This window comes from Triturus cristatus, chromosome 1_2 (genome assembly GCF_964204655.1).
Source record: "Triturus cristatus chromosome 1_2, aTriCri1.1, whole genome shotgun sequence".
Lineage (NCBI taxonomy): Eukaryota > Metazoa > Chordata > Amphibia > Caudata > Salamandridae > Triturus > Triturus cristatus.
The window spans coordinates 717,678,475-717,966,832 of NC_140580.1; the positions used below are offsets into that span (position 1 = coordinate 717,678,475).

General features: G+C 45.3%; 1 protein-coding gene across 1 annotated transcript; it reads left to right on the forward strand.

The window, feature by feature from the left end:
* Positions 1-14,689: 14,689 nt before the first annotated feature.
* Positions 14,690-241,736, forward strand: ANO7 (anoctamin 7). Its single transcript, XM_085608600.1, has 23 exons — positions 14,690-15,519; positions 68,543-68,660; positions 72,921-73,102; positions 78,491-78,598; positions 115,652-115,788; positions 129,835-129,892; positions 131,670-131,780; positions 132,569-132,734; positions 135,825-135,915; positions 140,487-140,583; positions 141,147-141,290; positions 170,320-170,457; positions 171,206-171,304; positions 172,914-173,016; positions 174,519-174,630; positions 176,099-176,153; positions 180,403-180,500; positions 192,173-192,309; positions 204,126-204,331; positions 205,982-206,124; positions 216,490-216,580; positions 221,224-221,383; positions 235,680-241,736. The coding sequence occupies exons 1-23, from the start codon at positions 15,391-15,393 to the stop codon at positions 235,709-235,711; spliced, it is 2,715 nt and encodes a 904-aa protein (XP_085464726.1). The 5' UTR covers positions 14,690-15,390; the 3' UTR covers positions 235,712-241,736.
* Positions 241,737-288,358: the final 46,622 nt, after the last annotated feature.

Below are 288,358 nucleotides of genomic sequence, written 5' to 3' on the forward strand. Positions count from 1 at the left end.
AAATAATATAAGTTTATTATAAGTACAAATATGTTATTTTTATGACTATCTTAGATAATCTCTTGCCCTAATATGTATATTAAAGACACATACATATCATTTTGGAACATACATTTTTTTTGCGGGATTTGCGCACCCAGCGCGCCCCAGCACGCATATGACATCATGCGGGACCCGCCAATGCGCAAGCATCTCGTAGCGTAATGCGCATGTGTCGCGAATGCGCGGGAGCAGGAGTTGCGGACTGTGCGCATACCAATCGTGCACATCACGTAATATTAAATGTATATGATGTAACTGAAAAACACGCAGCTGTCGCACACCGTACGCGGATCCTTCACGACTTTTCTAAAATAGCGGCTAGAATCCGCGCACCCACCGTGATGTGTACGCTTTGAGTGCGCGACTCCGAAAAAAGAAAATAATATAAATATATCAAAATAATTGTAAAATTGTTTTTTTTGCAATTTTCTGAAAAATATATAATGTTATTTAATGAATAAAATATTTATAAATGAACAGTTAAAAAACTGTAGAAAATCAGTACAAACAAATAGGTATAACTACTATAATACTTAAAAAATAGCATTTAAAAAAACCTTTGAAATTCACTGAAAAAAACCATAGGTTTCAGAGACGTTATAGATAGAAATTAGCATTTAAAAAAGCTCTGAAATTCACTGAAAAAAAACATAGGTTTCAGAGACGTTATAGTTAGAAATTAGCATTTAAAAAACCTTAGAAATTCGCAGAAAAACCATAGGTTTCAGGGGTGTTATAGTTAGCTGACCATTTCATTTGTACAAAACCATAGAAATTCCTCTGTTATAGTTAGTTCTGCTAACTATAACTCGCGCGCCCGCAATGCACTGCTGATTATGTCACATATTGCATCAACAAATTATCAAAGGGGAGGGAAAAAGAAGCTGTGGTCCATTCGGCTTCCTATGTTTAATGCAAAAAATCAAAAAGGGAGAGGACCACTTGTCCTGTGTAGCCAGGGTCTTATCACTGTTATTTCCTTCGTAAAAGAACCCTCATAACTATACACAGGTACCAGAGGCGGCATGAACTGGGTTACCGCTTAAGTGTAAAAGTGCAGCATCATCATAGGGTCTTTTTTTAATGTACGCTGCCCTCCACCCGGAGGAAGACCTTCTGGTTCAACAGTAGTGTCCAGACATGAAAAACAAAAAAAGTGAGAGGGTTCGTGTCTAGTGAGTTAAAATCTCTTGGTCATTGTTTCCATAGTGACTTTATTCTTGAAAGCTTGATCAGAGAGTTAAAAGAAAGAAGTGCGGGGTGAGACGGAGTTACTAGTCTGCCGTACTTTTCATGGTATAGGGGTCAACATGTTTCAGCCTTCTGCAAGGGTCTAAAGGCTTTCATCAGGACCATTATTTGTAGGAAGGCGCTCTGTCGCTCCTAAAGTGAGAAAACTTGTCACTTGTTCTGAGTAGAGGGGTCAGATCAATAGTATCTGTACCTAGAAAAGGTAAAAAAGGTTACTTTCACCAAATTTTCTTGATTCGAGGCCATGAATTGCTGCTTCATGCGATCATCTAGGGCAACTACTTGTATGAGGGGAGGTAAGTGAGGATAATATGTAAATACAAAGCAAGTAGGCGAAAGCCAGGGGCAGTTACGTGAGGTAAAGAGATGCTAATCTCGGCGGGATGAAATTATAAATTAAAAAGTCATTGTTGAAAATTGCCTAGTTCATAATGATTCGAGGGGACACGTTGTGGATAAAGAATACAAAGCCCTGTAGATAATATCATTCAAGGTATGTTTGTAATCATGCGATGGACTCAAAATGTCATCATAAACATCATCATTAATAGCGAGTCGTTAGATGTGCCGCTTATTGCGACGTAAGTGAGATGAGCTTAGTCACATCTTCTAAATAATCAGTCGTTGGTGTTTCTAACAACATGCTACAATAATACGTCAATGCGTGTTTACCTCAGACAAAGTTATTAATATTCATACGTGGATGCCCGGAGGCAGGCCGAGAATTCATTGCTGTAGTTAAATGAAAAAAGACAAAAGAGGTAAATTAGAAAGACCTTACTTTAGTTTGGACGTTGTTCCAAAACAGCGGCGGCCATCGGAGCTTACCGATTCTCGCACGTTCGGTGTCTGCATCTGCCTCTTCTCGCGGTACACCCAACCAGAATCGTCCGTGTAGGCTTACCGTTAAAAGGTGCAGAGGTAGTGGAGGTTGAAGAAGGACTCCACGTTGTACGGTAAAGATTGGCAAAGTGTCATGGTTGGCACGGTACAGATGTGTGTTGGAACCAACAGGAAAAAAGGAGTTGTTACTGAATGGGATTGTATACACTAATCTAGTCGAGACATTGCTGTTCGTGATGTAAAATTATACTTTGTTAGTGTGTGATGTTCCCTAGGGAAACTCTCATGATCGGAATAAGGTATGGTGATAGAGAAACTGCGACACTCTCGTGATTCTGAGATCGGATGGTGAAATAAGTATTCGTTATGCGTAATTAGCGTGCCTTGGTGAATAGATTAATCAGGTACTGCATTCTTGTTTGTTTCAAATATTCATGTGATGGAATGTTTAAGTAGCCAAGGTGTACCATGGGATATTATCGTTGAGGCCTTGTTTGTCCGTGGACAAACGGTCAATCCAACGTTGTTCTTTCTCGTACAAAATACGTTCAGCATTGTAGTTGACAGTTCTCAAACTTTCTAGGACTACCCATTTTAGATCACTGGTGGCATGGTTGTTCTCTATGAAGTGTCTACTCATTTTGGTAGTCGCTCTTTTGCAGTTCACGTTGCTTTTATGTTCTGTGATCCTCAATTTTATTTTTCGGCAAGTCATTCCAATATATTTGAGGTCACAGGGGCAGGTGATCATGTAGATTACGTGGGTAGTATTGCAGTTGGTATGTTGTCGGAGTGTCCACGTAAGGTTGGGAAGAAGTTGGATGGTTTTGGTCACTTTTGTTAGGCTGCAGACTGAGCACGTCCCACACGGATAGTGTCCTGTGATAGGTGCAAGATTCCATGCTGCTGTTATGGTTTCTGTACTTGTTTGCAGAGCTGGTCTAGTATGTACTAGAAGATCTTTTATGTTTTTTGTTCTTTTGTTTGCAAACCTTGGTTTAGGCCATTGTAAAGTATCAGAGGTTAGAATTCTCCAATTTTTATTCACAATCTTTTTCACTGTGTTGGACATAGTATTATATGTGGTGACACACATTAGAAGATCCTCTGGTTCTGCCCGTGTGGATGTCTGCAAAAGATTTTCTCTCGGTTGGTACAGGGCTCTTTTCTGGCACTTCCTTATGATTTTTACTGGATAGTCTCTTTTGATTAGTTTTTCACCCAATTCTTTGGCTTGAGTTTTGTAAATTTGAAGATTGCTACAGTTCCTCTTGAGTCTAAGAAACTGGCTGAATGGTAAATTGTCTCTGAGAGGACGCGGGTGAAAGCTATTGTAAGACAGCAAGCTGTTCTTTGCTGTTGGTTTGTGGTACGTCTTAGTTTGGAGGAGGTTATTCTCTGAATAGATAGTTATGTCTAGGAAGTCAAGTTTGTGTCTGTCGAAAGTGCAGGTGAATTTTAAGCACTCATCTCTGGAGTTGATCCATATAAGAAAATCTCCTAAAGACTCAGCAGTATCTTCCCAAATCATTATGACGTCATCTATGTAACGCTTCCAGAATTTTACTTTAGTCAGGTACGGATTGTCGGGATTGTGAATGTATTTTTGCTCAAAGTCACTGACATACAGACCCGCCACACTGGGAGCAAAGGTGCTGCCCATCGATGTACCGTGGCGTTGTCTATAGAGTGTGCCCTCGTATTCAAAAATGTTTTCGGTCAGAGCTAACTTGCAACACTGTAGTATGAAATGTCTCGGTGTTGAGTGAGTCCAAGGTTCCGAGAACAGCACGTTTTCGAGGGTGTCTAGGGTCTTCTGTTGGGGGAGACTGGTGTATAAGCTTTCTACATCCAGTCCCACTAGATACATGGTGTTTTCATTGTATATCTGGTTGTCCAGTTGATTGAGGAGGTCACGTGTGTCCTTCAGGTACGTGGGTGTGCGTTGTACAAGAGGTTTGAGGAAATGATCAGCAAATTGTGAAAGAGGTTCCAATAACCGAGAATTGGGTGAAAAACTAATCAAAAGAGACTATCCAGTAAAAATCATAAGGAAGTGCCAGAAAAGAGCCCTGTACCAACCGAGAGAAAATCTTTTGCAGACATCCACACGGGCAGAACCAGAGGATCTTCTAACGTGTGTCACCACATATAATACTATGTCCAACACAGTGAAAAAGATTGTGAATAAAAATTGGAGAATTCTAACCTCTGATACTTTACAATGGCCTAAACCAAGGTTTGCAAACAAAAGAACAAAAAACATAAAAGATCTTCTAGTACATACTAGACCAGCTCTGCAAACAAGTACAGAAACCATAACAGCAGCATGGAATCTTGCACCTATCACAGGACACTATCCGTGTGGGACGTGCTCAGTCTGCAGCCTAACAAAAGTGACCAAAACCATCCAACTTCTTCCCAACCTTACGTGGACACTCCGACAACATACCAACTGCAATACTACCCACGTAATCTACATGATCACCTGCCCCTGTGACCTCAAATATATTGGAATGACTTGCCGAAAAATAAAATTGAGGATCACAGAACATAAAAGCAACGTGAACTGCAAAAGAGCGACTACCAAAATGAGTAGACACTTCATAGAGAACAACCATGCCACCAGTGATCTAAAATGGGTAGTCCTAGAAAGTTTGAGAACTGTCAACTACAATGCCGAACGTATTTTGTACGAGAAAGAACAACATTGGATTGACCGTTTGTCCACAGACAAACAAGGCCTCAACGATAATATCCCATGGTACACCTTGGCCACTTAAACATTCCATCACATGAATATTTGAAACAAACAAGAATGCAGTACCTGATTAATCTATTCACCAAGGCACGCTAATTACGCATAACGAATACTTATTCCACCATCCGATCTCAGAATCACGAGAGTGTCGCAGTTTCTCTATCACCATACCTTATTCCGATCATGAGAGTTTCCCTAGGGAACATCACACACTAACAAAGTATAATTTTACATCACGAACAGCAATGTCTCGACTAGATTAGTGTATACAATCCCATTCAGTAACAACCCCTTTTTTCCTGTTGGTTCCAACACACATCTGTACCGTGCCAACCATGACACTTTGCCAATCTTTACCGTACAACGTGGAGTCCTTCTTCAACCTCCACTACCTCTGCACCTTTTAACGGTAAGCCTACACGGACGATTCTGGTTGGGTGTACCGCGAGAAGAGGCAGATGCAGACACCGAACGTGCGAGAATCGGTAAGCTCCGATGGCCGCCGCTGTTTTGGAACAACGTCCAAACTAAAGTAAGGTCTTTCTAATTTACCTCTTTTGTCTTTTTTCATTTAACTACAGCAATGAATTCTCGGCCTGCCTCCGGGCATCCACGTATGAATATTAATAACTTTGTCTGAGGTAAACACGCATTGACGTATTATTGTAGCATGTTGTTAGAAACACCAACGACTGATTATTTAGAAGATGTGACTAAGCTCATCTCACTTACGTCGCAATAAGCGGCACATCTAACGACTCGCTATTAATGATGATGTTTATGATGACATTTTGAGTCCATCGCATGATTACAAACATACCTTGAATGATATTATCTACAGGGCTTTGTATTCTTTATCCACAACGTGTCCCCTCGAATCATTATGAACTAGGCAATTTTCAACAATGATTTTTTAATTTATAATTTCATCCCGCCGAGATTAGCATCTCTTTACCTCACGTAACTGCCCCTGGCTTTCGCCTACTTGCTTTGTATTTACATATTATCCTCACTTACCTCCCCTCATACAAGTAGTTGCCCTAGATGATCGCATGAAGCAGCAATTCATGGCCTCGAATCAAGAAAATTTGGTGAAAGTAACCTTTTTTACCTTTTCTAGGTACAGATACTATTGATCTGACCCCTCTACTCAGAACAAGTGACAAGTTTTCTCACTTTAGGAGCGACAGAGCGCCTTCCTACAAATAATGGTCCTGATGAAAGCCTTTAGACCCTTGCAGAAGGCTGAAACATGTTGACCCCTATACCATGAAAAGTACGGCAGACTAGTAACTCCGTCTCACCCCGCACTTCTTTCTTTTAACTCTCTGATCAAACTTTCAAGAATAAAGTCACTATAGAAACAATGACCAAGAGATTTTAACTCACTAGACACGAACCCTCTCACTTTTTTTGTTTTTCATGTCTGGACACTACTGTTGAACCAGAAGGTCTTCCTCCGGGTGGAGGGCAGCGTACATTCAAAAAAGACCCTATGATGATGCTGCACTTTTACACTTAAGCGGTAACCCAGTTCATGCCGCCTCTGGTACCTGTGTATAGTTATGAGGGTTCTTTTACGAAGGAAATAACAGTGATAAGACCCTGGCTACACAGGACAAGTGGTCCTCTCCCTTTTTGATTTTTTACATATTGCATCATTCATGACATGGTCAGTGACATCACTGATGACATCTCAAATGACATCACTGATGACATCACTGATGACATCATCCAGAGAATGTGGTTTGGTTCGTTATTTAAATATGTATTATATATATATATAGCAATTTGCATTGAAGAATGAGTGGATATATAAATATAAATATCTGGATGGAGGATTTAGTAGCAGTGTGATTGACTGTTTACTTGACTAATTTATAGTGTCTCACTAAATATATTGGATAGTGACTAAACTGTGTGAATATCTGTATCACTTTATCAGTTGTTGTGTAAACTGCTGCACTAGTTGGTTACTAGCTATGTGAAAGTCTATATTATTTATTGATTAGTTAACTGAGTATTTGTATGGGAGAGTGAATGTGTGTGTGGTTCGGTGGGGGGTGTGTGACTGCCTAAAGATGTGTGAATAGATGATACAGTAGGTATATGAAGTTAAAACTACATGTTATAGCAGTTGTTTGGGTGAGTGAATATCTTGGGTGTGGCGATGAGCCAATATATGTCTCAATGGTACATGTCCAACAAACTAGGAAAATAAAAGCCAGTGCATGTGTCAGTTGTTGTATATAAATAAGTATACATATGACTCAGTGATTGTATGAGTGACTGTATGGATAACTATATAGTTGTAATAGTGATTTGAAAACACACTAAGTATGAGCTATTATCTATATGAATAGATGAAGTGGTGTTTTTATAAGTGTATAGCTAAGTAAAAGTAAGTATGATCCATTGTTTGCATAAGTGAGTAGGATGACTTCATAAGTGATTAGGATGTGTGCTGGTGTGTAATGTCGATATAGGTGTATAAGTATATTTGATAGTGTTCTATTGATCATTGACAGTATGTATAGGTGAATCAATAGGTAAGTGATTAGATGTGTGTATAGATCTAGGAATCACTGAGTGGGTGTTTAGAAACTTGTATTGGTGTGTCAATGGTTTTAAATCTGGCACTCTGTATTTTACAGCGAGGGATGAAAGGTTATACTTGTGTATGATGAGGTGTATCTGATTGTCACGTGGATGATGCCATCAGTGATGTCATCAGTGATGTCATTTGAGATGTCATCAGTGATGTCACTGACCATGTCATGAATGATGTAATATGTGACATCATCAGCAGTGGATTGCGGGCGCGCGAGATGTAGTTAGTACAACTAACTATATCGGAGGAATTTCAATGGTTTTGTTCGAGTGAAATGTCCAGCTAACTATAACACCCCTAAAACCTATTGTTTTTTCAGTGAATTTCTAAGGTTTTTTAAATGCTAATTCCTAACTATATCAGGCCTGAAACCTATGTTTTTTTCAGTGAATTTCAAAGGTTTTTTAAATGCTAATTCCTAACTATATCAGGCCTAAAACCTATGGTTTTTTCAGTGAATTTCAATGGTTTTGTAAAAGGCAAATTTTAATGTATTAATTGTTATACTGATTTTTTTTATACTGATTTACTACACTTTTTAAACATATTTATTTTTAGATATATTTTTTTTAAATACATTATAATTACATTATACATTACAATACAAAATATACTTTCTCAGAATGAATTACTTTAGTTTAAATACTTTGCAAATAGCCAATAGACTTTTAAGTACAGTAGTTACAGTTGTTGCAATGAGCAACACAATTTCAAACACAATGCAACATTGAGCTCAATGTGAATTTCTAGTCAAATGCAATTAATTACTTTATGGATTACTTTTCTAACCACAGGACTGGATCCTGTATACAGTCCTTGGACATCTCCTGTAAACAGTTGAGTAAAAGCGTTTTGGTTACAGTAGTTATTTTTAAGGAATATTATTGTATTCTAAAAGTTGACACTTAGAACATGTTTCACATAGAATCACCAATGTTATCCTATGGCAGAAAATTCACTTAGCAGGTAAGTAGTGTTATCGTTACTTTTTCTTACTCAATGGTGGATCCTGGATCCAGCACTAGCCAACCTCCTCTAAACAGTTGAATGAATGTGTTTAAGTCATTGAGGCGATTTTTTAGGAATATTTTTAGTTTGTGAAAATAGACAGAAACTTTTCTGCTGAAAACCACATAATGGATTCCTATGGAAGGAAATACAAGTTACTGGTAAGTACGCTTAGACTTACTTTTCAGGGTCAGTGCTGGGCTAAAAGATGCAGCACTGGGTTCTCTCCTGATAACAGGTGAGTAAATCGGAATTCGTAGTTCGGCTGATTTTAGAGGAATATTTGTACAATATTGAAGGAAGGGGGCAGGGCCTGAGGTGACGTGTGCAAACACGCCCTGTGGCGCATTTTAAGTTGGGGAATTAATTCCTCTTCAATCCTGAGGTCCCCTGGGGGCCAACTAGCCCACCAGGTACCTCCAGTATGCGCCAGGGAGCTGCATTGCAGAGAGGTGTTCAGAGGCCACGCCCCTTTTTACAACACTCTGCAATGCAGCTCAGTGGCGCTTACTGAAGAGGAATTAATTCCCCAACTTAAAACGCGCCACAGGGCGTGTTTGCACAGTATCACCTCAGACCCCGCCTCCTACCTTCACCACTGTGCAAACGCGCCCCGTGGCGCGTTTTAAGTTGGGAGATTAAGTCCCCTTGAATACTGAGGTCCCCTGGCGGCCAACTAGCCCACCAGGTACCTCCAGTAAGCGCCACAGAGCAGCGTTGCAGAGAGGTGTAAAAAGGGCCGTGGCCTCATTACACCTCTCTGCAACGCAGCCCCCTGGTGCATACTGGAGGTTCCTGGTGGGCTAGTTGGCCCCCAGGGACCCCCAGTATTGAAGGGGAATTAGATCCCCCTCTGCAAACGCGCCAGGGGGCGCATTTGGAGAGTGCTGCAAGGAGGGGGCATGGCCTCCGGCCCGATCCCTTCTTTTTTTTAAGGTGGGCTGTGTAGCCCTCCTTCTTTTTCTAATTTATTGACCCTGGGGACCCCATCCCCCAGGGCCTGCCCCCAATTTTATTTTTATTAAAAAAAAAAAATCGGGAAGGGGGCCGCGTGGCCCCGCTCCCGAGGCCATAATTTGCCCCGGGGACCCAACCCCCGGGGCATGGCCTATTTTTTTTTAAAAATTGTTTTTTGGAGGTGGGCTGCCTTGCCCCCCTCCTACGGCCCCTTTTGGCCCCGGGGACCCTATTCCCCCGGGGCCGTTTTCTTTCTTTTTTTAGGAGGGGGGCCGCGTGGCCCCCCCTCCCGGGCCACTACTGGACCCGGGAACCCCATCCCCCGGGTCCTGGCCGCCTCGTTGGGGACCATGGGGGGGTCTCCAATCCCCCCACGGTCCCAGCCGGCTCCCCGCCTCCTGCAGGGGGTAGTGGTCCCCGGGGCTTGGGGGTCCATAACGGACCCCTATGTTAAATAATTAGTGACCCGGGGAGGTGGCGGTCCCCGGGGCTTGGGGGGGCCTTTGAGCCCCCCACCCATTTATAATAAAGCCCCGGGGTGGCAGTCCCCGGGGCTGGGGGGCTGAGAGCCCCCCCATAATTCAGATAAGCCCCGGGGCTGGCAGTCCCCGGGGCTGGGGGGCCCCTCTGGGCCCCCCATTATAATATACATATTGCCCCCGGGACTTGGCCCCCTGGGGGCTAAATAAAAACGAAGCGCGGGAGCCGGCGCTTCGGTTTTTTTTGGCAGCGGGATGCGTGGATCCTAAGTGCATCCCGCGATTTTTAAATAAATATATATATTTTTTGGGGGGCCTTGGGGGTCCTTGTGGGACCCCCTGAGCAGGCCTAGGGATCAGGGTGTTTCTACCCTGCCCCCTTGTCGCGTTTTGCGCCTTTTTGGGGGGTTTTCTTGTGCCTCGGTTCTACCGAGGCACAAGATGGCTGCCAACACTTTCTGATTCAGAGTGTTGGCAGCCAATTAGCATTCAGCTCGTGCTCGGGAGGGTGCGGGGAGGGTGCTCGGATCCTCCGAGGCCATAGATATATCTATCTTTTTAACTCTAATTTTCTCAGGAACTACAGAACGGATTTACACCATTTCAGCAAAAGGCACGAGTCTGAACTGAGGACTACCTCTTTGCCAAATGTGGTGTAATTCCGTTCAGCAGTTCGGGCTGTAGCTGCGTCAACAGGTCCTATAGGAAAATGCAAGGGGAAAACGCGTTTTGGGACCCCCCTTTTTTCTCGGGACCCGCTTGACGAATCACCGTGAAACTTTTGCAAAGATTCGTCAATCAGCGCCAATGTTATTCCAAATACAATGTTGCAGATTTCCTATGGAAAATTGGTCCTAACTATATCTGCCTACTGGCGACTGCCAGTAGGTAATATATATATATATATATATATATATATATATATATATATATATATATATATATATATATATATATATATATATATATATATTATCTACTGGCGGTCGCCAGTAGATAGTTATAGTTAGGACCGTGTTTCCATAGGAAATCCGCAACATTCTATTTTGAATAACTTTGGCGCCGATTGACGAATCCTCGCGAAATTTTCAAAATAGGTGGGGCGCTCCGCACCTTCCCTGAAAGTCTCGGGGGGATTCGTCAAGCGGGGGCTGAGAAAAAGGGGGGGTCCCAAAACGCGTTTTCCCCATGAATTTTTCCATAGGACCTTTAGTCCAAGCTGCAGCCCGAACGGCTGAACAGAATTACTTGAAATTTGGCAGAGAGGTAGTCCTCAGGTCAGGGATTTGCCTTTTGCAGGTCTGGTGTAAATCTGTTCAGTATTTCCTGAGAAAATAGCATTTAAATCAATATATATATCTATAGGCGCGCTCCGAGCGCGTACCGTAAGCTTACCGTACGCGCACGCTGCCGTGCGCGAGCGCAATTCTGATTGGTTGTTAGATCTTAGTAAACATTCGAATCGGTCGAAACCAGGAAGTGTCGGCCGCCATTTTGTCTCTCGCAGTCTGAGGGGGTGAAAAACAAAGGTGGATAACGTGAAAAGGGGGCAGGCTGGACAGTTCCTGACCCCCTAGCCTTGGTCAGGGGGTCCCAGAAGGACCCCCAAGGGCAAAAATGTATTTTAATTTTTTTACGAAAAATCGCGGAGTGCGCGTAGCGTACGCGCACGGTAGAAACGGAAAAATTCCGTGAACTACGTAATGTGGGCGCGCGACGCGCGAAGCGCACCGCGCGCCCACAGCGCGCGCACGGTACGCGCACGGTGAAAAAACTTTAAAATAAATAAATACATAAATTAGCATTTAAAAAACCGTACAAATTCACTGAAAAAACCATAGGTTTCACACACGTTATAGTTAGGAATTAGCATTTAAAAAACCTTGCAAATTCACTTAAAAAACCATAGGTTTCACACATGTTATAGTTAGCTGGGCATTTCACTCGTGAAAAACCAATGAAATTCCCCCGTTATAGTTAGGTCAGATAACTATAACTCGCGCGCCCGCAATCCAGTGCTCATGACGTCACATATTACATCACTCATGACATGGTCAGTGGCATTACTCATGACATCACCGATGACATCATCCTTGTGATAGAGTGGCGGTCGCGCGAGTTATAGAGGGCTGGAGGATACCAGCCCCCGTGGCCCCCAGTGGTTGGGGTGGTGCAATCTCGGAGGCAAGGACACCGCCTAAACATCACGCTCCGGCTTGATTTCCTTTCACGAGTTGCACTCCAACGCCAACATCGAGCCTCAAGCCGACGCTCACATCATAGGTATGGAAACGTCCATCTGCCGATTCCTTTCACAGCCCAAACATCACTTTCGCCTCACGCGTTTCGAATTCAGCATTCTTTCTCAAAGGCCAGTGATGAGAGGAAACTACGTAAGTCCAAACACTGCCGCTCTGCATTTATATATATCCACTAAAAGAGTTTTTCCACTCGGAAAGAGCCTTAACAGGTAGATAACTTTTCTTTAATGTAGGTGCAACTGGCAAGCCAAACAACAGGAAACCATCAAAAAAAGCCTGACGCGTTACGGGGTACTTGCCCTTGGTCACTGGCTACGGCGTGCATTTCAACCGTCAGTTTTTGCAGTCACTTATTCAATTAATAACAGTGCCCCGCCCCCTCTGAGGGCTCCCAGTTACTGGGGTAATATAACTGGCTTTTATGTAGCTTTGAAAATCCTGAATTAGATTTTGCGTCAGGGCTGTGGCCAGAAAAGTGACGCAACCATAGTGGTCTGACGGCTAGATTGACGACTTTGGAGCTGGAAACCAAGGTTCGAGCCTCGGGGTCCAGTCCCCATCCTGTGATTCTGGGCAAATCACTTAATCTCCCCGTGCCTGAATGTGTCCTTGTGTAACGTAACCGGTGCTCATCTAAAGCCCTCCAATACCTTCGGGTCGAATTCACGCTATGTAAATCTGCCTTAAAAAAAAAACACGATGCAAAACCTTAGTAGGCCAAACTTCTGCGTGTGTTTATTGCTTTCAGAGGTCAGGGTGGGAGGGTCCACACATCTACGTCCTACCCCTGGAGATGAGAGCTTCTGTGGCAGGGTTGTCGGACTCCTAACAATCTAGAGTTATATATTCCTAATTCAACAAATCAATAAGAGAGGGGACTAGGAGCTTGAGGATTGAAAGAGGTCCTGAACCAGTGCTCCTAAAAGTCATATACTATCCCAATGGATGGTTACAGTTCCTACAAAAAGAAAGAAAGTGATAGCCAAAGGATAAGCTATAGAAAGCAGGGGATGTCTCCAAATGCAAGGTGAGTGTGCAGAGTGAGGAGAGGGTACTCCTTGGTGTGGTACTTGGTGCCCTCACACACCCTTAAAAAAAGTCAGGTCAACATGTTTCGCGCTATCTGATGGTCCCTATTGGATCCAGGAGCGCTTCGTCAGGACCAAAAGAAGAAGAATATAAGAAACAAGGGTTCGGGAAAAGACAACCCGTAATCCCTTTCGTTACCTAGGTCTGGTATGCTTGACAGATCGTGTCCAGAATCTGTTTTTATACGAAAATCCTGTATCACAGCCCTCTCCAACTTGGTGATTGGCTCCGTCAGCTAGAGCCGCGTTGTAAGGTAGACGTGTGGCCTTATGTTGCGGGGTGACCTACCCGAGCGTTGACCTGACTTTTTTTAGAGCACTTTTTGTTAATACACTACACGGGTTGAGAGAAGTGGGACTTTATTTGGTTCAGTTTCCCCTCTCATATTAGCACTACCGTGCATCTCCATCCCCGTCCATGTTTTAATTTGAACCAGGGACCTCCCAATTAAACTTCGTTTGGACCCTGTTTCAATTTTATTTACCTGCACTCACTAGCACACTATTACCCACACACCCACACTCACAAATGCGGCAACTCCTAAAAGAACTCCGCCAGAGAGCCCCTAACCAAGGGCCCGTGAGGGACTGCAGCGCCACCCCCACGAGGAGCAACTGTGCCCAATGATGATGCCAAACATCCGTAAGGGTGTGTGAGGGCACCAAGTACCACACCAAGGAGTACCCTCTCCTCACTCTGCACACTCACCTTGCATTTGGAGACATCCCCTGCTTTCTATAGCTTATCCTTTGGCTATCACTTTCTTTCTTTTTGTAGGAACTGTAACCATCCATTGGGATATTATATATTCCTAACCCAGAGAACAGAGACAGACACCTGTCTGCTTTCCTTTTCTCCAAAGGGGGTGCTTTTAAGCATGATCCCGGCTGCGCCCTTTGATTTGAAGGGGTTCAGGGCAGCTTGTCTGACTTTATCTCTGCGTATCTCTGTGTTTAGTTGTAATATTAACCACTTAGACACTGCACGCTGATTTTTTTCTGTAAATTATTTACGGTACATTTCTAGCCAACTCTTAATAGTAATTTTATCACCATTGGAAGGTGAGCCTGGCTCGCTGGAATGATAATCCGGTCATTAGAATCTGTCATCGAAAGCTACACTCAGCTCTCTGCAGCAAGACCAGAAACCATTAAACTGCGTTTCCGGTTATTCATGGGAATAATGAGCTCCTGAAATGGGTTCCTCACGCAGACGAAGCCTCCTATGCTTCTTAAAAGCGGTGTGTGGAGCACCCTTCACTAGCGCACGCTGCAGTGTTGCCGAGATGCTAGCACGAGCCATTGTGGTCCAGCCCCGCATCCCCCTGAGACGGAGGATGCTGCAGCAGTAACAGGAGGCGATGATCCCGGCCAGTGAGCGCCTGACAGCGTAGCTCTCCGCTCTGCATCTTCGCGTGGTACCCAGGATTCTCTCTGTGTTCTCTGACGTGGTCACCAGCATCCCGGACACGGAGGCTCTGTCAGTGCCCCTCTCCTTCCCCATACCCCCGTGGTGCCCAGGGAGGGTTCCCTCGGTGTTCTCCGACGTGGTGGCCAGCATTCTGCACACGGAGGCTCTGTCGGGGGACCCTCTCTCCTCCGATACCACCGTGGTACCCAGGATCCCCTCAGTGTTCTCTGACGTGGTCGCCAGTATCCCCACGGAGGCCCTGTCAGTGCCCTTCTCCCCTCCGCTTCCCCTTAGGTACCCGGGATCCCAGCTGGCGCTGTCCTGACAGCATCCCTCGCCCCCTGGTACTACTAGTAGCCGCCAGTGTTCGACCAGTGCAGCCGATTCCCCCGCTCTCCTCCTCTGTGATAGCCTGACCAGTGATACTCTGACTGCAGCCCTTTGCACCAGCACCACCCAAACCTCGCCCCCCCCTCTTCCCCCCGCCCAGCCCCCCAAAGACACCATTCCCCAACCGGTATCTGTCAACCCGGTCACTGTGCGCTCCATCCTCCCGCGGTACACTGCCCAGCGGTATCCAGGCAGCGGCGCTCGCCCCCATCCCCCTCCCAACCGCTCCAGCTCATACAGCGGCACCATGTGGGATCTGAACATCTGCACCTGAGACGGAGGGTAACCATGAACCGCAAAAAGGTGTGCGCGTCCTCGGATACCAGCGCCCTGCTGGACCTCTCGTCCGCGCCGCGCCCCCTCCTCGGGGAGTCCCCCGGCACCATGCCCAACGGGGACCCGTACGCCGAGCACCTTGTGAGTGTGACGTTCACCCTATCATCAACTCTGTGGGTTATTTGTATTTCTTCAATGTGTCAGAACTTCTTAGATTGCTAAATGGCTTTTTTTTTTGTAATGGAGATGGGTAACGGTATATAGCTGCTTTCACGTGAGCTGAATTGTACAGACTTGTTGAGTGATGTTAATATAGAAGCAACATGCTTAGAGGTGGTCATCAGAGGCGTGACGCTAAGGTGGACTGGCTGAGCTGCTCGTGAGATCCTGTTCTGGAATAGCAGAGGGTGCTGAAGGCCAGGAAGGAGGTGCGTGGATAGATATATGTACGTCACCACTACTGGGTCAGCAGGAGGTGCTTCAGATCAGCATTTCTGTGCATTTGTAGTGTTATGTATGAGTCTAATACTTACATATTAGAGGAGGCTGAGATGCATGTAAAGATTAGTCCAGAGAAAATGTAGGATTTATTGAGAAGGTCCATATACACCTCAGCCTACACACCCAGCTATGCATGTAAGACTCAACAGCTGTAATTTGAATACTAACATTCTAGATAAGGATTGTTACCATGACATGTGGAATGCAGTGTTCCACTTACATCAGGAAATGAACTAAAGTACAGCATACTACAAAGTACAGCATACACAAAGTACAGCATACTACACACCTTCCCCTTAATAACACGAGAACCCAAAAATGAAAAACAGGAGGAAAGAAAGTTAAACCAATTGCAAGGAGATGGGGATTAAAATGTACAACAATCAGTAAGAGTATTTATAACAAATAGTTTTGCAGATACTTAGGTTTGGAACGTAGTCTAGTGCTAGGTTGTCTTAATTGATTGGGTGTAGTATTGCTTTCTTTGTACGAGGAATCCTCGCTGTCATTTCTGAGACGTTCATCAGAGAAGAAAGAATTAGAGTATTTGGCTACTCTATTCGTGTTCCACACTCTGTGGTCCTCAGTTTTGATGGCATTTTTGAAGACTTTGATGACCCTCATGGGTAACAAAAACTTTGAACCATTCACAAGGGTCCCTTTGCGAGGATTCTTTATTTTTACTAAATCACCTACTTCTATGAACATTTCTTTTATTACTTTCCTGACATCATAATATTTCTTGAGGTCAAGCATTCTTTTCATTTCTTTTTTAAACTTTCCTTGATCATTTTCAATTTCCTTCAATCCTTGGGATTTGTTGAGAATCCAAGCAGGGCATAGAATGGTCTGAGGCTTTCTTTTGTAAAAGAGTTCAAAAGGGGTTTTGCCTGTCATGGAATGTGGTGAACGCCTGTAACTTTTGACTTTGTTCAGAAGTTCTGTTTGCCAACACTTTTGGTAAGACAAGGCACGTTGGATGGTCTCTTTGAGCACTTTGTTGAACCTTTCAACAATGCCAATAGTCTCTGGGTGATAAAGTGCTGACTTTTTGTGAATGATGCCTCTATTGGATAAGTACTCGTTCATTTCTTTGGAAGTAAATTGAACTCCGTTGTCGGAGAGCAACATTTTTGGAAAACTTTTCTTTCAAAAATGTTTTCTAAAAACTTTATTACGTCTCTAGATTCCAAAGAGTTAGTAATTTTCACTTCTGGCCATCTGGAATAGAGATCTAAAAGTACAATAACATACTTGTCAGTGTTACTGTGCTTAATGGGACCTAGAATGTCTATCGCGACTTCTTCCCAAGCCATTCTAGGTCATTTTCTTAAGACCATGGGTTGGACCCTGGTTTTGAGGACCTTGTCGCATTTAGTGCAATCAATGCATTCCCTCAGAGACCTTTCACTGCAAATATCCATACCGGGCCACCAGTAAGTTTGTCTTATTATTTATTTAGTTTTAGATATCCCTGGGTAACCGTCATGTGCAAAACTGATTAATCAATCCCTTAAGATGATTGGAGGGAACAACCTGGTTCTTCTGAGCAAGATATCATTTTGGAATGATAGTTCATTGTTAACTCGATAAAACCCTGCCAGGGCATCATTGGTCCTGTCATCCTTGATCCAGCCATTTAAGATGCAAGTGATGACAGACTGTAAGACAGCGTCTTTAGAGAGTCAATCGATCCAGATCTCTTCTTTTATTATACTGTCATCGACATAACAGACCGCATATTCATCAAATTCATTAAAAGTTTCTTCAGTGGACTCATTCTTATCACTTTCTATGGCAGTCAAGCGAGAGCAGCAGTCAGCTATGTTATTTTTTGCACCAGGGACATATTCCACACAAAAGTTGAATTCTTGGAGGGAAATTACCCATTTGCGTATTCTGGAAGATACATTGTCTATCCCTTTTTTCTCGAATATTTCTTTAAGAGGTTTGTGGTCGGTTCTTATAACAAATTTGTTACCCCACAGAAATTTCCGGAATTTCCTCACTGCCCAAAACACTCCCATTGCTTCTTTTTCAATAACAGAATAGTGACACTCTGCTCCTCTTAGACATCTGGATAAAAACAATATCATAACTTCCTCTCCATTGAATACTTGTAACATGACAGTCCCCAAACCTGTGCCACTAGCATCTGTCATGATAGTTACTTCTCGGTTGGGATCAAAGCTGTTAAGTGAGGAGGCTTCAGATAATTGTCTCTTTATGAGTTGGAACTCTCTCTCGCATTCGGAGTTCCACTCGAAATTGACTCTCTTCTTTATCAAAAGTCTCATGTTAAAGGTCTTGTCAGCAAAGGTCTTAATAAATTTAGTGTAGTATTCAGACATGCCCAAAAATTTGACGACTTCGTCTTTGTTCTTGGGACTGGATAACTTATTGAAGGTGTCTACAAGTTCCTTTTTTGGCTTGATACCAGATCCGGTGATTGTATGGCCTAAGTAGTCAATGCTGGGAATGTTAAACTTGCATTTCTTTACCTTAAGGGTCAAACCATTGTGTTTGAGTTTATCCAATAACATTCTAACTCTGTTATCATGTTCTTGTTGTGTGTTTCCAAAAATAAGAATGTCGTCTTGGTATATCTTTGTTTCGTCACAATCTTTAAGCACATGCTCCATTATTCTCTGAAACACAGCAGCAGCTGAATGAGCCCAAAAGGCATCCTCAAGAACTTGTATGTCCCAAACGGTGTTATAAATGCCGTTAGGTCTTGAGATGTGGGGTGTGGCTTGACCTGGTGATAGGCTGAAGCTAAATCTACAGAGGAGAAAAACATGGCTCCACCCAACAATGACAACATTTCTGCAATATTCGGTAAGGGGTAGTGATCAACAACAATGCATTTATTGAGCTCCCTTAAGTCAATACAGACCCTAGATTCTCCATTGGCTTTAAGTGCCATGACCACTGGAGCCAACCATTCGGTGGCTTCTACCTCAGTGATGATTCCACCCTTTAACAACTTGTCTAATTCAACTTTCATCTTATCCTTGACTTTGATGGGAACATTTCTAAGTTTACTAATTACAGGTACAGAATTTTCTTTAAGGACAATCTTGTGTGAATAGCCTACTAAACATCCTAATTGGTCATTGAATACTTCAGGAAATTCATCTTCAAAGGAGGTGACAACTGTTTGTAGACTACATTGTTCAATACTGGGATTTTCGTCATGGTTCAATCATGAGTGTACAGGATTATCAAGTTTCAATCTTATGGAAGGTGTTTCGTTAGGATCGAGAATAACTTTAAGGTCTTTCTGGAGAACCCAACTCACCATAGAATCACCTCTTTCGGAGACGTAAATCTTTCCTGATGTCACATTTGTTTTGTAAGAGATTTTACCAATGAAGAAACCAGAAAGATTGATAGGTTCGCCACCATAACCCTTGGCCTTGATGTCTGGTTTTCGTAAGCTTATCTTACTACACAAATGTTCGTCATAAACTGTCTTGGGAATGAGTGTGATTTTGGCCCCTGAGTCAAATAGCATTTGAACAGGAATGTCTTCAATGAGCACTTTGTCAAAGGGACCACTTTTCTCACCATCGCTGATCCTCATAATGATTTCTTCAACTTCACACTCATCCTCACAACTTATTTCTTGAACCCTCTTCTTGATAGACCCACTGCGACAACATTTCGATACATGGCCTCTCTTTTTGCATTTTTTGCATGTAGCTTTCCAGCCAATGCAATCTTTATAATTTGCTGAATGCCCATATTCCCCACACCTATAGCAGTTACCTTGGAACTTTCTGACAAAAGAATCATTCTTATGATCAACACTGCTTTTGTTACCATTCTTGTAATTGACAGGACCCTTGTATGGTGGAGGACCACTACTTTCTCCTTTGTAATGTTGAGAGGATGTCATGGTACCTTGATTATCTTGGATTTATACACAACCTGTATATTACCTTCTTTTTGACTTTCTACATCCCTTTTCTTTAACTCTTCTACGCAAATCTTAGTGTGTTCACAATTTTTCGCTATTGTAATCACATCAGAGGGGGAAGGGTTGTCTTTAGCCCAGCATGCTTTTTTACTTTATCTAAGGTACAACCTAGCATGAACTGGTCTCTCAACCTCTCCTCGTAGTTGGTCCCAAAATTACACGTTGAAACCAACTTTCTTAACTCAGTTCTATATTCTTCCACATTCTCGCCAGACTTTTGCATACGTTTGCCAAAATGATGTCTCTCTAAAACAGTTGAAACTTTCGGCAAAAAGTGTAAATCAAGTTTCGTCAAACAAACTTCATAATCATTAAGATCATCAGAATCTTCAGAGGATAACTGAGGAAGATGTTGAAATATTTCTTGTCCCTCTGGACCTATACAATGTAGCAAAAGTGACATTTTCCTTTCTGCACTTAACGAGACACCACACACTCTAGAATAGTGTGAAAATACACTCTTCCATTTTTTTCCAAGGTATAGGTGGCTCGCCAGGTGCAAACAGAAAAAATTAAGGTGAAGGAACGTTTTGCATTTCTCCTAAAAGTGCCTCTGCAAAAATTCCTGTAAGAAAAGAAAGGTTATACTTAAATAAATAAAAAGAATACTAATATGACACACTGATAAGGTCAAAAGAGTAGAGGAAACAGGTGGTAGAAGTGATGGAAGTGAGTTCTGAGTACATTAAGTGAAACCTGTAAGAAAAAAGGTTAGAATACTGTGAACACAACAGAATTAAATTGAGTAGTTCCTTACGGATAACTAGAGATAGGATAATAATGAATTATAATGTGCTTATCACTGATGCAGGAGTAATGGAATGTTTCCCAGGACAAAGGATAATGTAAGATTCTTAATTCTTAGTTCCTTGAAAAAAAGAATTTGCTTTGTCTATGTGATCAAACAAGACAGCATTGAGAAAGACCAAATGGAATTTTTTGTAGAATGCAGAGTTCTTAACTTCTGTTTCCTAATAATAGTGAGACGACAAAGGAATGTTGTCACAATGCTTGAGTTCTGAGTAGAACAAATGCTGAGTAACGTTCCACCAGGAGGTATGAATCATTCAGGTGAAGAACAAGACATGAGAGAAAGCTGGAAGTCAGGTTAGCGATCTAGTTTCTGGGAGACCAATGACGTAGGTGTTGAAAACTTGAGGGAGCTTTCTGGAGTCACAGTGTCATGGAGGAGCGAGCGCGCTGAGAACACCGACGGGAACTTGAAGAGAAATAAACACAACGAGGCAACGTTCAAAGGTAAATATCACCAACAGTCATTACGTACTCAAACTGTAATGTGCACCATTTTAACCACACTTGAATGATACAAAAGCGTATTTGAAGCGTTTCTCTTTATGCGACGATGCAGAGTAAGGAACGAAACCACTGGACTGCTCTGTTTTTACCCCGTCTTCCCTTTTTCCAAACTTCCCAACGTTGACAAATGGAAGAGAGGCAAACGTTCGCTCCACGCAGCACTGGGTGATAAAAGATACAATCCCTTCATTCAGAAAAGATCCAACAGCGATAACGCTCCTCTAGCAAAAGTTCCTCAGCATGGGTAGAGAGAGATAACAGAGAAGGAAAACTCCTCTTCTAAACAGCGACAGAGCTCCAAAAGATTTCTTTCACGATAACACAGCTCCTTTGCTAGGCTGTCCCAAATAAGTTATTCTTCATACGATAACACAGCTCCTTTGCCAGGCAGCAAAAAACAAGTCATTCTTATAGAAGCAGTACTGGTTAGGATAAAGAAGGCAGCACGAAATCAGAGCTCCTTTCCCAGGCAGCAAAGGTGACATAGGCTAACGCTTCTTTTCCAGACAGCACACAATAAAGTATAGTCTCCACTCTTTTCTCACTCCAGTTGTCACTCTTGGATATATGGATAGAAAATAGAAGTAGATTTATACTATACCAGGATGAAAGAAAGGTTCTTGGATGAGCTGGTGGAGTTGAGGTGATGCAAAGTAGTGGTGGACCAAGGTTATTTTAGCTCGTCGCCATTGTAAAGATTAGTCCAGAGAAAATGTAGTTAATTCCAGAAGGATTTATTGAGAAGGTCCATATACACCTCAGCCTACACACCCAGCTATGCATGTAACACTCAACAGCAGTAATTTGAATACTAACATTCTAGATGTTACCATGACATGTGGAACTATGAGAGTGCAGTGTTCCACTTACATCAGGAAATTAACTAAAGCACTGCATACTACAAAGTACAGCATACTACAAAGTACAGCACACTACAATGCACCTCCTGAGATACTTGTTGGCCTCAGTGTTTTTTTGGGCAGTTTTATATAGCTCAAACTTGAACAAAAGGTATTACATCGCTTTACCCAAGCTTTACATTACACAAGGACAAATGTATTGTTAGGTGGAAGCCTACCAGACAACACAGCTATCTGCTTGTGAAAATACGTCTTGTGGGCCTTCTGAAAGCTTCCGTGGGAATGTATTCCATCCTTTCATTACCATTGGCTTTGTGGTTTGTAACTCCTATTTTCTGGCCTTCTATTTGCTGGCGTTTTTTATTTTAGACTGTCCGCATGTCTTCATCTCTCTTCTGTAGCAAAGCTTGTTCACTATCGCTCCTTGTATTCTTCACGAGTCTTTGATTTCTGTAAACAGGCCTTTATATTTTGTTTATATCTTGTCACATTTGCTGTGCATTCAAAGACAGAGGTCAAATGTCAAGGTCTGTCTTTGGAAGGAGCTTGGTGTTTACTTTTCTTTCTCTGACTTCAAAGTGAGAGGTATTACGTGACGATCTTGCCCTGGGAAAGAAACAGTTTTTTTGTAGCACACAACAAAATTGAAATGTGTGTAGATGAACTGTGCACATATGACAGAATATATCAGAATTTAGAATTCACATATAAAGCATTTTTTTTGCAATTCAGAAATGTGTTGGAAACAAATCTCTTAATGTGATCAAAACAAATCAGTACACTAGGTGATGCCATTTCCACACATTATTTTTTGTGCGCTGTATAGTTTTATGCAAATGTAATAGTCATTTCAACTGAAAATATGTTGTCTGTAATGGCAGTGCACTAACACACCATGCATATTCTACTCTAAGCCACTCCAGTCTACAACACTTCACTCCACTCTACAACACTCCACTCTCATCCACTCTATTACAGGACACTCCAATCTACTACACAACACACCACTCCACCACACAACACTCCACTATATGTCACTTCACTCTAGGCCACGCCACAACACTCCATGTCACTTTACTCCACTCTACTCCACTCCATACTTTGCCACTCCACTCTATGACACTTTACTCCAATCCATGCTGTGCCACTACACTCTGTGATACTTTGCTACACACTACGCTATGCAACTCCACTCTATACCACTCCACTCGACTCTATGGCACTCCACACTACTCCACTCTGACACTTTACTCCACTCTATGACCCGCCACTCTACTGACCCTCCAGTTTATGCCCCTCAACTCTGTGACACTTTACTTTACTCAACTCTACTCCACTCTATGACACTTTATGCCACTGCATTCTAAGACACTCTACACCACAAAACTTTGGAACGCCACACTCTACGACACTCTACTCATTGGTTGGCCACTATACCTAGGCCTGGACTGGGAACCAAAAGCAGCCCTGGCAAATTTGTTGGCTGCCCCCTTCCCGGGTGGGGGAGGGCAAGCGTGAAGCACTGCTGCTTAACAAAATCGTCCCATAGCACTTCTGGTTTTGTTCATAGGGACTGATATTGCTGCATCGCTGCAAAACCGGCCCCCAGTAACAAAAACATCCCCCACCACTCTAAAACCAGCGCCAGCCTCCCAGACAAATGCCCAATGCCCACTCTGGTCAGTCTACCATTGACTATACCCTACTCCACTCTACGTCTCTTCACTCTAGGTGACTCTACTTCTCTCTACGCCACTCCACGCTAGAACTCTACTTTGGGCCCCTTCACTCTACGAGTCTACTCCACTCTTCGCCACTCTACTCTGTGACACGCCACTCAATGACACTCTCCTCTACGCCACTAACTTTTGGCCATGCTGAACAGCAGCCACGCTCAAGGCCGGACTGGCCATAGCGGGCACCGGGCAATCCCCGGGTGCGCCGCACAGGTGGGGGGTCGTTTTTTTTACAGGGCCGTTTTTGCAGCATAGCTGCAAAATCGGCCCTGTAACAAAATTGGCCGAAAACCGGCCCTGGCAAAGAGCTCGGCGGCACCCCTCTCCCCCCCCCTCATGGGGCGGGGCCGGCCCAGCACTTTGTCAGGGCCGGTTGTGGTTCCCAGTCCGGCCCTGGCCACTCTGGTGTACAACATGGCTAGAACACATTGGCAACTCTAATAGCTCTTGCAAGACCTACTGGCTTTGTCAAAGCTTGTATTTTTAGGCACTCGAAGGTAAAGTGATTTGTCCAGAATCACAAGAGGTTGAACCGATGCAAAGACTTCAACCTGGTTCTCCAGTTTTAAAGTTGGCAGTTCTGGCCGTAACGCCACATCCTCTCCCATGTGGTGAGATACCCTGCAAATTAGGACTGTGGTGCATTGCAAGAGCAACATGTAGGCCTCACCGAGGAGACATCAGAAGGGACTGTGGAGTAGCACATATCACCCCCAGTGGTGGAATAACAGAGTGGAATTTATGTAAAAAATGAAGTGCACTTATTGAGCTTAAAATGGATCTTAGTACACTGAAGTAGCTGGATGTGCTGCAGATCAGAATTACTGTGAATTGGCTGATCTGTGGGTGGCCCCAGTGCTTGCATAAAGGGGCTGCAGGCCACTACTGAGGTGATGAGGGTCTGCAGAGCATAAACAAGATGAATTGACAGAGCTCTGTGAAGGCCCAGTACTGCGATAACAGAGCGAGATACATGTAAGCATTAATGTGGATTGATAGAGCTTTAAATGGGCCCCAGTACTCGAGTATCAGGAGGTGTTATGTTATGTTAAGATGGATTTATAAAGCGCTCGGCTACTCAAAAAGAGTGTCCCGGCGCTAAAGTAACCTGCCTGACAACAAACACTCACACACGACCTAATGACCTGTCAAGGCGACACAAAACGGTCTAAAGAAGAAACAGCCAGGTCTTGAGATGCTGTCTGAAACGAAGGAGTTCAGATTCGCCTCTGAGGGCTAGAGGGAGGGTATTCCATAGCTGACTGACAATCACCTGAAAGGATCGACCACCCTTCCTGGTTAGAAAAAATGTAGGAACCTGGAGCAGATAAAGAGTGGAAGATCTTAAGGTCCTCACAGGGCAGTATGGGATGATTCTCTTTTTAAGGTACGAGGCCCCTATATCATGAAGTGCTTTGAAAGCAAGGACCAATGCCTTAAAATGGATTCTAGGTTCCATTCTGAGCCAGTGGAGAGTTTTAAAATGGCTGGACAAATGTGTCCTAGGCCCAACCCTCATGACAGCCCTGGCTGCGGCATTCTGGACCAGTTGCAGACGGTAGAGCAACAATTTTGGAATACCCAAATAAAGAACATTTGCGTAATCCAATCTGGAAATGATGAGAGCCTGGACAACAGTCTGTCTATGGGGCATAGAGAGAAGGGAGAGAAAGTTCCTCATCATTTTAAGAAGCCTAAAACCAGTGCCTGTCACAGATTTCACCTGAGGTTGCATCAGAATCCTATAAGACTCCAAGATTTTTCACTGTAGTTACAGGATTGGGTTGGGAAGGCTGATCCTGAGGCCACAAATTTCTCCATTCGTCCCCAGGGGTGTGTCCAAAAAAAATAATGTCAGTCTTAGCCAAATTGCAGGCCAACTGGTTCAAATGAAACCATCCAAAAATGTTAGACAAACATTCCCTGATTAGAGTCGTTAAAAGGTTCATCTTTCCCATAAGTAAACAGAATTTGAGAGTCGTCAGCATATGTTAAAATTTTGGCTCCAAATTTTTCAGCGAGAGGGGCCAGTGGGGCCTTATATATATTAAAAAGGGTAGGGCTCAGCACAGAACCCTGGGGTACTCCCACATTTAATTGGGGAATAACAGCCGAAAAAGGAAGGGACCAAACAGATTGTTGACGCTCTTGAAGGAAAGAGGAGAACCAGTTAAAAAACGTGCCCCGCATGCCACACTCCCTCAATCTCTGAAGGAGGCGGTCATGGGGCACGGTATCGATGCAGCGGAGAGATCAAGCAGTATAAGAACTGCTTTACCTCCTCTGTCCAGAGTGAACTTAATGCTTTCAGAAATTTCTAACAGAGCTGTCTCCGTACTATGATTTCCTCTAAAGCCAGATTGGCTCGCATGAAGAGCATTGGTGGTTTCTAAATGCTTAGTAGTTACTGCATTCACATATTTTTCCTGGGTTTTAGCGAAAAAAGGAAGCAGTGTGATAGGCCTATAGTTGTTAGTGGTTGCTGGATCGGCCGTAGGTTTTTTAAAAAGAGGAAGTACCTTCCCCCGTTTCCATCTCGCAGGGACGGTGCCAGTGCTCAATGACAGATTCAGCACATGATTGGCGGCCGGATTTAGAACTTCTGCAACAGATGCTAATATTTTAGCGGGACGCGGGTCAGAAGGCGAGCCAGATTTCAATGCTCTCATAATAGTTAAGGAGGCCTCCAGGGACAACGGCGGAAATTCTTCCAGTGCGTCCATCTGGGGGCCGCCAGAAAAATCAGAGAGGCTCGCTGAATCAGACTGTGGGGACACAGTAAAAGAGTCCTGAATGGACTTGATCTTGTTATAAAAGAATGTGGCAATATTTGCGGTCCATTCGGCAGTAGGAGTGAAAGGATTCTGGGTAACACCAGGGGCAGTGAAGTCTTTCGCTACTTTAAAAAGAGCTTTACTGCAGTTGTTAGCGGACTCAATTTTATTTCCCAGAAACCTTTTCTTCAAGAAGTGAGCTTTAAGAGCCTGTTTATAAATGAGCTTGCTCTGGGGAAGATAATTTTTCCTCCAAGAGCGCTCAAGGCATTTACAGGCTTTTTTACTCTGCCTCAGTTCCTCCGAGAACCAGGAGGCCGAGGGGCTATTCCGCGTGTCCCTGTGTGCTTTGGGAGGAGCAAGGTAGAGTGTCCATGTATAAAGCCAATTATCAAAAGTGGCAACTGCATCCTCAAGAAAGCTTTCTACTGGAATAGGGTGTTGAATTAAAATTTCCGCTAAGGTAGCAGGGGTAATATTTTTAAAAGATCTGGTTTCCTTAGATTGCGTATTGGGTAGTAGCCATAGCTTATGGCCTTCAACAGACATCCAAAAGGTGATCAAAGAGTGATCTGACCAGGTCAGAGCTCAAGGTTTATCAAGCTCAATGGTATGAGACGAAAAGATCTGGTCTAAGGTGTGGCCTTTATCATGCGTTGGAGAGAAAACAAAAGGAGGCATGTCAAATGTATTGAACAATTCACATAGCTTTTTCGCTTCCAGATTGGTGTTCTGGTCAAAATGCAAATTGAAATCACCCAATACCATGCACTGTTTATATCTAGCAATGATGGGGGCCATAGCCGTGGTGATAGATTCTACGAAACAGCCCACCGGACCCGGTGGTCTGTAAATAAGTATACCTGCCACAGACTGATGTGCGGAGATTGAAAGATAAAACCCTAAACCCTCGGCTCCTGCAAGGTCATTGACTGGGATTATAGATCACCTGAGGGGGCTTTTATAAACAATAGCTAACCCCCCTCCACGACTCCCAGCTCCATCCTTCCTGATGATTCTATAATCAGAAGGTATGGCGTTCGCAAGAGTGGGATTGGAGCCTTCATGAAGCCAAGTTTCTGTGATGAAAATGAGATCAGGCTTGTCTTCCGTGAGAAGGTCATGCAAGAAATATTCATGCTTCTTCACTGAGCGCGTATTCATAAGGAAAGCCTCAAGTTTACCCATCGCCCTATTATTTGCTTGAGGGTGGATATTGAAGGTGGATTCATACACCCCTTTAGGTGGAGATTGAGCGCTAAAGGGAACAGCCGCCCAGTTGCACTCACTGCAGACCACGGGGTCCACAGCCCTAGCTAAATCAATGGGAGTACACCCACACAATGGCATTTTGAGCTTAATTAATGCATACTTACAATAGCCTCGCCTTATCATAGTCCCTGCTTTGATTTCTTTCATGGTGGATACAGCGGTCTGTGCGCCGGGAGCCGACGAGGCGCGGACGGGCGCAGACGGGCTTGCCTTGTGCGCGCCTTCGGCACGCCCGCTGCGCGCTAGCGCAGCGCCATCTTTTAAAGCCTCCAGAGCGTCTAGAACGCTGACTGGAGGGAAAAAATGGAGGCACTTCCTGTGCAGGTTCACGGAGTCCCCAGTTTCCATTCCCCCGAAATTAATTAGACTCTACACAAAGTTCTAAGCACACAATACACATCAATAGTTTTAGTTTAAAAATTGAGCAGCAACATGAAGTATTTCTGACAAAAAGACTGTGCAAAATGCAAGTTTTTAAAAGATCGTGTGAGAGAGCAGTTTCACGGCAAAAAGCTGAAGGTCAAAGGAAGACCTGGCTTGGCAGTTCAGGCTGGACTGTTCCCATGAGGCACAGGGTCAAGACTGATTTGCATATAGCTGTGTCTGAACTGGGGTGGCGAAGTGAGCTAAAGAACGATGATGGATTCGACCCAGATCTGTGACTGGGGGTGAGTGTCTGAAAAGTTTCAGCGCTCCGTCCATCATCTCCTTGAGTTTGCTTTGAGATAGCAGAGGAGCGTGCAAATCAGGACTGAGGTGCACTGCAAGAACAGAATCATGGCCTCACTGGGGAGACATCAGAGGGACCTGTGGATCAGCACATATCACCCCAGTGCTGGAATAGCGGAGTGGAATTTGTGGAAGAAAGAAGTGCACTTATAGATCTTAAAATGGAAGATCAGTACTGAAGTAGCTGGATGTGCTGTAGATAGAATTACTGTAAATTGGCAGAGCTGTGGGTAGCCCCAGTGCTTGCATAAAAGGGCTGCAGGCCACTACTGAGGTGTTGAGGGCCTGCAGAGCAGAAACAGATGAATTGACAGAGCCCTGTACTGCGATAACATGGTGAGAATCATGCAAGTATTGTGGTGGATTGGTAGAGCTTTAAATGGGCTCCAGTGCTGAAGTAGTAGGAAGTGCTGGAGGTCAAAATTGATCTGCATTGACAGAAATATGCATGGTCCCAGTACTTGGATAGAAGAGGCTGCAGGCCAGGACAGTGGAGCATTGGCCCAGCTAAGTTTGGGGCTCAGTAGGACTGCAGAGAGAGCTGCAAATGAAGATTAATGTGAATTGATAGAGTTACATGTGGCCCAGCACTAGAACAACATGGGTTGGAGGAGCAGCAGGTCAGATTGGAGGTGTACTTCAGGAGCTACAAGTGTTACTGTGGTTGTCGATGAGACTGGAATTTTTGAACGGCATTTTGAGCAGAGTACTCTGTAACCTAGTGTATTAACTATCTGAGATCTCTTACCTGAACCAGACACTGTTGTGCATAGACATTTGCAGCAGGTGCATTATCCCACTGTGAAATCTTGCCAGGGTAACCATAACTGAAGCGTCACCAGAAACATCATGCCAAGGTCTGAACTGGAGATGCTGGGGCTTACATATGTGTAGTTTGGAAGACAGAAGGGGGTACTTAAATACCTCAGGGGAAAAATACAGTGGAGAAAAGAAGCATATTTGAACAAACTGTGAGAAGAGACTTTGTGTGAGAGATGGGAGAAGTGATAGGTTCAGAAGTAAAAATAAATATATTTATCAAAATGGTGACAAATGTATGTAATTTTTTCACATCGGAGGTGGCAAAGTAGGCAAAATCAGTGAAGGAATTCGAAGAGGTCTGTGAGGGACACAGAGGAGAAATAATAGTGGCAGAAGAAAGTCAGGGCTGGAGATTTGCTTCCATCATGTTCCAAGGAGCAGCGAAATGGCCATTCCCGGAGTGCCAAGCAATCCAAATATTGTGCACATATTGATGTGGCAGCTTGTCTTTATCCAACGAAGGAACATTGAGCACAGCCTGCTGTTTGTAAAGCAAAATCACTTAGGTGCCAAGATGGTTACCTGCCAAAACTCCCACGAGACAAGTTCAGGCGAGGCAGCATTGCTCATGAGCTCATCACCAGAGCTAATCACAGTATCACTCGAAGCTCTGCAGGGAATGAGCGGGACTGCAGCTGAGCCGTGAAGTACGTTAACAGAGGAGGGTGGGTGAGGGCCAGTACTGCAGTAGCTGGCTATGCTGCAGAAATGAAGTGCATTGACAAAGCGGTGGGTGAGGGCCAGTACTAGAAATGCAAGGGTTCCTGGGGGGAGGAATGATGCTCATCGACAAAGCAGGGCTGCTGCAGGGTGGGAGGGAAGCACTGTGGCAGCGACATGGGTACCCGTACTGGAATGGTAGGCAGTGATGCAGGCCAGGAATGAAATGCATTGACTGGGATTCTGGGTGACAGTGCTGGAAGAGCAGGGTATCCAACCGAGTAGGAATGATGTACACCGACAGACCTGCCTGTGGGTACTAGTGCCACAACAGAAAGGGTAGGAACGAAGCGCATTGAATGATCTCTTTGTGGGTGACGGTACTGAAATAGCAGCGGTGCATTTCTGACCTGTCGGTGGGTGACTTCTAAAATAGTTGGGGTGTTGAAAGGCAGGAATAGGGTGCATTAAGAGAGTTCTCTGTAACCAGCGAGGTGTTCATTGCAGGAAAAAAAGTGTAATGACCAGGGCATTTTACGGTCCCATTTCTGGAACAACAGGGGTGCTGCACGGTGGGGGAGAAGCCTACTGACAGAGCTCTTTGTGGGTGACTGCACTGGAAGAGTAAGGAGTGGTACTAAGTAGGAACAAACTGAGGCATTTTGGGTACCAGTACTGGAAAAGTGTGGCATGTTGAGAAAGTATTTCTTTATATTAGGTAAGCCTTATGTGTTATGCCATTGGCTCTTTATATGTTCCACTGTGGAGTGTTCCTTGTATCTGTTTGAAGAGTACTGAACGTTGCATTCTCTGGGACCTTTGTACCAGCAGGGTCTTTACTTCTTCCCTCTACAATAAAGAATCTTATAACCGACATGTCGGAGTGCTTTCTACACCTAACAAAAAGGTTTGCTGAGAAGTTGCAATGACATGCACTGACAGAGTGGGGGTGAGTGCTGGAATAGCTGAGGGTGCTGTGTGGTGGAAAATAATTGTATTAACCAAACTGTTTGTGGATGACTCTGGTTTAGCAGGGGGAACTGAAGGACAGGAATCAGGCGCAGTCATTGTGTTATTTGTCGGTGGTAACACTAGAATATCAGTGCTGCTGCAGGGCTGGCATCACACAGCGACTGAGCTCTTCATGAGGGATGAAACTACAGCAGCAGGAGATTCCGCCGAGCAGGAGTCACACACAGTAACTAAGCGCTTTGTGACTGAATGCACTGCAATATCTGGCAGTGCTGCAGGGCAGTAATAAAGTACGTAAATTACGTCTCTGTGTTGTATTTTACTTCAGCATTTATGTAGCACTTACTGCCACTATCTGGGGCACTGACGCGCTTGCCTACATGGGCAGCAAGCTACGCCACGCATGGTCTGTGGTGGGTGGAAGGTTGGTGTCTTTGTTTTGGGATCCTATGTAGGAAGTGTTTCCAAGTCTTGCGTGATGAACACCAAGGTGCAGTTCTATGTGTTATGGGGCGCAGCGCTTAGCAGTGTGGTGGATAATGAGGTGCGGGAGATAGCTGTGCAGTTCATGGTTTTCAGGAAGCTGGCAGCTTTGAGCAGCGATGCAGGTACCTTTGGTATTTCCTACGATCATGGTCTGCTTATCTCATAATTCACTGGGATGTTGAGCTGGTAGAGTCTGGTGGTAATTAGTTAGGCCTTTTCTTTGAGGTGGCTCAGGTGAATTTTTATTTCGCCATTTGATGACAGCCACACGCCCAGGTAGTTATACTTTTTGTCCCTTGGATTTTCAAAGGGCCCAAGCTCCAGTCATAGTTTAATTTCTTGGTCGTCCTTCCAAAGGTTATACTTTTGAACGTTTGTTTTCTACTCATTGCCATCATTTTGTTTGCCTTGTGGTATTTGTGGAGGGCATTTAAGGCTTTCTGCATCCCAATTCTGGAGTGATCCAGAAGGACAATGTTGTCTGTGTATTGCAGCATTGTGACCTTGACATCTCCAATATTTGGCGGGATCAGATTAGCATGTTTTAGAGCCACAGACATATCCACAGAACACACATTACATAACAAGGGAGCAAGGACACAGCCTTGCTTTAATCCATTCTATGTAGAATTTTTCCTTGTTATCACCATCTGAGATAGTTCTACCCTCTCCCAGGTCGAGGAGTATGATGATATTATTGCCAGGAGCAAGTTGTTTGGAATGCCCCAGACCTGTAGTTTACTCCATAGGTTGTTCGTGTCCATCGAGTCGAACGGGCCGAGTAGTCGATGAAATATGCATAGAGGGGGTGGGGGGCGACTTCTGGCTGGTAGCTTGATGAATTAGGTAGGAAAGTGTGACTTTATTGTCCGTGGTCAAGGAACTCAACCTATAGCCAATTTCTCAAAATGGAACTATCTCATTTGCCACCCCCCAACACTCAATTTCTGTTAGCAGGTCGGAGGAGTACGCTTTAGCTTTAATATCAAGAAGGACGATTAGGTGAAAGTTGGCTCGATTCTGCCTATCTCCCTTCTTGAATATTGGATGAAGGATTGAACCCCTCCAACTCTCCGGTACCTGACAAGTCTCTGAGCATGTATGGTACAGCACGAGGAGTATTGTAGACCACAGGTTGATGTCATCCTTAAAGACTTGGGCTGGGATTCTGTTTGGGCCTGGCGCACCCATTGCTCTGATTGTATACAAAATGTTTGAAATAATATTGATCATGAACATTGATTCCTGGTTCGGGATGTCAGCTGGAGCACATGCGTTGCTCGGGGAGAAACATTTTTTTGTTTTTGCTACGTATAATTTATTTATGTGCTGTGTCTATCCCCGCTACTATGGTCTCAAGCTACAGTCCGAGGCTCCTTTTTAGAAAGTTTGTACTTTATGGTTATCCTAGTCACTGCCGAGCACTTTGTCTGCTGCTAACCCAGGTTTTTAGTTAGAGCATCAAATGTAACCCTCAAAACATTACTTTTAAAGGCTCTTTTTATGTATTTTATTCCCTTATGAGCATCCTTGTGATACTTGTTATAATTCAAGACATTCTTCTAGCCACATTTAATGCACTATTTTGCTCAGATTACTCATTGTAAATTCTTTTTTCCTTTTTCTTCATAAACATTGTAAAGATTTTCATTAATCATACAATAAAAGTACTACTCATGAACTAGGTTGTCCAACCTTAAATTCTGTTTATAGTTGTGGTCCTGAGCTATCATGGTTGGAAAGAGTAAAATCAGTGGCAACATCTGCTTGGATGGGCTTTGCTACTATCATTCCATATCTGAGTGTCATTGTGAGATGTAAAGACGTGGTCATAGTGTATAGTTATTTGGGACCTGCAGTGGTGGACTAGAATAAAGTCATCTGATGGACTGGCATTGTATGGCAGATCTCTTCAGTTATTCCATGACTGTACGTTTGGCAATGGCTGGAGTTTAACTGGCACAGTATTGGGTGATGGGAAAGCCCTGTAGCAAATATGTCTTATGTGAGTGTAAGAGAGGTAAGTTGTAGTTGGCTGCTGACCGCTGAATGTTATGGAAGTAGTATTAGTGAGGGCCAGATATTTTACTGTGAATCGATATAACTATATAATGTCCAGGCGAACCATAGATCACCACTTCATAGCTTACCTGCATTTAGCAAGTAGTTTGAGGGCTTGGTTGTCCGCATCTGTTGGTTTGTAAGATGAAGACTGAACTTGAATGGTCAATTGTGTTTCTGAGTTCTAGCCCAGGGATGTGGGATAATGAAGTTATCTTATAAACAGCCATATTTTCAACTGCCTTTTCACATGAAGATGATCCTGGATGCTTTGTATGTTGGCTGAAAGCAAGGTCCCAGATCTTGGTGGCTTGTAATGAGAAAGCAGTACCGCCTATTGATTTCTTAAGGTAAGGTAGTATGATCATACGTGGTGCAAGCCTGGAGCGCAGTGTTCTGTTTTGTTTGTGTTGCTTGGTATGGTATAGTAGACTTTTTCCTTGGGAGGTTCAGTGGAAAATGCAGAGTGCCTTGAACATTATCCTTCTAGCTAGTTAGTGACAGTGTTGAAATATCAAGAATGTCTTTTCAGGCCAAAAGAAGAGGAAGAGATTGTACTATAATGAAGCATAGTGTGATCTGACGATCCAGATATTATTTTTTAAATACCTTTTAGAATAATAGTAACTGCAGGAAGCAATGTGGTCGGGGAACATGGCGGCTGGCTGACACCGGTCGGGAGAGCTCCTGTGTGAGGCGAGAAAAGTCCGGTGCTAATGGTATCAGGGATCGGCGGAGAATGAGGGCGGTTTGAGCAGTGCTGCTGATAGCCGTGATTCGGCGAGTGCGGTGAGAGCTTTGCGAGGCTCCGGAACCGAAGCGGAAGTGGGAGAATAAAGAATATATAGTATATACGGCGCTGACGGTGGCCCTCTTACCGCATCGTGCCCTGATTGCTGGGTCATCCCAACTACCGCGACCATCGCTGCACCACGGTAAGGTCTTGTATGTGCCTGATTCCTACTCTCTCTGCTCCCGCCGCCGAGAGACGTGGCTCCGCCCCCCTGGGGAGTTGGAGTCGGGCGGCAGAGTGTTGGAGGAAATTCCGCACAATCGAACTACTGTATGCGGGTAAGTGCGGTATTTTTGCTACTCTGGCGCATAAAACATGTGTGAGGAACAAGGTTCCTAAGCTTAGAACCAGTCAACCTACACTTCCTGGATTCCCCGATCTGATTACTTGTGAATCCCGAGGGCAAACTTCTCCGCCTTCGGGTCCTTCTCAGCAGCGGGATGGGGTTAACAGCTATATTAAAAGCGGGAAGGTGTGGATGGAGAGCGAGTCTCACCCCGAGCCCCAGCATCTAATACACATTACCCCATAAGCTCTGGTGAAGGGGGGCTAGGGTACCTATACTAGGTTACGTGTCTTCGGAGGAACTAAACCCTTGGAGTGAGAATATCAATATTAAAGGTGGGAGGTCACAGCCAGCTAGGAGTAGATATCAACTTCGATCAGCTCCTGAAAAGAAAAAGAAAACGACAAGTAAAGATAAAGCTGACGAATCCTCTTTGGTGGTGACTCCTAAGACGCCCCTTAAAAAGAACCCCAAAAAAGCTCCAATTAAAAAGTGTAGGTCAGGAGAACTGCGGTCATTACCCAAACCACTTCCTTCTCTCAGGTCATACTTCAAAATAATGGAACAGGTTGCAGGTTCAAAACCGGTCGTCAGAGAGAATAAGAGCGCATCAAACCCAGCACCAAACTCAGCGGAGAAAACGGTATCCCCTGTGTTTCAGGGTATTCCATTGAGGCTTGAGAATTGTTTTACTCCGCTTGCGGAGGCTCAGGAAAATCTACCTGAGTCGTCCCAGAACGGGGGAGGGATTGAAAATGACACGAATGGAGCAACTTTAAATGATGCTGTGAGACCTGTACTGTCGCATGTCCCTCGAGATGAAGCTACTCCAAGGGTTTCAGATGGTCAGTTGGTAGACCTCTTAAATAGTCTGAGACAAGAGATTTCAGCTAAATTTGAGACTTCTGAAAGTAATCAAAAGGAAATTCAGGATAGAGGGGAGAACCTCGAGCAGAAGATTGAGGGATTAGCCAAACGAACGGAGAGTTGAAGATCTTGGGTGAGACCACTGCTTCCAATCTCAGAGTGATCGAGAGGCTCAAACAAGGGAACAAGGCATTACAGCAGGATATGGAAAGGCTTGAGCTGCAGGCCAGGCGAAATAATATTCGCCTTCTCGCAATTAATGAAAACGTAGAAGGGGCGGATATAAAAAGTTTTGTTTGTAGGCTGTTGGTGGAGCTATTCCAAGATAGAACAGATATAGATTGGGGAAAAGAGCTCCAGAGAGCGCATAGAGACCCCTATAGGTTACAGACAGGGAGGAAACCCCCGAGGAAGATTTTGGTTTATTTTCTCACCTATTCAATTAAGGAGCTTGTTTTAGCCCGGGCATTAAAAGAACGGTCATTGATGTTTGAGGATTCTACCTATCTAATACGAACTGATATGGGCAAAAGAACAGCAGAGCGGCAGTGGCTTTTAGGTTAAAAAATGAATGAACTCCGGTCCAGGGGGGCGCAAGTTCATATGAAATTTCCCGCCATGCTGGAGATCATGTGGCAGAACAAGATGTATAATATTTGAGAACTGGAGGAAGTAGATGCACTATTAAAACAGATGGGAGGATCAGAATAGACTGTTGACCAATCTTAGTTCAGGCTGAAGATACACAACTTGTAAATAATCTGTAAATAGCATGGAATGGAGGACACATTTATATAGTAGGTCACAGCCTATATGCGGTATGAATGGTTTATTCTAGGATATTATGCCACCATATCAGTACTGCTTATGTTTGCGAGTATAGGCGCTAATGTTAATTTTGGGTTTGCCACCTGGGCTTGCCTCGTTAGCATAGGGACATCTCGAAGGCGTTCGCGCCCTAAGAGATAATCAGGGGTGTTCCCCGCGGTGGGTGGGGGGGGGGGTCACAGGGTGTTGGGAGCATCTGGGAGAAAAAAGAAAACAATAGTGTCCTTAATCTGCCATGTACTATTGGTATCCGTTTGTTAAATATTTTGTTTTTCTTGGCCTTTCTTATGAATGTGGAGTTAATGATTATTTCATGTTATAGATTGGGAGGGAGGGGCCTTTCGCAATTAATAAATGAGTAAGAATTTGGTGTATCTCACCTTATGGAATGTGAATGGGGTGAGATCTATGAGAAAATTGGCCCGTGTTATGGAGTTTCTCAAGAAATCCGAGGCGAATGTTATCCTCCTACAGGAGACACATTTAGAAAAAAGCGAATGTCTGACTATGTTTAAAAAATGGTCTTAGGTTCAGGATGTAGTCAGTTCCAATCAGAGGGGTAGTGCAAGAGGAGTAGCTATAATTATAAGATCAAATAGTGGAATTAATCTGGAAAGTCATTTTACAGATTCTTCGGGGAGATGGATATTGGCTAACATTAAAATTCAGAATAGGGCGTTAGTGTGTGTTAGTTACTATGGTCCAAATCAGGACAACCCAGATCCGTTGATCAAATTGGAGGCCGCCCTTTTATTAACTAATATCCCAGTGATTATCGGAGGTGATTTTAATCTAGTCCAAAGACCTGATTTAGATAGAACTTCTAAAATAAAATATATTACCCCTCTACATTCAATGGCTACACTTAGAACACTGATCCAAGAGCTAAACTTAGTCGATGTCTGGAGAATCAAAATGGGGGATAAGAAGGGATATACTTATTTTAGTAAAAAATATGGCCATCACTCCCGCATAGATTATTTTTTAATAGATCAATGTTTACTTGAGGGAGTTGAAAAGGTCAAACATCTCCCTGCTACCCTTTCAGATCATTCTGCGGTATGCCTTTCTCTGAGATTTCAGGAAAAAAGGGGTATAACAAGATGGACCCTAGACCGGACAATCTTATTAGATGAGGCTGTCCACTTTAAGATGCGAGAAGAGGTTATGACTTTTTTCAAAGATAATAATGGGTCAGCAAAAATTCAGGCCATTTGGGATGCATTTAAGGCATTTCTTAGAGCCTTGGGTACATCGATCATGACTGGGAAGAAGTGTACCTCTAGGCAGGAAGAGAATGACCTCTTGAAAAATATTCAAATTAAGGAGTTAGAATTGCAAAAGGCTTCCTCAGAGTCCTTTAATAAGGTGCCTCTTCTCACTAAGGAATGGGAGAACCTCCAACCAGAATATCAGGGTGTTTTGGATAAGATTCTAATAAATAAATGGAAGGTCAGTAAACTTCAAAATTTCTCATATCGTGAGAAGAGTGGTCAGCTTCTGGCTTGGAAAGTTAAAACTGATAAAGTTCGTAATCATATAAGTAGCTTAAGAGAGAGTTCTACTGGTCAAATGTTAGACACTAATACAAAAATAGGGGCTGAAGTCCGTGGGTATATGGCCAAGTTATATAAAGGGGATACTGTGCCCGGGTTGGAAAAGATTAAGGAATTTCTGGGCAAAGTTGAGCTCCCTTCCCTGAATGAACATCAAAGAGAATATCTAGCTTCTGGAATAAGTGAAGAAGAAATTCGAGTACAGATGAGAAGGGTGACAATAGGGAAGGCGGCCGGGCTAGATGGCCTTCCGATAGAAATGTACTGATTTCTTGAGGATAACATAATATCAGTGTTTAAAGAGCTTTTTGATAAGATTTTGATAGAAGGGGAGGACCCCCGATATCTTGGGCTGAGGCCATGATAGTCTTAAATTTAAAACCAAATAAGGATCCGTTGGCAGCAGAGACCTATAGGCCTATATCCCTGTTGAACACCGACTATAAAGTGTTCACTGGGATATTGGCAGTTTGGGTTGCTAAGGTCATAAAGAGTGTAGTCCCCAGAGATCAGAGGGGTTTTATTCCTGGAAGGCAACTCAATGAACTTACCTTTACAATGCTGGGTATAGTAGATCTGGCAGAATCCTTCAACCTTCCAGTAACTTTAGTGGCAGTAGACGCTGCTAAAGCATTTGACAAGGTCCATTGGCCATACCTTTAGAAGTCGTTAAGAACTTTTGGATTCCCTATGAACCTAATGAAAGTAATACAGTTACTTTATAGCGCACCTAGAGCTAGAGTCTTAGTTAACGGGGAGTTAACTGATTGGCTCAGCATTATGCGGGAAACAAGGCAGGGATGCCCACTGTCCCCCTTGTTATTCAATATCTATATCGAACCTTTTGCAGCCCTAATTAGACAAGATCTCTCCATTCTTCCATTCAGATACAAATGCTTCGAGGTCAAATTAGCCCTATACACGGATGATCTCATTCTTTATTCGCAGAATCCCAAGGAGGCTATTCCCAGGTTGTGGGCTAAAGAAGATTTGTTTGGGAAGGTCTCCGGGTATGGTGTAAACAGAGACTAAACTGAAGTTATGGAGTGGAACCAGCCATCTCAGCAGAGGCGTAGCTAGTGGTTGTGGCGCCCGGGGCTATCCCTCAGATTGCCGCCCCGGGGGGGGGTGGGGGTCTGGGGAAAAAGGACAGCGAGCACTTGAAAGAGGTCCGAGAGACACGTAGTATCGCCGCTAATAGTTACCTCGATCATGCAAGTTACATGTACCTACATGACACGGTCCAAGGCTACACAGTTGAATACATTGGTGACCGGCAGTACAAAGGAGAACACACACACTGCATAATCTATCTGGGGACTCAGAAAAACCGCATGTGACATCCATCAGAGAGCTGTGTGAACGAATACCTGGTAATCCCCTCCGCACAATGCAAACATGCACATACATGACACTGTTCGGGGATCCATCATTTACAGCTGACATTAAATGGCCAAACATCATGGTCCCCCCAATTAACTGGCTTCATTTTAGCTTCTGTATCTATTAGTTAATAGAAAACTTTTCAATTGCAGAAAAGAAAACAATGAGTAAATGCAAGATATCTATCTATCTATCTATCTATCTATCTATCTATCTATCTATCTATCTATCTATCTATCTATCTATCTATCTATCTATCTATCTATCTATCTATCTATCTATCTATCTATCTATCTATCTATCTATCTATCTATCTATCTATCTATCTATCTATCTATCTATCTATCTAACTATCTATCTATCTAACTATCTATCGATCTATCTATGGACAAAGTGTTATTTATTATTTGTCAGCAATGTTCTGGATGGGAGGGAAAGAGATTTACAAGAAGCAAAGCCTCAAGTGTGTCATGAGGACTATTCCCTAACTCAAAATTGGTAGTACATAACACGTTACCCTTTGCACACTTTATGTATGGCTTGTTTAGTAGTTATAAACAAATACATTTATATATGAGAACAATTTAAGAGGAGATAGTGGATTAAATCCGTACAGTGAGATGCAGGCACACTGAATAGGCCTTGTGAGCATCAGCAGAGATGGTATACTCTAAAGACATAGTAGCAAATAATCTCTGAGAAAGAAGAGTGTTTCTTTCACATTAGATGGGTTGCTCTATGGCAATAACATAAAATCTGACATTTGTTCTTTGGTATAAAATGGGAGTGGGGGAAGGGCATACATGTATTAGTATACATTCTACCCAGTAGCATATTTAATTTAGCCACATTAATTCACTGTCATAGCATAGATCTATATATTGTTCCACTAACATAGATGGCCATAGATATATACCTAAATACCCAGTCTCTTTACTTATACACATACATATGTACACATCACAAGTGCAAATGCACATCAATATACTGCTATTGATTGGTATTTATATGAAATCTGTTGCCTATTGTGAATACGCACTTAGGCAACCGTTCTCTTCTGCTCCAGAGCCCAAACTAGTTCTGCTTCAGACTCAACACAAAATGGCTTCAGTTTCTGCTAAATTATATAAACAAGCATTTGCAATGCAATATGTCTTGCATTTAACCAAGTTTATGCCTATTATTTCTGTTCTAAAAACTAAAACACAAATAAAAGGGTTTGTTATTTGCAATGTCAATAGCTCAAACTCGCGTAAATGCGAGACCTATTGCATTGCAAATGCTTGTTTTATAGGACTTGTCTTTGAACTGTCTGCCACTCACTAAAGATCCTTTCCTCCCCTCTGAAAACCGTTTAGCTCTTACCACACTCAGCCTCCTGTACTCCACAGTGGTGGCAGCCAGTGATATATAAACTGTACGACTAGTCCCAAAAGAAAAAGGTAATTTCAATAGTTTTTACCAAGGCTGTATTATTCAACATTGTCATTAAATTCACATTTGTAACAGCCTAATAGGTAGATCCATTTCTCTTCTTTTATTACGAGCAAATATGTATTATTCTCACAGGTGTTTTCAGTCATCTACTCAATGAGTGTCCATTTTAACTCCTCGGGGGATATGTTGAGGTTCTTTGGGTGTGATCAAGAGGAAAGTCAAAATTGGGATCCAAGAACACAAGTTGAATCTTAGGGTATATTAATCACCAAGCTGATAACTTATTTCCAAGACCAAAGACCAAATGTGAAGGCAGAGATGATGGCCTGTAAAGGACAACAGAACTCCTGTAATGAGGGCCTACATCTGTGCAGTGTTGGATAATCCAGTGGCAGCTCCTAAACTGTTCCAACATGAACCTGCCTCAAAAGCAGCAGCATCTCATAATTAATTGGCCCTAAAATACCAATAATTATTCTATTCTACCAGCAAAGTAATTTTGGCAACTATTATGCCATACTATGGTAGGGGTTGGCTCACTTCTGCTGCAGCAGCTATTCGCCCAGCACTGCCCTGCCCCAGACTAGACTCCTCACAAGAGCGCGTAGTGGTGAAGCGTGTGACGCGTTACTGCTACGTTCTCAGCGTGAGGGCTGGCCAAAATGATGCCCAAGGCTGTCATTGGTAGTGTTCACGTGCTACAAGAATGACGGCCCTGGGACGGACCCACAAGCAACCACAAACGCTGTACGTCGTGGCGGCAAATATCACAGACATAAATTCAAACTTCAAAGCCTGTATGTACCACAATACAGACCATTGCGCGCCTCCGTTTGTTTGCCTGCACACATGTACGCCAGCCTATGAAGGGGAGGGCTCGTCGGCTGGATCCCTTACCTCTATTGGACTTTCCCCTCTGACCTCGGTGGCAGCGCGCGCACCACACCACCACCACCACCACGCTAGGTGGTGGTGCGTGCGCTGCAGGCAGCAGTTGCAAGCAGGTGCGACCGTGTGCTTGCGCTTCAAATGGGGCCGCGCACGCGGCACTGGTGGCCCGTTGCGGTGGCCTTCATAATTTATTTGGAGACACTGACACTACTGTAATATCTAACAGTAGTGTCAGTGAGTGTCTCCAAATAAATTATAAAGGCCGTCGCAACGTGCCACCAGTGCCGCGCGGCCGCTGCTCACTAAATTATGCTGCCTGGGGCGGGCCACCCCCACCGCCCCCCTAGCTACGCCGCTGCCTTGCCATGAGCGCAGCATCGTCCACATAGGAGTATTGGAAGGGGGCGTGTGCCGATGTAGGGATCATCTCTGGTTCTTCCCACAAGGGCTGCTTCTGCACTGTTGATATACAGGGAAAAGAGAAAGGGGTGAGAATGCACCCATGCCACACACCTATTTAATCTTAAATGGCTTTGTGCGCCCTCCCTCTCTGCCCTAGCACACACAAGCACTCTCCTCCGAGAACAGCTGTCTGATGATGGTAATAATAGCATCATCTATACCCATCTAAATTATGAGAGCCCAAAGCTTGGGGTGAAAACCACAATCAAAAGCAGCCCTTAGATCCAAGAACGCCAGCAGGAACATAGAACCATTCTTGGCAATAGCATATTTGCCTAATAACATACTCCGGTTTAGGCATTGATCAATAGTTCCTAACCCCTTTTTAAACCCATGCTGGGTGTCTACTAAAATGTTGTTGGCCTCAGTCCAGTCCTCGAGTCTGTGTAACAGAACACGACCCATTACCTTGGCGGTGGAATCAAGTTGTGATATGGGTCTGTAGTTCTTTGGGTGTGACTTATTTCCCTTTTTTGGTCGAGCCTGGGCAGCGCATATGCTGCTCTGCTCTGCGGCATGCTGTATTGAAGCATGGAATAGAAGCACCAACCACTCTCTCCCCATATTTGTCATTGTCCTTCAGAAATAATGGCTTCTGATTCGTTAATAGGTTTGTTAGTCCCTCCATAGTACCGCCTTGTCTTCATTCGTATCCTCCCATGAGGACTGGCCCTTTTACTTCGGTTGTTACATAGTATGTCAGTAAGCACTATTTTCTTTAATGAGTTTCTCCTACTGCAGGCAGTACATGCTTTCCTGCTACATTCAGCGCGCCATTTTGAATAGGTCTCGCAATTACAAGAGTTTGAGCTATTGGCATTGTAAATGATAATGCCTTTTATTTACGTGTTAATTATCAAAACAGTTGAAGAAAAAGCATTGTTATTTACATTGCCAATAGCTTAAACTCTCGCAAATGAGAGCCCAATTGCATTGCAAATGCTTGTTATAAATTGGAACAATGATGGATTTGTTTCATGTCACCAGTGGACCCACCCTTGCGATGGCGTTAAACACGTCCACAAGCAAAGGCACCCATAAATCCTTACAGTCCATGAAAACATCAGCTGGTACCCAGTCAGAGCCGGGAGTCTTACCACTGCTACATTAGCCCAGGGCCCTCTGTACTTCTGCTAAATCAAATAGCAAAGGCATGTATGCCTTGGTCATTGGTATCACCGATTTCAGTCGACTCATCAGAACTTGAAAAATGTTCTATCCTCCTTGATTCCAGTGTATGTACATCTGTGGATGGGGCAGTAAGGTCCCTAGAATAGTGATCTGGATAAAAAGGGCATTAAACAGCTTAAATTAGATCATAAATTCAAAACTGCTTTGAATAGGGGCCCTCAAAATACGTTTGGCCCAGGGCCCCCAAAATCCTTAAGATGTTTCTGCGTGTAGCAGAGCATGTGAACATAGAGAAGGCTTGTTTCTGTCTTTTCTTTGTGTCCTTTATGCATGTGTATCCTTGCCAGATTGATGCTGTATGTGATGTGGAGGTGGCTGGAAGCAAAGAGTTTGTCTATAAAGAATTATTGGTGTTTAAAGCATTGTTTTATTACCTCTGTGCTACAAAGAGGCCGAGTGTCATGTATGACAAGTACAACCAAACCTGGCATTTTGCCTCTGGCGTTATAGTTTCTCTTTTCGCATTGTATTAGCTTAAAAGTCCCAGCATGCACGGTGCCATTGTTAAAACATTCAGAATTGCCTATTTATGTTGTGCTGCACCTTGGGCCTCCTCACAGTTTGGAAAACTTCATGCTCCTCATTTTATCAGCATCGGGTAATTAAAAGCCGAGCTGGCCACTTGGAGACAGGACTCAGGTAACGATTCCTGCAATAAGGGCAACAGCCAACTGGACTGTATATTATTGGGAGTGCGACCTCAAGTTATAAACAGATTTCTGCAGGGGGGCACTGTTGGAAGGCGGACCCCGAGGAGTCGGTGAGACCACCAAGGGGGGCCCTCGCACTGCACGAAGTAGCCGAGCGCTGCCGAGAAGTCTCCTGAGAGATCCTTCTCCTATCACGTACTAGCACAGTAACACCACCACACCGGACTCAAGGAGGTTGTCTCAAGACAAGCAATTCTTTATCATCAATAAAAGGTTACGAGTTCAATATTTACACGAAGGGATCGAGGGATCCACCAAAAGTCTCAATGTCTCTTTGGAAGGGTAGGGGTAGCGGGACAGTCTTTGGCAGGAATGTGGTACGAGGGTACCTGGGGCCCAGTTCTTATCCTCAAGCTGGAGGACCTCCGATCTCGGAGGGGTCGAGCCGCGACGGCGTCAGCAGGGCTCTGGCGTACAGTTCGTGGAGAGCCGCGATTCAATCAGCAGGGCTCTCAAGATGGTTTCTGCTCAGCTCGAGCCGCGACGTCGTCAGCAGGGCTCCGAGGAAGGTCTCAGCGAGGTGGGGCCGCGACGGCGTCTGCAGGGCTCCGATGTTCCAGGTGGTTCAGGGAAGGTTCACAAGAGGGAGCCGCGACGCAGTCAGCAGGGCTCGTGATGGTTCCGACAAGAGTTCTTCTCCGTAGGGTCAGCCGCGATTCGATCAGCAGGGCTCTCGACTCCGGGATACAACTGCCGAGCTGTGGTGGGGTCGCCCCAGATATAGGTCTGGAGCCCTTTGATGTCCGGACCCTTGCGCCCAAGGGGGCGGAGTGGCCGGGTGGAGGTGGCCAGACGCCCAGCAGGAGAGGCGCCAGGCCCATGGGAGTTTGCAGGGCGATCACACCTCGAGAGGGGAGGACAGTTGGGGGTCCCAACGATACCGTCCTCCGCCGGGGGCGATGAATGGTTCCTGCGGCACCCCCTGGCCAGTCCGTGGTGCCTCGAGGTCGGGGCTTCGCTGGGGTCGAGGCCGGGTTGAGCGGGGTCGCGCCGGCTGGTGTACGGGGTGACGTAGATGCCAACAAGATGGCGGAGCCATGAGGAGCATGCGACCACGTGCAGTTCCAGGTGAAGGGCCTTGGAGCAGTTCAGACGGGTGGCCCGTGAAGGCCGGGGCGGGGAACGGCCACAGTCCAGGGGGGTTAAGGACCACGCCACGAGGCCGGGTCCAACAGGCGTCCCCCCCAGCCGAAGGCATGGAGAGTCACCCATCTCCTTGGGGATTCTCCTCGTCAAGGCGGAAGAAGCGGGACAGGCCGTCGGCGTTGGCGTGGTCATTGCCGGGCCGGTGTTCGACGTCAAAGTCCATCCCTTGTAGCGAGATGGACCATCGCAGCAGTTTGGGGTTCTCGCCCCGCATTCGCATTAACCATTGCAAGGGCCGGTGGTCGGTCTGGACCCGGAAGTGGGCGCCAAAGAGGTAGGGCCGGAGCTTCTTGAGGGCCCACACCACAGCGAAGGCCTCGCGCTCAATAGTGCTCCAGCGTTGCTCCCGGGGCAGTAGTCGCCGGCTGATGAAGGCCACTGGTCGGTCGAGCCCCTTTTCGTCAGTTTGGGAGAGAACGGCCCCGATCCCATACTCGGAGGCGTCCGTCTGTACCACGAACTCCTTCTGGTAGTCCGGGGCCTGCAGCACCGGAGCAGTACACATGGCCGTTTTGAGGGTGTCGAAGGCTGTTTGGCAGCGGGGTGTCCAGTGTACCTTCTTGGGCTGCTTTTTGGACGTTAACTCTGTGAGGGGGCCGACAATGCTCCCATAGTCCCGGATAAACCGTCGGTAGTATCCGGTGAGGCCCAGGAAGGCCCGGACAGCGGTCTGGGTAGTGGGGGGTTCCCAGGTCTGGATGGCATCTATCTTTGCTTGGAGGGGGGCCACCTGCCCGCTCCCCACTTGATGGCCCAGGTAGGTCACGGATCCGTGGCCGATTTGGCATTTGCTGGCCTTGATTGTGAGCCCGGCCCGCTGGAGGGCGGCCAGGACGGCCTTTAGGTGGAGGAGGTGCTCGGCCCAGTGGTTGCTGTACACGGCAATGTCATCTAAGTAGGCCGCGCTGAAGGCCTCAAGCCCGGCCAAAACTTTGTTCACCAGTCGCTGGAAGGTGGCCGGGGCGTTCTTCATTCCGAAGGGCATCACCCGAAAGTGGTAATGCCCATCCGGAGTCGAAAAGGCGGATCTTTCTTGGGCGCCGGGGGTGAGCTGGATTTGCCAGTACCCGGCGGTGAGGTCCAGCGTGCTCAGGTAGCGAGCGGCCCCTAGGCGGTCGATGAGTTCGTCGGCCCGGGGTATCGGGTGTGCGTCCGTCTTGGTTACTACATTCAGGGCTCGGTAGTCCACGCAGAATCGCAACTCCGGGGGGTGGCCGGGAGCTGCGGCCTTGGGCACCAGGACGACAGGGCTGGCCCACGGGCTGTCGGAAGGCTCGATGACCCCCAGGGCCAGCATCTTCGCTACTTCGGCCTGGATGCAGGCCCGCACTCGGTCAGGCACCCGGTAGGCTCTGTGTCGTATGGGGGGGTTCTCCCCGGTGTCGACGTCGTGGACGCACCAGTGGGTCACCCCCGGGGTGAGAGAGAAGAGGGCTGCGTAGTCCCGCAGTAATCGCTGGCAGTCGTTGCGCTGTTCCGGGGTCAGGGACGAGGCGAGTTGGACCCCTTCGATCGATCCATCGTGAATGTCGGATTGCAAGAGGTCGGGCAGGGGCTCGGAGTCGTCCTCGCCCCCCTCGTCGGTCGCCAGCAGCAGGCTCAGTTCGGTCCGGGCGAAGTGGGGTTTTAGCCTGTTAGCATGTAGGACCCGGAGGGGGTTCCGGGGGGACCCCAGATCGACCAAGTAGGTGACGGGACTTTTCTTCTCCACCACCTTGAAGGGCCCGGTCCACTTGTCCTGGAGGGCGCCGGGTTCGACCGGGGCCATGACCCATACTTTCTGACCTGGCTCGAATTCTACAGTAGAAGTGTTGCGATCGTACCACCGCTTCATGTCCTCCTGGCTGGCCTCGAGGTTGGCTTCGGCGAGGGCTCGGAACTTGCGGGTCTGGTTTCGGAGGGTCAGGAGGTATCGGTAGACGTCAGGAGGGGCGCCTCGGGGCTTCATCTCCCAGCCCTCCTTGACCAGACTGAGCGGTCCGCGGACCGGGTGTCCATACAATAGTTCAAACGGGCTGAACCCCAGGGACTTCTGCGGGACCTCCCGATAGGCGAACAGGAGGCAGGGCAGCAGGACATCCCATTTCCGCCTGAGTGGTTCTTCCAGGCCCTGGATCATCCCTTTCAATGTTCGGTTGAATCGCTCAACCAGTCCGTTCCCCTGAGGGTGATATGGGGTCGTGAACTTGTATGTGACCCCGCACTGTTGCCACAGGGACCGCATGTACCTGGAGATAAAGTTCGTGCCGCGGTCGCTCACCACTTCGCTGGGGAATCCCACTCGGGAGAAGATCCCCATCAAGGCCCGGCCTACCACAGGGGCCGTTATGGTTCTGAGCGGGACCGCCTCCGGGTACCTGGTGGCGTGGTCCACGAGGACCAGGATGAAGCGGTGGCCCAGGGCGGTTTGGGGGTCCAGGGGTCCCACAATGTCGATTCCGACCCGTTCAAACGGGGTGCTGACGGCGGGAAAGGGCTGGAGGGGGGCCTTGACCCGACCCCCCGTCTTTCCGCTGGCTTGGCAGGTCTGGCAGGACCGGCAGTGGTTGTCCACATCTCTCCGCATCCGGGGCCAGTAGAAGTGGGTCACCAGACGACTGTACGTTTTGTCTTGCCCCAAGTGTCCGGCGAGGGGCACATCATGGGCCAGGTTGAGAAGAAACTCCCGGAAGCGGAGGGGGACCACCAACACGCGGCTGGCCCCGAGTTCTGCTACTTTCTGTTCACTGTACAACAGGCCCTCGGCCCAGTAGATCCAGTGGGTGCCGGTCTGGTCACCGTTGGCTTGCGCGGTCGCCTGCTGCCGGACCCCTTCGAGAGAGGGACAGGACTGTTGCTCTTGCTGGAACTGCTCTCGGGTGGGGCCCCCTTCGTGTTGCCATTGCGTCAGCTCTGGTAGGGCGCTCGGAGAAGTCATCTCTTCGGGGGAGGATTCGCTGGACCCAGGGTCGGTGTCCGCCTCCTCCTCGCTGCTGGCGGGAGGGGGTGTGAGCCCCTCGGGTCGGGCGGTCCCGGAGGTCGAGGATGAGCGGGGGGCCTGGGCGGTCATGGACCGGGTGATGGCGCAGGCCCAATCAGCCAGTCCCAACATTCGGAGGTGCTCTCGTCGTTCTACTTGAGCCCAGGGGGAACTCTCCAAGTCGTTCCCCAGGAGGCAGTCGACCGGGGCGTCGTCGCGCACTGTCACCTTCAGCAGGCCCGTCACCCCTCCCCACTCGAAGGGGACCAGGGCCATCTGGCATAGGCTTTCCCTGTTGTCGGCCGTCCGGACAGGGCACAGCACATTCGGTAGAATCTGTTCAGGGGTCACCAGGTGGCAGCGGACAGCGGTGATACTGGCGCCGGTGTCGCGAAGGGCTTCGGCCCGTTGTCCGTTGACCGTGACCTGCTGCCGGTACTTCTGGGTGTTGGTTGGGATGGGGGTGCAGGGTACCATCTCCCGGCTACCCAGGCAGACCAGGGACATGGCTGCCGGCTCCCACTCAGTGTTTTCTCGGTCGAGGGCCTCTTCTTCCTCTTCTCCTCCCCCCAAGGCGGCGGCTGTCAGCTTCCGGGGCGGGGGCCCGCCGGCCCCGTTTCTTCGGTTCAGAGGGCAGGCCGGGTCGCTGGCAAAGTGTCCGGTTTGTTGGCAGCCATAGCAGGTCACTGGTGGCCGTGGTCCGGGTCGGGCCGGGCCCACCCTTCGTGTTAGGCTCGGGGAGAGATGTGGCTGCGGTGGCCCTCGAGGGGGGCTCCTGGGGGCCCCAGCGGGAGGGTCTCGGTTCCTGTTCGGCCCTCCCCCCCCACCGCGCTGGCGTGGGGGTCCGTTGGGGTTCCTCTGGTACTCCCCCATTGAGCTCCGGGGGACCCGGGAGTTGACCCATCGATCGGCCTCGACGGCCAGTTTCCGCGGGTCGGTCATTTTGCCTTCGAGGAGGTGCTGTCTCAGCTCCACGAAGCAATTGTTGGAAAGATGTTCCCACACGATGAGGTCGACCAGTTGCCCGTAGGTGGTTACTTTGCTGCCTTTGATCCACCCTTCTAGGGCCCGACTAAAAAAGTCCACATATTCCACCCATGTGGTACCCGGGATTTTCTTGCAGTCTCGGAACCGCTGGCGGTACATTTCCGCTGTTAGCCCGTAGCGGGTGAGCAGGGCCTCCTTCATGTGATCGTAGGAGGTCATCACTTCCTCCGGTAGCTGGAGCAGCGTGTCCCGCCCTTCACTCAGGAATCGCCCCCACAGGCCTGCGCCCCAGTCTTTTCGGGGCACTCGATGGGAGGTCATGGCCACCTCATAGGCCTTGAACCACTGTTGGATATCGTCATTCTTGTAATACTCCTTGACGACCTCCTTCGGGATATGTACTTTGGCCTCGGCAGGCGGTAGAGTGTCTCTCGTACTGGGGGTGTTGGTCCCTCCGTTCTTGGCCTTGATCTCGAGCTCCTTGAGGCTGCGCTCGTGCTCAAGGGTGAGCTTCTTTTCCTCCAACTCCCGGTGTCGTCTCTTCTCTTCTATCTCTTCTTGAAGGCGTAGCTGCTCGAGGGCCAGTTTCTTTTCTGCCAGCTGGAGTTCGCCGTCCAGTCGCAGTCGGGCGAGCTCTAGCTCGTGGCTCCGGACCTTTTCCCGCTCTCGTATTTCTTCTTCGGAGAGGCCGGTTTCTAGGCTCTTTCGTCCTCCGGTTGCCGGGGTCAGTGCGGTTGCTGTGGTCTCCGTCAGGGGCAAGGGCCCTTCTTCCTGGGAGGGGCCTGCCCCGGCCTCCAGCCATGTCCTCAGAGCTTTCTGCATCTCTTCCTTGGTACCGAGGCTGGTGGTTGCAATGCCTTTGTCTCTGCAGAACTGTTTTAATTCTTTGTGCGTATATTCTTCCAGCCGTTCGGGCTGGAACTCCATTGTCGCGTTGTTTTCCTGGCTGCTCATGATGCTATTCGTTTGGATGGGTAGCTAGTGGGTACTGGCTGGTACGTACTGCGTTCGGCTCGGATCCCGTCGCTGGCCACCAAATGTTGGAAGGCGGACCCCGAGGAGTCGGTGAGACCACCAAGGGGGGCCCTCGCACTGCACGAAGTAGCCGAGCGCTGCCGAGAAGTCTCCTGAGAGATCCTTCTCCTATCACGTACTAGCACAGTAACACCACCACACCGGACTCAAGGAGGTTGTCTCTAGACAAGCAATTCTTTATCATCAATAAAAGGTTACGAGTTCAATATTTACACGAAGGGATCGAGGGATCCACCAAAAGTCTCAATGTCTCTTTGGAAGGGTAGGGGTAGCGGGACAGTCTTTGGCAGGAATGTGGTACGAGGGTACCTGGGGCCCAGTTCTTATTCTCAAGCTGGAGGACCTCCGATCTCGGAGGGGTCGAGCCGCGACGGCGTCAGCAGGGCTCTGGCGTACAGTTCGTGGAGAGCCGCGATTCAATCAGCAGGGCTCTCAAGATGGTTTCTGCTCAGCTCGAGCCGCGACGTCGTCAGCAGGGCTCCGAGGAAGGTCTCAGCGAGGTGGGGCCGCGACGGCGTCTGCAGGGCTCCGATGTTCCAGGTGGTTCAGGGAAGGTTCACAAGAGGGAGCCGCGACGCAGTCAGCAGGGCTCGTGATGGTTCCGACAAGAGTTCTTCTCCGTAGGGTCAGCCGCGATTCGATCAGCAGGGCTCTCGACTCCGGGATACAACTGCCGAGCTGTGGTGGGGTCGCCCCAGATATAGGTCTGGAGCCCTTTGATGTCCGGACCCTTGCGCCCAAGGGGGCGGAGTGGCCGGGTGGAGGTGGCCAGACGCCCAGCAGGAGAGGCGCCAGGCCCATGGGAGTTTGCAGGGCGATCACACCTCGAGAGGGGAGGACAGTTGGGGGTCCCAACGATACCGTCCTCCGCCGGGGGCGATGAATGGTTCCTGCGGCACCCCCTGGCCAGTCCGTGGTGCCTCGAGGTCGGGGCTTCGCTGGGGTCGAGGCCGGGTTGAGCGGGGTCGCGCCGGCCGGTGTACGGGGTGACGTAGATGCCAACAAGATGGCGGAGCCATGAGGAGCATGCGACCACGTGCAGTTCCAGGTGAAGGGCCTTGGAGCAGTTCAGACGGGTGGCCCGTGAAGGCCGGGGCGGGGAACGGCCACAGTCCAGGGGGGTTAAGGACCACGCCACGAGGCCGGGTCCAACAGGCACTTTCATGCAATCTGTAGTAGTCGGCTCTGGAAATGTTTTACCTACACTTGGCCGCGAGCCGGACCGACCGTGTTGTTCAAAAAAAGGACCTCTAATTAAATTATGGAAAGCCAATACAGCAATAAATTGAAAAACATCACAACACTTATTTTTCCCTTTTACCGTTCCTCCTCGTCCTTGAGCAAGGTGCCAGTTAAAGCCGAATAAGAAGCCCTCATTCTAAAATAAGAGGATGGGTGATGGAGCATTTTGGGGACATGGAAGATGGCTCAGTCTGCTTTCTGCGACCGTGCGCTCGCACTTCAAATGGGGCCATGCACGCGCCGCGGCACTGTTGGCCCGCAACGGGCCACCAGTGGCGCCGCGCTCGGCCGCCGCCCCCTACATAGTGCCGCCTGGGGCGGACCGCCTCCACCGCCCCAACCTAGCTACGCCGCTGCATCTCAGACCCCTGGGGTAAAAGCTCTGATGCGATATCTCGGCATTATAATTACCCAGAAGTTAGCCGATGTCCCTATGGTCAATTGGAGGAAGACTAGCCAGGAGGTTGGAAGATTACTGATTAGATGGGCAAATCTTCCTCTTAATCCATATGGTAGGGTAAATTTAATTAAAATGATTATACTCCCCAAAATTACTTTTATTTTTTAATAACATACCTCTCTCATTTGACAAAAATGAGGTAGCAAAATTATAGGGCAACACTGGAAGTTTTGTCTGGGCTTCAAAGGGCTCCCACATATCCTGGAAAAGGTTGAGGAGAAAGATAGAGAAGGGGGGACTAGCTCTTCCAGATCTATGGGTCTATGCACACGTTTTTCATTTTAAGAACTTTCGGATGCTATTAAACAAACCGGATGATTCTGCATTAGGTATCATGTATGGGGCATTGCTTAGCGATTTGGGGGATGAACAAGAGCAGTTCCTTTTTAAGTTTGGAGACCCCAATTTTTTTTTTTTAAAGTATGATTAAAGATTATGTTGCAAGCGGTTAAGAACTGGGTATATAAACGGAAAAAACTAGGAATACCCTATTATTCAGATTACTCACCAATTTGGGGTTCCCCAGGCACTCCAGCATGTCTAGACGAGTTGCTCAGCCTACCACTGAAGCAAGCAGGTATCTCTCGCTGGGGAGATTTAAAAATAGGTATGTATCTGGTTACTTGGGAAACTCTGACATTATGTACCCGTGGACAATTAACCAGATTCAAATACTATCAATTGTCTGCTTGGTGGGCTGGGCAACATTGGGAGGAACAGATGGACGATGCCTGGTTAATTCAAGCTATGAAAATTGGGAGCATTAATAAAGAGGTGGCTTTGTGGTATCGATTGAAGCTGAAGATAATATAAATCAGGATATCCAAAAGCTCTGGAGTAATGATGTAGATAATATCAATCTGAGCTATGCTTGGTTGGGCTCCTTTACATTGCTTCGAGAGACAGTTAAACCCGCATACCTCAAGCGAAACCATCTTTTTACTCTTTATCGGGTTTACTGGTCTCCGGTGAAACTGACAAAATTTTCTGGAACTCAGTATGTTTGTTCGAGATGTCAGGATCCTTCAGTGAATGACTGTCATATGTTTTTAACTTGCCCTGTGATTACTAAATGTTGGATCGATCTTTGTGAATTCTTGACGGATGTAACAGAACAATGCGTAAGAGGGGTTGGAGTGGAAACAGCTAGATTTCTTGTGTGGAAAGACTCTATTCCCATCCGGTCTCAATAAGGGAAAGTGGGTATCGCCAACAAGTTAATTGGCAGAATGAGGAGAAAAAAAGAAAGAAAAAAAAAGAATAATAGTAACTGCCTTAAGTAAGCTGAACGAACTGCAGGATACTCTTGCTTAAGGAATTAATTAAAATCATTATGGCAACTTTGAGCCCATGTACTGCTAAAGTTGAAGGAGCGATTGATCACTACAGTTAGGTCAGTGCCTGTGAAGTAGAAGATATCACTGGAAAAATAGGTATGCAGACAGTGTATTTTAAGAATAGTAAGAAAGGATATTGGGGGGAACCTGGACAGTTGGGAATCAATGGAAAGCTATAAAGTCCAGGCAAAAAGATGCTTATACAGTTGGAAATCAATGGAAAGTTATAATCTCCAGGCAAAAAGATATGGTAAGTTGAATTACTTTGGAGAGCAGGGACATCGTGAACAACTACTCCTGTCTGAAGGATCAACCTTAAACAGAGTTGCAGTTGTACCTTCTTGACAGGTAATTCGTCATATGCTCAAGCATGATGTGTTAGAGTTCACCAAAAGCCATTTACTAATGTAAAGCCGCCGTTCCTTGTGAATTAAAGGAATGTCACACATTTTGTGACAAGGAGAATGTGGAAAGTCTACAGATAGCTTTAAAGAAAACAGCAGCATCAGAGTTAGGGAGAGCTAAGGACTGCACCGACATATCATCAGGTTTAGCTACTTACCAGCTCAAATGTATGGACTTGGAGAGTTTTAAAACAATATATTAAGGTGAGCCATTGAGAAGATTTGTATTCAAGCATTTGCCAATGTAGATGTATAAGAGTAGGAAGAAGCAGAAAAGACTGTACTGTGACACCAGTAACCACATGGTGCGCATAAGAACATGCAAAGACCAGTGTCACTTGCCCATCCACTGCCATGCAGGTTTGGCGGTATCCTATACACTTTCAATGTCTGTGCCCAGTGTGTGCTTCGCTCTTCATATGCAGGGTGGGATGGAATGTTCAACAGCGGAAGTTCAGACTTGCTGACCGGGCGTAATGGCACGTTTCTGTTGTACTGTAACCGTATGTGAACTGAAGAGCCCCTGAGTCTACAGCAAGAGGTGGAACTGTGATATTAGAAGGTTGCAATAGGAAGATCAGACCAGACATGACCACCTCATTTGTTATGTGGGTATAAGAAGAGGTAGTGAGGACTCCCTGTATTCGTTCTTTTCAGTGTACATGTATGTGCTTGGTGTTGTTCACCGAGAGCAAATTTTGATATCAGGTAACTTGTGGTCCTAGGATATTGTGACACTATTTTAGCTCCCTTAATAGAAAGTAGCACAGCTAGCAAAGCTCTTGCATAAGCCGGGGGCGGGGTGGTGAACCAGGCATAAACTACGTATAAACAAAGGAAAGGAGAAAAAGATCCACTATTGCAGGCCCAACTTGGATCAATTGAGAATTAGCTTAGGAAAAGCAAAAGGGATCAATTTGAACAGAAAGCGAAATCCCACCTAAAAGCTGCATTCATCACAGCTGGCGGCACCCTCATGCCAACGGGGGCAGTTACATGAGCTAAAAAGATATTCCTTAGATGTTATTGAGGCGTCTGCAGGAAGAGAGATCCCAACAGTCATTCAAGAGTCCTTTGGAAATCTCTTCTGTTACCGGACCATACTCCCACTTAGACCCCCAGGTGTTGGTCTACTACAAAGGTCTATTTCTGCTGCCAGGTCAACTCCTACAATGAGTGAAATTAATGAAGGAGTTCATTCACACCAAGAGGATTGTACTATGGTTCATAGGCCAAGCCATACGCCTACAGAGAACATCAACTGCTCCAGTGAATTATATGTTGTCCACACTGAATATAAGTCTAAAAATAGAAAGAGGTTTATGTTAACAGTGAAACAAAGATGGAAAGGAGGGTCATTGAAGAAGATTCTTGAATTCCACATAAATCGATCCATCATTTAGCCATCACTGAAATTGGAACCAGCATGAAAGATTCTTACAAGATGACAGGCCTGGGCTTAATGGTTGTCCTCAGGCTCCTATCATTCCACCACCCATTTTTACCATGGCGGCAATGATGGAGCATTCCTCAAGGCCCCGCACTAATGGACTCCTAACTCTAGCTCCCAGCCCAAACACATTCCAATTCCAGCAAGGTGTCTGGTCAGTTCATGATGTCGGGTTGGAGGTGCAGCACATGGTCTAAAGATTGTGCTACCAATCGAAGAATGATCCATGGAGATAAAGAAAGATGACCTGATGAAGGAGCAAAAGAGGAATATGCAAGGATCAACAGGTGAAGACGTACTTGGGACCCACTGCAGAAAGGATTTAGACCCAAATCTGTGGGTACATCTTTGTCTGTGATCGGATAAGAGAAATAAAAACAAAACAAATTTGCTTGGAATTGCAGTCCTTAACAACTCTGACAACTGCCAGCGGCCATGTCAGCAAGATACACAGGTTGAGGGCTTTAGGTAACATCTTGCATCACCTCCCAAAAGAGGTTCATCTGGTTAAAAGTGTTTCCAGAGGCAGACGTACACTCAGTGGAAACGGGTTAGGGAGAAAAGAGAAGCAAAGAGACAGGGAATGAATGGAAAGAACTGAAGCTGAGGCTTTATGTGTCTAAATTCCATATGCCCACCGCTGAAAACATGTTACTGATAGCACTGATCCAACTTGAAATTAGGTTTTGTTTCCCACCACAGTACATAAACCAAGGAGTCAGAAACACAATGATGGCTTGAAGAAAAGAGTCCTCACAGCTCAAACTGGGTGTTAAGGGAACTAGACTACAGGATGGTCAAATCATGCCCACAACATAATTTAGTAGGTGTCGCACCTCTGGATACACCAACTACATCATTTTGTCCTGAGCCAGGAGTAACCTTTTGCATTTTATGAGAATCTACTAACACTCAGATAGTTCTCAAATAATCCTCAATCAAACTTGAAGATTATCCTGTAGCTAACACAAATGGCAATCGCTCTAGTTTACATAACATTCTGGATGCTAAGGACAAGTTTTAACAAGCATTTGCAATGCAACAGGTCTCGCATTTACGTGAGTTTGAGCTGTTGGCATTGTAAATGACAATGCCTTTTATTTATGTTTTGGTTTTGGAACATAAATAAAACACATTGTCATTTATAATGCCAATAGCTTAAACTCGAGTAAATGTGAGACCTATTGCATTGCAAATGCTTGTTTACAGTGTGTATATAAAGCGCTCTGATACTTTCGGGTCAAGCTAGCGCTATATAAAACTTTTAAATAAAAATAAAATAAATAAATGGTGAAAAGGAAAGTGGTGGTGAAACCTGGGGATTTGCAGTGTTTAAAGGCAGCCACTGATGCACTCAATATGTACAGCTGTGTCAAAAACTAACGCTCGCTGCGGGAGTCAGAGGGCTCAGCCAAGTGCGAAAAGCACTGAGACACGGGAGGGTGGAGGGGCAGAGGGAGGGAGCCTGGCAGAGAGGGCGAGCAGACTGGGAGTGGGAGAGAGATGACAGTGTCCATAGGGGACGGACGAAAGTCATTAAGGATTTAGGTGAGGTCTGGATACAAGAGAGGCCTGGAGAGAGAGAGGGTGGGGAGAGAACATGCTGGCAGGGGGAAGAGGCGGATATAAAGGCACTAGTTAGGAAGGGGAGGCGTCGGCGGGGGAAGCAAATGCTCAGAGAGGCATACAGGGCATAGTAGAGGCAGCGGTCACAGCAAGAGGTACAAGAGGCCCGAAAAGGAAGGTGACGTAACGGCCAGGACTGCCGACTGTGGCGCTGGGGAACCAGATTCGAGTCTGGGCGTCCTCTGCTCAACATCCTGTGATTCCAAGCAAATTACTTAATCTCCCCCTCTCTACCAAAGAATGAATGTGTCCTTGTGTAACATAACTGATGATCATGTGCAAAAACAAGAAAAGAAAGGAGGCGGAAACATCATCAGGCGGTAGAATTGAAATGCTGAATCAGAAGAAAAGTTGGAAGCAGTGTACCGAGAAAGGAAACAACCAGGTGTAGTGGATAACAAGGAAATATGGATTGATTATGCAGAGGGAAGAGTAGGTTACTGGGTGCAGTGAAGGAGAGTAGGTAACGGGGTGCAGTGAAGGATCGAGGAAATGTTGGGGTGTAGAGAAACGTATGGGTACCATTTTAAAAGGCACGTACAGTGTATGAAGACTGAGGTGGTGAACTTGCATGTAAAAGGAGGACACACAATGTGCAGCGGAAGGGTGGGTGGAGTGTGTATGGAAAAAAGACGCCAGGATCAGGGGGCAGGGTGGGGTGCAGAGGGAGGATCCACTCATTGTGCAGCTGTGGCAGAGTGAGACTGAGAGTTGTGCTGCGCAGGGAGTGAAGAGGAGTGGGTGTGAAGAGCGCACAATGGGGGGCAGTGCAAATGGAGGGGCGGTGTTTCAGGGAGGTAGGGGCACAATGGGCCAGTCACGCAGGCTGCCAAATGCTGCGCGCGCCTGTGTGAAAGTGATCGCGATCACACATCAAAGCGGCCGCGAAAGTGAAAGCAAACGAGTGCTTTCAGGCCTCCAAATGGTGCGCGCGCCCGGCCGACGCACATGCACTGTATTTGGAGGCCTGAAAAGCCACTGTTTGCACTGCCAAAACTCGCTTACTATAAGTCTCGCCAGAGCAGCGCTAAAGCGCTGTCTCAGGCGAGACCTAAAAATGAAACCTTATCAACCGCTTCCATGCTCAAGGTAACCTTGCGAGGCCTAGGTTTATTCCTCACTGACTGCCCTCTAATTTAACAGGCTTATGACAGTCCCTTAAGAGGCCAAAAAATCAACTGCTAAAATCCTACAGTTTAGTATTTTATTTTGTTTATTTTCTTAGGGGCATTTATTAAGAGTGAACCGAACCGCTGAGGGCCGCGGAGCTCTGTACCTAAATTAATCGTGGCAGATTTACAAGCCCCTTGCGCCACTTTTGCGTCACTTTTGACATGGGAAAAATGACGCAAAAGTGGCGCAAGGGGCTTGCAAATCTGCCCCATAATATCCTGCATTACACCTTTATGAGTTGTCAGAGTTAGACTCTGGTATATTTTGACAAACATGGGGGTTTTCGCGTCATTATTACTTTGATTCAAAGCGTGCTCGACAATCTGACTATCCGGGAGCTCTATGGTCCCTGGAGGTGAATGAACTGAGCCCCTTTAACTCAATAAGAGGGGTCCTCAAATGAAGGGTCCTGGTATCCTTTCCTTTTACACTGCATATTATTTAACTGAATGAAAATCTGAGAAATAAGTCCCAGGATTCGCTCATGCGAACTGCTATGTGTACGAAAGGTGTTCGTGTTTTTTAACAGCTGTTAAATGCTATACTTTATATATATCGTAACAGCTCTTGGGGTGAACGATAAATAGGTAATACAATCTATGCTGAAAAGTCATAGAATTCCTGCATTTTTGTTCGTGTGGACGGTTATCCATAATGTAACATAACGTGCATTTGTGAAGCACACGTTCACCCCCAGAGGGACATCTTGGCGCTGAATAACAGCTGTGTTACCCAACTCAATGGTACTCATTTTATAGACCTCAGAAAAGATGAAAGTCTAAGTGGGCACACTGGGAATTGAACCTGTGACCATGAGGTCGAACACAGGAGTGTGGCTCAATGGTTAGAGCGGCAGACCCTGAAGCAGAGTTCTGGCCAGGGACCAGGGTTCGATTCCCGCCTCAGCGGGGCTCGGGCTCAGGCTCAGGCTCAATTTCCTCGGACCTGTCTATTCTCGCCTCGGTGCCTATTCTAATCACGGGCCCCACGCTGCAACTCTGGGCAATAGCTTGCTTAGCCTCCACACCGGCCCCAACAGCGCTAAGGATGCCTGGCTTCACCCTGGGGGTGCCCAGGAGTGGACACTTCACAGGGAAAGCCAGGAGGGGTTCCACAGCGGTATGAGTATCAGCGCCAGGAAACCGCATAGGTGACACCGCAAGGTGGCCGTCTGGTGACAGTGCGCTCTATAAGTACCTTGACATTTACATTTACATTTTACATTTACATTTACAGGCCCCTGCAGTGGACGCATTGGTCCACTAAGCAACCAGACAGACCCCTCGTAATAACCCAGATCTTTACTGCACATTTGACCTTGAAGAGATTTAATTAATAAGGAAAAACGTGATGAATGTTCTGCTTTTATGTCTCCATCAGCCCAATGAACCGGAAGTGAATGTGCAGTTTGTGTAGGGTGACGCAGATGACCAAGTGTTCTATAAACTCTCACTAGGGCAGTAAGTGTGGTGGCACCGTGACTCAAGGGTGTGAGAGGCCCCTGAGACCTGGCCATTACTGCCAAACTAGGGGTAGGGAGGCCTATTTTCCATGCTTGCATTAGGGCCTCTTGCACCCTTGCTGCACCACTGTATCCCTCACTAGATGTACATTCAGGCTCGTTTTGGCCATTGAGTGCTTCTGCCCTGTTTACCCAAGATTTGTAAGACTGCTGATGGTGGCAGTGTGATTGATGCCTGCACCATTCAGAGCAAGATGTCTAATGGCATCCTCCAACCATTCTCCTTTAACAATGGACCTATGGTGTGGGGTATGCATGGAGGGTGAATGTGCATGCCTGCATATGTGGGGGGTGTGGTGTCTGTGTGCACGTCTGACAGAGTGCATGGTGATGCCCACGTGTGTGTGGAAACACAAATGAATGGTTGGCTTTGTATAAAAGTTGTCCTGGTCTCTGCTGGATTGACCGCCTTCCTATTTGTGTTCTTTTTCTGCTCAGCACTCGTTCCTTGGGGTAGGTTGCCAGGTCGTCAACCCTTTGTAGTTGCCTGAGTGCCTCAGCCGGAGAGAACCCCGCTCCCCCCACCCCCAGCCATTGCCTGCTGCGATCCGAATTCCAAAATGAGATCTGACCTGCTTAAACCAACATTTTACCTGGGCTGGTTAGAAGCAGCCCAGGGCAGGCTCTTGTGATCCGAGACCTCAGCATGCACTGATCAGTGTACATGCTCCCTGTGATTGGAGGAATCCCCCAAATTTAAAGCTAGCAGGAGAGCTGATTGGTCATCTCTAGCTGTAATTACTGGCCATTTTGACTGGCACAATATAGTAGAATGTCTTTGCATCTGGGGCGGAGCTGCAATAAAGTGTAGCTCATACAACTGCAATCCAGAAATATACTTATTAATACATTCCTTCTAATCTAGGGATAAATGTGGGCCCAAAAATCAAGTGGAAGGGGTGCTGCGCTGCCCTGTGCAAGAAGACATTGCTGACTGAGGAGAAGATTCTGGACAGCACCTCTCAGAAAGATTACTCCCTTGACATAGAGGCCCTGGGCCTAGTTGAACTGAGGAGCTCTCTGTTGGAGCCTCTAAAAGACTATGCCTGCACTACTACCAAAAGACCCACCCATCAGTTGCTAAAGTTCTTTGGTTATACCATCATCTTCATATCCTCAGCCCAGCAGAAGAGTTGTTTCCTGTTGCATCTGATGGGGAGCCTGCTTCATCACTGAGCATGTATGCCCTGCAGGGAAGTCTGTCCATGCTTTCTAGTTGCCTCCTAGGCCTCGTGGGTTTCCTGCACTTCACCCCCTGGCCTAGAGATTCCGCAGGTTGCTGGAGGTCTTCCTGAGCCCAGAGCGCCGGCTGCATCATTCGCATTTTCGCACTTCTGTAAATGTTCGCATTTGGATCCCAATACCATAGCCCAGATATACGTTGTCTACAACCTTGTCTCCTCGCTCTTGGAACTGGCTACAGTCCAGGTCCCCAAACCTGTGGACACTGCAGCACCAAACTTTTCCCACCCACTGCCTAGGAAGGAGGTAGAGACCTCTAGTTTTCAGTATTCTCTCGTATCTGTGTTAAACTGCATATATAATGCTCAGTGTTGTGAGGAAACTCAGTTACAAAGGGGTGTTAGTGTTTTACTGAGTTCTGTGTGCCTAACCCTCCTCATCTTTGAGAGCAGTGCTTTCTAAACGTTTTAGAACCATGCCCCAATTTTTATGACTACAAACTTTCCCAACTCACCTTCTTTTAATGACCATGAGGCAGTGTGAATTTTGAATGTAACTAAAGCATTGTGTGGTAGCGCATTGTCATTTACAGGCAGCACATTTTCCATTAAAATGAACACTAAAGATACCCAGACATATAATTCTACTGATAAAACTAAATTTCACGCAAATGATAACGTGTTGAAATCGGTTTTCTGTAAATATTTTATCATTTGCGCATCACCAAGTAAAGTGTCTTGATTTGGTTAGACCCTGTTAAAATCTGCTGCTGCTAGGGTGGCGTAGCATTCTGATGCATTTCCAGCAGTGCTTTAAATGGGCCGATACTCACCGGTACTGAGTACCGGCACTTCCAAAATTTCTAGCCTTCAGTACCGGCACTTTTCTTGAGTCAGGGGCCGTACTGGTACCCTGATTGATGGCAGGCAGGCTCAGGTTCGGTATCGCGTCCAACGCAGGACAGATGCCGTTCTACTTCTGGATCTCGCCACCGCACTGACCCTGTGAAGCATACTTTTGCAGGGACGTTGCTAAAGTCCAGAGGCGCCCCTCTAAGGTTGTTGCAGGTCATCAAGATAAATAATGCAGCGTGCATAAGTTTGACAAAAAAGTTTTGATCTAAGGAATATATTGTGGCTTAGTGAGCGAAATACATGTATAAACAGTCTGCCCACTGGAGTGCGTGATTCAGTTGAAATTTGGAACTATTCCAAAAATGTCCCGAACTGGAAGTATTGTGATAGGGAACTATTCCAACAAAGATACTGAGCGTAAAACATTTGTTTACACATATTGTGAAAAACTGGCCACAGTTTTACCATTAGAAACAATGCGTTATGTACAGGTATTCCATTTATATGTTGAATGAGATCACCAAAACAAGAAATGTCATTTGTGTAACACATAATTGTTTTAAATGCACTAAATTCTACACAAAATGTGGTGGAACTAACAAAACGAGGTGTTTTACACATTTCACACTACATCGCCCACATTGCAAAGTTCGTAACCAAAAGGAAGTGATGTAATCATGTTGAAATATATTTTTTCAATGCGAGAAGGCAGCGCTTTGTGTACCTGTGAGCAAGGTCTTTGTAAGACTGAAGCCCGTTGGGCTGTGCTGTGTTGCCCCAGCTATGTTGTTGCCAGGAAAATAAACAGAATTGGACACTGATTATATCCATGAGTGCTTTTGGAACTTCTCCTGTTGGGGAAATTTGTGTATTTACAAAGGGCTTAGCTCTGCCATAGCCAAAACAGCACAGTCACAGAGCGCCAATTTCCAGGAAAGCGAGCCAACTCTTGGTGGATATATAAATATATATATATATATATGGAAATGTTAACATATCATCCTGTTTGGCTTTCATCTTGTGTAATGAGTATACCTGTTTTGTTTACATAAACACATTTCTCCTGTTTTAACCCCTTGTGTGCCACGCCCTTTCCCCGCCCTGTGCCGGCCGTTACATTAGCGGGCGGGGTTTATGACGAGCTGGACTCGTCATGGGCACAGCGCAACCGCGGCCCATGACGAGTCCAGCTCGTCATGGGCACACAAGGGGTTAATATGTGCTGCAACTGGTAAAGAAGTCATTATGTATCATTTCTTGCCCTTAGCCCCGCCCCTGGCCCCGCCCACTTGCCACACCTCTAGCTCATTTTAATGAGTACCTGCAGTTATTTTTTTCCATTTAAAGCACTGATTTCCAGGTTTACGATTCGTTGTAAATCTGGAAATGTGTCAGGTTCCATGGGTGTTGCGTGGTAACACCCACAGTAACACCCGTGGAACGCCTCTTTCATGCAAAGTATTGTGTGTAAAGCGGCCGTATTTACAAGGACAGGAAAAGTCACACAGGGTGGCGTTTCCGGTCCTTGTATATATGGGGCAGTGAAATGCGCCCCAGGTGCATCACGAAAAGTGATGCACTAGTGGCGCAAGGGGCTTGTACATCTGCCCCTCTGTTTCCAGCATACTTCAGAATTATAAAAAAATGCTTCATTTTTGTTTTCCCAACTGCAGAATGGATACAATTAATTTACAGGTATTTACAGTTTCCTGTGTGTAGTAAAAAACACAACATGATACAGCCTTTCCTTTCACACTCCCTGTACTCCAGCAAGATTGCAAAACTCCTCATACTTTGCAGTCAGAGAAAGAAAAGTAAACACCAATCCTCATGTTAAAAGAATAATCAGTAATTTGGCAGAAACTATAGCCTGACATTTGACCACTGTCTTTGAAGCACCAGCAAATGTGACAAGACAAACACAGAATTTAAAGGCATCTTTATTTATTGCTTGGACTTTCCCAACCCACCAAAAATTGGCTTGCGACTCCAGTGGTGTCTGACTCAGAGTTTGAGAAATGCTGTCATAGAGTAAGCACTGGACTGCTCTGCCACGGTATCCTGAGATTCAAGTACTAAAGAGGGATACTTAGTTATTACTGTTTGGAGTCCAACAGCACTGTGGTCCAAGGACACCAGTGGTAAAGGACCCCAGCTGTTGCAATTGGAGCCCAGCAACCGGTGACTTACACTACCTTTCTCTAAAAAAGCCAGATGGAGGCTGCAAAGAGTACTTCTCATGGGAGCCTGTTCCACATTGTGTTTATTTTCACTGTAAACCATTTTTTTCTTTCAATGCAGATTGAGTTGAACAGGTGACTGCATATTACCGATAAGACATATTCATACATTGATATCAGCCTTTGATACACCGAGTACTGTTTGCTGTGCCAGTGAGATTTTCTTCTAATAAAAAGCCAACAAACAACTTAAAGTCCATTTTACTTAAAACATGTATAAACATGTTTCTTTTTAAAAAAAGATAGTCTGAGTGAAATTTTTTTTAAAAGGAGCCATTATATGCTAAACAAGCATCGACAAGTGTTGGCTGCCAACTTTTTTGGTTTGTCAATGCTTGTTTTGTTTTTTCATATGTTTTGCAAAACTTTATTGTTGAAGAAACCCCGGAAAACATTGGTTAAAAACAAAAATATTTTTTGTTCTCTAAAAGCACACATTGCTATTGCAATCGCTGGCAATGTAGGAAACTACTCTGTGTGTGAATGTCCTTGTGAAAGAGAATAATGCAGCCACTCATAGTGAAGTTAGCAGGTGGCTGAAATGGGCTGAACCAATGCCCCATGGTACCTGCTGTAGTGGATGGAAATAAAGTGTGAAGGACACAGTAACAGACCAATGTATGAAGAAGCTCCTACAAGTAAATAAAATATATATAATTATAGAAAATCAAAACAATGGCCTCTCCCTGTATTGCTTGAGTTGCATCGTGCTTGCGACACGACTCCTGCAATGCGTGATTTTTGCGTCAACAGATGCGTCAGAATTCCTGATGCATCTGTCAATCCTGCGCCATGGTGCGCCGTATTATAAATACGGCGCATCCAATGTGGCGCAAGGGTTTCTCTGGGTGGCGCAGGGAAAGTGACGCATCTTTACAGATGCGTCACTTTCTTGTGAATCTGCCCCTAGATGTTTGATACTAACTATCCCTATTTTCAGTGAAGCCATCATGTAGCTGGGGAACTCGTTTTCACTGGTGTACAGCACATGTACTTAAAATGGCTTCTGAGTTCACTTGTACTGGCAGCAATAGAGCTGACCAGCACAGGGGCATATCTGCCTGGGCAGAAATGTTTTTGCAGGTAGTATAATGCATCCTGTTTTAGGGGTGCCATGTCATGTTTTCACTTTTGTCTGCACCAAGGCACACAGTCTGCAGTGCAGTCTGCGTTTGGTGAGGGGTCCGTTCGGGTGGCATAATTCATGCTGCAGCCCTTAAGGTCCCTCTTTAGCCTCCTTGCCCAAGGTACTAAGGGCACCACTTACTAGGGGCTTACAGGGAGTGCTAAAGGTATGGCTAATTAGGGCACAATTGCACTGTTTTTGGGAAAGAGATGTCGCACTGGGGACCTGGTTAGCAGGAACCCAGTACACTTCCAGTCGAAACCACATTAAATACTAGGCCAAAAGTGGGAGTGACCATGTCAAAAGGGCATTTTCCTACAACGTCAAATTACTTATTCTGCTCAGAATATTGATTCACCTCTTTTTACACACTCCATCTAAAGATAGTGCTGTGCTGCGGTCTTCAACGATTATCTAAAACTCCTCCCTTTTTTTGTCAGCATATTTGGAAAAATGGGTAGCGTAATGTGCAGATTTGACACAATTTTTGTAAAATGTTCTTTTGGGGAGAACCCCCATTTAAGTGGTGATGCTCATTCACTGTTGCTATGGTGTGACAACATTTTCCAGGGCTGCTAAGGCTCCTCCATTCATCCTGACATTGAATGTATCTCTATGGTATTATTCCAACTTCTTCCTCTGCTTAGACCTTTACCCAATATTCAGAATCTTTGTATTGTCTCTTTGAGTCAACTGGTTACAATGAATCCCAGAATACAGGGTACTTGTATAGTGTCCATGAGTGCACTGATTACAATGAATCCCGGAATACAGTCCTTGTATAGTGTCCTTGGGTGTACTGGTAGAAGTGGAATCCCAGAATACAGAGTTCTATTACAGTGTCCTTGGGTGCACTGGTTACAATGGAATCACAAAATACAGAGTGCTTGTATAGTGCCCTTTAGTGAACTGGTTACAATGCAACACCAGAATACAGAGTCCTTGCATAGTGAATCCCAGCAAAGAGTCCTTGTATAGTGTCCTTGAGTACACTGTTTACAATGAAATCCCAGAATACAGAGTCCTTGTATAGCGTCCTTGAGTGCACTAGTTACAATAGAATTACAGAATACAGAGTCCTTGTATAGTGTCCTTGAGTCCACTGGTTACAATGTAATCCCAGAATACAGAGTCCTTGTATAGTGTCCTTGAGTGCACTGGTTACAATGAAATCCCAGAATACAGAGTCCTTTATAGTGTCCTTGAGCCCACTGGTTACAATGGAATCCCAGAATACAGAGTCCTTGTATAGTGTCCTTGAGTCCAGGGGTTACAATGGAATCCCAGAATGGAGGGTCTTTGTATGGTGTCCTTGAGTGCACTGGTTACAATGAAATTCCAGAATACAGAGTCCTTGTATAGTGTCCTTGAGTCCACTGGTTACAATGGAATCCCAGAATACAGAGTCCTTGTATAGTGTCCTTGAGTCCACTGGTTACAATGGAATCCCAGAATACAGAGTCCTTGTATAGTGTCCTTAAGTCCACTGGTTGCAGTGCAATCCCAGAATACAGAGTCCTTGTATAGCGTCCTTGAGTGCACTGGTTACAATGAATCGAAGCAAACAGAGTCCTTGCATAGTGTCCTTGAGTGCACTGGTTACAATGAAATCCCAGAATACAGGGTCTTTCTATGGTGTCCTTGAGTGCACTGGTTACAATGAAATCCCAGAATACAGTGTCCTTGTATAGAGTCCTTGAGTCCACTGGTTGCAATGGAATCCCAGAATACAGAGTCCTTGTATAGTGTTCTCGAGTCCACTGGTTACAATGTAATCCCAGAATACAGAGTCCTTGTATAGTGTCCTTGAGTGCACTGGTTACAATGAAATCCCAGAATACAGAGTCCTTGTACAGTGTCCTTGAGTCCACTGGTTAAAATGAAATCCCAGAATACAGTGTCCTTGTATAGTGTCCTTGAATCCACTGGTTACATTGGAATCCCAGAATACAGAGTCCTTGTATAGTGTCCTTGAGTCCACTGGTTACAGTGGAATCCCAGAATACAGAGTCATTGTATAGTGTCCTTGAGTCCACTGGTTACAATGGAATCCCAGAATAAAGAGTCCTTGTATAGTGTCCTTGAGTCCACTGGTTACAATGAAATCCCAGAATACAGTGTCCTTGTATAGTGTCCTTGAGTTCACTGCTTACAATGGAATCCCAGAATACAGAGTCCTGGTATAGTGTCCTTGAATCCACTGGTTGCAGTGCAATCCCAGAATACAGAGTCCTTGTATGTCGTCCTTGAGTCCACTGGTTACAGTGGATTCCCAGAATACAGAGTCCTTGTATAGTGTCCTTGAGTCCACTGGTTACAATGGAATCCCAGAATACAGAGTCCTTGTATAGTGTCCTTGAGTCCACTGGTTGCAGTGCAATCCCAGAATACAGAGTACTTGTATATCGTCCTTGAGTGCACTGGTTACAATGAATCGAAGCAAACAGAGTCCTTGTATAGCGTCCTTGAGTGCACTGGTTACAATGAATCGAACCAAACAGAATCCTTGTATAGTGTCCTTGAGTGCACTGGTTACAATGGAATCCCAGAATACAGTGTCCTTGAGACCACTGGTTACAATGGAATCCCAGAATACAGAGTCCTTGTATAGTGTCCTTGAGTCCACTGGTTACACTGGAATCCCAGAACACAGAGTCCTTGTATAGTGTCCTTGAGTCCACTGGTTACAATGGAATCCCAGAATACAGAGTCCTTGTACAGTGTCCTTGAGTCCACTGGTTACAATGAAATCCCAGAATACAGTGTCCTTGTATAATGTCCTTGAGTCCACTGGTTACAATAGACTCCCAGAATACAGTGTCCTTGTATAGTGTCCTTGAGTCCACTGGTTACAGTGGAATCCCAGAATACAGAGTCCTTGTATAGTGTCCTTGAGTCCACTGGTTACAATGGAATCCCAGAATACAGAGTCCTTGTATAGTGTCCTTGAGTCCACTGGTTACAATGGAATCCCAGAATACAGAGTCCTTGTATAGTGTCCTTGAGTCCACTGGTTACAATGGAATCCCAGAATACAGAGTCCATTTTATTATGTGTTTCAGTGGACTGGTTGCAGTATAATCCATTTATTCAGTGCCCTTGTACAGTGTCCATGAGTGCAGTGGAAGCAATGGAATCCCTGACTATGGTGTACCTGCATAGTGTCTTTGAGTGCACTAGTTACAATGAATCGAAGCAAACAGAGTCCTTGTATAGTGTCCTTGAGTGAACTGGTTACAATGAAATCCCAGAATACAGGGTCTTTGTATGGTGTCCTTGAGTGCACTGGTTACAATGAAATCCCAGAATACAGTGTCCTTGTATAGTGTCCTTGAGTCCACTGGTTACAATTGAATCCCAGAATACAGTGTCCTTGTATAGTGTCCTTGAGTCCACTGGGTACAATTGAATCCCAGAATACAGAGTCCTTGTATAGTGTCCTTGAGTCCACTGGTTGCAGTGCAATTCCAGAATACAGAGTCCTTGTATATCGTCCTTGAGTGCACTGGTTACAATGAATCGAAGCAAACAGAGTCCTTCTATAGCGTCATTGAGTGCACTGGTTACAATGAATCCCAGCAAACAGAGTCCTTGTAAAGTGTCCTTTAGTGCACTTGTTACAATGGAATCCCAGAATACAGAGTCCTTGTCTTATGTGCTTCAGTGGACTGGTTGCAGTGTAATCCATTTATTCAGTGCCCTTGTACTGTGTCCTAGAGTGCAGTGGCAGCAATGGAATCCCTGACTATGGTGTACCTGCATAGTGTCCTTGGGTGCACTGGTTGCATGTGGAATCCATATATAAACTTTTAATGAAATCCTTCTGTCTTCTTTGAAACCCACAGGATGAGGAGTATGAATTGGAGGATGATGACGATGATCCCATTTACTTACATGGTGAAGATGATGGATTCCACCCAGAATCCAAGGGGAACTTGTTCCGTGACAGAAACAACAAAGTGGGTAAGCATGACTGGGGGTCGATCCTTCTGTCTGTGCCCTTCTGCTAGGGGAATCACAGGATCCTTTATTCCAGCTCCCCATAATAATGCAAGAGCATTAATTCAAAATGAATGCAAAGATCTGTCTTTATTAAGTCTCAGAGAGACACAATGCCTGTCACTTGAGCTGAAGGATTGTCCCTCTCTTTCTCTCTCAATACTTGTCAGTGATGGTGGTCTTTTCCATCCCTTCCTCACTGGCCCCCAGTGCTCAGTGGTGTAGTAAGGGTAAGATAGGCCAATAGGCAAGACGGCAAAATGGGTCTTCATACCACACATTGGTATTAAAAGATAGCCATAATTGTGGTACAGTGGGACCGGCACAGCCCTGGCCTGGATGCACTTCGCCCGCTGTACAAGTACAGCACTTTATTCGAACCCTGTTGCTAGAGTTGAAGACATATTACACTCTCCTTCCTCTGCCATCCCTGGAGCTGAAGACCTTTTGTCCTCTCTCTCATCCTCCTTTGGTCTTTGGGACAAGAGATGAACACCTGTCCATCTATCCTCGTTTCTCTGCCACTCCCTCTCACTGGATGTGATGACCTCCCCCTTTTTCCTCATCCTCTCTTAGACCATGTCACTGAAGTGGAAGACTTGACCTTTTCTTCATTTTCTCCTAGTCCCGGATGGGAAGATGTGCCCTTAACTCTTATCCTCTTCCAGGTCGTGCCACAGAAGGGGAAGACTTGCCCCACCTCCTCACCCTCTCCTGGTTTCTTTCAATTCTTTCAATGGAAGTCCTCCTCTCCATATTGCTCTCATTGCCCCTTTCAGTGGAGGTGGAGACCTATCCCCTTCTCTCCCATTCTCCCCCATGTGCTGTCACAGGAGGTAAAGATCTGTCCCCCCCTCCCTCATCCTCTCCAGGCCCTGTCAAAGGAGGTGAAGACCTTTCAACGTCTCTCTCATCCTCTCCCAGGCCCTGTCACAGGAGGTGAAGACCGGCCCCCCCTCTTTCATCCTGTCCCAGGCGCTGTCACAGGACTTGAAGACCTGTCACCCTCTTTTTCATCCTCTCCCAGGCCCTATCACAGGAGGTGAAGACCTGTCTCCCTTTCTCTCGTCCTGTCCCAGACGCTGTCACAGGACTTGAAGACCTGTCACCCTCTCTCTCATCCTCTCCCAGGCCCTGTCACAGGAGGTGAAGACTTGTCCCCCTCTCTCGTCCTCTCCCAGGCCCTGTCACAGGAGGTGAAGACCTGTCAACTTCTCTCTCATCCTCTCCCAGGCCCTGTTACAGGAGGTAAAGATCTGTCCCCCTCTCCCTCATCCTCTCCAGGCCCTGTCAAAGGAGGTGAAGACCTTTCAACGTCTCTCTCATCCTCTCCCAGGCGCTGTCACAGGAGGTGAAGACCGGCCCCCCCTCTTTCATCCTGTCCCAGGCACTGTCACAGGACTTGAAGACCTGTCACCCTCTTTCTCATCCTCTCCCAGGCCCTATCACAGGAGGTGAAGACCTGTCCCCCTTTCTCTCGTCCTCTCCCAGGCGCTGTCACAGGAGGTGAAGACCTGTCCCCCTCTCTGTCATCCTCTCCCAGTCCCTGTCACAGGAGGTGAAGACTTGTCCCCCCTCTCTCATCCTCTCCCAGGCATGGTCACAGGAGGTGAAGACCTGTCCCCCTCTCTCTCGTCCTCTCCCAGGCCCTGTCACAGGAGTTGAAGACCTGACCCCCTCTCTATCGTCCTCTCCCAGACCCTGTCACAGGAGGTGAAGACCTGTCAACTGCTCTCTTATCCTCTCCCAGACCCTGTTACAGTAGGTGAAGACCTGTCCCCCTCTCTTCCTTATCCTATCACAGGTGCTGTCACAAGAAGTGAAGACCTGTCCACTTCCTTACCATCCTCTTCCATAGGAGGTGAAGACTTGCATGGTGCGAGAGTGCCTGTGTTGCAAGCAGGTTTGTGTGCCTTCCTGCATAAAAACAATCTCATGAGGCATATTCCTCTTTCTATGTGTGCTGCAAAAAACACAAGAAGAAATTAAGATATTTCTCCTCATTACGCTGCCTCCTGAGGATGTGCAGCATTTTGACACATTCTTAAGCCTACCAGTAAAGGTTGAACTGGGAATGCGCCAACATCCATGGGTGGATGTGTAGGAACAGCCAACACTCCACCAAGGAACGCTTCCCTGATGCAGAGTTTTCTCTCACTTCGTACCGTCCAAACCGTCATTTGTCTTCCTTTCCACTTCCCTTTTAGCCCCTTTCATACATCCGTCTTGTCGTATTCTCTATATTAATATGATAGGCCAGTGTAATTGATGGGAAAGCCAAACCTCACCCCGCCTCCCAAATCTTACTGATCAAGCTACGCTCCTGTAAATCGTTTTCTATGGCCCTTTTTACCTTAGATCTGGGACGTAAGATCAGACAGAAGGAGGACCTAATGAATAATATTGAAATAAAGAAGACGTCATAGCTCAGCTTTGGGTGGGGGTCCAGAGGTGGCTAGAAATGAAACCTGTTTAGAGAGAATATGAGAAACTATAACAATTGCAAAGAGAAAATAAAAGTGAGACAGATGGAATAAGAGTGCTAAAGAAAGGTAAGAAGAATGTAAAAAAAAGAACAAAAGCTAGGATGAAGGAAAGAAAACAGGATGGAAAGAAAGTTGGAAGGATTGAAAGAAGAACGTGAAGAAGGAAAGAAACGTGAAAAGGAAAAAAAGAGAAAGAAAGAAGGAAACTTTACTATCAGGAACAGCTGCAATGGACCTTCCGAGAAAGGGTTGCTAATTAATTCTTCACTCACTCATGTAGTGCCTTATGGTTTTAAGTGGGGGGCTGTTTTATTTTCCTGGCTACTACCTTGGTGAGAAGTAAGTGCCATACAGAAACTGAGCACTTAAATTCTTTCCAAAGCCTGACAAAAAGACAATGTCTCCCCTTCTCATCGAGTGTAGGTTCCTGCAGTGCTTGGACACAAGCAAGCTAGTTACTTTACCGTGTCTGACCACATGCTTCATGCCTGCTCTGAAAGGTAGGAGGAGGATGTGCTGGGCGGGGTGCTGGCAATGCCTTAGTAAGCTTAGTAGATCCACTCTGCCGCCCGCATTTCCCACAAGCTCACCAATGCCCAAGATCTATTGAAAGGGCAGCTGTTGGGGCTAATAATACCGTTGATTGAGGGTGGGTAAGTGCCAAAGACCAGTACTGAGAGCTTACCATTTCTGGTGAACGGACATGTTTTTGGTGCTGGAGATTGATTGGTCCACTCTAAAGTTAATGAATATTTTGTGAACACAGAGTACATACTGGCTCTAAAACAGGGCGCTGAGAAAACATCATGGCCCCTATTACGAGTCTGGCGGATCATGGACCGCCAGACTCGCGGGGGCGCAGTGGTGGCAGTCTCCCGAACTCCCTATTGCGATATGAGCGGTGGGACCACCATAGCCCGCTGCAGCTGACAGGGACCGCCGTTTCCTGGCAGTGTGGCGGTGGTCAGGAGTCAGTAATATGCTTGGCGGGACAAGTTCCCTCTCTGCCACGGTTTTCATGGTGGTGGAACCGCCATGAAAACCGTGGCAGAGAGGAAACAAAGAGGGCCCTACAGGACCCCCTAGTGCCTCACGCCCTGTGGATGGACACAGAGGGGGACAACATGTGACCCCCTGTGTGCATGCACACCAGTTTCTGCGTGGCATGGACTTTTAAGTCCATGCCATGCAGGAATTGATTTAGGCGTTCCCATTTTCAGGGCACTGGCATGGGAACATCAAAAACAAGGCCCCCCGGACAAGAGGAAACTCCTAATCTGGTGGGCTGTCTGACCACGGCTTTGGCGGTGATGCAGCGGGCGGGGCGGACCTGGCACCGCACTGCCAAAGTCGTAATCGGGCCCCTGTGTTTGTGATCCGTAGAGTTGATTAAATGAGTGAGTTATTTGCATTTGTGCTGTGTTCGGTAAGGTAATTGAATACTGTACTGAACTGCCAGGAAGCAGTTGAAAGGGATGTTAAAAAACACATTTTTATATTTAGATTTAGGATAAGCAGGCCATTTTGAGAGGCTTGGACAGAGTTCACATTTATTGCCTGAACTGAAAGAAATAAGGTACAAACTTCCCTGAGCATTAGGCATGAAGGCCTTAGAGTGTTCATGTGAGACTCTAGTAGATGTGAAGCCCTCCCTAAAGTTGCATAAATGGCTCTCTGTGTGATGTCAAGTGATGGTGTTAGGAGTCAGCGGACTCATTGACTCTCCTGGGCTCTGCAGATTTTGTGCTGGTTTGGGAGGAGAAGATGCGCCCACACAAGAAGCGGAAGGTGAAATACGCCTACAAGGAGATGGACCAGGACGTCTCGGAGTCCCGATGGGAGCGGACCCGCAGGGCAAACGAGTACTGGAGGAAGAAGTTCCTGAAGAATCTGCGCAAAGTGGGTCTCTTAATGGAGAAGGTGAGAAGGTGACATCTAGGTCCTTGTAGGCAGCTCTCTGGTTCACTACCCCTTTCCCTGCCTGTCCATATCTTCCATTATCATACTTTGACTACCCTTTCTCTCTCTATCTCTCTCTCTCTCTCTCGCTCGCTCTCTCTCTGTTTCACCTTCTCTCTCTCTGTTTCTCTTCCTTTCTCTCTATCTGTCTCTCTCTCTGTCTCTCTCTCTGTCTCTCTAGTTCTCTTCCTCTCTCTCAATCTATCTCTCTCTATGCTTCTCTGTTCCTCTCTCTCTAGTTTCTCTCTCTCTGTTTCTCTTCCTCTCTCTATCTGTCTTTCTCTCTCTCTCTCTCTGTTTCTTTCCTGTCTGTGTTTCTGAGAGCCATGAAACAGACAAAGCATCATAGTGACCAGTTGCCACTGACCCTGACAGTGTAGGATGGATTAACTAGCGCCAACAGTTGGGTAGTAGAGTGGCAGTGTGTGCAGCAGCAGCATTGGATTTACTTGGTGGCATAGGTTCTCTGTTGCAGGATTAGGGCAGGACTATACCACTTGGCTAATTAGTTTGCAGGTGGCACTGGGATGTTGTAAAGGAACTTCGAGAGTGAGATTGGTGTGTGGCACTGGTACTGAGGCTGTGGAGCTGAACTGTGATAGCGAGACTGTGGCAACGACAGTGGATGGCTCTGTTGCATTGAGACCACAGGGTTACTCTGTGATAGTGAGGCCATGAAGCGGCCTGTTGCAGAGATGCTGTGCTAGTGAGAGGGTGGGGGATATTGTGGCAGTGAGACTATGGTGTAAAACCGTGATGTAGCGGGTTTGGTGAGATACTGTAGTAGTAAATCTGTTGTACTGTTATCAAGAATCCTGTTGGATGTCTGGTGGATACCATGATACTGAGGCTGTGGCATGACACCGTGGAACTGAAACATTTCTCAGACTCTGCAGTAGTGAAGTTGTGGTTAACTTTATAATAACTCAGGCACGGGTCCCTATTTTGAGTCTGGTGGACAGACGTAAGTCAATCGGGATGGCTCAGGACTTTACCTCCATCATTCAGAGGGACCTCCACCCACCAAATTTTGAGTTGTCGGCTGGCCTTGTGGACAGTTCTATACGTTGATAGGAACCGCCATCATGACGGTTCCAGACAGTGTGGGAAACGTCTGACAGACGTCCCATCAACCATGATGCCTTCGTGACTCCTTCAAACTTTTCAGAAGTTTTTTGTTTTTCAAAAACAAAATGTCAAATTGGGAATTTGTTTTTGAAAAATAAACACGAATAGCCCTCACACAATGCGAGTTCCCTCCCATGGTGTGGTGGTCACTTTCACTTTTTACTGGTGGACACTAAAAAAGAGCCAACCGACCGCCCACTATAATAGGAATCACAGTTGGATGGCTTACCTTTGACAGCCCCTACTCCCTTGTGCCATTGGGTGAAGGTTTACACCGTCAGCATAAACCTTGCAGTCCACCCATATCTAAACACAGCCCCTACTCCCTTGTGCCATTGGGTGAAGGTTTACACCGTCAGCATAAACCTTGCAGTCCACCCATATCTAAACAGGGTACGGGTACACAGACAGAGAGTTCGGTGGGCAGGGTACTCTGGTGCATTTGCGTCAGAGAATTCTGTCGGTCAAACTCTAAATCAGGACCATAGTATGTACTGAGGTACAAATCCTGTGACTGTGGCCCTCTTGCTGCAAGGATGATGCACAGCACTGTGGAAGTGAAGACACGTGGTACAATACTGTTGATGTGACGTGGCACTGTGGGGCTGAACCTGTGCTAATGTGGTTGTAAGGTAGTGATGTAGCACCAAGGTGCCAAGGCTATATTGTGGCAGTGTGGAAATGAGGTTCTAGCATGCCACAATGCCACTTAAGATTTATTTTGATTTTGCAGTAATGAAGTTGACATTTTTCGACTTATATATAGAGCTTGATGCACAATGACCTTTTTGGCACTAAACATCTATTTTTGACCAAAAAAAATGGTTCAATTTTCACCTGTTATATGTCCACAAAAAGATACCTGGCAGTCGTAGATGCATTTCCTACTGAAGAATTATACAACACTGCTGTGTACAATTACACAGTAGTAAGGCTCACACAAAGGGATGAGGAGTAGGCAGGTCAAGGCATTGTTTGCTTTTAGTGTTTGTTAATGCTTACAAACTTGTAAGCTTGTGAAGAGTCAACTATTCCTCTTTAACGCATTCTGGCCGTGGAAATTGCGGAAATACGTCCTCTTCCTTGGTGGAAAAGGAGACAGAACATCCCGAAATCTTGTGGGAGTGTAGAAGGGAATTACTCCCTGGAAAAAATATTTTCCAAATGGAGAAACAAAGAGAAAATGAAAGAAAATGTGGAATTGCACAGTGTGGCTGCCTTTTCCACAATGTGTAATTGTACTATGTGCACGATTACGCTTTTGGGAAATAACTCATTAAAATATAACGTGGCATTGCCAGTACTACACCGAAAAACGTGTGGCTGGTGCGTCTCTCTAGCTGAACTATTGCTGTTTGTGAACTCCAGAAAGTAGTAATTCTGCCCCCAGGAGTAATATTATGGGTGGAGATTTACAGTTTTTTTGTAAATTGGGCCCATGGTTTGCTCCTCTAGTAAGTATATTGTTCGGTGCAATATCACTATGCGCATGACAGAGTGGTAGTCAGACTGCGATGACTTTGTTGTCATGAAAGTTATTGTGTGGTAATATAGTTGTGACATGACAGCGCGCCATTATGAATGTTATCAAAAATGAGGAACTAAAGACCTATGCACACAATCAGTGTATTGGCATAATTATCTTGAACCCAGTCTTGCGTGTCAAAACTTAATTCGATGTTTGCCGTTTCATGCGGGTTTCGCTACCTCAGCACGGAGCCAAACTCATGCTTTTATGTGCCTGCAGTAAATTAAATCAATTTATGTAACTTGATATTTCTCCGAGTTAGAGCTTAATTTTCAGGCGGTTATGCGTGGAAACAGTAAGCAAGGTTTTCTTCTTTCTGTTTCTGAGCTGTGCAGTCTGAAATAATGCAATAATACAGAGAAATTTGCGGGTTAAATGAACGGACTTTGTGTACTGCAGGTGCATAAAAACATGTGCTCTGCTCTGAGGCAGCAGAGCCCATCATGATACCACCTCTGGAGCCTTATTACTCAAAGGGCCACTTTCCCTTTCAAAAGGTGTGCCAGGCCAAACGGGGAAAGTGTGCCTTATTGTGGTGAATGCGCTGCCCTCAGGGTAGCTGTGAACCCGTGCTACCCTGGGCGCATTGCATTCAAGTGAAATACGGAGTGGCTGTTTCACTGTGCAGGCAGCAACCTGCCTGCACCTGCCTGCACTTTCAAGAGGGGAGAGATATCCCCTTGCAGGAGTAACTGCAACCGCTTGCAGGGTGGTGTCTGGTGGTGCATGGGACCCCTTTGCCCCCATTCTGAGTGCTGTTCTCTGGGAGCACACTGACAGTGTACCACCTGATGGCTTCTTTGCTTTGACACCCGCATTCATAATATGGTGCAGAGGCAAAGTGATTTTTTCATTTGCAGGGGCCACGCCCCCATGCAAATGAGGGAATGTCCTTTCAAGATAGCACTGGCGCTACATGTGCGCCAGCCCTCTCAGTATTACAGAAGGGGCTGCACAAGCGCCTGCCGACTTCGGAAATATCAAAGTGCACAGGGGGTGCACAATGTGTCACACACACCCCTTGTGCCCCTAGGGCACTTAGTGTAATACAGCCCCAGGTGTTATGACTTGTTTGGCCAGTGAAAAATACTGCGGACATTGTGACTTGCACCTGTGGAGAAGAGTCTGATTACATTTGGGAGGTTAGCTCTCCTCCAGACAGGACCACAAGCAACATCAGTGAGGTATTGCATGGCAGGCCAGGCTGGACTGTTCCTATCTCAGCTCTGTGTCTAGAGTGAACTGGTATGCATCCTTGAGTTATCTCCAGTGGTTCAGATTAATTTAAGCAGCCCTTTGGACACCTCATTGTCTGTTGTAGTTGACACCCTAGCTACGAAGGGTATAGAAATACATGGGTTCTGTGCTCACTGTACCACATGGCACAAGCTATACCTCAGTGACGAAGTCTACAAGGGCTGAAACCAGTCTGGGATTGCTTGTGTTTGGGGTTATATATAGTTAGGCAGGTGGCTAGTCAGCTTTCCAGATCAGTGGATGATCTGGTCTCCGCTCTATCAGGGGAGGACTGTTACCATATCGAGATCCCTGCTTGCCTTGCGGGGATCTCTGTGATGAAACTGCCCCACCACAATGGCGGAGGCACTTTTGTCATGGCTTTTGCCAAATAGGCTGTCCAGGCTGGGACAACCAGCAACAGCCACCCTACCCTGTGTGTTGGGTATTCACGCAGTACACCTGCCCGTGGATGTAGGCCTCAAATGAATACTGGTTCCCCGTGGCTAATGAATGGCACGCACATGAACTCTGGTGATTAACTTAACTGTGGGGCCTCGCCCCGAGTTCCTTTATTAAACTTGTCGCATCCCGATGTCACGGTTGTGACTACTGGGACTGACGCACGCAGGGGGAAACACAAAACACCCCTCACTGGGGTGACCACGTGAGCCTGGCTCGCTGATACACACGTAACACTGTGGAGGGTGAGGCAAGCGGTACCATGACTTGGTTGCCCAGTAGCAGATGAGCCTCAGATTAAGGGTCTGCATCAGCAGAGCCAACTGAGGGGCTGCCAGTAGAAACCCATCAGCCCCCCATCTCTAAATGGTTGGGAGAAGCAACAAGGTTAGCAGATGAAGCATCTGACATGTTTCGTCAGATGCCCGGCATCCACCAACCCTTTTAACCATCTTCAGATATTTCAGGCACCCACCTGTGGCTCTCTCTGCAGTGTGTACCATAGCAACGGCTAAACTCACAAATGGGACAGAGGTGCAAACAGGAGGCAGACAGCACACTTGAGTGATCACTGAAACCCACTTATGCATGCCAATTTGGAGGTCTGGGGGCAAAGAAAAAGCAGGACCACAGCAGGGAAAACAATGGAATTGTGGAACATTTCACACCTCATTGAAATGGGAATGAAAAATTATATTATGAAATAGCACGAGGAATACAAATAGAAAAAATAAGGCTCCCTATTGGCCACTACATATAGACAAAAAGAGGAGCATGACTAAAGAAGAAAGAGAAATTATGAAAATGATAGAAGGGGGAGGGTAGAGCCCATTGGACAATGGGGAAGAGAGAAAACTAAAATACTCTTCAGTATGAAAACCAATATGCACCCAAGGGTACCGTGGCTTTGGTCGCAGGCGTGAGCGATACCATCACATGGTACTGTGCATAGTGTGTTTGTGAACTCTAACCAGACCCTTTTTTTCCACTTGTAGGAGGAGACAGTAAGTGAGCGGAAGACTATCCATTACCTGAAGGTCAGCGCGCCCTGGGACGTGCTGGTGTACTATGCCGAAGAGTTGTGCATTAGGGCACCGCTACAGGTAAGCGAGCAAGGACTTCTTCCCACTCAAATCAGCCACCTTTGCCCTACAGTCTCTCCAATCCCTGAATGAACTCATTCTACACATACTTGCCTGAGGAGCATATTTTCCAAATTTCCACTGCCACAGTTACTGAAATTTCCAAGTTTCCAAAAAGTGCCCCAATCAGCTCAATTTGTTTTTACAGACCCAACAACTTGACAGAAGGCCACGGCTCATAACTATGGCAAGGTGGACTGTACAGTGTGTGCTGTTTGGTGCATTTTGGAAACTTAGCGCAGGATAGGGTCACCGTCTGAGCATGAAGGCGCATCCTCGCCCTGGCCATGCTGTGGGACAGTGCCTTTGTGACTGAAGCTACTGAGGGGGGTAAGAGTCAGTGGAAAGGGTACAGGGCAGTGAAGTGGCACGACAATCCCACTGTGACACAATTTTCTTCTTGCAAGGTTTGACCGATTCAAAGGGCATCTTTTTGGGTAGGGCCCGCAGAATATCAGTGAGGGAAAATACACGTGTGCATAGCTTTAGGACACAGCCTCGCAGCACCAGGGAGTAGTGTCCAATTGCTTGGTCTGATATTAGTCACTTTGGGATGACCTCTCAGATGGGAGTATGATGAGGCTCCCAAAGCCACTAGACCAGGGGTCTCCAACCTTTTGTATAGTAAGAGCTACTCATGCTTAATCCTGACCCCATCAGAGAAGAGTGCATTAATGCCCACCACATGCAATATTATCAGCAGTGTTCACCTCATTCCTTGAGGCACGGATTCCAGCAGTAATGTAAAGAAAATCCTTATCAATGTGGAATGCCTCTACATGGATAATGTATAACGACCATAGCTGCAATGTCCCTGGCACCAAGAGTTTAGTAATAAGTCTCCCCAAAAACCACCTCACGAGGTCTGAAAATACAAACATTTTAATCTTGAATACACACTTTAGTTTTGATATACATACATTTTATTCAGCCAAGCAAAAGCTTCTAATGTATTAGGCAGGACTGTACACAGGAGAGTTACTTCCAGATAGCTGGAGAACTACCAGTAGCTCGCGAGATACTCATTGGAGAAGCCTGCACTAGACACTTGGATGTGATCTCCCGCACGGGAGTATGATGCAGGCCCAAAGAGTTCTCACCTGCTGAGTAGCACCTTAAACGTTTCTGGATTTGTTTTGTTTAGGAGCAGGGCTATCTTATGGTCCAGAAAGAAGGTAAAATCAAAGTTCCACTCTGGAGAATTAGTTCCTTGCTACTTGGAAGAAGATGGGTCTTAGGTACCCTCATCGACCTCTGGTAGTTACACCACTGCATCAGATTTTCAGTGTCAATAGCAGACAATGAATAATCACCAGAAAGCCATTGTGCACCACGCAAAAAACAATGAATAATCCCAGCAGACCGCAAAAGCCTCATACAGGCTATGAGTGCCCTCAGGAGACATGAATGTTCCTAGCATAGCATGAGTGTACCCAAAAAACCCAGAACGCCCACGGCAAATAATTAATTCCCAGGTCCATAAGACATTTAGGGCCTCATGTAGGTAGCCAAATACCGGTCGGTAACGGCCGATTTTCGGTAATTATACCGTTACCGACCGGTATTTTGGCCATTGGTATGTAGGGGGACATATTTTGCTTTCGGAATTTACCGAATCGGTAAAATTACCGATTCGGTAATAATACCGAATCGGTAATGTTACCGAATCGGTAACTTTTCCGAATCGGTAATTTTACCGATTCGGTAAATTCCGAAAGCAAAATCGAGATGTAGGGGGAGTGTGTGTGTGTGTTTATGAGTCGGTATTTACCACCAACTTATAGTTGGTGGTAAATAATGAATGTATGTGTAAATGCATTTTTAGGCGCGTAGCAGTGTGCAATGTGGCATACATACATGCCCTTAGGGCATGTATGTGTGCCACATGTGCACACATGGCCGAATCAGGGGTGCAACAGGGTGTCAATGTGACACCCTGCCACCCTTGTATGTGTTCCCCCCATTACCGAATCGGTATTTACCGATTCGGTAATGAGGCATACCTTCCCATCAATGGGAAGGTATGCCTCATTACCGAATCGGTAAATACCGATTCGGTAATTACCGACTAGTAACGATTCGGTAAAAAATACCGACTCATTACCTACATACCAGTTACCACTTCTAAAATACCGATTCGGTATCGTTCGGTATTTTAGAAGTGGTAACTGGTATGCTACCTGCATGAGGCCCTTAATGATCACCAGCAGCCTTCGACTGCTTGCCAGCGGCAATAATTTACTCCGGTAAGACTATGAGTGCTTCATTTTACCCTTCATGCTCGCAAAGGACCACAAATCTTTATGGCTGACTTCTTGGTGCTAAATCTAAGAAGACCTTATAAAGGACCGATGATTGGCAAGGCAAGTTGTTAGTAGTACTAAATACTTCCTTACACTGAGCATCATACAAGCATAGTCCAGTTAAATTGCTTAATATGTGGCGAGGCTAGATTATTTATGACACTGATGCTATGTCTTCAGAAATGAAATCATCTACTGATCCACCTTCAGGCCAGGACAAATGCTGTATCAACCAATACTGCCCATGTTCCTTCTTGGGCACCACACCAATTAGTGACTCAATTTAAGCCTCCGTGGGCCAGTCCTCAAAGAGGCCCGCCATCCTGCCTTCCAAAACCTCCTTGTCTAGCTTGTCCTGCACTACCAGCCCATACTCCTTTGCAGACCACAAATTGCCTGCTCATCTCCTCATTCGGGGCCGTCATACCTCAATTGAAAACTCCATTTGAAACTATCTCTTATGCTGACGATAGACAGATCATAGTGTCAATCACAAGCACACTGTTTTAACAATTGCATGAGATCAATAGTCAGTTGGATGAGCAGTCACTGCCTGAAGCTGAATTCAAGCAAACGGAGGTGCTCCTTTTTCGGAAGGACACCTCTCTCCTGAACTTAGCTTGGTGGCCACATTCATTGGGCTTTCTCCCCATGCCTGTACCCAAAGTAAGGCATCTGGGGGTAATCTTTGACTCACAACTCTTTCACAGATCAGATAAAAAACGTACCTCATCCTGTTTCTTCCTATTACAGGCCCGAAGGAAATGAGAAGATAGTCCAAATTTCTCTAGTCTTTTCAAGACTTGATTATTCTTTTTTTAATTTTTTTTATTTTTATTTCGATATAGTTTTTATTGTTTTTTTTACAACATATAAAATATAACATGTAATCGTCAACGCTTTGTCGTTACAGGGTGGCAGTGTAGGAGAGTAGGGTCTGCTTTCTATGTTCACCCCCACTTTTTGCTTTTGCGTTACTGGTTTTTGACTTAGATGTGGCTGTGGGCCTGCTAATCAGACCCACAGCCCTGCTGTTCTCTCTCTAAATTAATACTATGTACTTTAGGTGCATAACCCATTTGGATAGGATCACCATATTGGCCCCTGTACAGTGTACCTTAGGTACCCAGGGCATAGGTGTACCCTAGGCCTACCAGGGGCTGAAGCATGTATTATGCCACCCCTGGCCTGGCCTTCCATTATGACACAACTGGCTGATCACTCAGCTGGGGCAAGGTCGTGTAATCACCCCTTGCTTAGGTGTAGTATTCCTATACCTAACTTATATATAGATACATGTGTACCTATCAGCCACTCCTATGGCAGGCCTTAACAATCCTGGAGGCAGAGTGCTTGGTAACATGTGAGATGGTGCTCTAGCATGAGCTGAGCCTGTCTGCAGCTTTCAGAACCATGTCCTTACAGCTGTTCTATGATATAGCCTACCATATACTCTTAAAGTGCCTTATAATCTTAAACGGTTATGGTAACTATGGTTTGGCTTTATCAAAACATGTCGTGTAAGGTGTCTAACACTTTGTAATAATACCCCCATTCCATTTCTGGGGATGAGGATATTATACCTCCCTTCTAGAGGGAGAAGACATGTTGAAACCTACTTACCCGGTTAAAGTTAACCAGAGCCCCAGCATCACAAAATGGATGCTGCTGCCACGACACAAGTCTGACCTCCTGCTGATGGGAGTGATCCCGGCACGGGAGGCTTGGACAATAGGTTTCCTGCCTTGGGAGGTGCGAGCACCACCCCAGACAGGCCTTAGTGTATTGGGGCAGGGAGGGATGAATGAAACGAGACACTGCCTGGGGCACACAAGGTGTCCAATGCATAGTCCAGTTCAAACCGGTGCTGGGGCACACCAGCCCCAGTCCTGGCGCGAAACTGGACAAAGGAAAGGGGGTGTAACCACCCCCCTCCCAGGTCCCACCCATAAGGCATGACCTAGCAGGCAACCCAGCCCCCCAGATTAGTATAAGAGTGGTAGCTGGGCCCCAGGAGATTAGATTATCCTGAACCTGCAACTTGAACAGAAACTCTGGACCTTCGACATTCGACGAAAGAAGAAGACTGAAGAATTTCCCTTGTGGCCAAGGAGTGGCTACCCTGTGCAAACAGGCACCATCAAGAGACTTACCCCTTTGCTTTGCTGAAGTTCTACGAGGGACCGACTGCAGAGCCCGACCAGAGCCTTGACTTCCAGACTTCTCCGACCCTGATCCACATCCACAGCCGAGCTGAGATCCGTGGAGGCGACGAGAGACGTGGGACCGGCTACCTGGGAAAAGTGGCGAGTATCTTCCAGCGCAGCTTCTGAGGTACCCTCGAAGTTGTGCACCGGGGATTGAGAAGCCCCAACACCAAGCACCATCTGCACCGAAGATCAGCCCCCCACACTCCACGAGTCCTGCGTGGGGCCCTTCTGCATTTTCCTGCTTTCCGCGTCTGTCCGGTTGCTTGCCCGTTGGCTAGCGGCCTTTGCGACGACACACCTTTAAATCTTCACTGCTGGTTTGGCTCCTCCAGACTGGCTCCCGCTTCACTGCAAAAGAGAAGCACCCCAGACCTTCCTGGTCTGCACCAGAAGCAAGTCCTCCATTCTTCGTGGGTTCCGCTTGCCAAGGCTTGGTGAGTCCTAGTTCGACTTCGACGCCGCCGACAGCAAGAGCCTTCGTGGGACAGCTCGCCTCCTGGTCCTGGTCGTCCTCGACGTCTCCTGGTACCCGTGGCTGCTGCGACAAGCTTCACCTCTTCACCTGCAATCTTCACGACATCGCCTGGTTCCTTCCTGGTTCCACGTGGTCACTGGCTAGTGACCTTGACTCTGTCCCTTCTGCTTGCAGGTACCCTTCCTTCTTGATCCCGGCCTTGGGATCCACCGGACACTCTGCACAGACTGCCTGTCAGCAACTTTCCTTCAGGCATCCATAGAAGTCCACGACGAAACCAGACGCAAGTTCACACCTATGCACCCGCAGCCCGTGGGCTAGGTAACTTGGGTACTTCGGTGCTCACAAGGGTATTGACTATCCTAGGGTCTAGTTTCCGAGTCTTGACTTTCTAGCTATACCAGAAGTGTCCTAAAACTGCTTATTTCTAACTGCTAGTGATTCTATCGACTTTTACGCATTACGCGTGAGTATTTTCACTCTGCACCTGAATCCCGTGGGCCTCCCACTTCCTAACTGTTGATAGTGTAGTGTAGCCCCAGCGATTCCCTAGGCCTAGGCCTATTCTATTTCCGTGACAGTGGTCCTTATACCACTTCTTTAGTATATGGTTTGCGTGGCCCCTAGGGCCTAACTGTATTACTTACCTGTGTGACTTAATGTATGCTTAAATAAGACTGTGTTGTACTTACCTCGAATCTCATAAAGAGTGCTGAGGGTTTGACAAGAATAAATACACTTTATTTTATATATATATCTGTTGTGGTGTCCTTTCATTTGGTATTCAAGGGATTATATATGGTATCACAGCTGGCTTCACATGCCATTCAGAGTTTAGCCTAAGACTGCTCTTGTCCATGCTACTACTAGGATAGCTGGTCTATAAGGTTGACTTTACAACCAATCACCATAAGGGTTGTTTGGACTGATATAAGGTGTACACTAGAACTAGTGACATCATACATCAGGCCAACTTCTCACATTGGTGAGCAGCGTTTGGGATCTGAGCTTGCTGTTGTAATACCATTGTAATCTTGAGATACTAAATTGAACGATCACACAGATATTGTTTAGGTACATATAACATAGATTATAATACTTAAGTACTACTGGACTTTGTTGTTGTAGGTTGAAGGGATTAACACACCCTGACTACAACTACTAGAGAGGTTTAGTAGAAACAACTAGTGTTGGTAGGTGCACACACCACACCCTCACTAGATCATGTCTCTGGGAGGAGATCAAGGAGATTCTCTCTCAGGAGGGGCAGGTCTGAGAAAGATCCCCTCTAGATATGATACCCTAACTTTTCAGTAGATGAGACAATTGTGTACCACCAGAAAGTTAAAACAGGGTGCAAACCCTACCCTCCTTCAGCTAGTACAGATCCTAGAGGAATATGATGCTCTTAGGGCCTCACAGGCTGGTACCCTAGGTACAGGGGAGGGTCTACCCACCACAGATGAGTCAGATGGGACTTCAGATGAGGAGGTAGACAGCCAGGGTAAAGTAGGAAGACTTAGCCAGGCTAACCTAAGCTTACATGGGAGTTTGCATGGGGTCCCCCCATACAGACCCCCAAGTGGGCTTAACCAGAGAAGCATGAGAGACAGATCCCCTTCAAGAGAATCCATCCACTCCCATGTCTCTAGCATCTCTAATGCCTCTTCTCACAAGGGAATGACTTCCCCCCAGAGAAAAGAGCATGAAGCCCGAATGAGGGAAGCTAATCTAAGGATTGAGAGGGAAGAACTTGCCCTTGCCAAGGAGAAGCTTGCTCTGGCTAGAGAGCAAAAGTTAAGTGGGTTAGAACCCACTGGTGGCAGCAATATCCCTAAGGATAGAGACAGGCTCTATGATAATAGAAACCTGAGCAAGATTGTCCCTCCCTACAAGTGTGGGGATGGCATCCACAAATGGATAACTGCTTTGGAGAGGGCTTGCAAAGTACAGCAGGTACCCCAAAGTCAGTGGGCAGCTATTTTGTGGCTCTCCTTCTCTGAGAAAGGTAGAGACAAGCTCCTCACAGTTAGTGATGAGGATGCAGACAATTACACTGTCCTGAAGAGTGCTCTAATTGATGGGTTTGGCTTAACCACTGAACAATACAGGTTGTTGTTCAGGGATACCCAGAAGACACAGACTCAGGACTGGACTGACTTTGTAGATTGTGCCACTATGGCTCTGGAAGGCTGGCTAGTGGGAAGTAAGGTTAAGGACTATACAGGATTGTATAATTTGATCATGAGAGAACAAATCCTTAACAACTGTCAAAACCAGCTACTGCATCAACACCTGATTGATTCTGATCTGACTTCTCCCCAAGAATTGGGAAAGAAGGCAGATAGATGGGTCAGGACTAGAGTTAAGCAGAAAAACCATAACCAGGGCGGTGATCAGAAAAAGGCAGACCAGAAGGGTAATGACCAGAAACAAAAAGACCAGAAGTCTTCACCAGGCCCCCAAAAGGCTCAGGGGGAGGTGGTCCCAAAAAGGATAAAAAGAAAGATGGCCAAAAGAAACCATGGTGCAACTATTGTAAGTCCAACTCACATTGGTTTAGTGAGTGCACCAAAAAGGATAAGCCCCCAGCCACCATTGCCCCTAAGGCAACTGTACCTCCTAGTTCAGCTGTAAGTGGTGGTTCCCAGCAAAAGGGTGTAGTAGGGTTAACTCTGGGAACTGAGGAGGACTCTGGCCTAGTCAGGATACCTACTCAGGCTGTTCTGATCTGTGATGGGGACATAGCTTTGTCCTCTACTGTAGGCCCCAGTAACCTGGGCAAGTACAGACAGACTCCTTTTATCAACCAAAGAATGGCTCAGGCCTACAGGGACACTGGGGCTAGTGTCACAATGGTGACACCTGCCTTTGTGGACCCTGGACAGATCATACTAGGTGAGAACTACCTAGTGACCAACACTAGCAATGCCACTCCCTCCCATAGTGTGGCAATTGTTAACTTCTCCTGGGGAGGGGTAACTGGCCTCAAGAAAGTTTTTGTTAGTTCAGACCTTCCTGTGGAGTGTTTACTGGGCAATGATCTTGAAACTTCAGTTTGGTCTGAAGTGGAGTATAGGACCCATGCAGAAATGCTGGGGATAGATGTACATGTCCTTGCTGTGACCAGGTCACAGGCCAAAAAGTGCACCACTGAACAAGTGCTGAATCCTGAAACTATGGACCAGTCACAAACCAAGAGAAAGAGCAGTAGGGTAAAGGCTGTGCCTTCCCCCCTGCCTCAGGCACTGGATCAGCCCTCACAGGAGGATGATTCTGAGAGCCCTGAAGGAACTGTCCTAGAAGAACTTGAACCTGATCAGGTTGAGTTTCTTGGGACAGGGGGACCTTCAAGGGCAGATCTGAGGCAGGCACAATTAGACTGCCCCTCTCTTGAACCCCTCAGACAGCAGGCTGCTGCTGAGGCTACAGGGAATGCTCAAGGTACCCATAGAGTGTATTGGGATGAAGGGCTACTGTATTCAGAGGCTAGAGACCCCAAGCCTGGTGCATCCAGGAGGTTGGTCATACCACTGAAGTTCAAAGGCTTCCTTCTTACCTTGGCCCATGATATTCCCCTTGCAGGACACTTAGGCCAGAACAAGACTTGGGACAGGCTTGTCCCTCACTTTCACTGGCCCCATATGTCAGAAGATACCAAAGAGTTTTGTCGCTCCTGTGTCACTTGCCAAGCCAGTGGCAAATCAGGTGGCACCACAAAGGCCCCCCTCATACCACTACCTGTGGTGGGGGTTCCCTTTGAAAGAGTGGGCATAGATATTGTAGGACCAATGGACCCACAAACAGCATCTGGGCACAGATTCATACTGGTGATAGTGGACCATGCCACCAGGTATCCAGAAGCTATTCCCCTGAGGACCACAACAGCTCCTGTTGTGGCAAGGGCCCTGCTTGGAGTATTCTCCAGAGTGGGCTTTCCAAAGGAGGTCAATTCTGACAGAGGTGCCAACTTCATGTCAGGATATTTGACTGCAATGTGGAAGGAGTGTGGTGTGAACTACAAGTTCACCACACCCTATCACCCACAGTGCAATGGGCTTGTTGAGAGATTCAACAAGACCCTAAAGGGAATGATAATAGGGTTTCCAGACAAGCTTAGGTCGAAGATGGGACATCCTTTTACCCTGCCTTCTGTTTGCTTACAGAGAGGTCCCACAAAAGTGGGTTGGCTACAGCCCTTTTGAGCTTTTGTTTGGGCATCCTGTAAGAGGACCCCTATGTTTAGTAAGGGAAGGATGGGAGAGACCTCTCAGACAACACAAACTTGATATAGTGGATTATGTACTTGGTCTCCGCTCCAGGATGGCAGAGTATATGAAGAAGGCTTCTAAAAACCTTGAGGCAAGCCAAGAACTCCAAAAAGCTTGGCATGACCAAAAGGCTGTGCTGACTGTTTACCAGCCAGGGCAGAAAGTGTGGGTGTTGGAGCCAGTGGCCCCAGCAGCACTCCAAGACAAATGGTCTGGACCCCACACTATTGTTGAGAAAAAGGGAGAAGTCACCTACTTGGTGGACCTTGGGACTCCCAGAAGCCCCCACAGGGTGCTTCATGTAAACAGATTGAAGGCATATGTTGACAGGGCAGACATGGGCTTACTCATGGCTACAGATGAGGGGCAGGAGGAAGAGAGTGACCCTCTCCCAGACCTGTTGACTCAGAACCCTGATGATGGCTCAGTTGATGGTGTGGTCTTTTCTGACAGCCTCACTGTCCATCAGCAACAGGACTGCAGACAAGTTCTGCAATCCTACAGACATATGTTCTCTCTGACCCCAAGTCAGACAAACTGGTGCACCCATGAGGTGAACACTGGTGACAGTCTGCCTGTGAAGAGTAAAATCTACAGGCAACCTGCCCATGTCAGGGACTGCATAAAAGTTGAGGTACAAAAGATGTTGGAGCTGGGAGTCATTGAACCTTCAGAGAGCCCTTGGGCTAGTCCTGTAGTTCTTGTGCCAAAACCTCACACCCAAGATTGTAAGAGAGAGATGAGGTTTTGCGTGGATTACAGAGGTCTCAATGCTGTCACTAGGACAGATGCCCACCCAATACCTAGGGCAGATGAGCTCATTGACAGACTGGCAGCTGCTAAGTTTTTGAGCACATTTGTCCTGAGAGCAGGCTACTGGCAAATCAGACTAGCTGAGAATGCAAAGGCCAAAACTGCTTTCTCGACCCCAGGAGGACATTATCAATTTGAGGTAATGCCCTTTGGTTTGAAGAATGCACCTGCCACTTTCCAAAGGTTGGTGAATCAAGTCCTTACTGGGTTGGATGATTACTGTGCAGCTTATCTTGATGATATTGCTGTCTTTAGCTCCACATGGGAGGATCACCTGGTCCACCTGAGGAATGTTTTAGAGGCCCTGCAAAAGGCAGGCCTCACTATCAAGGCCACTAAGTGCCAAATAGGGCAGAGCAAGGATGTATACCTGGGCCACCTAGTTGGTGGGGGTCAGGTTCAACCACTGGAGAGCAAGATCCAGACCATAAAGAACTGGACTCCTCCAACTACCCAGACTCAGGTCAGAGCTTTCTTGGGCCTCACTGGGTACTACAGAAAGTTTGTTAAGAACTATGGGTCCATTGTGACACCACTTAATGACTTGGCCTCCAAGAAAATGCCAAAGAAAGTTCAGTGGACAGTAAGCTGTCAAAAAGCATTTGATGACCTGAAGCAGGCCATGTGCAGTGCACCTATTCTGAAAAGTCCAGACTGCTCCAAAGAGTTCATTGTCCAGACAGATGCTTCTGAGTTGGGTGTGGGAGCTGTTCTTTCACAACTTAATATGGATGGTCAAGACCAGCCCATTGCTTTTATAAGTAGAAGGCTGACCCCTAGAGAGAAACGTTGGTCAGCTATTAAGAGGGAGGCCTTTGCTGTGGTTTGGGCCCTGAAGAAGCTGAGGCCATACTTGTTTGGCACTCACTTCAAGATTCAGAAAGACCATAAGCCCCTCTTGTGGCTAAATCAGATGAAGGGTGAAAATCCCAAACTTCTTAGGTGGTCCATTTCCCTACAGGGGATGGACTTCACAGTGGAACATAGTCCTGGGACTGACCATGCCAATGCAGATGGACTCTCCAGATATTTCCACTTAGAACATGAAGACTCAACTGGTCAAGGTTAGTTTAATGTCCCTAAGTTGGGGGGGGGGGGCTGTGTAGGAGAGTAGGGTCTGCCTTCTATGTTCACCCCCACTTTTTGCTTTTGCTTTACTGGTTTTTGACTTAGATGTGCCTGTGGGCCTGCTAATCAGACCCACAGCCCTGCTGTTCTCTCTCTAAATTAATACTATGTACTTTAGGTGCATAACCCATTTGGATAGGATCACCTTATTGGCCCCTGTACAGTGTACCTTAGGTACCCAGGGCATAGGTGTACCCTAGGCCTACCAGGGGCTGCAGCATGTCTTATGCCACCCCTGGCCTGGCCTTCCATTATGACACAACTGGCTGATCACTCAGCTGGGGCAAGGTCATGTAATCACCCCTTGCTTAGGTGTAGTATTCCTATACCTAACTTATATATAGACACATGTGTACCTATCAGCCACTCCTATGGCAGGCCTTAACAATCCTGGAGGCAGAGTGCTTGGTAACATGTGAGATGGTGCTCTAGCATGAGCTGAACCTGTCTGCAGCTTTCGGAACAGCTGTTCTATGATATAGCCTACCATATACTCTTAAAGTGCCTTATAATCTTAAACGGTTATGGTAACTATGGTTTGGCTTTATCAAAACATGTCGTGTAAGGTGTCTAACACTTTGGAATAATACCCCCATCCCATTTCTGGGGATGAGGATATTATCCCTCCCTTCTAGAGGGAGAAGACATGTTGAGCCCCAGCATCACAAAATGGATGCTGCTGCCACGACACAAGTCTGACCTCCTGCTGCTGGGAGTGATCCCAGCACGGGAGGCTTGGACAACAGGTTTCCTGCCTTGGGAGGTGCGAGCACCACCCCAGACAGGCCTTAGTGTATTGGGGCAGGGAGGGATGAATGAAACGAGACACTGCCTGGGGCACACAAGGTGTCCCATGCATAGTCCAGTTCAAACTGGTGCTGGGGCACACCAGTCCCAGTCCTGGCGCGAAACTGGACAAAGGGAAGGTGGTGTAACCACCCCCCTCCCAGGTCCTACCCATAAGGCGTGACCTAGCAGGCAACCCAGCCCCCCAGATTAGTATAAGAGTGGTAGCTGGGCCCCAGGAGATTAGATTATCCTGAACCTGCAACTTGAACAGAAACTCTGGACCTTCGACATTCGACGAAAGAAGAAGACTGAAGAATCTCCCTTGTGGCCAAGGAGTGGCTACCCTGTGCAAACACGGTACAAAAGGGGGTGGTGATGGACGGAGCATCAGAACCAATCAAACACTCACACCCAGTCAACAGATCTGGGTTTGATCCATCACCGTTCTTTAGCCCACTCTGCCACCCCAGTTCAGACACGGCCATATGCAAATCAGTCTGACCCTGTGCCTCATGGGAACAGTCAAGCCCGAACTGCCAAGCCATGCCTTCCCTGGACCGGAAACAAGCTTCCTAGGACCGGTTTCTGGTATTTCAGCCGTCTTCAGCCAACAAACAGGCACCATCAAGAGACTTACCCCTTTGCTTTGCTGAAGTTCTACGAGGGACCGACTGCAGAGCCCGACCAGAGCCTTGACTTCCAGACTTCTCCAACCCTGATCCACATCTACAGCCGAGCTGAGATCCGTGGAGGCGACGAGAGACGTGGGACCGGCTACCTGGGAAAAGTGGCGAGTATCTTCCAGCGCAGCTTCTGAGGTACCCTCGAAGTTGTGCACCGGGGATTGAGAAGCCCCACCCCAAGCACCATCTGCACTGAAGATCAGCCCCCCACACTCCACGAGTCCTGCGTGGGGCCCTTCTGCATTTTCCTGCTTGCCGCGTCTGTCCGGTTGCTTGCCCGTTGGCTAGCGGCCTTTGCGACGACACACCTTTAAATCTTCACTGCTGGTTTGGCTCCTCCAGACTGGCTCCCGCTTCACTGCAAAAGAGAAGCACCCCAGACCTTCCTGGTCTGCACCAGAAGCAAGTCCTCCATTCTTTGTGGGTTCCGCTTGCCAAGGCTTGGTGAGTCCTAGTTCGACTTCGACTCCGCCGACAGCAAGAGCCTTTGTGGGACGGCTCGCCTCCTGGTCCTGGTCGTCCTCGACGTCTCCTGGTACCCGTGGCTGCTGCGACAAGCTTCACCTCTTCACCTGCAATCTTCACGACATCGCCTTGTTCCTTCCTGGTTCCACGTGGTCACTGGCTAGTGACCTTGACTCTGTCCCTTCTGCTTGCAGATACCCTTCCTTCTTGATCCCGGCCTTGGGATCCACCGGACACTCTGCACTGACTGCCTGTCAGCAACTTTCCTTCAGGCATCCATAGAAGTCCACGACGAAACCCAACGCAAGTTCACACCTATGCACCCGCAGCCCGTGGGTTAGGTAACTTGGGTACTTCGGTGCTCACAAGAGTATTGACTATCCTAGGGTCTAGTTTCCGAGTCTCGACTTTCTAGCTATACCAGAAGTGTCATAAAACTATTTATTTCTAACTGCTAGTGATTCTATCGACTTTTACGCATTACGCGTGAGTATTTCCACTCTGCACCTGAATCCCGTGGGCCTCCCACTTCCTAACTGTTGATAGTGTAGTGTAGCCCCAGCGATTCCCTAGGCCTAGGCCTATTCTATTTCTGTGACAGTGGTCCTTATACCACTTCTTTAGTATATGGTTTGCGTGGCCCCTAGGGCCTAACTGTATTACTTACCTGTGTGACTTAATGTATGCTTAAATAAGACTGTGTTGTACTTACCTCGAATCTCATAAAGAGTGCTGAGGGTTTGACTAGAATAAATACACTTTATTTTATATATTTATCTGTTGTGGTGTCCTTTCATTTGGTATTCAAGGGATTATATATGGTATCACAGCTGGCTTCACATGCCATTCAGAGTTTGCCTAAGACTGCTCTTGTCCATCCTACCACCAGTATAGCTGGTCTATAAGGTTGACTTTACAACCAATCACCATAAGGGTTGTTTGGACTGATATAAGGTGTACACTAGAACTAGTGACATCATACATCAGGCCAACTTCTCACAAGCAGCCCAAACTGGCTGTGTTAGTTGTAGTACAGTTTCAGATTATATATGCTTGGCTGTCCCCCTCTCCACTGTCACAGTAAGGGAAAAGGAGAGAGTGAAAATTCTAATGCCCTTTATTTGGGCATTCACCAAGGCCCCTTGAAAGGACTACAGAGACTGCAAAATGCAGCGGCAAGGCTTCTCAAGAAAATTCTGAAATGCCACTCTCTCCAAGGCATTGAATGTGCTTTATTGGTTCCCAGTAAAAAAGAGAGTGGCCTTAAAGCCTTATGCACAGTTCAAAAACTCTCCATGGTACTGGTAGGGAGTACTTAAAGGAAAATGTTTTTTGGTATACCCCAAGCAGAGGTCTGCTTTCCCTAACATCTAAAAAGGTGACCATCCCCAAAACCAAAAAAAGGTTCTTGAGGTTCCTAGGCATCTAAGAGGTCAGCCACATTTTAACATCTTTAGAAAACACCTCAAAACTGGCATTATTCCACCACTCTTTAGTTTGCTTCATTCTCTCTCTGCCACATTACAGATTCTCATGGGCATTAGCGCCAAGACACCCGTGGGCAATTTTTGCTCTTTATAAATAATTATCAATTTCCATATCCCTCAACACCCTCGCCTCCTCTGACCGATCGATGAAACCCAGCCAGTACTCCAACCTATCCACCTTAACCAGAGTACGAGCCTTTGCCCCAGATCCTGTGCCCCTCCCCCCTCTGTTGTCATAGGAGTGCTGGTGAGTCTCCTGACCGCTAGCATATAGTTGCCACTGTCCCACATTCTGTCCCTTGTTCCTGCCTGTGGACCCGAAACAATGAATGAGTGTGCGCCTGCCTGCGCACTTTGAGCACCCATCCAAAACTTGCAGTACTCCCTGGTACAGAAAGCCTTGTTGTAGTCCCAACAGGTATCCCCACCCCTCTTTGTCCTTTTGATGTAGGTCCCACTCCTATCTGGGTGCGGTGCCCTGAAAGGGTAGATATACTATTGGCAAGCCACAGGCCATTAAAAATGGTCTTTCCAAAGTTAGCGAGCCCATGGTGTGCTGCCAGAGGTCTGTATCAAGTTACCCCCACTTCGCTTCATGATCCCCAGCTAAATGCACCTAGGTATACCCCTTAAAAGTCATCTGAGCTTTGTGTATCACATTCATATACTTAAAAATGCTGCGCAGTGTTCTCATAGTAGACATTGGTGTAGATTAAGAATGCCGCCGTCCAATTTTCAATGGCCAAGCGGACCCTCAGCCGCTCGTCCAGCTCATATGCCTCCTCCTTTGACCCTTTCTTGGAGCTCAGCTCCTGGTATAGCAGCTTGAACATTTGAACACATTCCCCTTTATAAACCTTTTCCTTTGTAGCCAACTTCAAGTGCGTCCCTAATGGCTTTCTCATGCCCATGTATGCAGGTGCGGTGCGTCCATTGGGGCGTTGGGGCGTTGCCCCCCCGCACGCGCCCGCAGCTCCCTCGGTGTCTCTGAACTTAGTTTACTTAAGTTCTCTTCCAGGGGATCCTCATCAATAGTCATAAGCATTAGAATATTCCCGCCCATGCGCGGGATCCCGGAAACACTATATTATATGTGCCCCACATATATATATCTCTATACATATATACATATATGTATAAACAAGCAACTGCAGCCAATAAAACACTAGAGCTGAAACATGCTGTAAGGAATTTCCACTATACATAAAAAATAAGCATTATAAACATGAGAAACAACATTATAACTTGTTTAGAAACTGTTTTAATGGTCAGAAAACAGCAGAAATTCATATAAATCACTGAAAGCATAGGAAGCTCCCAGGCTGCATTGCAAATACCCAGTCTAAAAAGACTTAAAAGCTAACTAATAGCTGCATAGCAATAAACTGACACCGTGCCTTTAAGGCACACCTGACCCCCAACTTCCCATCATGCCTCAGGGGTGACAGTTAGGTCAGTTGTTCTTTCTGGCTCCTTCTGGAAGGATCCTGGCAACAGAGCTCCACTCTTTTCTGAGTTTTTCAGAAAATATTGTCTGTTTTACAACTGTTTTTTCCCTTACTTCGACGTTTTACATCTACAGAAGTAAGAGGCTTTTTTAGGCAGATTTGGGCATTTTTTTTTCAACCTTCAAATGCCATCTCTTTTCGATCCTTGCCCTTCTTGTGGCAAGAAGAAGGCCAAGACTGACTCTCATGAGGTCTGTATCCTGTGTCTACCGAAGGATCATGATTCTAAGACATGTCCTCACTGCCAGAACCTGTCCAAGAGAACTTTGAAGGACAGGGAACGAATTTGCCTTTATGGCCTGGCACAACCATCGAGAGGACGGTCTCCGGTGAGGAAGGGCTCCAAGAGGTCTAGAACTACTTCTAGAAGCAAGTCCTCGCGTCCTTCCACCTCAGCGTCGGGACCGGCGCTGAGAAAAGATCTTCCGGTAGGTCATGTTTCCAAGAAAAGACCTTCGACAGCGGGCTCGCCGTCGAGAGCAGGTACGTTGTCGACGTTGAAGACTAGACCGCCGTCGTCAACTCGGCGGCGAACGGCGTCGAGAACCATAGCCTCTCCGCCGCCGTCAACCCGGCGACGATTGGCGTCGAGAGACAACACCCCTCCGCTGTCGTCAACCCGGCGACGATCGGCGTCGAGGAGCAGAGAACCTCCGCCGTCGTCATCCCGGCGACGATCGGCGTCGAGGAGTAGAGAGCCTCCGCCGTCGTCAACTCGGCGGCGAACGGCGTCGAGAACCATAGCTTCTCCGCCGCCGTCAACCCGGCGACGATTGGCGTCGAGAGACAACACCCCTCCGCTGTCGTCAACCCGGCGACGATCGGCGTCGAGGAGCAGAGAACCTCCGCCGTCGTCATCCCGGCGACGATCGGCGTCGAGGAGTAGAGAGCCTCCGCCGTCGTCAACTCGGCGACGATCGGCGTCGAGGAGCAGGGAACCTCCGCCGTCGTCAACCAGGCGACGATCGGCGTCGAGGAGTGTCACCCCTCCGTCGTCGATGGCAGGATCCCCTCTGTCGCCGCGAGTCCATCAGCGATCGACGTCGAGAGCGAAGAGTCCTCCGCCGTCGTCATCCAGGCGGCGATCGGGGTCGAGGGTACCATCTACGTCGACGTCGAGAATGGAAGCATCTCCGCCGGCATCGAGACGACGTTCGGTGTCGAGGGAGAGAGGGCCTCCGTCGTCGGCTTCACACCGCCGTTCGACGTTGAGGCGGCATTCTTCGCCTGCTGAACATAGACACTGGTCCACATCGAGGTATCGTTCGACGTCGAGAAGAGGAGAGTCCCGGCGAGAAAGAAGGCGAAGTCACAGATCGACGTCAAGACCACAGTCGACGTCGAGACAGGCCTCGGACAGGTCGGTGGTCCTGGTGACGGAGTCAGCTTCGCTCCATTCCTCCTCACGCTCAGGGGCATCTCCAAGACCAGCAATTCCAAGAGAGTCTGCCAGCCAAGTCCGCAGGTCTTCCCCTCAGCCTCAAGAGACCATTTCTGCGGTACGACTGTCGCCCAGATGGCTGCTGCCAGCACATCATTGGCAGGACTCAGGGGCTACAAGGAGAATGCGGGAATATGTCAGCCAAGTGCATGACTCTGCGCTGCAAAGGTTGGTGGAGGAAGTGGACAGAGCAAGTCCTCCCAGGCCGGCACGTGAGAAGTCACCTGAGAGGCGGCGACGTAGATCGCGCTCCCCCAGGCGGGAGGGGCGTTCAGCCGGATCACGGGCTCGTGATCGTCGCAGGGATAGGAGGTCACCATCAACGTCATCTTCTTCATCCACCAGGTCCTCACTAAGGGACTACTCCCCCACGCTATCGGGCAGCCCGGTGTCCAGGGTCTCGCCCATAGATGACATCAACACCTACCATGAGGTGCTGCAGAGGGGTGCGCAGAAGCTGGGGATTGAGATGTCAGTTCCGCAAGTCACCACGTCGGTGATTTTCGAAATGCTTCACCAAAAGAGTGCGTCTCGTCCACTGCTGCCTTTGGTCCCAGGGATCATGGAACCCGTCATGGACACCTTCCTAACCCCAGCAACCGTAAAAGGGGTTCCGGCTCGTATCCTCAAAAAATATAAGCCGGCGGCCTCTGATCCGGTCTTTGTCAAAATGGACCCTCCTGTGGACTCAGTAATTGTGGCGGCCGCAAGAAAGACTCATGCTGTATCGGCGACCTCTTCTGTCCCGCCGGATAAGGAGAGCAGAACCCAGGACTTCTGGGGGCGCAGGGCCTGCTCGTCCGCAGCGGCTTCCCTCAAGGACTCCAGCGCGGCGGCGCTGTTGGGCCGATACGATAGGGCTCTCTGGGACTCTATGGAGCGGTTCAAATCCAAGCTCCCAAAGGAGGACCAAAAGGACTTCTAAGAAATAGTCACTGAAGGGTCCCTGGTGGCTAATCAGTCGATTAGCACTGCGGCGGATGGTGCGGTGCTCTCAGCCCATTCTTACGCACACGGCGTCTGCGCCAGAAGGTCATCCTGGTTAAGGCTGACAGTGCTCAAGCCGGATGCACAGCAAAGGATTTTAAACCTCCCGTTCTCTGGCTCCTCCCTCTTCGGCACTCACACGGATGAGGAGATGGGGCGCATGAAAACTGAACTGGACACCCTCAAAGCTGTTGGAGAAGAAAAAAGAATTCAAGCGCCGTTATAGACCCACCCAACGCAAGGGGCCTCAACAGAGGGTTCAAACCCCTCAGTGGTCTCAGAATAAGACCCAAGGAAAATCGCAGTTTACAGGCGGAAAGTCCAACAGGGGGAGAGGTGGACACCAGCAACAGTCCTCCACTACCACAAGAGGAGGAAAGTCATGAGCTGTGGCTTCCTCTACGACCGTTGCCCACTCCAGTGGGGGGAAGTGCTTCACAACATCTGGCAGAGTGGGACAGCATCACAAAAGATCGCTGGGTGCTGAATATACTGCGAAATGGATATGCGCTACGTTTTCGAGCGCGTCCAAAAGACATACCGCCAAAAAAGTCCCGTCCTCACCACTTAAAGCTGCTCCAAAAGGAGGTGAGGGCCCTTCTTCAAAAACAGGCCATAGAAAAAGTTCCTCCTTCGCAAATCGGAAGAGGAGTATACTTCCGGTACTTCCTTGTGCCCAAAAAAGATCAAGAGACAAGTTTCGGCCGATTCTAGACCTTCGTCTCCTAAACAAAGTCATCGTCAAGGAGAAGTTTTGTATGTTGGCGCTTCATCAAATATGTCCACATCTGCAAGTAGGGGATTGGATGTGTTCGGTGGACCTCCAAGATGCGTACTTCCACATTTCCATTGCAAGACATCACCGCAAATACCTGCGGTTTGTGGTCGGCAGCAAGCATTATCAGTACAAGGTCCTTCCATTCGGGCTCAAGTCGGCTCCGCGAGTCTTCACCAAATGTATGGCAGTGGTGGCGGCTTTCCTACACAGGCAGGGTCTATTCGTCTACCCTTACTTGGACGACTGGTTGCTGAAAGCTCCATCCCAGCAACAGGTGAGGAAAGACTTCCAGACTTGTCTAAGACAGTTGCACAGTCTCGGCCTTCACGTCAACATGGCAAAGTCCGTGCAGCAGCCCACTCAGACCATTCACTACCTTGGCTCCGTTCTGGACACAAGCGTGGGAAAAGCGTATCCTTCGGAGGAGAGACTGTCTTCAATTAAGCGGAAATGCAGGCTTATGCAGCAGATGCAGAGGCCGTCAGCCCGGCAGGTAGCATCACTGCTGGGATCCATGGCGCCCTGCATTTTTCTCATTCCCAACGCCAGACTGAGAATGCGACCATTGCAACAAGCTCTAGAGGACCAATGGGATCAGTCCACAGGCCGCTGGGGAGATCAAATCTCTTTCTCCCAGGCGGCGAAATCCTCCCTTGCCTGGTGGACTCGTCAGAACAATCTGATGATGGGAGTCCCTTTTCACCAGCCACTTCCAGTGCAATCGGTGGTGACAGACGCGTCTCTGCAAGGTTGGGGGGCACACATGGGGTGCCTCCAGATACAAGGTCGGTGGTCTACAAGAGAGCAGGGATACCACATAAATATGCTGGAACTCCGGGCGGTCCACCTTGCTCTAAAGGCGTTCTTCCCTGCAATCAAGGCCAATTCAGTCCTGGTGCAGACCGACAACACCACGACCATGTTCTACTTGAACAAACAAGGCGGGACTCGGTCACGTCCTCTTTCCCTGGAGTCACAGGCGATCTGGCACTGGCTGCTCGCCCGGAACCTCTCGGTAGTGGCAGTGCACCTTCCGGGGGAGTTAAATCTCAAAGCAGACGCACTCAGCAGGCACTTCGAAGATCAGCCAGACTGGGTGCTCCACGACGAGGTGGTGGCAGACCTGTTCCATTGTTGGGGTCGTCCAGAAATAGATCTGTTTGCAGACGACGAAAATTCAAAATGCTACGCCTTCGCGTCCAGATTCCACCGTCCAGGGACCAGGGGGAATGCTCTTTTGATGGACTGGTCAGGGACATTTGCCTACGCCTTTCCACCCCTGCCTCTGATTCCGAAGGTTGTTCTCAAACTGCTCAGATCCAACATGAAGATGATCCTCATAGCTCCGGACTGGCCGTGCCAGTGGTGGTACCCGGACCTTCTCCCTCTGTCAGTGCGACCTCACAGGCGACTGCCTCGCAGGCCGGACCTGCTGTCCAAGATGGGCGGGAGGATTCTTCATCCCAACCTTCCCTCACTGAACTTAACAGCATGGCTCCTGAGGTCCTGCAATACGGACATTTAGGTCTGCCTCCTGATTGCATGCATATTCTAAAAGAAGCGAAGCGACCCTCCACAAGAGCATCTTATGCGTTTAAGTGGAAGAGGTTTTTCATTTGGTGTAGAGAGACCCGCCTTGATCCTACGAAGGGGCAAGAGGATGTCATTCTCCCTTACCTTCTGCACTTAGCGAGATCAGGCTTAAAGTATGCATCCATCAGGGTCCATTTGTCTGCCATTACAGCGTACAGGAGGTCTCCCAATCAACCCTCCTTTTTCCAGATGCAGGTGGTCAAGGACTTCTTACAGGGGTTGAAGAAAGTTTACCCCCCTGTTCGAAACCCTTCTCCTCCGTGGGAGTTGAATTTAGTATTGTCCAAATTGATGGGTCCACCTTTTGAGCCAATCCACAGAGCTTCCTTGCAGCATTTGTCGTGGAAGGCCGCTTTTCTGGTAGCCATTACATCGGCACGCAGAGTAAGCGAGATCCAAGCGCTGTGTACCAAAGAGCCGTACACGGTTTTTCACCAGCACAAAGTGGTCTTAAGGGCGCAGCCATCTTTTCTCCCTAAGGTGGTGTCTGATTTTCATATTAATCAGTCCATTTCTCTTCCATCTTTTTTCCCGAACCCAGCGACCCCGGCTGAGCGGTCGCTTCATTCCTTAGACCTCAAGAGGGTACTTAAATTCTACTTAGAAAGTACCAAAGGCATTAGGAAGACAGCTCAACTATTTGTCAACTATGGCGCCATGAGAACAGGCTTCCCAGCCGCTAAGAGATGCATTTCCAGATGGATTGTTTCTTGCATTACCTTAGCTTACCAGCTGGCGAAAAGGCCCTTACCTTTGGCCCCTAAGGCTCATTCTACTAGGGGGAAAGCGGACACAGTAGCTTTCTTGCATGACGTTCCTATGGCAGAGATTTGCAAGGCGGCCACCTGGAAATCGGTTCATACCTTTACCAGGCACTACTGCCTAGAATCCGATTCCAGAGCGGATGCTCAAGTAGGCCAAGCCTCCTTGATGAACCTCTTTGGGTAGCTTGGTTTATCTAAGCATACTGTTCATTCTCTGTTTTTTCCTTTGCCCGCAGGGAGATGAGGTGAGGCTCGCTATTCTATTCTAATGCTTATGACTATTGATGAGGATCCCCTGGAAGAGAAGGATTAGTTACTTACCTGTAAACCTAGTTCTCTTCCAAGGGTATCCTCATCAAAGTCATAAGCAACCCTCCCGCCTCCCCGGGCAAAGGTGTGTTATCCTTTTCCGAGGTTGTTATTTCTTTGTGCCATGGCTTTTCAGTTTCCGCAAAGAACAACTGACCTAACTGTCACCCCTGAGGCATGATGGGAAGTTGGGGGTCAGGTGTGCCTTAAAGGCACGGTGTCAGTTTATTGCTATGCAGCTATTAGTTAGCTTTTCAGTCTTTTTAGACTGGGTATTAGCCATGCAGCCTGGGAGCTTCCTATGCTTTCAGTGATTTATACGAATTTCTGCTGTTTTCTGAGCATTAAAACAGTTTCTAAACAAGTTATAATGTTGTTTCTCATGTTTAGAATGCTTATTTTTTATGTATAGTGGAAATTCCTTACAGCATGTTTCAGCTCTAGTGCTTTATTGGCTGCAGTTGCTTGTTTATACATATATGTATATATGTATAGAGATATATATATGTGGGGCACATATAATATAGTGTTTCCGGGATCCCGCGCATGGGCGGGAATATTCTAATGCTTATGACTTTGATGAGGATACCCCTGGAAGAGAACTAGGATTACAGGTAAGTAACTAATCCTTCAGAGATGCCGAGGGTGGGGAGAACTGACAATGCATGTCAGTCAGCATGACGTCGGACCGTGGGCGGTCCGGCGTCATGTTGACTGACATGCATTGTCAGACCAAGCAGCACTGCAGCACAAGTGCGCATGAGTGGGCATGGTGAGCTAATTTTTAGCCCGTGCCCAGTCATGCGCACTTGTGTTTTCACGGACTTGCGCATGCCCATTAGGAGCCCCTCGGTCTCCTAATGGGCAGGCGGTGGGCGAAGAGTAGGCTGTGCCCCCAGCCAATCCTGGCGCTGCAGAAGCGCCAGGATTGGCTGAGGGGTTGCCACTGCAGTGCTGACGTGCTGTTCCAGTTTGAAGAGGGCAGAGGTGCCAACGCGGACCAGGAGCAGAGGCGGTCAGGTAAGTTTTCCTCTTAATTTTAAATGTATTCTCCCGTGCGACCGCCCCCCACCCCCGCGCGTGACCACCCCTCGCGACCCCCCACCCTCGCAACTGCTCATGTAGTAAAAAACGGTCCTTTTGTTTATTTGCTTCCTTTGCAATCATTTTACGCCCCGACACTTTCAAATGTCACCAGCCGCCCCTGCATGTATGTATGGCAGCCGCTTAACCTTTAGCTCTTTGCTTTCCAGACCCTCTTTTTGTTACCTTTGTCATCTTTACTCTCTCGCTGTCTGCCCCAACACTACTGCTCCCACTACCCTCTGTCTCTCTTCCTTGCTCTCCTTTCGCACTGCCTGTCACGTCATCTATGCCTACCACCACAACAGCCACTTACTTACCCTTACGCAGCCGCTCACCAGCCCCCACCCTTTTTTGCCTCCTGCTTCCACAACCGTGGACACCATTATGGACCCATACCAGCCTTTACCTAGCTCCAAGGTTGGTGCCCGTACAGATGCCTTCCCTCGCCAGTGGCCTCCGTGTCCCCAACACTGTACTCTGCTGAGCAGCAGTTGTCTGCAACACATTAGACAAGAACACATTAGTGGGACCTCCCTACCGTGCTCTAATCCGTGCCGCCGTGGGCTCTTTTCCATTCGGCACCTCGCCTTCCTCAAGGCTGTCCTTCTCATAATCCACCAGCTACACAGCAAAATTGTCCTCCGCCTTGACCCAGCAGGGGCCTGCACTCACACTCTGACATGTTACAATTGAACTTTCATGGGTCATGGGCCGACATGTAGCATCCAGGGAGGCAGTAAGAACCCTGCCATACTGCTTTGCCGGTGCCACCTGTTTGTCTGTTGCACCATAAAAGCCGGAGGCCTTCTGTGACCGTCCTGCAGGTGGAGCCGACAAGGTTGTTCCGGACCTACTTGCCCTGGTTGCAACATGGTGCCCTTAAGAGATCCAGTGAACCGCACTGGGCCCTGACATCATTTCACATTGGTGCACTTGAGTTGCACCAAGCATTCCTGAGTCTGGAAACCGACAATGCTCCTCCACCTGTAAAAAAGGCAAAAGGACTGGTGAACTCGCTCCCTGTGCCAGACTTCCTCTACGTCAGGGACCCATGCCCTGCTATCTGGCCCCATGCAGACTCCTGCACCCACCTCCCGGGAATACCACCCCTCTACGACCTCCCCTCCATGTCACCGACCTACCGCACCACTGGACACCCCAGCAACCTGCTCTTCAGTCTCTCCTTCGTCATCCTCCCTGCTCCATTCCCACATGGCTGCAACTAGTGCCGTCGCGGGGCCCTGAGCCTGAGGGGGCCCCCCGCCACCTCTAAGCCTTGCCCCTAAGAGTTACCCCCAATTTGTGCTTCACAGTGCCATGCTGCCTGCACCCTCCAGTACCCAACTTCCCCCCAAGAGCCCACTGCCAACCAGCGTGACCGCATCCCCTGCGGGGCCCTCTGGAGCCAATCCCAGTGCCTAAGGCCATATCCCCACTCTGAGGTTGTAAGGGCACCTGCCAGCTCCTGTATCCACCCTTGCCCCTTCTGTGGTCCGAGCCCCGCTTCTCGATATGGAGCCTAGAGGCCCTCCACAGCCATTGCGGCCAGGCTCTCACCAGACAAGGAGGCCCTGCCCTACCCACACTACACGGGCGGCTGGCCTTATGGCAGAGCTGCCCTGTACACTCACCTTACTTGCCCCAGTTTGCAAGCCAGCGAACGGTCAATCACTGCATTGGCCACGCAGTCTGATGCCTGGCTAGCCGGGCTTGACCGCGCGTGACTCGTGCTCCCCACCAACAAATAAGTCCATGCGCCCTGCCTCATGCAAAAGCTGCATCACCTCCTCTATTTTGGACTAAACAGTTGCCTCACCACAGCACTAACAGCACCTAAATGCACAAAACACTAGCCAGAATATCACGAAAAGATCACACTAACGACTCCGTGCCACCATCACCAGGTCACCTGTACCTAACATGGTTGTAGGAAGCCCAAAAACAGTCACTATATATTCTTGGGATACTAATATAGCCCAATATAGCCCAAACCACAAAATGGCAGTCGCTGGACTGCACCACCCTCCTAATAATCCCAAGGGGCAGACCTCCCTGTGGTAGGCTGCTCCCCAAACCCACATTTAAGGGGAATTTATTTTCCCCATTGACTTGTATGAGAGCAGAGGCAATTTTAGACAGGAGACCGCTAAAATAAAGACATTGCGGCTTAAAAAATGAGGAGCCTCCAGCCTGAATCGGGTCTTTTGGCATGTATGTATGTTGGGCCTGCAGCCCAAACGTTTTCTTCCTCAACTCTAAACTCCCTTTGCTCTTGAGAGTTTGCTCTTGAAAAACTAAAATGTACGTCTGAAAAACTAAAATGAATGTCTGAAGTATCGCTCTGAATAGGGCGGTTGTTCTGAAGTACATTGACCCCCAGCCCTGTGGCATACGACCTGCCAGTCAAATGTTTCCAAAAGGAGAGCCAGCTGAGACTGACACCAAAAACAAGGATGGTTTACACCATCTAAATGAGGCAGGCAAGCCCTCAGCAGGGCGCTGCTGGGGACCCGTCAGTTTATGGTCAGGCTCACATCCCTCCGAATTCTAAATGAGGCTTCAAGTAGCTGAGCCCTACTCGAAATCCTGATCTCTACACAAATTGCCATTAAATTATTGTTTGCACACGCTTGATGATTTCCTCAGAACTCGGAATGACGCAGCACCGTTTATTGAAAAGTTCAACCCTGAAGTCATTTTCGGTTTGTACATTATTAATCATCAAGCAATTTGTGGATTTTTAGTTAGTTGCAAAATCCTTTGCCTAATGGTGCCTCGGGGATACTACAAATAAATAGTTGTCAAATTTCATTCATATGTAGCGCATTTCCTTGCTTCAGTGAGCTGTGAATTTTTGCATAGACCAAGGCTAAAACGTTTTTTTCACCTGATACAGAGAAAGATAATTGCCGTGGAGCTGCTTCTTGTGCAGCCCCTTTCTGGCCTTGCCTGTTTTACATTTATAAGTCAGACATCTTCTGGCTCTAACTAGTGGTACTTAGGGGCAGATTTATGAGGTTTTGCCGTAGGGAAGCGCAGCAGGCCTTCCTGCTGCGCTTCCCTACGGCAAAAGAGAAGGGCAGGGATGCGCCGTATCTATAAAATGCGGCGCATTCCTGTCCTTTTCCCCTGCGCCGGCGCACAATGGGCTGCCTGCGCCAACGCAGGCACCTCTGCACCATGGTGCAAGGGTGCTTGCGTTGCGGAGATGAATATTTTTGTACAGGAAGGGAAACCTTTCTGTACAAAAATAATCACAAGAGGTTTTTCCTCTTTGTATGGGTGCTGCTGAATGCAGCACACATAGAAAAAGGAAAAACGAGGAGAAATAAAGATATTTCTCCCCGTTGCGCCTCCCTTGCGCCTCCCCTGGGGAGGCGGAAGCTTTTGGCGCTGCCTCAGATTTACGATTTCTCGTAAATCTGGGGCAGTGTCAAAAGGCCATGGATGTTGCTGGGAACGCCCCCAGCAACACCCATTGCACGCCCCTTTAACGCAGAACACTGCGTTAAAGGGACTGATAATTATGAGGCAGCATTAAGCCACAAAAAGTGGCTCAGTGCTGCCTGATAAATATCACGCAGGCTTCTGCACCACGGAACATCACAAAAAGTGACGTTCCGATGGCTCAACGGGCCTCATAAATCTGCCCCTAAGTGTGTACTGAGGGCATTCTATTGGTTCTTTCTCTGACTTGTCTCAAAATGGAGGTGGAGGCAGTGATTGCTTCTTTTTTTTTATTTATATTCTTTGTAGTTGTCCTCATCATCTTGGAGCTGCTTTACCCTCTTAACCAACTGCTTCTGACACGGGCTGTTTGTATTCGCCTTCCTTTGTCTGGTCCATCGAGCCGCCCTGTTGTCGGACACTCGGCATTGACCACCAGGGTGAATCCCATTTTCTACATATTAAATGCTGCCTAAGCAACATAAGATTAAAAAACTGTTTTTTATGTTCTCGATCTTGTTCTCCAATATCTCCTGTTCCGACACCAAACAAAATAGAGTTAGGGCTTACCATAAACTCAAAGAATATGACCCTTTACCCTGCACGCGTTTACAATGCATGCCATTACCCCGCATATTTTACTCCACAGCAACTTTTACAACGCAGGGCTTTACACCGCAAGTCGCATTGTCAATTACAACGCAATTTTCTATTATAACTCCACAGGGCGTTGCAATGGGGAATGAGTTGCAATGGTTTGCAGTGTAAAGCCCTGCGTTGTAAAAGTAACTGCAGAGTAAAAAATTAGGGGGCTTGACATGCGTTGTAACCCAGTCGGTGTAAAGGATGTTTACCAAACTCAAATCCTGTAATCGCCCTTATTAACATACTTACGTCCTCCCAGAACGCCTTTAAAACTGGACATGTAAAAAACATATATTTATCGTCCGCATCTGGGTACAGGAGATTTCACTTGATTTTGCCAGTCTTGACATTTTCTGAGGAGTCCAGTAAGCCCTAGGTATAGTGAAAATATGGTTTCCTTTTAGGGAAGCAGTACTGACAATGGTGTATAGAAGCTCAAAGGATACTTGCTATAAATTCTCCGCCTCTCTATCCACCAAACATCCGCTCCATTTCTGATAAGGTGGAGGCATCCCTTTATCCTCTGCGTCGCACAGTAGTTGGTACCATTTCTCCACTTCCTTTATATGTGCACCAGACATGTGTAAGTCTATCTCCAGTGTTGTGTCCTCCATATCTCTACCTTGTTTTAATGCCCCCACCCAGGAGCTGAGTTTCCAATATTTAGACTACATATCCTCCAGGGTCTCAGCTCACCATCAACACTCAGATATCCCCATCTTGTATATTTTGCTGCTTTGAGTGGTCGACTTAGGGTGTCCTTCAGACACTCAGATGTCCCTGGGGATTCTCAAATCACTGCCAATACAGATTAATACGGGGTTCCCCACATAATCCTTATTTTATACCATACCTGTCTTTAAAACCTTTAGCCTGACCTTCTTGAATTATTTGAGTGACCCAAATTTATACAAGAAGTCCTCTGATCAGTATATGTCATTGCCACATATATCTGTTCAGCTCCCTTTGTTCTCTAAATCAATAATCTGAAGTTTTTCAAATGAAAAGGCCCAAGAATACAATTTACAATTCGGTAATCCTAGACCTCCCTTCTCTAACTTCTGTCTCAAATTTTTCCATGCTATTCTCACACCTTTTCCTGCCCAAATAAAGGTATTTATGTCCCCCTGAATTTTGTTAGGGGGATACAATTAAACAGGAAAAACGTGGGTGTCACATTCATTTTCACAAGGTTCCCCCTCCCATAGATTGTCAGCGGGAGGTTATAACATTTCTTTAAGCCCTGTTTAACGTCCTTCGCTACTCTAGACACATTTCTCTCAGCCTCATCTTCTAGATCCTGGTAGATAACCAACCCAAGTATCTCATTTGTGTACATAGCAGTCCATCGAAATTCTTAATATTCCAATACATTATCTCTGTCTTGTCTTGTATCCTGCCCTCTTGCCCAAGTTCCCTGCTAGCTGTGAAAATATGTTTATAGCTGATTCTAGTTTGCTGGTAAAAATGAGTGGATCATCCGCATAGAGAGCGATCTTTCTCCTATACCTGCCACAATCAAATGGTTTAAGTCCTTCCTCCGTCCTAATTGCTTGGGCCAAAGGCTCGATAAAAAGGTAAAAAAGAAAGGGGGAGAGGGGGCAACCCTGCCTTGTACCCTTCCCTGACCAGGTAGGTTGGCCCTGACTCTTTGATCTTCCCCAGTCACCTAAAAAAGCCAAGAATTACAATAACTAACTCATCCTTTCCTCACTTCTCTCTATACAAATTACAACTATCGACCAACAACAAAGATATAACAAGCATTGGCATAGCCAATAGGTCTCGCCTTTGGGACCTTATAAGTGTTTAGTCATGCAACAGTTGCATAACTAAATACTTATATGGTCCCAAAAGCGAGACCTATTGGCAATGCGATCAAACATCGTGCAGCCGCGAAAGTGAAAGTAATCGCGGTCAAGCGCGGCTCGCGCGCCCGCGCACATGCACTGTAGGTCTAGGCTGGCCTGGTAGCACTTTTTGGAGCCCTCTCAAAAAGTCTCGACAGACCAGCGCATGGGCTGGGTCAGGCGAGACCTAAAAATGGTTCAGAGACCTAAGGAGGCTGAACAAAGTCACCCAATCCTCCAAAATAAGACATGCACCACAATGTATTTACCCAGTTTTAGAAATATGTAATCTCACTGACCAATACTTGGGGACTGTGCTAAAAGGGAAGAGAGTGGACTCCCAAATCACTGAAAAGACAAAAAGTCAAAAAAATTATCTCTGTGTTGGAGGAATTTCCTTAAGAATGTAAAACCTGACGCAGTGCAACTGGCCGCAACTTCAGAGTGCAATCCTGGAGGACCTCAGGGGGTGAAAATACCATGACATTTCATGGATGGGCCACTTCAACGTTGTAAAGATGGACATCCTCCCATGAGCCCTGTATCTATTTCAAACTTTGCCTACCCTGATCCCCCAGGATGAAATCTTCCACCCACAAAGGGACTTCAGCGCTTTCATTTGGAATGGGGAACAGCCGAGAATCTCTACCTCCCTCATGACTCAACCTAGGGATAGGGGCAGCTTGACTTGCCTCATCTCCTTGAATATTATTGGGACGCACACCTACGAGACAGCTGGGTGGTGCAAGAGAGTGAGATGCACTGGTTCCATATGGACCATGCAGTGGGGTGCAGGCCCCTCTGGGATCCCGCATGGCTGCCCAAACTCGCTAGACCTGCGTAGTGCTGATGTAGCTACACCCACAAAAACGGTGCTTGACATTTGGAACAAACTGGCGACCATAGGGGGACTCACTACTTTTCTCTTCCATAATACCCCCATAACTCGCAAAACTGACTCCAACCCCTGCTTGCTGCCCCAGTCTTTCCCCAGCTGGAGGGAGGGGGCATGTCGGACACTGCGTAATCTCTTTGTTGGACTCTCCATCAAGTCCTTTGACCACTGTAAAACTGACCTCTATATTCAGGAAACCACTTGGCTACAGTACTATCAGCTGCGACACTGGGATATGCAACCGTCCTACTATTCAGAGGCGACCAGACTCTACATGCTCTTTCAAAAGCTAGTACGAGCATACAGGGGCTCTAAGGGGCTGATATATAACACATATCGCACACTCCAACGCTCATCAGGTCCCCTTACTTATCCCTACCAAACTAACTGGCAGACTACCACCACAGAGGGTGTCTCCTCTAAACAATGGGACACCCTATTGAGAGATATCCCAAGACATATAGGAGTCTATCACTTAGAGAGACCGCATAAAAACCAATGTACCAATGGTATTACACTCTGGCCCGCCTCGCCATCATATACCCCTCTACAGCATCTCTCTGCTGGCACTGTGGGAGGCAGTAGGGTATTCTTGCCAATTTTGATGGTCATGCAGGCTCATTGCCACATACTGGAATGAAATCCTGGACACATCAAAGCCATGGTTATCCTTGGCATGCAGCCTCTTACACTAGAGGCAATGACCCACGCCGATTGGAAACTCATTAGCCACATGCTCAATTCAGATAGGCAGCTTGTTGCTCTCGAGTGGAAAAAGACAAGTCCCCCCTCTTGTGCTCAGTGGTTCACCCGCCTCTGACATGTGTTAGCAATGATACAAATCTCTCATGATCTCACACATACTGATGCCAAATTTCAACATATTTGGCGCCCACTGATACAATATCTCATGCACCTGGACCACACCTGCTTTCACCCCGAGGTTGCAAGCTCTGCACCTCTTTGTCTGACCCCACTTTGACCATAGTACTGGGAACCTAACCCTTTTCTTTTTCCTCTTTCTCCCCGCTACCATCTTTCTCTCAGTACGTGCCCCACAATAGAGCACCACATCCATATTTGGCCCTACGTAAGTAGCTTGGACGAGGACCTGATATAATGTATTGTTTACCTGTTGGATTATTTGTTGTACATAAGCAGCACTGGATGGCACTAAGGGCCCGATTACGAGCTTGGCGGTGTGAGAGGGGGCCGCCACGCCAACGCACAGCTGTCACACTGCCAAACAGAGCTGCCTCCCTCCAGGATGTCAGATTACGAGTATTATCTTAGTCTATTGGGTGGGCGGCAACGCGGTCCCGCGGCGGTACAGTTTAAAGGCTCATATGTGAGCCTTTAAACTGCACCACCACGGGACCGCCAGTGCAAATGCTTGTGTAGTGAGCCAGGAACCAGCATTGTATGTCTCAGTGCAGAGCCACAAGCTGCTCCTAGAGGTCCCTAGTGAGCAAGGCACCAGCACTGCATGTCTAGGTGCAGTAGCAAAGCTGCTCCTAGAGGTCCCTAGTGAGCAAGGCACCAGTATTGTTTGTCTTGTTTCAGTACCGCATGCTGCTCCTAGAGGTCCCTAGTGAGCAAGGCACCAGCACTGCATGTCTAGGTGCAGTACCGCAAGCTGCTCCTAAAGGTCCCTAGTGAGCAGGGCACCAGCACTGCTTTTCTAGCTTGAGTACCGCAAACTGCTCCTAGAGGTCCCTAGTGAGCAAGCCACTAGCACTGCATGTCTAGGTGCAGTACCGTAAGCTGCTCCTAGAGGTCCCTAGTGAGCAAGGCACTAGCTTTTTGTCTAGGTGCAGTACCGCAAGCTGCTCCTAGAGATCCCTAGTGAGCATCATAAACTTTTGGTCACATATTGTACTGCACCCTGCGGATGATATGGTAAATCCACCCTACCCATATTGCATTGCATGCAAGACAGTACCACAAGTACATTCAAATAGCTATGTCCATATATAAAATTAGTAGCTTTGAAATGTGACAAAATAATTATTATATTAATCCCAGATTAGGTTGTACTCTATGTGGAGCCTATGAAGGGAAATTTAGATGCAGTTCCGGAAAGCTGCTCCTAGTCATCTCTAGTGAGCAAGGCACCAGCACTTCTTGTCTAGGTGCAGTACCGCAAGCTGCTCCTAGAGGTCCCTAGTGAGCAAGGCACCAGCATTGCTCTTCTAGGTGCAGTACTTCAAGCTACTCCTAGAGGTCCCTAGTGAGCATCATAAACTGTTGGTCACATATGGTACTGCACCCTGCAGAAGATATAGTAAATCCACCATACCCATAATGAATTGCATGCAAGACAGTACCACAAGTACATTCAAATAGCTATGTCCATACATACAATTAGTAGCTTTGAAATGTGACAAAATAATTATTATATTAATTCTGGATTAGGTTGTACTCTGTGTGAAGCTGATGAAGGGAAATTTACATGCCATACCGCAAGCTGCTCATAGAGGTCCCTAGTGAGCATGGCACTGGCACTGCTTGTCTAGTTGCAGTACAACAAGCTGCTCCTACAGGTCCCTAGTGAGCAAGACACCAGCACTGATTGTCTAGGTGCAGTACCGCAAGCTGCTCCTCGAGGTTCCTAGTGAGCAAGACACCAGCACTGCATGTCTAGCTGCAGTACCGCAAGCTATTTCTAGAGGTCCCTAGTGAGCAAGCCACCAGCGCTGCTTGTCTAGGTGCAGTACCACAAGCTGCTCCTAGAGGGTCTAGTGAGCATCATAAACCTTTGGTCACATATGGTACTGCGCCCTGCAGAAGATATGGTAAATCCACCCTACCCATAATGCATTGCAGGCAAGACAGTACCACAAGTACATTCTAATAGCTATGTCAATATATATAATTAGTAGCTTTGAAATGTGACAAAAGAATTATTATATTAATTCCGGATTAGGTTGTTCTCTGTGTGGAGCTGATGAAGGGAGCTTTACATGCAGTACCCCAAGCTGCTACCAGAGGTCCCTTGTGTGCAAGGCACCAGCACTGCTTGTCTAGTTGCAGTACCGCAAGCTGCTCCTTGAGGTCCCTGGTGAACAAGGCACCAGCACTGCATGTCTAGGTGCAGTACCGCAAGCTGCTCCTAGATGTCCCTAGTGAGCAAAGCACCAGCACTGCTTGTCTAGATGCAGTACCTCAAGCTGTTCCTAGAGGTCCCTAGTTAGCAAGGCACCAGCACTGGTTGTCTAGGTGCAGTACCTCAAGCTGCTCCTAGAGGTACTAGTGAGCAAGGCACCAGCACTGCATGTCTAGGTGCAGTACCACAAGCTGCTCCTAGAGATCCCTAGTGAGCATCATACACTTTTGGTCACATATGTACTGCACCCTGCATAAGATATGGTAAATCCACCCTACCCATAATGTATTGCATGCAAGACAGTACCACGAGTACATTCAAATAGCTATGTCCATATATACAATTAGTGGCTTTGAAATGTGAGAAAATAATTATTATATTAATTCAGGATTAGGTTGTACTCTATGTGGAGCTGATGAAGGGAAATTTATAGATGGTCTAATATAAATGTGAGATGTGCTAGCAAGTAAAGAAACCACTGCCAGCCTAGTTTTGGACCAAGTGAGTGTCCTGTCTGAGGTCCTTTAATAAAATAATGCCTTGAGCCTGTAATTAAAACCTAGGGCGTAACAACACATGTAACAGGGGATGTCCTCATTAGAGGTTCCAAGAAGAGATAAGGCGGTACTAGGGTGGGACTACTAAGCCTAATGACCAATAAAAAGCCACTATTTCCAAAGGACAGGGATAGCAGCCAATTAAAAAGGATGGGTGGAAAGTAGGCAGAGCTTTATGCCAATATCCTGAATACAGCATGTCTCGAAGAGACAGCGCATGCCCTGCCTAAACGAGACCTAAACACAGAGGATGGTTCCAGGATGGATCTAGTTTCAGTAAGACTAGATCCTGGTAATTCTCTATTAGTTGGGATTCCCAAACTTCACCTTGCCCCACTCAGAGCAGCCTTACTTGCAGCTACCAGACAGGTCAGAGGATTGATAAAAATTGACCATATCTTGCTCATTCTAATCTTTCTATCGTGACTCCCAATCAAATCAAGTAATATATACACGCTTGCATGCATCATTCATTCAGGATGTTTAAATCTTCGGAGAACAGTTCTAATGGAGGAATTATGACACCTTCTCCACAAAACTCCAGCCATAATGTATTGAAAAATGATGAAATCATCCTTCTCATGAGTGCCTCCAGAGTATGGAATTCCATACCTGCTAACCTTCAGGACAATTACACCTTATGAATCTTTCGGAAGGGAGCTGAAAATAATGCTGTTACAGAACCACTTCCTCTTGTAGGGGTCACAGATTCAAGCAGTGAACGATAGCCACTTCTCAGATCACTATGGTATGATGTTTTCCTATGGTATGACTAAACTATCTACTGTGTGACAAAAGTTTGACCTTTGGCCACAACCCTTAAAAATTATGTGTTTTTGTTCATGTATGAATTTTAGTCTGTAATTGTGGAAATACCGCTCATCATAACTAGGTTGAAGCTTAGTAAAAATTCCACTGAAATTTCCCAGAGATGAAGGTAGTAACTCCTGATGATAATTTGTGAAACTATTCCTATAATGTGCCTTGTCACCCCAAGTCTAGCCTGCAAAATACAAAACTTCCAAAATAAATAAATCACAGAGTTGCTTCTCAATGAATAATCTCACTGTGACATTACAGGCAACAGACTAGCAGGCTGATGTTACCAGCACTGTGAAGCTTGACACACAAATATGATTTAATATCTAAATATGCATAGATAAGATGTCAAAACATACCGAGCCAGAGATTTGGTTAGTATGTCTCAGGATCCAACAGAGCTTACAATCTAAGGATTCAAAGAAAATCTAAAATCTGGAGCTACATTAGTGCAGATGTAATTTCTTAGACTGCTAAACTGCTTTGGTTTATAGTCATGCTTTACGTTTAGAATTAAGACTGTGAATGTGATTAGAATCATTACTCTGAGAAAGGACACCACTTTTATCTTTTTGTGAGAAGGTGACACCAAAGCAAACTCACCTACTGCTACAGTCCTTATGACTTGTGAGAGTCTCCTTAGACTCCCTTGAGTGTAAATCTTATTATCACTCATTGCCAATGACCTTGTGATCTGAGGGGAGCTGGCAACTAGATTATTAGTTTGTCGTATAGCCTTTTTCTGAATTTTAAGTTATAACATTTCCCATCTTGTGTTCTAATACTGCTTACTAATCATACTGGACAACTTAAGAACTTTTCAGAAGCATGAGCAAAAGAAATCAAAAAGAAAATCACATTTAAGTTACACATTTAAGTTACACATTTCTCCTCTCAACAACACAATTGGACAAATAGGATTTTGCCACATTGTGACTAGGCAAGGCCTTTGTATCGGTGCATAAAGAATGATGGGTTGATATTTCAACTACTCATGTTTATTTACTGCAAAGTTCAAGGCTTAGTTCAATAGGTGGATCACTACTGGCCCTCATGGTCTGTAAATGCGGTCTCCCTTGTAGTAAGATTCAGACTCATATAGAAGGGCTCCATTTGAACAGACTGTATTGTTTGACTGACTTTTGTTCACTGTGAGACCATTCCAGGTCACCAGACATGCTTAAGATGGTCAGCCTACCAAGGGGTTTGGGCTAAGGTAAATGCCAGTCTCTGTACGAGAGGCCCAAACCTAAGAGAAGACTAGTAGGGTTACAGCAACCTTAATGGAGGAATGGCTCAATATCTTCACTTATGTCGTGTAAGGATATGTGCTGATTAAGTCCAGAGCCTCCTACAAAATGCTAGACAATTTACATGGCTCAATTTAATTCACGTAGCTATTCAGTTCACATGGCTGGTGGCAGTAATTTCCTTACTGCAGTAGGAACAAAACATTCCTCTTGTTGATCTTGATACACCAGGCAGCCCACTACAGCCCTTTATTAAGAGCTTAATCCACAGAATCAATCCACCAGTGGAAATTAGGAGTATGCTCATTTTCACAGAGGAACCTTCCATGTTTAAAAAAAACTCAGCAGAATTGTTTCTCTTGATGAGGGTGCAGGTGTGTGATTGATCACTGACAACACATAATTTCAACCTCACGTTATTGTGGAAGTTTATGTTTAAATCTTTTTTATTAGTATTAACAGAGTATCGTCAACGGCATCAGCATCAATCGCCTACAACCCTGCGGGCCGGCATGTTACTGCACATGGATATCAGCATGTCTCAAGCCCCTCAAAGGCCCTATTGTCAGGTCATTCTTAAACACAGCATGCCGCCTACAACCCCTCGGGCCGCCCTCGTCTTAAACTGGAGGGAACTAGAAAGTCCCCCTGTCTGCAGGAGGCTAATGTTGGAGAACCATCCCGTAGGTTTAAACCTGTTATGGAGTATATCATGTACAAGCGAACCCAAAGGATACACGCTGGAGAGAGTGCCATCACTTGGCTGCCAAGGCTCCGTTCTGGACGGCAGGCTCTGCATTTAAGACCCGTCCGATGGGACGTCAATCCGCTTCGATACTTAGAAAGAAGAAACAAATTCCTTCCCCCCCCCCCCCTCCCCTGAACTCCCCCCTCCCCCCGTCCAGTGCGCGTCTCCGGTCGATCTCGCTTGTCCCCGTGGTCCTCTCCCAGGTGCCCCTTTTCAAGCGTAGTCAAGAGGTTAAGTCCTCCTGCGTAGTAAGCCGCAGGAGTCGAAGGTATCTCGGGCAGGTCAGTTCTCTAAATTCCATGACCAGTAGGGACTGGAATGGTTGCCAAATATCGTTAAACTGCTCCGCATCACCTGCCACTGCCAACAACATTTTCTCCATACCTAGCACACGCCACAATCTATGTAGCCATCCCGTGACCGTGGGGAGTGTGGGTGAACGCCAGTGTATAAGAATGTTCTGAATGGCCGACCCCAGCGCTATGGCTATGTGCCTGCCTCTTATTGTGGAAGTTTAATCCAGTTTTAGTAATTGCAATGCCATGTTGAGGTTTTGTTGTCAACCTCAACTGATATCCTGCTTTAATACTATATTTTATCTTGTAAGGCGCAACCCAATCCAGACAGAAATGCATCAGATGAATTTTTAAAGAAGCTGTACTTTCCCAACCTCATGTACGAGCGGGTCCCGAACAAACCCATGGATTACTACACCTGTGCTTTCCGCAAGTCAAAGTTAGACAGGTGAGTCTGTGGTAAACACAACTGCACCTTCTGGTGGATGAAGAACTACAGGTGAGTGTGTGGTTAATATACCTGTGCCTGAGGCAGGCAAAAGCTTGGCAGTTAAGCCTAGGTTTGCTACACTCATGCCGACCATGGATTAAAACCTTTCAGGTGTGACTGTGGTGCAAACAACCTTACTATATATGGAAATTTTACCTGCTCCTTCCAAATAATGTATTAGAATGAAAGAAGGGAACTGGATGTACCAGTATCTGCATTACACAAAATCAAGTAGGAATGATTAGAGATGCAGTCAAACTCCTCCAAGAAGGAGAGGCGGAGATCATGCTCATTCAACACAGTAATTTAACCACCATTACAGAGCATTTCCACCATGTTTATTGACCATCGTCTGCCTACAGCAAATATGGGGTCTTTAACATTTCAGCAGAAGGCAGTGACTGTCATTTTCTTCTTCTATGGTTCTTTGTGGCATTTTACAACATATATCAACGTATACATTCAATAGTGTAATTTGGTTCATTGAGGAACAACAACAATTGCACAGTATACGTTTCTGTCTCAAAAGTCTCTGTAGGTATCCCAGTGAATCAGGCTTCCTGATATGCACAATCTATAGTTCCAGTGTCCAGGGCCTGTATGCTTCATCGATAGTTGGATAGAGCCATCTGTGTCTCCTGCCCATGAGAACTACTACAGATTTTCATAGTAACTAAACAACATTTCTCCGGCGCTCCATTGAGGCATAGCGATTAGTACCTATTATGTACAATCCACCCGTTGGTGCCATGTAGGAGGTTATCAAGCCTGATGTCATCTAAGTTTAGAGTGGGGGGTGAGGAGGATCCCGTCCATCCCTCTGTGCTCACTGAGGAAGATGTAATTGTAGACAATGCATGGAGGAGGTAGGTGGCACGGGGTTGCAAAGGCTAATCCAGGTGTATACTAGGTGTATCGCCTACTGTCAACAGGGAAGTTCATCCCTCCATCCCCAATGGCTGCATAAGGGGGGGCCGTCAACCAATATGGCCATACCTTAGGGTGGTCATTCATCTGTCTTTGCCATCAGTTTGTCCAGGTATACATCCCAAGTGTCCCATTCGGGCACCAGCACAGTAGAAGTCTCAGTGGTTGCCCATTTAAGAAGATCTCTATGATCCCTAAGCCACAGGGACAGATCAGGACATGCAGACTTCCACGCCATCCCTATACAGTGCTTCAGCAGAATGAACGCCAAGTCCAAAAACTTTGTGATGTATTTGTTCCTCGTGTATGGGAAGTCACCCGCAGTTGGTAGTGTAAGGGGTCTACCTGTAGGAGTCGGTCCATTATGTCCATCAGTGTCATCACTGCTATCGTCCAATAACGTTCATTCTCTGGGCGGGCCCACATCAAATGGTAAAAATCTGCCTCCGGGAATATACAATGTGGGTACTGCGGGACTATTCCTGGGAAGATGCAGTGTAACCATGTGGGAGTGACAGATGTTTGATGTAGGTGGTTGAACAGCATGTATTTCAGTTGCGGGTTCCTAGAGACACTCTGAGCCGAGCAAGGGATTATTGCTTATCCATAAGCTCCTGCCTGAGTGATAGAGCCCATTTATCTCTCAGAGTTTGTAGGGCCAGCCTACGCAATTGCAGCAAGTCCGTTAGAGTAATGTAATTGCTCACCTGCCCGTGCCATTCTCCAGTAACAATTGCACCATTAAAGAAATTACGGGTCTGTGCAGTCAGGACCCTTATCACAGCCATCAGGGTATTATGGGTCAATAACTGGCCCTCATTAAGCTTGTAGAGCTCCCTAAGATCCTGAAAGATCAGAAGAGTATTGTGTTCTTAAAAGTCACTTTTCTTAAGAATGCCTGCCTCCGTCTACGGTCTTGTATTGTGACAGCCCGTACTCTACGGAATGCAGAGTACCCACAGTGGTAGGGATGGTGCATATGGTGTGGGACAGAGCCTCTGGTGTAAATTGATGTGCCAACAATGTTTGTCCACTTAAATGAGACATCCTTCATTCGGAGCCTCTCTTTGGGGTCCAGAACCATTAGCCATTTTAGTATATCACGACCGCCCTTGGCTTGGGTAACCATTGACCACTGAAGGTTGGGAGGGTTTGACCACCAGCGCATGAGGCACTGGATCTGCGCCACTGCATAGTACAGCTCGTAATATGGAGCCCTAAGCCCCCCTTTCTCCAATGTAGCATACAATTTGTGGAGAGCCACTCTCATTCTCCTCTGTCTCCATATCACACCCCGGAAAGGATGGTGTTGAGCTTCTGAAAGAAGCGCCAGGCGAGGGGGATCAGAAGCGCTGAGAAGTGGTAGGCTGGCCCCCGGAAACGATTATATTGCCATGGTAACCCCAGGTGCTGATGTCCCACCCGTTCTAGTTGAGAGAAAAGAGTCAGGATGTGGTCCAGTTCAGTCTTAAGCCACAGACCGCTTCGACCGCTCCGACCTCTTCCAGCACTTCTATCACTCGGGGTATGTCTCTATGAACGTCTCTGAGATAGATTAGGATATCATCTGTGTAGAGCAAAATTGCCTCCCATGTATCACTGCTTGGTATCCCCAACTATGGGCCCCATTGTCGGTACAGTCCCACCAGTGATTCCATTGCCAGGGCAAATAGGATTGGTGAGAGTGGTTAGCCCTATCTGGTGCCCCTGTTCACCTGAAAATTTGCAGAGATGTCTCTGCTTATGTGCACTCTGGCAACTGGTTCTGTGTACAGGAAATTGATCCAACATAGTATCTCAGGTCCTATGCCCATTCTAAGTAGTACTCTCTGAAGAAAAGGCCAGCCCAGTGTATCGAAGGCTTTTTAATGTCTAAGGAGCGTGCCCTGTATTGGAATGTTGCGTGAGGGTGCTTTCCCAAAAGGCAGAAAAGGCATCTCTGATTGAGAAAGATTTAAAGCATAGCGTACCAACGTAGGAATGCATGGCAGCATATTATTTTCCCAAGGATCTTGCATTCTATATTGAGAAGAGAGAGCGGGCGATAGGAGAACACCTTCACTGGGTCATGAACCGGTTTAGGGAGGACCACGCGCATCGGCTCTCTCAGAGAAGCCGGTAATGCTGCCCTGTCATTAGCAAATTGACACATATGGAGTAACTGCGGGGCTAGGGTTGCCTTATTGGTTGAGTAAAATTCCACACGAAACCCATCTGTCCCTGTTTTTTTTTACAGGCCATCTGGTCGATCACGTTGTGGATGGACTTCGTCGATCGATATCAATTCTTCGAGATAGTGACGCTGTAGGGGACACACGCATGGGATTAGCAGGCTGTCTTGGTAGTCCTATAATATTGGTTCCTTGTGTCTTTCTCTCTCCTGATAAAGGTTGCTGGAATAGTCAAAAGAAACCGTAATAATATCCTCCTGCGCAAATGAAAATATCTCCAGTCTGGGCTCGGATGGCATTCAGTTGCAGTCTGTCCACCTCTGAGTGTAGCAGCCAGGCCAGTATCAGCCGTCCTGTGCCTCACTCTGCATGCTGTTTGGTTATGTTATCTGTGTGGTACAGCTTCCCAAGCCTCTCCACTAGAAAGCTGTGGTTGGCTCTAAATGTGTACAAATGTCTCTTGCCCTCTCCTGCTCGCACCTTACCTGGCGCATGTAGTTCTCCTGGTCTGTGATCGTGCAGACCTATTATGGCTTCACGCCATAATAGGTCTTGATGCATAGGCCCGCATGACCACCTTAAAGGCGTTCTACTACACCCCAGTATCAGTTGCTGTTCCGTAGTGGTCCTCAAATTATTGGGTAATGTGTGTTGCCAAGGTCTCTTGGTATGCGTCATTGTTCAGGACCTGTGTGTGCAACCTCCATGTGGGTTTCGGAGTTTGTCGCCTGCCCCTATGTATCGCTATCTTAAGAGGGCTGTCGTCCTAGATATCCAGTCTCCATTGACAATTGGAACCTTATTGGGGCTACAGAGAAGGAGGTCAGTTCTGGTGTGAAGCATTTGAACCGAGGAGCAATATGAATATTTCCTCGAAAGTTGATGCATGGATCGACATTTGTCCTGCAGGTGGCAGTGACCTACCGGTCTGCAAAGGCACAGGTGGTTCAGACTGCCAAAGCGTCCTGCAAAGGAGGGGTCGATCTATCCATAGCAGTGTCATGCATGAAGTTAAAGTCCCCACACCATATACTCGCTGCGTTTCAATACTGTACCATTGTGGGAGAAAGGCTGTCTAGAAATTGTGATTGACCAGTATTAGGAGCATAAAGCATAACTAACCTGATCGGTGCACCATCCAGCCTATCGTCCACCACCACATGGCGCCCATCCAGGTCTATCTGTTTACATATGATCATTGAGGCTCCGCCGGCGCTACCCAAAGCAGCACCCCCTGCAAATGCTGAATAGGAGATGCCAATGAGTTGGCCCTCCCCAGCTGAGGTTTAAAGTGACTGTCATTAGTGTACAAAACGTTTTAGAGGGACTGGTTCCTCAAAGACGGGTGGACCCTACATAAGTTAGGAGCTGTATACTAGATTTATTACTGGCCTGAGAGGAATAGGTGATCAAGGTAGAAACCCTTACCTAGTGAGCTGGACTGATTATCACCTGATTAAGTTTCTAATAAGCCACCAAAACTAACACAGTAGCTCGGTGGGGGAAATCATAATAGCCTACGCAACCCTGGACACACTTAATCAAGAATTTGTTCTTAACTATTCTTCAAGGGTTGGACCCCACTCCTGAGGATTATGAAGGAAAAGTTGACAGTTTACGTTCAAAATTGGAACAAGATTTAGCCAACAGATTACAGCCGAATTGGTCAACATAAAAAGTCAGGCAAGATAGCCACCGGTAGCGTCATCCAGAATTTAAGAATTTGATGGGAAAAAGCTATTAAACAGAAAGTTGGAGTAAAAGTGTAAGGATGTGTCGAGTTCTCTAGCTAAGTCTGCCTACATGTGTGTCACTGGTACAAAAACAGAGATTGTTCTTTGATAACCAGATTGACTGCCTTCCTGGAGAGCCAACTATGGAAAACATTGGGTACATTAAAGAATCTGCAAGCTTGCTCAAAAATATGTCAACAACTCCCAAGGGTTGTGTGAGGTGTCACATTCATAGAGAGATCCAGTCTACAGGAGGCCACAGAGTAAGAAGATTGGGACTGTCCTAGTGGCTAATGAGAGACCTAGCACACATATTCTCGATACTGACCCACTTTCTGATGATCAGTTTGAGATACTGATTGCTAAGACTAAAGTCTTGGGGCATATCATCAAGCCCCGGAGATACAATTATCGCCGCTTTAGCGTCCGTTTTCGGACGGAAAGCAGCGATAATTGTATCGCCTAATCAGCAAGGTCACGCTATCGCGTGAATCCTTGCATTATCGCCCTTTCCCCCAACGCCCATCTTTGCATCTCATGCAAAGTGGGCGTTCCTGCCCTGACATAACTGGAGAAATGTCACTAAGTGACATTTCTCCAATTATCAATGGGCACGCTAACCTGCAGAGCGACAAGCAAAGTAGCGATAACCTCTGTTATCGCTACTTTCCTTAAGCCTGCTTCAAGACTGACTTAGCCATGATATCCTATGTAACGTGGATATCATGGCTAAGTATGCCTTGCCCTATCAGCAAGCTTTCGCCAAACCTTGTGCGATTATCGCTGTATTTCCAGCGATAATCGCACAATTGGCAGCTTGCGCTCTGAATTTTATCGCTTTGGAGATAAGCGTTGCTGATAGCACGCTATCTCCGCGATAAAATTCAGAGTTGGACGGCAATAATTATCCTCGCGCTAAGAGCGCTGAGTGATAATTTTTGCATGGCCTTGATGATATGCCCCTTGGTCTCTCCTAAACATCTAACACCACAGAGAATCTTTAAAGGGGTAGCCAGCAGCCAATTGCTGATAGGTTTTCTTTTGGAGCTAATGACTTATTATCTTAATTAATTAGGGATAACATGTATGTCAGTCAGAAAGCATTGATTCTGGCACGGCTAAAAAACTCCAAATGGACCCTTCAGATCTAACACAATATCTTCCAGTTTTTAACTTGCCTTCTCTGGGTAATGTCTTGAGAAGGCCATGATTAGAAAGATTCAATCTTGCATTGAGTGAAGCTGTACATTGGTTAAAAGACTGGATGGATTTAGGCCACTCTGCAGTGCAGAAGCAGTCATTGTGTCTATTGTCAATGAGCTGTGGTTAGAAGAGGAGAACGGACAACCACTGAATTTATTGGGTCAGTCCGCAGGTTCTACACAGTCAACCATTACATGTTAATACTGAGATTTAAAAAGGTGGGATTAAGAGCAGGGTGATGTCTCAGGACATTTGACTAGCCCATGTCTTATTAAACACTACTCTGTTACATGTGGAGCCCCACAAGGTTCAGCCTTTTCCCTAGTTGTATTTAATATCTACCTGCTTACTATACTGATGATATTAATTTCATTTTTAAGCAGAAACTGCTGTACAAAGCCAGTAAGGTGAACTTTGGAAACGGTATGCAGGCTATTCATTATTAGATGGAAATCAACTGCCTTACATTGAATCCAACCAAAAGAGAGATTCTGTTGGAGGGAAACAAGAATCCTACTGGTCAGAGGAAATTTGACACGCAGAATTGGGTCCTTGGCTGTCTCCGGTCACCATGGTAAATCAATTAGGCGTAACTGCTCTCTTGAACACTAGTCCAGACAGATAATAACTCTGTATTTTATCAATTGAAGGTGTTAAGAACATTTACGACATTGTATCATCCTCAAAAAAGTCATAAAAATAAAAATGTTGCTTCTTTAAAATGAGATTAAATTAACGGTGCTCGGATTATTTCATCCATGGGCTCACACTTTTGCAAAATGCCCAAAACGCAGCATTATTCGGACTCAAAAACAAGACCAACAACTAACATTGCAACCAAAACACTCCACTGACATCCATGAAAGCCAAAGTCTCAATCAAGGTCTTGTGCTTCATATAAGTCTACCTAGAAGGATTTACATCCTTATACCTCCAAGATAAAAAAAAAACCTCACTGCCCTTCCCAGACACTACACTCTGCTGGAACACAAAAGTAATGGCGACCTCATCTTCACCAAGCTTCGATCCAAGGATTTTTAGAGACCCCAAGTCAAAGGATAATGGCCGTTTGGACGTTCTCTTTCTTTCAGCATCAAAGCCGGTTTTGAAATCTTGGGGCAGATTTACAAGCTCCTTACGCCACTTTTGCGTCACTTTTAACATGGGAAAAGTGACGCAAAAGTGGCGTAAGGGGCTTGTAAATCTGCCCCTTGTCTTTCAAAATGGCGCAGTTTGTACCCATTTTTGTTGCACCTTAAGGCAGCTGCCTAGAATGGCCTTAATGTATCACAGGCTCTAGGTGAACCATGCCTCCGCAATAACGTTCCTTCAGACATTAGCAAGGCGCACACCATCAACGTCTTCAAAAGCAAATTAAAAGTCCACCTCTTCTGACACAATAATATGGGGAAACATCCTAAACAACGAAGTTCAAACAACGACTTACATTAACAACGAAGTCTTAACAACGAAGAATCGCATACAACGAAGTCCTGAACCACGAAGTCCCGAACAACGACTTTTCAACGGAGAATCAGACAGGCTTACATCTTGTTTGTATCCGGGCAGTATGTGAGGCACGTCACTTCTCTTCGCCCCCCTACCCCTCATCTACACTTTGATTGGGCAGTGTTGGAGTGTTATGTCACTCATCTCCGCCCCCTCACCTTTCTGAAGTGCAATACCAACCCCGAGACAAGGACCTGTCACCTAATGTTCTTCAGAAGTTTGGACCCCATTTCCCACAAATATCTGCCACATCTCACCTTGTCAGTACCGAACCCAAGGCCACAAAACCCGAATGCCAGACTTCTGTGTTAAGCATTATCAAAAGCTTTACTGATGCCCGAGTAGACCGCATCATAGTTTTAAAAATAAAACATTCTTTTAATTATAAGAATCCATGCAGACTCAGATCTCCTATATCCCATGTCCTAGTCATATGCGCAGGTAGTTGTGAAAAAAGCTTGTCAATGGATTAATTTGTTCAGTTTTATGGACAGAGGTTGTAATGTTAAAATCCCCCTGTTATTTGTTGTCAAAATTGAGAGGACCCGCAGCCACCATCCATGAATAAATTATCAATAAAATGGGTAATGAGCAATTTAAAAATATTTCGTTGAAGTATTGTTATTACAATAGTGCCATCTATTGGCCAGTCACGAGGTGTTTCATTTCGTGGTTTAGGAAGTCGTTGTAAAAAAAGTAGTGGTTTAGTTGTTTAGCTTTCATGGTTGAGGAAGTCGTGGTTTAGGCAGTAGTTGTTTAGACATACATCCAATAATATGAGCCAGTAAAATGACAAAGAAATGCGTAAGAAAAAGCCTACATTGAAATACCTACATATGAAAATAGCAACATTGAAACACCTGACAATGAAGATTAATTCGTAAACTACAAAGTTCGCATAACAATAATGTTAATAATAAAATGCCTTCCAATGAAAATACAAATTATGGAATGGCAATAAAAGTGGCTGTAGTGTTTTCCCCAACCCTGGAGCATCTAAACGGAATACACCACACAGTAGCTGCAGTCTTACACTTCTTTATTCCTCAGCATACACTCGTACACTGCACATTACATCATACTTCACATTAACCACATGTTAACACCTCCCATCACATTACGTACTTCCTCTTCAAAGTCTGCCCAGAACTACAACGGTCCTAGTGCGCATGACATCCATATGCTCACCCCTTGTTAAATAAAAAGTGGCAGACATCACTAGAACATTTCCTCAATTAGTCAGCAAGATGCTTGCACTTATCTGCCAGCTCAGGTGAGAGAGATCATCAAGGTACACCTTGATCGGGCAGTGGTGACATAGGCTCAGGCACTTGAGCTAGACCTGCTGGTGGGGATGTCTCGCGCACGGTTTAATGATTAGACAAGGGTCGCCATAGGAAGATGTGCTGTCACCATTCATCCCATCCACGCCACAACCTGTAAAGGATCAGTGGCAAAAGGAGTGTCCATTTTCCGTCTTTGTTTCTTCTTAACCAGTGACCAGTCTTCTTTGTCAAAGACTGTCTCTTGGGCATGGCGATGCTTATCTGCATACGTTTTTTTTTCCTTTTGTGAGTCGCGTCGTTGCCTTGAACCCTGTCAGTGTTCACTGACCGTCTAGGGCCAATTGCAGTAATTTTCTTTTGATACCTCTCACAAATAGCAAGGTGACTGGACTCTCACCAGTTGTGGAGTGAGGAATTGATAGATAGGCCCGGAGGGCCTGCCAAATCGCTTGGTTTCAGATCGATTCCCTCCATGGACGCTCATTGAATGACCCTCTTGAGGGTGCCCATGAATCGTTCACTACACTATTGGCCAGGGGCCATGTACTCTTTTGGTGTTTGATGTTGAGTCGGACAAGAAATTCTTTGAACTCTTTGCTGTTAAAGGGCGGGCGGTTGTCAGATTTGAGGATTTTGGGGAAGCTCTATGCTGCAGAGATGTCATCAAGCCATTCTATGACTATGTAATGGATTGTTGAAGATAAGTCTTCCACGAAAGGAAATGTGAATATTCGTTTATGACCACCATGACATGGTGTCCATTTCCTAAAGGCTTCAAAAGATCAACTGCAAACCTCTCCCAGGCATGGGCAGAAAGGTCAGACATTAGCACTGGGTGCTGCGTTACCTTGGGGGACCAGCATTTGCAAATGTGGCACGCCTTCAGCTCTTACTTAACTCGTTCATCTAGCCGAGGGAACCACAATCGATCTCTTAGTCCTCTCTTGGTGGCCATGGTGTCCTTCATGAGCCAGTTTGATGACCTGTTGTCTTAGGATTTCAGGTATATTGATCCTTGAGTCTTGCAGTATTACGCCATCTTGGATTACTTCTAACACATCATGTACATTTTCTGAACTTTAACATCATCAGCAAGGGGCTGGGTATTTCTCCTCCAAGTGTGCGCTGTAATGAGTTCTTTGATGATGGTCATGTCTTTGTCAACATTAGTTTCAGCACTTATTTGTTCCACAAACAGAGCGGCTGGTGTGCTGGATCTCACAAAAAAGTTGGCTATGCTTCTGCTGTCCTTGAGGTCGAAGTGTGACGAGATAGCAGCACTTGGGAAAAGTAATCTTCCGGGTTTTGATCCTTCCCCGGTTTGTGCACAATCTCATAGTTGTACTCTTATAGTCTCGAACCCCCACCCCTTGATGCAAGGGGGCATCTAAGCCTTCGGGTTTCCAAAAACTATAAGCAGTGCCTGGTGAACTGTGATGATGGTGAATCGCTTTCCGTAGATGAATACATGAAACTGTTCGCAGGCTCACACCACAGCCAGATTTTCTTTCTCTGACTGAGAGTAGGCCTGTTCTGTTTCGGACAGGCTTCAACTGGCATAGGCCACAATGCGTCTCTGAGCATTTGGGGGACTATTGTGTTGAGCAAGGATGGCCCCTAGCCCAACCAGGCTCGCATCAACCATTATTTTGGTATGTACCATGAAAATGATCGCATTCTGGAGACCACTGAAACTGTACATTTCGCTTTGTCAAGTCTCAATGGGGCACTCACTGTAGCAAAGTTGCAAATGTATCTCGAGCAATCACAGGCCATGACTATAAAGGATTGCAGCATATCTTGGAAGGGCATGTGGATGACAGTGCTTGCACCTTGTCTAGTTTATGAGTCATTCCCCAATCAGAGAATATGTGCCCCAAAAATTTTAGTTTGGTTTTGTAAAACTCACACTTTGCGGTGTTTAAAGCGAGACCTGCATCAGCAAGTCACTGGCTCCCTTGTGTGAGGGCGTTGCCATGTTCTTCTTACATTTTCCCAAAAACCAGTATGTCATCACTGAAAGCAGGCGAAACACGCTGTATTACTCAGCGAGTGCCGTCCTCAAATATCTCTGCAGTCGAAGATACTCCAAAACTCAGTCTCTTATATCTGAACAAACTAACATGAGTCAAATAGGTAGTAAGTATCTGCAGTTCTCTTCCAGCTCGAGTTGATGGTATCCTTTATTCAAGTCAAGATGTGAAAACACTTGGGCTCCGTTTAACTGCATAGTCCTGTCCGCTATGTGTGGACTGGGGTGTCTCTCCATCTTGATGGCTTAGTTTGCCTGGTGTATGCAAATTCACACCATTCTGCTACTGCCCTTCTTTGGCACTACTACTATGGGCAAAACCCATGGCGTGGGGCCTGTGTAGAGTTCAATGATATCATGTTTTAGGAGTGCTTCTAACTTTTTCTTGACAGCTTCTTGTAGATGAAAAGCAACTCTGCAGTGTCGTTAAGCAACAGGGCAAATTACTTCATTGAAATGACGCTGTACTTTCATTTTCTTGAAAAATTTCTAGGCCATGTAAAAACAACAGGAACTGGATAAGGAGCTCAGACTGAGCCCAGAGGCTGTAGTTGAGGGATATCAATCCCATATCAGCAGCGGTGGCAAAACTGAGCAGCAGGTATTCGATGAAGTCCCTTGTAGAACATGAATGGTGGCTTGCACTCATGTATTTTGTGCCGCATTGTTGTAGTGAACGACCTTTGGCTTTGAAATGGCTCAGAAGTGACCCAGGTATACATCTTTGCGCCCGACGGAGTAAGGCGACGCACAGGGATTGGCATAATGTTAATCAACACACTAATTTCTACGCCGAAAGTTATTGGGTTATCGTTCACTTTCAATATGATTTTAGGACAGCGTCCAAATAAACTTTGTTTCTTTATTTGGTAATCTGCCTTTAAATTGTGGCTTTCCTTATAGGCAGCTAACCCCACATGTGCACGCCGTCCTTTGGCAGACATTAGTGCACATCCATCTTCTTCGCTGGTACTCAATAGTGACGCTGAATAGCCTTTGTACGATGAGCTTGACGACGATTGGATTTGCCTGGTTTCCATTTGTCGTAGCAGATGTCGTGTTTTTTGTTTTGTGGGAGTGGCGAGAGTGCTTCTGGAATGTTTTCATGTCCATCTTTTATTTCCATCATGTCAAATTAGATTTTTTTTTTAGCTCGGCACACAGTTAGGAAATTATTATTTTTTCCACAAAATTTACAGACCTGCCTGATGGCTGGACATTCACCTTCATGGGGAAATGAAAATCCACTTTGGAAGCATAGCTTTGATTTCTTCAAAGCCGTCCACTTACGTGCCTTGCTTTTGCTTGCTTTTCACTGCCAAGAAAGATTAATCGTGGGCTGTTTCTGCTTCCATGTCGTCAGGTTCTCAGTCCGCTGGTTCTTTTGCTCTTGCAGCCATCAGCATTTTCTCCAAGCTGTGGGCTTCTCTCAACATGCGCCTTCTCAACAAATCTGAAAGGCAGCCATCAATGATTCTGTGGCGCTTGGCTTCTTTTTCGGTAAAATCACAGAACTTGCAATGTTTAATGAGTGTATCAAGTCTTCCAGCACATTTGTCCATTGTTTCACCAACCTATTTTTGTGCTTGGTTGAAGATACACCTTTCATAGTAGACATTCGGCATTGGGTTGAACTTGGCCTTACCTTCATGTATGATTTTGCCTCAGTCTGTGAAACTTTCTTTAGCACTTCTTTTACTCCATTGCCTGCAATTTTTTTTAAGTATTTGATGATCTTCTTTTCATCTTCTTCTTCAAGTGCATTGATAAATTCATCAAATGTCTGGATCCATGCAGCTCGCCTGGCACCAATGTTCTGCTTTTTAGAAGAATTAAAGGGCGGTGGTGGCTTCAGGAACACATCTGCATTGTATTTCGCTCTCTCTCTTTTTCTGCCATTGAGAGTACGTACCGTTCAGACAGCTTTCGCTGTACCCGGCAGCTCCCTGCAACTTCTGCAAGCACAACCCTAGTGCTTGAACTTGGATCACCATGCCCGATCCGAAGAAGTAGAATGCTTCACTTGTCTTTGTCGGTGAGTAACTTCTCTGTATCTCGTACCTGGTTGTCACTGCCGTTATCTTTCTGGTTCACTTGAGTAATTGCTCCATATTCGGAGTGTTTCCGTCAACCTCTTCACCAGCAGTTTTGGCAGGCGTTTTGAAAGTGCTCCTCTGCAGGGCTTTCACTTTCTTCTTTAGCATTGTATGAGCTGGACCAGGGCTTTGACTCCACATGTACCAGTTGCAGACTGCTTTGCAGTTTGCCGTACCATTGCAAACTCTCAGGAAGAGCAGCCTTGTTTTCTTTGGGTCACGTACCCCCGTACTCGTCACCAGATGTACATCTTCCCTAGTCCTGAAGCATGCAAATGAAATACACCACACAGGAGCTACAGTATAACACTACTTCATTCCTCCTGCATACACTCTCACACTGCACGTTACATCATACTTCACATTACGTACTTCCTCTTCAAAGTCTGCCCAGAACCATGAGGGTCCTAGTGAGCATGACATAAATATGCTACAGTGGCAACAATGAAATGCCAATATACCCACTTTGCACAAAGAGCCTTCGTAATACCAATCAGCAACTCACTCGCCTCTGTCACAAGTTTAATATAACTGCACCCTACGGCCCCTGCTGTACTCTATCTGACACCTGATCATGTATGTGCTTCATGTCAGGCAAGAGGAGATACCTGGAACCATGATCCATCAGTCCCACACTTGCCACTCTGAGGAACAACTAGAACCAATTATGCTGGGAAGGCCACACAAACGGATAAACTTAAACATGCAGGTCTTTTTAGACCAATGCATTTCACTGGACAATAATAGAGAGAGCAGCATGTGTATAGTAAATGATTCTTGGTTACACCTTTTTTTATGACCCCCTAAATAGCTATTGAATTTGTCAGTATGATAAATATTTGAATGTGTTATGGTCTTATAAATAAATCTGAACACAGTTATGCGAAAAAGAGCTCATTTTGGGGCCAGTGTCTTTAAAAAAATATTTATTTCTATTACACAGTTTGCAGTTCAGTTGACTGTCCGCCACCTAAGACTGTTTTTTGTTTCAATTAAAGGGCCAGTTGCAATTCTTTACCTTTCCTTTGTATATGTGGTTCTTTACAGGTTCCTGGGAAGTGATAATCGCAGCTCCTATTTCACAAACACCCAGAGACATCGAATCGTAAGTCTACCTGAGATCCATATTTACTAATGGGTTCTTTGCAGGACACCTGGATGCCTTGGGGGCCAGGGAAGGGACTTCTGTGGGGTAAGGGGCCTCATAGTGAGAGACTCCTCTGAGAGGGAGAACAGGTCACTCATGCTGGGAGATGCCCAATAAAGGAAGAGGGAAGCCTTCATGGCAAGATACTCCTCTGGGAAGGAGAGGGGACCTCTTGGAAATGAGATGGTACCCCACATTTTTCACCTTTTACTGAACCCTAAATTTTCGCTAGCTTTAGACCTAGATGCATTCCACTTCTGCTAACCAGTGGTAAAGTGCCTGTTCTCCCTCTTTCAACAATTAGTATATTCAACACAAATGAGTCCCTAGTATATAGTACAAAATGTTCCCTGGGCCTGTAAGTTAAATGTCACTAGTGGACTGCAGCTCCTATTGTGCCATCCACTACAGTGACAGTGTAAAACGTAGCTTCAGGCCTACCAGTGTAGCCTGACTGTGGCAGTTTAAACACTGCAATTTGACCTATCAAAATTTGTTTGACTGGTCAAAACCTACCACTTGAATATTAGTAAGTCACCCCTGCATAGGCCATGTCGCCCACAAAGCAGGGTTCATGGTACTTAAAAGTGGGACATGTAGAAATGCAATGTTAACATGCCCTTACAGTGATCAGCACCCAAAAGCTATTTTCCCTGTGGCAGGCCTATCTGTCCTATGTAGAAAACCAGTGTACAGATAGAAATTCCTAATACTGTATCTCGAGAATGGGACTAGCTATTTTCAATAGTTATTAAAAATCCAGGGAGGGATTTTAAATAAATATTAAGGAAAGGTAACTTTTGAAAAGTTACTTTTTTACTGCCCGAAGTAATGTACAGTTCCTCCCAAACTTCACCCAGCCATTTAAATAGGTGTGAAATGCCTCCCAGGAGTAAACAATAGGCTGAGCTGACTGGGCAGAGATGACTCCTCTGAACCTCCCAGAATATGTAGAATGGGGGATGTGAGCAACATGACAGTGTCAAATATTGCTTGAATGCCAAATCCTTCTTGACACGTCTGCTGGGTTTACATATAACACTTTGGGGTGCACTTGAAAGAGAGGAAAACAGGATTCCAAAACAATTGCTGTGTATCCACGGTCTTCTTCCTGAAGACCTACTTTGTTCTACTAGACTTCTGTGTCTGGGTTTTACATATAACACTGGGGCACCAGCTGAGAGTCAGCAATAAAAATTTAATGGTAACTCGTGTGAATAATGTTCCTGCTAGAGAGCGATATCAGAGTTTTCTCCAGTGTAAGGTTTGACTCGCAAAGTAGCACAGAGGGTTATTAATATGCCTGCTGAAAAGAACAGAATTGTGTTTTGTGGGGATAGCTTAGTGGACTGGCAAAGCCAGCCTTTACCGGAGTTTTAAAACAAATAAAATGTATTTGAGAGAGGGGCACTTTTGCCAGTAGTGAGGGAACCCGAGGAGGAGGTCATATGCGGGTGAAGGGAAAATGATATGTTGACAGGCCTAAAGACTGCCACTTCTCCCTGATATTTATTCTTAGACCGTAGGCTGAATGGGGTCCACTGAAGAGTGCCCCTGCGCTACAGGGCCACAGGGCCTGCACGGGCTTGTGTTCCACCCCGCGGAAGCACGATCACACTATCTGTGAATTGCTGTTTGATATTCTCGCTCACATGCTACTCTCTCTCTCTTTTTCTCTCCTCTTTGCCCTCTGGCCTTCCCCCTCTGCTCTCTGCCTTCTGCCCTCTATTCCCAGGTGTATGAGATCCTTGCCAGGACTCTTTATGGCAAGCGGAAGCACGCTGAGATTGGGATTGACCGGCTCCTGAATGAGGGTGTCTACGCTGCTGCTTTTCCGCTGCATGAGGTATAGCGTCACCTTAGGACGCGCCAACCCAGAAGCAAGGGTGAGGCTAAGCGAAGTTAGGATCTGTCTTGAGGAATTCCTGGGATAGATACTTCCTTACTTCCTTCGCAACAGTTCTCGATTATTCACTACTGTGAACTCCTAAATTTAATGAACAGTTCCTGTTGACCATCAAGGTGTGCATCTTCCTTGCCCAGAGGCCTTGTTTCAGCCGCTTCTATTTTCGCAGTCAGAAAGGTCTCTCCAGCAGTACTTGGATCTTTCTAGGCACCTGCTCTCCTTTACCAGTACATATTTGTTTCAAGATATATTGTATCCTTAAAAAGTTTTTTTAAAATAATTCCCTGCCATTTGGCTCATTCCTACACTTAATTTGTAAAGGACATACCTGCAGGGGTTCAAAATCTTATTTAGGTGCCCACCGCTCCGTCCTGTTGAATACCCGGGTTGTCGAATAGCAAGATTGCCTAGTCTTGATTCCAACTCATACCTCTTTCTTTGTGTCTCTTTATATGAGTCTGGCAAGTCTTCAAGGTCAGTTCTCATGTCTGGTGTGTCCTTTTGTTTCCACTTTCCTATCTTTCTCTTCCTCCTTATAAGTAAGTTTCAGACCCCAAAAATGAGTGCCGTGACCACCACATTGGACCACAAATTGAGCACTGGTTTCTTCAGCAGTAAATATCCCATCACCCCGGACTCCACCACAAGTTTCTGCTTCTTTTCAGCATTGTGTGTTAATTTTCTTGCACGTGTTTCTTTCATTTGTGCTTATGTTTTTCTGCTCAAAGGGCCCAAGTGAGATGCCAGAGTACGAAGTGGCAGTGGAGAAGCTGAACCCGCGGCAAATTCTCAATCACTACTGGGCTCGCTGGGGCTGTTGGTACAAGTACCAGCCACTTGACCATATTCGAGAGTACTTCGGGGAAAAAATCGCCATTTACTTTGCATGGCTAGGTGAGTGGGACTTTTGTCACATTGCTGCTCCTTCATGGACTTAGAATACCGAATGCTGTCAGGAAGGATCTTCTGAGCACTTGATTTTGTTCACCTCACTTTGCTCTGCTTTCTTTCTGCTTGGGCGACCTGGAACATTTTCAAACACCTACTTCATTTACGACATTTCATTTTCTAGTATTTCAGATGGTTTACTGGACACTTTACTTCTCCATCAGAGCTTCATGATTTTTAGGCGCCATTTTTTGCTATGTTTTGATCTAGACACAGGACGGCCTTGTAGAGGCTCAGAGATTTCCAACAGTGGAACCAGCTCTCCCCCCACCTCTAAATGATGGATGGAAAACACAATTGGGCGGAGCAGGAGTTTTACCGGTTTACAGTTGGGTTCCTGCTCCACTAAATTCTAAATGACCAGCAGAGGTTGCCCATTAAATTGAGACCCCTTAGCAGGCACCTGTTTGCGCAGGGAACACAATTTTAAGTGGTGCGATGTTTTATCATACCTGGCACCTTCTAATTGCCCGGTGCGATAGAGATTGTGGCCTTCTTTAAAATTCGATATATTAAACCGGGAGGAATTTAACGAGGGACAAAAGCTTGAAATTTACTGAGGAAGGCAGATTTTAGTGCCTTTCCTTGTTAATATCGGCTGGTCCTTGTAAATATTTACAGAAATCTATCTGTTATTCCCTAAAAAGTCAGAATAGCCGATAATTATCACATTGGAAAAATTCTGAGCACTTCAGAATTTATTGGGTGTGATAATATCTCGTCTGAGAGGGGGTCACTGTTTATTAGATGTTTGTGACTTGAACATAACCCTTGCTTTTAGGTGGATTGTAGTCGGTGAAGGAGAAGGTTTTGTATTTCCATGGCTTAATCAGAAGCTTCAGGTGAAAGTGAGATTCTTATCAAAGTAAACACCAAGATTTGGGACATTTGTGGCTGGTTTGGTTCATGGGGCAGTGAAAGAGGGCAAAAGATGACTCTTCGTAAGGAAGTAAGCTATCTGCAACAATTTATTTGAAACCTAGTGGCCAATGCCAGAGGCTGCCAAAGCCAGGAATGACCTACCCCTCCACCTATGAACATCGCCCACACTGGTGGAATTCAGAAGGGGGCTCAAGACCTGGCTTTTCGACTGAGACCTGCGAGACCTCAGTGCCCGGTTACCCTCAGGGGTGAAGAGCAGGGCTTTATAAATAAATAAATGCGCCACGGTGCACCAAGGTGTGGTCAGTATGCATAGAAAAGGCAAAACTAAGGAATGTGATGAGTTTGGAAAGTGCTTCTTGTACATGTCAAATAGGAACGTGAAAAGAGCGGAACCCCATGGAACACCACAACTTAGGGGGTAGGAGAATTTGATGAAATTCGGAGGGAGAGTTTTTGATTGCATCCACAAATGAAGCATATGATACACTTAAGAGAGGCATTCTCAGTGCAAATATCCTGAGCTTTCATGATGAGCATTTGAAGGTCGATGGTATCAAATGCTGCTGATAGAACAAGAAGGGTCAGGAGTATTAACAAAGAGCCTTTCTAGATATAGTGCACAAATGCAGCCATTTTGGTCCCAAACATCAGCTTGCCAGTTTCTGAAATGCAAACTTGTTGTTATCAAACACATACTTTTCATTTAGGATGAATAAACTCAGTTCTCCCAAACAAAAGCTCACCATGAACAAAGCACCATGTTTATTCTTAAATACCAAGATTTATGGTAAATACATGTTTGGTCTCTAAACATCAGCTCTCCTCTACTTCTATCAGGTCCATTTATCATAATTAACTTGCCTTCAGGTGGAAGGGATGATAAATGCAACCATTATGCCAGATACTACCAGAATTATGTCACGGATGCCCACACTGTATCATGGATGGGATATAGTGCCAGTCCCATGGCTAGCCACAATTATGTCATGAATATTCACAATATGTCAAGGACGAGAACCAGTAGGCCAGGGTTATTGTTTTGCCAGGGAAAGGTACAATTATTTCAATTATAGCCACAATACGTCATGCCAATGATGCCCTTTACAAGGTCATTACTACCATGACACAGTTAGGACAAGAATGTCAACTATATATCAAGAATTGGTACCATCAACTACGGAATAGCCACAAATCTGTCAAGGAGGGCATGATTTTGCTGGGGCAATCATGCAACAGATTGTCATAATCATGTCTAGAATCCCTTCAATGTATCAAGAATTGAGCTGCTACTGGCATGCTAAGGATAGTCACTCATCTGCCAACTTGAGAATTTTTTTCACCGTGTGAGGAGGGGATGGGGCCTTGAAGGGGTGGGGCTTAGTACTGAGCACAACCGAGACACTTCTAACTTCACAGCTCTCCCTTCCACATGCCCTCTCCCCCCACTCCCTGCCCAAAAAGGAAATCAAAGCTTTTGAGGGTGCCACTGATGTCCTGGAGAGGTTTCACAGCTCTTAATAGACATGGGCTGATCTGAACCTCCAGACAGTTTGCTGGAAACCTGCTCTCTGTGGGGCTTTCCAGCTAATTGTGTGCCCACTGTGTGATATCGGATCCTCACTAAGTGACTGTGTGAAAGGAGCCGATGTTGTGTGACACACAGTGGCACAGTGTGATTTGGCAGATCTATAGTCAACAATATGATAAAAGTGACCACAAAATGCTGTGGGGGCACCATTATCCTAGATCCACCATTATGCCAAGGATAGTCACAAGAATGCCCCCAGTATGCCAGTAATGGACTCCATTATGTCAGGGATAACCACAGACATGTTGAGTGCCCCGAATATGCCTTTGAGTCATTATTCGAGGACCACCAATATGCCAGGAATTACAAGACATATGTTACAAATATCCACAGTTGTCAAGAATGAGCACCATTATATCATTAAATAGTGAGAGATCTAAGATTCCCACAATATGTCATTGATGGGCCAGTAGCTTGCAAGGGGTTTGTAATGAATAACCACAGTATGCCAACCATGGTCTGCTATTAGGACATTCATAGGGAGAATGCTGTTACGAATGTCCACACAATTGTCTTTGCTCAGCCCTTTACTGCTTTCTCTTCTCTCCACTGCTTCAATACAGGTTTCTACACCGCCTGGTTGTTGCCAGCAGCTGCTGTAGGTAGTGTTGTTTTCATCTCTGGACTAGTGACCATGGGAAGCAATACACCAGCGTGAGTCAATCTTACAGTCTGCTTTTTGCCAAGCTCTACCTTTATCATACTTTGTGCACCTCTCTATGTGTTTTAATCTGTATACATGACTCATTGTGCCTCTGCGCGCCTCAGTTCGGTTTAGGTGTATCTGTGTGTTAGTCCATTCAGGGCCGTCTTATGAGCATTACAGGCCTGCGGGCAAAGCAGTGCACTGGGCCCTGCCTAAACAACCAGTCACAGGAATAAAGATGTTTAACGGCCAATTTGTGTTAAATTCTGGTCTGCCTGGGGCCCCTATGCTCCTGGGGCCCCTAGGCAACTGCCTAGCATGCCCATGCGTTAAGACGGCTCTGGGTCCATTGTTGCAGCTATGGAGACCAACGTATGCATGGGTGTGCAGTGGGAGTCGCCTGTTTGTATGTATGTTTGCCAATCTGAATATCCATGCATGTCTATCTGCATGAGTCCTCTAAATCCATCTTTATTTGTGTGTATGGTTGGTCTGCACGCATGGTTTTAGTTCCTGTATGTTTTCTTTGTGTGCATGGTCTCACCTGTGTGCATGGCCTATTAGAGGGCATAACTCCAAAATAATCTTCAGATAGCCTAGGAAAAGGACACACAACAATAACAGAGACGTTCTGCTAGAGGAGATTGGAAATTTTCCCTCTGGCAGAATGGCGCGCATGACAACTTTCACCATGGTCGCCAGCAAACTGAATACCTGGACACCGGCCATTAGTTACTGAATATCGACGAAAGGTACTACCCATAACCCATGAAAAGAAGCAAAAACCTGAGGGATCAGCTAATTCATACATGGCATAAACTTTCTGAAAATGACAATAGCCACCTGTCAATGGTTTCCCTTGGGTCCGTGGCACTATCCATGTGGCAACTACAGCATGTATAACCAAACCCAATCTTGTGAATTTGTCACTGTAGGCTTATCTTACCCCTGGGAAGATGGGGGATTTACCAACTGCTACAAGGAGAACAGTGGCATAGCAAGAGGGTGGGGTGGGGAGGCGGTCCGCCCTGGGCAGCACGAGTTTTGGGGATGGCGGCCTCCACCCTCCCTCTTACCTGTGTCCATTGCGGACCGCAAAGGCAGGAATCTCTAGCACTCCCCGCTCTTAAATGCAGCCGCCGCGGGCGGCAAACGCAGGAACTGCCCCACGGGCGGCAAAAGGTCTAGCTACGCCACTGAAGGAGAATGTGGTGTATCTCATCTGTCTATGTAACCTTCTACAAATAGGAATAATGACTCGAAAAACTATTGATGTTGAAGGACAAAACAACACACCCCAGAAGACTCTAAATGGACAGCCATAGAACACATCACTGCAGATCACTCTAAAACACGTCGCACAAAGTTACTAGCAAAATGAGAACAACTATGGGTGTTTCACTGGCAAATCTATCTCAGAGGCCTTAAAAATGCTGTAAACTGGGACCTAAAAACCTATGCGGATTGCTTAGATATGGTGAACGCATATCTTCATTGTGCTCTAAATCTTCAATACATGAGGTTAATACTTTGCATGATGAGAAAATTGACATGAGATATAAAGGGATTCCCAAAACAGTTTTGACTGTACTTCCTTAACTTTGATTATATTGTCTGTTTAATGAGATATGGCACACCTTCCAGCTCCCACAATTAATTATGGTTTTGCTCAGAGTGGACATAGGTATGACAACAAATATGCGGCACAGGCTACAACGTTCCATAAATAAGTCAGCTAGTACACGTTCGGACAGTAAATAATATCAAACCCAGGTCCTCATTTATGAGCTTTTGCCGTAGGGCAGCACCACAAGCCTTCCTGCTGCGCTTCCCTAGGGCAAAAGAAAAGGCCAGGAACCTATAATATAAGGCACACTCCTGTCCTTGTTCCCCTGCACCGGCGCACTATGGGCTGCTGTGCGCCAACACAGGCACCTTTGCACCATGGAGCAAGGGTGCCTGTGTTGCAGGGATGATTATCTTTGTACAGGAAGGGAAACCTTTCTGTACAAAAATAATCACAAGAGGCTTTTTCCTCTTTCTATGTGCACAGCAGAATGCAGCACACATAGAAAAAGGAAAAACGAGGAGAAATAAAGATATTTTGTCCTCGTTGTGCCTCCCTTAAGCCTCCCCTGCGGAGGCGTAAGCTTTTGGCGCTGCCTCAGATTTACGATTTCTCGTAAATCTGGGGCAGTGTCAAAAGGCCATGGATATTGTTGGGAACACCCCCCACAACACCCATTGCGCGTCCCTTTAATGCAGAACACTGCGTTAAAGGGACTGATATTTATGAGGCAGCATTAAGCCCAAAAAAGGGGCTTAGTGCTGCCTGATAAATATCACTCAGGCTTCTGCGCCACGGAACGTCACAAAAAGGGACGTTCCGGAGGCGCAAGGAGTCTCATAAATGAGGCCCCTGTGTGCATCTTGTGTGCGTCTCCTAGTCAGTTGTCTGCACCAGACCACGCTATTTCAAAACTCGTCCTATTACCTAAATGAAATCAACATGCGACACGAGAGGCTAACAGCGAGACACCACGTATCTAAAGTCACTGGGGCAGATTTAGTACCATTTTGCATCGTAGATGCCCCACTTTTATGGCACAGCCATGATGCAAAATGGTAGATGAGATTTACAAAGCCACGCTAGAGCCAATTTGTTGTGCCTTTGTAAAAAAAAAAGTAAAGCAAGGCAGTGTATAGCGCTGCCATGTTTTACCTTGCATCGGGGAGTCGTTCCATGGGTGGACATGGATCCATCCATGTATTTTGACACAGTCCCATATCCACTAAAGTCAGTAAACCTGCAATTGCACCAAAATGCTGCTCCTCCCTGACCCAGACATAATGAGGAGAAATATCTTTATTTTCCATGCTACTTCTTTTTTCTGTTGTATTCTTTAGACATGCTGCATAGCATCCAGGATGCTGTACAGTATGGCTGAAATTCATTGGCAAAGCCAATACTTCTCAAAGACCTATTGGCTTTGCCAACATTTGTTTGAATGTGCATTGCTTTGTTGTCCTGATGAAAGAACTCATTTAATTCGATCACTTAAACAGTCGACTAAGTAGACTTTATAGTGCGGAGCACGGAGCTAGCCTCCATGGCTTAACGCAATGCTCTGCCTTTTCTGAAACCCAGGGCTGCACCGTATTTACAAGAATATGGGGCGGCCTTGAATTTCACCCTGTGCTGGTGCTAATTTAGCTGCCTAATTTAGCACCATATTGCAAGGGCGCTTGCTTCAGGGAATGATTGTTTATATGCAGGAAGGGACACCTTCCTGCACATAAACAATCAATGGTGTTTTGCTGTTTCTATGTGTGCTGCACAATGCAGCACACATGAAAACAGCAAAAGCGAGGAGAAAGTAAACATTTCTCCTCATTGCACCAGTGTAAAATCAGGTTTTCCCTGGTCTTAATTTTGGCACTGCCCCATATTTACACCACCCTTGTAAATATGAGGCAGCGTCAAAATCAAAGGGTGTTGCGGTGGAACGCCCACCACAACACCCATTGCCCGCCATTTTCACTCCAAGTATAGCGTGAAAGGGTTCCTTATTCACAAGGCACCGATAAGCCACTTAAGTGAATTAACTCCGCCTTGTGCATAAGGTGAAGCCCCTATCGCCACTACAGCGTCTTAAAAGGTGATGCTGTGGTGGCGATAGGGGCTTGTAAATATGCCCCTTTATGCTGTACTTACTCAGCCTGAATTAGTGGGATCCTACTATAAGGCTTATCTAATCCTGCCCTTCTCACCAATAGAGCTTTATCCATGAACACAGATTCTCACAGAGGCTCACACTGTAGCATATACATTTCTATCTAAGACTCTGTAGAAGTGACCATTGAATCCACCCATGGTAAAGAACTTTGAGAATCATTCTGCCATAAACCAGAAGCAAAGAGAGGACCTCAGAATGAGTGGATCTAAAAGTTTCCAAATTCCTAATTTACTAGATGAGGGGTCCCTGTGTGTTTTGTGCCAGCAGGTGATGACTGACTTGATAGTCAGAAGGCACATGGCAACAGTCAGTTGAGAGTCGATTTGAGAGATTTCCAAGATGTCCACCTCCTCTGCATGATTTTTGGCAGACAGAAATGTAAGAGACGTTTGAGTTTGAAAAGTGATAATTGGATGACTGAGCTCACCCGTGAACTCATACTTGCGAAGGGATCTAAAAGTAGTACAAGTAGGAACATCAAACTAGAGCTAAAGGGAGAATGAAATTGTATCTCTTTACTAAGGAAAAGTATAGCCTTTTTCTAAATTCTAGGTTCTTCTACAATGAAGCTTGAAGTAATTGGTATTTAGTTAGCATTCAAAGGCTGCTATGCCTGTCGACATGGTGGAGAACTGACACTAACATCCAGTGGCATGTAGGTAAACCTATATGTCGTCTGCATTAGAGTGGAAACAGGTGGAAGTCGTGGAGCACACCCACTGGTGGATTCTGTTAAAACATAAAACCACCAAGGCTATGCATTGCTTTATGTCGATTTTAAAGGAGGCCGCCTTCTGTTTTTTACCTACATTTTCCTTCATGGGTCTTTCTTTCCCCAACAGCAAGGAGATCTGCGAGAGCGGGGGGAAGTACCTGATGTGCCCGCTCTGTGACACATGTGACACGTGGAACATTTCTGAGATCTGCCCAATGGCGAAGGTGAGATCCCCATAGTAATACCATTCAAGGCCTTTCCAGAGACTTCTAGTGAGGCTAAAAGGCTATAGTGGAGAAGTATTGACTCAAAGGGGTAGGGCACGGATGTTAAGATAGCTGTGCTACACAGGGTGTATGTGAATGTGGTGCATTCTGTAGGAACTCTGGGTGCAGTGCATGGTGGAGGATTGCTGCCTATGAGGACTTCTTTATGATCGCTGGGTGTGAGGGCTTGCTGTAGACTCGCTGGCTTTGAGTGATGGTCAAGGACCGAGAACCGTGAGCTTTAATGTAGGATTTCTGATGTGATCTTCATTGTACGCTCCATAGCTGTCAGCTTTGCTGTGGGAATCTTTGGGAGTGAGCTTTAGTGTAGGATCACCAGCTCTGAAGTTTCTGATTGAAGGATCACCTCCACTTCCCATCCCCTCCATCTCACTGTCTCAGCAGATTTTCAGGTGACTTTTTCTCTTCTCCGTTTTTCTTTCTCTCCTTCCCATCCACCCCCTTTGCTCTTCTTACCTCGAAGGCTCTGCACATCTTTCCTGATATCTGTTCTTTTTCAGGTTGGGTACCTCTTTGACCACCCTGGGACAGTGTTCTTCAGCATCTTCATGTCTTTCTGGGCTGTAGCCTTTCTAGAGTACTGGAAGCGTAAGAACGCTACGTTAGCGCATCACTGGGACTGCATGGATTTCCAAGAGGAGGAGGTACATGTTTGTGTCATGTTGCATATCACTAACATGCTTTGCTTTTTCTCTTCCTATTTCATCCCATCTTTCAATACAGTTTATTGTATCCCAGAAGAAGGTTTTATGAAAGCAGCTAGTACATTCCTTCCTCTTCCTCTGTTTGGTGGTCCTCATGAAAAATCTTTATCCTACTTACCTGCATTTTTCAGCATTACGGATTCATGCACTACCACCAATCACGATCCCTCACTCACCTGCTGCATACACTCTAAACATACAAATACTACCACACAACTTTCACCCCCCCAAATAAATTATACAACTATACAGCAATTTCATTCTCTTATCCTACCCTCAGACGACTATCTTGTAGGAAAACCTGAAACCAAAACGTGCATACATAAAACCTATAAAAGCAGGAAAATCCACTCCTGTGATTTTGTTCTGTTAATTTGTCTTTCGGAACTGGGATTTGTAGTATTCATTTTCAGCTGCCAAACTTGAGCCAGGTAGACAAGTCCACAGTTTGGCGAAGTTGCTAGTTTGGTGAAAACTCGCAGAACTACATCTACAGGTGTAGTTCCACAGTAAAAACAAGCATTGGCAAAGCCAATAGGTATGGCCTTCTCAAGATTGTGCAATGGTCAAACATTAATTATAGTTTTAATTACAAGCATATACCACAAACTAGCAAACAAGTCTAAACCATGCATCTAAGACTGCCACATCTTGCAATAAAAGTCTTAAAATTAAAAACATGAACTGATGTGGTCACTTTACTAGTGATATTTTTTTAAATAACAAGTCTTTCCGTTTTCCCATGCATTTTATTAAAATTATTTGTGAAGCAAAGTAGAATAAATCATCACCTAACCAAGCACTCAAATTGCAGTCAGCTACAATGTGACAATGATACTTATGCACTTTATTTAATGCTACTATAAAAAGGAGACAGAAAAAGTACCACAATCTGACACCCAAAGTGCATGAAAAAACATAGCTGCCATTTAAAGTTAATTAAAAAAACATAAAACACATTTTGAGCGAGATGTGGTACTGAAGAGAAAGGAACTACTTTAAGTGGCAGTGAACATTTAGCATATGCTTTTTGCACTCGCTCAAAGTGAAGGCTGCCAGTGGGTAAAGAGGGCTGACCCACTGCTCTATGCTGTATGCTGTGGGGATGGAAGCAAAAGCTCCTACCTACCATCTCTTAACAAGCATTTGCAATGCAATAGGTCTCGCATTTGCGAGATTTTGAGCTATTGGCATTGTAAATGACAATGCCTTTAATTTATATGTTTAAAAAACCTGCAATAATAAAAGGCATTGCCATTAACAATACCAATAGGTCAAAGTTTGTGAAGGTGGTGGAGTCTGGCTTTGTGCGAAGAAGGGACGCTTGTAGAGTGAGGGGGTTGATATTGCCCTAGTCCTGACATGTGACTAAAACTGGGGGGGTTTAAAGAGTTAACGCTGGCAGTATCATCTGTATGCATACTGCAGGGTGCCAAGGTCAATCTTTAAGTTGATAAATTACTATCATTCATTTGGTTAATGGTAACAACCTGTTTTGATGAGAAGAAACGTCAAACGGCAGCATTATGTGAAATATAAAATAAAATACAAGGTCCTGATCTTATTATAACTTCTCCCTTTCGCTAAACTAAACTGTTGTAGCCGCCACACATTTGGGTACACTCTTATCAATTATGTGATCTCGCGTGAGCCTGTGCCAGTCCCAGCAACCAGGTGTTTGGAGGTTGTTCCAAAATACATCTGAATTCCTAACATTGCATGTGCTAAATAAACAGGCTCTTCATTACATACAAACATGGGAAAGCAAAGTTACGCATCCAATCACTTAGAACTCAAACTGAAAACATATTTGTACGTTTGTCAGATATTGAATAAGTATGTATTTTTTTGAATATTCAATCACAGCAGAGTACAGGCGATTCGGGTTCAATCTGGTTCGGTTTACCCAGGCCTCGAAGTGCATGTTGCATGTAATGGTCAAAAGCTATTTTGTTAACTCGTTTGATATCTCAGAAGTGATTGCGTGTAGTAATCATCTTTATCTGTATCCTATTCTTATCCTATCATTATCCTATGCTCATTAGTTGGGTTAAAAGGGAGGTTAACACTTGGATCTATTTATTGGTAATGTCTTAAATACAGTGGCGGAGTTAAAGCAGGCACTAAATGTAGTATTAAATAACTCCTCTGTTTAAACCTTCAGCTTATGAAGTCCTAAACTGACCAGATGTTTGCTTTTCCACCACACATTTGGATAGGATACACTTATCTAGCAAACTGCACTCAGCTGAATTTGAGACAATGTGTCATAGGAGAGGAATTGTTTTTCACACACTTACAGAACTGCGAACCATTGAATGTAAATGTGAGAAGAAAGACCAGTCCCCTCAAAATGATCAGCCTCACGCTCAGGTTCCTCTCTGTCAAGATTCTGGACTAGAAGCAAAACTGGTCTAGAAGCAGAACAGCACCGCCCTGTTCTCTGGCATGAGCGATCATCAGCGCCAATCTTACCTTGTCTTTCCCACTTTCAGAGACTCTCTAGGTCAGTGATACTCAAAGTAGGGCCCTGTGGCCACGCGCGGCCCTCCTGACATTGACATGCGGTCCCCTGGTGAACAGCAGAACTGGACTACTTTTCGGTTGACAGAGCACAAACATGCAGTAAGGTGTTAAATACAGGGGCAAGCCTTTATTTACAGGTTAACTGACATAAAGAAAAGAAGCAAAGAAGGTGTCCTGCAACATTTAACTTTAGGAACACGTTAATTTTTAAAGGCATCATGCAACAAATGTGTTAAAATATGATAGATTCTCTTAAACATTAGAAAAAGTGCTTTTCCTTAACACACAGAAGCGTGCCATCTTAGTACATCTGATACCATCAGTGCATTGAGAAGTATTTTTAAAAAGTGATAGTTCTCAAACATGAACCTAGAAACATTCATGCCTTTCCCCAACCCCTAACAACAATGCCAATAGTCAACTGAGAGGTAATTCAGTTGTAATGTGAACCACTCTGGGTGGCCTGAATTGTTAATATACATAAACATTATAGTTTATGTAATCAAACAGTTAAGAAGGTTTTATACAGGGAACATCCTGCAATCAAGTATTTTTTAAGGTGCTATTAAATGTCACAATGAAGAAAATGGAGGCAAAGTGAAATAAAACAATTGCCTAGGATCACACAATTTGGTCAATAGGGAAGCTGGGATTGATTCCAGGTTTTCTGGTTTCACACAGTGCAATTCTATTTTATTCTAATTGAATAATTAAGTTTCTTCCTTTGTACAATTGACTCAGCCAGGGTACTGATAGCAAGCAGAGAAGGCTTACCCTTAGATGGTACAGGAATAGTGACTAAGATACAGCATAACACAGTATTGACAAATGTATGATTCTTATAGTGGAATGAAACCCTCAAAATACCTCCATGACTCACAGCCCACACAAAATACATACTTCGCTTCCCCTACACCCACTTTACACCTCCACGCCCCACCCCATCAATATGGCCTTCGGTCACACCACAAACCTTACTTTTGGCCCCCTAGGGAAACGTTTGAGACTACCTGGTTCAGGCAGCAGAGTAAAACTTGAATTCATCAGTGGTGACTTTACCTGCATAAAAACACATTTTTGTAGCAGCGCAGCATCCTTTTTTCATAATAGCCCTTTTTTTCATAGCAGCACTTTTTCTTTAAAACTAATTTTAGAGGCATGGTATGTTAGAAGCACTTTCTTCTTCATCTTACTCCTCTTCCTTTCACTACCCTTTTGCTGACGCAGTCAGTTAAAGATTTGAAGGTCTGTTGCCAGGTGACGGTCAGAGGCATGGCAACAATCACACGTAGGGCACATGGCACAGTAATTATCAGGGTTTGGTCATTAATGTGGCCACTATGAATTCTGCTACCTGCAGGTCACACTATCTCTTTTTTGTGGAAAATCAGCTAGTGTATCTATTCCAGCCATTGCTTATCTCGCGAGCGATCTCTTGACACCAGAGTTTCACAGCCTCTACGGGGGATCTTGTGGCCGTGTATTGTCCACGTGCTGCCTCCTCAGTCCAGGCAGCTGCACCTGCAGCAGGCGGGAACTGTATATGTGCGCGTGCTGGTCTTTATATGATGACACACACTACTAGGGAAGCAACAGACTTTTCGGCGAAAGAGTAGGAAGGGAATGAGAAACCCAAGAATAGTAAAGGGAGGTCTAGGGAAGGAATTTCTCGTGAATGTCTTGTGGGACAAGCATTCAAGGGCGCTGTCAGTGGAGGTCACGTTGCCCTGGAAACGGAGTGGTGACATTCGTGTCACCCCACGTCTGAATACGCAGCTCTTGTTTGGCGCGCAGTAGGTAGGACGACCACAACACAACTTACCCTTAGATGGTACAAGAAGAATCTGTCTGCGTACATGTGTGTGGCACTCCGTGTTCTCACATAATAATGGAGCATGGAAAATTATAACTCAGACACATTAATCAGTGATATACGTACACTGAAATAAAAATGAACGCCTAGAATGCTTCCTGAAAAGCGCAAGCACTGAAAAGCGCGTGCAAGTACAGAACGCCGAGATTGCTTCCTGGAAAGCGCATGCAAGTACAGAACGCCGATATTGCTCCCTGAAAAGCGCAAGCAAGTCTGAGCAGGGTGGCCGGGGCCTAATGTCGACAGGGCAGACACCAACCCCGCTTCCACAGGCCCCAGACACAGAAGCAACAACAATAGATCTCGCCGAGGCGAAGCAGCGCATGCACTGCATTCGCAGGCGAGACCTAAAAATGGTAGTGATCTGTTGCTTCTCGGCTAGTGATGCTATACGAAAACAGCTACATAATATATGCATGTATTAATGCTCTTTAATAGGCCTGATTCTGAAGTCTCTGAATATGAGGGTGTTAATCTCACGCCTTTAGTGTTAACTACCCGGTGTCACTTTATGTCCGGGTGAATGGAATTAATGGGGATTCCAAGTTGAACCCTAGAATCTCCTGAGGAATGATCTATTTAACAAGGGTCCTATCCCCCTGGTAACTCCTCTTTCTCCCCTAGTTTCGCCTTAGAAAGTTTGATTGCTTTCATCAGTCGAAGTCTCTAGGGAAAAACATAAGAGGTCCACAGTAAGTCTTTGGACCACATAATTTCCATCAGAAATTACAAGTAATGCTTAATTTGTGCCAGGGCCCTCCTCAGGAGACCACTGCAGCTTTCACCACCCATTGCCCCTGCCAGCCCCACTAATGACAGTACTAACACAATTACCAACCATCACAGAGTGACAATTCAAACTAGTCCAGGCCTCCAAAGCTATGAGAATGGCTTGGGCAGCAGGCATTAGTCTTTTTAAATGTTTATTTAATCAATAAACAACTGTTGTATGCCCATCTTTAACTTAGACAAACAGCGCCACCACATGGTAGACTGTCATAAGTATGGCGTTGGCAATTAAGTGCCGGTGCTGAGCAGCGGAAACCACTGGCTCAAATGAAGCACTGATTACGTGCATCCTATAAGGACGTTAGAGTAACTACCATGTTCCCTTTTAGATCTGAAAGTTTCATCAGAACTCTTTTTTGTACATGAAATGCATCCATGTGGCCCCCAGCTTTAACGAGTACCATCGTGACTTCTTTCCTGTATTGCATTTTTGTGTTACTTAGCGTATTGTTTTGGTTTTATTAAATATTTTCCCCGATAGCTCATCCATACAACCAGGAATATCACTCCCAATTGTGCCTCCTTTGAAAGGCACCCATTTTGGTAAAGTTGACTCAAAGTGAGTCTAGGGCATTTGCTTTTTAAGAGCTGCCTTTGCTGCTAAACGTAGACTAAAATATATCAAGCCCAAAATAGCTTTTTGGTGCCCCTGTTCTAGTCTGGTGGAATGATCCTTTCACAGAGTCAAGGGTATCACTACTTCTTACAGTGCTTCTTTGTAAAAAAAAAAAAAATGACAGGGTCGTGTCAGGAGGCCACTGCTGCTTGCACCACCCACCCAGTGCCCCTGCCAGTGCTGCCAATATAAGTACCAACACAACTACTCACCCTCACACTCCTACACGTGTTAGAATTCTGCCTATTCCAGGTCCCTAAACCTACAAAGAATGACTTGGGCTTCAGTATTAGTTTTTTTAATGTATAGCAAAGTAATAATCAGCAGTTGTTCTGCTCATCTCTAAATTAGACTAACAGTGCCTCCGTGTTGCAGACTGTCAGAAGTGCCTTTGTTGACAAATAAGTGCTGTGCCGAGCACCGGAAACCACTGGTTCAAATTAAGCACTACTTCTTTAAAAAGCTGCAAATGTATTTGCAGACAGGTGAGTTTTGGCAGTGTAGTGGTATTTCTATGAAGGCAAATCTGCTTGCAGTAGCAGGGTTGTATACTTTCCAATGTGGGTACCATTCCAAAAGGGAGATAACACACAAACTCAAACTCAAAGTTTGTGGGTATTCACCAGTTTTATGCTTATTGTTTTCCTCCATGAACCCATTTGTAAATTTGCTCCTGTCAAGTCCATGAGAATTTTTTTTTCAGAAAGAGAATGGTGTGGGAACACGTTACAAATCAGTGATCTGGGGGTAATGAAACCTTGGGGGGGGGGGGGGGGGGGCAGTTACAGAGTATGGGGAGGGGACCCCCACAATATCCCTACCAGTCTTGTCTCCCATAACCTACATTTGGAAAACTTCACAGAGACAAGTTTAATGGGGGAAAAAGCTGAGCAATTGTCGGGACAGGGGGATTTTGGAACATTTTATTCCCTATCACTGGGGAAGATATAAATAGGTGCTACATAGATGCTGTTTATTGCATCTGATAAATTCCAAACCAGGGTAGTTGGACTTTATTGGGTGCAATAAATATCTAATACAGCTCTGCGGCATTCAACGTCAGGGCTCAAGTGCTGCTTACAGTTTTCACTTTTTCCTCCTTCACTTTTTCTCTCTTTCTGCTCTTTTTCCCATCTCTCGCTATATAACCCCCTCTCTCTCTTCTCTCTCTCTCTCTCTCTCTCTCTCTTTCACACACACACCCACACACACACCCACACACACACACACCCCCCCCCCACACACACACACACACACACACACGCACACACACACACACACTTTCTCCTGTCTCCCTCTCTCTGTTAGGTGTCTGTTATTCAACTCTCTTTGTATCTCTCTCTAATGTCTCTCTTTTCTGTTCATTCTTTCTCCTGTGCTCACATTCAGCTACTTTGCTCGCCTATCTCTTTATAACCTATTTCTCACTCTGTCTCTCTCTTTCACTCAGCTGTCTCTCACTCACTTAACTCTTTATAGTTTGTATCTCTTACTCTCTTCACAGTCTCCTCTCCTCGCCATTTCTCTCACCCTGGTCGGTGATTCCCTGTTTGTCTCTGTTTTCACTCTATCTCCCTCGTGTGCAAAGTGACACAGTCACATGGGCGCCTTTAATTTTCTATATTGCAACAATAAATCAATAAATGCTGCCACTGTGGTTCTTCAGCCAACTGCCGTGCATATCTCATGGAGCGGGCTTCTGACAGGCAGCAACAGTTGCTGTTCTTTATTTTGCTAGATTGTTCCGGCTTTGCATGGGTGCCTTAGGGGGCCTCCAGTCCTGAGCAGGGGCTGCGGGGCTCTGTGTTTCGCCCTTGCCCTGTGGATAAAATAACCCTAAAGGTGCTAATTCACTTTATTGCGACATTTCCTCGTGCTGAAATGTATATTTCCTTGTGCAACAGTATTTTCCCAAGTGAGGCCTCTGGAGTTCTCCAGAACATTTCAGAGAATTCCCCCAAACTGGAAGTTAACTCAAAAAGTAACAATAACCTACTGAAGTGATGTTTGACCTATTTGTGAATCGCATCACACGTATTTTTCTTTCATTCAAGGTCTATGGAATTTTGTGAATATATTTTGCCTCGTTCAGGATACCGCAGCATTTACAAGTGCACATAAGGTATTCACATAAGCTGCGCTTATATGTTCATGCATAGGCCTGGATGGGCAATACATGGAACGAGTTACATGCTTAAAGTTGTATAAGGAATTTCACCGCTTTTGACGTGATGGATAAATAAGAGTTGAAAAAACGCTAAAAAATGAAGAAAATAAAATGGATTAAACTGATTACTTTGGTGGATGGGTATTACTTTGTTATACCAATGTGGATACGGCTGTGCAACCTGCTCTGACCAGCCAACTTCGCGGGCCAGAATTTCAGAATCACTTGATAGGTAGCCATACTTCGATTTAAAAAAATGAATAAAACAGCATTACATTGACTTTCGGCACATGGCTCCTGATGATACCATAAGATCAAAAGACGTTCAACCGTTTTTCAGACTGTTCGCTACAGGGTGCCGAACACGTTTGTCACTAAATGCCCCAAGTCCCTCAATTCCAATGTTAGTGTATTTTTTGCCAAAGCTTGCACCTCAAGTCCCCCGGTGGGAAGTGCTGTGATGCAGGGTTTTATGTGTTGCAGTGTTGCACACACATTACCTGGAAAAGAAAACATGCACTCTGCCCTTTATTAACAGACCCATGTTTGTTTGCTGCTTCATCGCCATAGGTAATGCCCAAGCTTCGCCACTTATGTTCCAATGCGTGCCCATTTATGAAGCATTTTGTAGGCTGAAACGTATCCCATACCAGACAGCAGACACTGCACTCTATATTTGAATGAGCATCATTCAGGATCGTACTGAGAGACAATAAGCCCGGGCACCAAAATAAAAGTCATTTCACCAGAAGATAGTTAAAGAAAAATAGCCCACACTTACAAATCAGAGCAGTTTTGAACTTGTAATGGCACCATGTCTAAGTATTTTGCAAAATACGGGAGACTGCTTGCATTTGTGCTTGTTGCAGGCAAAGCTTGTGGTTACATCAGAGAAATCATAAGTAAAAACTGGCCCATTAAACCATAAAACGCGTCCACAAACAACCAACATAAACAAGCATTTGCAATGCAATAGGTATTGCATTTACGCGAGTTTGAGCTATTGGCATTGTAAATGACAATGCCTTTTATTTATATTTTGGTTTATAAAACATACATAAAAGGCATTGCCATTTACAATGCCAATAGTTTAAATTCACGTAAATGCGAGACCTATTGCATTGCAAATGCTTGTTTATTGATTGTTTATGTGCAGGAAGCGTCACCTTCCTGCACATAAAGAATCAATGGCCTTTTTCTGTGTTTATGAGTGCTGCACAACGCATAGGGGGCAGCGTCAAAATCAATGGGTGTTGGGGTGGAACGCCCATCGCAACACCCATTGCCCACCCCTTTCACGCTAAGTATAGCCTGAAATGGGGCCTTATTCACAGTGCAGCATTAAACCACATTAAGTTGCTTAACGCTGCCTTGTGAACAAGGCAAAGCCACTATCGTCACTACAACTTCCTGAAAAGTGAAGTTGTGGTGGCGATAGGGGCTTGTAAATATGCCCCACTGTCTGGTCAGGCTTCTTTAGTCGATCAGAATTTGTATCAAAACCCATGGTTGTTTGCTGTGATCCTCGCAATGAAACACTCCCTTGATGTAAAGTGTTGTAAAGTGATATGGCGCTGAGGAAATACCACCTTTCCAGCACAAAGTAAACCCTTGCTGCTGATTTTCATTACTGTGCATTTCACTAAGGCTGGTGCAAAAAAAACGTAAATCTGGGTCCTAGTTTTATACATAAACGGTTTAATTGGTCATTTTATTGTAATGCAACTGGCAATGCAGAGATCCAAGTTCAAAAACATTTCTATTTTGCCTCCTGCAATTACAAAATCAAAGAGGCCTTAAACACTATAGTCACAGGTGTGTTAACATCCAGCAGAGTGTTCTTGCTATTTAACTGAATTGTCTGTAAATGTAATTCCTAAATTCGTGCAGGAAATTGGTATTTTCAGCTTACAAAATATTACTATTTTGTTTGTGGGCTCTTTAAATAACTGTGTTTATTGGAAACATTTAAAAGAAGGCAATATGTAACTGACATAAGGCATTTAAAAGACAGAACCCATTATGTTGTTATGATGACAAAAGTTCCTCAATCATACTTATCTAAACTAGTGTTAACATAACACAGTGGTAAAAAGACAGTTGTCCCATGTGCTCGCCTCTTGCATTGCCTGCACCATTTAGCATTCAGTCATGATTGTTTTTCCAAAGGCAGAATGATGAAAGGTGAGGAGAGCTTCCACCGCTGGAAATGGCTATGGAGGGTTTCCTTAAACGTTCTAAAAGTTGGCCAAATATTCTCCTCTTCTAAGAAAAAAACAGTCATTGAACCCTGCTGACTTTAACAACTTCCGTCCAGTCTCCAGACTTCCATTCTTAGGTAAGGTGATTGAAAGCTGCGTAACTTTAGAAATATCACATCACATTAATGCATAAAACGTCCTTGACACTAGTCACTCTGGCTTCAGACTGGGCTACAACACTAAAGTTGTTGTTCTGCAGATTATGGACGATGCTCTCCGCATCCTGGATACTGGAAATGTATGTCTTCTTATTCTCCTTGATCTCTCCGCTGCATTTGACAGAGTCAACCACCTCGCTGATAAACATCCTGAAAAATCGAATAGGAATTGAAGGTGCAGCCCTAAACTGCTTCAGCTCCTATCTAACGAACCACACCCAAGTAGTGAAAATTGGAAGCTTTGTCCCTATTTAGTCTCTATCTGGAGCCTCTCTATGTAAAACGTAGAAGCTGAGGTTCTGTAGCGATCCGAACCCGTGTGTTCGGTATCGTAGTACTGACACGATTTTGGTACCAGTGAACCGTAAATGATCCATTTAGTATGTGACAGTGTTTTCGCTGTGCTACGAGCATGGATTCACTGAGAAATAGGGCATTCTGTTGTAAATTCATGGCATCCATCTTGGATACGGCATCCATTTTGTTTCTTGCCCTCACATAGTCAATGGATAAGCAATGACCCTGGCTGAATCACCTTGTTAAGGACACGTAAGCTTTAGTCCAAGGAAGCTGATGCTGCGTGACAAGTCAGAAGCTACCTCCCTTGCCTGAGGCCAATCATGCTATACTGGTTCTTGTGTTCGTTGTCCTGATCACGATTAGGAGGCCAAAGACAGTAGCCATGCCCGTTTATGACCCACAAGCATCTCTTATCCTACTTATCAATCTTTCACACCTGGCTCCGCTCCTCTCCTTCTGGGCTTTTACTATGGGGAGGATACAATTTTTATGATGGGGAGGATCGGTCGAAGAATGGAAAACTGACATGAAGACTTGATCGAACACTGGAAACTTACAAATAATTATCGTTTGGTATATGTTTATTGTTTGTTTGGGATACCGGGCTAGGCATGAAAGATATTTTTGGAATGCTGCCTGAGGACACATTTGGTGTATTTAAGGAGCGACCCACTTTATACAATTTGAACAGTCTCCTAGATTCTGCCTTTGTGTGGTTCCTACGACTTCTGTGTCCCTGCAGTAAATAAACCTTGGTCTCTGACGCCACCATCGAGAAGCCCGTGTCTCTGTTTATTTGTGCACCAAGGCAGGAAGGAACTCAGGGGTCTTTTGGGTGTTGTTTCCCTGACACCTCTGGACTCTAGGAAAGTCCAGAACCTCATTTGGCGCCGAGCGTGGGGCGACGTCAACCGGTACCGGTCCAAAGCCTGAAGATTTCGAGGAGCTTCGTGTGAAGATTCCGGAGGGGGGTACCCCGCTTCATCGATCCCTGTATGTCGTAAAAGTGGCCCGACGATCTCTTCCACGAGGGTTCCCGCTCCCAGACGGCTACAGAGGACCGCTGCCCTGACTGTCGCCCTGTCTTGGACCCGAGGTGCAGACCTTAGTACGGCGAGACGTAGACGGGTTCTCCTTGGTGACGTCTTCGACATTTCAGTTAAGTATTAAGTGGGTCGCGCCCAGTTTGGTTGCTCTTAGTTGCTCTTGTAAGGATTTATCATTGGTTGCTCTTGTTCGGATAATCCTTTTGTTCTCTGGGTACGTTTGTTTTGGATTTGTAGATTATCACTGGTTGCTCTTGTTAAGATAATCTTTGGTTTGGTATCGGTTCATTTGGTAGGCCTAAGTTCTTTGCGCATTTTGGTTAGAATTTGTCTTTAGTTTGTAATGGCTAGCCGTAGTAATTGTTTCCTTTCCTGGTTAAGTTGCAACAGGGATTCCCGGTTGGAGGACTCGTGTCCGGTTCCTCCGATCAGAACTCCTACATATGAGCTCTATTGTAAACATGGTGTGGGTCCTATCACTTATAATGGAGTGTGGGTCCGTTACACCAGGAAAGATGGTGTCCTTAGTTGGCCACCACATGGTAGCTTTGAAACTAAAATTCTAGACAATCTAGAAGTGAAGTTGTTTAAAAAGAAAGCCCGGCCGGCAATGTTCGATTCTTTTCGCTTTTGGCGTAAAGAAGCTAGACAGAGAGAAATTAGAAAAATGAAGAAGGAACAGAAAGAGAAAGGGTTGACTTTAATGCAGTCTGCTAGGCAGTTGCATGTCAATGAAACTGAAAAAGCAATAGAGGTAGCGAATAGAGAACATAATTTGGCGATTGACAAATGCTACCCTGCCTTGCCATCGTGTCCTGCTAAGCCAATAGAGGACTGTGAAAAGGATCCCCTGTTGTCTTACCTATTGAGATCACCTCCACCGTATGCACAGGGTATTACAGCACCACAGTTACCACCTGTTGTGCAACCGGCTGCTGGTCAGCCTGGAATAGTTGTTCCTTTTCCTGTGATTCAAGCTCCTATTCTTCCTGTGGTTAATGTTCCTCCGGCACCCCCTCTATTGTTGCCTATTCCGCCTTTGCCTGACGTTTCGCAAACTGCTTTACCTACTACTTCTACCCTTACAATTTCGTCTGCTCCAGCTTCCTTGTCCCCGAACTCTGTAAACATTCTGACTCCGCTTTCTGTTCGTCGGAAAATAACTGACTCTGTAACTAATATCTTAACTCCTCTCTACAGGTCTTTAATTAAGACACCCGTTTCTGACTCTACACAGAGACGTAGTCAGCTTCCTGGTCTCCAGGAACGAGGAATATTAGACTCGACAGCTCTTAGGTGGATGTCGAAAGCTGTGAAGTATGATGCACGAAGAGTGCTGGATACATTTATGCAATGGAATGAAACAACTCAGCGTTATGTCTTTGACGTGATGTGTTCCCTTTTGCGTGAGGCATGGGATGATGATGACTTAGATTCCGTTCCCGCTGACTTGATACATATTCAGAGAAGGTTCACTGCAGGAATGGTAATAGGTTCGGAAGTAAAGGAAGCGATAGAACTGATTTTAGCATACAGGTCTGATTCTCCTCTTCGAGCACCAAGGGACTCTGATGGTTCTCCGATTACTAGGAAGAAGCGAGGTCAGTATCCGATGAGGGAAGTTCCGCCGATATGGCGCGATGCAGTTCAAGCTGATGCGGCTAATAATATTTTAGCTGCTCCAGCACATTTCCATAGAGTATGGATACACATCCCTTGGAAGCGGGCCGAAGTATTAGCAGTAAAACAGGCGTTGCCGGACCCGCTTAAGAATCCTGCTGGGTATTATAAAGAGTTAACCCAGACAGTTCAAGCGTGCGTCATGAATTTGGCAGACATCGAAATGCTATTTGGCAATGTAGTGCCACAGCCTATATGGGCCAATATTCGCCATGAGAATCACCAAGTTGCCTTAGGAGGTGATTGGCCAGCTATTGTAGCGGCAGATGCACAACAAGTTGGCGGTGCTAAACCTGAGCCTCTGATTGCTGCTTTGCCTGGCAGAATAATCAATTTGATGAAAACGCTGATGCCAGCGTTACGGGTCAACTGGGATAAATTATCAGCATGCAAGCAAAAGAAGGACGAAAGCGTCTCTGACTTCTTCACTAGATTTGAAGAGACCTTCGTAGACCACAGTGGGCAAGATATGAGTACTGAGGGAGGTCAGAGGTTGTTTGTCGACAAGTTTGTGTTTAATTTATTGCCTGAGCTTAGTAACAAGTTGAAGGATTCTGAGAGTGCATGGGCGGTGTCGACGACAGCACAGATACTCGCAACTGCTCAGTATTACGAAAATAGAGAAAAAGAAGAGAAGGAAAAGTCAGAAAAGAAGACAAAAGACTTGAAAACTAAAGTTCTTTTGCAACAGGCGTATCCGCCTCGCTCAAATCAGTCAGATTCACAGCAACGACCCCAGTTTCAGCAACAGCCACAATTCCAGCAAGGGATGTCCCAAAGATTTGACTATGGTTTTCCCCGACAACAGTTAGCATGGAATCAGTGTGCCTATTGTAAAAAGGAGGGTCACTATAAGAATGAGTGTCCAGTTCTGCACTCACAAACTAGTGGTGTCCCAGCTCAGAGAGGTCGTGGTGGGTTTATGCAAGCTCTTAGAGGTAGAGGACGTGGTACTATGCCTCCACAGACTGATCGCCCATCTAATTATTTCGATCAGCGAAATGTACAATCTACACAATCAGGTAGATCTCCCCAGTACCATGTTGAGGATTATTATGACGGTAGTGAAGAAGTTCAGCAAAGTGAGTACTAGGACAGCCACAGGCAGAGAGAGGGAGTAGTATCAGTTCCAGTTGATCAGAGTGGACCTTATGTCGCAGTAGCTACATCAGGCGTGATTGAACCGTTTCTGTTGGATACTGGTGCGGCAAAAAGTTCAATTATGCACGCGAAACTCCCTGGCGCACCTTTGTCTGGCTCAACGAACATTTCAGTAGGTTTCTCAGGCGCCCCTGTTCACAACCCTGTTTCTGGTCCTTTGTCAATTTCTGTTGGGCCATGTCAACTAGAAGCACCCCTTATTCTGACGACCGGTTGTAATGAGAATCTGCTTGGTTTAGATCTGTTGAAACGCCTGCATGCGACATTGTACTGTTCTCCTTCGGGAGTACAGCTCACGTTGGGTAAGAGAGTCATCTCTCCAATGTACTTGTCGATGGATAAGCTCCCACCGGAGCTGCGTTCTCTCCCTGATAATCTTTGGGCGACTGGTCCTAATGATGTAGGTCTTCTGGAAATTCCCCCTTATGTGGTGAGTCTGAAGGCAAATGTTAGATTCCCACGAATCCCACAGTATCGGATTTCAAATGAAGGTGAACGTGCGCTTTTACTGATCGTGCAAGATTTGATACAGAAAGATGTGATAGAAGAAACTAGAGGAAATGTCTGCAATAGTCCTGTTCTGCTGATTTTGAAACGCACTGACCCTTCCAAACCTCCAATCTACAGATTTGTGATTGACCTCAGAGAGGTTAATAAAATAGTGGTTCCACAGTTCCCTGTGGTCTCAGATATCACTGCATTATTGACGTTGATTCCTGCCTCAGCTACATGGTTTACAGTGATCGACTTGAAGAATGCCTTTTTCAGCATTCCGATAGCCGAGGAAAGTAGGGATATTTTTGGTTTCTCCTTAGGTGGTCGTAGTTTCAGATTCAAGCGCGCTCCACAAGGTTATTGTGAAAGCCCTTCAATTTACAGCCAAGCATTAAAAAGTCAATTAGATGCTTTTGTACTTCCACCTGGTGTTGCTCTGATCCAATATGTAGATGATCTTTTAGTGGCTGCTGACGACAAGGAAACTTGCAAAACAGCTACAATTTCTTTGCTGCGTCATTTATCAGACTTACATCACAATGTTTAACCTTCTAAACTACAATATTGTTGCCAAGAAGTGACCTACTTAGGTCATCTTTTGTCAAAGGAGGGAAGAAGGTTGACTCCAGAGAGAATCAAAGCAATTTCACAGATGACTGTACCAAGCACACAGAGAGAAGTGCGTGCGTTTTTGGGTATCACGTCATATTGCAGACAATGGATCCCAAATTTTTCTCTCATGGCAAAACCATTGGTGGCTCTGACTGGAAAAGGTGTTCCGAGTCCTTTGCCATGGTCTGATGAATGTCAACAGAGCTTCTCGGAATTGCGTGATGCGTTGTGCTCAGCTGCTGTGTTAGGTACTCCTGACTACAGTAAGCCGTTTACACTATATGTCCATGAAAGAGAGGGTTGTGCGTTGAGTGTTTTGACGCAACAATTTGGTGACAAACAGCGACCTTGTGCGTATTTCTCATCCACATTAGATCCGGTAGCCAGAGCGTTGCCAAGTTGTTTGAGAGCTACAGCAGCAGCTGCAGTGTCTATTCGACAGTCTGCTGGATTGGTCATGAACAACATGTTAGTAGTCATGGTTCCACATGCTGTGGATACACTCATGAATCGAACGAAAACTCAGCACCTCACCAGTGCTAGACTATCAGGCTATGAGCTGACACTTTTGGCAAGTCACATTCAGATCAAGCGATGCAGCATATTGAATCCAGCAACGCTGTTGCCGACTACTCACGAGTCGAGTGATTCAGAGCCCCATGACTGTTGTTTTAGAACTGAGGAAGAGACAAAAGGTAGGATTGATTTAAAAGATACTCCGTTACTAGATCCAGATGGTACTTTGTATGTCGATGGATCGTGTTTCAAGCTACAGACTGGTGATGTGACGGCTGCGTATGCAGTTACGACTTTGAGTACGGTTGTCGAGACTGCAAGAGTGAGTCAGAATTCTGCCCAAGCTGCAGAATTAATTGCATTGACAAGAGCGTGTATTTTAGCTGAGGGAAAGAGAGTGAATGTGTTTACTGACAGCCAGTATGCCTTCGGCGTAGCACATAGTTTTGGTCGCTTGTGGAAAGAAAGAGGTTTTCTCACGTCCCATGGGACTAAGATCCAACATGGACAGTTAGTCAATGACCTGTTGGAATCTCTGACCTTACCGAATGAAGTTGCGATTGTGAAATGCAGTGCACACCAGAAGATTACGGATGATGTTGGCCGTGGGAATGCGTTTGCTGATGAGGTCGTCAAAGAGACGGCCAAGAACATGATGAGCCGAATGTACGTTGCGACGTCTGCACGATGGATTGCTGAATCAGGAATGTGTGAGAATACGATTGAAAGTGTGAAGGCAATCCAGAATGAAGCAACTGAAAATGAGAAGAATGCATGGAAGGAGAAAACGGGTAAAATGGATTCGAGTGGATGTTGGATTGATTTGTCTGAGCATCAGCGTTGGATGCTACCTGATGCGTATGTACTTGTGGTAGTCACTATGGCGCATGGAGCGGCGCACATCAGTTCGAAAGGGATCTGTAAGATGTTAGCTCCAGTATGGAAGAACGATGGAATTACTAAGTGCGCGGAGAGAGTGGTGAAAAATTGCATGGTATGACTGATGCATAATCCTGGCAAGGGAACCCCAACCCCAGCTGGTCACTTTGCTCCCCCTTCTTGTCCCTTTGAAGTGATTCAGTTGGACTTTATCCACATGGACAGATGTAATAATCTCAAATATGTCCTAGTGGTAGTCTGTGCTTTTTCAAGATGGATTGAAGCGTATCCGTTAAAGGATAACACTGCTATGTCCACTGCCAAAATCCTCCTCAAAGAGTACTTCCCCAGGTATGGTATGCCACGGATTGTATGGTCAGACAATGGAAGTGAGTTCGTAGGGAAAGTTATGCAGAGTGTGTGTGCGGGTTTGGGAATTAAGCAAAAATTCCATAGTGCGAATCACCCACAGTCAGCAGGTTTGGTTGAGGGGTACAATGGTACCTTGAAGCTGAAACTTGCAAAAATTCAAGCTTCCACTGGTTTATCTTGGCCAGACGCACTGCCTTTGGCTTTATTGTCCACCAGAACGACTGTACACTCTCGAGTAGGGCTTAGCCCATATGAGATTGTGTTTGGTCGCCCTGCTAATGTCTGGGGAGTTCCTAGGCCCAAGGAGTTCAAATAGATCGAATATCCAATGTTGATTGATTACCTTTTTGACCTGACTGCTAAATTGAGTCTTATTCACCAACAGGTATTTGAATCCTTGCCTAAGCTGCCAGAGAGTCCAGGTCACACATTGAAACCCGGTGATCTGGTTGTGGTGCGGAACTTTGGACGGACCCGGAACCTCCAGCCAAGATTCGTGGGTCCGTTTCAGGTGCTCCTGGCCACAAGAACTGCTGTACGCCTGGCTGGCAGGAAAAATTGGGTGCACGCTACCCATACGAAGCGTGTGCCTCTCCCACTCCCCTACGACAACTGGGTTAGACAGGGATTTGGTGTATCCGAGACAGAACCTGTTTCTAGGGTTATCCCCTTCAGTGATGCAGAGTACATGACGGACAAACGATCTGAAACACAGAACTCTGATACTGCACCAGGAACTGTTCCTTTGAACCCTGAACAGAGTGTTGCACAAAGTGAACATTTGCCACCTGTGGATTTGAACATTACTGCACCTGCAGATCAGCTGTTTCAAGATCAGACAAGACCCGGAAAATACAGATATAACCTACGTTCTCATTCCATGAACCAATAACATTGCATAATCACCTTTCCGTTTGAAAACTGTTTTGATCTTATCACATGGCATTCAGTCAGGAAGTTTGCTCTATAATTTCTGTCCTTTTGTTTTTGTTGTTATCTCGCCTTGCCATCTGGGTTGCCGTAGGGTCGTAACGTGTGCCTTGTTTTAACTTGCAGGGGGCCAGACACAAGGTCGGTCTCTTCTGTTTATTTTGGGAACTCCCAGGGTAAACAGAGGCAATTTTTCAACAGGTACAAACCATCCGTTGCGAACGGTTGTAGAAGATGGAGCTTCCTGAACTGCGACGAGCTAACGTCATAAATGCTCGTAAGACAAAACTGTATGAAATTTTGCATAGCAAATGTTTCATGATGCAATGCGCTCTGACCTTTCTGATTGTTTTAATAACTTTGGTAGGCAGAATCGTTTTTGGAATCCAATTGATTTTTGCACCTGTCACATCTACAGTGCCTCCCCATGTTTCTGTTTCTCCGACTGTTGTTTCTCTTCATTCTTTTCACTCTTTTCCTGCACACGAGCAAGCTCGACGCTCTGAGTTTATAAATAACACTTTCATTCAGCTCTTGCACCAACACCAACTAGTAGTAAATACAACGAACTGCTGGGTGTGTGGTCTGATACCACATACCATGAACAAGGGTATCCCCTATCTGGTTCTGCCCTTTAGTTATAATGGATCATTTTGGGCATTTCAGACCATGTTCGCCTATGCTCTAGAGACCTATCCCCCGCGACCTCCGCGTTCCACTAGGTATAACTCTGCTAATAGAGCCTTGGTAAAGGGAATTACTGACATGGTTAGAGATGTCAATAACACTCCGTTTTTTCCCAAAGATGAGTTACGAGTTTATATGGGTTGGAATGCTACGGAGTATGGCATTATTTTGGGTGAGAACAAGCGTAAAAGCTCGACTCCGATTTGGGTCATACCCCACCAAGGTCAGGTCTGTTTACAAGGGAATGGGAGGAATCCGAGAGCTCGACTAGGGAAGAGTGACTGTACTAAAACGTCCGTTTTTCCATCACAGTCTTCCCCTGCATTCTTAGGTGCTAAGGGTACCTATTTTGTCTGCAAAGACAGAGCATATACATGGCTGCCTGCTGACTTTTCAGGCTCATGTTATATTGCCCGACTATTACCTCCGACATACACTGCTGCACCGGATTATCACAAGACTAGAGTTGTGAGAGGTGTCTTCGACAAGGAAGATACAGCTGGCCAAGAAGCAGGAGACTTTTTCAAAGGTTTCCTTCCGTTCTGGGGGCCCATGGCCAATAGTAGGAACTTGCGTCAACTAACACAGGTAGTTGAATCCACCATTACTGAAACTGCTGGTGCCCTTAGTAACCTGACAGCTGAGCTTCAAGCGGATCGCCTCATGACGTTGCAGAACCGTATGGTCCTTGACGTATTACTTGCAGATCAAGGTGGAGTATGTAAGATGATCCAATCGAGTTGCTGTGTCTTTATCCCAAATAATGCGCCAACAGTATATGAGGCCATTTCTAAGTTACACAAGATCGCTGACTCTATTCATGTAGACAAAGGTGATTGGTCACTGATGGGATGGTTCTGGAATCTGTTATCTGGGTGGGGATGGAAGGTTCTGATAGTCATTGGTGTTTTGTTGGTATTTTTATTCTCGTGCTGTCTCATCGTTCAGTGTGGTCCTGCCTTATGTGGCCTTTGTGCTGCAACATGCGGTTTTAGGAGATACGCCACGGGATAGAATAATGCTCCAACAACATATCAGTGACCTGATGAATATAGAGATGGATTCTGACTAGAGTAAGTTATTGCCTATGTAAGGGCAAAAGGACGGTCTGAGGTTCTGTAGCGATCCGAACCCGTGTGTTCGGTATCGTAGTACTTACACGATTTTGGTACCAGTGAACCGTAAATGATCCATTTAGTATGTGACAGTGTTTTCGCTGTGCTACGAGCATGGATTCACTGAGAAATAGGGCATTCTGTTGTAAATTCATGGCATCCATCTTGGATACGGCATCCATTTTGTTTCTTGCCCTCACATAGTCAATGGACAAGCAATGACCCTGGCTGAATCACCTTGTTAAGGACACGTAAGCTTTAGTCCAAGGAAGCTGATGCTGCGTGACAAGGCAGAAGCTACCTCCCTTGCCTGAGGCCAATCATGCTATACTGGTTCTTGTTTTCGTTGTCCTGATCACGATTAGGAGGCCGAAGACAGTAGCCATGCCCGTTTATGACCCACAAGCATCTCTTATCCTACTTATCAATCTTTCACACCTGGCTCCGCTCCTCTCCTTCTGGGCTTTTACTATGGGGAGGATACAATTTTTATGATGGGGAGGATCGGTCGAAGAATGGAAAACTGACATGAAGACTTGATCGAACACTGGAAACTTACAAATAATTATCGTTTGGTATATGTTTATTGTTTGCTTGGGATACCGGGCTAGGCATGAAAGATATTTTTGGAATGCTGCCTGAGGACACATTTGGTGTATTTAAGGAGCGACCCACTTTATACAATTTGAACAGTCTTCTAGATTCTGCCTTTGTGTGGTTCCTACGACTTCTGTGTCCCTGCAGTAAATAAACCTTGGTCTCTGACGCCACCATCGAGAAGCCCGTGTCTCTGTTTATTTGTGCACCAAGGCAGGAAGGAACTCAGGGGTCTTTTGGGTGTTGTTTTCCTGACACCTCTGGACTCTAGGAAAGTCCAGAACCTCAAAGCTCTGGGATCCTCTTCCACCTATATGCCGATGATACCCAAATCCACCTGAAGGTCGACATCATCCACCTATCCAACATCGTGATAAGAATTTAATCAAGGATGTCAGATCACCACGTCAAACTAAACCCTGTGAAAACAGGATTCCTTCTGATGTTTCAGAAGAAAGCCAATCTATCTGTACAAGATTAGATGGAATTCCTCCCGTCCTTGGATTGCGTGTCCGCCATTGTTCAGAATGCCCAGTCACTTCGCTTCATCCTCATCAGCTGACTCAACCTCCAGAATCACGTCGGAGCAATGGCCTCGAATGCCCTTTCTCCAAGTAAGGCTGCTCATCTTTGAAGAACTGGACCTAAAATCAGCTGTATAGGCATTGGTTCCATCCAGACTTGACTATGGGATCTCGCTCCTCTCAGGCATCCCCAAACTTCACTTAGGTCCGCTTAGAGCTACATGCTGCGGCTCCGAAATGTGACCACATCACTCCCATCCTACTAACCGTCCAATGGCTGCCTGTTGAGGCAAAAGCCCAGTTTAAAACTGCCTGTACCACACACGAGGGTCCACTCTGCACTCCTCTCTGCTACATTTCTAACTAAAAATTGTATAACTTTGATGCAAGTTTGTATCTCTAACTGTTACCTTGTGAAGCGCTCTGATGCCTCCGGGCCATGTCCGCACTATATAAAATCATAAAAATAAATAAATGAACGTCCTGGATGACTCTACTCTTCATACTGCTTGCTCACAGTCCTACACAGGCTTGTTGCCCCTGACCGCTTGGAAACTAGCTAGAAAATGGCAGTGTTATCCAGTAAATGTGTATTATCATTGTAATTATTTGCCATTTATATTATGCACTATCTATCTGCCGATTTTATAGCGGAGGAGTGTATTCGGTAGTACAGAGATATCTTTCCAAACGGTTTTCAGGTTTCAATTGCAGACAGGGCTGTGATTATGCAATGCAGATGATTATACCAATAACCACAAGATGGTGCCAGAGAGCTACATCAGGTAAAGTGGAAAATCGAGCTACATCCAATTTTATATTATATCTTTTAGACCAGGGGTCTCTCCAGCCGTACCTGCAGTGAGAACCACCTCTGACCATCAGAAACTGTTCTGAACTACTTCCCAGCATTAGGAATGTGAAAGGTTACACAACTTCAGCACTGCAATTCAAGTACCCCAAGTTGTGCTCCAGTGAGCTTAAAGCATTTTCACTATAGCCATATCACAAAAGGGTTATCTGAGGGCGATACAAGCTAAGCATCTAATGAAAGGAAGGAGCAAAAAAAAAAAGAAAGTGAACAAGAAGGGGACGAAGAAGGAAGGAAGGAATTAATAGAGGTGAACATTTATATATACACAAATAATTGCTGTCTTTCCCCCTTACAAATCTGCACTTCTAAACTTGAACCTGAATGATCCTAAGTGCTTAGATCTGTCTCTGAATTTCCTGTTACAGAAAGTTTGGCATAACGGATTTTCACAAAGGGTGTCCAGTAAGAAAATACTTTTTGAAACGTCACAGTTTTCTTAACGCAAAGCGTGAAGGTTTTCAGCAACGCATAATTTTCAGACACATAGGGGCATATTATCAAGCCCAATTTTGCCGCTTTAGCGGCTGTTTTTGGCCGAAAAGTGGCCATTTAAATATCGCACTATTGAGTTAGCAGCTGTCTTATCTCCACTTTGCATGTCAGCGATATATATCCCTAATGACATGCAAAGTAGGCGTTCCTGACTTAAACTCCATTGAAACAGTCGCAAACACAGCTTCCCTCTATTATCAATACCCGCAAAGCGATAAGAAAACTCACATTAACCACGCTTATCGCTGGAATCTAACACCTGAAAAAATCTTGACGTAACCATCTTTTCGATCGGGGGTGGATTGTTAGGTTAAGGACACACTTGCCTATTAGCAAGCTTTCCTTTAGCGCAGTTAATTTAGCGCTGGAATTCTCACGCTATTGCTGGATTTCCTATCGCCTTTGCGATACGCGTTGATAATACCGCGCTATCACGGCGAGGAAATACAGTGAAAGCCGGCGATAAAATGAACAGCGCTAAGCCCGCTTTGCGATAATCTTCGCATATCGTTGACAATATGCCCCTCAAGGTTTAGAAAACAAAAGGTGGGCTGAAAAAAGGGTGTTAATATCGTACATTTACTTGTGTGAATTCTAAAGAATCACAGGCTATGCCAGTATGTACCTGGGACTTAGGTAAACAATCTACATATTGGGATGCGTAGGCCTCTACAAATAGGGATTTTATGATTTCTTAAGAGCACGAATCTGAACGATTAGAGGTTTAACACATTAGTCAATCAATCTGTAAATGTTATATAGCGCGAACAAATTTCAGAAAAGGCAAGGAAGCGCTAACCGACTTGTGTACATTAAAACAACAGTCTCTCTGGAGTCCAAGCAATCCATCATAATGTGAATATACTCTTCTCTCACATGAATAAGGTTGCATCCATTGTATAGTTTTGGAAAATAACCCCTATTCACTAAATTGACCAACTGAAGTCAAAGTCAGACATTAATGTATCCTTCGTATGAAGCGGTTTCTAGCTCCTTCCTGGATGATGTGTACATATGTGTCCAATATCCACATGTTCTTAAATATTGTTGATAAATCACCTGGTGCGCAGAAATTTGGTGACACGTGCTCCCAGCTTGTTCTTTAATGAAGTCAGGTTTTCAATAATCTGTAAAACAATTAATCCCAGGTGTGCCAGTTTAAAGACTGATAATCAGGTCAGCCATGCTTGCCACTTTGAAGGGCTGCTGAATGCAGTATTTGGCAGCTCTCTAAATGCTCCCTGCTCCCAACACATACATTATGGCTGCTTTGTAATTTGGACACATTCGTCATTTCCTGCAAATAGAATGTGTGAATGCGTCTGGAAACTGGAATGTTGATTGTAAGGATCTAGCAGTTAAGTCATGCATTGTATCGTCTTATGTGAGTTTAAGAGAGTCAAGCAGAATGAGGGAATTATTATGCAGCCTGTATGAACTACAATTGACTGTCCAACTGCTGAGTGTTATGGTACTGGTACTAGTGTGGGTTATATAGTGCATTGTATTATATTGCAATTGCATTCACATAGCACTTACTACCAGCAATTCAGTGTTGTAGCACTTTACGATGCACAGCACGCTGCTTCAGAACCCAGAGTTAGTAGGATTTTTGGTTATTGTTGGTTATTGGAATTAGTCTTGCGCTCTTGCCTTGAAAATAATTCTGACAGTGCAGGTGCTAAATACTGTAGAGGCAGTTAATGCATAAAGACAAACATTCATATGATTTGATGACTGTAAGCAGGGGGAAGGGGTTAGATGGGTAAATGTTGACCTAGTAGAAGTAAACAAGAAACAATCAGAGAGAGAGAGTTGTAGGAGAAGGACGAGTCCTACCAGTTAGTTGAGACTGAAGTGCTTGCATGAAGCAGGCCTACAACTTCATTACAAATGTTTCCCACATTCCCTTATGTCACAGGGTATCTATAAAACGATGGACTGAAATCATACCTTAATGAATTGCCAGTGGTTAAGAATAGTTGTTGCAAACATTTGCATTCAACCACCTTGCTGACATTTCCTTTGGCGGGCATTTTTGCCATTTTGATGCTGATTACGAAGATTATTTGATCTCCTTTTACACTTTCTTCTAATAACTCTACAATTGGTAGAAAGGAGTAAACTACAGATTAAGAAGAAACAGGCATAGGCAAAGCTAATAGGTCTTGCCACTGAAACATATTGGTTTTGCCAATGTATTTTGGTGATGCTGTGCAGCATTGGCATCAGCAAGATACTATGCAGCACGGCCAAAGAAAAACAAAAAACAAAAAAAAACATGATGATATGGCTACAGCAACTGCGTCATTTTGTAGGCACACAAGCATGCCCCTACAAAATGACGCGGTACTACTTATTTTTCTTTTACCAATCGAAGATGGATCAGTAAATTAAAAAATGAAGTGGTAGTGCAAAATAATTGGCGGAGGGGTGGCCTCAATTTGCTGCCTGATCCTCCTCAAAAATATTTAAAAAACTAATTATAGTAAAAAACAAAAAAATGATCGCTGTTTGGCTGTTGAGGCCACAGACGAGCGGGTGAGGAGGAAGCACTGGGGAGTGGGCGAGGGAAGGAAAAGCAGTACATGAGGGAGAGCAAAACAGGGGCGGGAGAAGCACAAAAGCAAGAAAGCAACTTGGAGTGCTGGGGAGAGGGTGCTTGTCAGGGGTGAGGAGTATACGAGAGAGCGAGGGAGACAGCAGTATGGGGTGATAATTAGCTTGTAGGGTTGAAGTACATGAGGGAGAGAGCTGGAAAACACATGGACTCCCATAGTATACTCAAACAAAAAGTATTTCCCTAAAAGTGAGCAGTTGAAGGATAGAAGTCAACCAGCCAAACGATGGTTAATAAGCTGTGTTCCAGTGTAGGAACAAACAGATAATGGAATAGGATGGGCAAGTTAAGCCATTAAATAAGAATTAAGCAAATTAAATTGGCAATAAAGCCAAACAATTATAAGCAAAGGGTGGGCAGTAAGCCCACTGTAAGTTCTTGGTAAGCCCAGAATATGTTTTATCCAACCAGACAGTTTATGTGGTCTGTTAGGTAAGACCTAAAAAGCTGTTTATTTATGAGCCCCCAGTTGAGTTGTCAAGCAAATTAAAGCCAGCCACAATCTCCTTTCACTAAAAAGAAGGTATTATTTTATTCCCACATGAATCTAAAGTAAATATCCTATGAGAATTGAGATGGGTGACAGCATGCTGTTACATAGATGGAGACACAGTCGACAAACACAGAGCATGAGACATAAATGAAACACACATTCAAGGAAAGACAGGACTTACTTTACGTCACAATCTTGTCCAAAAATTGTCTCTCTGCAGCACCATTTGTATCACCTCCAACAACAGAAAGACAATTATTTCCTTTGTCTCACCGAGCTGCCTACCTGGACTCCTTTTATTCAAATGCCAGCTACATCCCTCCCTCGCTGATCTTCTTCGCACCGTCCAGCCACCCGCCCTTTCCTTGTTGTTTGGTGTATCCTTGGCTTCCCAAACATGCAAATTCCAAAGGTATAAAATCTGCAGATTCCACACTATTCTTACTTTTCACACTACCAAATGCCTCACATTTTCCTCCCCTGCCTAACCAGCTCTTCCACTATCCACTTTATCCTCCCTGCCTGTACGCCTTGCCGTATTCTATCTATTTTCAGTTCCTCAAATTGCCTTCTTTTCAAATTTCCTGCCTCATGCTTTGATCTCCCCTCTCTCTGATCACTCCAGTAGCTACCTTTCATCTCTCAATGTGATACAATTTTCTTTGCAAAGTCTTGAACCACTTACATGCTCTGTCCTCCATACTGAGTCTCTGTGTCAGCCGTGTGACCAGGGTCTCTTAACATTGTGGGTCTGAAAGTTAAGTACTTGGACCCAGAGCAGGGGGTTCAATGCTTACAAATAAGTTAAAGATTTGGAGGTATACATTGTGGTTACAGTTACCTAGTCAATGGTGAAAGATTTAATTGAACTCTTAGACATTCTTACCTAAACTCCTGGCGATCCAACTTCAGCTTGCTCACATTCCAAAGGTACCTAAAATTGCAGTCTGCAACTATATTAAATAGATGAGCATTTGGATAATTGAACTAGGTACATGTCTTTGGTTTTCAGGGATGTCACCCTGGTGCAGCCTAGGGCTGTGACCCTATGACCCTAGCAGAACTTGTGCTAATTCTGGGAATAAGAGCATATTCTAGAGACCATTAGGGGAACAAACAGCAACAGTTTCTTTGCAAGAGGGCTCAGACCATTGAAGACTGCTTTGGAGGCATCAAAGAGGCTATTTATTACTACACTATCAAAAACGAGGGGGACATAGAGAGACGAAGAGGCTTGTCCTCCTACCGATAAGGAGCCAAAATGTAGGGAGCCAATTTTAAAACATACTTGTTTTCTTATATGGCCCTCATCCCCCTAGGGTTGCTGCCTGGTGGCATGCTTCATCATTGGGTCCACCCCCTTCCGCTGTGGAACAAGGCGTGCTGCAACCTACGAATTATGTAGGAGATCTTATAGATGTATTAATATGGTGTAGAATGATGCTAATAAAAGGGGGGGGTTATTTAATGTGGAAGGAAAAACTTAAAATTACCTAGCTAGTGGGTAAATTATTATTTATTCTGGCCTCTAGTCGGTATGATTAAAAACGGGGAGAGACGGATGGCTGGATAACTATGTTTTGCTTCACGGATCCATGGATGGTCAAGGTGAGCTTATATCACACTTACATCAAAGCATCCCCTCGGCCATTCACCTAAATGACAGATATGCACCAGGGTCCTTGACCACCAGTGAATCCATGAAGCAAAACATTTGCCTAAATAATAGTACGAAACAGTGAATATCGAGTAGGCATAATCACCTTCTTATATGTAGCATACAGAGTATTAGAGCGCAATTAGCGCCAACAGCACTACAGGAGTGGTATCAAGGAGGTAGATCCTTGGTCCTGATGAAAAGCCAAGGGGATGGCTTGAAACATGTCGACTCTTAGGAAGGAAGGTACATAGTTATCCACCCTTCCCTCTTACCTACTAGCCAGGCATTTTTAAGGTTTCCTTTCCACATTAACCCCTTCAGTGCCCGCCCCTTTCCCCGCCCAGTGCCGGCCGTTGCATTAGCGGGCGGGGTCTATGACGAGCTGGACTCGTCATGGGCACAGCGCCACCGCGGCCCATGACGAGTCCAGCTCGTCATGGGCACTGAAGGGGTTAAACCCCCCACTCCTATTATCATCATTCTACCCCATATTAATACATCTATAAGTGCCACCAAATAATTTGTAGGTCGCAGCATGCCTAGTTCCACAGTTAAATGGGAGGAACCCAACGGTGAAGCATTGCTCCTCGTTTTGCCTCCCTTACGCTTCCCCTGGGGAGGCGTAAGTATTAGGCACTGACTCAGAATTACGATTTCTCACAAATCTAGGGCAGTGTCAAAAATCCATGGATGTTGCTGGGAAACACCCATAGCGACACCCATGGAACGCCCCTTTCACACAGGGACACATATTTATGAGGCCATGAAAAGCGACTTTACGTGGCTTTACGTGGCCTTATAAATATGCCATTGGAACATTGCACCACCGGAACGTAACAAAAGTGATGTTCCGGCAGTGCAAAAGGTGCCGGTACTAATTACTATGCACTCTACCTTGTGGGCTACAAGGCCTATTTAGGTGTGCCTTATTTGGTATTTAAAAGTTGGGTTCTTGTCTGTCAAAAAAAAGCTGTTTTGACAGGTTTGCCTTCCGATTTAAAAGCTGCAGCAGTCAGGCTACACAAGTAGGCCTGAAGCCATGTTTTGTTTTGTCAGTGTTTTGGATGGCACAGCATGTGCTGTAGTCCACAGGTGACATTTAACTTCCCACACCACTGGGGTATTTTCCTGCACCATGTACCATGGCCTTATTGGACGGTTAAAAATGCCAATTCAAAATTAACGAATATTGTCATTTTGTAAGGTTCATAGCACCAACACTTGTGACTGGACAGAAGTACCTCAGTGTGTGGAGTTAAAAAACCAGCAATACCAATCTGCAGAAAAAATAGGAGTGATCACACAAAAAGAGGGATTGTTTCCCCATTGGGAATCATATTTTCAAAAACACAAGAGTATCGTAATATGAGCAACATCATAGGAAATCTCTTGACACACAATTTAGCTGCGGAAATGCTCAAGAACCAATAGGCAACTAACCCTTATATATTTTGATGAAAGGAGCATTCTTTCTAATCAATTATTTGTATTAATCTTGCTGAGATTTACTCTGTATTCTTCTCTAGGAACGTCCTCGGCCCGAGTTTGCTGCTATGGCCCCAAAGATGGAGCAGAACCCAATCACTGGGGTAAAGGAGCCGTATTTCCCTAAGCGAGACCGCCTTTCTCGAATTGTGACTGGATCTATGGTTATTATCATCATGGTGAGCATTGTAACTCCTAAAACCATCCATCCAGTCCATCGTCCCTTGTCCTTCTTTGATTCATCCATTGCTTGCTCCATGCACTGCCTATTAAATTAAAAGGGAGAGCAGCAGGAATGTGGAAATCAGCTGCCTGAACAGTTGAGGCTCATCTTGGACAAAATAAAACTTTAGGGACATTAGGATTACGGTGGCCCTCAGACCCGGCACTCTCTCCGATACCTAAAACTGTGCCGGGACACTCTGATGAGTAGCTGTGCGCTATAGAAGTACCTGTCATTCACTCATTCATTCAAGGAAGAGAGGAAGCGGAGATAGAAAAGAAGTTGGGGGAAATGGGGGAACTCAGAGACAAATCAGGGGCATTATGCGCTGCAGGAAGAGGGAATCGGGGGTTTAAGACAAAGGAGAAAATATAGGGATTTCCGCCCTATGAAGAAGCTAAAAGGAAGGGGAAAGACTGGTGCTGGATAGCCAGGAAGGCTTTAGAAAATCAAATGTGACAATGTAAACCAACATTTTTGACATTTTCATTGACCAGGTGAAATTTGTCTTAGGTGCGAAACATTAGTCCGACCTATGCCAGCAGAACCCAAATGTAAGGGAGTTGTGCACAGAAAGACAACAAGGTGGCAAGTTTTAGTAGATGCTGAAAATTATATATCATTTTGTGGGTCAGTTATACATGTGAAATTCAGTAAAACCTCTTGAAGTCTTTTTTGACGTTGGACCATCTTTTCGCCAACAGCTCTGTGTGGTGATGATTTTCCTTGTTTCCGTGATTATGTACCGCGGCATTGTGAGCATGATGATGTATCACACAGGAAACTCAATCTTGATGACACAGGTGAGTACCCAAAACCTTTCCCTCTTGAAGGACAACTGTGATTTGTTATCACCCTTGGAGAAGCACTGATCAGCATCAGTGGATGCTTTGTAGGCAGGTACCGGTGGAGTGTGTTCATACAGTGGCATTCAAGCACATTATTTGTATTGAGGTGCACTAAATAAACTGTAAGATTCTCTCACTGTCCTCACAAGGAAATGGTGCAGCGTGGTGCTGCAGCAAATTTTGCAGCGCTGCGCCATTCCCAAAATGCAGGGATGCCCCGTATTTACAACAATAGGCACACTTCTGTATTTTCTCTTGTGTTAGCGCTAAAAATAGCTGCTTAGCGCCAACACAGACACTCCTGCACAATAGTTCAAGGGTGCCTGCATTGTGGGGAATGATTGTTCATGTGCAGAAAGGTGTCCCTTCCGGCACATAACCATCAATAATGGCGATGGTGTTACTTCTATATGAGCTGCAGTCTGCAGCACACATAGAAGTAGCAAATCGCCATTATTTAATGATTGTTTATGTGCAGGAAGAGACAGCTTCCTGCAAATAAACAATCATTAAAGGTGTTTTGCTTTTTCTATGTGTGCTGCAGAATGCAGCACACATAGAAAGAGGAAGTAAAATGAGAAATAAAAGTATTTCTCCTTGTTGCGTGAATCTAACACCTGCTTTTGCATGGCGCTCGTTTTTGGCACTTCCTTAGAATAACACATCCTTGTAAATCTGGGGTAGCGTCAAAAAGCAATGGCTCTTGCGGTGGAACGCACACAGCAACACCCACTGCACGCCCCTTTCACCAGATACCTACGTGAAAGGGCACCATATTTACAAAGCAACATCCGCTTTGTAAATATGGTGCAGGGCATTGTGCCACTGGAACGTCAATAAATGTGACGTTCTAGCGTCAGAATCCCTTTGTAAATATGCCCCTGAGTTGGGCTTTCTCAACCTAAGGCATCCTGAGAGCAGTCTTTCCAAAGCTGCTCAGTATAGTTTAAGTGGCTAGCATGACTCACTGTCCATCACTCAAGTACTATCAAGTTAGTAAATGTTAATGTCCACTTACTGTTAGTCTTAGGGTCTGATTTAGAGTTTGACAGACAGGCAACTATGTCACAAACATTACAGATATTCCAGCTGCTGTATTGTATCGTGTGGCACTTGTAGTAAGGTGGACAGGATATCTGTCACATTTGTGATGGAATAACCTGTCTGCCAAACTCTAAAGGCCCTGGTTGCTATGATTATCCAATTTCTAAGTGGTCCTCATTGTGTTAAATAAGAGAACGAGGGCACAGGGAAATACAATTATTTTTCTGGGATCACACAAAGTGGTCAACATGTAAGCCAAGATTAGATCTCACTAAACCCCATATTACTATGTAATTGTACAAATGATATAATAACGTTAGGAGACAGATAATCATTGTCAACTGGAAACCTTTTCTGCCAATCACCAGCACGAATCCCTTCAGACTGAAGGTTCCATCCTGTGCTCTCAAACATGGTCCGTGTTATTATGTGCTCAGATTAGTGTCTTCTAAGTCTTATAAACTGTTTTCTTCCATTACGACTTCGACTCGTCCATTGATGGTCCTTTGTTCTGTTTCAGGCTGGAAACATCGCCAACATCAGCAGCACTGTGGTGAACCTGATCCTCATCTTGCTCATGAGCCAGGTCTACACCTCACTGGCGGATAAGCTCACCAAATGGGGTAATGACCTTTTTGCGTAATCAGGACAATGTGGATGAAGGAAGGTTCTTACGGACAGCTGTGTGGTCAGTTATCCTATCCTTGTCACGCTCATTGACACAACTTGCAAGAATGATTTGAGGTGTGCTCAGAACTCATTTGACACTTCTCCGCTGTTATTCACACCTCAGGCGGCTACTTGCAGTCTTGAAACTGTAGCTGAATCCTGAGTGTGTGTCAAGTGTGACCCAAGTGTGACGCAGGCAGGCGCTTCTCTCTCTCAGTCCTAAAGCCCTTGCTCTATGCCATCCTTGGGCGCCGTTGTGTTTCTCAGACACTAGCTTGGCCATCCTAGTGTGATTGTTGGGTTGAGGGATCCTTCCATTTTCCACCATCGCCTCCTATTTGATTGGACGCCTGTCTATGTCATTGGTAAATACAGTCTGTGTCCTTTAGAGATCTCTTCTTTCAAAGAAAATCAGTGTTTTCTCGATTACATAAGAGGTGGTCTTTGCATTTACTGAATTCAGATTGTTCACTCTACCTTCTGATTTCCTTATTATGCATCATTGCATGTGGAGATGTGCTGTGCGTTAGGCTACAGCCATTAAAGCCTACTAGTGCACTACACCTCGCTGGGGTTCACTCTTTAACATTCATTCAGGATTGTCATATCAAGGCATGTTTTGCTTACAGATTTCTAGCCCCTCACCTTTTTATGGGTTTGTCGTCTTTCTATCACTGCATAGAGATCCATAGTCTTTGGTTGCATAACCTCTCATGATAATGCCTCTCTCCTGGGCTCCCCCAGAGGTGAACTGTGTGATGTGGAATCAGAACGGGTGTATGAACATAGCCCTGCTAACAATCTTTTCCTTGAAATCTCACTCCCTGCCCTCTAGAGGTTTCTAATGTGCTGTACAATGGGACAGCATCCGCAATTTCTTTTTTCCTTCACCCACTCACCTGCACCCCACTCCCGATGCAATTTTTGCAGTTTTATATAGTGCAAGCTCGACCTGAAGGTATCAGAGCGCATTACATGAGCACCAGTGGCATTACACATGGGCACATTCATTTTTTTAGGAATGGGGAGATGAAGGGATTTGCCCAGAATCACAGGATGTTTGAGCCTTCCGCTAGACTTGAACCTGGTTCCCCAGCTTCAAAGTCGGCCGCTCTAGCCTTTAAGCAACATCCTCTCCACATCTGTCGGTCGTACAGTATCCATGTACTCCTGCTGATGTCCCCTTTTGCTTCTATGCCCATCTTTTGTAGCTTCATATCTGCTGTACTTTTCATGGGGTCCTTCCTTATGGTTACCTCTTTGTATTTATATACCACCATAAGCTCCTCGTCCCCTTTCGGTCATGAGAAAGTCCATAGGATTGGGTCAATGATCTCCTTGCTGCCTACATCCTCCTCTGTGTAACCCTCTGCCTCCCCGAGAGTAGCCGTGAACTGGGGAATTGTGGGAATAACATTCGTGTTGTTTACCTTGTTCTCTCTCTCTCTCCCCATAGAGATGCACCGAACACAGACACTCCATGAAGATGCCTTCACCTTCAAGGTCTTCATCTTTCAGTTTGTGAATTTCTACTCTTCGCCCTTCTATGTCGCCTTCTTCAAAGGCAGGTGCGGGAAGACAATTAACTCTGGGAATGGGGGTGGAGGGAGTTTGCTCTAGAGACATGGGTGCAAGTAGAAATAAAGGTAGAGTATTGGGAAGTGGACCCAGGCATAATCCACTCACACAAAGGGAAGTGAGTAGCAAAGGAAGTGGGGTCATCATTGGTTCTGCTCACCAAACTTTGGATGTGGAGTGAGGAGGGTGAGGAGGATAGTGGGATCAGCCGTCAACCACCAATGGTCAGCATAAGGAGCCGTGGCGGTTGGTGACATATAAAGACGGTGAGGTGCAACATAATGTAAAACATGCATATTGAGGCAAAGTACATTAAAACATGCATTAAACATCTATGAAAGAAAGAAATACAAATGACTTACCTTATCCTGCCGCACGTCCTCGATGCACTCCAGTCCCAGGCTCCTGACTCCTCTGAGCGAGATGTGACATCACACAGCCAACTACTTTATCCAATCCAGACGCTGCTCTCATGCTGTTAAGCAGCTTGAGTGAAGCATCTGGATTGGCTGGATCAGGCTGCCACAGCGCTCCAAAACACACTGGAGACCAGTGCCTGTTCTCCAAGACAGCTAGGTTCCGGAGGTTTGAAATACGCTTGTCCGGCTGGCTGTAGTAAGATAGCTGGTCAAACCTACATGCGCACTTCAAACCGAAGGGGTCACTCCTCATTGCTGCCAACCAACAGCAATGATGCATTGGCCCTGCCCCCACACTCTGTTTGGCAGAGAGTAAAAATAAAATAGTAATAAAATCAATTTTTCACCATTTTATTTTTCACTATATCTGCAGCAGTGTGCTGGAGGGGGACGACGACACTCCTCCTGTCCTATGGAAGAACCGCCGCTGAAAGGGAGTGTTGCTAGGATTGGGAGGCCTGCAGTAGTTTTCCTTAATTAGGGCCAGCGGAAGGGGGAGGGATGGGAGTTGGGTCACTCATGGTTGCTCATATTCAGGATTGGCAGAGGGAGAGGAAAAGAGCAGAATGGAGCGTGTTGCAGCCTATTAGATCAGGGAACAACAAAGGTAATCGAACTGGGAACACATCACTTTCCAGACCCAGGCCATTGAATACATCATGCTCCTTGTGCACCTGACATAGATATTTTGCAGACCTGAATTTAAGTGAGCTTCCTTGAGTAAGCATCTGCCCATGCTAAACATCGTTGTAATGTATACTTCTATTATACTGGTCTTTTTGAAAACTTTAGGATACAAGAACTCTCTCTGAAATGGGAACAGTGATTGTTTGCCTCTTAATGTCACTCTCTAGTTAAAAACAAGTGGTCATGACTCACCATGTAGACTGAGGTATAATAAGTAGTTTAACCACCTCCTTTTCTTTCCTTCAAAAGGTACATTGTGGTGAATACTATAATTGTCTATGATTTATCAAAAATTGAATTTTCGAGTTTGTAATTGAGTGAATTGTCTATCTTCTCACTCTTCCACCCTCAGGTTTGTGGGTTATCCAGGCCACTACGGCAAGCTGTTTGGCATGAGGAATGAGGATGTGAGTACGTTCAATGCTGGCGACCAGTCTGTATGGTGTGGGGTTTCCTTCAGGTTAATGCATGGCTACTTACGGATATAGCTGGACCATACAAAATTGCATTGGCGTACAATGGCGAAACAAGACTAGGTGCAATGACAGAGCAGCGTGTGGATTTCAGTTCTGGTATTGCAGGCAGAATTGACATGTACTGGCAGAATTGTGCCTACAATGTCATTACTGGAACAGCAAACACCGCTACAAGTGAAACTTGTTCTTCATCGCCAGAACTGTGTATTAGAACTCAGTACTCGAATAAGTGGCAATGTGTCTCCTGTGTCTCTACTCTGGATTAGCAGTTTGGGACTAAATTGGATTGGAAGGCATTTGTGCTAGAACTCTGTCCGTATAGTAAATAAATTCTGTAATACAGGATATAGTTTATGTTGGGTTGGGTTCGACAATATCGAAATATCGACCTGTGGATATCTCAGGACTGTAATATTGACTCAGAGATGCTGTCAAGATAAGTGTAGATTTATGATGCTTTGATGTCTTGGGAGTCAACGTTATGGTCAGAATATTAATGCAGGTGGATATTCCAAACATGGTACTGAAGCACACCACCAAACAGCTCATTTATTCATTGTTCTTTAACTTTTTTCTCTCTTAGGAGGTTTACATTTTCCTTGTAATGTAAAAGAAAGGTCAAGAAACCTGAGTTATTTATCCAACTGGTTTAGCATCAGTGTAAATCACAATTAGGACAGTAGACTGCATGCTCAATCATATGGAAAATTGAGATACATTGAAAACTCTGTGGAAAAGGGTGCAATTGGGATAGGGGCCCCTTCTCACACCTCTGCATCTGTAGTTATGAGCTGTAAAGTACTGTCAAACTTAGAGAAGGATGGTTCTCATGAGACCAGGTGTTTCTCATCAGCACTGCCCCCCCTGTCGACCAGAGGGATTAAGGCGGGGAGAATAAAGGGTTTATTAGAGCTGAGCAAAGAGCTCATACACACATCACTTGTGTTGAAATCAGGGTGCATCAAGGGAAATGATCACACCCCTTTGGAAACAGAGAAAAGTGATCATCTTCTTTGACTGGGAGAGCATTTATACCCTCAGCAAATTGATCAGTTGAGTTAATCTTTAAATCCAGAAATGACATGGGGGAGTGGCAGATGGGGCCAGTGCTCTGAAACCTTTATCTTCAGTATTGTGCTATAGATGACTGATTGGACAATTACCAGGCACTAAGGGGGAGATTTACAAAATCTCCACGCAACGCAGCACAGTCCCCCGCAAGGCTGCGCTGCATTGTGTGACAGGGAGGGAGTAGGAGAGCACCATATTTTTAACTCTCTCCTCCCCTTTCCCCTGCGCCGGTGCTGATTTCAGCTGCCATGCGCCATGCACACACCTTAGCGCCGTAGCGCTAGGGTGTGTGCATGAGTGTAGCATAGGTTTTGTACAGGAAGGGCACCCTTCCTTTACAAAATACTATGCTATACACACTGCAAAGCTTTTCCCACTGTGCATATGTGCTGCACAGTGCAGCATGTATGCAAAGTCGGAAAAGGAAAGAGAAATGAAAGTTTAAAAGGGCGCAGTTTTCTCATGCTAAACCCAATCTACTGTTTTTAGTAAATTAGGTTTAGCGTGAGAAACCTTGGGTGGTTGCATGAGAATGCCCATGCACCACCCTTGGCACGCCTCCATGGTGCAAAGTAATGCGAAGCAGCTCTATGCGCTTCTTCGTATTACTTTTACGTTATTTCCAGTGCTAATCAAGTTTAGCACTGGAAAGTTAATTAGGAAAAATGATTTTGCGCTGTTTTGCGTCACTTTTGTGATGCAAACACGGTGCAAAATCTTTTTTAAATTTCCCCCTTTGTTTTCATGCACCGCAATGAAAGTTCTGTGTCTTCGTGAGGTCACTGTGATTTCCATAAAATAATTTCTTTTATTTTTGATGATTACATTGTAATTTATTTTTAAAGCAGCTGATTGTGGTGCTTTTCAAGTTTAAGTAGGTGGCACTATAAGCCTCGTCCCATAACTTATATATAATACTGTTTTAATACGGATTTTCAAGGACCAGTCAGGTGTAAATTAGGAGAGGGAGAGACTTGTCCTTTGAGAAACTTGAGAACAATTGAGCCCTCCTACTATTTAACGTGAGACTGTGGCCCTTATTGCAAGTTTAGGGCTAAATTACGATCTCTGTACACACAAACATTTTCACAGGGATACAGTTGTGGGATCACGCTCTGATTTCCCCCTATACATTCCAGCGTTCCAACAAGGTCAAACATCCCAATATTTATTGGGGGGCAGGGTGTCAGAGTGTCTGATAAAAGGCAAAACATAAGAAATTATGGGCCACATGCATCAAGCTTTCTTACGGTCGCGTTTGCGACCGGAAAAATGCCTTTTCCGATGCATGTACCTTTTTGCATTCGCAATATAGGTAATCGCAATTTATTCTGATTACCTGAATTGTGAATGCATTTATGGAATCTCAAATTGGGAGTCCCTATTTGAGATGCATCAAGCCTTTCCTATATGCGACTGTGCATTTAGGAAACACTAATTACCATCAACTTCCAGGGTAATTTGCAAATACTTTGAAAAATGCACAAAAATGATTTTTTTAAAGTGACATGTTGGCACACACATTCCCTTAGGGCATGTGTGTGCGCCACATGTGCACAGTTACCTTTTGGTGGGGGTGCATCAGGAGGGCCTTAGGCCCCCTGGCACCCTTGCAATTGCATTCACAATTTGCGATTACCAATTTGGTTATCGCAATTTGCGAATGCATTCCCATTCATTCCTATGGGCCTATAGGCCCATAGGAATGAATAGAGTGACATTACCTAATAGCGATTCACAATTTGCGAACTGCCATTAGGTAATGTGTAGGTTCCGCAATTTATTTTGCGATTCCTACATGCATAATGAATTGCGATTCCTAAATAGTAATTCCTTAAAAATCGCTATTTAGGAATCGCAATTCCTTATGTTGATGCTTGTGCCCCAATGTGTGTTAATTACGCATCCAGGAACATTTAGCCTCTTTTTCAAGTTGAAAACTTGGAAAAGGAGGAATTTTCCATGTTCAGTAAATACTTCACCCGGTGATACTGGTAAATACCTCACCCATTCCACACAATGTGGAAGCAGAGCCTAGGCGGTAGAGGGACTTTGTCTGACATACTCCATCTTTAAAGACAGGGCCGATGCAGATCAGGATAGATAATTTATAAGGACAGACAATATACTATGTTTCTGTCATGGCCAGGATGAGTGCTCGAGGTTAAGCTGTGTTGGTGAATATTGATATAAAAGACTTTGAAGAATTACAGTTCTCTGCTTTTGAAGGCAAACAAATGTCTGATATTCAAAGTAGAATTCTGCTGAATTCAAATATTTTGCAATGTATTTTTTGTGGAAAAGAACTTGTTGTAAGCTTGTCTTTTTTGGCCTTTGCTGAATAGATAATTTCTCGCTCCTTTTAAAAAGGCCTGATTTGCAGGCACTTGTATATATTTATTTATGTAAATTGTAGGACCTTTACAAATCTTTAAAATCCCTTGTGCATTGTGTGGCAGGGCGAAAGATGAAAGGTGCAGCTGTGTCCTGGCCTACAGGCCCAACATGATACCAAAAACCACATTTATAGTGCTATGCACTGGCCAGGTGCACTGTCCATGAGCAGGTCTTCATAAGTATTCTGGTGGCAGCGACTCTCCCTTGAATGTGTTACACTCCCAAAGTGTAACACTTCACAAAATGGAATCCACATTCACTTCTTGAATTCATTGGGTGTTTATCCCAGAATATCCTCGAAGGGTGATACATAGCTACTTACACATAACCATTATGTCTCCGAATGTTTTTGGAGGACCTAAGGCTTAGAATTCAACTTAATACTTGGCAGTATTTGTGGAGAGGTTGGTGAGAAAAAGCTCTTTACACAAATATTGGAAAATAAGCTTTAGACCTTTATTTACCAGCTATTCTTGCTGCTTTGTTCTTTTCTCTCTCTCTCTCTCTCCCTCTCTCTCTCTCTCCCCCTCACACCTTCATACTCTAAGGCTTCTCCCCTCTTTTATCCCTTTAACATCTTCACAAGCCTTTCTTTTTCTAACCCTCCTCTCTGTAGCGGTTTGTGCTTCTCTTCAGCACATTGCCCCTTTGAGATGTGTTGTACAGACGTTTTGTATTCATTCTTTAACCCTGCTTTTTCTTCTTTCCTCAGTGTGGCCCTGGAGGGTGCCTGATAGAACTGGCCCAGCAGCTCTTCATCATCATGGTGGGAAAGCAGATTGTCAGTAACATCCAGGAGTTTGTCATCCCGTGAGTTAGCACTTCATCCAGTGGGAGGATCTGGGAACAGCCAATGGTTCAAAAATGTCATTTGACCAGTTACAGATGCTTTCTGCTAGCTGTAGTTCCAGGTGACATGGCATCTAGACATGTAGTGAATGCTATGAAACACTTCGAGTTGTTTGCAATAGCACCATAACATTGGGTATTAGTGTTTGGCGTTTTCTTTTAACCAGCAGAACTTCCCTATGTCATTGTTTTTTGTCCTGGAGAGGCACATTCCAATGTCCCCGCAAAGCTCTTCTTTGATTCTATTCTCACTACACTATAGTAAACTGTAATAGGTAACTACCTACATAAACAAACAAACAAACAAACAAATACATAAATAAAACAGGATTCAGCCTGAACTATTTACAACTGGTCAGCAATAAACTTCACCAGAGGATCTGAGCTGGAGGAAAATGTAACAAGCATTTGCAATGCAATCGGTCTCGCCTTTGGGACATTAAAAGTGTTTAGCCATGCTGTATATTATCCCACATTACTGCAATGGACTGTGTGGCAGTGATTAGAAGTGTGGCAGTAGATTTGGCAATGAAGGTGGTATTTGAGCGCTTAGAAGTGATCTGAAGATTAATACATTAAATTATTGATAAACTTTAATTACATTTTTTTAAAGTGGAACCTACAAAGATGTTTATGTACCTTTGTGTAAATTAACATGCATGCCCTGCAGTGTTTGAGGTGCACAGAGGAAGAGAAAGGCAGACATTGTTGGAGCAGGCAGGGGGCGTTATGACAGGTGTGTAACAGGAGAGAGGAGGGGGTGAAAGACAGGAGGAGAAATACAAGAGAAAGAGCGTGGGGCAATAAAATTGAGAGAAAAGACAGCATATGACTGGGGAGAAGTGATGTTTCTTATTGTAGCGAGGGCAGCGCCCACTGCGAGGTCGTTTAGTGCAAGGATCTCAGTGCGAGTACAGTGCAGCTAGGTCAGTTCTCACTTTGATGTCGCTGAAATCAGGACCGGTAACAGTGCAGCTCTCAGAGTGATGGCAGTGTCTACTGTTTACCCTGAGATAGCACGCAGAGCAGATAGGTAGGAGGCAGCAGGGCCTAAAAACCTGTCTGTCTATCAGTCTGATGACAATGAAATCTGAAATCACTGTGCTATGACATCTGCTGGCTTTGTTTTGGACCACCGTAGGTAAAAGATGATAGGAAAGGAAAGGTGTGGGAGAAGGCAACACGAGGCACAAGCCGCACCAGTGCTTAGGCTGGCGCCTGCGCTCACCGTGGCCCGTTGCCTTTCTTTCAATGCCACCCGGGACTCTAATGATTGCCATTATAGCATCTAAAGGGAAGCTTTTCCCATTTACAAGTGGCTTTCAGCTCTAAAAGGATGGCACACAGTACTGGTCTTGCTAAAGCTTTTTGTATAGTGCTTAGAGCACAAATGACTGCTTCAAAGCATGTAAAAATGTTATTGCTGTTATTAACATGTATAACCTAGGAATTGCCAACAGCGCACACAGCAGTGTAATGTGTTGTGGGGCTCAGAAAAGCCTGGCAAGCGGCGTACTGGAAAGTGAATTTTGTCTAAAAAAAAAAAGCAATCAACGAGCCAGAAGAACGAGTGAAATCAAAAGCATGGAATAGGTTGAAGATGAGAAAGACAAACCAAAGGGGTGTAAAAGCAGGTGAAAAATACAGGATAAAGCAGCCCAGGAAAGAGTAAACGAGAGCTAGTGATGCAGGGGATAGGTCAGGGGTACTCACAAACTTTCTCTCGGGGGGCCAAATTTACAGTGTGGTTTGTGGCCGAGGGCCGCACCGGTGGGGGCGGGGTCAGTGGGGGAGGGGGCGGGGCGGGGCTAGAGCAAAAAAAAAAACGGTGACCATGAGGTTGAACACAGGCCCCTGCAGCAGACGCCTTCGTCCACTGAGCCACCAGACCCGGCATTCACACATCTATCTATCTATCTATCTATCTATCTATCTATCTATCTATCTATCTATCTATCTATCTATCTATCTATCTATCTATCTATCTATCTATCTATCTATCTATCTATCTATCTATCTATCTATCTATCTATCTATCTATCTATCTATCTATCTATCTATCTATCTATCTATCTATCTATCTATCTATCTATCTATCTATCTATCTATCTGTCTGTCTGTCTGTCTGTCTGTCTGTCTGTCTGTCTGTCTGTCTGTCTGTCTGTCTGTCTGTCTGTCTGTCTGTCTGTCTGTCTGTCTGTCTGTCTGTCTGTCTGTCTGTCTGTCTGTCTGTCTGTCTGTCTGTCTGTCTGTCTGTCTGTCTGTCTGTCTGTCTGTCTGTCTGTCTGTCTGTCTGTCTGTCTGTCTGTCTGTCTGTCTGTCTGTCTGTCTGTCTGTCTGTCTGTCTGTCTGTCTGTCTGTCTGTCTGTCTGTCTGTCTGTCTGTCTGTCTGTCTGTCTGTCTGTCTGTCTCCCTCTATCACTCTCCCTCTATCACTCTCTCCCTGTCTCTCTTCCTCTATCTCTCTCTCTTCCTCTATCTCTCTCTCTTCCTCTATCTCTCTCTCTTCCTCTATCTCTCTCTCTTCCTCTATCTCTCTCTTTCTCCCTCTGCCTCACTCACTGTGTTTGTCTACCTCCCTCTCTGTCTCCCTCCCTGTCTCCCTCCCTCCCCCTGTCTCCCTCCTTCCCTCTCTCTCTCCCTCCCTCTCTCTCCCTCCCTCTCCCTCCCTCCCTCCCTCACTCTCCTTCCCTCTCTCTCTCCCTGTCTCCCTCCCTCTCTCTCCTTCCCTCTCTCTCTCCCTGTCTCCCTCCCTCTCTCTATCTCTCTCCCTCTCTCTCAATCAGTTCCTCATTCCTATCTGTGGCTCTCCCCTGTGCTCTGCAGCTCACTCAGTCTGCTCAAGCTGTACTATACCCCTACCTTACCTCTTTTGTGTATATTTAAGATGAAGAATATTGGTTAACAATATTCTGAGAAATTGTTGCTCATGGAATTGCCTACTATCAAGGCACACAATGTTTTCGTAGAAACAAATTCACCCCAAAACTCCTGATGTAAATCCCGGATACTTTACCGCTGAGGCACACCTGCTCCCAGAGGCGCTCTTGACTATCCCTATTTCCCGCTTAAGGTTAGCAGGCATATGGTCTTTTGATATTTTTTGTTTTTCTTGTGCTCAGGGAATCCTGGGAACACCACAACTGCCCTAATCCAATGGAAGCACAAGTTTTCTCGCAGAGCTGCATGTCGAGAGGCAAAAAGATGTTGGCACAATTTTCTGACATACAAAAAAGGAAACCATTATGTGCAGAATAAAACAACCAAACCATTCTGGAGTCTGATCACTTACAATAGCTTCCTATACACTGCGAATGAAACGTGAAGCAGCTGTCCTTAGGGTGGATTAAATAACATACATTCATGAACATTTGAAGATGAACGTGGATGCCAGCAAGTCGTTAAAAGGAATGAAATATATATGTTTGGGTTACGTTAAGATTTGTCTATGAACAGTATTCGGAAGATTTCATTTATTATGACAATAGTTCTGTTACTGATATTATTCAATGAATTTATCCATAAAGGAGGCCTAGAAACATTGTACAATTTATTAACAAAGATAGATTTTGCTTGAGGAAACTTTACAACCTCTGCAATGGCTCGGAAAGCGGTGGTTTGTCACTACGGAATATGTGCACTGATTATAATGCACGGGCTACTTCCTGGTGACGATGGAAGTTTGCAATATTCAATGTCAAACACGTGCCTTGAAACAGAGAGAGGAGACGCACCTCACCCCGCGCGGAGTCAGCTTCCCTGGAACGCACACAGCCGCCGCACCCAAGTACTTCACAGGTCTTTTAAAGACCATTCACTTGTTAATGAGGCTTTGTTGTATTTCATCTCTTCTTAGCGCCCCTGCATCTCCACTCATTCAGAGGGGAGATGCAGGGGCGCTAAGAAGAGGTGAAATACGACAAAGCCTTATTAACAAGTGAATGGCTTTTAAAAGAATCACCCGGCCCGGCCCCCATAGCTCCACGCTGCTGCAACCGGCGGTGCTTGCACAGGTACGATGTCTGCAAGGTCCGGGGGCCACCAAGGAAGGCTTGCCGGGCCGCTGGCGGCCCGCGGGCCGTACTATGAGGACCCCTGGGATAGGTGAACTTTGACAGTGACAGCATAGAAAAAAGAAGCGCGCGTGCGCCTCGCGCTAAAAGTGGGAGGGGTGGGGTGAGTGCGACAGCACACAAAGCGTTTCCCTTGCGGGAGCGAGCCAGGGGCACCATGTGTTTGTAAGTTAATTACACACATATGGTGTCAAGCTCGCTCCCGCAAGGCAATCGCCACACGTGCACGCGTTGCCATTGTAGGCAATGGAACGCGTGCACGTTTTCGACTGAAAAGCCGAAGCGATTGCAAAAGGTCTTTTTGCCTATGCAGCGCATGCGCGCTGCGTAGGCGAGACCTACAAATGGCCTAAGACTACACAATTAAATATTTTTCACACATAAACCCTCACCTAAAGCGCTGTACAAGTCTTTCACAAAAACTGCACTTCATTCAAATTGCGTTCTTCAGGGAAGGACCTTACAGCGTTTGACTTCCATCTTGAAATGTTGTTGCGCATCACTCTTTTTAATAGCGATCTCTGTTTAGACATTATAGAGAAACAGAGAAACTGTGTGGGGAGGAGTCAGGCAAATATTGCTGAAGCGCACTGGGAAGTGGTTTAAATCCGGTGCTTTCACTAAACAAGAGTCTGCCAAATGGCAAGAGCTCACGTTTGGTAAATTCCTTTTTTTTATTCAATGTGTGCCCACAAGGTTTTCTTTCTTACCACTTCAACCCTTCTTTACAAGTCCAGGTGAAACTGTTAAGGCAGTGCCTTAATTTGTAAATAAATAAGTGCCAGGGCCCCCTATGCAGGAGGTCTCTACTGCTTGCGCCACTCATTGCCCTTACCAGCGCTGCCAGTAACAGTACCAACACACCAACTAAACTTAATATTTATTTATTTATTATTTATAGTTTTTCTAAAGCACTCTGTCACCAACTGGTATCCTGGCACTGGCCAGCCCGGTTAGTGGTAGTGCGTAAGAAAAAGAAGGGATCATAAGACAGAACAAGAACCAGTGTTACGGGGAAGAGATGGCTCGTTATAGTTACTTGGGAAACAGCCAGGTCTTGAGCACTTTCCTAAACTTTAACAAGTCAGTCAAAGCTCTTAGAGAGGAAGGAAAAGAACTAAACTAAACTAACTAAACGTCCTGCCACCTTGCCTGCATTTCCTAAACTTGGGCTCACAAAACAAGTTAGCGGATGCAGAACGCAGAGATCTGTTAGGAACATATCTACTCAACCTCTTTTGCAAAGGTACGGGGCCTAGCCCATGAAAGGTTATGAAGGCAAGGCACAGAGTCTTAAACTGGATTCTCTGAGTAAGTGGCAGCCAGTGATTCTCCTTTAACGCCAAAGATGCAGAGGCTCTCTGAGATCTGCTCAAAGCAGGTCTCGCGGCTGCAATCTGCACCCTTGACAGACGATGCAAGGGATAATCAGGTGCGTCCAAAAGAAGAGCATTGCAATAGTCTAAGCAACTAAGAATAACACAACAGACGACCATAGCTCCAGAAGAGGATGGAAGCAGTGTAGGAACTTCCGAAGAGTTTACAGAAACACAAAACAAGTTGCAGTTGTCTTATTTACATGGCTTTCCACACTGTTTATTATCAAAAGTGACTCCCAGGTTCTGAACTGTGTTGACAGAGGCAACACGCCCCTTGACCAAGCCTGGCCAGATATTGGGGGGTAGAGCCTCCAGACTTGTGCAATTGGTATCTCTGTCTTACCCCTTGTTAAACACCAGTGAATCGAGCCTGAGCCACTGTGTGATGTCAGCCATGCAGTCCTGAGGAGAGGAGAGTTCCTGGTTGCCAGATAGAGAAACAATAAGCTGAATATCATCAGCATAGTTAATCAGGGTCACTTTATGGGGCTTAATAAATCTAATCATCGGGCTATATAGGTGTTAAGATCAGGCTGATGGCAGAGCCCTATAGTACTCCCTGAGTCATAGCCCTGACCTGGGAGCGATAAGGAGGAATGAATGGAACCATTGCAAAGCAGTTCCACATACCTCAATGGACTCCATCCGAGCTAAAAGGATGGCATGGCACACTGTGTCAAAAATGTCCGAAAGGTCTAATAGAATCAGTGCCGCTGAATGCCCTTCGCCGACTTGCATCCTTAGCTCGTCCATGGCCGTTGTCAAAGCTGATTCAGTGCCATGGCCAGGTCTAAATCCAAATTGTTCTACCACCAAATAATTATTTTTCAAATAATAAACTAGGAGCTTGCTGACAATGCGTTCCACAACTTTCGCCGGAAAGGGTAAAAGCAAAATGGGTCTGTAGTTACTCATGACAGCTGGATCAAGAGATGACTTTTTCAAAACAGGAATAACTATGACATTTTTCCATGCAAGTGGCACTGTGCTCAATTGCAGGGAATGATTGCAAACTTACCTTAACAGAGGAAACAAGGTTTCTGCATGTTCCTTCCAGATTCTAACTGGAAGGACATCCAGGGGTGAGCCAGACGAGATAGCCATGGCTTTAGAGTAAAAACCTTTCATGGACAAAGGATCTGCTTGCCTGTCACTGGTTGAGACACCATATTGGATGACTTTACATGTAAACTGGTCATCTGATCTACTAGAGCGACCTTCGCTGAGATAGATTAATTTATACCTCCTAAGATAAGATTGCCAGGTCGTCACAAAGGGCTTGTGAAGGTACAACGGCTTGGCTCAAACTTGCAGGGTTAGCCATTTCCCTCATGATATCAAACACCTTCTTGTTGACATTAGGGGTAGCTAGAATGGCTTCATACATCTACAATGGCGACAGTTAGACTATTCCAGGCCCCCAAAGCTATAAGAATTGATTGGGAGGCATGTATTAGTTATTATTAATGTATATTGAACTAATAAACAACTGTTATTGTGCTGATCTTTAAATTAGACAAACAGCACAGCTATGCGGCTGATTGTCATAAGTGCCGGTGTTGGCAATTAAGTTCCGGTGCCGCGCACCGGGAACCATCGGTTCAGATTAAGCACTGTGTTAAGGATGGAAAGAGCCTTTTAATAATTACCTACCAGTGATTAGCCGTAACTGCACTCTGTGAACCGAGATTGCAAATTTCGGTGCCTGTTTTAAATGTGATGCTTCTGAAATTGAGTTTGATGCCTCTATTGCTTAGGTATATTTTTTCTCCTTCTCCAACTTGCGCAATGTAATAGCGACAAAATGTATTTACAACACCAGAAAGACAATTGATTCTTAGCGAAGTATGTCTCTAGGTTGCAATCCTTGCCAATTTTAATGCAGATTTTGTAAAAATTTCTAAGGAGCAGATGCACAACAGTCCTGCAGTTCTGGAAAGACTTTGCTTTGTGGTGACTGTCTATTTCAACAAGCATTTGCAATGCAATTGGTCTCGCCTTTGGGACCTTGTATGTATTTATCTATGCAGCACATTAGCCTGGGTGCTGAATCATCTACTGTTCTTTAACATGGAGGGAAAGTAAGCACCAAGCTGCGTGACACGCAGGTATGGGAACACATGGAGAGAAATATTGCCTTTCAGCTGGAAATGGTATAGTCCAAAGGTCTGTTTTTTATATAAAATCAGGGCCTTCGGTGGTCATATCACTGAAAATACAAGATTTGGAAAAAATATTATTGTCTACGGGTGCTCGTGAAAGACAATTTCTATGGACTGGAATCTAGACAATGATAAAGTGATTCTGGTATTTTACTGACCTCTGCTGGTCTTTTTCTATCAAGAAAGTTTAAATAGAGGCAGTTGCCAGAAAAATAAAAAATAGAAAGTCCTCAGCAGAAAGTAATTCTGGTATTTTACTGACCTCTACTGGTCGTTTTCCATCAAGGCAGTTAAATAAAGGCAGGTTCACAGAAATAAAGTCCCTAAACGTAAGCAGACAAGTCCTAGGTCTGATCTCCAGAGCCCACAAGTACATACACATATAATTATATACTAAAGTATATACAAGAGGTCTCGAATGCTCGACCTAAAAAGCATTTGTCATTGAAAAATATTTCAGCACCCTAACAGGTGAGAAAAGCCTTTGTTTAAAATATGATGGTCCCGGTGACAGAAAAGGTTAAAACAAGAAGGGGTGTATGTTGCTATATAGAGAAAATTAAATTTGACTTAAAAAATATTGCACCCACAACATCGCCCACCGCTACCTTGTTAAGTTAATACATTTATACAGGTTCCCCCTGTCAAAACAGTCCCCATTGATCCTTGCAGCTCCCTGGCAGTCACTGATATGAACCAGCTTACAAACACAAGCAGAAAAGACAGGCTGTGAACCTCGCATTGCCCATAATTTACCTGGCAATTATGTGTATTGGGGTTCCAATCGTTACTGGCAGAGACTGTCAGGATTACGTTTATTAATTAGTGAATTCTAGTGCTAGTTTCCTGAAAAGATGAACATACACAGGAAATCCACACTATATATTTTTAAAAGATTTATAAAACATCAAAGTCCAATTCTAGTGCAGATGATTTAAAGATGCATTATTGCAGACACAAACTACTGGTGAAATGGCAAAAATTCAAAATATCAAATAAGAACCAGAAGATCAAATTAATGATGAAATCAATTTTTGATAGTATCAAGGAATCCCTTATTCCTTATCTAATGTCTACTTTAGCACCAAAAGTGCCGGAGAAACAAGTTTCCCAATGGCTTTTACACACATACCTTTCACTCATAGCTTAAATGATGTTGTTCAGACTGTAGCCATGGTTCCAGAAGCAAGGCCAGTGTCTGCTGTGCTTTGTCATGATGCCCCCCAAAAAAGACAAATATCACCCGCTCATGCCAGTGTGACCTTCAATCAGGCTTTTTGGAATTTCACCAAATGTGTGCAGCAAATATGTTATTTTTCTTGAGTGTTTGACAACCATCACAGTGCTTACAAAGTGTTTAACATCTATATCATTAGCTATAAAGTTCACAGCAAAAAGAGGGAGTCATGCACATTTTTTAAAATATATATTAGATGCCAAATGTGATGAACATGCTATAAAAATAAGACTGCATTGGCTTTGGGAAAAACGGAGAGGCTTGTTATGAAGTCAGCGGTAGGACAGCCGACTGATGTCCCGTGGTCAGGAGACCGCCGAACAAGCAGTCGGCAGTCCGACCACCGAATTATGATGCGACCGCTGTGCTGGCGGTCAGAAAAGTGCTCTTTAACACAGCGGCTTGTGTTGCTGCCCAGGAAAAGGGCTGCAGCACAAGCGCAGTGTGAAAGAGCACTTTCTGGGCATCCATGCACATTCATGCACTGTGTGCAGCACTTTGCTGTGGCCCATGAGGGAGGGGGTCTGTCTGGGCCCCCCAAAGTCCCTTTCCAACAGCCTTTTTATGGTGGTCTGACGGTCAAGAAAAGGCTCTCAGAAAGGAAATTGTAATCCTGACGGTGGTGCCTTTCTTGGCACCGCCATCATTAGGGATTGCGATTCCGACGCCATCTTGTCAGGATCAGTATATCCTGTTGAAGGCGGCAGTCTGTTCCCCGTCTGACAAGGGACCAACTGCCTGCATCATAATGCGGCGGTCAGACCCAAGGGCTGTCTGTTGGTTGGACCGCCATGGAAGGCCTGTCAGTGGCAGTACGACCGACATTGTAATCATGCCCTGAATTTCCTCGAGCATTGAACATACTGACTTTAAAATTGAAGAGCTTTATACATGAGATGCAATTTAGATCTAAGTAATTGGAGGATTTGGTTTATCAGTTGCTCATATGGTCCTGCATAACATCAGTACTACACCTAGAATGGAATAACTTTTTGCGGTGATTTAATAGAATAATTAAAGTTTCTTTTTAACTGACTCTAGAAGGTGATTGGTACTTCAAGGAAGAACTGATGGAAACTCTGCAGACACACCACACACTATTTCAATTAAACCCCTGGACATTTTGCTTTTGTCCTTATAGGAGCCTGGATTTCCAGCTGCACCATTTTGCCAAATAGATAGGTTAAGAATAATTAACTGAAAAAAATAGAAGCCAGGAAATATATAAATCCTATTATGACCAACAGAAAATGTACTGAAGAACCAGATGTGTGGAGTGAGGGTGGAAGGGAAGCACTTGGAGCCATTGAAGCCCCTAGGAGGACCAATCGAGTCACTAGGTTTCCCAGAACATTCCAAGATTTTGACAATAAATAGTGTGCAGCAATCTGAGGTGTTAATGGAAGAGGAGTGTTCGCTTGGGGCTTTTATTTGTATTTTGGGGAGCAGTGTGTTTGGCAAAGCTAATTTTGGCAACATACAATATTGGCAGCATTCTGCCTTTGAACTCCTGTATAATCTCCTTAACATAATTTCACTGATAACTCTGCAGATTCCTTTGGTATTAATTTCATTTTACACTTCGGAATTTTGTGGTTTACATATTTCAATTGTTTAATATATTATGACTTTACCATAATCAAATGACCAATTTGTAGCTGCTGGTCAGATTCACAGTATGGATTTTCAAAACAGAGCTGTAAGATTCTGATGAGCAGCAAAATCTACAACTATGTTCTCTATTCGTTTGTTTATTTATTTAGTGGAGACCAGAGCTTTACACAGTTCTAATTTACATGAGATATTAAAATACACAAAATAAAATGTACAAAATACAAGTTACATGTGATACAAAATATGACAATATGCAGAAACCACATAATATACAAAGGAACTGCAATGGACCCGGATATCAATGTATAGATTATGTAGTTAAAATATACAAGACAACATTGAATTAAACAGTTTTGTACAATATACTGCAGTCCATGTACAGTAGTCATGTAAAGTGTTAAATGTACTTAGTGGAGTTAACAAAAATATAATCAGGAAGCAGAACACAAGTAAAAATAATGTTGGAAACAGCAAACACTTTATTGATCTAATGAAATCAATAGGTTAAAGGTCAAAGTTTGTTGACATCCTAAAGTGCTACTTTCTGGCTATGTTAGCTAATTAAACAACTGAACCAGAACAGGCCGCGAGGACAATATTACAGTTGGTTTCCCTGAATTCAAACAACATTTGCATGATATACACAACATATTTTAAGAATGGACAATAAAAAAGCCTACTTTTTGGAAAAATATATAGGGGTTATTTATTAATATAAAGAAAGTGGCGGCATTAATTACAAACTTATAAAAATGTACGGCAAACGTACAAAACTGGGGTTGCTTATTAAACTGTTGATGCCTGTAATTCCATCGCTACTTCTCGTGGAAGAAATACCTCACCTTACCTAAAATAGTAACATTTTGCTGAAATAAAAGTCTAAAACTCTACTTTCTGCGCATTTTCATAATAATTTGAAGATGTGTGATTTGTGTAACTTTTCTTTCTTCAGAAGTTGTTTCCTCAACCTCGGAAATTTGGAGGAGGAGAGGTCTCAAAATTTGTACAACTCTTCTGTTAAGTACACTTTCACAAGAGGGGTAATTTGACAATCATTTGAATCAAAACTGGTGCCCAGGGTATTTTACCCTGAAAATAGGCATTTTCATTCAGACAATAATTGTCTTAAAACTGTCTCCACATCTCCCTCCTGCTGTCTTCTGAACAGGAAGCTCAAAGCCTGGAGGCAGAAGAGAAAACTGGCTAAAGTGAGGGGCACGCAGATCTCTCAGGAGCCTAAGCGGTGGGAGGAGGACTACGAGCTGATCGAGTGTGAAGGACTCTTTGAGGAGTACTTAGAGATGGGTGAGATAAGATGATATTTCAAACTACGGACCAATGCTTCATGGCTGAGCTATGGGATGCAATGCTTACGTGATGCTGCATGTTCAATGTTCTAACGTGTACTCGCTGCAGGAGAAAAGCAGGAAATAGGGGCGCTGGCTGATGGAGCGGTGTGGGACTGCTGTTTATCTAGGAACTGTGGGGCGTATTTACAAGCCCCTTTCGACACTACAACATCACTTTTTCAGACGTTGTGGTGGCAATAGGGGCTTTGCCTTATTTACAAGGCAGCGTTAACATGACTTAACGTTGCCTTGTAAATAAGGCCCCCTTTCACACTATACTTAGCCTGAAAGGGGTGGGAAATGGGTGTTGTGGTGGGCGTTCCATAACAACACCCATTGATTTTGACGCTGCCCCATATTTACAAGGGTGGCGTAAATATGGGGCAGTGACGAAATTAAGACCAGGGAAAACCTAGTCTTACCCAGGCGAAACAAGGAGAAATTATTAATTTCTCCTCGTTTTTGCTGTCTCCACCTGTGCTGCGTTGTGCAGCACACATGGAAACAGCAAAATGCCAATGATTGTTTATGTGCAGGAAGGTGTCCCTTTCTGCACATAAACAATCATTTACAAAAAAATTGAGTTTTGCAACTTTTATGTGTGCTGCAATAAGCAGCACGCATAGGAGTTACAAAACGCCATTAAAAAATTGTTTATGTGCAGGAAGGTAGACCTTCCTGTACATAAACAATATTCCCTTCAACGCAGACACCCTTGCACTACGGTGCAATGGTGCCTGCGTTGGTGCTAGGCAGCTAAATTTAGCGCCAGTGCAGGGGGAAATGCAGGGTCGCACCATATTCTTGTAAATATGGTGCAGCCCTGGGTTTCTAAAGCGACAGAGCGTGGTGTTAGCCTTCTTGGCTTGATGACACACTTTGCCACTTTCCTGTAAATATGCCCCCGTAGCGGAAGATGTAGAGGGACTAAGTGGGGGAATTGTAGGGAATGTGGAGTGCTTCAGAAAGCCATGGGCATTTGGATTTGGTTGTGGAATGCCATTTTCCTACGGTATAGTAAGCTGTTGGTGCCGTGAACTGTGAGTAATGTAAACCCTGGAGCTTTAATGCTGCAGTATATAGGTATGGTATATGTAGTATATAGGTGCATTGTGTCCTGTTTGTGGTGGATGCTGCAGGCGTGAGGTTGGCTCTCAAACTATGGGTATTGCCTTATGTTGTGTGCGACTCAAGCTCCCAGTCCTGGTCTTCAAACCAACATCACTTTGCATTTAGGGACTTTTGAGCTTTTAATATTATGCATATCCTCTCAAATGTTTACATTTCGGACATCTATTTAGATGCTGGTCTAGCAGATAATCACCAAGGTCAAAAGAGTTACTAAGAGTGGTAACTACTATTTAAGATTGTTAAGTAAACTGCAAGGTTTCATTCACGAAGGTGAATGGGCGACTTTGGCCAGATCATTTGTATGACACGTCTAAATTATTATAATGCCTTGCATTATGAGGTGACTCCTTTGGCTTCAGGAGACACATTATGGATACGAAGCCTGGTCCACACCTTGCTGTAGCACACACTTCAGTCTGTGCTCTGGGTACAGAGCGAGACAGTGCGCTGTATCACAATAAATGCACTGTTCCCAGTTCCTACAATGCACTGGGAACAGCGCATTAGTTAAAGACAGGCCAGCTGTGTGAAGCGGCCAGTCCACCTTTCACTGTGCTGATGGCAAACAGCCTCCATTTTAGGGGGGGGGGGGGGGGGAGGGGTCATAGATCCACCTGCAAAAAGCTGCCCTGACTGACTGTACGCACCTTAATGGGGATTCCTGGGGTGTACCTGGCACCTACTTTGCCATTTCAAGGGGCAGACTTGGGGAATGGTCACTTACTGTGTGTCACTTCTTTGTGGCCCAGAGTCAGATCGCATTTTGATGGTCTCCTTGCAATTTTGTCCGCACCTGTAAAATGAAATGGGCACAAAGTCAATTGATTACTTCATGTGCATTGGAATGCCCCCTTAAGATCACACTGGCACACATTTACCACCAGCGTGATCTGTACTACACACGGGCTAGGTGTGTGTGCGGTCCCGTCTGTAATACCACAGAGCCCCATGGGTGCACAAGTCTATTCTACCCCAGGGAACTCAGTACAATATGGCCACTGATGGCAAAGGGGTGTCCTAGGAAGTTGCTATTAGGTCCACAAAAGCATCTGATCAAATTATTATATAAAGAATTGTTTCTCCTTGTATTTCCCTGAAGGTGAGCTGAGATCTGGCGAAACTGGACTACTTGTCCTTCCTAAATTTAAGAGTAGAAGAGGTTATAACTGATAAAGTAGAAGAGTTGGGCCCCCTTTCCTACCCTCCTCCCTGCAGTGAAACTTTCTTGGGTGCCTAAGGAATAAAAGTAGTTAGTATCACTTCCAATTCACAAATCCAGTGCAACCCGTTGGATCCCACAGTAAGACTCAGAGTCAATAAGTGAGATTAAATAGAGATTTATTAGAAATTCACAGCCAATGTGATACCAGTCTCAGAAGCATAGTATAGAAATATAAAATTACTAACAGAAACCTAAATCGGCACAGAAAGCAAATGAGGATTTTCAACCGTACAAAGTATAAGAAACACTGCTTGGTGGTTGGATTGAAATCTTCTGTCCTCCTGCCTATATTTTATGAAGGATTCAAATTCTCCTTATTCCTCCCACACTAATGAATGCTAAATGGAAACCCTTATTAGATTCAATAAAATAAACAGGCATCAGCATAGCAGTATTTCTGTAGAAATTCTCCAAGGAGAGAATATCGCATAGCATAAGGCCGCACAATTAGAGTAGCACATAGAGGTCTGTACGTCTCCTAGTCTGAAAATAATCTGAAAAAGCTAAAGATTGTTGTCTAGTAATACCAACAGAAAAAAAAACTCTAGAATCCCATATCAAAAGGCCTCATTAGTGTCTACCTTCAAATGATACTCTGGCAGCCACACACGTAATTTGTTTCTTTGATCCACATATTCAGAACGACCTTAGTTTTTACCCGTCTCCTCATTCCGCACAGACAGTAGTCATCCTTTTCATCCTCATTAAGAGTAGTATCTTCAAGCTTCCCTACCTCGTTCACACAATGTGCCTTTCTCCATTCATTAGATTATACCACTGCACCTGCAGAGGAAGGAAAAACATACCACCCTAAGAAAACATCCACATAGAAGGTTACATTTTGTGATATCCAAATGATTACGGACTTTGATCAATTTTAGTATAATAAGCATTTCAATACACGTTCTAACTGCGTGGTTACAGATACATAGACAGTCACATTAAAAGTGCAAAATGCAATTCTAATAGATGCATTTCTCATTATATAAAGTATGCAAAATACTATTTAAATGAGTACATGGATACATAAAGCTTAACAGTGTTTTTCAAACCACACACATGTAGATATATATGGGAGCTGCAATTCATTGTCACTGTAAAGAAACTATTAATGTGCACACACACACACACACACTAATGTCCGGGTAAGTGCACTTCCTATATTGCTTTAAGTGCACTACACTTCATTAATCATATTAGATCACACAAATACATGAGGCCATAAGTAAGCATATATAGGGCCTTATCAATCATGAAAGGGTGGAGCCAAACAGTTTGCTGCTCCATAACTGATTGTGACAAACCTTGGAAGGAACTCCTGATGGACCTATGGATGGAAAATAGCTTACTTTTATAAAGTAATTAATCGCACTCCTGCTTATTTAACATTGGCGGTGGAGAACGATCCTGAGAAAGCTAAGTGCTGATATATAGAATGCCACCATCTTTTGAATATATCACCCCCTTCAACAGCTACAGCGCCCCAAATAGCCAGAGTGCTGACAACCCTTCCTCCTCCAAGCTCCTTGAAAAGTACTCCTCCACCTACCCTCTCGGCCAAGAACTGTTGTAGAGACCTCGGGGCAAATGTACAAGGAAATGGTGCGGCGCGACAGCAAATTTTGCACTGTTGTGCTGCATCATTTAAAAAACGCTGGGATGCATCATATTTACAAGAATACGAAGTCCCCCTATGTTTTTCCTAGCACTGGCACTAACAATAGCTTCCTGACGCCAACACAGATACCCTTGCTCCATAGTGCAGGGGTGCCTGCATTGCAGGGAATGATAGTTTATGTGCATGAAGGTGTTCCTTTCTGCACATAAACAATCAATAATGACAAATTGTTATGTCTATGTGTAATGCATTCTGCAGCACACATTGAAGTAGCACATTGTCATTATTTAATGTGTCCATTCATGCACAAAAACAATAATTAGGGGCCTTTTCGTCTTTCTAAGTGTGCTGCAGAGTGCAGCACACAGAAAAAGCAAAAACGAGAAGAAATAAAAGTATTTCTCCTTGTTGCAGCAATTTAATGCATGCTTTTGCATGGTGTTAGCTTTTGGCGCTGCCTTAGATTTATAGATCCTTGTAAATTTGGGGCAGCATAAAAAAAAAAAAAACAATAGGTGTTGCAGTAGAAAACCCATAGCAATACCCATTGCATGCCCCTTTCATGCCCCTTTCACGCTTCTTTCACTCAGATACCTGCGTGAAAGGGTACCATATTTTTACAAAAGTGGCTTAACGCCAGTTTGTAAATATGGAACAGGGCATTGCGTCACCGGAAGATTAGTAAGAGTGACTTTCTGGTGGCACAATCCCCTTATAAATATGCCCCTCATTCTATCCCTTCCTGTTAAGTCTCTATACCACAAGGGTCTCCAACCTTTTCAGTAAAAAGAGCTAATTAAAATTCAATGAAAACCATCCAGAGATTAGTGTTGTAATAGTGACCATGTTAGACAACATTACATTAGCGGCCACCATATGCAAGGCTTCTAGCTATAATTGGCTTAGTGCACCAGGCAGAGTTGCCAGCATTAATCTAAAAAAAAGATTTTGTTAATTTTGAATGTCTCTACATCGGTAACACAATCACCATATCTGCAATGTCCCTGGTACCAATGTGATTATATTAGTAATAAGTCTTCCCTGTATCATTCAACCATGAGCTTTGAATATATTTTGGAAATTCAGCCATTTTGTCTGCAAACACCAACAACGAGTTTTGCAGAAACACACAGGGTCATATTCTCAATGAAGCGAAGGAGAGAGGCGTTAGCCTTCTTGTCTTAACGCCTCTCTCCGCCTCTTCGGAAACCCGAAGCTGCGCCCTATTCTCAAGGATATGGTGCAGCCTCGCGTTTCCCCCTGCAATGGCACCTTGCACCAGAGTGCAAGGGTGTCTGCAAGCAGGGAGGTTTGTTTATGTACAGGAAGGTGTCCCTTCCTACACATAAACAAAGCTAAAATGCCAGTTAGTAACTTACATGTGTGCTGCTTCATGCAGCACACATGTAAGTTACAAAACAGAATTTTTTAAAAAGGTTGGTTTATGTACAGGAAGGGACACCTTCCTGTACATAAACAAACCATGGCATGTTGCTTTTTCCATGTGTGCTGCACAGGGCAGCGCACATGGAAAAAGCAAAAATGAGGAGAAATAAAGCATTTCTCCTCGTTTCGCCACTTTTAGACCAGATTTTTCCTGGTCTTAAGTTTGGCGCTACCTCCTATTTATGCTGCCCTTGAGAAAAGGAGGTAGCGTCAAACTCAGTGGGTGTTGCGGTGGAACGCCCACCACAACACCCACTGCATGCCCCTTTCACGCTAAAAACAGTGTGAAGGGGGCCCTATTCACAAGGCAGCGTTAAGCCGCTTAACGTGGCTTAACGCTACTTTGTGAATAGGGCTAAGCCCCTATCGCCACAACAACTTCACTGAAAGTGACGTTGTTGTGGCGATAGCGGCTTGAGAATACGCCCCACAATTTCCTCTCGAATACACATTCTCAATTTTGATACACATTATTACTTCAAACAAGCAAAATCTTCTAAATTAGTAGGCTAGGCTAAAAGAGGAGGGCTACTCACAGGTAACTGGAGAGCTACCAGTAGCTCACGTACTACTCATTGGACAAGCCTGCTCTACAACTTGTACGGGACACGGCCTCAGATAACGCCATCTCTTGCTTGGAAGGCATTATAATATATGCCACACTACCACCTTGTGGCTGACATGCAATAGTACAGGGAGAATCAAAACTTCCGCACTTATAACTGACGAAATAGATTGCATTGTAGTAACTCACCTGCTCTCCCATAGTACCAGTCCAGCTCCCCACTATACGACCCTGGAAGCTAGACAAACGGCAAAACTATCTGAACATCTCCTCTTAATAATAATACATTTTTTATAAAGCGCATGGCGACTCAGAGAGTTTCCTGACACTAAGTAGACTAAATGGCCCACCAAGCCAAAATCATCCTACTGATATGCTGAGAGAAATAGCCACATTTTAAAACTTCGCTTCAAACAGTGCTCTTCTTTCATAGACCGTAAATGTACAGGGAGGGAATTCCAAGTTGTGGCAGCAAGATATGAATAGGAAGTGCCTCCCCATCTTTTCTTTTTAAATCGAGGAACCACATCCAAAATGGCGTCAGAGGATGGAATAGTTCTCGTCGGATGGTGTGGAGTCAGCCTGTTGGCCAGATACACAGGACAGTCTGGTAGTAAGCTCTATGGGCCAGAAGAAGACCTGTAAACCGTATCCTCTCCTTATTCCGCAACCAGTGAAGCTCCTTAAGATGTCGAGCCCCTCTGGGGACCTTCAGTGGAAGCCGAGCTGTGGCATTCTGAACCAGCTGAAGTCTCTTTAGCTGGTAAACCAGCAGGCCCCAGCAAAGAGCATTGAAGGAATCTAGCCACTAGGTAATGAGGTCACGAAGGACTATTTTCTGAGTCTTGAACGGCAGTAAGTACAAAACTTTCTTCATCGATTTTAACAGACCAAAACTAGAGCCCACCACGCCCGCTACATGGGGTGTAAGTCAATAAGAACATCAAATCTCACCTTCAAATTATGCACTATGGAAGCCGGGGCTGGAGGGAACAAAACATGAGTGGGACAGCAATCACCATCCCACAATGGGGGACGAGGGTTAGCCACATAGGATATTCTCTGTTTTATTGCCATTGCATTTAAGGTTGCTGAGCTGCAACCAGGGGAAATCAGCCATCAGACATGACTTAAATCTTCTAAGAGCATTGGTCGTGTTCCTGTCCAGGGCAAGAAGAAGCTGAGTGTCATCCGCAAAAGATACACTCTGAACGCCAAAAGACTTCCTCAATGTTGCAAGGGGGGTTCATGGAAATGTAAGCATCGCACTAAGGGTGGAACCCTGAGGGACACCCTGCTTTAAAGGTTTGGGATCAGAAACAAACAGGGCCATGCAGACCGATTGGCTTCGACCAGTCAGAATGGAACAGAACCAAATAACACATAGAACTCAAGAAGCGAAACACCTGCTGAATCAAACGGAATTGCTTATGCATTATAATCATATGTATGACTGTGCACACTTGCTCCACACCACCATATGACCTTAAACACTAAAGCTAGATCAAATACATCATATATAGTGAACTCGCTTTATAAATTTTTCTCCTGCTACTTCACTTACAAGTTATTTCCCCTCAGTCCTCTCTACCCTCTACCCTCTACCCTTCATACTCACCTTCTAAAGTCTCTTGCTAAACTTTAAATTCTTCTACAAGATCTTTCTCCCTTCCTCCATTCTACATTTCTTCCTCCACGTCCCCTGCTTTCGCTGACCCTTCTATCATTTTATAACCTCAATAGGTGTCATTCTAGTCACCCTATCTCTTCTCTCCCCAGTACGGTTGCCACCCTTTTTTGCTGGCCTCCATAGAAAATCATTGGACATGGACTGGCCATTAAAAACTGGCCGATGGGGCAAACTTAATCCCCAGCCTTAAACACTACATCAGCCTTCACTACAGGCATTAACAACCATGCCAAGGAGTACACAACAACTTAACTGAAATTGCATACACTGTTAACCCCACCCATATCTTGGTAGCTAAAACAGATACTTAGAAATGGCAAATCAGCCCAGGCTCTTACATGCGAAACAACCGAACTCATTACCACACACGACCTAGACTTACTATTCATCACTGAAATCTGGATCTTACCTTCATCTCAGCCTTCTTTGAAGTACTTGTCCAGACAAGCTCCTCCGTCCGCCAAAAACAAAGCCCACAAAAATCTGTGGTGACATCACTGTCATCCGTGGAAACACCTGCAATTTATTCACAACTGACACCCCCTTCTTTGAACTTCTTTCCTTCGCTTTTACACCAAAAAAATAAGCAAACATTGTGCTTCCACAACTTTTATCACCCACCAGGACTGAACCCCAACTTTAGTGACCACTGTGAAGAACTCATTACACTCATGCAGCTCATTGACCATGAATATATATTTAGGAGACCTTATCATCCCTTTGAACATCAAGAAAAAACACCCTTACTGCAAAATGTGAACACCTGTGCAAACAGAACATCCTCAGGGAGCGGCTGCTACCAAACATGCGTGTGGTGCGGCGGCGTCGGAGGGGAAGGAATATTTTTTAAAAAGACTTACCTGGATGCAGCCGGCCGCCTCTCCGTCCGTCCTCTTCTCCCGGGGCAGGAGGAAGCACGCAGCATCCTAGACTCCCCTGACAAATCACAGCGCTACCTTACAGCAGTTTTGAGATTGGTCTGAGCACCGTAGTTCAGCCCTCAGACAGGGGCTGGGACGCTGGGCATGTTCTCCACCCAGGCTGTAATGTATATGTATATGTATGTGTCTTGCAAAGCGCACTGCTGCTCTGAGGCGTCGTGGCGCTGTAGACCGCTGGGGAACCCGTCCTGGCTATCCCTGTGAGATGGTCCCTTCAGGGTATCTCCAAGGTGAAACCAGGCATCCCCGGTGAATGTGGGGGGCCATTGTGGAGATGAGGCAAGCTAATGCCCAGAGTTGCCAAGTGTGATCCGTGGTTAGAGTAGGCACCGACGCGAGAATTGCAGCCTGGGTGGAGAACATGCAAAGTGTGCATGACATTTTGGCCGGCCAAAATGTCATGCGCACTTACCTACCACAGCCTCTAAAGAGCCCAGCCCCTCCCCGCCCCTCAACCAACTGAGTCAGAATGCTTAAATAGAATGGTAAAAATGTTCAGTCATTATAATTTTATTTTACCGTTTTTAATTGCTCAATGAGCAGTGGGGCGATGCTCCTTCGCCTTAGTGGAGGAGCCGCCACTGATAACCTCACTCAAAGTATCACCACAGCTAATCACATGAAGGGCTACACACTAAACCTTAACACAGCCATCACATCTTCAGCACACTGAAAGAACGCCTGACTCTAATCTGGTCAGACCACCATGCTATTCTCACCATAGCATACAAATTAGACAATCCAAGCCTGTTACAATATGGATAAGACCCTTGAAAAATCTCCCTATTGAAGCATTCTCCTAACAGCCCAGACAGCTCTCAACTACCAACTCTACTAGCTAGTCCACTAATGTCCTTACCAAAAACTATATGGACTCAACCAAGTAAATGTGAGGCACTAATAAACCTCCTCCTCCATGGTTTTCAAATGAATTACAATGCAAGCAAGAGACATACCACAAAAATCATGAGAAATACTGAAGACGACACAAAACCCCAGATGCCCTCTTTAACCTTAAACAATAAAAAAAAATAACATAAACACCTCATCATAAAAACCCAGTCTAACTACTACAAAAATGTAATTGCATTAATGAAACAATCAGCTCTCTTTCGAACCTGTGCAAATAATACATCCTCTTACGAAGGGCTACACAGTAAGCTATCAAAACTTCATCACCCTGCAAAACCACCTGACTCTAGTCTGGTCAGACCACCATGCCATTACATTTTTGATTGCCAATCACTCTATCATAAAGATTGGACAATCCAAGCCTGTTACAATATGGATAAGACCCTTGAAAATTCTCCTATGTGAGTATTCTCCTAACAGCCCAGACAGCTCTCAACTACCAACCCTACCAGCCGGTCCGCTGACATCCTGATCAAAAACTATATAGACTCAACCAAGGAAATGTGAGCTACTAATAAACCCCAGCCTCCTTGGTTTTCAAATGAATCAAATGCAAGCAAGAGACATACCAGATGACATGAGAAATACTGAAGACAACACAAACCCCAGATGCCCTCTTCAACCTTAAAAAACAACGGAAAATAAGGTCCTCATCATCAAAGCACTGCTACACCATCTCTATCAACCAACATAAAACACCTAGGATTATCCACAAAGCAGAAGACTACTAATTGTTTTACTGAACATTTTGACAAAATGTATGAGGTAAAGCTGTTGCAAACTACTACAGTCCCCTATATTCCAAATAGATTAATCACTACTTGGTAGTCTCTTTTTGTTCTAAATCGCGGCTCACTCACTGAGATCATCTCCTAAATGACCCTCTCTATGCCTTCAGAAGAACCTTTACCATCATCTATATTTAAAACATTTGCTGAAGTCACTGCCAATCATCTCCTCCATCATTGTAGTTCCTGTGGAGGCACAAAATGTTTGAGTGGCCACTGTTTCACTCAGAAACCCAAAAGAAATTGAGTTAATTCTACTCCTTACAAGAAACTCCTCTCCCCCAGTCCAAAAATGGCTCCTGTCCCGTCACCTACTGGACATAACCCCATCTCTAGTACCATCGGTGTAATCCCCTAGTCTCGTCATCAACTCATCCTCAACCTAACGGAATATATCAATAAGTTAACCAATATGTTAACCAAATTAGCAACATACCAACGACACCTTTAAAGGAAAATAACATCCTGTATTTCCGCCAGAAGAGTTCAGGACTGTTGTTCGAGTTCTCACTCTTTCACCCATCAGTGGCAGCAACACTCTTCTTGCTGGACTACAGAAATCGTCAACTACACCTCTTAAAGCAACTCTACATGAGCCAGTTCGACTTATATCTAACGCAAAAAAGTCAGACTGTATTACCCCAATCTTTAAGGAATTACACTGTCTCTAGAAGACCTCATTAGCCTCAAAATTGCCTACATTACTCACATGGACAACCATGCCAGGCTTCCATCTAACTTCAAAGGCAAACTCCACAAAACACGGCGAAAGAGCCGTGCAAGAAAAAACAAACCTCCTTCTCGCAATCCTTAAATCAAGTTAAAGTAAATCCCACAACTAGGCCTTCACCTGTCTGAAACTTAGACTTTGGAACTCCAGCCATGCTGCCCTCAGAATGAACAAAAACCTCCTTTCATTCAAGAACTACCTCCAGACTTGTCTCTTCAAAAAGCATTTTACGTTCTAATCTTCCAAGTCTTCAGATCTACTTCCATCCATATTCTGTCTTAATCCTATGTTCCACTTTTGTTCCCTAATTTCCGCGCTATATAAATGCATTAAATAAATAAAATGAATAAATAAATACATTGAAGATTTATGCATTATATGTAACATAACATGGCACTGTTGACTGAAAGACAGCAATATCTGAAGATGACAGGTGACAACTTGGCAACTGTGTTACCAATGGTACTGTAGTATGTGGAGGAGGCTCTGGGTACTGTGGAGCTGGTGAATCTGGGGCTGAAGGTACTGTGGTCTCAGGGGCTATGGCAACTGCCCTATGTGGTTGTGTTAAGCATTCTATGATGTGGTATTTGTAGAGTCTGTAGCTAGAATGGCTCAGAACCTTTTGTTATAGTTAATGTAGCTGTATTCTGTAGGTGGTGAAGTCTGTGAGACAGCAGAATTTGAAGCTCTGGATCCATCTCTCATTCGTTTCCATATCTGTCTTAGTTCTACAGTTTGGTTTCATCACTATCTTTGTTGCTGCATTCCCACTGGCACCCCTCTTCGCACTGCTGAACAACTGGGTGGAGATTCGCCTGGATGCCCAGAAGTTCGTTTGCGAGTACCGACGGCCTGTAGCCGAGCGTGCCCAAGATATTGGAGTCTGGTTCTTTATTTTGGAGGCACTGGCTCAGCTCTCCGTTATTGTCAATGTAAGTAGGACTAGTAAACATACTGTGGAGATGGGCGTGGGAAAGTGGAGGGGGTGGGTTGTGGGTGGAGCTGGGCATGGAGAAAGTGGAGGGGGTATAATGCAGGTGGAGCTGGTTAGGGTGAAGTTGGAGGTGGGTGTGTTGTAGATAGGTGTAGTGAAAATGGTGTACGTGGAATTATTTGTATTTATTGCTATTGGATTTACTGTACTGATTTTACTGTAAGAGCATTCCAAACAATCGATGAATTGGTACAATAAGTAAATACAAAAATGACAGAGTGCAGAAAAATACAGCACAAAGAAATAGTGTAGGATCAATGTGGAAAAATGCCAAACATGAAGTCCTGTTTAATAAAATAAGCATGTGGCAGGGAAAGTAAAAATGTAAACAACTCAACTTTCCAGTTTCAAGTTCTACAAACTGCTTCCTAATGAAGAGGGTAACATCCACACAAGCAGATGAAGCACTACCCCCAAGATATGGGTGACCCCCTACAGAGCTTTAAAGTTGAGGCCTGCAAATAGCAGAAGTCCATCCATTACAGGGTGAGACAGAAGGAGTGCAAGGCCAAGAAAAAATTAAGAAGAGCCGCCACCCGGTACCTCAGATGGGCCAGTAACCCAGGCTTCCGGACTTGGGAGGGGAGAAATCAGCAACAATTCAATCACAGCTCCAAAAATAATAGCACATGTGAGCCCACGCTGCGGCTCACCTCCACAGTCTGTGTGTTAGTATATGTTAGTGTTGTATGAATGTTGGTATTCATGGCTTTGGTGAGTTTGCAGTGGCAAATGACTGAAAATGTAGAAGTCGAAAACTTGACATGTTACTCCACATTTATTAATTGTATACACATACCTTAGATGTTAGTCTAGCTTCTAAATGTTACTTCTCTTTACCCCTTACACCAGGTTGTTCCTACCATTATACCGCATCTTCTTTTTGCTCAGTTACATATACCGATTATTCTAACTCTAAACCTAATGTAACTTTAACTCCTTGCCCCATACCCAATCCTAGCCCTTACCCATGATCCCACTGAAACACAGCATTGACATTCTTTAGCAATGTTTCACCATTACACTTTCATTACTACGAAAAATGAATTCAATTCAGCCGTGTCAATATGTTGAATTTAGGGAACAATTTAAAGAGTATGGTTGGTAGAGATGAAAGTGTTTCAATGTGATCATATGAGTAATAAAGGTTAGGTATATTTTTTGTAAATTGTTTATATCAGTGTTAGTTTTATATACAGTATGAGGGTAATTTATTCTAAAAACTAAAGGTTGAACTAGAAATCATTATTTGAGGTACTAAGTGGGCAGCAAGATGTAAACATGGCTTGTCTGCACTGAACAGAATATTATATGTAATTGTTGTTTTGCGAACGGATTTGGGCAGGTGGAGAGGCTCAATCAGTCTGTGTTGGTGTCAGCCAGTTAGAGAGGCCTACTTGGTGTGTGCTGGTGTCAGTAAGGGAGTAAAGCCCACTCTGTCATTGGCAGGGAGGGAAAGATTTGGAGTTATACGGTGCAAGTGCAAAGGCGGTAAAAGATTCTCCTGAGATAGCGAAAGGAAGAAGAATGGAGCAAGTGCTGACAACTTTCTTAAGGTCTGTAACCTTTTCTGTCTTACCTCCATTAGGCCTTCCTTATTGCATTCACTTCAGATTTCCTCCCAAGACTTCTCTACGAGTATGAATATGACAACAACCTTCATGGCTACGTTAACTTCACCCTCTCCTACTCCCCGCAGAGCTATGTGGCAAACAACCACACCATGTGCAGGTGAGTGGAGATGCAAGAGTTTGGAAAATAACCAACAGAGCTACTTCCATGTTCAAGAATACCAACACAACACCACCAAGAATCTCCATCATTTTATGGCTGAGAGGTCCTAACACCAACAATGGGGCTCCTTTAACACCCAGTATTTAAGCATCTCTACCACTTACCACTGTGAGCATATGCACCCCACCTCTTATAGAATCTTCATCACCACTACAGAAGAATTTCCACCCTTCACCATTAGAGGAACCACACCCTACCCTGTCCATCACTGAGATATCTTAACAAATTACCACTAGGGAGTCTTCACCAGGACCATTTAGGTAGCTCTACTTACCACCACAGCAGTATACCCCCCTAATTTATCACTGGCTCATCTCAATCCCCCACCACTAGGACATTATCAGAATACACTTATCTCTCAATCTGGCTCTAACAGAGTGATCTGTGCTTCCACATTTCTCCAAACAGACTTCTAACCATACGCAGACAGTATGTTGGTTAGAAGTAGAAGAAAGGGGAAATGGGTAAGAGAGAGAAATGGAGACACTGGTTATTGTCACTGTACCCAGTCAAATAGTTGGGCATAGTAAGTTCTGCAGGAGCATTCATATCCAAAGGCAAGAGAAATTCTTTAGTGATTTTATTATACTTACTCCTGCACCTAACTAATAGTATTGCGCATGATATACCTTTAAGCTATCTCTGCATTTCCATCTTTCTATGGTCTGGTGAACTGCTTGTTTTTTAGAGATAAAACACAATTAAAATCTATGTGCTATATGAAAGAGTATTCTGAGTCATTGTGAGTACTTCTAAGAAATGAGCCGTCACAGCCTTCCCAATCCTTCAAAAGTAGGCATGTCACAATATACTACACATATAAACTTTTTTAAAGTTTGAAAATGTTTATTTATAAATTGCAAACTAACTCAAGTTATTATTAGAAAACAAGCAGAAATCCTCGTAACAAAATAAACAAACCATAAATCTCTAAAGTGTATTAGTCTAACAAAAACAAAAAAAATGGCGAAATGAAAAATAACATCCAAATTCAATTATGATAAAAAAGGAGGGAGAACAAGCAAAAGAGGAAAGGGGAAGCAAAAAAGGGTGTAATGAGTAATATAACTAAAACCCATTTTTCAAGTACAATATATGATAATGATTATTTCTATTTCAGTTACAATCAATAATTAAGAGGTAGTGAAATGTATATATAAATCTCAAATCCCAAAATTTCATAATTACATAAATAATAAGTAGTAGCTATGTACCCCACACCTCGGGAGGGCGTATTGACTTCTTCTTGTATAACTAATGGACAAATGTCAGAAAACAGAGGGGTGGACAAATGAGTTGTCAAGGGAGACCATACAATATCAACTTATTATGTGTCTGAAAAAAATAGTTAGCTGTAGCTATAAATATATCAGTTAGTTTAACATTAAGAGGAAGAAACCGCCTCTCAACATTTAAACAACCTAAAAGAAAATTACCTATTGATAACTGAATGTTATAACGCAAACTAGCATTTATTTTACTTGTTACTTGAACCCAAAACCTCCTAATTAGGGGACAATAAAAAAACAAATGTATTAAGTTTGAATTTTGAGAAGAGCAGTGACAGCATATATTCGTGACAGATTTATTCATTTTATGAAGTAAGGCAGGTGTAATAAACAGTACGGTATATTGAAAATGAAGAGTTTGCTTAATGTTAGCTGCACAAGTGGTACAGTTTTAAATGTCAGCCCATAAATTACCAGGCCATGCCATTTCAGTGTCATTTTCCCAAGACACCTCCACTTCATATTGATCTCTATTAGGTTATAGAGACTTTATTTTCCAATAAATATGAGAAGATTTTTTGTAGAATTATCACACATTGAAAAATATAAAAAATAAATGACGGGTTGGTATGAATCTGAAATGTAGGTGTTGGACCCGGCCTCGTAGAATGGCCCTCCGTGCCCCCGCACCACCGAAACCTGGTACATACAGCCCAAAGCCCCCGGCCCAGCCGAACCTCCCCACCAGGACACACGCACCGACCCGGACATCCCCGTCCCTGGCCTCTCCCCTTTCGGCCACCACGGGCCCGCGTGCCCACTTCATGCACCAAGATGGCCGCCCGGCCCCAGCGCGACCCGGGCATAGAGGCGCCACTCCGGCTGGAGGACATCCCGCTTCCAGGGGATGAGAGAGGGAGGAGCCGTTTCTATCGCACCTCTGAACTCCCCCGGGACGATGGGTTTCGATCGACCCTCCGGCCTCCCTGAGGGCTGGCTCCACGCCTGCTGGGTGTCTGGGACTCCTCCCGACCCAGCCCTGAAAGAATCAAAAGACTATAGCAGGAAATCCCGACAAGCGGCCCCCAGGTGACAAGACCCCTGCCTGCACAGACTCCGGACATCAAAGAGGGGTCGAACTATAACAAGGGGTGCTCTGGGGCTGTCCGGCAGATTCGACGCTGGAACAACGAGAGCCTGCTGACGTGGTCGCGGCTCCTGGAACTGGAACTCACCTGAGCCCTGCTGAGTGACTCGCGGCTCCCTGAAGATCGTAAGACCTCCGAACTTGTACCTGAGCCCTGCCGAGTGACTCGCGGCTCCCTGAAGATCGTAAGACCTCCGAACTTGTACCTGAGCCCTGCTGAGTGACTCGCGGCTCCCTGAAGATCGTAAGACCTCCGAACTCGTACCTGAGCCCTGCTGAGTGACTCGCGGCTCCCTGAAGATCGTAAGACCTCCGAACTTGTACCTGAGCCCGCTGAGCGACTCGCGGCTTCCACAGACTCCACCGGTCCCGCCGGACCCCACGACAACCAGCCTACCCCCCAGCTCGAGGATTGTGAGCTGTGCGCCGGGTACGTCCCTCCTTTGAACCGTTACCAGAGACAGTCCCGCTACCCCCTACCTTTCCGAGACTCTTGAGCCCGTGCTCACCTTGTACATATTTGCAGTGATACCTGTGTGATAAAGCTTGTTCTGAGAATACCCAGTGTGGTCCCTCTGTGTCGTGTGGTGCCAGAGGTACGATCCTAGTTACGAGAGTCCTCCCCCTGGGGAATCTCCCGCCAGTGCCCGGCTACGATACTTTGAGGGTGGGTCTCAGGGTAGTCAGGACCCCTTTCCGGGCTCCTCTGAGGTCGCCGTCTAACAGTAGGCAATATCCTCAAAGCAATAACAAGTTTACCATGTTGCTCATAGGTTGATTTAGGAACAGAGTTTCTCCCTTGTATTTATTGAAATCTATACTGTCTTCATTAAGTAATTAATGAATCCAGAAAATTCTTCTATCAGACAAACACCACAAAAACAACCTTTTATTAATTTGAATAAGTTTGTTTCTATGTAGAGGAGAATAAAATATTTTATTTTCAGATAAATTATTCTCAGTATGGAGAAAGAGTAATCTACTTGTATTGATTAAAGTTGGTCCTAACTACACCAAGGATTTCTATAATATTACAATTGTTAAACAAAAATGGAGTTATAGAAGTGCTCTGTTTTCTTACCCATGCCTGTAAATCAGTATCATGTGAACCAGTGTCATGCTTGCCTTAAAGAAAATTAAATCTGTGACTAAAGAGGCATATCACGCCTCTTATTATTCCAAAGGAATTTAGAAATCATCTAATTTAAGGAATACATTTTAGTTTTGGTAACGTGATAGGTAGCATGGATAAACACTATAAAACCAATAGTACAAAATAATTGTAATAAACTTAGCCATCCCTGCCAAGAGAGGTATAAAGGGGACCAACTATTAAAAAGATTATGTTGTTTTTGTTTAATACATTCTAAATTCAAATAAATTAATTAGAGAACCATATTCCTAAATATTTTTTATCACATCAAGTTAAATTGTAAATATTAAACTTCTCACAGAAAAAGAACTTAAGTGAAGGATTTCATATTTATTAATAATCCATATATAACTTGAAACACAAAATTCCTCATAATCTCTAGTAAGCGAAGGTAATGTCTTTTCAGGGTCATTCAAATACATATGCATGGCATCCATACATGCTGTAAATCTTTAGGTCATCATTACCAAATTGAGAGCCTTTGATGAGGAGATTCTGGTGAAATTTGGCTACAAAAGGATATAAAGATCGAACAAAAAGAAAAAGAAATATAGGCATTCCTCCTCTTTTAATTGAGAAAACCGGAGACATTATATAATTAAGAAGAACAGTGCTTCCAAGAGAACTATATAATATTGAGGTTAGATTGCTAAATATTGGGCCAAATTAAGCCATTTCAAGGATTTAAACATAAAATACCAATCCAGAAGATCAAACGATTTTTCAGCATTTAACAGCTGCTAACTTGGAATCAGTTCAGTTCAAATAACTTTATTCAATTCAATTGAATCATAAAACTGAACTGAACTTGGAATCACATTGGGAGACCTTAATCATGATATTTAAAGAGGACTAACAATAAACTTCCTTTAATAAAATCTGATTGTTTGTGTTGAATCTATTTGGGTACAAAAGCATCAAGAAGCGTAGCAATAATTTTGGCACATATTTTACAATCAATTTTGAGAAATAGACTTATAGGTTTATTATATTTGAAGGACATTAAGGGCCTGGTTTTAAATTTGGTGGACAGTCTGCCATCGGTGAGGGTGGTGGAGATCATTCTGTCCACCAACCTGGCAGCGCTCCGCACGCCAAATTATGAGATCACCACCAGCCCAGTTGGACCTCCTTACTTTGATAGAAGCCACAGCCATTGGTGTGCCTCTAAAAGCGCTGAAAGTTTGATGCACAGCTACCCCATTTCAGGCGGCTGCCCATCAAACTTTTTTGTTTTCAGAAACAAACTCCCAAAGTGGAGCAGGAGGATCTTTAATAATTTTAAAGACAACTGTAGACCACAACGGTTTAAGGATATTGGGTTCAGGGATATCAGTCTTTGATGATTCTGGAGAAGTTGGATCTCTATTTACAACAGAATCAGATTTTAAGGTGGCAAGATCAGTCAACTTGTTTTTAGCCAGAGAGGACTTTTTAAAAATTAGTTTTTTGTTCTGTCCCTAAATTAGACATCGCCTCCTTAAATAGCCATCTAAATACTTAAGTATTTTGACTATTCAGTGTCAATAATGGACCTTCCAAAGAAATTGGATGGCAAGTTAGATGCAGGTTGAATTTAAGGATCAGAATGATTCCTATTGACTCCGTATAGGATAGATGATACGGAATATCCTTAATGTTGTGAGGAGCACAATTAACTTGGCTCGGAGAGAGGTGAGAGTGAATCGAAAAGTATCACTGCCAAGCCTTCTGGTAAGAAAACTGGTTAAGCTGAAAAACCAAACGGATGCCAGGAAGAAAAAATCAACAAAAAAGGTATCCTTGAAACCTGAAAAAGGAAATCTAGATAAAGCGAGGATTTCAAGAAGGGAGAATGCATGACCCAAGAAACCCCTTTCTCAGAATTTAAAGCCGATAAAGCTTGATAGCACTTGGCATCATGAGGGACAAAACGGCCTTCGTTAGTTCTTCAGATGTGCTGTTAGTGTGACAAAATGAAGAAAATAATAAATGACTCACTCCAGGCATCAAGGTCACAATACAACGTCATCCCTCATGTTGCTGATATAAAGTGACTTTTCCAGGTCATTAGTCTTACTCAGAGCAGAGATAATAAGGTCAAGTCACCAGTGAAGCAGTTCAGAACACAGTCATCTCCGCAGGCCCCCAAGTCCCATACAACTTATTTAACCTTTTGATTACATGAAAAATATTCAACAACATCCTAAGTATGCAGGTAGAGAAGCAATCTGAAATGGTCACAAAGATAACATCATTGCTTTGCAGAATTTGGTGCATAGACATAAAATACCCCATATTGTGTTATGTTAAGAGAGATTTGTGTAGCAGTGCATTGTCATAAGTATGGCCTTGCAGTGCTAATTGATTCAGGTGCATTTTCACACTCAGATCTCAAGGAGGTCATTACAAAGTACAAAACAATCCTGGGCCTATCTTCCCTTCTTAATACTCCCATGCTGTCAAATTACACCACCCCCTGTGAAATCTTCTTCACTTGTCACTAGGGAATGTCCTTCACCAATCCTGGTCACATTGTTTGGATTCCCCACGTGGGATGTGCTAAAAACTTGAATCCAGCAGGTTGATGAGGAATGGGTCCAGTTTTCATAAAGGTCTCACTGGACAGTAAGTCAGCACCTCATGATTCTGTGCTGCATAACAAATGCAGCTTCCCAAATTATGAAAACTACTCTCAGAGGTTTAAAATATACAAATCATGATCATCACCAGCAGTAACGCAAAAAGGGCAAAGCCTCTCCATCTGTGTGGAGCCACCAGTGTTATATTCATGTGAAGGACAACCCCATAGCACTCATCCAACCTCCTAAGCAAACTATTTACATAATAAGTCTGTCTCTATTGCCAGGCTATGTGCAGCATAAACGTCTATCCTCTTAGGAAATTCATTAGAGTTTGCAAGAGTTTATTCTAAGAGGTCCATAATTTTATCCATTTAGTCCTTCAGTGTCCATGGGAGGGTTACATATTTTACAAAGGAATTTGTGGTCCAGGCGATTCTGTTCTGTTCTGTTGCTGTATTGTTGTATTCTGACTGCCTTATTGTATCAACGTGGTTGTTTTCCCCCTGTGCCTTGCCCGCCCCGCTCCCCGCTTCCCGCCGCCGTTCACGCGGCCACGCCCCCTTTTGTTCTGTGTCCTCCCCGCTCCCGTCTCCCAGCTGCTCCTCCCTCCCACTTAGCCTTAAATGGCGACCGCGCAGACGCGCAGCAGTCACGCGCAGCGGGCGCGCCGATTGTGCGCCGAAGGCGCGCCAAAGGCAAGCCCATCTGCGCCCGTCCGCGCCTGGACCGCGCCCAGTGCCAGGACCCCTGGCCCCCACCGATGCAAGACGACCCGACAGACCTACGACGCCGCTGCCCTCAACGCACTCAATTCCGGCCGGAACCCCACCTGCTGCCGGACCGCCCCGAAACGCATTCACGGACCCTTCACCTGCAGAACCTGCAAGTTCACCTGCCTCCGAACCTGCACCGCGCCCGCCAAGCCAAGCTCCAGCAGCGACCTCAAGTGTATCATGCTCTGCTCAACACCCGCTCCGTCCACAGACACGCTGTGGAACTCTGGAACCTCCTCGACACAACATCACCAGACATCGCCTTCCTCACGGAAACATGGATGAACGCCTCCTCAGCCCCCGACATCGCCATCCCGGACGGGTACAAGATCATCAGGAGGGACCGCGTCAACCAGACCGGAGGAGGCATCGCCATCATCCACAAGAACACCATCCGCATCACAACCGACTCCAACGACACCTTCGCCGCTGCCGAGCACCTCAACTTCCAGATTCACACCGACCCAAAGACGACCCTCAGAGGCACCCTCATCTACAGACCCCCGGGACCACGCACACAATTCAGCGAAGACATCACGGACTTCATCAGCCCACACGCCCTCCCCTCTGCCGACTACATCCTCTAGGGGACCTCAACTTCCACCTGGAGAACAACAAGGACCGCAACACCGTCACCCTGCTGGACAACCTCGCCAACCTCGGACTCAAGCAACTGGTCAACACCCCCACCCACTACGCCGGCCCCACGCTTGATCCCGTCTTCTCATCCAGCAAGCACATCACCTTCAGCCACTCCACCGGACTCCACTGGACCGACCACAGCTGCGTCCACTTCAGCTTCAGAAAAACCACAACCCACCACCACCCGCAACAGGTTCCTCACAGGAGCTGGAGCAAGATCACCGCCGACCAGCTCACCACCTCCCTCAGCCAGAACCCACCTGCCAGCACAACGGACCCCAACGAAGCAGCCCGCAACTTCACGCAGTGGCTGACCGCCTGCGCCGACGACCTCGCACCACTGAAGAACCCTCCCAGCAGACCCAGAAGCAAGAAGCCCCCTGGTTCACCGACAAACTCAAGGACTCCAAGAAGACCTGCCGCACCCTCGAGAAAGCCTGGCTCCTCGACCAGACCACTGACAACACGCCACCCGCAAGCACCACCAGCTCATCCGCACCACCAAGAAGAAATCACTGAAGGAGCGACTGGACAACAACGCCCACGACAGCAAGGAACTCTTCAGCATCGTCAAGGAGTTCTCCAACCCCAGCACCGGCAACAATGACATCACCCCTTCACAAGATCTCTGCGACTCCCTCGCCTCGTTCTTCCACCGCAAGATTGCCGACATCCACAACAGTTTCGGCACACCATCCACGCACCCAACCGTCGAACCAACGCACCCCACCGCCACCCTCCGCACCTGGACCACGGTGACCACTGAAGACACAGACCGCACGATAAACACCATCCACTCCGGATCTCCAACCGACCCCTGCCCCCACCACGTCTTCAACAAGGCCGACTCCACCATCGCACCCCAACTCCGGGACGTCATCAACACCTCCTTCAACACTGCCACCTTCCCGGAGAGCTGGAAGCATGCTGAGCTCAGCGCCCTACTGAAGAAACCAACAGCGGACCCCACCGACCTCAAGATCTTCCGACCCATCTTGCTCCTCCCTTTTCCTGCCAAAGTCATCGAGAAGTTCGCCAACAGACAGCTTGCCGCATTCCTTGAGACGAACGGATCCCTCGACCCCTCGCAGTCCGGTTTCAGAGCCAACCACAGCACCGAGACCGCCCTCATTGCAGCCACCAACGACATCCGAGCCCTGCTCGACAACGGGGAAACAGCGGCACTCATCCTCCTGGACCTCTCCGCAGCGTTCGACACTGTATGCCACCGCACCCTAGTCCAACGCCTCAGCAACACCGGCATCCAAGAGAAGGCACTGGAGTTGATCATCTCGTTCCTCGCCGGAAGAACACAGAGAGTCCGCCTCCCCCCGTTTCGATCCGAGGCCACCAAAGTCATCTGCGGCGTCCCGCAAGGATCATCACTCAGCCCCACCCTCTTCAACGTCTACATGAGACCTCTTGCTGCCATCGCACGCCAACACAACCTCAACATCATCTCCTACGCCGACGACACCCAGCTGATCCTCTCCCTCACCAGAGACCCCGACACCGCCAGAACCAGCCTACACGAAGGGATGAAAGACGTCGCCGAGTGGATGAAGAACAGCCGCCTGAAACTGAACTCAGACAAGACGGAAGTCCTCATCCTGGGACCATCACCCTCCGCCTGGGATGACTCCTGGTGGCCCCCAGCCCTGGGCACCGCCCCCAAGCCAACAGACCACACACGCAACCTGGGCTTCATCCTGGACTCCTCCCTCTCGATGACCAGACAAGTCAATGCCGTCTCCTCATCATGCTTTCACACCCTTCGCATGCTTCGCAAGATCTTCCGATGGATCCCGACCGAAACCAGGAAGACGGTCACCCAGGCCCTCGTCACCAGCCGACTGGACTACGGAAACACCCTCTACGCCGCAACCACAGCCAAGCTACAGAAAAGACTCCAACGCATCCAGAACGCCTCCGCCCGACTCATCCTGGACATCCCCCGACGCAGCCACATCTCCGGCCACCTGAGGGACCTGCACTGGCTCCCCGTCAACAAGAGGATCATGTTCAGGCTCCTCACCCACGCACACAAGTCTCTCCACGACCTGGGCCCCAAGTACCTCAACGACCGCCTGACCTTCTACATGCCCACCCGCCAGCTACGGTCTACTAGCCTCACCCTCGCCGCCGTACCACGCATCCGAAGAGCCACCGCCGGAGGCAGATCCTTCTCCTACCTGGCAGCCAAGACATGGAACTCCCTCCCCATCCACCTTCGGCTGACCCAGGACCACCTCGCCTTCAGGAGACAACTCAAGACCTGGCTGTTCGAGCAGTAGCGGACCCCTTCCCCCAAGCGCCTTGAGACCCTTCCGGGTGAGTAGCGCGCTATACAAGTGGTATGATTGATTGATTGATTGATTGTTCTCTTGTCTGATTTGTTGCTCCTGGTTGCGGAAGGGAATGCTTTACAAACTGACTGCGTTCTGACCAGGCTGGCAGTTGACCTGTTCTTGAGGCACCTTCACATATTGCCGTTCCACATGCTGGAGTTCATTTTAACAATACATTTTGAACATCTTCACTCAACTACTCAGGCATGTTTCAATACCCCACCACTCGAGAGTGCACACCCTCTAGTTACCCTCTAGTTAATGAGTCAATCAATCAATCAATATTCTTTCTTCGATTTAAAAAAAAAATAATAATAAAAGACAAACACAGTACAAAACAAAACATAGAGATCAACATCAGCACAAGTTAAAATTTTGATTGCTTTAGAACCCTAGAGAATGTACTTGTGACAGACTCCTGCTTCCTTCTTTATTTTGTGTTGCAGGTACAAGGCTTTTCGGGATGAGACAGGAAGTCACTCTCTCTTCTACTGGAAGCTGCTGGCCATCCGTCTGGGATTCATCATTGCTTTCGAGGTGAGGTGTGAGGAAGGCAGAAATGGCTCACGTTGCATGTTTAGCTTCCACAGGCTAGGCCACTCTTGTGACTGGTGGCTCTTTGTAAATCATTTTTGAGAAACATCTTGCCCATTCTTAGATGACAGATGGGTAACTTTAAGACTTGCACATGTTGTCAAGTGGTTAGTGATGCATTTTCCAAGGTACAGCAAATTACCCAAACAACACACTCCAAAGGCCACATGCATGATCTCATCTTCCCAATATTACCAACAATCCCAACCATCCATACCCTTTCACTACATGCCAAGTTACTTGGATTCACCCTGGACACAAGTCGCACTCTCTAGGAATACACTGCCAAAAAACAAAGATGGCATGTTACCAGCTATCTTTTTTAAAGCAAGTGAAACCATTTCTTCCAGAAAGCCGCTTCAGAACTACTGTTCAAGCTCCCATTCTCATACATCTCAATTATGGTAAAGCCTGCTGCATGGCTTCCCAGACTTCAAATTGGTCCTGCTTGAGGGCATTCTACACGCCTCAACATGTCTCATCCATGGACTGAAGAAACGGGATCACTTCACACCCATCCTGATGGAGCACCATTGACTTCCTTTCCCAGCCCACCCCATCTTTAAAATCAGCTGCATCTTTTAGAAAGCTACCTCGACCAGCATCCCCACTCTTCTTGCAAACAGTCTCACTATCTCTGGTGGCTATCTTGGCACACCCGCAGCCAGAACACCATAAGACTGGAGACTAAAAGCCCGATTACGATGCAGTTAGGGAATCTTCCAGATCGAATCAGTTTGGAAAAGGTTTCTGACCAACTCGGATCGGGAGAGTCCGACCGACCAAGTATGATGCATCCGGATGCTTCCAAATATGATTTGGTTGGACTTCTATTGACTTCTATGGGAGCCTATGTTCCTAACCGCATCATAATCTGGCCCTCGGTCGGGAAGACACATTCCCGAACCAATTCGGAAGGAGAAAATGCTGTTAGGAGGCCTTCCTAACCGCATCATAATCTGGCCCTAGGTGGGAATGCTTTCCTAACCGCATCGTAATCAGGCCCTAAGAAGTGTAAAAAGGAAAAATGAAGGCAGGAAGCCTTTTCTAACTATGAATCCGAGATCATGGAACAACATCCCTGTGTCCCTAAGGGCCACCCCAGTGTTGCTCCAAAATAGGTAAGAGTTAAAGATGCACTTCTTTAAAAAACGCTAAATCACAAAGCAGCAAAATAAGCTATCTACTCCCAGGACCCATCCACCTCTCTTATTATCACTCAATGACTGAATGCTTGCATCTGAGCCTGTACAGTGTTCACTGCCTTTTGGCTATGTTTGTGCTATACATGAACACTTTATGCATATAAGGTTTTACAATATTTGTGGAAACTGATTTTTGGGTTTGATGTGTATAGCACTTCTGCCATTCATAGTGAACAAGACTTCATCTTATTGGCACCTGATAAAAGTGTGAAAGAACACCACCATGCAGCCAGAATTCTAAATAATTCTGAATATTTTGTGTATATGAAAGAAATCTAAACTGAACCATAAGCACATAATTAGCAATTTGCAGCTGATTTTCAGAGCATGATCGTGGGGGCAAACTCAGACACTACAAAGGCCCTCTTCACTCCATGCTCCTCACATCGATCATCCACACAGACCTGGGTCCGCATTACACAAAGTGCCCCGGGGAGCACAATGGGCATTTGGACCAGATTTCGTGCCCCCGGGACACTTTGGTATTACAGAAGGGGCCGCAGATGCTTGTGCAGCCCCTTCCGTAATACAGATAGCACTGGCACACATATAGCGCCAGCACCATCATCAGAGAGTGTTCCCTCATTTGCATGAAGGCATGACCCCATGCAAATTAGGACATCTCTTTGTCTCTGCACCCGCACCATATTATAGACACAGGTGCAAAGGCAAAGAAGCCACGGAAATACAGTGCACTGTCAGTGCTCCCCCTGATGGCAGCCCTCGGGAGGGGGTGAAGGGGGTCCTATGTACCCCTAGACAGCCCTTTGCAGGCGATTGCAGTCACTCACTGCACCCACCTGCAAGGGGTTCTCTCACCCATTTTAAAAAGTGCAGGTGGGTTGCTACCTGCACAGTGAAACTCAGAGCGCTTGCTTCATCACCCCTCTCCCCATTTCACTGGAATATGCTACCTCCAGGGTGCAGAGTGAGTTCTCAGCTGCCCTGGAAACAGCGTGATCATTTTAATAAGGCTCACTCTCCTTGTTTGAGCAGGGTGCACCTTTTCAAAGGTGCGCCTGGTGCAACCTAGAAAAATTCACCGCATGTGTAATTGCGGTTGATAATGTTGATTGCATCAAAGGTAGCCTTTACTGCAGTGACCACGGGTCCTATTCTCAAAGGTAAAATCAGTTATCGATGTATGTTTAATTCCGAATATTTCTTTTTTTACACCTGGCAGGTATTCACAAAGGGATTTTTGGGATGGCATAAACCCTTTTATGGGGGTGGGGATCTATGCCACAAATGAGGACTTCTCTGAAGCCCTACCTCTTACTCAGAGGGTGTGTGTTCCCAGTTGTGATTTGCTTTGGAAGTTTGTGAATGCCCACAAACTTGTAGTGCAGCTGTTCAGAAAAAAGCAAGTCCAGGCATCGTCGGAGAACTCTGCTCATATGTTCCTACTTTATGTGAATAGGGTTCCATGTTTTCTAGAAATGAAGGGTGGATTCATTCAGCAGCTGTTGCTTCATGAGTGTGTCAAACTTGTTTCTGATTTCATGTTCTGTTTTTCTCTCCTTCTGTATTCTTAAAATTAAGTATTATATTGTGTTGCCACAAAGTTAATAATATCTTGGGTAGTAGCAAATTCAGAGTTACTTGTACGTGAGGCAAATTTGATACTGTGGCAATACTTGAATAATTTTGTTCAGCTGAAATGTACAAAGCATTCACAATGACTATTGGCCACATATTTTGAATAAGAGGTCTGCCATACAGGGACCAACACAATACAATTATTATCTAGATTTAGATGCCGCATGTGCTAAAGAGTTAGATGAGTTGGTCCTGAGAACCATCTTAAGTTGACCTCTTCTGCTCCAAGATGCTGGTTTGTAATCCATCAACACATATGTATCTACACAAGGTACCAATGAGGAAACATGTAAGAAATGTTCTCTCGGGTAGGTGTATTCATTGGATCTGCAAAAAACCCTGCGAGGCACCCTTTCTCGGAATGTTGGGGGAGATTTAACAAGATTTTATGCCAGGCGTGCATCACAAAAGTCATGCAAATCGGTGCAAAATCTTTTTTTCTTATTCACTTTCGAACCCTAAACTTGTTTAGCGCTGCAAATAACGTGAAAGTAACACGAAGCAGTGCATAGCGCTGTCTTGCATTACTTAGCACAAAGAGGCGGTACCATGGATGGAGCATGGGCATTCCCATTCCCATGCAACCGCCCAAGGTTTCTGATGCTAAACCCTATTAACTAAATAAAGTAGATAGGGTTTAGAATCAGAAAATTGCACCCTTTTAAAGTAGACACAAGGAAGATGAAATGTTTTCATTTCTCCTTCCTTTTCTGACTTTGTACGTGTGCAAAGAGTGGAAAGGGCTAAAGTCAGTCTATGCATAGTATTTTGTACTTACCCTTCCAGTAAAAACCTATGCTAGACTCACAGAGACACCCATGCACCATGGCACAAAGGTGTCTCTGTGGTGCGCAGCAGCTGATTTCTGCACCGGCGCCAGGGAAAGGAGAGCAGAGTGCCATATTTCTGTAACTATGGTGCTCCCCTCCTCTCTCCTTGTCACGCAGCTCAGCACAGCACAGCATTTGTGGCTACTGCACTGCGCTTCTCAATTAAATGGTGAATCTGTTCCATTGTGTCTAGACATGCTGCTCCTATATAGTTGTTGTGCGGCGGCTGTGGGCCCAGCTTCATGGCCATGCCCATGATAGCTCGCACTCTGTGATGCTCTCTGAATGCCGACATTAGTTTCACTGTGCCCTCTGGTGGTAGCAAACGAGAAGCTGTGCTGGACCCTCCCTTTTCCTTGGAGATTTTAAAGAAGCAGGTTCATCCTCTAGGTGACACGAGGCCTAAAATATTGACATAAGACAGTAATACTGCACTCACTACATTGCCTAACACAACATTACTATTCTTAACTCTGCACCCTCGTACACTAGACTTATGCAATGTAATGGCTGTGATATTTTTGTCATGCAATCTATTGCATGCAACACAGTAATCCACAGTGGTGTAGCTAGACCTATGGCAGCTCGTGGCGGCCCCTGCATTTGCCGCCCAGTGGCAGCCTGCATGTGTGAGCGGGGGTGGGATTCGGGGTAATGGCGATTCCCATGCGTCTGCCGTGATGGCCCCGGGTACGAGCGGGGGTGGGGTGGGAGAGGCCGCCGCCTCAAAACTCGTGTCTCCCGATGTGGACCACTCCCCTTTGCTATGCCACTGGTGACCCTCCACCCTCCTCTCCCTCCCTTACCCCATGTGGTTTATGTGTGGCATCTACGCTCTTGCTCTGCCATTGTCTTTGTGTTTTTCAATTGGGTATGATGACAGATGATGGTGTTAAGTATTTTCTCTCTCTCTCCCTCCTCACATCTCTTCTCCGTCTCACCCATCACTCAGCACGTTGTCTTCTTCAGCCTCCGCTGCATTGACTGGATGGTTCCAGACATCCCAGAGTCCGTGGAAGTGAAGATGAAGAGGGAACGGTACCTGGCCAAGCAGGCACTGGCCGACAACCAGGATGTGTTGCTGACGGTGAGTCCTGGCTCCGGCTCCCCAGGTCAGTGTGCAAGGTTCTTCTGAATGTGTGTTGTGCTTGTGTCACTAGTGATGGAGGTCAGTGTTTATTGCCAGCAGATACACAATGTGCTGAAATGAGAAATATTTGTTCTGGGGCCTGGGAGAGAGCAAGTCTTTATCGCCCAATCCAGGGAATAAGTGCCCTCTCCCAGCATGGAATAAATATATCTCTCATTGTGTATTCTATTTATACAATAGGCATCACCAAACAGCTGTGGCTTCTGAGAAGTCGTTATATTGTTGCATCACATGTATAGCATTCCAACTGAGAAACATTGGTATTGACTGATCAAAAATATAGCATCATGCTCAGAAGTAGTGGTCCTGTTCCATTAAAATCATAGCAGCTCTGCTGAGAAATGCCGGTCCTTTCTCATGAAAGGTAATGCAGCAGCCATGCTGGGAAGAAGCAGTGCAGAAAACCTGCTGAGAAGAGGAGGTATTAACTTATTGCAGATATTGCAGCCTTGCCAACAAGTGCTGCTGCAATACACCAAGAAAGGTAAAATAAATAGATGTGTTTTTTCTGCTGCAATAAAATATGGCTGAGGCTTCTCGGAATTCCTGATTCGCTCAGTAATGGGAGTTACCATCCAATCAGAGGTGCTGTATTTTGAGTACAATATTATCACACTCTCAGGGTTTTCACAGCACATATTCAACAGGCAAACAGAGGAATATGTACTTGGAATAAAGCCTAGAATGTGGTCATTACATATGGAAATTGGTGCGAAGAAACTGATTTTCACTGAAATTCCGCATTCCTAATGGAACAGCCCCGATTAGTGTAGAAATACTAGACCCAGAAAATAGTGAACCAAATGGTATAGTAAGTTTTAATCATTGGGAAATAAATTAAAATACAGATCTCGTTGTCATCCAATAAAAAGCATAACTCTTCAGAGCAAAGATGTCACGGCCCTATTATTAAACATTATTAAAGAGCCATTGATAATAGCTCTGGGATGTATTCCACTGTATCATTGTTTTGCCCAGTATGCCATTCTTTACAAGGACCAGCCATATGTAAATCAGCCTTGTGCCTGCTCCAATTGGAACAGCCCACTCACCCCAAACTGCAAAGCACCCCCCTGATTGGAACACAAGACTGGAACACGAGCAACTGCAGGCCAGTTTCTTCCTTGTTGGACCTCGTCAGTGAGGTTCAGCTTGAGACCATTTGAGGGCCCACTCCTGTTCATATTCCCCACCTATTAAAACAAAAAAAGATAGGTGGAATGCATTAATTAATTTCAGCTACTAATATTTACTCAGTCACATTCCAGTCTGGCGCGTTTTCCTCTATGTCGCTCTAGACAGGGACCATCTCTAAACAAGTTAAAACAAAAATCTGCTTCAGTAGAAACAGTCAAACCTGAGCTGCTAAGCGGGTCCCCTCCAGGTGGGAATACAAACAACGCCAGATTGGTTATGGCCTTACTGTGTCTCCTCAGTGAGGTACAGCTGAGCCGTATTGTACAGTCAGTAGGGGTCCCACGTTTGGGAATATTCGCCACTCCTAGGATGCTGACTTAGAAAAACAATATGATGAATGGAATGCTTACATCTATCTCACCCTATCATAGTTGAAAGTTAAACACATGAATAAATGACATTACCAACTAGCGGTCCCCATCTCTGTGCTGCCCTGCTGCACCTAGGACTCTGGTTCCTTCTGCTGTAGTATCAATATCTGGAGGCTCCTTTTCTGGTGCTGTAATACTGAGGACGTAATACACAAAGTGCCGGGGCGCAACGGGCATTTGCTCCGGCTTTGCACGCCCCTGGGGTATTTTGGTATTAGAGAAGGGCCGCAGACGCTTGTGTGGCCCCTTCTGTAATACTGGAAGCGCTGGCGCACATACAGCGCCAGCGCTTTCACAAGAGGTTGTTCCCTAATTTGCATGCGGGCGTGCCTCATGCAAATGAGGGAATCTCTTTGCCTCTGCGCCCGCGCCATATCATAGACGTGGGCACAGAGGCAAAGAAGCTCTTAGGAGGTGCACTGTCAGTGCGCCCCCTGATAGCAGCCCTCTGGAGGGAGTAAAGGGGTCCTATGAACTCTCCAGACATCCCCTTGCATGCGGGTGCAGTCACTCAGTGAGGACCTGGCCTGGCAGTTCGGGTGGACTGTTCCCATAGGGCACAGGGTCAAGACTGATTTGCATATGGCTGGGTTCAAACTGGAATGGCATGGTGAGCAAAAAAACGATGGATTTAGGCCCAGATCTCTGTACTGGGGTGAATGTATGCCATTGTTCTGCATTCTTTCCATTTATAGTTATTTTTGCAGCAGTCACTCACTGCACCCGCCTGCAATGGGAATCTCTAATACCCTTTAAAAGTGCAGGCGGCTTTCAGCCTGCGCAGTGAAACATGGAGCGGCTGGTTCAAAGCCTCTCCGTTATTCACTTGAATGCACTGCCCCCAGGGCAGCATGAGTTTGCGGCTGCCCTGGGAGCAGCGCATTCTATGTAATAGGGCGCACTTCCCCTGTTTTTGCTCGGCGCACCTGTTTTAAGGTGCCCCATGGTGCAAACAGGGAAAGTGCACCCTATACATAACAGGGCTCCTGGTGTGTAATAGTTACCTTCTCAAAACCGATATCCTGGAGTTTATTAGTCCAGTTCTCAGTGCTGTTAGACTGGCATCTCGACGCTCATTGCCCAATCTGTAAACATGACATCTAGTAGTCCAGTTCCAAAGCTGAATCATTGGCGTTTAGCAGGCCTATTTCCCATACTTAAATTGTCACCTTGCTCATGATATAATGCAGGTACCTAGAATCCCCATCCCCAAGCATAATACTGAACCCTAGCAGTCATTTTCCCCTGCTATAATACTGACCAATAATAGTGTGGAATTCCCCCATTTTCTTGTGATGCTTATTTCCCCAAGTTGTGTTACGCCGAGTGTATGAAAAGGAAATATAAAAGTGCAGCTACTCACTATTCCAGAGTGCCTGCTTGCTACTGAGTAGTACAGATACTCTACCCCTGCTGGGAAGTGCTGGTATTCTCCCATCCAAATGAAAGAAGTGCAGATGCTTAGTACTTGAGACGACTTGCCCATTGAAAACACTACTTAAACCTAGTAATCCAGGTCACCTTGCTATAATGCCAGTCGTGGCTGGCATGACTCGCTGGGGGGGGGGGCGGGTTATGGGTCCGCGCGGGGTGATGTTTAAATAATATAAAAAAGAAGCGGACCTTCCCGGGTCCCACGATGTCGCAAAGGCAGTGTTGTGATTGGTGGGGACAGCGCCCAGCTGGGCGCCTATGGGCAGACCATTTTCTCTATGTAGGCTGCATGCCTACATAGAAAAAATGGATGGTGCGCATGACTGGTTTGGTCGGCCCTAGAGGGCCTGCAAAACAGTCAGGCCCCACAACATTGGGCAAGCCACTCCTCCCTGAACCGCTCACCCCCAACCAGGCATACCCTTCTGCTTTCTCGCAGTGCAAGAAGCAGAAACATAAAATGGTAGTATGTTTCTGCTTTTCGCACTGCGAGAAATCAGTGGGGCAACGCTCCTCCGCCCTAATGGAGGAGCCTCCCCTGTCATACTCGCATCCAGAAGCACCATTACCAGTGATGAAATACTGACATATTATTACAATTACCTTGCTGTAATGCTGATGCCTAATGTATAAATACATTGTTTACATTACCAGTGGCCATGCTGTTCTTTGATAAGAATCCAAAGGTGAGACACAAAGCAGACAGGTTTTATATAAAGGGGATTTTCAAAGCACTGAAAATCCATAGCAGTGACTTCTTTGCACTATAATTAGGCTTTCAGCAACATAACTGTGCTACATGGGTATCGGACGTCCATGTTGTCCTCCAACCCTCTGTGACTGTGTTGGCACGAGCTGCGCAGTCAATTATTCTGTGTATTTTGTTGGCGGTGTCCGTCTGAGACGTACACCGTAGCAAAATACCTCCCTTTTTACTGCTAGTGATGCCCGCTAGAGGGAGCCGCAAGCTAAGGCCAGGGTCACTCATTCAGTGTAATGTAAGAATGTTTCCTTCGGTCACTTGTCTTTTGGTCCCTAGCATTGAAAATAACGATTTAAGATATTTAGTTGCAAATATATTAATTTTTCACACTCTGCACAGCAGCAACCAGATTTGCTGCGCTGCGTTCTGCACAGGGTATAAAACAGCGCAGAACCGTCGCTACTGAATAGGCCTGCTGCTGTAATCACCTGCGCGTGCGCACTAAAAGGAGGCGTTCGTTTTTGACTCAGAGCCCAGTCTAGGTATTTTAGTAGTTCAGACTACGTGTCAAAACTCACATATGGATGTTTGAGCTCATTTGCCCTGATTCAGGAATGAGACTTTTGATTTTATAGAGCGATAAATTGCTTTATTTTAGGTGTACCCTGTCAAAAATTGCTTGTGCTGTAATATTAGCAAATGGGAAAAATACATTCCTCCTATTTTTATTTCAAAGCTTCCATAATTGCCAAGATTTTAGAATGCTATGTGTGACAGTTTCATAACTTCAGTGCAATTATGACAGTGACACTTTCTCGCGAGCAAAATCAAGCAATGAAGAGGAGGGAAGCATATAAATATCAGAAATTACACCCATTTGAGCAACGAGAAACTCTAAGATCTTAAAACTGCTGCAGAGCACCAGAAATGGAAGGGCACTCACCAGAGACAGACTGCCTGGCCGCAGTTCTCAGTAACAGAGGGCAGGAAGGCACTGCAGCCGCTCAGATGATCTTACTGACCTGATCATTCATGACTCAAAGAGGCCAGCCTAAAAAGCAAATTTTATGGCATAGCAAGTGCAACTAGGAGATGATACAGTCGCTCAGTCTCAGGCACTTACCTTTTTGTTAGCCTGGAGAGCGGGTGCGGCGGCAACAGGTGAGCCCCGTCACACTCAGCAGCCCGGACACTGGGCCTCTTTTGCTTTTTAATGCGGGCCTAAAAGAGTCAATGCGAGTAGGCCCATGACAGGAGAAGAGCCAATGCAAGGGGGGCCGTGCCTGCACCACAATGAAGCCAACACAGCAAAAGACAACGACAAAATGCCATAATTAGGTCTCACCTGAACCAGCGCATGCGCTGGTCTGGTGAGACTTATTGAGAGGGCTCCAAAAAGTGCTACCAGGCCAGCCTAGAGCTACAGTGCATATACGCGGGCTGACTGCGCAGTTGCCTCTCACCGGCCAATGATAATGAAGAATGCCGTCGTGATCGCATGATGAGGCGTCAATATTACTCTACGGCCGGTAGCGGCAAACAGGAAAAAGAACTGCTGCACGATGCCATGGTCTGTACTCAGAAAAACAGTGTCGTCAAACGGACACACAACTGAACTGTTGGTTGCAGTCACTTGACGCCATGTCCTGGCTGTGGCCGCCCTGAGCTGAGTCTCAGCAGCGATAATAATACGTGCTGCAGCCAGCACAGGCCGGCACAACCCATACTCCTGAAATCCATACAGGTATCCATGCCCTGCTCCCCCCTTCAGTATTTTCTTTACATTTAGTCAGGACGGGGGACTAGTCCCAATATCATAACATGGCTGCAGCCACATCTTTGTTGATGTGGTGGCAACCAAATAGATCACATCATTTGTTCTGTTAGATCTGTAGATCCTCTGCAGCCTGAGATATACATACATTGTGAACCTTAATGTTTTAAAGACTACTGACTGAATTTACACCAAATCACAAAACGCAAGTTTTCTGGACCATGATCTAGCTTTCTGCCAAAAATTGTGTAATTCTATTCAGCTGTTTTTGCAACATTGCTGTTCTATTTTCCCATGTTAAAATTGCATAGGGAATATGTGTTCTGAGACCCTCACCTTTTTCTTGGCTCCCGCTTCACAAATCACCCTGAAATTTCTCCAGGAAGGAGCTGAGGTGGATGAACTTCTTTTAGAGACAGTATTGTGAAGATACGTCAAACATTGCAAAAGTTATTAGCAAACCAAAAAATTCTAACTATAACTGCCCAAACACTGACAAAGCTAGAAAGCACGGTTTCAGATACTTCCCAGGCAGCAATATATGCACTGCCTTGGGATTATACATTTTGTCCTAAACTTCAGATTCAGCATAGGAGGTTTCACTATGGCCCTACTCATTTTATCGACCTCAGAAGCATGAGAATGAGTCAGGCCTTCTACCTCTTGAACCTTTGACCCTCTGGTTACAGACACATTTCTGCAGCAGGTGCATTAACCCTCAGGTGCTATTTTTCTACAAAGGCTTCAGGTTCATTAATACCCTCAAGCACAGCGATGTCTGTGTGCCGCTCCCAGGTTGGATGAAGCTCAAAGAACAGTATGGCCTCCTCACTTCATAAACACATTTGTTGTGTCACAGAGTTGTACAGGATTGTTTTTTTCTTCACGATGGGAGTTCAAGAGGAGGGCACAGAAATGCAATCAGGAAAATCTCTGAAAACTTTCAGCAGTCTGTGATGGTGCCAGGGAGAGTGGCCTGCTGTATGGGGTATTGAAAATGAGAAGGGATCCTTCATTCTGTGATATTAGGGTTCTTTCAGTTTGTGATTATGACAGGAAAGTGACTTTCACAGTCTGTGCTGGTGTCAGAAAGATGGGCTTACTCAGTTGGTGCCAGGAAGAGGGGCCTACTGAGTTTGTGATGTTGTTGGGGAAGAGGTCTTCTTAGTGTGTGCCGGTGGGAGGAATAAGACACCTGTATATTCAGTCTCTGCTTCTGTCAGATAAAGAAATCCTAAATGTAGGGAACAAAGTGCAGGGATTTGGTTCTTTTCAACGCTTGGAGATGAGTGTAGAAGGAGCTTGGGGTTTCCTAATCAGTGGTAGATGAGGTGCTCCTCAAAACATTGAGTTTTTGTCTCTCTTCTTCAGTGCTCTGTGTTAGGATTCTGTTACAGTTTTTGGCTGGGTTTTCAGTCTTTTCATTTTTGCAATTCTTGATTTCAAGTCTGGCAAAGGCAATGCCTTGGCTTCATTGGTTGCACCAGCTGCTTTTCTTGCAAGCAGGGTGGTATGTTGCCTTTTACTGACTTGTAAGGGATGCAGAAGGTCTCAAAGATGTTTGAGGCCTGGAGGGACTGCCAGTGCAAGGATGCTGAAGTGGGAGTAGGATGGTTCTTAGTACGTAACCCTTTAAAGAGTCAACAAGAGGTGTATAGCATACTCGTATTGGAGACAGAAATGGAAGAGTCAGGAATTCTGTCCAGTAAGGCATCCCTACCATCCACTTAGGAACTGGCTAGTACTTGGAGAATATATCTGAAATTCCATTCCAGCAAAAATGCTTTTATTCTCACAAGAGAGTCAATGATATCTGTGAGTTTGAGATTTCCTGGCCAAGAGGGTTCTGAGGGAGAATTTGCTGTCACTAATGAATTCAAGTGATTTTACGCGTGCAGAAAGTTGAGGTGTGAATTCATCTAGTTTCATGTAGGAGTATCATTCGTGGATGTGTGCTTGTTTAATGTGTTTGACAATGAGGATGAATTCAGTCTTTGTTCAGTTCAGGCTATGATAGGTGCTTCATATCATCACGTCGACGAGGGCAAAGTGATCTCTGAGTCAATGTTTTTACTCGTGGAGAGTTTTTGATGATTGGTGCACTGGTGAATCTTAATATCTTGGCTGGGCAGGATCATGCATGTATAGCTTGAAGACCACAAGGAAACGCTGCAAGTCACCAGCAGCCAGGGCCTCACTAGAATATTGAACCATGCCTTACAAAAATGGTCCAACCAGCGCTACACTGCAAAAGGCCATGACTAGAATGTGGCCATGCAGGCTTTCATGTTTGGGCCGTGGCGGCCTGTCCAGCTGTGAATGCAGCGCCCTGTCTTACACCCCACCAGGAAGCTGCCAGAATGGCCAGTCTAGCCCAGCCAGAAGCCATTGAGATCTGCAGACACCCATCTAGTTGATACAGGACAAAATGGTCCATTGATGCGTGATATTGTGAGGCAGAGGAGCACAGTCAGAGGGAGAGACTTCCACAGTTTGTGCTTGAACCAGCACGAGGGGATATGTCAGCCTGTGCTTGTGTCAGGCAGAGGGTCTTTTTTGGTCAGTTGGTAGGAGTGGCAGCTTTCGGAATCTATTCCGGTGTCAGCGAGAAGGGCTCACTCAGTCTGTGTTGGCGTCATGAACTACAGGTCCCTTAGACTTTGTACATTTCAGGACTCAGAACCTTCAAATTAGATGTCAGCTCCAGCAATCTAGGCACCATCCAGCTTGTACTTTGAAGGGCAGAGCGAGAAGCCCCTGCTAAGATTTCTGTGCCCTTTCACACTGTCTCTATCTCCTTGCAGCTTTCCTTGTATCTGGCGTGGTGAAGTGTGTGTTTGTGGTGTAATGACCTTGTCACCCTTGTTCCTCAGTTCCGTGTTCTCTGTGGCGGCATGCTTTCCTGTGTGGTAAGTGTACACTTCATGTAATGTTCACTTTTTTCCATTGTCTTTATACTTTTGAAAATGCAGAGGTCGGTTCCAACCTACCCCAATTGGGTAATGTTAAAGGTGTTAATATTTTAATTTTTACACTGTATTGTATAAATATATATGCTGTCAAGTCAATTCAAAGATTCTTTATTCGGCCAATGTAGGCCATAAAAGCACAGTAAGGGCCATATTATAAAGAATGGCGATAACATTTTTGCCGCTTTAGCGGCAGGAAACTTCCGCTAAAGCGGCGATAAGGGGCTTGATAATATGCCCTTGTGAATTCCAATAGAAGCCCAGGTTCTGGTGTGAAGGACATCAAACCTGGGCTTCTATTGGAATTCACAAGGGCCTATTATCAAGCCCCTTATCGCCGCTTTAGTGGCAGTTTACTGCCGCTAAAGCGGCGATAATGTTATCGCCATTCTTGATAATATGGCCCTAAGTGCCTAAAAACAGAAATAAGTAGATAGAGCTTTCAAATAAACCATTAGTGCATATTCACTTCCAATTAACATGAATAACACCATCTAAGACCGTTCATTAAAAGAGGCAGGTTAAGGCTCAATATTAAAAGAGAAATACAGAATCACAAAATCAGGAGCTAAGAATTAGACATATAAAGTGCAGGTGCATCAGTGCATTCACAGGAGCAAAAACATTGAGTTCAATCCATAAAGTGTACCACCATTGAATAAACACTGCTATTTACCATGAAGGTCAAATCAAGTGGGAGCTTTAGAATCCTTAAACAGCTTCTTCCTATGTCTTATGTCTCCTGAAAAGAAGCTGGCAAACACAAGGCAGACCATAGGGGAGGAAAGCATCTTAGGTACAACAGTGCAGGCCTTACTTGCATAAATTGACCATTTCTTAATAACGGAAGGATGAATTGTCGGTGCCATAGAATTCGCAGAAAAATATAAAGTGCATAGTGTCCTGCTCTGAGAAATTGTCACATGGACAGGGCTTTAGGGCACCTGGCTTTGAAAATCCTTTAGGGAAAGCTAATAACCAGTGTATAAAATTGAATCTAGTCAACAGGAAGATATGATGGACATTATTAACAAGTGACAGATAAGACTGCACCGGCGAGCTTCAGCTCAATGGTATATATTTTCTCACCTTGGGCTTAGCAAATACCTTGCCTTCCCTTTCCCCAGCTGCCTAGCCGAAAACATGTGTTTGATGTTCCTCATGTCACTAGGGCGTAATGGTCTTGGGTTCGTAAACAGATCAGGGTGGCCTAGCTTCCTCAACTGCTCCAGGATGTATGACGTAACAACGCGAGTCATTACAACGCGTGCAGTTACATCGCGGTCGTTACAACGACTGCGATGTTACTACGCTATGCCATTACAACGCAAGTCTTTACATCAACTTGCGCTAGATGGCGTGCTAACATTAGAAAAGCGTAATTTACTATTCCAACTCCAGTCCACTTACCAGTATGGAAGGTGTTGGGATAGTAAACTACACTATTTGTAATGTTAGCACGCCCTCTAGCGCAAGTCGATGTAAAGACTTGCGTTGTAATGGCATGCGTTGTAAATCCACTTGCGTTGTAAAAGTTTCGTTGTAATGGTAGTGCGTTGTAAAAGTTGCGTTTTAAAGGTTGTTTACCTTTAAGGTGGGAGCTGGGCTTGACCAAATTCTCAGCCAGCGCATTATCTGTGCAACTTCAATAGGGTCAGAAATATAGCCCAGACCAAGCTCTTCGTGCAGCATGAAAGAAGGGATGTAAGTGGGGACAACAAGGAGTCTATGCAAAAATGTGTTCTCCACAACCTGCAGTTCGCTTACATCTTTGTACCCCCACACGTTGCAGCCGTAAGAGGCCATAGGGATACATTTCTCTCTATAGACCTTTATTAGGGTGGGTTCAGGTGTAGCCCCTAATCTCTTGGCAAAGTCCATAGTTGCACCCACTGCCCTTGCCAGAACGTTCTTTTTATGTGCTCTTTGTGTGACCTCTGTCATCAAACAACACTCCCAAATAAGGGAAAGTCAAAATTTTAGTAAGTTCTACCCCCCTACAGAAGAACTTATGGCCGATCTCCTTCTGGGTGCCAATCGCCATAGTGTGGGATTTGGAAAAACTGGTTGCGAGATCTAGAGAGTCCATGAAATCAATAAAAGTATTTCAAAGATTTCAAAGACCTACGGCAGTCCGAGCAAACAGCACTGCGTCATCTGCATATAATGAGGCAGGAATAAGTCTTGAGCCAGCCCCAGGGATGTCTTTACTGGATGCTGATAGTGCATCCCCTAACTTGTTGATATAGAGGGTAAACAGCAGGGGGGGGCAGAAAACACCCCTGCCTTACCCCCCTCTCTTGACCTCCCACAAGGCTGACACACAGCCATCCTCATTGTACCTAACTGCGGCTTGATATTAGATTGAGAGGAATATGGAAAAGCCACCACATCTACATCCATGCCCATAACCATAAGAATTGGCCAGAGCTTGGATCTATTAACGTGTTCGAACGCCGAGGTTAGGTCCATAAAAGTCATATGCAGGGAGCCCCTCTTAGCTATGGTGTATTTCTCCTTGACCATTTGTAAGATGATGCATTGATCCAGTGTCCCTCTGCCCTGTCTAAAACCATGCTAAAAATCTCAAATAAAATTTAAGGTATCTAACCAGGAGGTTAGGCACTCCAGGACCACCTTGCCCATAACTTTTGTGGCTGAGTCTAAATGGGAGATCAGACGGTAACATACTGGGTCGTCCCTCACACCTTTTTTTAAAATAGGTATAATGATAGCCTTGGACCAAGAAGAGGGGAAGCCACACTAGCAGGCCTCATTAAAAACCTGTGTCAATATCTTGGCCCAAGTCAAAGGGTCAGCTTTATAAAGGTCTGGAGGGACCCTGTCCGGTCCCGGCACATTTCCCCCGGCTGTGGTCACAATGACTTTATACACCTCTTATACATTGTTGACAATGATAAGGTATCACTCTGTCTAATCCCCCCCCCGCCCCAGGTCATTGCCACTGTACATCCCTTCAATGTTGGACCCATATCTCTGACGGTATAATACAGTCCACTCTGGAATTTGCTGAATCTTAAAGACGGGGCTATTGACCACTTCCCAAAACTTGGTACTATCGGCCAGCACACTGGCCTGACCTTGGGCCTCCCACGTCCGCTCCCTAATAAGGTTTTTCGTCTGCTGGGTTGCAAGTTTATAGGCCCGCCCACAGATCCTGCCCCTTTCCTCAACCCTGGGCTTCTGCTTAAGAACCATCATTAAGTTCCTGTGTGTCTTGGAGCATTTGCCATCAAACCACTTTTTTTTCCCTTGGCTCCATTAGATCTACAGTGACTGGTTAAATTGTCGGCTATCTGCATGGTTAATTCATTAAAGCATCTAATACAAATCTGTCCTGCGTTCTACTATCAAGACATTGTGCGATCTCATGGGTGCATTCCACATACAGATTGTCTAAAAAGATCTCCGGTATCACCTTCTCCTATTTTAATCTGTGTGCTTGATCTCTTGCACTAATGGCGCTATTTGAGATGATCCTGCCCTCCTCCCTTGGTATGTCTAAGGATCGGGCCAGTTCCAGCAATATGGGATTATGATCGCTGTAACTGCTCTAGGAGACTGTTAGTTTATGGACTGCTGACACCAAAGGAGCAGAAAACATTATAAAATCAATGGTGGTGGAACAGCCCCTACCCGAATGAGTGGGAACAGAAACATCCACTCCAGTCTGTCCTAGGCAATGCAGAATCCTTTTGTGGGTTGGTGGTTTTATTGGGTAATGGAGACTTCTCTGCTGCCACCTTTCAATAGACCCAAAAGAGCATAAATTATAGATAAAAAATAGGTAAGAACCTAGTGGGTTTCAAATACTCCATATAAAGGTAAACGGTATCGCCTTAAAATGACGTGGGTGTGTTATTGTGATTATGTATGCAGGATTTTGTTAGTTTCAAATGTCAAGAGTGAGGCCAGATACTTACTCATGCTTCATCAACCTTTGTATTCCTTCTGCCCATCTTGATGGTTCAGTCATTTTTAAGGATACTCTGGCTTGGGGCTCAACAAAGACAATATCATAAGTGAGTACATATTTCAATAGCGAAGTTCTGAGATGGGAAATTTAAACATTTGCTGGGGTACGAGGCACACAGAAGTCTCCAACATGAAAACGGTTCGGCAGTAGTTCTGATATTGACTCCCTTAGCTATCACCCTGTCATTTTTGGAGATGGTACAAGTCTTAACAGACGCAACTTCAGATCTTCTACCCAGAAGCATTGGTAAGGGCGGTGCTCTGGGCTTGAACTAAAGTGCTGTGCACAAAGCCAAAGACAGTTGTTTCTTTCACCTTAATTAGAACACAGATTTTTAAAGGACACTTTCCATCTTCTTTGGTCTCAAGGCCAGCATTGCATTCCCCATCAACTGGATCATTGCACAGCTGTTTTAAGAAGCCCCAATGGCCCAATACACATCTTAAATTTGAGCCATCCTGTGCTGCCTTGACCTGAGGACAGCAGCTGTCATGATGAGCAGGCTGTGGCCCTCTCCATGGATTGTTAAAGGATATGCGGTCTCCAAACAGCCCATAACTAGGCAACTAAACAACGCATTTCTTTCAATATTGTCCATAAATCAGTCAATCCGTATTTGCAACACTTGTGACCTTAAGGGTATCTGGGAGCAAAGTGTGCCGTGTCTCAGTCGAAAAGCCAGGTCTTGAGTTTAAATATATCCTGGTGATATGAATGTTTGTTTTGTTAGGAGCAAAGTGATATGTAGGCCTTCTTCTTGTTGCTCTTGCCCCCGAGATACACTGACTTAAACCTCGAAGGCTTGCCCATACATTATATCATCATGACTCAGATCTCCAGTGTCACAGCCCATGCACTATGTGCCTCAGACTGTGAAACTAAAGCCATTTTTTAGACAGCACTGCCAATGAAATTGTCACAGAGCTGAAAATTGATTCAAATAAAGTGGTATTCCATTAAAAATTAAATATTCAGAAGAGTAAGTGTCTGACTAGGTAACACCAGTTTTGTTGTGATAAATATTCAAGTACAGTACAACTAGCCACTCCGGCTACCACTCAAGTCAAGTGGCCTCAGTCTGGTCATTTGACATATGGATCTCTGCCCTCGCGGAAAGGGGAATGGTTATGGTTGTCACAAACACGTTTATATAGACTGGTGGCATAGCCCAACGCAGCAGCTGGGGATTCAAATTTGTAATTTTAGGTATTGCCATGGTCTGGAACGCTCTACAATTAGGGCAGAGCATTCGGGAGACCAATCATGCAATACATCACGTTTTACTAGGCCCTACATCTAAAAAATAGAATCCCAAAGAGGTCTCAATGATTATCGTCCTCACTTGCAGGTTCATCAATGAGTGGGCAAACTGAATGTACTAAGAGATTGAGTTACCCTAGGGCCAACGCCCATAGCCTGACGAGTGGCCGTGAGTATTGCACTGGCACTGCCTGAGCAAATCTAGATCTGTTGACAAGTGCACGTGTTTGGTATCTGGCACTTTGACTCCAGCAGCATTTGTGACCATGAACTCCACTAGTCCAGGAGGGCTGGCCTATAGGGTAAGTGGGAGATTTCCAAACTGACATGCATCTCTGAAAGACAGTAGGGCTGAAGAAGAGTCAGCCTTATGCCAGGTTCCCCCTGATACTTGACTGATTCTTTTCAACCTCTACTTACTTTTCTGAGATACAAGCCCCAGAGGAAATCTCTGAATATCCATTTTCAACACCTACCACTGTTTATAACTGTAATAAAAAGAAAATATACTTTTTTCGTAACTGTCTTGTCTGATTTTTTTCCTCATGAACAGCAAGTAGCCTTTCATCCAGCAGCCTGACCTAAGAATGCCAGAGGCCACCATGAAAAAATTGTGGAAGCCACTTTTCCATTTTCAGCTGTTGCAGGATGAGTCACGAGACCTTCCAGGGGCAGTGTTGACGGAGGAAGCTCTAGCATCGAGAAAGTCATGAAAAGAAGATCTCCAAGGACGGAAAGACTGGGCAGCTCAACGCAAACATGTTTGCATGACTCAAAGTCTCCATCTTGAGTGGTTGATTTCTTAGCAAAGGAGATTGTTGTTTGGCACTCAAGTTAAGGACTTTAGTCCTTCCAGAAACAAAGAGGTCTTGTCAACAATGTTTAATCATCACCAATTTGGAGACTATACCACTAGCACCCTGCCCTTCTGGACATTTTAGGTTTCCAGATTGTGCTTGTCGGTGTGGGATTCCACATTACTGAAGGCAAGCAATGCATGTGTTAATCCTCAAACTCTTTACACCAAGACTACAATTCACTCTCTCTATCAAAGGACTGTAGCAGCAGAAAGCGTTTTACTCTCAATACATATGTTTTGCCTTAACAGTGATGGTTGCAAACCTTGTAATCATCTAGCACAGGCTTGCGCTTTGTTTCGCCCTGCTGCCGTTGTTCAAGAAACCTTGCTGCTGCCAAGTGGGTGCTTCCAGTTTTGCTTGCTTCTTGTCTTTATGCTTGGCAGAACTCAACTTGCACATTTTAGTATCACGTAGAAATACTGGATGCCCAAATTTTTTACAGCACTAGGTTCTCTCATCTTCTCTGAAGCTGTCATTTCCTTTCATTGCAGCTTCTTAGCTCTGGCAGTGATTGAACAGATGGCCAAAAAGGCTGAGTGGGAAAAATGGGAACAGCGAGGAGGTAGAGCGAGGCAAATGTGTGTGTGTGTGTGTGTGCACAAGCAGATGCACGCGTGCCTTTTTATGCATGCATGTGTGTATGCTGTCAAATGAGTACATGAGCATGTATATTGGGTATGACACTGTGTACAAAGATAAACGGTACATGATTGTACTCCTGTTACCAACCTTGGAAGGTCTGCCACATGGTGATGGAGCCATAAACAAATCCTTAAATCAGTTAACCAAAGTGGGGCACCATTCAGCACCACACATGCAGAAGACTCATATTACCTGACCTTCCCATCTCTTCACTTGCTTATCTGGTGGCTGCCTCAGTTTCCCTGTTTAGGCCAGTTGACTACAACTGGGGGTATAGGGAGGATTCTGCTAATAAGAGACAGCAAAGGACTAGTTATAGTAGAGTCACCATAGAGTTTTCATAATATCACCTCTGTGCTCTGGCTCTTTCCTATTCCTATGGACTTGCATATATTCGTTAGGCAAAGAAATGAAAGAGAGGAAAGACATCAGCTTATATTTCTAAGGACCTATTGGTTGGAGCAGACCTCCTTTCTGGATTAAGTGCCAAGGGCATAAAGTTGGTTGAATGCACATAGGGTGTCAGAAGTATCCATTTGACAATCATTTTGAATAAGCAAATGTCGGGTGAATGTCTATAATGCCCCATTACTGCCCAAAGATTCTCTACATGGGGAAGAGCCATGCAAAGTATAGCAATGTTTTAAAAAAGAGAAAATCGGTCTTGCACTATTTGTCTTGGACCAAGATTTCTTGACTCTGCTCTGCCCAAAGTGACAAATTGATGAGAAAAGTAAGAGTAGATCTGGTCTAGGGAGAAGCGTAGAGTATAGGTAATATCCAAAGCTGAGGAATTATGCAGGTAAGAATCAATTGTGGACTCAAAACCTGGTCCTGTTGGAAAGCTGGAAAGCATTCTGGTATAGGGAACTCTTGACTCTTGATTAGACTGGCCAAGTGTATGATTGTGAAAAGAGAGATTTCCTATTGTGGAAAGATGGCATTACAAAATATGAAAGGCTTGTACATAAGGCTGAGAAGAAGAAGACCATATTCCCACAGGAGAGTAGGAATTCCTACTGGTGAAAACAGATGAAAGAGACCTAAAAGCAGATGTGTTATTGGTTAATTGAAGACCGAAAATGATTCTTCATGTCCGTCCCTGAATTGCGGCCTAGTACAATTTGCACATATGCACGTATGTACCTAGGCCCCTGACTCATGTTAGTGTCTGGTAGAAAAATTGACATAATTGAAGGAGAAAGTAAAAACGTTGCTCATTTTCTGAATGACACAGTAGTTAAATGTAGTCATGGGCTCATACATTGGGATTTCCCATAGCCACCTGTACCTCAACATTTTCAGGTCACAGGGGAAAGCACTAAAACTGGTCACTCCTCAGAATCATGGAAGATGCAAGCTCTTTCCTGAGTCAATAGGTTTAGGAGCAGTGGAGGAGTCACTATTTTGCTGCCTGCCCCAGATACAGCAATGGCCTGGCCATGCTAAAGCCATCAGTACTATACAACAAATTTTACTTTTGACGTTTGACTTTTTCTTGAACTTTTGCAAAGAAAAGGGATTGGAGGTAGGATGTAAATTAATCATCATGGCCAGATTATGATAGGATAGGTAGGATCTCAAACTAGTGATGAGTCCACACAATAATTTCAACTAAGGTATGTGTGCTTGGAGGATAGAAAATATTCGGTATGAAGGTCATTGGGAGGGAGAGCTTCAAACTGTAGGCTAGCGGAGAGGAACATACCTTTAAGTAAGTGTGACTACAGGGGCTCTTGTGGCCTTACTCAATGGGGTTTATTTGACCCTTGGCTTGGGTGACCAGAGGACCTGAGAGCAACAGCAGTTGCAAGTGATTTTCTATATCTAAAGGTGTATGCGAGTGGTGTATACTTCATTAGGATCCCGTGCATGTCGTAATGAATGCCGTGGACTCTTAGGAGCCGCCTTGGCAGAAACATGTCAACACTTTAGTGGGGTTGGGGTACTAGTTCCCCTATACTCCACGCCCAGTTTTTAATACCCAGTGATTCCCGGCTAAGTAACATTCACACCGGGTTACCACATTGATTTTTAACTTATTTTATGGTTCCTTGGCTTAAAAAGCGCCTCCCTGATCTCAGGGTGTAGGCCCGCCCTCTATCAAACAGGGAGTTTGGAGAGTGTGGGGTTGCCCAATGATGAAGCATGCCACCAGGCAGGTGTGTGAGGACATCCCATCAACATTTTTGCGTGTCGGAGAGTAATTAGACAGACAGGAAGAAACTAATTGATAGAGACTGTGGAACAACCCGGTTCTATTGTTCCGGGGTTGTGTTCATTGTTGACTCAGTTGATCTTTTTGTGGAAAAAAGAGGTCATTTATCTCAGCCAGGAGCACCACTGATGTGCTATCACGACTCGGGCTAGCGTGAGTATCTGATGTTTCTGCAGAGGGTGTTATTGAGTCCAGTTGTAGTGATCAAGAATAGCATGAAACCTCCCACTTTTTTCTGGCTAAGAAACTGAGGCAATACAAACCTTTGACTCTTTTCTTTGATAAAGAGGTTCTATGCTGTCCAAGCACAGTAGCCTCCACTTCACTCAAACCTCTGCTGAAACTACCATGGGGTTTGTCTAGCATGCTAGAGAGGGATAGACGACTCACAGGGTGTATCCCATTTTGATAACTTAAAGTATCAGGATTCTCCTAGAGATCAAAGACTACTAGTACATTCAGTAAACCCTTTCCCAGACACCCTTCTCCTTACTTTATTGGCTTGGAAGTCTTCTGAATGGCGTAAGTAAAAGACATCCTTGGGAAGTCAGGACAATTACTTTCCTTCTATAAAAAGTGGCCCTTCAACTAAAAGTGGGAAACAAACTTGGGTTTCCAACAACAGAATCTCTTCCTGGACTGGGATGAGGACATGTGGTTTGCTGCAGGCTCACTGACCAAAATGGCTTTTAGACTTTAAGGTAAATACTGAGCTGACTGTAAGAAGCCTTGTGACCTGGACAAAGGAAGCACAACCTCACTGAGCGCTGTAGCCCTCTTCGCACCAGCCTTCATTCGCTCTATATATTTCCAAATAGTTTAAAACCTTTGAAAGGAACATTGGTGACTTTGCCCTAAGCTTCATTTTGAGTGAATGGCTCAGACCCAGTGTAGAAGTAAACCTAAAGCCATGGTGCCTGTAGCCATTGAGGAGGTCGCTTGAAATGAACACAGTATGCTGTTGCCTTTTTTATTCATGGCTGACCTCGAACTTGGAACTAGTCCTGATTCATCTTGGGAGGAAGCTTAGTATAATATATACAACCTAATGCAATACATAGAGTCGGTACTTAGCTGGATGTCAGCCAGATATAGCATAGGACCACCAGTCTGGAATCGCTTCCAGTTTGAATTTCCAAGAGCTTAGTCTTGCCCATGTAAACAGGTAAGGATGCTGTGTCTTGAATCTGATCCACAGTAAATGCCACAGATGGGGGGAGGATGCCTGCTCATTTCAAAGAATGGTTCCTCCCTCTGGCACCTTTTTTCAAGCCTCTTCAAAAGCTTTGTGTACTGTGTGGCTTTTCCATAGCACCATAATTACTACTTGACCTGTGACTCAGTATAGTACAAAAGTCTACAATAACGTTGCTAGATGACACCAGCATAACGATAGTCTCATTCTGCTCAATGGCCCTGGAGGGTCTTAGAAAGTATTTAGTCAACATATTCACCACAGTCATCATGAGGGTCCCCTTCTGGATTGTCTGCCTTTGGGTCCAAGGCATCCTGTAGTGGAAGAAGCCTCATGGGTGCAGGAACCATCTGTGAAACTCTTGTTCTCCATTCTCAATTGATTTTTAGAGCTGGGGGGTCTGAAGAAATTGGTCCCAAGTAGACAAGGAGGACATCAGACTGACAAAATCAAAATACAAGGCTGAGAAAGGTTCCAGACATTGATGTGGCTATTCGTCATCTGAGCCCTATTCTGTAGAACCCTACACTTTGGGGTTACCCAGTCAAGAGGAGGTAAATGAAATGAGGTAACCAAAATTACCTGAAAAGAGATTAAAGGTACAATGCTTGCATTGCCCGGTGCCTTTACATCCATGTGGCTGCTTGCACACAGGCTGAAGCTCAACCAAAGACGTCTAAGCAAGAGCTATAGGACCCATGAATGGTGTGCATTACGCTATAGGCTGCGCAGTATGTCAATGATAGATTTGGTACTGTATTGTGTACCGGCCTCTCACAATTAATTCAGATGTCTTCCAGAGGAGAATAAAATAGTTTCCTGTAGGAGACATGCGGGCTTTCTTACATCAACAGTTTGCAGTTCTTAAGGAACATCGGAGCAATAGTGAGGCACAGAGAGGAGGCGTGGACTGGATGCTTATTCCTTTGTCCAATGACTTAATATCTAGCAGGTTAGTTGTTGCAAACCACTAGTGACACAAGAAGCAGACTAAATATGTAACATTATTGGAGAAAGAAATATATGGATGCCCCATATATCACCTTCCCTCTTCACAACTAAAAAAATTGAGAGGCTCTGATGAAAGCATATAATGGTTTCTGGTCTGTAGGAGGTGGCAAAAAAGGGAACGATGTATGGTGTGCAGCTGTGCAGCAATGGGGTTGGAACCACAACCACGCGCCCAATTCATTAGTGGAAGTGGTCTGTGCACAACTTTATTTAACAGTTTTCAGTCCCATCATTAGGTAGTAAGCTTCCTATTGCGTAGGAATAGGAAAGAGCCAAGGTTTTAGAATTTGTTCATGGAGGTCAGGTTGAGGGGGGAACATCAGGCCACAAATTCATGGCAAGGATGGTGTAATTTATTTACTTCACTCAGCATTGGACAACTGAGCTGTGAACAATATGCCAAGGACCACCACATCATTGGCCCAATCACACAATGGAAGGGATCCTGGAAATATCCTCAGGCTAATACGGGTAGGGCTCCAATTGTCCTACAAAGGTATTTTGGGGTGGGTGGGGGAAATCACCCTCTCAATGTAGTACACCATCCAGAAAACTTCAGAGTCCCATTCTCATCAAGCCTAGCCCCTAGGTTCGGGTCTGTGGAAGGGCTGGTGAAGGGCTCACAGTGCGCATGACATATTCTGTAATTCATATTATTTTTAAATAAAGGTAATTGTTTGCACATTATAAAATCCAGGTGAATCATGAGTGTTACTTTTGTTTGTATATAGTTTTGATTGACTTTCACTGTAGCATTCAGTAAACTTTATGTACAGTCTCAATGCCATTTACTTTTTAGTTATCAAACAGCGCCCCCCCAGGCTCTCACAAGTGGGCACACATGTTGAGCTTTCTCAACGCAAACAGAAGGTTTCTCAATGTGAGCGGTCATGACTATTCGCGACCACCCGCGTTGAGAAATCTGACCACCCGCACTGATAAATCTCTCCGGGAGGTGGAATTTCCTTGCTCCCGCTCACAAACTTGATGTTTGCGAGCACGAGCAAGGAAAAGACTTTGCTATGTGGAGCAGAGTTTTTTGGAATTACGCCTGCTTCGCGGAGTGCAGAAAACTCTGTGAACAGAGCGGAGTTTACCGCCCAGGCCTAGTTCAAAGGCAAATCCTTTATTAAGGCAGATCATAGTCACTCTACCACTACCTACAGCTTCAAAATTTCATTAAGTACTGTAATTTAGGTATCTGCTTACAAACGATTACATCATGCATCACGCATTCCTCTCTTATCTTAAACCCTCATGGTGGCCACGCAGCCGAGTCCTTCAGTCCTGCCAGCATGGCCGCCCACATTCGCATGCCACCCGCCACTTCCACATCCCTCCTCATGTGCTTCATGTGCAATTCCTCAGCCACGCCCATTCTGAAATGTCTCAAAGTTAGTCTCATTAGCATGGAGGTTTCGGTGCTAGCCAGCTAATAGCAATACAGCGCTTAGCCAGCAACAGCCCTAGAAGCAGAAGCTTTCTACTCAGCTTTTTCTTTGCCGGGGGCGGGAGTATACCCAACAGGACCTGTTTGATAGTGAGTTGTACATTCAAGCAAGTGGTCCTATGAATAATGAGTGTTAAATTGGCTAAACCTCAGTCAAGAAAGATTTTGATAGCAGAACGTCTTTTTGTTTTTTACACCAGCAAATAGTCTAGGTTGATTCTGAATTCTGGTCCATAATATCTTCATGCAGAAGGCACCACGTCCCATAGGCATTGTTTGTTTTTTAACTGGTTTATTTGATTTTATTATAAACAACACAAAATTAGCCTGGACATTGGGATATACATATTGCGTATTTAACAAATGATAGAATAGAATCACATGACAACCAGTCTGGGCAGCCATGGCATGTATAGTATTTACAACCCAGTTATCCATCACTTGAGCGTGCTCACTGCTAATATCTTCCATACTGTTAGGGCACAGACCTCTTCCTAAGTCCTAAACAATCCCCTACATTAATGGCTTTTGGGTGTAGCCATTTGTGAGGCACATGCCAATCATAACATTGGGTCTTGAATCTTTTAGCGTGAATCCCAGATTTATCCACCCAGAGCCAATTATCCCATCTACCATACCATGCATGATGTTCTTTGGAGGGGCAGTGGTGGGAGACAGTCCCCTCCTCCTTTTATCCCCCAGACCTTGGTATGTTAGTGGGGATTCTCTCCCTCCCTCCTCTATTTCGAGTCTGTAAAAGCTCAACCAGGGGGACCAGATTTTCATGAACTTTTTGAGGCCTTCTCTAGCTTTGTATGTCACCCTTTCAGCGACCATATACAGGTCCATGTTTGATCTCCACTCTGCCAATGTCGGGAGATTGGGTGCTCCACCACATCAGGCTACATCTCGCTTCACCACCACCAGTCCTAGATTACATAGTAGGAGTTTACTATTTGGAAGATCTACATCAGAGGGCACCCCTAATAAAATGTATTTGCCATCCTTGGGGAGTTCCGCTTCCAGGATCTCTCTTAACTCTTCCAGTATCTGGTTCCAATAAGCTTAAACATGTTGACATTTCCAGAGTGTGTGTATAAATGTGCCCCTTTCAGTCTTACAATGCAAGCAGTTGGGTGCCTCTGCTCTTCCTATTACATGCCGGCGTGCCCTGTCAAAATATATCCTGTGCAGTATTTTAAACTGCATCAGGCGAAGTCTTGACCTGATGGCCGCCTCTCGTGGGTGCATCAAGGCCGTTTCCCAATAAATATCCTCCAATGTTCCTGTGGTGTTCTCCCATTTAGATCTTAAAGCTTTCAAATTGTCGGGGATATTATTAATTAGAGTTCTGTATGTCCATGAGACTGCCTTACTGGGCATCTCCTCCTGGAATAGTCTACCCTCAAGGGGCGCAAATTCTGGGATATTTGTGGTGTCTATCTTCTGCGCCCTCCAGGCGTGTTCTATTTGGAAATATTCATATCTTTGGGTGTCACTCAGTTGGTATACAGACTGAAGTGCCACAAAGAAAATAAGGGCTCCATCTTTTAAGATGTCACCCATCTGGAGATCCCGATTGCGTCCCAGTGTCTAAAACTTAGGAGTCTATCTATTTCTGGCATTCTCATACCCTCCCAGAATGGGATCTCCCTTGTTAACCTCTTTTTCCATTGTATTTGTCTTTCTGCCCCCTTCCAGGCCTCCATTGTTCTTTGGTTAGCAGGTAGTAAGCGGCTAAGTCCAGCAACCCCATATATAGTGTGACAATTTGTGTGTTCCTGGAATTGGAGCCTTTCCAAGGCATAAGTTGGGTGTCCTCCTGATATATGTTCCCAGTCATTGACTATCACCAGGTGTGCAGCTCTATAATATGACTGTATGTCAGATAAGGCTATTCCCCATTGTATTGACTACATTATAGCATCTTTAGTGCTACTCCTGAGTGTCCCCCATCGCATAAAAGCTTGCGTAGTTCCTCATTAATCATGTTGAAAATAGTTTCTGGCAGATTACAGTATGCGTTCTGTAGCACATAGAGTAGTTTTGTGAGTGTGTTCATTTTACAAATGGCTGCTCTGCCCCAGAGCATCAAAGGCAGTCATCTCCACCGTCTTACATCATCGCAAAATTCCGCTTGAACCTGTTTAATGTTTTGAGTAAGGTTCGCTGTGTCGTTGGTGGGCATGTATAGACCTAAATATCGAAACCCCTCTCGGACTACTCTTAGGCATCTTGGAGTTGTCTGGTATCCAGAGTTCCACCCACCATGTATAGGCTGCGTTTATCCCAATTTATTTTGTATCCTGCATATCTGCCTTACTCTTGGAACAGCTGTAGGATAGGGGGAGTGCCTTGTTGGGATCAGCTCGGATTTTACCAGCCACTTTCCTGTCCTTCGGGCCCATGTACTCAGTCTCAACTCCTGTTGGCGTCTACCCAATTATCCTCCCACCGTCAACCACAGGGGCGAGTTATCGGATATGCCTCTCGCTAGGCACTCTGCTTTGTCCACTCTCTCTATCTCTCCCGCCGGTTTGAGGAGGTAGTCCAGTATAGAGAAGACTCAATGGGCTCCCGAAAAGAAGGAGTAGGTGCGGTCCACCGGGTGGAGACGACGCCACAGATCAATCAGGCCCATGGTGGTCAGAAACTCCGCTTGGGGGTAGACCTACGTGACCCTGTGGTTACGCATGTGCGGTCTACCAGTGGGTCTACCATGTCATTAAAGTCACCTCCAATTATCTGTGTGGAAGATCCAGATTCCAGAAGTATCTCGGCCACTTTGTCTAGTATCTGAGCCTGCAGTCGTGGGGGATCATTAACGCTGATTAATGTGAGTATTGTCCGTCCCAAACTCCTCTGTACTGCACGAATGTGGCCCTAGGATCTGTCCAAATACTATTCATTTGAAAGGGAGGTTTTTTTTTTAATTAGTATGGCGACACCCCTAGATCCCGAGTAAAGCCCAGCATGCGCAAGTGTGGTATATGTCCTCATTCCCAGAAAGGCACAGTGTGATTCCATCAGGTGTGTTTCCTGCAGGAGGATTATATCCGGTTTAAGTCTATTAAAATACCTTGTTACTAACCCCCTCTTGACTTTGTTCCCTAGTCCGTTGACGTTCTACGCGAACACAGAGTACTCTACCTCAACCATTGGTCATATGTAAGTGCACATCAGTGATGGTTAATACTAGCCTTGTATCCGCTCTGGCCACCCGTCTTTCCCACTCCCTATCCTGATATCCCATTGACTGTCCATAAACAAACAATCAATGCTACGTGCAGAAAAGTCTGTCGCAAACTCCCAACAAACCCCTCCACTCTCTCTCGCTTCCCACGCCCATCCCTCAAATGGTCAACTGCACAAAAATGGCGCAGGCAAAGTCTTAGAGGTCTGTATCCCCACCCTACCCCCCAAATTAAACGTTTAAGAACAAACTAAAGAAAAAGATACTAGCACAATACCAGTCTGGTCGCCTGCTAGGGCTTAACGTATTAATGTCTCCAGGCCTTTACTGCCGTCTTACTGTCTCTCAGCGTCCGGCAGGTCCCAGCATCTCATCCTTCTTCACCACTCTTAATTAGTTGTTGTTGCAAGGTCTCCTGGTTGGTGACCTCCGGACTCGATTTTTCCATCCAGTTTATGTTTCTAAGAAGTGGGTGATCGCTGTCTGAATCCACAGAGAATTCTTTATCTGTTAGATCGGAGGTGAGTTGTTCCCGGTCTCTGGATTGTTTCTTTCTAGTTTTCACCTGGGTTATATCTTGTTCGGATTCCGAGAGTTGGGTTCCCCTATCTGCCCCAGGCCCAGAACGAAAGGGTGTCCCCCTACATGTTCCATGTGTCGCAGTAGGCAGCCATCTCTTCTTCTCTCTACGTTGCTGAGGGAACAATCCCTTGGGCGTCTTTCTGTGTGGGATCTTCGGTGAATTTGTTGTTCGCCTTAGGGGTGGACGCTCTTCAGTCCAGGACCATGCCTACTCCGGCATCTGAAAAAAGTATGAGCTACCTTGAGAGTCGCCGGGAAGAGTAGCATATATTGGATTTGTAGCGCTCTTAGTTTCGCCTTGACTGAGTCAAATGTTCGGTGCATCTTTTGCACCTCTCTGGAGTAATCAGGGAACACCATTATCTTGGCAATAGCAAGTTTAACGTCCCCAATTCGTCTCGTTTCCCGGAGGATTATGTCCTGGTCTTGGAAGTTAAGAAATCAAGCTATCAGAAGCCGTGGGGGGCTCCAGGTGGAGGTCACATGTCAGGCATCCTGTGGGCTCGCTCAATGATGAAGCATGGAGAGAATTGAATAGCCGGAAGGGAGTCTTTAAGCCATGTTATCAGGAAGGTGCCCAGATCTGTCCCCTCTGTTCCCTCCGGAAAACCTATGAAGCGTAGGTTTATTTCTGCGAGCTCTATTTTCCGTGTCATCCACCTTCCTTGACACTTCATTCAGGGCCGCCGTTAGGCCAGACACTTCTTTACGCAGGGCGTGAGAGATGTCTTCCACTTCAGAGAAAGGATTTTAGGTTTGAGTCACTCTTTCTGACACATTAGGGATGTCCTGCCGCATCAGTGTCACCTCACACCGTATCCCTGGCATTTTCCCCTCCATAACTTCCCTGGAGGTGTGTATTGCTTGAAGGAGGGCTGCATTATCAGGCAGGGTGGTGGCATCTCCATCCACCTCAGTTGTCGGAGGTAGCACTTTTGCATATCTGTCCATCTTCCCCTGTTTTGATGGCTTGGGGTCCTTATCCCTTGCCATTGAGAGGCTGTGTGGATGAGTCTGTCAGGGAGACCACTTCTCTGTGGCCTTCTCCTCTCTCTGTCTATCAATGTGTTCTCTGGCATGGCAGTCGCTGGGGTTGGGCTGCCTTCCACCTCAAGGTCAGAGTTTTTCAGTCCTCCCCCCCTTGCTTGCTCGCCTCTTCTGCCTATGCCCACCTCCATCCACTTGTGGTATGGGTGAGTGAACGTGCAGTTGGGGATCAGGGTCTTGGCTCAGTCTTAGAGGGGCTGAGGGGGGTCTCTCTCCCCTTTCTTGTTGCAACCTGCCGGGAGCTACCCCTTCATTGGGGGTCGCCTTATGCCCTCCCCCCTAGTTTGCCCCGCATACTCTCTCCCGGTGGGGGTAGCGCAGTGAGTGGGAGTTAATTTCCCCTGGTCCTCTGAGGCGTCCGTGTCACTGAGCTCGGGCAGCCTCTGAAGCCTCCCCCCAACCCGGTCATAGTCTGGGGAGGGTTCCATCACCTATCCCACATGCTCTGGGTCTCTTGTGCTCTGCGGTCTTCACTCCTCCGCCAGATTGTGGGCTCCGGTATTCTCGATGGATCTCCTCTGTGCAGCCACTCTTGGGAGCAGGGGTAATCTTCAATGTTCCCAGCGTCTCGCTGCACCTCTTGTCTACATGCCCTCGACTGCTTCACGTGGAGCAATATCTCCTCCTCGGCCTCAGCGGGTATCGGCGCAGCCTGTGTGTCAACAATTTGGAGTGAGGTTGGCCCACAGCAACCCCGGTGCCCCTCCCGACTCTACGTGGTTGCCCGTGTTACTGAGCTCTGGCTGCCTCTGAAGCCTTCTCCGCAGCCAGGTCTCAGTCTGGGGGGGGGGGTTCTTTCACCTACCTTGCATGCTCTGGGTCTCTTGTACCTTCTGCCGCCTTCATGCCTCCACTCGATTACAGGCGCCGGTTTTCTCAGTGACTCCCTGTGTGTGGATCTTCTCTGTGGTGCTGCTCTCGGAAGCTGGGGTAATTACCAGTGGTGCCGGCGTCCCGTGTCTCACAGCCCCTCTCATCTACGGGAACCAATCCAGCACTTGCCTGCTTTGCCTCAGGCCATCTCTCCTCTTCAGTCTCTGCGGGTAGCGGGCGTGGCCTAGGCGTTGGCAGTCCAAACAGCAGGGCCCCGGAGTCAAGGCGGCCCGCAGCAGCCCTGGCGGCCCTCCGACTCTTCACGGTTGGCAGCCCTCTGCTGTGCCCTCTCTTTGATTCGTCCTTCGCCCTCGGTTTCGGTCGTCTTCACCCTTTTCCCACAGAAGACCCAGTCTCACCTTCTCTGGTGTTCCCTGGTGTCGGGTTATAGGGTCCTCTGCACCTTCCCCGGTGGCGGCTCGTCCTCAGAGGGCCATTATCCCCGGATGTCTCACACACGCAGAGCCCCTCTCACCTGTGTGCTCTCTTGGGCACCTCGTTCCGCACCCTTCAAACGAAACAACCTGGCAGCTTAACTGGGGGGCCTTCCGTAGGCAAGCTCCGAGTATCCGTCCTCCTCCCCGGATCCCCACAGCAAGGTAGTGACGCCTAGTCCGCCATTTTGGGCGAGAGCGGTGCAGCTCCGTCTTTTGTCACCAAAGTTACTCCAGGGCCGTTATTTTAGCTTTTGGTGGTCGTCACATAGGCAGGTTGTTATTAGCTGTTAGTGGCACCATTTGGTAGCACTGGATGGCGACACGAATGCAGAATATATAACAGGATTTGGTATGGGCTACAGAAGCTTCGAAAGACGCAGCTATCCGGCTATGTTGCTGGCCACGCCCCGTCCCATAGGCATTGTTGATTATTACTCACACCTCCATCCCACACATACACTACCCCAGCAATCACCTCATACCTTCTCCAGTGTTTACATGCTCTCTTTTATTGGCGCAATAGGAAAGTGAAGCTCATGGTAACCAATCATTTGCTGAGAACTATCCAAAATGGCCATGTGTGGATGCCCGGACAAGAACTTGAGGCTCTTTGCAATAATTAACTACTGGATCCCTTGTGACTTAACTAAATGCTGAGTTTCCTATATTAACTGTCTTCATGGCTCTACTGGGGGTAAATTCTAATTACATTTAGGATGCTTACATGTTCAATCCTCTAAAGCTAAGACATTGTCACAATCTACTGGCTAGTATCAGCACAGCGCCAAGAGGCCATAGTGATGGTGAAAATGTGCTCTTTAAGATATTCTGAGACACCACAGAACTCAACGGGCATCCGGCACTCCGCTCATGCATAATGCTCAAAGAAACATGTTGTTTTTGTTTCCCTCTTTGTTGCGTTACTGTGGGTTGTCACCACCTGTTATGTTGTTGACCATTTACTAAAGTGGATAACCACACTTATTGTCTTTCGGTGCTAGAAAGGAAGGACAGAAACGCACTATCCATATGCTCGATGTAAGAATTGCTGAAGCAGACAAGTTTGTGAAGATCTATAAACTGGAAAATTTCCACTGATCTACCAAAAGAGAGTTTCAAACAACAGAGACGGACCAATCTGTTCTCAAACACTTCTGGTCCTGCAGGAATATTCAGCTGTAGATTTGAAGTTCAGGGGAGTGTTCTGCTCTGCTGGTTTGGTTGGAATTGCCTCTCTAAGAAGGGGGGTTCTTGGCAGAGGAGGGATTTATGTATTAAGCAGGGTTCTGTAGAACCAACTCTTGTTTGATCCAGTGCAAGTTACTAAGCAACAGTTGTGTGTGACTAAATCTCATGGCTCTGGTGGCATATTTGGCCATGTTGTTCTAGACTACTTGTATTTTGTTCTGCAGATAGCCAACATTCATATTAAGCCCATCGAGTGAGATAAGAGAACATTGTATTTAACTCCTTTTTTATATGGAAAGTGCAGATGGACACCACCAAATTTACGTGGGTGTCCACCTGGTGGTGGTGATCATAGTGTTAGGCCTATGTTTTTGGCTGCACTCTCAGAAAATAAACATCTATTATATCCTCACTTAAAATTGCATGGGTCAACAGGCCTTCTCTAGCATCCACCACCAAAATATCACTTTTAGCCAATCCATACTTTTGGCCCATTCTTCAGGGCACACCTCTGAAAGACTGGGGTATAGCCATTAGATCCCAATTGAAGAAGGAGCTTGGTTTAATATGCATAGATGTATATCTAGAGACCATGGGTATGAATAAGGGCATAAAGAGGTGCAACACAGGTATTAAAAAGGTGGGAAGATACGGTATATCCATATGGGACACCGCATGGGAAACATGTTCTTTGTGCTACATAGCTCAAGAACTTAAGTAACCTACTGCATGTAGCCGGTAGGAAAGGGCTTTTATTATAGTTTCAAACAGTTATCCTGATCTCAGTGGCAAATGCCTCTGATAATTCCAATTGGCGCTAGGTGTTGACACTGTTGACATCTGAAGCATCAAAGATGAAGAGTACAACATACTAGGTACTTCATTCTAATAGGGCAAAAGCTGCATGAACAGCAACCAGGAATATGTTCTGTTCCAGAAATTCCAACAAATGTGTAGCAATATCATATTCAAGATCTTTGCCAGTGCAGGAATCAGTGAAATCAATAAAAATTTGAAGGAATATAAGGGTCAGGGCCTGTTTTTCTTAAAAGTGACCATGCCGTTGCTCCCTGAAATTTATATGGAAAAGCCTGGTTGAGAAAAGAGCTGAAGGTCCTCCAAAAAGAATAAGAAATAACAACATGAAATTCTCTCAAAATGTGTACTGAGCAGATATCCAATAACAAGCCAAATCTGAAAAAATAAATGCAATCTTAAGTTCCTTCAAAAGTGGAAATGAGACAAAATAGTTAGTGGAGGTTCAAAAGCCGCAGCAGGTACTTGAAAGTCTTCCACAAGCTATTAAACATTTCTTCCTCATAGCTGTTCACCAGTGAAGGCTAGGACTATAAAAGCTACTTCATATGTCTTCAACCGACCTTGCAGGTAGGGGTGATAGTGCTACTTCCTTCCACATTAATCTATCTGACCCTTCCCTCTCACCTCCCATCTCCCATCACTCAGTCCTAACCTCAGTCCAATTTCCCCACCCGATCTTCCTACACGCCCTGCATTCACCAGCTCACTTTCGCTTCCTGTGCCAACACCAATAATGCAGCCCATCAAGCTTGCGGAATGCAGTGCCAGGAACTCTTCAAGGAGGTAGTCCACCTCTCTGGAGGTACTTCTCGTAGATGTACATATGTGAACATCTCCAGACTCTTTGTGCATGTGTGTTTGGGTGTGTGTGAGACAGACATCGTCTACATGACATATAGTACTATTTAAACACAATTAAAACAGTTGTTAACAACAAATCTTGGTGGATCCACGCACTGTTGTTAAATTACAGTGATCCCAGTTTTCACCAATCTGGGGCCTCTACTGAGTTGACTGAGACCTAACAGCTATGATTCCAAGAAATCTAACTCTGGAATGGCAGTGCTAGAGACCCCTCACAGCCTTACTTACCAACTCCAGAAAAGACTCTTGCCTTCAATTCTGGACAGAGTATGACCAGTTAGCCTGTATAAATGTCAGACTTGTCTCAAGTTACTGTATCTTTACATTGATCCATCTTTAAAAAAGGTCCCAACAAGTGTCTCCTCTTTTAGCAGTGACATGACAACACCCTCTCCTAAGGTGCAGCAAAGACATCTCTAGCATGCAATGAGTCGACACGGGGACATTGTCCAACTCTTCTTACCGTTTACAACGACAATGTATCCAGTTTGATCATGTGCCAGACAGAAATGGACCAGAGGCTTTTTAACCAGACAAAGAAGGTTCTTTTTACTAAACAAGTTTGGATATCGGTCATGTGGATAAAGGAGAGGAAGGTAAAGCAGGGTGTTGACATACGCTTATGTCTTCATACTCCAGAACTAACCGATTCACCATTAGGGAACGAAGTGTCATACGTGCTACCATGAAGAGTACTATCAGGTCACTGCATTTTAAATATTGTCCTTCAAAAATATTGTGTACAAAATATCAACTACCACAATATTGTGATGATAATTATATATAGACATATATAGTTTTACTATTCTTAATTACACACATATTTACATTGATAATACATATATCTTGAAGGTACGTAGATGTGAAAATAAGAATAGTAAATTTATACTAACATGTACAAACTTAACTCCGCAATACTTTAGTTATCGATATTCTTCCTATGATATTTTAATAACATTTTATTTTTGTTGTTTTTCTTGAGGTATCAATGGACCGGGGACTTACTGTTTTTTTCATTGTGTCTTTTTTTCACTGGTTCTTAATCGTGGTGGAAGATTGCAGTTTTTCTAGGTAATATCAAGTTAGAAATATCAAAAAGTATTATTATCGAAAAACAAAATCCGGAAAACAAAAAGGTAAAGGTGTACCTATAATACTTTCATAATTTGCTGAAAATGTTTCCTGTGAAGCAGTAGCAGGATAGACACAGTACAAGTTCAGATGCAGTATACTCGGCCAGAGCTGAATATCCACTGGTAGTGCTCAGACAACAATATTGAACCCAAGTACGCTCCCTCTTCTCACACTTGGAAACAGTCTTTTCAGTCAACGGGAAACAGGCTTTGTACAGCTCCCATGCAGGTAGATTATCTTGCACCAACGGTTTGTTTATATTGTCTTTTTCAGTCTATGCTTTTTTTCAACATGTTTCTGTCCATGTCTTCCTTGGCTAATGCTCAGGGGTCATTCTTCAGGACCTACAGGACCTTTCTTAGTCTGCCTATTACTTTCCCTAAACGCTAAGGGGCAGATTTACAAGAAAGTGAGGCATCTGTAGAGAGGCCTCACTTTCTTTGCACCACCCTGAGAAACCCTTGTGGAAGCTCTGTATTCACAATACGGCGCACCATGGCGCAAGGATTGACAGATGCGTCAGAAATTCTGACGCATCTGTTAACCCAAAGTCATGCATTGCTGGAGTCCTGTCGCAAGCACGAGGCAACTCCAGCAATGATTGGGGAGGCCTATCCTCATTGTGCTGCGTCACTCCTTACGCCTGCTCCAAGCAGGCGTAAGATTTTAACACAGTAAGATTTTAACACAGTATCTTCTAGGTGTCCTAGCAAGAAAACAGGACACCAAGAAGTTATACTCCACAACAAGGTTATCGCTTACGGGCATAATAATGCCCTGGGAATTCCCATATCATCCAGTGCAGTAAACTGGAGTAATCACATCGGATATCGATACATAAGGATTAAGACTAATCTGTCATTTAAGCCCTGATGAAGTTCTCCTTGTGGGAACGAAATGCGTTGGCTGAGCTGTATGTCATATTGAAATAAAGAAAAAAAATAAGTTAAAATAAAGGTTTTGAAACTACAACAGTGTTTTGCACTTCATTACGTAGCACACTTCCGCTTGCTTCAACATTTCACGGATCTGGAAAAGAGAGGCACCACACAACTGCTGGTGCTGGAGAGTTAGTGTGCAGGACTAGATACTTATGAAACTAGCGTGAGGTGCAGACCTATAAGTCCGCCGTTGGATTTTTTTGTATACATTTCTTATGGATGTTGCATGAAACAAAAACAACATTTGTCTGCAAAATGTCTGTAATAGGCTCTCACACATTACCGAAATTAAAAAGAAATGAAAGGAAAACGCTATTTACAACAATCTGTCTCAGAATTATTCAAGGTCATCAAGGCAAGACTCTCTGCAGAACAGAACTGGCTCTGTCATGGGGCACCCTGAAGGGCTGGGGCCCAGGGCCAGAGCCCACTTCGCCCATGCCTTAAAACGTCTCTGCATGTATGGTGCCCTGCGGTCAATAGATATTATACCCCCTTGACAATGGACATGTATACCCTGTGTTGAATGGTGGCACTGGTTTCTAGCAAGCATTAGACATTGTTGTAAAGTGCACGGATAAAGCTTTCATGCATCATGCTGATGACCGTCCTTCAATGTCCCTCCTTCATTTTGCCCTTTCATGGTATCTCACGCTACAACGAAGCATGTCACCCAGTGTGGGTGCAAGTTCTTTATGAAGAAAACATTGATTGAAAAAGTCCTTAAACACCTTAATGGAAGGAGCAGTCCAGACACAGATGTAGGTTTTGGAGGAAGAACTGCACTCTCCCTAAAAAAAAACAAAAAAAAAACTCCCTCTCTCCCTCTCACCCTGGTTCTTGGAACACAAATATCCTATATTGAGTTTGGGTGAGAGATACACACATGTGACTAAACACAGGCGGAGAATGAAACAGACATCACCAGCAGGGCGATCACACGGGGGTGCCAAAGTCAAGCAAAGGGACTGCGCATTGCTTAGTCAATGCCAAATTCACATTCATCTTTATTCGGTCATTGCAGGACCATAGAAGCACAGGATAAACCGTTTTAATCTTCTTAAAATATAAATGAAGTAAATATAGAAATAAAGTAATATATAAATAAGTAAATTCCAGAAATGACTTTGAATCAGAACTGCGCAACCCTGACGCAAAATCATAGTAAAGCTGGGCCCATGTTTTCTATTTCCTTCAAGTACTTTTTTAATACTTTGAAACAGGTTCTGCCCACCATACCTGGCCAACAGGGAAGGACCACCCAGAGGGCTCTGCATCAGGCTTGCCTCATGCATCACAGTAACATCTGACAAGACCGAGGAAAAAGTAGCAGGACAGGGGCGAATGGTATTTCCCCCTTAGGCAAGTGGACCACAAAGAAATAGAAAAGAATCATCATAAATATGCACTCACGGAAAAGTCAGTCAAATAAATGAACTTAAAAAAATACTTTCAATTTTTAGGTGTCAGACATTTTCTCTGATTTTTTCCAGCAATATATGACGTTGCTCACGTCTTCGCTCGAGTCAGGCACCAGAGCGTTACCTGTGTTGGAACTCCTCAGCTGTCAATGCCCCACAGCTTCCTCTGTGCATGGGAACCCCTAGAGAGCAGGAGCAGTGACAGGCCCCTAATTTCACTCGTCCTGCTTGCAGTGAGTGTGACGAGGCTCCAGAGAATACACTTTCCCCAAATTATCGAGCACTGGAGTTAAAAATAGTAAATCACTCGCTGCACCATTTTATGGGAATATTTCTATATTCCGAGCCTCAGTGGAAGCATACATAGAAATCTCAGTAATTCGTCGAGAAACAGACAAACGGCACAGCTTCGACCATTAGAACACTGACTCGAAGACTGGAAGACTGGAATGCTATATCAGTTTTTCTAAATAAGGATTCCATATGAAGGTACAAAAGTACAAAAAACTGCTAGGGGCGGCTCCTTCGTTATGGCCGAGGAGCGTCGCCCCACTGAAAAATAAAATGATAATTAATCCACTTTACTAGCATTCAGTGGCGGCTGGTCACATTTGAAAGTGGCGAGCTTAAAATGATTGTCGTAGTGAATTGTGGATTCCCAAACTCAGGCAGTTGGATCTCTGCCTCAGCCATACCCCACACTATCATGGTGTTTCACGGGTTGGTGTTACAGTACCAGTGGATCCATCACTGCAAGGCCTCTTTAGTTATGATTGAAGTGACTAAGGGATAGTGACACCATATACAAAGACAAGAAGGCTACTTCTGCCCACCAGTCCTGTTTTACGTCTAAACACAAACTCATCTCAATCTCCATGGAGCTATTTATTCAGCACGAAGATCTCAGAGGCGCAGGTCTGCCATCGCCATTAGAAAGTACACATATATCAGAAGCGATATGTGGGACGATCCCCCTAGATAACCGAATATGCACTTTCTCTCAAGTCACTGAACTATCTGTGGGGATCTCTAGTTAGAGGTTCTGCCGTTCTATCAGAATTGTGGAAGCATCACCATTGTGCACAACACTTGTAATACACTGGAGCCTACATTTTTTCCCCCTCCAAAGCAGCGAGTCATTCATGTGATTGTGAGGTTTCAGTGGACGAGAGAAAACAGTGGGTGCACAGAAAGCAAATATTTGAAATACATAATGAGAAATTCCCCAACGTCCCCAGTAGAAGAAAACTCCCAGTGAACATCCTACACACTGCCATATTCACGTGCCAGGTAATAGGTCATCAGGGTTCCCTTTCCTAAAAATGAAATGCCATCAGTATTAATACCGACATATGCAAGGGTACTTCATATATTTCCCTGAGTGTTGCACATATATTTCAGGGTGCTACTTAACATATGGCGCTGAGCACAAGACAACCTTTCATTGTATAATTAGGAGGAGTTGTTTTCTGTGCCAGAGTAATTGGCGAAACTCCCGAAGGTTCAGTAAAGTCTGTGACATTTTTTGCCAACACAACATTTCCGGTAATGTATGCTTTCGGTAGAGTGAATTCAGTAGAAAAGGTCTGAGTAATAGATTTTTGCTACATGTCTGTGTGAATCATAACCTCTCAGAGAAAAATGAGTCAAGATATCAACACATCGTATTTCACACAATATGCCTAATTTCACACAATTTATATGTTTCTATCGTGATGTGCTTAATTTCACTCAAATTATATGTAAGTATTTAGTGGAACAAAATCACAAATTTCTCACACCTCTATTTTTAACTAAGAAAACAATGCTACACATGCCACCGCTGTAATGAAGATTTTTCTGCTTTATTACAATGTTCTGACCAGCGGCGGCCGGCATGCTCGACGGAGGGGGGGAGGGGGGCGGTCGCGGCCCGCGGGTGGGCAATGAAACACAATTAATTTAAAATAAAAGAAAAGTTAGAAAACGTACCTGAGTGCCGCCCGCCGGGATACCGCACTGCCTCCGCTTGGCCTGTAATGGTGGGTCCCCGTGTTCCTTCCTGCTGCAGGAAGCAGGCAGCTTCCCTCCACTACGCAGCAAGGGAAGCCAATCAGACGCTGGTAGGCACAGCAGACTAGCGCCCCAGCCGGGACGTTTTCTCTGCATAGAGAAAGATGGAGAGTGGGCGGTCCTGCTCGAGGGCCGGGGGAGTGGCTTACCCACTGTTGTGGGTACTGACTGTTTGGTCGGCTCAGGGCTGAACAAAGAGTCAGTACCCACAACAGTGGGTAAGCCACTCTCCCCGGCCCTCGAGCAGCACCGCCCACCCCCTCCGCCCCCAACCCCAGGCACAGAGGCACTTCTGCTTTCTCGCAATGCGAGAAGGCAGAAACATAAATGGTAGTTTATACCGTTTATGTTTCTGCCTTCTCGCACTGCGAGAAAGCAGTGGGGCAACGCCCCCACACCCCAATGGGGGAGCCGCCACTGTTAGCATTTTATTTTTCATTACTCCCAGCCGCGAGAGTAGGGTGGGGCCATCCTTCTGAGCGTCACAGTCAGGGAGGAGTGTTTGGTATTACCAGCATGAGAGCAGCGCTGTGATTGCCCCCTGGGAGCCTGTGCAGCATGACCAACGTGGGAAGATGAGCACTGAGGCGGCGGGTGCAGGAGCTGGTAAGGTTTTTAAATAAATTATTTTCCCCTCACCCCTGTCTCCCGTCCACCCCCCGCTTTGTCGCACCACCCCAAAATTGGAGTAGCCGCCACTGAAACCTGCTCTCTTCTCAGATGCAGGGGATTCACCAGAGAAGGCACTGTGCCTTCTTGTGCACGGCACGAACCCGTGACTCTTTGATAGACTTTCAAGGATCCTGAACATTCCTTGTGGTAGTTCTCGAGGCCAAGACTCAGGAACTTCAATGAAGCTTGTCCCCCAAAGTCTTATAAGCTGCTTTCTCTGTTTGCCAAGAAGACAGGGTGAGCTGGCAAAGAGTCAACCAGTACAAGTGGCACCCATTAGTGAATTGGAAAGCTAAAAAAGTTGCCTATGTTTGCATATTGGGGCAGTTTTGTCTTTGTTAAGACGTGCTGTATAATTGTTTTGCAAGGTATGGTTTGCAGTCATAATATCACGTATCAAATATTGATATACCAAAATATCGATGTTGAAATCTCGATATGACAGCATATCGACCTGGAACAATATCGTCAACAAGAATATCGACATGGCTCGAGGAGGAGCCTAGCGCGCAACCAAGATGGCCGCGTAGGTGCGAGGCTCCCGAGGACCTCTGCAACCTCCTACGTTTATCCTGTCTTCATCCTGCATCGGTTGAGGGGACTGTGTCGGTGAGCCTGAGCCGAGGTGGTACCCGTTTCCCGTTTTCGAATCGGACCTCGGGTGCCGGAGTGAGCACCGATTGAAGTTTGCGGCCTACTTCTCTCCTGACCCCGGATTCGCGTTTGGGGGTGACCCGGTGGCAAAGTGAACAACAATGGCGGGCTGGGCCTGGCGAGTCGCGTACCCCGCACTTTCACTTTCACTTTCGCGCCCCCTTGCTGTCTTTGCAAGTGGGATCGCGGCGCTCCTTGTGTTGGGGTGGCCTCGCTGGGAGACCCTGCCTGCCTGCCTGCTGTGGCCCGCTCCGCCACCCTGGGGTGGCCCCCCGGAGCTCGTGGACTTGATTGCTTGCTTTTTACTGCGTGGCTGGTGAGGGTGTGAGACCCGCGACGATGGCCACGAAACAAGATGGAGATCGGTTGAAGGCCAAGTCGACCCGGCGTGGTGCCGCACATCAGGCCAACATCATGGACCGCTACACCCTCCCGAAGGGATCTCCCGGTGGACCGCACAAGTCCTCTGAGTGCCCCCCGGATGCCCCGGATTTGCCCACAGATCTGACTCTGTAAGACGTCATGGGCGCCATTGCTGAGATGAAGGCCTCGGTGGGCCAGCGGTTTGACACTTTAGCGCATAAAATCGACGCGGTCCTCGTTGATGTCAACCTGGTGAGAGCTGATCTCTCGAAGACTAACGACCGGGTCGATTCTTTGGCCCACACCGCGTCGGGCCTCACGACTGAGGTGGCGGCCCTTCAAACGGAGGTACACCGGCTTCGTCAGGCGAGTGCGCTCATGGATCGGCGCCTGGAGGATTCCGAGAGCCGGGCCCGGAGGAATAATATCCGCATCATCGGAGTACCTGAGGGACGGGAGGAGTCGGCGGCGGATCTTTTTGTGGAGGACCTGATCACTACCCATCTCCAGCCTCGGGGACTGAGTACGTTTTTTGCCGTGGAGAGGGCTCATAGAGTTCCCGGGGGAAGGCCGAAGGTCGGAGCCCCTCCGCGGCCTCTTATTGCCCGTATTTTTAATTTTCGGGACAGGGCTGCGATTCTGCAAGCCTCCAGACTGCAAGGGCCGATCAAGCTGGAGAACATGGAGGTGAACTTTTATCCTGACTTCACCCAAGCGGTCCCGAAGGAGAGACTGAGCTTCTTGGGCGTCAAGCGGCGGCTTCGGGACATGAACTTAAAATACGCCATGCTCTTCCCGGCCAGGCTGCGGGTGGAGGTGGATGGTCGCACTCACTTTTTTGACCGTCCTGAAATGGCCGGGGACTGGCTGGACACTTTGTCTGGGGGTCGGGATCGGGATGGCGGGGGGGGGCTGCGGGAGGAGAAGGCCCACTGGACCGGGACTGAGATGCTGATACTGGGACTCACTCTGGACGAAGATGCTGCCGCTTTCGGCCAAGCTTAGGGTCTCTCGTTTTTTGTACTCGTTCCCCCTCCTTTGTAGGTGGTGCGGGGTCTCAAAGGGGTACTCTTTCCTCCTCTAGGGGGTTTACCTAGTTTCAACTATATAGGGGCGACAGGCACACTGCAAGTTGGGGGGGGCTGTTTGGGCTCATGCAGGGGTGCAGGGAGGGGGGAGTTTTGTTGGGGCGGTTGGGTTGGGGTGGGGTGTTGTTCATTTGTACCACAAGGCAAAAGTATCGTTGTGTTATTCCCAAAGTGCTCTCGGGGGGACGAGTGATTGCTTTCGTTTATGATGGGGGGTAGGGGACTGAGTCTTTTGTCCTGGAACGTTAATGGACTGGGGGACAGGATAAAACGAGGTGTGGTCCTGCAGTTCCTGAAACGAATTTCACCTGACATAGTTTTTCTGCAGGAGACGCACCTCATTGGCAACTCCTTTCGTGCTATGAACCGACGGGGCTACCGCCTCCTGGCCCATTCGGGCTTCACGTCTGGTTCAAGGGGTGTGGGCATCATGGTCAAGACCTCGCTCCCGTTGGAAGTTGATGAGGTGCTCCATGATGACAGGGGACGTTACACGGTTCTGGTGGGTAGAATGGAGGGCAGAGTGATTATTTTTGTTTCTGTCTATGTCCCGCCAGGGTTGCAGACGACCACCTTTGCGGATCTGGGGCGCCTCCTCCTTGGCCTTCCGGAGGGGATTCTGGTGGTTGGGGGGGATTTTAACGCTGTGGTTTCTGGAACTGAGGACCGTCACCCCCCTAGGGATCTCCCCCGTGCCCAAGCGTGGTTGTCTGGCCTCTTGGATACCTTGGGGCTGGTGGATTGTTGGCGTTTGAAACATCCAACGCAGAAACAGTACACCTTTCATTCCGGGGCCCATGGCAGTCTCTCAAGGCTAGACTATGTCCTGGTGCCGGCGGCGCATGCGGGGAGGATCGGGGAGGTGCGCCATTTGGCGCGGGGTATTTCAGACCACTCCCCGCTCTTATTGCACTTCGATATTCTCCCGAGGGGAGAGGGTAGGGTGGTCCCGATTAATCCCTGGTACCTGCGTGACCCCACCATTCGCGCAGAGTTGGTTAAGTCCCTTAAGCGATATTTTGATGATAATGTGGGGTCGGTGTCATCGGCGGTCTCGCTATGGGAGGCATTTAAGACGGTGATTCGGGGGGATGCCCTGTCCCTTATTTCCCATTCCCGGAGGCGCGAGCGGGAGGAGGTGCCCCCCGTTGAAACTGAAATAACTGAGTTGGAGGGCGACCTCGAATGTGGGGTGACGGATGACAAATTACATGTTCTCCGACTCAAGCAGGCGGCCTATAAGGCCCTCGTCACGGAGGCGGCCAGGGGCCTCAGTAGAGAGCAACAGGGGAGACTGTATGATGTGGGTGATAAGGCTGGGAAATTGATTGCGTGGCTGGATAAAAAGGAGAGAGCGAGTCGAGTTGTTCCGTCGATTGAGAAACTGGATGGTGTGTGTGTCACTGAACCGGAAGAAATTGTCGATTGCTTTGCAGAATATTTCCGTGGGGTGTATTCCCCGGTGTCCTCCCGCTCGGAAGAGGATTCCCATGCCCTGCTTAGGGATATCGCGCTGCCTTCCCTTTTGGAGGAGGACAGAGTGTTGTTGGACGCCGCCCCAACCTCTGAGGAAATTGCCCTCGCCATACGCTCGGTCGCTTCCGGCAAGGCCATGGGTCCTAATGGTCTTCCCATCGAATTGTACAAGCTGCGACTGGATACGCTGGCGCCGCATCTCCGTGCGATGTTCCTCGCGGCCCGTTCGGCGGGATCCCTCCCGCTGGACCAGCGTCTGGCTACTATCGTGGTTATTCACAAGGAGGGGAGGCCGCGGGACCGGGTCACGTCCTACCGGCCTATTTCGCTGCTGAATGCGGAGCCCAAAATTCTCGCCAAGGTGTTGGCTAATCGGCTGGTTGGCGTGGTGTGCGATTTGATTCACCAGGATCAGTCCGGCTTTATCCCTCATTGCAACACTGCGCTTAACCTGCGGCGCTTACATGGGGTGCTCGCGCGTGTCCCGTTTATACGGGAACCGGCCATTTTGGCATCCCTGGACGCCACTATGGCGTTTGACACACTTGAGTGGCCATATATTTGGGCGACACTGGCGAAGTTTGGGTTTGGCCCGGGATTCATCGGTTGGGTGAAATTGTTGTACTCTGGACCGCTGGCGCAGGTGGTTGTGAACGGTAGAGTGTCGGCTCCGTTTGAGCTGGGCAGGGGCACGCGCCAGGGCTGCCCATTATCGCCGCTCCTCTTCGCGCTTGCCTTGGAGCCCCTGGCGGAGTGGCTGCGGTGGCATCCTTCTATTCGTGGTCTTCGATGGACCCCCGAGTATGAGGACTGCGTATCTCTTTACGCTGATGATATTCTTCTGTACCTGGCTTCCCCACGTAAATCACTGATTGTACTGGTTGATGTATTGCACTCATTTGACCTCAACTCCGGCCTGGTCATCAACTGGGCTAAATCGTGTGTGTATGTCCTCTCTGGGGAGGATCCTATCCTTCCGCGGGGTTGTCCTATCCAGATCGCCCCGCGGGGATTTAGGTACCTCGGTGTCTTCATTACCCTGGACGCGGAGGCCCGATATAAACAGAACTTGCTTCCCCCCCTCCAGCGCCTGAAGGAGGACGTCGCGCGTTGGAGGCGCTTGCCGCTCTCGCAGCTCGGCCGGGCGGCATTGTTTAAGATGATGTCGCTGCCACGTTTCCTGTACGCTTTGCAGAATACAATGGACGTTGTCCCGGCGCGCTACTTTCGCGAGGTGGAGAGTTTGCAGCGCCGACTGTTCTGGGAGGGTAGGCCGCGTATCGCCCTGGCGAAGCTGACGCTCCCGTGGTACGACGGGGGGGTTGCCCTCCCAGATATCAAGCGATATTACTGGGCCTCCCAGCTGGCTGCGATCAATCACGGCCTTTACGGGCCCGCCCTAAACCCGGCCTTTGAGATGGATAAAATGTTACTGCCGGGTGGTGACTATAATCGGGCGCTTTATTCTAGCTCGCATGACGCGCGGCTGACGGGCCCCACGAGGGTAATGGTACGGGTGTGGCACACGGCTAACGCGGCGATGGGGTGGAAGGATCGCTTGACACGGGCGACGCCACTATACGCATCTGAGCGGCTGGGCTCCCTGTGGACCTCGAAGGGCTTTGAGAGGTGGGACATGATAGGCATCAGCAGGGTGGGCGATCTCTGGACGAGGGGGGGATTCAAAACGTTCGATGTGCTGCAGACAGAATTCCAGCTGCAGGACAGGGAGTACTTTCGATATATGCAGATCCGTCATGCGTTGTGCTCCGTATTTCCGGACGTTGCCTCCATCCCGGAGTACTCCCCTCTGGAGGATAGAGTGCTAGATGGGCATGTCCCGGACGGCGCGATTTCATTAATTTACAAAAAGCTCATCAATGACCGTTCGGGACTGCTGACCGGCCTTCGTGAGGCGTGGGGGGCTGATGGATTGGAGCTGGATGACGAGGACTGGGTGTCTGCGGTGGCCTCCCCGAAAGAGGTGGCCATACCGGCCCGCCTTCGCTTCGTCCAGCTCAAGATACTCCATAGGGTCTATGTTACGGGGCCGAGGCTGATGCGTATGGGCTATGCTGTGGACGGGTTGTGTAAGCGGGGGTGTGGTTCTTTGGGGACCTTTCTCCATATGTTGTGGGAATGCCCGGAGGTGGTGCGATTCTGGCGTGGTGTGCATGAGGTTTTGCAGGTAGTTACGCATGTGCCGCTGTTGCCTGAGGCGAGGAGATGTCTTTTGAATGTATAGGAGCCAACCGACTACTCAGTGCCGCAGACGTGGTGGGCGACTCTGGGATATATGGTGGCCAAACGTGACATTGCGCAACTGTGGGGTTCCCAGAGGTCGCCGACTGTCTCGGCGTGGAAGGACAACATGGATTGGTGTATGTTTCGGGAAAAGTTGGTGTATGTTGCGAGAGGTAAGCCTGGGACATGGGTGAAAGTATGGGGCCCCTGGAACGCCTACCGTGGGGGAATCTGTACCCCGCCGCTACTGCCTGATCCGTCACCGGCCCCGTCTCCTTAGCCTGTTTGTCTTCCCGGTTCTGGGCAATGAGTCTACTTAGTCCCCGTCCTGACCTATTCCCCCCCTCGATAAACCTATGGATCGGTGGGGTCCCCCCCCTAGGGGAGCACATGCTGTTGTTTCCGACTGTGGGTTGCCTTGTGGACTTGTTTCTTGTTGTTATTTATATAAAAATGAAACCGTCGTGTGGGGTCCGGATGGTGTGGCTGCCAACGCCTCTTTCAACTCCTGTGAACTCCCTTCTGCCGCAGCGTGCGGTCTACTGTCTGTATTATATGCTCCTTCTGTTTGCTAGCGGCCGGCCTGAAGGTTGTAGGCCCATCTTTGTATATTTTTTGGAATTCTGTAATAAACGGTTTAAAAAAAAAAAAAAAGAATATCGACATGCAGGTAAGAAATATCGTTTTACAGAATATCGAAGTTAGAAATATCGTTAGTAAAAATATCGTTGTTTACAATATCAATTTTCTTTTAGTGTTCTGTATGTTAGTATATGTGTTGAAAGTTTAGCTTATTTTTTAATGTATGTTTTAATTTTTTAGAAATAATTTATTATATGTTAATGAATTTTTGTGTATTTTAGTTCCGTAGCGGGTTGTGGGTTCATAGGGGAATAATATATGTACTAATTAATATTTATGTAATTAATATTTTATATTGTTAATTGTGTAAACAAATGTTGTTAATTAGTTATTAATTGGCTATTAATTATTAATGTAAATATGTTAATTGTGTAATTTTTTAGGAGCGGTTTGTGGGTTGATAGGGGAGTAGGGTGGGAAGTAATTTAATTTTATTAAAAGTTTCATTAATTTTTATATATAATATTTATTTAAAGTTATTTTATAGTATTAATTGCGTGAAACAATTTATTTGTGATGGTTTTTAAATTGCATGTTAATTGCTATTAGTTAATAAATTAATTGTTAATTAATTATGTTAATTGTGTAATATCTAACAATATTGGTGGTGTCGTTTATAGGGGAATATGGTGGGAGGTAAATTATTTATGAAAAATTAATTAATTGGTAATTTATATTCATTATTTTGCAGCAGTGGGAATAATAAATTATTCCACTCCGCTATCCAACACTTTCCCTACTGTTGTATTTGCTGGAGTGGGAATAGTAAATTATTCCCCTACACTAGCCAACACTTTCCCTACTGTTACACTTGGTGGAGTGGGAATAGTAAATTATTCCCACCCGCTATCCAACACTTTCCATACTGTTGCACTCGCTGGAGTAGGAATAGTAATTTTTAGTCACCCGCTATCCAATACTTTCCCTACTGTTGCACTCATTGGAGTGGGAATACTCATTTTTACCCCCGATATCCAACACTTTCCCTACTGTTGCATTCGCTGGAGTGGGAATATAAATGTTTACCCACCCGTTATCCAACAGGTTCCCTACTGTTGCACTCGCTGGAGTGGGAATAGTAATTTTTACTCTCCTGCTATCCAGCACTTTCCCTACTGTTGCATTCACTGGAGTGGGAATAGTAATTTTTACCACCCTGCCATCCAACACTTTCCCTACTGTTGCACTCGCTGGAGTGGGAATAGTAATTTTTTACCCCCCGCTATCCAACACTTTCCCTACTGGTGCACTCGCTGGAGTGGGAACAGTAATTTTTACTCACCCGCTAGCCAACACTTTCCCTACTGTTGTATTTGCTGGAGTGGGAATTGTAAATTATTCCCCTACACTATCCAACACTTTCCCTACTGTTACACTTGGTAGAGTGGGAATAGTAATTTTTACCCACCTGCTATCCAACACTTTCCCTACTGTTACACTCATTGTAGTGGGAATATAAATGTTTACGTCCCCACTATCCAACACTTTCCCTACTGTTGTATTTGCTGGAGTGGGAATAGTAAACTATTCCCCTACACTATCCCTACTGTTGCACCTGATGGAGTGGGAATAGTAAGTTTTACCCACCAGCTAGCCAACACTTTCCCTACTGTTACACTTGTTGGAGTGGGAATATAACTTTTTATGTGCCCGCTATCCAACACTTTCCCTACTGTTGCACTCGCTAGAGTGGGAATAGTCATTTTAACCCCTCTGCTATCCAACACTTTCCCTACTGTTACACTCCGTGGAGTGGGAATAGTAAATTATTCCCCTCCGCTATCCAACACTTTCCCTACTATTGCAATTGCTGGAGTGGAAATAGTAAATAATTCCCCTTTGGTATCCAGCAATTTCCCTACTGTTGCACTCTTTGGAGTGGGAATGGTAATTTTATCCTCTACGCTATCCAACATTTTATTTACTGTTATAGTTAATGTAGTGTAAAATATTTTTGTACAAATAATTAATAATTTAAATATTTGTATTTGTTATATAATATATATTTTATTTTTATATTTAAATGACAGGTTTACGTATAAATATATATATATATGTATTTATAATTTTTATTATGTTTCTAACATTTTATAAATAAATAAAATAATTATTTATTAATATTATTATGTTTATATATATAATTTTATAAATATGAATGTTTAATTTGTTGTATGCTACATTTATTATTTATAATTTCTAACATTTTAAATAACTCTAACTATGTTTTTATTAATTATATTTAGTATTTAGTTAATTTTATATTATTTTTAGGACATTTAAAACAAAACGCTATTTTATACAACGATATTTTGGTTTCGATATTTTTGTACTTACCTTTTTAAAGATAGGATGTCAATATTCTGTCCATCGATATTCTTGACACAATATTCTGGAAGGTGGATATTGTTGTCATCGATATTATGTCAGTGATCCGCAAGGTATGGAAACCTGCATGGAGTTAAGCTTGCTACAGGCAATGTTAGTTATAATACCAGGGAAATCAACAGTAAAACCTGGCCCACCAGACAATTAAACAAGCCCAGAAACAGCCAAAAAACCAGCCCACAGATTGACCGGCCAGACCAGACCATCAGGTACTGCCTGATTGCCCTATAGGCTAGTCCGGCCGGCTCTTCTGCTTTGTTATTCACATGGTGACAAAGACATTCCCTGATGAATGCTGAAAGCAGCACCTGCCGCAATGCCAAAGAGGCACGTCGTGCATTGCCATGTAGGGGGGTGCCATAGGTACCCCCCAAGTGCAGCCTTCCACCCCCATCCCACCGGTGCCCGCAACGGGCACCCAAAGCAATTCCCGCCAGCCTTTCCTGCCATGGAAAGGCCTTGTAAACCCGGCATCATGATATGGATGGTGGTGCCTTCCAGGCACCGCCACCATATCATGCCCCAGTTCCGCCCAGCCGGCAATCGTAAAGATTGCTGACCGGCGGAAAAGCGTTGGACACCACGGTACCCCCCGCTATGGTAATGTGGTGGGGGGGTAAATGATGTTGTGATGGCGGGCAGATCGCCACCGCCGGGCAGTGGCGATCCGCCCGCCATAATAATGACCCACTATATGTTTTAGGTCTGGCCTGAGATTGCAGTTGTCTGCAAGAATTATTGTTACCAATAATATATATGTAGTGTAGGTTCACACATTCTATTGATTGTGGTATATTTTTCTCCTATACAGTGTTTCTATTGCACTGTATGGCGAACTATTCTACATTTACTAAGTACACTGAATTATTATACACTACATTCTTTATCTCATGGTTGTTTTGCACACAGTAAGCAAAATAATTTTTCATTTTGTTTTTTCACTGTTGCAGGCGTATTAAAAATATTTTATTTAAGACTCAAAAAGGAAGCTAGATCTATTTATTTTACCTCTGAAAGCAGACCAACCCAATTGGCACTAGTTACTGAAAAAAGCTCCAATCTATCTGTACAGCACCACCAGTTCACTGTTAACACAACCCATTCCCCCTCATTAAAGGATGAAAAGAAATTGTATAATGAAATTAAAATGTTATAAGAGTAAGAACAGGTACTAAGCCAAGACCAAAATAAACAAAATGTATACAAACAGGGTAGTAATATTTGAAGGTTACTGGTAGGGCAAGCTACGAGTAAAGTGACTAGTGAAAAAATAAAAACAATGGTAGCTCCCGACTTAGGAGGAGTGGTAGAAGGATAAGAAAAAGAGGCAAGCACTTTTATAAAATCATTAAAAAAACTCTTAGAGGAAATGTCACTATCTGTTGCAGACACTTTCAAAGATTGCCTTCATAGTATCTCAATAAATAAATTAGATGGGAAATAGGACAACTCTATCAAATATAGAGAAATTGAACAGGCTACTATAGTATTTCCTTCTTGAAAGGCCCCTGGACCAGGTGGCTTCGGAAAGGAGTTTTATAAGATTTCAGAAACTGCTTAACTTCTCTTTTACTGAAATTGTATCAGCATATGCCATCCGAATCTTGGATGCCTGGGCTCTTTTCAGGAAGGTATTTTGTGCAAATCCATTTCATACAGATTCATCAAACTTCTCAATACCGATTATTAGCTCTATATGAAAATAATTGCTACTAGATTGTCATTCATTATGAGAAGCTTTGTGGCAATCACCTGAACGGATTCATACAGGATTGAGATAGACCCCTTTTTATACAAACTCATTTCTTTTAGACTAAAATGATTACTGATTACTTTTTTAGATGCCAAAAAGACTTTTGATTAGGTGAGCTGGGAATTCCTATAGGAAGATTTTATGATAAAGATTCCATGCCTTATAATGAAATCAATGGCAGCAATGTATTGGGTTACGTCAGCTTGGTTAATTATTAATGGGGAAAGCGGTGCAAAGAGTTCCATGTCTGGAGGCATAAGAAAGAATTGCCTGCTTACTCCACTTCTCTTTATACTCTACATCGAACCTTTAGCAAATACAATCAGAACCAACACCATCCTTGTTTATAAAACGGTCCTAAGATTACATTATATGTAGATGATATGGTCTTATATGTGGCTGCAGAAAAAATACATAGAGAACACAGAAGCTTGTCAGAGAGTTCTATGAAGTAGCAGGATACAAAATTAAACAAGATAAGACAAAGGGGCTTTGTTCAGGGAAGAAATATGTGTCTCCTGCAACTCCAAGTACCTTAATTAACAACTGCTCCAAACACATCTCTGGATCAAGTTAAATAAGTTATTTAAGTTATTTGAACCGAATTGTGTAATGCTACTTAGCAAAATACTAAGACAGTTGTAAAAATTAAATCTCTTTCCTTTCACGCTAATAGGAAGGGTTTGTCTAATTAAAATGATTGTCCTGCAGTGCCTACTAATTCTTCAATACAGAAAACAAGTCCTAAGATCATACTTTTGCGAGAGAGGCAGTGATCCAAACATATATTCTACCAACTACCGACTGGATTGGTCAATATATGAGAAAGACACCAGTATGTATACCAGAGAACAAAGGACAACACTTTATTACAGAAACAAATTCAATATTTTATATACTATCATATAAACCAATAATGCATACATCCATTGAAACTTGAATTCTGTAGGTTGCTCAAAGAAGGTGCGTAGAAACATTTTTTATTATAGGGTGTTCGTGTGCAGAGTGAAATAGAAAAATATAAAATATTTAATTTGTTTCTCTAATGAAGTCTTGTCCTTTGTTCTCTAGTATACATACTGGTGTCCCTGTCGTATACTGACCATTCCAGGCCAGACCTAAAATTTACATATAGTTGCAACCCGCCGCAAGGACACTTTGTCATCAAGAACATCTAGCTGTCTCCCGGTGAAATGAAATTTGTAGTGCATTTGTTGGATCTATTCCCCAGGAAGAGGTCATCATGCTAATTTGACCGAAAGGAAGATCTTTAATGGCATGTGGTCACATTGAGATAAGATGATGATGAATGGTTGTAAGTGATGATAAATTGAACAGGACAACACCCCACATTAGGAGCACATTTACAAAGTATAAGGGCCATATTATCAAGAACACGCGATAAATATCGCAAATCGCGCTTAGCGCCTTTTTCATTATCGCTCTCTATCGCTGAATTACATCACAGTGTTAGCGGCGTATTAGCAACACTTTGCTAACAAGTGAAGTACAATCCAGTGATAGGCTGCGATAATGATCATCTTGGTAATAGGGAAATGTGTACTTAACCATACAATCCACCTCCCATAGGCAATAATGCTAAGTCAGGTTTTATTCAGGCGTTAGAATCATGCAATGATGGGGGCTTAGCGCGTCTTTTGTCATCGCTTCGCTGTTCAGGGGCAGCGTTGTTAATACCGCGATGTTGGTTTTGCGATCATTTCACATGTTGTCCGAGGAGGGAACGCCTACTTTGCATCTCATTAGCGATATCTATCGCTGTCATGAGATGCGTTGCAGATTCGGCCGCTAACATGCGCTAATGCATGTTAGCGACGCCTTGCCAATATTGAGATAATAAAATCGCTGCTTTTTTGGCGCTATGTGCCGAAAACGCGGCGATATATCTCTTGATTATATGCCCCTAAGTGTTTACTCAAGAAGGTCTGCTAACTATTTTCAACGTGAAGATGCCGAGGTAGTGACAAATTTTCAGACAGGGATGCTTACATGCATTTTCTTTGTTTAAGGTGGTGTGCTTTGAGGGTGCGTTTTAACTCTGTAGTCCCTGTGGTGGGGGTCCTTCAGGGTGGCCCTCACCATTCAGAGGGACCCTCATTGTGCCTAAGTCCTTTGCATATCCGTGAGTCTCAGGGGCTCCTCACCGTATTCAGCATGGAAGCCCCATCATTTTATGTTCCGCCACTGCTCTGGAAGGGAGTAGGCAGCTCGCATCTTACATGGAAGGGCCGAGAATCTTAAGGGTTTGAAACATAGGAGGTACAGGGTCGATTGTGTATGGTCATTATTTTGTGGTTAGAAGAACGCGGTGTACACGTTGGCAAGTGTTGCACGTCACGTGTAGTTAAGAAAGATAGGAGGGTGATTGCGTGTATAATGTTTTAAATATTTAGCAGGAGACATTTTTATTGGGCTTGTGTTTGACCAGGAGCTGTCTTGCTTGCCTGCGGAATGGGGAGTTCAAGCAATGTTATAGAGATAAGGTTAATAATTTTGTTGAGAGGGAGAAAGAGCGCAGCCAGAATTACAAGGGTGATAAACAGGACGTGGCTGCTATTGATGCAGCAGGTGCAGTTGGCCCTAATGGGTCAATTGTACTTCCCGGGTATAAGGCCTACAACCTGTCTGTCTTCTTTGTCTATACATGTTTACAAGTGTCTGTCTCAACAAAAGTGGGTTTCCTTGACTTCATTTGAGAAGGTGGGACAACCTCATGGTCCAGACAGGGAGAGGAGCAGGTACCCCAAGAGAGTCGCCCCGCGAGATCCCTCGAGCTGGCTAGGGATTCTTAAGGTCTGCGTGCACACAAGTGTAGCTGCCTTGACTCAGTGTAAGGGCAAGATAATTTACTCCCATGAATGTTTAGGTTAGCTGTTAGATACAGGGTACACTGTCCATGATGAATTGTATACCTTCATATCTGTGATCTGTGTACTCTTGGCATCTCCAGCTCAAGGTTGACCTTGGTCAATAACCATGATGTCACCAGCTGGTTCCCTTCTGGCAAATGACGCAAATCAATGTGCTTATCAGATGCAGTCTCAACAACAGCAACATCCCCAGAGACATTACCACTTCCAAGATTAACACTGTGACAGTCAATATGTGACTTCTATGAAATTATTAGACTGCCTGAAGGCACTTCAGAACATCATTGCTAAAGCTGGAACTGAAGCGAGCGAGTGGGACCGATGCCCGCCAGTGTTCCTCTCAATTTTGAGAAGTTTCGTTGTTAGGCCTTTAAGGCTAGGATGAAATGACAATTTTTAACAGTGGTTCTATGCATGACTATATGCATGCCAGTCATACCTACAAATAGTGCTTCCGGATTATTTTTAATGTAAATATTTTATTTCTTTTTACACGATAACACTGACACTTAAATATGACAATCAGAGCCATTAACGCTTTAATCAATACAGCCATTAAAAAAAAACAATCATTAACATATTCTGATATATTTTATTAGTGCTTTCATCGAAACATAGCCATTATGGTCCTCACATTTTACTTTTACATAAAATAGCTCCTTATCAAATCTTTAAAGGGGGAGTATTTTAGGATGCAATAAAATGTTCTCTTTTGTGAAGTTCCCCTAAGCAGCAATATTTGGTTCCTCGTTCTAAATTAAGGCGACCTTCTTTACCTTTAGATTATTAAATTGATTTTATCTAAATTGCAAAAACCGGTAAATTCCAATGATTTTGGATTAGGCCACTGGAATGTTAATGTGTGTAATAATTCTTTCTGTCAGCTCGTATCAAGCTCAAACAAATCGTTATTTGCTGATATTTCGTGTTTACTTTGTTCTAGTACTTTGCTCTCAAAGCATTATAATTCCATATAAATCTGAAAACGTATTTATCTAACGAATTTGTCAGAGATATATATGTATTACTATTTTATGTCATACGTCTTGCAATGTAGAAGCAGTAGGATTTCCCACCTGTACAAAATGTTTTTTTCCTCCACAGTATTATTGCAGACTTTAGTTCTCTATTTCAGTTCTAGTAGCTACCTCTGGAGTAGCCCTCAGCTTGATTGTATCCCTAAATATAGTCGTCAGAAATATCATCTGGAATAGATGTTGGTTTAATAGCATCCCTTTTACCAAAATATAGGGCACAATATTGCTATAAAAGGATAGTCTGGTACTACACCCCTTATAGTACAATCAGTTCTGTCCAGCTGCATTAGGGTGATATCCAATTCTGCAATGCAGATCTATTATAACACCAACGTGAATTTAATTTCATATGCACATAATATTTTGATAGCTGAATGTCACTTATAAAGTCAATGAAGTTTTGAAAGCCAGCCACTGTTACATCAATTATAAATGGTTTTTGCATATGCCATCAAATGTGGATGTTATCTTACTGTCTAACTAAGGAGAACTCTTTTCCTGGACGATTTGTTCTTCTACATGAGTAACACTTTTCTTCTACTAAAGACAGTAACTCCAGTTTTGTTTTTCAGATGTACATTCAGCTCACTCATACTTTGTTATTACTTACAGTAAGTGCAGTGGAAATATGGGTCCAGTCTTTCAATATTTCATCTTCTCAGACCCAAAGTGTGGAGGAAATGCCTCGGCTGATTCCAATGCTGGCCCTCAGTAGGGTACAAATATACTAAATACATGAGAATCAAAATGCAGTCAAAATGAAGGCCAATAACGAGTAGATTTGGGATAACTTTTAATACATGTACTACTATGCATGTCAGCGCGGGATGAGTATCACATTAAACATCTCTAATTATTTTGACGTTGCTTGGCCACTTTTCACATATTTATCTGAAACGCATGACTTTTCAAGGATCAAAATGAAGAGTAATCTGCAGGGGTGCCACGGATAGTAAACGTTTGGTGAAGTCAATATCCATGTCCAACTATGAAAACTTTTGATTTACCTTTGTTGATTGTCAGTGTTTTTAACTGTTCGGACGCAACATGTTGCGTCATTGGTGATTAATACAATTGTAATAGAATTCTGATGAACCATAGTAAAATAGTATGAACCAAAGTCACAGAGAGATGATTTAAATACTAGTCAAAAAGAACAGGTGAAAGACACTTCTCAGTTTTATATCTGATATGAAGGTCGCCTTAAAAGCGCATACCACACCTGGCCTGTTGTCTCTGTATGGAGCTTTTTAGGAAGATAAATCCTGGATATCTCCATGCTGGCGCAAAGTGCTTCACAGGAAGTGCAGACATGTGGCCTGATTACTACATTTCAGGCTCTGCTAAGGTTAACGCGCCCCAGGATTAGCTTGGTTTTGTTAAGGAAAGCATTTTCCTAAAGAAGAAGGCAACTTTTCAGCATTGCCCAAGAGTTCATAAACACATTTTCTGAAACCTACCTTCCCTATCGAAATTCTTTCAACTAGTAAACTCTAGATCTTTTTCAATACTAATGCCAATTGTTTTGGGTACAAGGCAAACACAAGGAGATGATGTACAGAGCCCGAAACTTTTCAGACGCTCACCCCCAGTCACAGATTTGGGTTGAGTCCATCATCGTTCTTTAGCTCACTTCACCACCCCAGTTCAGACACAGCTATATGCAAAACAGTCCTCACCCTGTGCGTCATGGGAACAGTCCAGCCCGAACTGCCAAGCCATGTCTTCCCTGGACCGGAAACAAGCATCCTGGGAGCGGTTTTGGGCTAACAGCCCTCATCAGCCAGGCTAGTTTGAATCCAGTGGCAAAGTGAGCAAGGGGCTCACGTCTGGGCATACCCTGCCAACTTAGGGCGAACAAAGCAAGCACAAGGAAATGATGGACGGAGCGCTGAAACTTTTCAGACACTCACCCCCAGTCACAGATCTGGGTTGAATCCATCAACGTTCTTTAGCTCACTACTCCACCTCAGTTCAGACACAGTTATATGTAAATCAGTCTTGACCCTGTGCCTCATGGGAACAGTCCAGCAAAAGACACACAATTGATGGACGGAATGCAGAACAAATCAAAACATTCACCCCCAGTCAAGAGTTCTGGGTTAAATCCATCATTCTTTTGCTCACCATGCCACCCCAGTTTAGACCTGGCCATATGAAAATTAGTCTTGACCCAGTGCCTCATGGGAACAGTCCACCCGAACTGCCAAGCCAGGTCCTCCCTGGACCGGAAACAAGCATCCTAGGACCGGTTTCGGGGTTTCACCCCTCTTCAGCCAGGTTAGCTTTAATTTCAGTGGCACAGTGAGCCCAGGACCCACGTCTGGGCATACCTGGCGCACTTAGGGCGAGAAAGCAAAAGATACACAATTGTTGGACGGAATACAGAACAAATCAAAACATTCACCCCCAGTCAAGAGATCTGGGTTAAATCCATCATTTTTTTGCTCACCATGCCACTCCAGTTTAGACCTGGCCATATGCAAATCAGTCTTAACCCTGTGCCTCATGGGAACAGTCCAGCCTGAACTGCCAAGCCAAATCTACCCTGGACCGGAAACAAGCCTCCTGGGACTGGTTTCGGGATAACAGCCCTCATACGCCAGGGTAGCTTGAATCCAGTGGCAAAGTGAGCTAGGGACCCACGTCTGGGCATACCCTGCCAACTTGAGGGCGAACAAAGCAAACACAAGGAGATGATGGACGGAGCGCTGAAACTTTTCAGACACTCACCACCAGTCACAGATCTGGGTTGAATCCATCATTGTTCTTTAGCTCACTTCGCCACCCCAGTTCAGACACAGCTATATGCAAAACAGTCTTGACCCTGTGCCTCATGGGAACAGTCCAGCCCAAACTGCACAGCCATGTCTTCCCTGGAGCGGAAACAAGCATCCTGGAACCGGTTTCGGGCTAACAGCCCTCATCAGCCAGGCTTGCTTGAATCCAGTGGCAAAATGAGCAAGGGACCCACGTCTGGGCATGTTTTGGTTACGGTAGTTTTTAATGAAATGGTTATGCAAGAAGCAGGGAGGCATATTACATGTTCCTCTCTTGTGAATGATTATGATTAACGTACAGTTCTAGGATCTTGGAAGACAACCAGAAAACAAAATAGCATTAAATGGTCAGCAAGATCAAGCCCCACAGGTCCAAATCAGCTTGATATAAGTCTTCGTGGATCGGATACAGTTTAAGGATTTATTTGCTTTTTGCGCTTCAATCAGCTACAATACTTCTTTCAGGATAGAATTTAGAAAGTGTCATTCCATGTCAAATATGAGCTGCTGTTCCTTTTCAATACTTGCATAAGTAGCTAATAAATAGGTTACTCAATCAGTACCACATGTATTAGTATTCATACTATTCAATCGGAGCACAAAAACTCCATTATTCTTCAAAACACTATTTGAAATACTGCCTTGTTTCCTGTAGTTCACTGCATTCTTTGAGATTATTCCAAACTCTCCCTGTGGTTTCTCTCTTCTTTCTTTTGACCAGTTTTTTATAAGCTAAGTCAAGTCTATAAGTGTGACGGACCTTGCACTGCCATTACGGGGCAAACAGCGTCCTTTTTTGCTTTCTAGCAACATCACCATCCAACCAAACGTAATTTCCCTGGGCGGATTGGATATGTTTTAGCTGTGGGTTGACCCGGGATGACTTTCATTTTTGTTATAATTTTCCCATACTCCAAAATTACCTCATTTAGTGTGAGCACTGCTGATAACAGCAGAATGTTATTTGTTCACTAATCTTGGTAAGCCTTAGTCCAAACTAAATGTATCCATTCAGAGAACATTATTTGAAGCTCAATGAAGTTGTTTCATGGAGCAGTGAGAACATGACTATCACAAACGTTGAGTAACACCCAAAGAAGGTGGAGATCACTCTCCGATCGTAACTTGATGACCCAATCTTGAACAAAGTTCTAGATCTTGGCATTCTTACTAGAGAATGTTTAAAAACTAACATTTGGTGGGAAGTCTGATGGAGGGCTACCATTTAGTGTTGGGGGATGGATTTATACAAAGATTACCCTTAAACTAACAGCCTCGTTGCACCTAAGAGTTTGGGTTGTCTTAGTATGAAATGAGTATACATGGTTTTCTTGTGACAGATTCTCATTGTTACCAGAGTTATCAGTGATAACTCTGCTTAAGTCAACTATTATTATCAGGTGATTCCCAATGCTCATAGAGAAAGTCTCATCAAGCTCCCTCAACTTACTGGCATGAAACTAAAACTGCAGAAAGGTCACTGCAAGCTAAGCTCGGCAGGACTCAACCTACTACAAAATGCGAAGCAGGTAAACTACCCACCTTTATCTGCTCTGTACTCTTTTCCAAGTCTGGCTGTAATTTGTGAAGCAGATCATCTCTTACATTGTGTCCCTCAAACCTTTAGGTGCATGGTTACTATAAGTGCTGAAGCACTGATTATGGAGTTCCTTGGTGGCCAACATTTTTCTTGAAGCAGGAAATATGGAAATTAGAAATAAAAGGCTAATAATTAACTACAGCTTATTCTGACCTTCAGTTGGGAAGCAGCAGATACTGAAGCAAAAAAATGTGCTGCATTACTACTGTCCTACTGTGACTTCCAAGAACTACCTTCTCACCAGCAACTAAAAACTGAAACTCTTTAATTCCCTGCTACCCTGCATTCTTTTCCAACTTTACCATCTGTATATTCTACAATTACTTAATCCCCTTCGGCTAACAATCTTGCTGTCTTCTTTTCCCCAAAACGTTACCCTCATTCCTTTCCTTCTCTACAAACTTTCCACCTGTCATCAACTCCAATCCTTTTAAAGTCTTTCACTCTCATGCTTCCATACTTCTTACCCAAGATATTCCTTTTCTACCGATTAACTTACTCTATTATTTTGTCATCATTGTACCATACACTAGTCTCTCTCCATTACAATTGATTCAAAATGCTGTCATCTGACATTTCTACTATCAGTGCATTTTTGCCTATGTCCCTCTTTCTTTACATTTTACATCTGTATTCTTTTGCTTGGTGCTAAAATGAGTTCATACCCTGGCTCATCTGCATTTGCTCTTCTGTCTCTCATTGAATTTGTTCCCTTTTCTACAACTCTCTCTGCCAAACCCCACCATACCTCTAGGACACAAACTGCATACAGCACACAGACAACTTCAGGCACCAAATACCAACTGACTGATAACTTAAAAAACTGAGCTTTGCCAATAAGGAGGCCTCCGCCATTCACCCATGAGGAGATCAGTCATTACTGTCTCACCATTGAAACGCGGGGGGGGGGGGCTCCTGGCTTTGTTTATTTGGGGAGAATGCTGTTTGGGCCAGAGGAAGAATCTGAGGAGAAGGATTTAACTGGCTTTGACCACTATGGCCACTGTACGGCTGCTCCGCCGCCAATACTAGCGCTACCATTGCTTCCCTGGCTGAGAATACACCAACACCTCTATCACAGACCACCACCAATGTCAGCTGGTCTGGGGAGAAGAGCGGGCAATTAGTGATGTTTTGAGGCATGGGCAAAGTGGGATCTGGCCGAGGGCCCCAGCCTTTCAGGGGTGCCCCTTAGACAGTCTTGCCCTGATGACCTTGAATAATTATTAAACAGATTGTTGTAAATAGCGTTTGTTAATTTGGGGAATGTGTGACAGTCTATTAGAGGCAATTTTCAGACAAATGTTGTGTTTATGTTTCATGCAACATTCATAAGAAAAAAGTTTCTTTTATATCAAAACAGGGACCTCAAAAATGACACATGAGACGGTGTCACAGAGATTATCTGCAGTAACATTAGTGGGCTGCTGCGGTGGTACAATATTGAAAACACACACCAGTATCCCTGAATATTAAATGTAAACACATTTAGAATTTGGACAAGTGTGCCTGTGCACTGTCAGTGGCCTTGCCAAAGAGGGCATGAAGGAGCTGTAACTGGATCATAGATTCAAAGCTGTTCCAAACAGGGGCCTCCAAAATACGTTTTGCCCTGTGCCCCCAAAACCCTTAAGATGTCCCTGCAGCCAAGCACAGAAAGGTGGAGTGTCACTGTGAACCTAGAAGAGGGGAGCAAAATCACATTTTTCTTGGGCATGGAATAGGGAATTGTTGAAGAGCAGAGTGAACTAAACTGCAGGAGCTCCTGACCGACAACTTCCCAAACATTCCACTTGGAGGACAGATGACCATGAGAACAATAGTTTAAACTGTCCCACAGATTACAGTGATTACTGGTTACAAACAGTGTATCACTTTCAATGCCCTCTGAGAGTTGAGTGTTAGTAATCAAGGGGCATATTATCAAGACAGGCGATAAAATTATCGCAGCTTTAGTGGCAGAAAACTGCCGCTAAAACGGCGATAATGGGCTTGATAATATGCTCTATGGCATTCCAATTCCTTCTTTGTTACAGACTATCTGGGGCACGTACGTTGGACCTGTTAAGCCCTGAGAACTCCCCCCTTTTTTGATATATTCCAATTGAAGCTCAGGTTAGATGTCCCTCACATCTAACATGGGCTTCAATTGGAATTCCATAGAGGTCCTTCACATCTAACATGGGCTTCAATAGGAATTCCATAGAGCATATTATTAAGCCCATTATCGCCATTTTAGCGGCAGTGTTCTGCCGCTAAAGCGGCGATAATTTTATCTCCTGTCTTGATAATATGCCCCCAAGTACTTTTGTTGTTCAAAGCAAACTCCTAGCTGGACAGTGATGTTTTACTTGTTATAAGATGTTTTATTGATTTCTGAGTTTCCACACCATATCACCTCCCTCAGTGAGTCTAGGACAGCTTTTCTCCTCTCCCTATAGGGTCAAGTACTCTCCGCTTTTAGCTCCATGGTACGGTTAATAAATAGCTTGCCACTGGTAAAAGGTTTTCATTGACACAGTTTGAGCGCAGTAAGCCATGATTGCCCTGGGATTTCTGAAAAAGTTCCCACAGAGTAGATAAATGTCCCACACTCGAGGTTGGCACTTTCCAACACGGACGTCTGTCTCGGGAAGCGCAGGTCATAGGTGTGCACGTGACTCTTTGATATGCACTTTCGGATTTTATTGATTAGGTGCAAGCAAACTAATGTATAGGCTTGAACGTTAATCACTCATCGCGCGCTTACCTGCGGTACTCTTTCTCTACCAAAGCCAATCCATAGTTTTCAAAGTCAGAGAAGGTTATGGCAGCAGTGCTGAGAGTCAGTCAAGGCATGGCTACTGCATCCTCGATCCACTGCACAGGTGCATCACATGCAGGGGTTGTGTGGAGCTCCTTTGTTTTTTTTAACCAGAATTATCTTTAGAATAAATCACTTCGAAAGAATTACAATTTTTCCATATGGATTTCTTCTCCAAAATTCCAGAGACAGCAGAAGAGACATCACGCACTCTATGACCCATGATAACAACACATTTGACCCGCTGTCCCACCCTTACCTCCTCAACAGCTACTACTTACAGCTGATTGGGTGGGGAAATAACAAGGAATGGTACTACAGAAAATAAACAGAATCCAGGTTACTTACTTCCTGTTCTTGGTACTGTTTTGTGACTCCTAAAACCCAAGGTAGGGAAGGCATCGTCGGGTGTACCAACGGCTAGCTCGGGGGCTGTATGCCAAATTACTAGCCATGGATATTTACACCTAATTCTAGATGATACTTATTGGATGTTTTAAGTCTAAAAATGCCAACACATCTTTATGTTACAAAATGTACAAATGTTTGTAAGGAGTGGAAGACCTCGAAAATATTACTTCTGTCTGTGGAACATCAGATATGCCTTCCATGTATTCACTGGCAGCGTCTCCCTGAGTGGCTCCATCCTGTCCCCCTGCATAGTCTGTAACTCTTAACAAGCATTTGCAAAGCAATAGGGCTCCCATTTACGCGAGACCTAATGCATCACAGACAACGGGAGGTGTGGTGGGGGGAGGGCACGGACAACGGGAGGTGGGTTGGGGGAGGGCACGGACAACGGGAGGGAGGGTGGGGTGGAAGAAGGCATGGATGACGGGAGTGCCGGTGGGGAGGGGGGGTGAAAAGGGGGCGACAAAGTAGTGCTCACAGTCCACGTACTGTATAACACTCGCAGTAAAGGGACCAGTAGCCATGGGAGGTGACAAATGACGACATGGTTGTCATAGGGAGGGACTAACAAGCCTCATAATGAATCATAACTGAACTACCCCAGATCTTCCCTAGAGCAGCGCTTGCGCGCTGAATCTAAGCTCGACCTAAAATCTATTGGTTGCTCTGCTTGCAATTTACTTTTAGATTTCAGAAACAGCGGCCACAAATATTTCTTCTTAGCACCTTGCAAAAGAACTGACCTCTAGTGTTTTAGTTTACTCACATACTTATATTCAAAGCAAATATATGGTATTAAAAAAACACAAAACAGTTCCAAAATGTAAGGCATTGTATTTTATGGTCATCCTCTCCCAAAAATGAAGCTTAGAAAAGATTTATCTTGAGGGCTAAGAACATCGTTTAGGGTCTGCTTTGATGAGTTTGTATTTTTCATGTACTGTAAGGCCTTTATCCTGAAAACAGCAAAGAATACTACAGCATTTAGGGTAATGTTTTAGATGTTTTACGGTATTATTTGGGATGAGATTTCCCCATATACATAGACGGAAAGCCAGGCAGCATAGATTTTTGGCAGAGAGGCAACACCCAAATTCAATTACAAAGGAACACAAAGTCTTGGGAAGGTTTTGAGTTCACAGGGGTTGTTGGAGGGTTTTTTGAGTGGTGGTCTGACTTTGGCATGTTTCCAGGCATCGGGACATGTTGTGGTGGTGAATGAGGTGTTTAGTAGCATAGTGAGGTCCTGACCGATCCTTTGGTGTCTGAGGTTGAAGATGTGGTGCAGAAGTGACTCTGTGTGAGCTCCCGAGTGGATGGACTTCGTGATGGAGGTGGTGTCCTGAGTGGAGATGTTGTTCCAGGCGGTTATTCTATGGTTCAAGTCAGTTGAGTCAGTGGGGGCATGTCTGTCAAGGAAGCCCGTAGGTGTAGGCTGGGGTTCAAAGTTTCTGTATATTGTTGCGATCTTGCCATGGAAGAAGTCGGCAAGGTTGTGTTACAGCTCCTGTGAGGTTGGAATGTATGACGTTACAACGCATACATTTACAACGCATGCCTTTACAATGCAGGTTTTACATCGCAACATCCTTTACAACGCATTCTTTTACACCGCATGCCATTACATCGCATTTTTAGAAACTACCTTTACAACGCATTCCACTACATCTCATTATACCATTACAACGCATACCATTACAAAGAAAATCAATACATCGCATTTAAGGTAAGTGTTGGATAGTGTAGGGGTGATAATTACTATTCTAACTCCAGTGAGTGCAACAGTAGGGTAAGTGTTGGATAGTGTAGGGGTAAAAATTACTATTCCAACTCCAGTGAGTGCAACAGTAGGGTAAGTGTCGGATAGTGTAAGGGTACTATGCGTTGTAATGACTTGCGATGTAATGCCTGCGTTTTAGTGACATGCGTTGTAATTACATGCATTGTAGTGACATGCGATGTAATGGCTGCGTTGTAATGACATGCAATGTAACGGATGTTGCGATGTAATTACTGCGTTGTAAAGGTAGTGCGATGTAATGACTGCGTTGTAAAGGTTGTTTCCCGTGAGGTTGTGATGTTGTTTTCACAGGTAGCGTGGTTGGTGAACTCTTAACGATGTTCAAAAGTTCCTTACGATTGTTGCCACTGGTTTTGTTGCATGTGGCTAGGGCTGTCTTCTTTGTGACCCTCAGGAGGCGCTGGTAGATGTTGAGATTGGTCTTGAAGGGCTGCTTTGTTCGAGGATTCCTTGCTAGCGTGCCATCTCCTTTCCAGCCGTTTGCTGTCATGCTTTGCTGTTCAGAGTTCTTGGGTGTACAAGCTGGCCATTCTAAAGGATCTGCTCTGCTTCTGGCTCTCAATGAGGGCAATGCTGTCGGCACAGTTGATGATCCAGGCATTGAAATTCTTAATTCCCTGTTCCAGGTTGGTGGTGGCAGCTTTATTGGAGGTGTTGAGGACGTCAGTCCAGCTGGTCTATAAATTCTTGATCCAACTGTGGTGGAGGGCACTGATCATCTTGGGGGGTGGGGGGATTTGGGGGTGTGGACTTTAAATGCTGAAGTGGATAATGGAGTGATCGGTTCATGTTAGTTCTGTGACAAGGCTGTATTTGACACGGTTGCTGGAGGTGATGATGGGTTCCAGCATGTGTCCTAGGGTGTGCATGGGGTCGTGGAGGATCTGAATCAGTCCAAGGCTGCTCATACTGTTGAGGAGGTGGGCAGTGTTGTTCTTGGGGTCATCAATGTGGAAGTTTAGGTCGCCGATGAAGAAGTAGTCCTTGAAGTCCAGGGCTAGGTGCACAATGATGTCTGTGATAGTGCTGCAGAAGCTGGAATGCGGGCCAGGGGGACGGTATGCACGGATGCCTTTGATGGTTGTCTTGTTGTCTATGTGGAGCTTGAGGTTGAGGTGTTCCATTGGGTGGTGGTGGTGTTTTCGGTGGTGGTGGTGCACTGTAGAGGATGGCTATTCCTCCTCCATTCCTCCATTAAGTATGTCCTGGGAAGGGCACTGGGAGGCAGTGTGTGGGGCCCAGCGGGAGGCAGGAAATGGGTGGCAGTGGTGCAGGAGGGGAACTAAGCAGGAGGAAAAGCAATGGAAAAACAGAAGAGCAATGGAAGACAGCAGAAACGCAATAGAAAAAGATGGAAAACAATAGAAACCCACCAGAGAAATAATGGAAAGACACTAAAGATGCAACACAAAAATGAGAGCGAAAGCAGAAAAAAAAGCAGAGCAGACCAAGGGTAGAGCACAGTATAAGGGTGAGGCACAACAAGAGGTGAACACAGGAAAGCAGAGCAATGCAGCAGCACGAGGGAGAGCTGGGCCTGGGATCTCACATTCAAATCCTAGCCCCTTTTCATCTCCCTTGATGATTCATTATTACCACTCCCACTACACCTACTATTATGTGAGCCCTCATATATGGAAATTCTGCAGTATTAAAATACCTTCAACATTCACAACCTCAATAATACAAGACAGATTTCACTTCCTGGCCATCACAAAGATGTGGCTCAATGACAGTTCTGCAGCTTATATAGCTATCCTCCTTCCTCTAAATCATGATATCCTGCTGAGAAATAGATATCAGGGACATGGAGGTGACATAGCAGAGGTTCATCCCGATTGCCTCGCCTTCAGGACGATTGATGGCCCATCATACACCTCAGTTGAGGGCGGTTCATCCGAAGTCATCACCTCCCCATCACCTCTCTGCTCTGTGTGGTTGTCTACTACCCTCATAAGAAATGCCCCTACCTTCCTAGTTGATCTCAAATATTGCTCTGACACTCTAAGACTGTGTTTTATCTTGGGTTATATGAATAGCTGGGTAGATGTTTCTTCAAGTGTTTTTGTCAGAACTTAATCAATGGTATTTATGACCTTGGCTTTTCAGAACTTGTCATTGATCCAATACATGGTGTAGGCCATGCCTTGATCTCCTGTTCTCATCATTTCCTGAACTCAAAAGTCCACAACATCTTTCAGCTGTCATAGTCAGATCAATTCCTATTAACCTTTATTTTTCATAGACATCTTGCCCGTCAAAGGCCCCAAAATATAATTGCAAAATTGGCCCTCCTTCTTCCTGGTACAACCTGAATAAACTACAACAAGAAGCATTCATTCAGTCGCTAAAAATATGGCAAACACTTTGCTCAACAATCATGATGACATTCTTAACCATCTCATCATGCCCCTCGACTCACTAGCTCCCCCTACAGTCAGGAATATTTGGCCTTCATAATCAAATAATTGGTACACCAACAGCCTGCATCAAATTAAAAGTCAAGGAAGAGCCTTAGAAAGATGTTGGGTCAAAACCAAACCTTCCTGTAATCATATAGCCCTCGGTATCAATGCTAACCGTCATACACAAGAGCCAGAAAAGAATACTCCAGTCTCGCATTGGCTTAACTTCCAACTCTACCGAAGAACTATTCTGTATCTTCAAGGCATTGGTGTCTCTTCCTTCTCCTGATCTCTATGAAATTCTCTAATGACAAAGCTGACTCCAGGAGGGATCAAAATTGCTGATTACATTGAGTGTCCTCAACAGGATACCCCTAAAGAGTTTGTGCCAGCCTGTGGGTCTGAGGTTAGGAAAACAGTGGCCTCCTTCAAGATGCCCTCTCCATTTTAAGATCCTGATATGGTCAATGTCATTAATCAGGGCCTCCCAGCACTTCTACCGATCATCATGGGAGCAGCTCCTTAGACTGTGGGGGAATCCCTCAAACCCTTGAACACGCAATCATTGCCCCATCCTAAAGAATCCAACAGTGTCCTTTCAAATTCTGGTGAATTACAGAACTATTTCGGCCTCCCCTGATCTGACAAAGTACTTTTAACAGCTTTAACAGCGTACTTTGCCATGTCGCCACCCTTTTAGAGTCCAATGTCCTCCTCAGTAACTTCCAGTCTGGATTCAGGCTACAAAGCAGTACTCAAACAACCCTATTGAACATTATGCAACAGATCCTTTCTGCTCGTGAGCACCGCCACTCCTGTGCACTGGTACTACTTGATGTCTCTGCTGCATTTGACACCATCAATCACCAGGTGCTCTTTGATAGAATGTCAACCTCCCCTGGCATTAGCAGCACTGCTCTGGCATGTTTCATCTCTTTCCTTTTCAGCCTTACCAATCAAGGACAAATGGATCCCTTATTCTTAACAACAGCTGATATCCAATGTGGTGTTTCTCAAGTTACCACCTAGTCTCCTGTGTTATATAATGCCTATGAGGTCGCCTTGACAGCTGCACTGGATTCCTATGAGATTGAGAACCAAATGTATGTGGACGACATCCAACTCTACCTAAAGTTTAAAGATGATCCTTGCAACCTTCCCAAGCTATGCCACTGCCTCTCTCACATCCACTGTTTGATATCAACTGGCTATGGATGTAGGGCAACTGCCTATGGCTTTAACAGTGAAAAGACTGAAATTATCCTCTTTGACCTGGTAAGACATTCATTTTTCCCTTTCTCTTGGGAAGAGGTTCTGAGTTCTCCCTACGCCCCATGAATCAAGTACAAAATCTCGGTATACATTTCGATAGCAAATTCTCATTATACCCAAAGTGAAATGCAGTTTGCAAATCCACATTTTCCCACCTGCGCCAACTGAAAGGAATTCTCCTGCAGGTAGACTTCTGGCAACATTTTTCGTTGATCCTTGCTATGATCATGTCCTGCCTGGATTACTGTAATAGCCTATACAAAGGACTCTCTCCCACATAATCCCCATCAAGCTCCTTCAAGTCAAAAAGCATGTCGCTTGCTTTGTATTTGTACTAGGACGTCATGATAATTCTACCCCTGCACTCAGACCTCTCCACCATCTCTGTGTGAGAGAAAAGATATTGTTTTAAACACTCTTGGGCTTATTTACAAGCTCCTTGCATTGCTGGTGCGCCACTTTTTGTGTCATTCCATCGATCCCGATAAGAAATATAAAGTGGCCGCTCACACCCTCCCTCTGGGATTCGCTAGCCATTCACCTATGAGGACCACCTCAAATTCCGGAAATCCTTGAAGATGCACCTTTTTACTCTGGCACTCGGACCATTCTATTGTCCCAGGATCAGCAATATGCAGCCACGTCCCAAGGCTGTGCGACTTAATCCTCGCCCTTTCGGTCAGACGCCTAGACCGGCCTTACACTAGGGCTCTGGACTTCTGCATGCCCGAGACTGTGACAACAGTGTGACGTCTTCAGTGTGGCTACAACAAGGTATTTTATTAGATGGCCTGTGTTCCGCACATTATGATATACACAGCTCGCACATTTCCTCCCTCTTGAGGGCTGTAAGGCCACCAATTGGATGGATAGTAGCGATTAACAAAAACTTTCAAATAAATCAATTCATGAATAAATACTAATGGACGGCTGCCCAGGGATGCCACACGTCTAGGGTTTCCCTACATAGCTGGTATTTTTTTTTTATATAAATCTTTTTATTGAAACAAATTAAAACAAAACAAAACAAAAGAATATCAGCAAAATCAGTGCAATAATCAATACCAAGCGGGTATTTTCATGTCATGGCAAAAAGATGGTATTTTGCATCCTTTGAAATGCAAACTAGAAAAAACAAGAACAATAAGAAATCGCTTAATCAAAAAGTATTATAGACTTGTCTAAAGTGTTTTAAATGATTATTAAAGAAAATAAAGACAGAAAACCCATGATAAAAAGAAAACAGAAGACTTGCAGATACCGTTTTATGTAAATACCAGCTCCAGGCACATCCAAAATCTCAAAACATGAACAAATGGCTGACATTTGTCATCTGGGAAACGTGGAAGTCCAGCTCTGACCCGGAGGCTACTCTTATTTTTCTCGGGATGAAGCAGCATTGAAGACGACCATAAGCTGAGATGACATCACAACCCTGCAAACTAGCTCTGACTCAGTAACCTGGTGCTTATACTACTGTCACGAAGACAAAGCTCACAGTTGAGAGAGAGTTAACATCCGGAAACTTCCTGTATCATTCTTAGGCCTTCACTAGGTGGTTTCCATTGTCAATATGCCAAACCCACATCAAAGAAAGTAACTTTTAAACAAGAGTAACATTTATATACAGCAGTAACTAAAGGAAATCTTGCAAAGAAAAGGCATGCAACACCATCTCGGTACCAGTTCAGTGATGTTTGCAAACCTCAAAGCAATTACATGTTTTTTGTTTTTTTGTTTGATTTTTTTTGGCTTTTTATTTTTTATACAAGAGACATTTGCTTCCAATAACTTGAACATTGTTACAATACATGGGTGCATAATTTTCGTACAGTAAGGGCATTTGTTGATGCTAGCATCATCTGATCAGCTGCATACATTTTCTGACTGGCTTATTCCATGCTTTTCAGATGTAAACATACTACTTAACAAGCATTGGCATAGCCAATAGGTCTCGCCTTTGGGACCTTATAAGTGTTTAGCCATGCAACAGTTGCATAACTAAATACTTATAAGGTCCCAAAAGCGAGACCTATTGGCTATGCCAAGCGGCCGTGTGGCCGCAAAAGTGAAAGTAATCGCGGTCAAATGCGGCGCTCGCGCCCGCGCACATGCACTGTAGCTCTAGGCTGGCCTGGTAGCACTTTTTGGAGCCCTCTCAATAAGTCTCGCCAGACCAGTGCATGCGCTGGGTCAGGCGAGACCTATAAAGGGACCCCCTGCGCAGGAATCAAACAATAAACACCAAGAAATCGCCATGTATCATTTTAACAACCTCCAACCCCTGCGTGTAGTGTGAGGTCACAAGCATCCATATTAAACAGTATAAAACATCTGCACATCATGCAGCCATGAATCAAACAGGAAAACTATGGATGAATAACAAAGAAGGGGGGGGTGTTAACTAACAGGAAGGGTTCACTATTACTTTGTGCGGTGCCCCACTGCCACAGAATAAATACTAACATTATGTTGTAACCTGTATTGTATTTATCTGGTTACTCTCTCATACTTTCTCCCTAGCTGCTCAGCCAGTGTGATTCATGGAATGTTGGTGTGATGGTCTTGAATGGAATGTTTGGGTGCCTGGATGCTTGAGTGTGACAGTTGGAGTATGGGCTGAGCAGCAGGAAGACTGCACCTGGTGGGGCTGCATCTCTACAACTCATCTGCCTGTAACTTAACTCAATAAATCTACTTAAAACTACATCCTGGCTGCAGACTTCATCACTACAGATTTATGGCAACAAGGATGGTAGTAATGTTCATAACTTTCATGCTGTTTTAGTGATGCAAAGGTATTACATGGGTATTGGGTGAATGATTTTGGAGAAACGGCCAATCTACAAATACTCAACATTTTGGTATGTAGCACTATGTATGTTTAGTGTTTTTTTATATTTGCATGACACTATGGCATGACACGGGTGAGATGTCGCTCACTGGAGAAGGATTTTGTTGCCTTTTGTCATTTTGTCTTCATTCGGCCATGTTCTCCATTGTATTCCTGCCTCTTGTTCTTTATGTT

Excerpts from the sequence above, each read along its gene's own strand:
- ANO7 (XM_085608600.1), top strand. The coding sequence starts at position 15,391 with ATGAACCGCAAAAAGGTGTGCGCGTCCTCGGATACCAGCGCCCTGCTG. Across the intron at positions 135,916-140,486 it reads ATGGGAAGCAATACACCAGC|CAAGGAGATCTGCGAGAGCG; the intron begins GTGAGTCAATCT and ends TTTCCCCAACAG. Across the intron at positions 140,584-141,146 it reads AGATCTGCCCAATGGCGAAG|GTTGGGTACCTCTTTGACCA; the intron begins GTGAGATCCCCA and ends GTTCTTTTTCAG.